Source organism: Pleurodeles waltl, chromosome 3_1, assembly GCF_031143425.1.
Source record: "Pleurodeles waltl isolate 20211129_DDA chromosome 3_1, aPleWal1.hap1.20221129, whole genome shotgun sequence".
Taxonomy (NCBI): Eukaryota; Metazoa; Chordata; class Amphibia; order Caudata; family Salamandridae; genus Pleurodeles; species Pleurodeles waltl.
The window spans coordinates 1,644,724,473-1,645,012,830 of NC_090440.1; the positions used below are offsets into that span (position 1 = coordinate 1,644,724,473).

The window sequence follows — 288,358 nt, forward strand, 5'->3', positions numbered from 1 at the left end:
TGTTTCAAGTCCCTTGCGATGCCGAATGGTTCTCAGTCATCGATTTGTCACAAGCGTTCTTCTCGGTGCCTCTTCATGAGGACAGACAATTTCTCTTTTGTTTCAAATTCTTAGACAGAGTGTACAGTTGGTGTCGAATTCCTCAAGGGTTTTCTGAGTCACCGTCAATATTCAATCAGATTCTAAAGAAAGACTTGGAAGCATTAGAATTGCCATTTGAGTCAACCCTAGTACAGTACATCGATGACTTACTGATTGCATCAAAGACAGAAAGTGGCTGCACAGCCGATACCATTGCTCTGTTGAACCATTTGGGAAGGAATGGACATAAGGTGTCTCCTTCCAAATTGCAGTTCTGTCAGAAGAAAGTGAAATACTTGGGTCACCAGATAGAGAAAGGGTCAAGGAAAATAATGAAGGAAAGAATAACAAGTGTACTTCAAATGAGTCCACCAAAGACAAGGAGGGAGGTGAGGAAGTTTTTGGGAATGGTGGGCTATTGTCGCCAGTGGATTCCCAACTTCTCCACTCTAGCAAAGCCTTTACTGAAACTGACCCAGAAGGATGCCTTGGATCAAATTGAACTGAAAGGAGATGAGATGGATGCTTTTGTTGAATTGAAAGAATGCATGTGTAGGGCTCCAGCTTTAGGTATGCCTGACTACACAAAGCCTTTCATATTGTTTTGTCATGAACGTGATGCATGTTCTCTGTCTGTCTTGACTCAAGCCCATGGTGGCGTAAACCGACCAGTAGCGTATTTTTCAGCTACTTTGGATCCGGTCGCAGCAGCACTCCCAGGGTGTTTGCGCGCCGTAGCAGCAGTTGGTATCAGCCTCACTCAGAGTGAAGGAATAGTGATGGGACACCCAGTAACAGTCATGGTCCCTCACTCAGTTGAGATACTTTTGACCCGCTCCCGAACGCAACACATGACTGGAGCAAGACTTACAAGGTATGAAACGATAATTCTGGGCTCACCGAATGTGCAGCTGAAAAGGTGCACTACGTTGAATCCAGCAACCTTGCTTCCTGGAGAAAATGCTGAAATTGAGAACGCTGAAGACGTCGAGCATGACTGCCTTCAGGTGACTGAATTTTGCACAAAACCTCGACCGGACATCAAGGATACTAAGCTTGATGAAAATGACCAAATTCTTTTTGTTGATGGTTCATGTCTAAGAGATGGGATGGGAATTTTGAAAGCAGGATATGCTGTATGCACTGTAACAGGGGTCTTGGAAGCGGGATGGCTTCAAGGAGTCTATTCTGCACAAGTAGCAGAACTTGTAGCCCTTACAAGAGCATGTCAATTGTCTGCATTGATGAAACTCACCATTTACACTGATAGTCAGTACGGGTTTGGGATTGTGCATGACTTTGGACAACTATGGTCACAGAGAGGTTTCCTGACTTCTTCAGGATCCCCAGTGAAAAACGGGGAGAGAATAAGGGAATTGTTACACGCCATTCAAGTGCCAGCCGAAGTTGCAGTGGTAAAGTGTAGTGCTCATACGAAAGGACAGGACTATGTTTCTCTGGGAAATGCATATGCGGATCAAGTCGCAAGATTTTGTGCCTTGAACTGTATATTACTCAGAGATGAATGGAATTCAATAAGTGAACCAGAACTCGAACCAGCTGAAGCATTTACCTTGAAGGTCGTAGATACAATAGAGGAACTAAAAGCACTACAGAATAATGTCAGGGAGGATGAAAGAGATTCCTGGATTAAATCACAATGTATAAAGAGACCAGACGAGTTATGGGTTTCACATGAGGGAAAATTTGTTTTGCCAAACAGTCTCTTATCACAGCTTGCGCGGTTCTATCATGGGCAAGCTCACCTAGGGAGAGATGCCATGATAAGATTGTTCAAAACTGATTGGTTTAACCCCAGATTTCGTCAAGCTGCAGAAGCAGTTTGCCATCGATGTGTCACTTGCCAGCAGATGAACCCAGGAAAGGGAACGGTTGTGAACGCGAGTCACATTGGTAGGGCAAGCGGGCCTTTTAGTCGAATGCAAATGGACTTCATTGAAATGCCCGTGCATGGAGGTTTGAAATATGTGTTGGTGATTGTGTGCATTTTTAGTCACTGGATTGAGGCATACCCCACACGTAGAAATGACAGCCTTACAGTTGCAAAGCTATTGTTGAGGGAGTTGATACCACGTTTCAGATTCCCGATCTCTTTAGAATCAGATAGGGGAAGTCACTTCAATAACGAGGTGATAAAGTTACTCTGCGAAGCGCTGAACATTGAGCAAAAGCTGCATTGTAGCTATCGCCCTGAAGCATCAGGACTGGTGGAGCAAATGAATGGTACACTGAAATCAAGAATGGCGAAAATATGTGCATCGACAAATCTGAAATGGCCTGACGCATTGCCCTTGGCGCTAATGTCAATGAGAAACACCCCTGATAGAAAGACTGGATTGTCCCCGCACGAAATTCTCATGGGCAGGGCTATGAGACTTCCTGCAGTTCCCGCAAACGCGCTTTTGAATATTACAGATGATATGGTGTTAGACTACTGCAAGGGTCTGGCTGACGTAGTTCGCTCTTTCTCTCACCAGGTGGAAGCAACCACCTTGCCACCGATCCAAGGTCCAGGACACGCACTGAAAGCAGGTGACTGGGTCGTGGTAAAGAAGCACGTGAGGAAATCGTGTCTGGAACCCCGTTGGAAAGGCCCTTTCCAAGTGATCCTGACGACAACTACCGCGGTGAAGTGTGCGGGGGTTCCCAACTGGATCCACGCCAGTCACACAAAGAAGGTGTTGTGTCCCACAGATGAGGAAGTTGAAGCGCTGAAACTGCCAGTGCCTGATAAAACAGTGCTGAGTGCTGAGACAGAACAAAACCGAACTGAAAGCGAACAGGCAGAAGCAGGAGAGAAAGAGATATTATTGGAGGGCGAAGAGTCCGACTCACTTGGGGAAGACCAAGGAGAAAGTTCAGACAGCGACGAAGAAGCTGAAGGTGACAAAGAGCCTGAAGCAGCTGAGGGTAGCAAAGAGCCTGAAGCAGCTGAGGGTGAAAAAGAACCTGAAGCAGCTGAAAGTGATACAGAGCCTGACGAAGGTAACGGTGACGAAGGGCTCGACAAGGGTGAAAAAGCAGGAGAGCCTGATCAGAGGAGGGCTTTCCCAGAAGCAGACGATACAGAAAAAGAAAAGGAGAACGTGATTGATTCCCCAGAAAGAGGGGACAAGGCAGAACAGAACGAAACAGTTCAAACTTCTACAGAAAAGGTTGCAGGTCCGTCAAATGGACATGGTGCAAAGAGGAGACTAAGTATATCGCCAGTAAAACAAAGGACTGGAGAAGGTTTGAATGACGGAGAAAGGCCAAAAGTGAAAGAGAAAAGAAAAGAAGTGTCTGTCGTGGTACCAACCTCGAGTGAGGAAAAAGACTTGACAAAAGAGGAAAGTACCAGCGAAGCAGAATCGAAAAGAGAAGCAAAATTGAAAAGGAAAAGGATACCAAACAGGAGATATTCCGGTCCTGAATGGGCATATGCAGTCAATGACGATTGGACTGACGAGTTTGTATCTCTAAGCATCGAGAACGAAGAAGAGGAAGAGATACCAATAGAAAAGAAAAGTTTTATGGACAGTGTTGATTGAAAGGGTGATAAATGACATTGCCTGCTACAATCTAAAGTGATAAAATCAGCTGAGACATTGCTAAACCGGATGGGACATTTGCTAAACCGATAAAGACTGAGTTATTGCCGAATTGAGACAAATGCTGCTAACCGATAAGTGACTGGCCTCTTGAAGAAGACTGTGTGAACATTGCGCTCGTTCAGCTTTGTAACTGAATTGCTAAATAGTTTCTTTATAGGTGCTTCTAGCTCTCTGATTCTATACAGATCATGACGCAAAACAATAGAAAGAAATATTGTAAATATGTGTGTATAGGCTTGATAATTGCATGTGTACTAATAATAATGGCAATAGTGGTTGCAATGCATGGAAAGGGTGAGAATGAGAAAATTGATGCTTCTACTTTTGCTCCTGTCACTGTCACTGAACTAACTGCATTGAAACGACTAGAAATAGATGAGAGACTTTTGCATGATAAGAAAGAACTTTCATATAATGTTTTCTATCGCTTGCTAACAGAATATGTTGAGACTATGGATGCGAAGGATTGTTATGTGTGTACACAAATACCGACCTCAGTAAAGGAAGGGGTGACTTATCACCACATGCCTCTTACATACGGGATTACATGTAGTATAGTAATGTCTAGATTTTATGGTCAAACTAACATACAGTATTTTTACTCAAATTATGATGTTACCTTTGCTTATGTTCCTATAATAGCGCAGCTAAGCCAGATTGCTAAAGATTGGGATGCTAAGATAATGAGGGAATTTTTCGAGCCAATGCTACCTTTTGAAACGGCTCACGCTCATAGGGAAAATCTTACCTGCTCGCTCTCTGCAGTAGAGATAAGCTTTTTAGATCGCACAGATGATAGAAGGGCACAAATGAATCCGAAATTAGAAAAAGAGCTACATAAGAGGACTTCAGTAGATAATTATGATTTTGCCGCAATAAAGACACAAGGGAGAATAGCTTTAGATGCTTGGCATGTAGGGAAATTTTGTATATATCGAGGTGAATCTTATTATGACAATATTTTTGTAGGAGCGAGTGAGTGTAAACATACGTTTATCTTTAAGGCCAAATGGACATTCATGATGAACGGACTTGACCCTGTCATTCCAGGTGTATATTACATTTGTGGGTATAATGCCTATTATCGTCTTCCAAAGGGATGGTGGGGGAGATGTTATTTGGGTATAGTGTTCCCAAAGGTTTATCAACTGGATGACCTATCGATGATTCAAAAGACATCTGGATCCCATCGTATCCAGAAAAGAGAGACCGCAGCTGCTGTGGTAGGAGATATATTTGGAGCCATGATTCCTTCATTGGGAGTTGTGTTAAATTCCATCAAAATACGAAAGTTGTCTACTATAGTGGATAACATGTTGACAAAGTTTTCAGGTGCTATAATCCTGATAGATGCTGAACTTGCAGCGGAAAGAGCTATGACTCTTCAAAATAGGCTTGCTTTAGACATTCTTTTAGCAAAGGATGGTGGCGTTTGCAAAATGCTTGGTGCACGACACTGTTGTACATATATTCCTGACAATAGTGTGAAGATTAAAACTATGCTTGCTAATCTAACAAAAGAAAGTGCAGATCTGAAGGAATTGAAAGAACCAGGAGTGTGGGAGAAGGTTGGAAAGGGACTTGCTTCAGTGGGACATTGGATTGGGGGAATTTGAAATGGAATATTGTTAAAAATAATAGAGGGAATTTTAATAGTTATAATTTGCATATTTGGAATTTGGGGAATAAAAAGGGGAATAATAATGATTATGGAAAGAATTAAGAGAAGAAAAGAAGAGAAAATTATGAAAAGAATGGCAGAAGAATACAAAGAGCAAACTAGGGGAATTAAAAGGAAAAGAGAACTGACAGAATTTTAATGGAATAAAATTTGTGGGCATGGTTTGGTGTGATGACAAGTAGTCATCAGAGGAGGGATTGATGAAGCAGAAAATGAAGGTTTTACATTTATTAGAGCGTAAACGTAGTGTGAAATAATCATGTGTGACTTTAACCGAAATAATAAAGATTGTACGGGGACAAAATGTGCCCTCAGAGTAGTTTGCCAACATTTATAAGCGTGCTTTATATAACGTGGTGTACTAGAATTGCACTAATCCGACATAATCATAAACGTGTGCTACGATTTGCTTGTTTGAAATGTTTTAGCTTAGCATTACTTTAGCGGAGGCTTTGGCCTAGTTGCCTGGTCGCACGGTTTAGATGCCCGTATTTTTCCACTGTGCTAATAAACGTGTATTTTTGCTTGAAGCTGTACTTTTCCACAGAAACCGTTCACATGCTTATCTTAAGGTTTCGTGCCAGCCTGGCATATTTCTCTTTACTCCAAGGTCGATTTGCAGGTGCGGACAATGGAGGCTCTGAAAGTGAGCTAATTGGTATACAATGTTGCAACTTGCGTACCCATCTCCAAGGATAATGTATGCTTAAGTAAAAGCTTGAGAACTGTCGTTTTTGATTGGACAATTTGAAGCTAACCTATGAACCCTCCAATGGAAGACCCTACTGGATTTGAACTGTTGTCTATAAAAACCAGGTGCACGAGAAGAAGGTAGCTTTTTGCAGCCATTACCCGCCATTTTGCAGACTTCGTAGCTATTATGGCCCACTTTGCTGCGACGCCATTTTGAGAGACTTTGATGCTTTCTCTAATCGAGAGAAAGAGACTTTAAATGATTCTTACCCTAGAGACTTTAACTTTGATTTGATCCCTTTGCATGAAGTAGTAGTTTTACCTTGCCGCCGTGAGGCAATTGCCCCGTCCACCTTGCCCCTTTGCCCCGTCCCATGCTGATCGAAACGGTACCCATGCTGATCGAGAAACGGTACCTGTGAGACGAAGACTTCCTTGTATGCTGATCGTAATTGGTAAATATGAAAGGAAATTGTACAATTGCATTGTGTTTCTTTTAGGTAACCAACTGCTGATTTTGATAAGATCCCTAGCTAGGAGTTTTCTAAATTAATGTTGCTAAATTGTTTTTGCATGAAGTCCCACATGCCGATGCTAATTTGAGGTTAGACGAGGATTCCTTTTGTCGCACGATGCAATTTGAGACCTTGCTATGCTGACCAATGTATGCAATAAGTTCATTACAGATCATAGTATTAGTGATTTGCATTGCTATTATCGAATGCCTTGTTATTCAAATGCAGCATAGATTGCACCTGTTTCGCCGCTATGGACAGCTATTATTGTTCATTTATGTTTATCATTTGGTGTTGAGACACATCTATATTGTGCTAGCTTTGTTAATATAGGGAAATAAATTCACTAACTTTGCAATAAACTGGTGTGGTTATTCCTGGCTGAAAGGTCAGGGTTCGCCGAAATGTATTCTGGATTAATTGTTAAATGTTATGTTGATCAAGGTATTGCTTATGTTCGTTATTGATTATTGATTTGATTAAGGTGACCGATTAAGAGTACGGAGAGTCCCACTTAGTCAAAAGATTCATCGGCCTAAAGAGCGTCCGAACACAGGTAAATTATTACTACGGACCGCTCTATCACGTATCACCCCGAATACGGCCGACATCCATCAGCGCACCCAACAGGGGTGTGGGGAGGCAGAGGATGGAACAAATATACAGAGGACAGCAGTCCTCTTTCTGGCTCGCCGTCTGCGAGTGCATGAAGCACCGCGTGTCAGTTTCCTGTCAGTATAGGAACGTGAGCCCACACTGAGACTCGACGTATTTGAGACGGCTCTAGCTGGTTGTCCCTAGGCAATGAGCTCAAAGTCCTCCTCACGCCCAGCTGCCAGGGTTGTAACAATTGGCTAATACAGGTTTTTATTCCTAAAGGAAAAATATAGGCTTATAAAGCCAGTCAGCTTCCTCTGTGAGTTTTTGCTCACACAAAGTGCTCAGCCTCTCACTGAGCCTGATATCCTGGGGACTCCCTCACCTCCCCCTTCTACACTCAGTAATTATACATTTAGAAGGGTCAGAAGACTGCCTACCTGTCCTGAATATTTCAAATTTTCAAAAGACTTCCCAAAAGTGTACATTTTACCCAACATGTCTGACAGACAGCACTCAGATGCCGCATATCTGCAGGAACAAGAGGACTTGTTTCTCGCAGAAGACATTGTGGACGCTCTTGATGCCTCGGTAGCCCAGTCTGTGAACAGAGCCTTAGCAGTAGCACTGCAACCGATTGCCAGACAGCTGAAAAGGTATGCCTTGACCGTTCCTCCTTATGGACAGTCTAATCCCATGCCCCTACTTACCCGAGCAGACGAAAAATCCCCACCTCAAACCGAGTGGCCTCAGGCCGCTCCCATGGCCCGCATAGCCCAAGCCCCAGCCACAGACCATGAATACTAAGCGCTGCCATCCACCAGCGCCAAAGCCCTTCCCATCCCTCTTCAAGATAAAGCCATTGAGGTCTCCCCTCACTCAGATTCCGATGATGACACTTGGCAATCCCCGAAGCGGAGACATCATTCCTCAGACAACAGGCAAACACCAAACCCGACTGGCGATGAGACAGACCCCAACGCTACTCTCAACTTTGACCCAGATGCCATCATCCATCCTGGATCAGGAGACTGGACCCCCTTGCCCACAGTTGTGGAATACGCCCAGGCACGACTAAGAAAAACCTTAGATAAGGAGGTCAGGAACTGGCTCTGTTCCGAATGCCCTCGCCCAGACATTCCCGGGAAAGTCCCCTTGACACCAGAGTTAGACCCCAATCTGGGGACTTTCCTTAAACGCTCTTCTAAGGATCCCAAGATGGGAATAGACTGATCCTGGAAATCATGCCAGGACAAACTACTAAACCTGGCAGAACCCCTTTGCAAAATACTAGAGCTAGCAGTGAGCCCTAAAGAATCAGGCTCCTCCATAGACCCTGAAACGTTACCAGGTTGGGCCCAAAGGGTAATGCGAATTCTGCAATCTCCATTGAGAGAAGATGCTCTGTTCTTATACGCATTGACCCCAAATTGGCAGATATGGCCAATGCAGAACCAGGACCCTTAGCCAATGGTCTTTTATTTGGGGACAGATTTGTCAAAGATCTGGGCAAATTCGTCCATACCTTCACGACTCTAGATAAGACCCAGAACTCGCTCAGCAAGATTTTCCACCAGCACCTTTTCACCAGGGCCGGCAGAAGTAGAGGACGTCTGTCCGACCACCCAGCATGCAGTCCTCAATCCAACTACATCTCCTCAAATAGAGGATACTATTCCCCAGACACACCTTCTACCCCACCAGGGGTACAGCGGGATGAGCACGTTTCGGTAGGGCCTCACACCAAAACAATTACGGAGCCAACTCCAATCCTCAAGGCGAGTCTGATACTTCATTCATTAGTAGTGTTAGGGAGAAGGACCAGATTTTTTCTACACAACTGGGCAAAGATAACTTCAGACCAATAGGTCCTAGAAACAGTCCCAGCCTTCCAACTCGAGTTCTTCGGGACTCCTCATCAACTGGTTCTACCGCAAACAATCCCTTTTTCCCAACAAGATCACATCTTTATTCAACAAGAAATCAACCAGTTTTTGATCAAAGATGCTATCTCTCCATGTCAACCCGATTTCTCAGGGTTTTTCAGCAACATCTTTGCAGTGGACAAGAAAGGAAGGAGTTCACGTTTGGTGATCAACTTGAAGGAATTCAACAGCTGGATTCTTTATCGACATTTCAAGATGGAGGGTATCCATCTCCTCAGGGACATTCTCAGGGAAGATGACTGGATGGTCTGTTTGGACCTAAAGTACACCTACCTGTCCATCCCGATATTTACTCCCCACAGGAAGTTTCTACAGTTCAGATGGAACAGTCAGTGGTTCTATTTCAAAGTCCTCCCATTTAGACTTTCCTCCGCCCCTTGGTGTTTCACCAAGATCTTACGTCCGGTAGTGGAGACACTCCGGTCCAGAGGTGTTCGGATGATCATCTATCTAGACGACATCCTACTTATGGCACAGACTACCCAGACGCTCTCTCAACACCTGGAATGGACCATTCAACTGCTTCAGGACTTAGGTTTCCTGATCAACACAAAGAAATCAGACCTGACCCCCTCTCATCAGATGGAGTTTCTAGGGTTCCAGATAGATTCTTCTTCTGCCCTTCTGTCTCTTCCAGCCCAGAAATTACACTTGATTCAAAAGGAAATACGTCCAACTCTCAGCAAAGACAAGATTTTCCTCAGGGTATTAGCCAGAATTGTGGGCCTTTTAGCGTCCTCCGTTCAGGCCATATTCCCAGCCCCTTTACACTACAGAGCACTCTAATGCCTGAAAATGTATCACTTACAGAAGGGGCTGTCGTACACAGAAATTATAGACCTCACCCCAGAGCTCCAGTGGTGGCTAGACTACATGTCCACATGGAATGGCAAAGTCATCTTTGGATCCCGACCAGATGTTGTTCTGGAATCAGATGCCAGCAGATGGGGTTGGTTAGCCAGGTGCAGCTCACTCTCCACAGGTGGCCGCTGGTCCCACAATGAATGTCAACTACACATCAATTGTCTAGAACTCTTAGCAGGCTCCTTTGCAATAAAGACCCTGGCCCGAAGTCCAATTGCTGCAAACTCCTACGCATGAACAGCATCTCAGCGGTACACTACATCAACAAATTGGGGGGCACGTGATCGAGAATCCTAAAAGAGATAGCAAAGACCTTTTAGCACTACTGCCTCCAGAACAAGATAACAGTGACAGCAGAGTACCTACCAGGTCACCTCAACTCAATAGCAGACTGGAACTCCAGGTTCACCAAGGACTCCAGTGAATGGAGTCTCCATCACCTGGTGTTTCAGGCACTTCAACAGAGATGGGGCCAGTGTCATGTCGACCTGTTTGCCTCTCATCTCTCGCATCAAATTCCCCGATTCCTCTTATAGAGACCGAACCCTATGGCCAGCGCCATGGACATCTTCCTACAACAATGGAACGGCCCTCTCCTATATGCATTTCCCCCATTTATCACAATACCGAGAGTAGCAGCGTACACTCGCCTCCAGAGAGCAAAACTAATCACGCCCATGTGGAAGGCCCAACCTTGGTTCACAGTACTTCTGGAAATGTCCAGAGACTCTCTGGTATGGATTCCCCGATATGCAACCTCTTGTTGGAACCATCATGGACTCCCCATCCTCTGATTACACAGAACAAGTTCCATATCATGGCGTGGCGCATTTTCGGCAACGCTGGTATCTGCTAGGCCTTTCACGACAATCTCTCTCCTTTATATCTGCTTCATGGTCCGACGCCACCCATAAACGCTACTCCTCTGCCTGGGGCATATGGGTCCGTTGGTGCGACGCAAGAAATCTGGATTCCCTGGGGTCCACCATTACTACTATAATTAACTTTCTGGCGGACTTGGCATCAGAAGGCTTGAATTATCATTCAATCAATAACTACTGATCTGCTATTTCGGCAGGCCACACGGCACTGGAGGGGAAACCTGTAGGAGAACATCCTTTAATAACTAGAGTAATGAGAGGCATTCGTTGGGCAAATCCTCCTCAACCTAAATATTCTTGTTTATGGGATGTGAATATTGTTTTTAATTTCTTACAGCACTGGCCCTGTCACTCTGATCTTTGAAGGAAACAATTATCAGCCAAATTAACCATGTTGGTATGCCTGGTTTCTTGTAAGAGAGTCTCTGATGTCAGAGCCCTAGACATTTCAGGACAAGTGTTCTCCCCTGATGGAGTTACCTTTTCCATTTCAAGAAGACCCAAAACTTTCTCTAAACAAGTGACTTACCCTAGTTTTCCTGAAGAACCCAAACTATGCATTGTACATTGTTTGAAAGAATATGAAGATCGCACCAGGTAATATCGCCAGACCCCAGGAGGTCAACTCCTGATCTCTCCCTTGAAACCCTTCTGTCCAGTGACTACAGTTACCCTGGCATGTTGGGTGAGATGGATTTTAACAGAGGCAGGAACTGACGCCTGAAAGTTTGGAGCTTATTCGGTGAGAGGAGCCATGGCCTCAAGTCTTTCTCCCTAGGGTCACACCTACAGGATATAATGAGAGCACTGATTGGTCAGCTGATTTGACATTTAAACCATTTTATTATAAGTCCATAGTAGATGTAACCTCTATTGTATTACAGCAGCTTTAAACTAGCATAATCCGAATCGTCCTAGCTTACGCAACAAGAATTTTCAATTCTATTAAGGACTCGGAGGCGAGGATTATCCCACCCTGTTTCCTTTACTTATCCCTTCCACTTTGTACAAACAGAATGTTTTAAATGTAGAAAATGCTTATATATTAACTGTGGTAGATAAGTCGATGACTAAGATTTATACACAATGCACTATGTTTGTTTAAATTAATTAACCATTGTTAACGTTACAATTACTTGTACATGACTTGTCATGCTTGTATAACATAACCCATTTAAGAAGGGGTGTTACCGCAATGTCTTTTGTTCTCTCAACAGTCTCAGATCAGAAATCCAGTTGATGGGAACAGCACCAACTGTGTGTGGTCAAAATGGACCTACGGACCGAACACTTTCGGGAACCTTCACTACGTTTACATGGGAGAACGGCTTCGGAAATGTTGCAGTTAAATCGTTTGTAGACTTTAAGACTTTATCTCAAGCAAAGAAAGAGGAAGTTGTTTGGTTCCTCTACTCTATATAGCATTTAGAGAGTTATGATTGGACTGATAACGTGATTAACAGCAAAGAAGGAGAATCCTCACCTCCGAGTCCTTAATAGAATTGGAAATTCTTGTCACGTAAGCTAGAACATTTTTTAGTGGCCGTGTTCAGTGCCACACAGATCATTTCCTTAATGCCTTAATTCTCTAATAGTAACCGCCATTTTGGCAGAGCGGTCTAGTTGTTTTCTTGATCTCTGGTTGGGCCCTGGTCTGGTAAACAAGCCAGACCGCTTCAAGGACGCCCAGTGGACATGTGCTGATGTGCCAAAGGCATGCCCGTCTGTGCCCCGACGGGGCCAGGTGTTAGCAGCTCCGCACAATTATTTAAAAGTGCCTCTCACTTATACCTCAGCAGAGTGTACCAAATTAAAAGACTGATGGTAAATAACTGTGGGATAGTGCTTCCTCATTTAGACTTGTCCATCTCCTATAAAAACTGTCATTGGAAGGTAAATTACTGCACCTCACAGAGAAAGGAGGACATAACGGTAAAGGAACGAGAATCAAGCAGATGTACCTACTAAACTGTAGGTCTCTTCCTAAGCACAGTACAGAGCTGTTCATTCTTCTTGAAGAGAAGTGACCAGATGTGATGGTTCTTACAGAAACCTAGCTAAACAATGAGTCTACTTTGGGCATAGTGATGACCACAGGGTACACAACAGCCTGCAGAAACAGGGAAGATAAAACTAAGGGGGGGGGGGGGTTGCAGTTATTCTTAAGAAGGGATTTATGGCTACTTTTACTCCTCTAGTGGTAGAAGGCTGTGAATGCCTCCAGTTCTCTGTGAAATGTACTGCTAGCTTCACTTTCTCAGGAATTATACTATATTGCCCTCCTGGGGCCTCCTCTCAATTTGTGGCAGCCCTACCGGAACCACTTCCAGAATGTAGTCTGCAGAAAGCTAACTTCACTCTATTAGGAGATTTAAATATACACATGGAACAAAAGGAAATACCTGAGTAAAGGGGTTCTTAGAGGATATGTAAGCTATACAATTGCGACAAGTTGTTGACTCCCCCAAACATATTAAGGGACATCATCTAGACACGGTCTTAACTAATTTGATTGAATTAGGAACAGATGCTCCAATTCAAATTTTGTGGTCAGATCATTACTTATTCCCTATTTGTTTGACAACCGCAACTGGCAGGAAGGAAGTCGTCCATTGTAAAGGTCAAGCGCCTCTGGTATAAACTGGATGAGAGAGTGTGGCAAGTCGCTCTCTCCAAATCACTTCCGACCTTGGAGGGTGCTTCGGGGAAAGATACAGAACTTTGAAAATTGGTTATCAAATTCATTGCAATAAAGAATCCCATGTAAAATGATAAAACCTAATATGACAAAGGGTAGAGCACCCTGGTACACACAAGAACCGACCTTGTTAAAAAAGAAAACAAACAAAAATTGAAAGAGAGTGGAGGAAAGACTTTAATGATGAAAGTAAAATAAATTACAGAACAGGGAAATATTTAAAATAGTTAAAGATTGAATGCACCTCCCTAGCAGCTCCTCTGGCCCACATTGGTGGAACGATGCGACTGGCTAGCCTTCTTTTTTTACTAACAAAGTAAATAATATACTAAGCCAGCTATCTCCCGTCACACTCGCTGCTCCACAGGATGTCGCATCCCCAGGAAAGAATTGACACAGAGCCGTCTTCTCAGATTTTCCAGATGATGAGTCTTGAGGAGGGAGAAAATGTAACAAAATCTGTTGAATCAGGTTCCCCATTGGATCTTGCGCCCCCGATGTTTTAGTGAAAAGCGGGAAGCCTCTATTAAACATCCTGATGGAAACCCTTAACCATTCATTACGAACCTACCATATTCTTCAAGCCTGGAAACTTGCAATCATAAAACCTCTGCGAAAAAAACAGATGCCTACCATGTATGGTGGAAAACTACAGATCCATTTCCTTGCTACCATTTATAAGCAATATTTTGGAAAAGCACATAAATAAGCATCTCTCCACTTTCATAGAAGACTAAGGCATTCTGCACCCTACCCAGACAGGCTTTAGAGTGGGCAGTAGTACAGAGACAGCACTATTGGCGGCAACGTTGGAAATTCTGGCAATTTCAGATCGAGGAGACGCAGCTGGTGTGATAATGCTGGATCTCAGTGGAGCCTTTGATACGGTATCACATCCACTCCTCCTTCAAAGAATGGAGGAAATAGGAATTTCATGAGGTGCGCTTAGGTGACTGAAATCCTTTTTAGTGGACAGAAACTTTCAGGTGAGAGAAGGCTCCTGTTTCTCCTCTTTTCATCCATTACAACATGGGGTGCCTCAAGGTTCTTTCTTGAGCTCTACATTATTTAATTTATATGTTCATCCGCTAGCTGAGATTGGACAATCCCACGGCCTACCTTTAGTGTCATAGGCGGATGACACTCAGATTATCACGGCTCTCACCCCGGAGAACAGATGTGTTTCCTCACAGCTTTATTCATGTCTCAAGGAAGTCATGGATTAAATGTTGAGGAGCTGTCTTAAACTTAATAATGATAAAGCAGAGGTCATCGTGTTTGGAAATGACAAATCAAGCGGATGGCAACTAGGATGGGCAGAACAATTAGGGTATCCCTCCAACCCTGCCCCAGTGATCAAGAGCCTAGGGTTTTGGATAGATGAAAAATTAACTTTGGAAACACAAACCAAAAAACTTGCTGGCACTTGCTTTGGGATCCTCAGATCCCTTAGAAAATGTTTACATATGCTACCATATACAACAAGGAGAATGGTGGTGCAGAATTTGATAAATTTTCGCTTAAACTATTGGAATTCCATATATTTGGGGAGCCCAAAGTATGTGATAAATCATCTTCAAGTAATCCATAACGCAGCAGCAAGAATTTTGTACAATATCCCGAAGCACAAATCCACTCGATAAGCCCTAAAAATGCTCCATTGGCTACCAGTGGAAAAAAGGATATGGTTCAAGGCCATGTGTATTGCCCACCGAACTGCTCAAGGGAGAGGACCGGCCATTTTCCAGAACCTACTGTCTGCCTTTGTGCCAGGAAGATCCCTTCGATCAAGTTCCCAGGTTCTTCTGTTGATACCTATGGTCAAAAGAGCGAGATGTGGGGGACGGTCCATTGCATTTTTGGCTCCCATGCTATGGAACAACTTTCCCACTCTCATTTGGCATCAGAAGTCAGAACTTCTGTTCTGAAAACTTCTTAAGACCTATCTCTTTGATTTACAAGGTGTGGGTAGGTTAACTGAGGATCCGGAAGTTGGTGCTCAACTAGCGCAGGGAGGCCCGGTAGGGTAGCCATGCACTATAGAAATCCCATTTTATTTTATTTACCAGGTGTGGTAAATAATTCATCCTTTTCTGGCCCATCCATAATCAGGGCCTATTTCTGTAATATTCTTACATAATGTTCTGACAGAGCAACATGGGTCCTGGCATTCCAAATTAAATCACAGATAGGTATATCAGTATATGTTTCCACATGCAGTAAAGACATTTTGAATGACACAGGAAACCAAAGTTTCTTCTTAACTTTAAACAACTATGCGCATCACTGTCAACGTTTTATTTTAAAGATGTAACTAGAAAAGTAGGCATATTCATTTGAATAGTCGCTTGCTTAAATTTCGAAGAACTCTGACTTGGAAGTTGTGTACCTTCTAACTTGTCTCACGTCAGTTATGTGTGGCACACTCAACCACTCGTGGCTTTTTAGTTAACTTTATATGCTGTGAGTTGATGTTTATATCAATAACGTGTGAACTTAACTGTTGAATTGAAATGACTACAATTTCTGCCCTTTGACACCCTACGACAAAATTGGACCGACCTATAGGGCCATGGCTCACGGTGCTAAAAAACATAGCTCAGACTCACACTTTGAAGCTGGTCCATCTGTGAGAGCCAGACTGTCGGGTAGGGCACCTCAACGTCAGTGTTTGGCATTAAACGAATGGGGGCTTTATCTATCAACACCATCTTGAAGTTTCTCAAAAGGGAAAACGTTTCTTCTCTAGTTTACATTCATTTGTAGAACCATATTCCTGAACATCTGGTGATTGTTGAAATTATGTGAGGTCTGGTCTGCTGTAGAGGTTTCGGCATGCCATAGTTCAACCATAGCCGGATGTACTGTGCAAGGCTGTAAGTGGCAAGGCTGGTTGCTCCCTATGTGTTATTGAGCTAAAAAAAATTATGTCGCTGGGTGAGTGAATAATACGTTTGTGCTACCATTACTCAATTGAAGGGTATTCGTTTCATAGCGCTTGGTAGAGTGAAACCGAGTGAGCTCTCAAGCGGTTTGGATGTGAGAATGATGGTTTATGGGTCGAAACTTGTCTTATGATCTATTTTTTCAGCATGTGTTTATTCGATCACAAAATCACAAATGGATAGGCAGAAAGTTTTAACTTGCACAAAGAACAAAGTATACCTAACAGCTTCAGTCAGTAACAACTATTTGCTACTTCACAACATTTTTCATTGGAATCTGATCTAAGCATCCATAATTTAAGCATTGCATGAATACTGAGATAAATGGATGGCAATCACATCGAAAAATACTTATGACCATTTATGCAACCTTAAAAAAGCATAATTTTAATTTGAATACATCACACTTTTGTTCGAGCTCCTTCGTGTTGAAATTGACAAATGTATGGTTGAGCCCCAAAGTAGCAGACGATATTGTTGACCAAACATAATCTGTGGAATTCTCTGACGCTTTATTTTTTATGTTTATTGATTTAGTGTTGCATCAACACAAGAAATTCTGTACATATAATGTGGTCAAATAGAGCCTGTATCAATGTTAATAACATAAGGCATGATGACAGGGGAGGTAGACGATTGCAGGTGAGACCATAGGAGATCATATTTTTTCAGCCTGGCCTCATTCACTGAACTTTTCACGAGTCATTCAAGTTTTATTTCGCCCAGCCTCAGCATACATCCTGTGCGTATGTGTCAGCCCATTTCATTCAATGCCCGAATTTCACTTTGAGTGATGAAATTTTTCCTGATCACATGTACATATCGATCAAAAATATATTGAGCTTCACTGCCGGGGCTGGTGGGAGAAGTTAGTCAATCAGCTGCTGCAATGCTCCCTTTTTACCCTTCTTTCTTAGAAAGCACATGCCAGTCACCTTTTGACAGTGGCATTTTTTAAACTTTTATTCCTTTAATTTATGTAGCAGGTGCCTGCAAAATTAAAAAAGTGCATTCTTGCCAAGACCATACATAGTGGTTGTTCCAATGCTTGTTTGCATAGATATCTATTAGGATACATTGACGGAATCAGGGATAGTTTAAGAAACTAAGGCCCTCATTATAACATTGGCGGTAATACCGCCTACCGCCGAGGCGACGGCTGCCAAAAGACAGTTGCTGCGGCTACCAGCCGTCACCCGGATTATGACCATAGCCAGATTTCCACCAGAAGGATGGCGGAAATCCGTCTGTTGTCATGCCGGCGGATGGCAGTAAGGTGGCGCTGCTGCCACCAGCAGCGCCACACCAGTAGACCGTCGCAGACCATATCATGACCAATGATACGGCGTAGCGGTGTTCTGCTAGTGGACGCAACTGCTGGCAGTAACGCCCCATCCCATCTCCTGCCGGAAGACCCCCTGACATCAGGTAAGTTGGGTGTTCCGACAGGGAAGGGGGTGTAGTGTGTGTGTGTGTGGGGGGGGGGTGTATGTCTGTGCGTGCGTTTATGGATGTGTGAGTGCATGTATGCTGTGTTGTGTGCATGCGTGTGTGCACGTATGTATGTCAGTGTCTATGGATGTGTGTGTGAATGGATGTATGCAAGCATGGATGAATGTGGGCATGAGTGTGTGTATGCATGTGTTCGTTGGTGAGTGAAGGTGCGTGTGTGTCGTGGGAGGTTCTGGAGGGGGGAGAGGGGGCGGGGGAAACCTGGGGAGGGTGGCGGGGAAGACCCCTATCAGTGACAGGGAAGTAGTTCCCTATCACTGATAGTTCCTACTGCCATGGTTTTCGTGGTAGTATGGAAGCAACGAAAATCATGGCGGTAGGCGGGGTCATAATCCTGCGGGCGGGCTAGTGACGGACGGTGTGGTACATTGGCGGTTTGGCTTAAGCCAAACCGCCAATGTCATAATATGGGGAAAAGTACCGCCAGCCTGTTGGCAGTACTTTTCTCCATTTTACCTCCGTCCGCCGGGGTCATAATGACCCCCTAAAGGTTTAACTTTCTTTGTGAATTTGTCTTCTTCCCTCTACAAACCGCCTTTCCTGTTAAACGCTCCTACACACATTTTGTGGAATTTAATGGATTAGTGGACCCAAGACAATTGTACACTGAGTGCACTCCTAGGTTCATTTAGGTATAAGTGTGGCAAACATCCCCAAATCCTTGTGAATGACTATAAACAGCCATACTTAGCAGGCTCTTCAGTTTCAATGATTACATTAATTGAAACACTCACCTCCTTCACAAATTCTCGTACCCCACTTGTGTAAAAAGTATGTACGATACTTTCATAAATTCTACATTTATAACAAAGAGTTTCCCTATTAAGAGAGTATCCATTTCTGGCTTTGAGTGTTACTTTGGAGTTACACATGTATTCATTTTTCCAAGAGTATATCAAATTTATGCATGGAAAAAGCATCATGATTCAGCCTGTTGATGTTGAATTATATTTGCTTTATGCAGTATATTGTACTGCAATTGCATTTATATAGCACTTCATATCCTTGGTAATGTGCCTGATCTCATTAGCAGGCGGGTAGTAGCCTTTACTTTAGTGTGGGCTGGTTTAGATATATGCTGTATTGTAATGTAGGATCATATCTGGGATCTGTTCTGGTCTCTTGCATGATGACCAGAATGATGTGCCGATCTTTACATCGGCTGCCTTGATTAAGCACTTAGGGGAACACATCAGAATAAGGCCTAGTCAAGTCAAGTGTCCGGTCATATGAAGCAAGTGAAGCACCTGGAGCAATGATGTTTTGCTTTCATATTTTGGATCCTTTGCAACTTTTGTAATAAGAACTGCAGGGCCTATGGGTAGAGACCGTTTTCCTAGTTTAGATGAAACATGACAAGGGTGATAGTGGCCTGCACCTTCCAAGTGAACCTAGATGAGGGAAGGTATGTTGAAGAGTGTGCATGGTGTAGAATGTGCTTCTTATTACTTGGATCACTTGACAGACCAGGGAAATATTGACGTTATTCCATTCTCCACAGGAAAGGATCTCTATTTTGGAGGAGGTGTTAGTTTTTTCTCCCTCCTTTAGGGACCAACACCCACTGTGAATGGCTTTCGTTGGTGCACAATGTGGGTTGATCTCAGAGCCTGGCCACACCCATGACTCTGCAGGCACCAATCCCCACTGCACACAGCATTTGTCCATGTTTGCGAGGGGTTGGCCCCCGAGCCTTGAGTCCAACCAGGCAGTACACCCAAGCTTCCACAGACACCTGAAGCTTCACTGACACACTGGTTGATGAATTTTGTCTTGGGTTCACAGTATACTCAGCATGCAGCTTGTCCTGAAATTGCAGTATGTTTCGTGGACCACGCATACCATATACCTCCTATGGTGGTGAGGGGCCCACAGTAGCTGTCTCAGTACCTGGCTGATATTTTTGGTCTCGGGGTGTCATAAGTCAAAAAAATCAGATTGATGCACGAAGTGTAAGTCTGGGCAGTATTCAAAGACAGCAAATGTACCAGTGAAAATGTCACAATGTGATACCTGGAGGGGAAGTCCAGACAGTGGCAGCTGGAGTTAAGATACAAGGGAAGGGTTTACTAGGAGAGGGTCTTCCAAGTCAGGCAGAAATGAAAGACCAACCGCCATAACAGAAATAGTGCATCAAGAACAATTTAAGCAGCATAGAAGCAGTAACAATTTGCCTTGGTTATATGTTACCATTTATTCAGTTCATTCACCATATCGCGATTCCTTCACCTTTGTTTCGTTTTCCCTGTCTCTCTCATGTTTTACTCCACTTGTCAATGCTTACCTTGATGACAACTCAAGTGTTAATATCAGGCCTCCCACAGTATATTTCCACCCAAAGCCACTTTCCAGACTACATTGGAACATGATACTCCTAACCTCAAGGAAGGTTTCTGGGTAATTCCTGTGTTTGTTACCATTTCCAACCATAGCATCAGGATGAGCCGCAAGGGTTAAAGAAATTTCACTATGCAAGAAGCACTTCTACATATATTCACTCTATGTGTGTTTGCTTTACTAGACCTATCCGCTGTACTGCCTGAATGCGCGTTAACAAAGCTCTTACCCCATTATATTCAAGTGGGTAGCGTGAGGATTCAGCATCCCAGGGACGAAACCAAGATCTACTGTGTAAATTCTCTTTCTCCTTCCAACCTCTGTGTTCCCCCATAAGATCTCTTTGACATGGGCTAATTAATCTCTGAGCCTGCAGATCTCTTCAGGTGAAGATTGGTGAGTTTGCATCAGGGCCATCCTCCTGCTGTGTTCCCGGGTGCCCACCCTTGGGACATAACTGTTTGATGTGGCTTGGCTGAGCTTTGAAGCTGCAGCCAAGCCACAGCAAACACTGACAGCGGGCCTGTCAAGCAAGTCCCTCTGTGAGAAACTGGAGCTTTCATCTCTGTTCTCTGCACACAGATTTGGGTGCAGGGAACAGAGATGAAAGGTTTGCTTCATCAACCACAGAGTTGCTACTTAAAGCAACTCCTTGGTTGCTGAAGCAATGAGACCACAGGGGTGGCCTTGGGGCTTTTCCTGCGGTCCCAGAAAGCCTATAAAGGGCTTGTTATAAAAAAAACATGTAAGTACCGCGGGGTAGCCCTTGAGGGCCCAAAAGGAGCTAAAAAAAAGAAAAAAAAGAATAGCTCAGTGTGAAGACCTTCATGCTGAGCATTGAGGGTTTGAGGTCAGCCGCACTAGTTTCCCTCCTTTTTTTAACTACAAATGTTTAAGGCTCATAGAGACAGGTGAGCTTACTTTTTTTAAATGACAAATACTTTTTCTTTTCAATTTGTCCAGAAATATCTAATTCTAATTATATCATATATCAAAGCCTATAAAACTCTCTATCTCTCTCAGCCTTTCTCTCTCTCTCTCTCTCTCTCTCTCTCTCTCTCTCTCTCTCTCTCTTTTTCAATCTTTCTCCCACTCACAGACACACTCAGACACTTACACACCCACACAAACACCCACTCAGACCTTCGTGCACCCACTCACACCGCCATTCAGATCCTCACACACCCACTCACAGACCCACTCAGATAGTTATGCACCCACTCACAGAACCACGCACACTGATGCACCCACTAAAACACTGATGTATGCACTCTCACACCCAGACAGTCTCACAGCCACTCTTACCCACAGATACACCCTCTCACACCTATTCTCATACCCAGAGAAGCTGCAGCCAACTTCAAAGGGCCATGCCCAGCATGGGGTTGGGTGGTTGGGGGGGTTGGCCGTTGGATCTGGCTGCAGAACAGGTCTTGTGAGCAACATCTGCTGCGCATGGGTAAAGGCCATGCACGGTGCAAGGTTGGGTGTTTATAGGGGGGTGGCATCAGGGCATGGCCAGGACCTGTGGCCAACCGCGCTGCGCACAGCTAAGGCCATGCACGGCGGTGGTTGGATTAACGTATAGTAATGAAAATTGCTATACGATAAAGAAAACCATATAAATTCAATTTAAAAAAACAAAGGTTACAGGGATGTTATAGTTAGGGAATAGAATTTGAAAAAAACATAGAAATTCACTTAAAAACCAAAGGTTACAGGGATGATATATTTACGCTCACATTTTAAACGTACAAAACCATACAAGTTCACCAGTTATATATTTAGAGTTACCTCAAGTAACTATAACTCATGCCCTAAGGTAACTAAAATTCCACCCTCGCCATTCATTGCTAATTAACCCATAAATTGCAGCACTCATGACATCTTTGATAACATAATTGATAACATTAATGTAATATTTGCAGTAAATGTTTTGACGAAAAAACTGCATGGCGGGGCGCAAGTTATGAATCCTCTGTTTTTTTATTAAACAAAGGGTCCAAGGTCTTCTACGTTGTTCAAAATTACTTTATGCAAAGTGCTGATGTCCAACGTGTTTCGGTCACATCTGCGACCTTGTTTACTGTGAACGAAAGTCAATCACCATTGCATATAAAAAGAATTCAGCGTGTCATGGCATGTGATAAAAACTGTAAAAAGACTAGTGCCAAAACCTACACCAAAACAATACACAATTCGCTAATTTAATTTGCAGGATTATGAAAATACTTCTATCACACAAATCCTTAGTGTTACATTTTGCATTGCCCCACCAAGTTGCCAAAATGAATTTAAACTCAATATTCACATATATGCCAACCAAACTATGGGCCTCATCACGACCCTGGCGGTCCGAAGACCGCCAGGGCGGCTGAGGGGGTGTCACCGCCGACAGGCCGTTAGTGAATACCGCCAAATTAGAAGTTTGGCGGTTTGGCCAAAGCCAAACCGCCGAACCTCCACCTATCCCACCATATTACAGCGTTCCGTCGGGATGGAGGTGAGCACTTCCAGCACAGCAGCTGGGGTGATACCACTAGTGGTATCACGAGGCGGGAGACCGTCAGCAGAAAAAGCTGGCAGTCTTGCACCCTGGCGACAGGAATAAGCATTCCTGTCGCCAGGATACACTTGCACACACATTCACATACCAGCACACATGCACTCACACACTTCTACACACAAACACCCCTTGTCCACTTACATACACATGCACACTCATACACGCACTCACCCCTTCCATCCGCTCAATCGCACCTACGCACTCAATTGCTCACACCCGCACACAGGCACTCATGCACTCACCCACACTCACTCACTCCCTCACCCCATCCACAAACACTCTCACCCCCTCACCCATCTACAATCACTCACACATGCAGACACGCACCCACAAACACCCCCCACATTCACGACATTCACACATGCACTCACACACTCACAAACGCACACACACACCACCCCTCCCCTGTCAGAAGATCCACTTACCTCATCCGTCGAGGAGGTCATCCAGGAGGGGACGGGTCATGGCACTTCCACCGCCAGCAGTGCCTTGCCATCTGGACACCGCCACACCTTATTACAGGTTGAAATACGGTGTGTGGTCTCTTTTTGGCATGGCAGTACCGCCTCTGCACCCCTGACCGCCAGCATGGCTGGTCTCGGAATTCTACCCGATTTAGACCGGAAGTCAGAGATCAGTCGTATTAGGGCAGTCTTAAGACCGCCAACACTAGCAGTATTTTGGTGCCGGCAGCTTCGGAGGTCTTTGGAAAAGACCACTGAAGTGGCCTCATCACGACTCTGGCGGTCCGAAAACTGCCAGGGCGGCTGTGGCAGTGTCACCCCCAACGGGCCGGCGGTGAATACCTCTAAATTAGGAGTCAAACCACCGAGCCTCCACCTGTCCTGCCACATTATCGCATTCTGCCGGGCTGGAGGTGAGCACCTCCAGCACGGCGGATGGCGTGATACCGCTAGTGTTATCACGAGGCGGGAGACTGCCAGCATTTTCTGGCAGACGCACTGCCAGAAAAAGCTGGCAGTCTTGCACCCTGGTGACAGGAATAAGTAGACCTGTTGCCAGGAAACACTTGCATACACATCCACATACCCGTACACATGCACTGACACACTTCTACACACAAACAAGCACACCCCCACTCACCCACGCAAATGCAACATACACACCCATTCACATTGACAAACAAATACAAACACCACATACACGCACGCATTCACTCCCCATGCGCATCCATACATTCACACACCCCCTGCACCATATACACGCATGCATTCACTCCCCCATGCGCATACATACATTCACACCCCACTCCACAGTGCATACATACATTCACACACCCCTCCCCCTGCAGCGCATACACGCACTCACAAGCTGTACCCGTCCACTGACACACATGCACCTGCTCTCCCCGTTCACTCACACAAACATGCACCCCCTCCCCTGTTCACTCAGACAAACATGCACCCTTCTCCCCTGTTCACTTACACAAACATGCACCCCCTCCCCATTCACTCACACAAACACGCAACCCCTTCCCCTGTTCACTCACACAAACACGCACCCCGCACCCCCGTTCACTCACACAAACACGCACCCCCACCCCGTCCACTTACATACACATGCACATGCATACACACACACTCACCCCTTCCATCCGCTCAATCGCACATACGCACTCAATCGCCCACACATGCACTCATGCACTCACCCCCTCCCCATGCACAAACACTCACTCACCCACCTCACCCCATTCACAAACACTCACTCACCCTGTCCACAAACAATCACTCACACATGCAGACACACACCCACAAACAGCCTCCCTCCCCCCGCATTCATGACATTCACACACGCACAAACCCCCCTCCCCTGTCGGACGATACACTTATCTCGTCCGTCGACGAGGTTGTCCGCGAGGGGACAGGTCCTGGCGCTTTCACCGCCGGCAGCGCCTCGCCATCTGGACACCGCCACACCGTATTACGGGTTGTAATACGGTGAGCAGTCTCTTTTTGGTGTGGTGGTACCGTTGGCGGTACCACCTCTGCACCGCCGACCGTCAGCACGACTGGTCTCGGAATTCCACCCGATGTCAGGCAGAAGTCAGAGATCAGTTGTATTAGGACGGTCTTAAGAATGCCAGCACTGACGGTATTTCTGCACCGGCGGCTTCGGTGGTCTTTGGAAAAGACCGCCGAACTCGCGATGAGGGCCTATATCTCATACTGTGACATGGTTTACGGACTAACTCATGGACTTGAAAGTGTATTTCTGAAAAGGTTCCTAATAATTTACATTTGCAAATATCATGTGAGAGCAATCTATAAAGTCACACACTGGATGATCCCGATCTTTCCATGAGTTATTTTTGCCCTAATGGGCATATTTAATACATTTAAATCCATCCTGAAGGTGAATTGTAACAACGAAAAAACTATATATATATATATATATATATATATATATATATATATATATATATATATTATATTTCACTGGTGTCACTGGCATAAGTGTAGTTATGGTTAAGTCACAGTTTCCATAGCAAAGGCTTTTTTTCTTAATAACTTTGGCACTGTTTAAAGAACCTGCATGAAACTTTCCAAGTTCAAACACTTGGGTCCTTCACCGTAAATTTCATGCAGGTCTGTGTAGCAGGGGCCAAGAAAAATTAGGGGAGTCCCAGTAGTGACATTGACATCCTACTTTAAATTCTCATAAGACCCTTTGCTCTTGATACAAAAAATGCCTGGCCTTAAAACTATTAAAATATTATGAAGAAAATGAAATCCAATGGAACAGATAGAAATGAGTCAAACTAATGAGTAATCTCAGGGTAGAAGATACAGTAAATATAACAGACTCTTTATAAACTAGCAAAGAATAATGAAAGAGAAGAATGGCTGGAAACTACATCTCTCCAAAATGAGCCAGGGACTAAAATGTTAGGAGGAGGAGAGAGCCACCTAAAAAACTCATTGTTCAAATTTACTGATATGCAAAAGAATTGATATCTTGCATGAAATGGTAACATAAAACTTGGAAAATCTCAAGATAAATTGGCAACAACATGACAACAAGGCAAAATATACATAAAAAATGAAAAAACAACTGCAATTAAACTGGCAGAAAACGGTGGAAATATTGTGAGTCTGGATAAACAACAATACGTATAGGAAGCTGTTAGATGACTAAACTACACAGACTGCTATGAGAAATTCAAGGAAAATCAAATCAGAGCATTGCAGAAGTGGTATAGTGGTAAATTGTTCGAATGGAGAGATCATGGATTATTAGACTGCAGGGAATATAAATTCCTGTAAACAAGTGACTCAATAATGCCAAAATATACTTTCTGTCAAAAATTCACAAAAGCAAAACAAATCCAACTGGAAGACCAGTTGCCTCATTCAGAGGATCTCGTTTTAAAACTACGTCAACATATATTGATTTACCTTAGTAAAATACTTAAGTTCACCCTTAAGAGACACAACTGACCTAATTGTCCATTTGTAGAATATCCCCTGGAGTGAAACTTACAATCTAATTGCAACTGATGTTGTCTCACAATATACAAGTATTGTACATGAAACAAGCCCAGGAACATCTGGTTATTTTCTCAGTCAAAGAAGCGTACAATTTTGGAAACACGCACTTTTGGAGCAAATAATTATTATCTATTTAAATAACATAATTTTTTGTCCAGTTTATACATTTTCAAGAAAAAATATGGGACACGAATGAAGGTGTCTTTTTTACCAACGTTTGTCCATCTCACCATGGAATGATGGGGAAAAGATGTAGCATGAGAAGGGAATTATGAAATATTGGACAACATTGTTGCCTAACTGAGATTTATAGATTTGCTAATGATTTGGGAAAGAACCACAATAAACAGACAAAAAATTGTTTCCTACAAAGGTGATGCTCTTTACAAACAGTGGAACTGGGAGCAAAATGAGCATCAGAATGAAAAAGGCATAAATTGTTGATAACAAATAAAGGACTTAAGAAAGATACAACAGTGGATAATGTAGACAAAATTAAAATGGTAACTACATTTTTAAAGAAGTAGGACACATTAAGAGAATCCTGAAAAGAAATGGAAAATCTTGAAGTGTGATCCCATGTTAGACAAAATCCTAGATGGCAAACATACAGTGGCTTTTAGGAGAGATAAAAGCATTAAAGACAAATTGGTACACAGTCAGTTCAGAGAAGCACACTCCACTCAGTGGTGGAGGAATCAAAAAGAATTCTTCAAGTGCAATCCATGTAAAGTGTTTCACATTGCAGACATTGTATAACAAAATTTGAATTAAGAAAAGGACAGAAAAGAACAATAAACAAAAAATAACTTTAAGGAGCATGGGGGGTCATTACGACCCTGGCGGTTGGAGACCGCCAGAGGTAATGTAGCGTCCGTACCGCCAACAGGCTGGCGGTACGGAGGCCCTTATTACGACCGCGGCGGTAGCGCCGCGGTCGCACCGCCGCGGCCGGTGGTTTCCCGCCGTTTTAGCCCCGGCGGTGATAATCCGCCAGGGCAGCGCTGCCCTGGGGATTATGACACCCCTACCGCCAGCCTGTTTCTGGCGGTTTGCACCGCCAGGAAGAGGCTGGCGGTAAGGGGTGTCCTGGGGCCCCTGGGTGCCCCTGCACTGCCCATGCCACCGGCATGGGCAGTGCAGGGGCCCCCTAACAGGGCCCCGGCCAGCTTTTCACTGTCTGCATAGCAGACAGTGAAAAGCGCGACGGGTGCTACTGCACCCGTCTCACGGCCGCAACACCGCCGGCTCCATTAGGAGCCGGCTCCTATGTTACGGCCTCATCCCCGCTGGGCCGGCGGGCGCAAACATGGTTTGCGCCCGCCGGCCCAGCAGGAATGTCGTAATGGGGGCCGCGGGAGTGCGGCCGCATTGCCGGCCGCACGGCGGTTACCGCTTGGCGGGCGGCTGTCGTAATGACCCCCCAAGTCCTTAAGTCCTAAGATGATAGCCGCAACTTTTCTTTCAGGTTGTGGCCAACTCATCACAACGCATGAGTTTAAGGATCCACTGTGGTGGATCCACGGTGAAACATAATTTTTGAGCCCTAGTTTCTCAAAAACTACTGAACAGGTTTACACTAAATCAAAAAAGCTTGTTTTCTAAATCAAGATGTAGCTTTCAGACAAATTTGGTGTAATGCCATTCAGACGTTTTTGTGATATCACTGTTCAATCTTCCTATTAAAAATTGCATCATTAAAACATGTTTTGGGAACCCCCTCTTTCTCTGCCCCGCATGGCAAAGCACTCTAAAACATTCTAGGAAGATGCTGAGATGGATGAGACTTTTTTTCCAAAGTTTTGCGAAGATTCATCAAACTGCACTAAAGTTATAGGCAAACCAAAATATCAATTTCCAATAGAAACGTTGCCCAACTATAACTCGCCTCTCTACCATGCACTGTGTTCTGACAAATCATGTGATTTCAGATGTCATAAATGTTGTCATCAATGCTATGATTTCACATGCTATAACCTATGTAATATGCAAGGGTATAGCTGGTGTGTGGGGAAGGGGTGTGTTACAGTTAATGAAGTGTGGCAAAGACTGTGTACGTAGGTGCACGACTTATAGTAAGTTGAAGGTGGTGTATAAGTATAAAGGTGAGTTATACCTATGACATAGTAATTTGAAAGTGGTGCATAAATCATAAATTTAAGTTGTAATTATAACTTTAGTATTTCTAATGTGTGTGTAGTTTAAGTTGGGTTTGTATACATTGAAGAAATACAATTTTCCTAACTATAATGTATCCTTAACCTTTGGTTTTTCATGGAATTTTAATTGTTCTTAAAATGTTATTAATTGTTTTTATAATTGTATTGTTTAGTGTTGGTGAGTGGAGTGACATTAATTGGAGTGAGGTACAATACAGTGGAGGATAGATTGGTAAAGTGTATTGTCATACATTATAGTGTTACAGAGTACAGTGAATTAGAGTGGAATGAAGTACACTGGAGTAGCAAAGACTGGAGTGGCAAAGAGCAGAGTGACATAGGGTGGAGTGGCGTACATTGAAGTGGGATAGAGTAGAGTGGTATATAGCAAAGTGGCGTAGAAAATAATAGCGTATAGTAAAGTGGCATACAGTGGAGTGGTGTACAGTGGAGTGGTATAGAGTGGGGTAGCATACAGTGGACTGTGGTACAGTGGAGTTGCGTACAGTGAAATAGTGTAGAGTGGATTGACGTACAGTGCAATGGTGTACAGTGGGGTGCCATTGACTACAGTGTTGTACGGTGTAGCAGCATACATTCGAACAGCATATATTGGAATGGCATAGAATTCTATGGAGTAGAGTAGAGTGTGGTAGAGTGGAATGGCATACAATGGAATAGCATAGAGTGTAGTGGTGTAGAGTGTAGTGACAGTGTAGAGTGGCATACAGAGGAGTGGTGTACAGTGGAGGGGTGTACAGTGGACTTGCATAGAGTGGAGTGAGGTATAGTGAAGTGGCATAAAGTTGAATAGCATTGAATGGAGTGGCATAGAGTGGAGTGGCCCACAGCAGAATACTGTACACTGCAGTGGGGTAGAGTTGAAAGGCCTAGAGTGCAGTGGCGTACAACTGAGTAGCATAGACTGGAGTGGCATACAGTGGAGTAGCGTACAGTTGAGTTCTGTTGACTGGAATAATGTTGAGTTTAGTGGCTCTAAGTCAAATGATGTACAGTGGAGTGGAAAATAGTGGAGTAGTGTAGGCTGCAGTGTTGTACAGTGGAGTAATGTAGAATGTAGAAGCATAGAGTGCAGTGACGTACAGTGGAGTGGTGTTTAGTGGAGTGGCATAGAATGTAGTGTTGTATGCTGTAATAGCATAAAGTGGACTACGGTAGAGTGCAGTCTGGTAGAGAAAAGTGGCAGACAGTGGAAGAGCATAGAGCTCAGTGGTGTACCATGAATGGCACAGAGTACAGCAGTGTAGAGTGGAGTGTCATAGAGTGGAGTTGCGTACAGTGAAACAGAGTACAGTGGAGAGGTGCACAGTGGACAGGTGTACAGTGAAGTGGCAGAAACTAGAGTGTAATAGAATAGAGCGGCGCACAGTATAAAAGCGTAGAGTAGTGCAGAGTGAGTGGTGTAGAGTGGAGTGGCGTGGAGTACAGTGGAGTGGCATACAGTGGATTACATACAGTCTAGTAGCGTACAGTGAACTGACATTGACATTAAGTGAAGTGGTGTTGAGGGGATTAACGTAGAGTGGAGTGGAATAAAGTGAAGTGTAATAGAGTGGAGTAGAATGGAGTGTATGAATTGAAACAGACAGTGAGAAAGTGTGTGAACGCATGTAAATGTTATGTGGCAGGAACATACATTATGGTGTGTAAATGTTAATTTTTGGTAAATGTAAATACTGTATGTAGTGTTAAACTTATAAATTGCAAAAAACAGAGTTATGTATTGTGCCACATTATACAGTGGTACTTTTGAGGTATACCATGGTACGGTAGGTGATTAGGTGATTGTCAAATTACTGCATTTACCAAAGGAAAAAGGCAGCCATGTAGTTTTGATCACAGATTTGCTGCGTTCTACGGTCTGTGTTTCACTGGAGTCTTACACTTAGTTAAGTATTAGGTTTTGCTGTTGTTCACTACCTGTTACCACTTTATTTAGGTGGTGATAGGTAGCGATTTTTATGATAAATTTCAATTTATTTTTATAGCAGTCCAGGGTAAATTGCATTTTTTTTACGTAGCAAAGTAATTTATAGGTATGAATGCACTTTTCTGTAGACGTTTGTGTGCATATTTAATATGTTAATAATAGAAAATACAATTTAGTTCACTGATAGACCTGGCATCCTTCGGGTGGTCTTACCCCAGGCTTTTTGCCTTTACCTCCTGTTTTGTTGCTGTAACTTTTTGTTAGCCTTAAGACTCTGAGCACTTTAACACTGCTAACCAGTGCTAAAGTGCATGTTCTTCTTACCTAAACACAATAACATTGTTGTATCAACAATTGTCATATCTAATTTACATGTAAGTCCCTATAAAGTGGTATACCATATAGCCAGGGCCTGTAAATTAAATTCTACTAGTGGGTCTACAGCACTGATTGCACCACCCACTTAAGTAGCCCTGTAAACATGCCTCAGGCACGCCACTGAAGAGCCTGTTTGAGCAGTCTCACTGGCATCTCAACTTGGCATTGAAAACCTCTTGCCAAGCCTTAAACTCCCCTTTTCTTACATATATGTCACCCCTAATGTAGGCCCTAGGTAGCCCGTAGGGGAGAGTACGATGTAATGAAAAGCAGGACATGTACATTTTAGTTTTACATGTCCTGATAATGAAAAACTCCCAAGTCGTTTTTCATTAATGTGAGGCCTGCTCCTCTCATAGGCCAGCATTGGGAATCCCTTAAAATATTTTTAAGCTGTAATTCCTGATCAGAGGGGAGTAGTTGCGTCATGCTTAGTAACATTGGCATGCTAATGATAAATCCTCTTTACTGGTAAAGCCACATTTATTATTACTATTTTAAAAATACTAGTTTTAAAAGTGGGCATTTCTCTTCCCTCACTGTCCTGGTGCCTAGTGTGTGAAAAGGCCTCTTTTGTCATGGTTACTCCCCACCTTTTGCCTGGTATTTGATGTAGTCTCAAAGTTGTTAGTGCCTAGGGCCCCTGCTAACTAGGTTCCCTGGGCCAGATCTTTTTCCCTAAAACTGTTGCGATGTATTGGCACAGTTGGCAACACCTTTAGCTGCCACTATAAGTCCCTACTAAATGGTATTTAGGTACCCAGGGCATGGGGTCCTAAAGGTAGGCCCCTGAGGTCAGCAGCACATATTGTGCCACCCTCTAGGGCCATGCATCCAGAAGCACCCAGCACTGCCATTGCAGGCTTAGTGTTATGAACCAATCCTTAAAGACATATTTGACATGGCACACAGCCTGTGTGCTCTGTTCATGCACTGCATGTACTATAGGTAAGTCACCCCTCTGGCAGGCCTTCCAGCCCTAAGGCAGGATGCACTATTTGGTATGTGTAGGCATAGATGCATGAGCAATATGCCCCTACTGTGTCCTTGCCAAACTTGAGACATAGTAAGTGAACAGTGCAGCCATTTTAATGCATGTTGGACAGTGGTCAGTATGAGTTTCACAGCTACAAGATGACTACCCAGTTCCCTGGGTTGTTTGGTAACAAACAACTCAGAATGATAAATTCAAACTCGTACCAGTATTGGATTTATTATAAAATGTACCCAGGGGTCACCTGAGAGGTCTCCCCTGCAAAAGCTAACTACCCTGGCATGGTTGCTGGTCAGTCTCAACCAGCCTGCCACCACCAGACAAGATTCTGAACCCCTGGGGTGAGAGATCCTGCTTTCTCAAACTCAGAACAAAGCCCTTCCTGGGTGAAGGTGCTAACTACCCCTCCCTCAGGAATGTGCACTGCCCTGCTAGCGAGCTTCAAATGGCTTACTGCCCTTGAAACTCGACCCCCAGGCCTGCTGCTAGTAGCAGATGGCTGCCCCTGTTGCAAATCCCCACTTCTGGTGGGAGCAACGGTGGGAAACTAGACAAAAGACAGGAGGAGTGGCCAGTCCTGGCTTGCACCACCCCTAAGGTATTGCATGCAAGATGACCCCTCAATTTCATTTTTCTCCATCTTGCTTGTAAGGAAAATAGCCAGTCACGTGTAGGGAAGTGACCTCTGCCCACAAGAAGTGGTCACTTAGTGGGTGTAGCCACCCTAAGGTAGATGACCCATTGGTCACTACTAGGTACCCCCTAAAACACCCACTAAATACAGTATTTAGTGGGCATACCTAGACCAAGAAATTAGATTCCATGGACCAAAGAAGACCAGCAACAAAGAAGACCCAAGACTTGAGAACTGAAGTCCTGCTGTACCAAGAAAGAGTGCCAAACCCTGCCTGCTGAACCCAGGACTCGACAATCGCCGCTGAAGCATTGCTTGGACATTGGACGGACTCCACAAACCCCCAGAGGACCTCCATTCTTCACATATCGCCAAAGATCTCCCTCCAGAGTGAAGGCATCACTCCAAAACATCAAGGAACCAAAGACCCAGTGAAGGCCACTTCACTGAATGGTTACTGACCAAGGAGCTGGACGCCGCAGCCAGACCAAACTTCGCCCGACACCCCATGAGGACAATCCCTGCCAGTGTGTTGAGGTTGGTGGCACTGCACCCTCCAGTGACCAGACCGTGCACTAGCCCTCGGTACTGGTCACCTCACATCCGACACCAAGCAGGACAGTCCATTCTGGACTGAAAAAGGACCAGTAGGAAGCCCCAGTCAAGGGACTTCAGGAACCACCTGGACTTCCCACCAGAGCATCCCTGCTGACCTGTAAGCAATCCTCAAAGTGACCTACCTCCTGCTTCCAAGGCCACCTTTGCACACAGCTCCTGGCTCACCAATTCGCTCTGTACTCTGCTGCCCTGTGCCTTGCCCCAAAGATCCAGCTGTGCCCTGAGGGTCCCCTACCCCTTGAAACCTCAACACCCCCAGGGGACCCACCGGGCTTACCTTTAATTCAACTTGTGCAGGGCTTTTCCAAGTGGTCCCCCACAGTGGCCTGGCACCAGCTCCAACGACATTCTGCAGCTGCTTCTGCCAAAACCGGGAATCAACCGAACTTCTCCAGCTGGTCCAGAGTGCCCACTGCCTGATTTTATATGCATTTTTACAGTATTTTCTCCATTGATTCCTATGGCGCGTAATTATGCACAAAAAGACTATTTTTAATAAAACTTCAAAAATTCATAAGTTAAAATGTACGTAACCAATTTAGATGATCTTGGTCTTAAAAATGTCATAAAAATCTGAAGTATTTTCGTAAATTGGTCTCAAATTATTCTTTTGTGTGTGTGGTCTTATTTATTGATACTGTGAGTACAGCAAATACTTTGCACTTCTCCAAGATTAGCCTAACTGCTCGACCAAGCTACCCTAAAAATTAGAGCATTAGGTGATCTAGTTTTTACCTCTGTAGACCAATGTGTGGTTGCCTGAACCCCCTGCACAGTATGTGTAGCTTTGCACACTACGTGGAGGGCGAGCCTCCTACACCTACAGCCTCTCTCCAATACACGTCTGGCCTTGGCTAGGTGGCAGCTACACTTGTGCATTCCCTTCAGACACCCACAACATAGGATACTCAGCTGCATCTGCATTCATCTGGATGCTGATGGGTCTTTCTGTGAAGGATGTTGGGAAGGGCTCCCACTTACATTTCAAAAGAGTAGTGGCCAGAGCCCACACAAAGGGGCTGATTATCTCACACTGATACTCTGGGGCTGGGCTGAAAGAGGTGCCTGAGCACTTTAGAGAAACCTTTTGAAGTAATTCCCCACATCCAAGTACTGGGTCTCTGACCCCCTTAAGACAGTACACTCCTGGACTCAAGGAAACTCTGCTGGAGTAAAGACTGCTGTGTCCCAGGATCGCCACTCTGCCAGGACTAATTGATCCCAGTAACTTCTGCTTTCCCTTGTTGTGCCGCCCTGCTGCCTGCTGATCTCTGCCCTGCAAACCAACAACCAACAACCACTCCAGAGTGACTCCAAGGGCTTGCTGACTTGCGTCCTGTTCTCCCCTGAGGTCTCAGAAATATCAAAGACATTGGGTTTTCCACCCCTGCACCCTGCCAACCAGGATTAGTGCTTCAGGCTGCAGAAGCATTGAATATAAGTTGCCAAAGTGAGTGTGGTGCTCCCATCCAAGTGCCTCGCACCGCAAGACTACCATGAACCTTCTGTGGTTGTTTCCCCTTGCCTGCCAGAGTAGCGCTCCTGATTCCCCGAGCACCAAGAAAGGAACATCTCTCGTCCAAGATGAGCGTCTGAGAGCAGTGTTTCCCGCTACAGCAGAGCTGAGCCCCCTCCTCCCCGCTTTCTCTGACAAACTCTGAGCGCTGGACGCACTCTCGCCAAAACACTTGGGGCCGGACAGCACTGCGACTCACCCCATTGTGACGTGGGCCCCATGTGCGAGGCTCGCCGACTTCTCCAGCTTCGGGACCAAGCCCTGCCTTCACTGCCCAGCTGTGTCACTGCGCCGCATTTCACCCAGCGGCCCAGATCAGGCCCGGGCATTCCCAAAGCTTCTTCACTGCACTCATTGCAGTGAAGTACAAATCTCACCTTCTTCGTCTACTCGGATCGGACCCGAGTAGTCCCAACACCTCTTTCCTGCACTCTTCGCAGTGAAGTAAAAATCTAACCTTGTTTGTTTACTCAGACCAGACCTGAGCGGTCCCAACATTTGCTCCCTGCGATTCTCGCAGTTGGCCCGGGTGGATCATTAATATATTACCTCTCATAAGCAATTCCTACCGCACTACTTCTGTATTTCCTAATTAAGCAATACCTAATATTTTAGTGATTGGATTTTTGTAGAGTTGGCCTTATGTTTGTCTATTTTCCTAATACCATGTGGAGTCTCTTTGTGGTGTTTTCACTGTGATTGCTGCATGTGTGTTGCACAAATACTTTACATATTGCCTTCTAAGTTAAGCCTGCCTGCTCTGTGCTAGAGGGTGAGCACATGTTAATTTAGATTGAGCATGTGACTTACCCTGAGTAGGACTGTGGTCCCTACTTCACAGGGGTGCATACTGCTGCCAACTGTAGACACAATTTTAACATACACTATGAGGGTCATTCTGACCATGGCGGGCGGCAGACGCCGCCCGCCTTGCGGGAACCGCCAAATGGCCGCTCCGCGGTCAGAAGACCGCGGAGGCCATTCTGACTTTCCCGCTGGGCCGGCGGGCACCCGTCAAAGGAGTGCCCGCCGGCCCAGCGGGAAAGGCCCTGCAACAATGAAGCCGGCTCCGAATGGAGCCGGCGGAGTTGCAGGGGTGCGACGGGTGCAGTTGCACCCGTCGCGATTTTCACTGTCTGCAATACAGACAGTGAAAATCTCCCTGGGGCCCTGTTAGGGGGCCCCTGCACTGCTGATGCCAGTGGCATGGGCAGTGCAGGGGCCCCCAGGGGCCCCACGACACCCGTTCCCGCCATCCTGTTCCTGGCGGTGAAAACCGCCAGAAACAGGGTGGCGGGAAGGGGGTCGGAATCCCCATGGCGGCGCTGCTTGCATGGAGGATTAGCCAAGCCGGGGCTAATCCGGCGGGAAACCGACCGACCGCGGCTGTCGGAATGGGCAGGGAAGCACCGCCAGCCTGTTGGCGGTGCATCCGTCATTTTAGCCCTGGCGGTCGCCGACCGCCAGGGTTAGAATGACCCCCTATATTTGTAAAATATAGTGCATTAAAATGTATTTCTAATTATTTAACAAACAAATGTTGCTATTGCAGAACTCCTGAGTTCTGAGGTACTCCATACTTTTTTAAAATATATACAGAAACTTAAAAATATTTTTCTGTACCTATTACCACTTTACTAAAGTGTCAATAGGTGGGGCAAAACACCAAACCTAATATCTACCTAAATCTGAAGGTGTAACACAGGCAAACTGTACCTAAAAACAATATGGCTGCCATTAACTTTTGTAAAGGTAGTCATTCGCTAATCCCAAAATGACTTGTCATCACTATGTACTGTGACTAAATACAGTAAAATACAGCGGAAGTTCACAAAAATACTGCAGCAACAGACATCACTTATTTAATATGCCTTATACCTTAACAAATATTTACTTTATTTCCCCTTAGTACCCAAAATAATCACCTCAGCAACATAATATTTACTCCTGCCAAATTTCATTTAAATCCATTCAGCCGTTTTTTTGCTACATGAAATACAAAAGCCTATGTAAAATGCATTGACGTGCAAGTGTGTTTTGGGACCCACAATCCATTTTTTCCATGCAACTCCTCGACCAAACACTGTAAAATGTTCAATCCTCCACCAATGTAACGGGTACAATTGGTCATAAAGTTTCATGGAGAATCATCAAATGGGTGCAGAGTTTTTAAGGGACAGACATCTGAAAAATTCCTATCTCTGGTACTGTACTCTACCTACACTACTGCCCTCTGTAATAGTTATAGTTAGGTCAGCGTTTCCACAGGAGAGGGCTTATTTGTCTTGCTCATAACATTGGTGCAATTTGACGAATCGCAAATCAGCTTTCCAAAACCTTTTTCATTTTTGCCTACTTTGTGCATGGTATGTTTCGGGGGAACCGTCAAGCAGGGGCCAAGGAAAAGGGGGAACCCAAAACTTAAAATCCCCATGTAATAGCCATTGCCTTTTTTAGGCAGTGCTACTGCTACTGCAAAAACTGCTGAACGGAATTACACCAAATTCGGCAGGAAGCCAGATTGTGATCCAGAAAGTGTGCTTTTTGTGAATTGGAGTAAATCCATGAAGTAGTTTTGAGATATTAAGCCCAAAAAATATTTGTATATCTGGAAATTCGGGTTCAGTGGACTCTTTCAAGAGTACTCAAACCTAGTTTTAAAAAATAGAGCCTTCTGATGGGCCTAGGGACCTTTTTTTACCTTTGGGCCATCTTACTCCTACGAGTGCAAGGTTCTGGGTGGTTGCCAGCAACATGAAGAAACATATTGCGGGCATCCATTACAGGACTCAGAGACTTAGGGGGTCATTCCAACCCCGGCGGGAGGCGGGCACCGCCCGCCGGGTGGAAACCTCCCAAAGACCGCACCGCGGTCAAATGACCGCGGGGGTCATTTCAACTTTCCCGTTGGGCCGGCGGGAAAGCCCCTGCAAAGAGGAAGCCGGCTCCGAATGGAGCCAGCGGATTTGCAGGGGTGCGACGGGTGCAGTGGCACCCGTCGCGATTTTCACTGTCTGCTATGCAGACAGTGAAAATCTTTGTGGGGCCCTGTTAGGGGGCCCCTGCACTGCCCATGCCAGTGGCATGGGCAGTGCAGGGGCCCCCAGGGGCCCCACGACACCCGTTCCCCGCCAGCCTCACAGCCAGGAACAGGCTGGCGGGAAGGGGGTCGGAATCCCCATGGCGGCGCTGCAAGCAGCGCCGCCATGGAGGATTCCCTGGGCCAGGGGAAAACCGGCGGGAAACCGCCGGTTCCCCTTTTCTGACCGCGGCTTTACCGCTGCGGTCAGAATGGCCCGGGAAGCACCGCCAGCCTGTTGGCGGTGCTTCCTCTGCCCTCCACCCTGGCGGTTTGAAACCGCCAGGGTCGGAATGAGGGCCTTAGTCCCCTCTCCTGCAATTTAAAAAAAATTATATATATATATATATATACATACTGTATATATGATACCCTGCCCTCCCTAGCCCATGTGGGATTGAGGTTCCAGAGGCATCCCCGCCACACTCACATTAGAAAACAAAATTGTCATTTTTGTTGGGTTACCACAGGATGCCCGCAGTATTACAGCAACAAAAAAAAAAGAAAATGGCGGCTTGTCATTTTATTTATCGATATTTGCTGAGGGGGCTTGAGTGAGGCCCCCCCTCCCCGAGCCAATTTGGGCCCAGAGACCCTATCCCCTGGGGCCAACTTTTTAAAAGGGGAGAGGGAAGTGTGCCTCTCCTCTCTGTGAGTGTATTACAGCCCCAGGGACCCCTTTCCTGGGGCCAAACACTTTAATTTTAGGGAACAGGGTGCGTGGCAAACCTCCCCAAGCCTGCTGCAGCCCTGGGTCCAAACAGTTTATTTTTAGGGTAAGGGCATTTCGCCCCTTTACCCGTAACCCAAATGTACGCTTGGGGAGCCCATCCCCGGGACCAAACAATAAGTAAAGGGGAGGGGGTGCGAAACCCCTCTACCAGAGCCTTAGAAGACCCAGGGGACCCCATCTCCTAGGACCTACTCTTTAACTGTATCCTGGGTAGCGCACTACAGACACGCAGTAGTTTTCCCTGCTAGCAGGACTGCAGGCAGGGAAAGAGGTGTGCTCCCACCTGGTGGGAGCTTTAAAAATGCTACTGTTGGGTCAGAGTATCCTTCTGTTTCCCTGCCTGTGCTCTTGTGGGCAGGGAAGCTGTCACTACTCCCGCCCGTCGGGCCACGTGCTCCTCTCGCCTAAAAGCATAGGCTCTGGGAGGCCTGGGGCCAATAAGAGCTTGGGGGGAGGTGGGTGCGACCCCCGGAAGGGGTGGGAGGGTTGGCTGCCCTCAAGGGATTGGATGCAGCCAGACCCTGCAGCCAACCCCACAACGTGCATGGCCAAAGGCTGTGTGTGGCATAGGGTTGCTTGACTGTGAGTGATTGGCTGCTGGGCCTGGCTGGATTTACTAGATGTTAGACCTGACATGCTTGAGGTAGTGTTTCCCCAAACTGTTTTGTTTTTCCCATAGGTTTTGCTGATTCTCTTTCAGTGGCGTTAGGGCTCTAGGTGCTTTTGCACTGTAAGTCCAGTGTGAAAGTGCCCGCACACTTCCTACACATGTTAGGAAGTGGCACTTACCAGGTGTTTGCGCACTTGCACCAAGGGTGTTTTCAAACGTGTGCTAAGCCTGCCATTGCAGGCCTGAGCCTGAGCACTTGCACCACAGTGTTGTAAACATTTGTCCAGCCTGCCTTTGCAAGCCAGTGTGTGCGCACTTGCACCTAGGGTGTTTTTAAACATGTTCTAAGCCTGCCATTGCAGGCCTGAGTGTGTGTGTTTGTACCAGTGTTTTAAACATGTGTCCAGCATGCCACTGCAGGCCTGTTTGAGCGCCATTGCACGTATGCTTGGAATGGTCTTTTTAAATCCCCAGCCAATCCAGAGGAGACCTTTCACTATTAATAGGGCACCCCTAGGGTAAGTCCTGAAAGAGTGAAGCGAGTGGTAGGTGAAAGGCATGGCAGGTACACAGAGGTGTTCTCTGCCCAGGTAATGAAGAATACCCATGTGTGTTTCCCTTACTTCTGAAGGTTGCTCTTCCCATAAGGCTAACATGGGGGACTGACTGAAATCATTCCAAACTGCAAAAGTGGTTTGCAGTGGAGCAGCCTCATAATGTTTCCTATCATTGGATTCGCAATGACAAACCCCTTCGTATGGTAAAGGTAGTTTTGTCATCAGTAGCTTAGAAATGTCATTTCCTGGAAAGTGGGCATTTCTGCGCTCTAACATTTGTTGTGTGCCTTGAGGAGAAGCACATCTGTGCATTCCCCAGCGACAGTTATAAGCATTGGGCATGCAACTGGAACAACAGATTTCTGCCATTTGAGGGTCTCGCTGGATAAATTGGAGGGAGAGGTTTTGACACTTGGCCTCTGAGAGCCAGATCATGGTCCCACTAAAGATTAAGATCTGCATTCCGCAGCCCATTGACAGACAGAACTGAAATTTAGGGAAGACAATCTGGGGATTAAAGGGAGAACATCTGAACAGCCCCTAACTTCAAAAGCACACTACAGTATAATTACTTGTGCCATACTTCAGCAGGGCAGAGATACACTTGTGGGGATGAAGGACCGGACAAACCTGGTCAGCACAGTGCTCACTGCCAGAGGAATCTGTTGTGCACAAGGAGGATTAGTGCCATGGGAAAGGACTGTGCACCTTTCTTTAATAGTGGCTGGCCTGGGAAGACTACCTGCTGCTGTGTGCTGAAGTGTGCTCTTCTTGCCCCTGTTCTCTTGTGGAGGTCTCAGGGAAATCAAAAACCTCTTGCGAGGGACCCACACTGACTACTTGTGATACCTGGAGAGCGGTGTCCTCTTAATTGCCCACATTGTCTGCTGAATCCCAATTGGTAGCGGACCATGGGTGTGGAACTAAGAACTGTGCATAGAGACCGGGTTGCCTTGTGTGGAGCCCCAAGAGCATTGCCCAGATCTAAGGATTGTGGCCCTGCACAGTGGAGTCTCAAGACACATAAGCTTATTGTTGGTGGTGAGCGGATTCACTGGTTGTGGGACCCTGTGTGGCACACTTCGACAAATGTGCTGCATCTCTCTCATGAAACACACCGACTGCACGCTCATTGCATGCGGTGTCCGATTCACGGGGCGACCCTCGGATGTGAGGGCACACCCACAATAGTGCCTCATTCTACCTTGTGCGCACTGCTAAACTTGCGCCTTTGCATGTGATTGGAACTGTCTGGTGCGACCCATATCAACCTGCACCAGGTGTTGTGCCTCATTTGCAGGGAGGCACCAGAATTTGCATCTCTTCGAGGTGTGTTATCAGAACTGTCTGGTGTGACCCGTATTAATGCCCTCCGAGCGTTGTGCCTCATTTCCAGGGAGGCACAGAATTAAAAACTCTTTGTTGTGTGTGACCGGAACTGTCTGGTGCGACCAGGCGTTATGCCCGGATTGACTGGGTGCAATTCTGATCGATGTGTACCTGACGGGGTGCCTCTCTCTTCCAAGAAGCTGTCCTGCTACATTCCCCTTCATTGTTACTTTCTTTTGGTCCCTCCTATCGGCAAACTACCCCCGTCTCTTCACCTGGCCCCCAACAACATCGTGTTGCAGGTAGTATTGCCCGGATCTGGCCTGGGTGGTGAGAGTATTTGATCGGGCTGAAGGAACGCTTCCAAGAGCGAACGGAAGCGACCACTTCCCTCGGTGCTTTGCAGAACTGGGCTGGTGCCAGAAGGCACATTACGGAATTCTTGGGTTGAACAAACTATTGGCCGCAGCCGCTTCTGCTTTGCATCTTGGGAGAGAACTTCCCGAGTGGTGGCCAAACAGCCCATTTGCCAACTGCCTCGTAATCAGTCCTTCTAACTACCGCTCATATCCTCCCTGACTAACTGTAACTCCGGCTGCGATCTGCCTAGTATGAGTGGGGTAGGGTGATTTCTCTCCAACCTGTGGACATGGGGTAGTCGGGTGAGCTGGAGGCTGGAAGAAGGCTTGGGCCAAGGAGTTTGCATTGTGCTATCATTTGACCTGCCAGATATCAGTTGCACCGCATTATGGTGCTGCGTGCATGTGTGTGTGCGTGTGCTAGTGTGTTCCATACGAACCTGCCAGATATCTGGGGCACCGTGTATCAGTGGTGAGTGAGTGCGTGCTTATAGAAATGACTGCCTGAGGACTACCAGTTAACAATTACATCGGCCAGTGGTTGTGCTTTACATGTTGATTTCTTGCCAACAGAATACTATTGACATTGGTTTTACCCATGTGGCCTTGGCACATGGTGCTGCTTAAAAGCGTTGTCATTATCTGTGTGTACACATTTCTGATATCGTTGTGATCTGGGGTGCACATCGACAAATAGTTGGCAGCCTATGAGGTGGCGTTGAAGGTACACAGGGTCCCCGAAGGGAGCTGGTTAGGTAGTTTATGGTGGTACATGCCCCCTGTGGGGAGGAACACCCTCCTTAACCTGGGTGTGGGGGACTACACTATCTACCCTGCCATAAAGACTGTGTTGGTCAATAAGTTTGGACTAACCCAGGAAACATACCTCCAGAGGTTTAGGGCCAGACACAAACTGACCAAAACTGGGTAGACTTCTTTGACTACGCAGGTAAGGCACTGAAGGGTTGGGTGCTGGACAGCAAGATCCAAGATTATGAGGGATTGTACAACTTGATCTTGAGGGAGTACCTTCTTAAGACCTGTTTTACCAACCTGCGCCAACACCTGGTAGATAGCAAGCTGGTGGATTGCCGGAAGCTTGCTGAGGAAGCAGACCTCTGGGCCAGCACGAGTGTCCAAAAGGATCACTAGGTGGGCGGGGGTGACAAAAATAAGGAGACTTCTGTCAGTCGCCAAAAACATCCCCTCAGGAAAGGGACTGACCCGAATTCCCTAACAGGTCCCCCGAAGAAAACTTCCCCAAACAAGAGTCTGCCGCCAAAGATCCCTAGGTGCTACGATTATTACGGGTATGGACACTATAAGTGAGACCCTAATTGTCCAAAGTGAGTGCCCCCACCTGCTGGAGGAAAGGCTCTGGGGGTGGCAAGCGTAGTAATTGGGACGGAGGGAGACCCAAGTAATGGATGTGAAGGTAGTGGTGTTACCCTAGTGTCCCTGGGTGACAGTGAGAGGGTTCCCAGGATCCAAGTGCCTGATAATATAGCAAAATATAGGCAGAGGGTCACCATCAGTGGGCAGGGGGTAAAGGCTCTGAGGGATATAGGGGTCAGCTTGACTATGGTAAGGAGTCAGCTGGTCTCCCCAGAGGAGGTAATTCCCCAAGCCATCCACCAAGTGGTGGTCACTGACAACAGAGAGGGTTGTTTTCCCTGGTGGCCCAGGTGCCATTTGAATCAGGTGGTTTTGGGCCTGTTGAAGGTCATTGTGAGCCCCGCTATGCCAGCAGCTTGTCTGTTGGGTAATGACCTGGATCACACTATCTGGAAAAAGTGGAGCTCCAGGCTCATGTAGAGATGTTGGGGTTACCCGACTGGATCTGTGCTACCACACGGTCCATGGCTATCCGAGGAGGGAGCCAGAAGGAGATGAGGTCTGGAACAAAGGCCCAGTCCCCTGCTAATAGGGGGAGAAGACGAGGACGGGGGAAACTCACCTCAGAATATACCTCCGGTGAGATGCATCGGGAACTGCCCGAGGCCACCCCGGTGTCCACGGAAGAGGTCATTGCTCCTCCTGGTGCCATGCCCGAACTTTCTGAGGGGCAAGTGAAAGGAGGCCCCACCAGGGAGGAGTTCTGTAGGGCACAAAGAGAGTGCCCCACCCTCTAGGGCCTGAGGCAGCAAGCTGAGCCCCAAGCAGCCGGTGATGAATCCGGGACTCATCACCTTTACTGGGAGGACAATCTTCTCTACAGTATGCCTAGGGCTCCTGGCCAGGGGGCTTGAAGGGCCATAGTGTTATTGGGCCTTCCTACTGGACTTGGCTCATGACATTCCCCGGCAGTACATCTGGGCCAGGACAAGACCTTTGCGCAGCTTGCTCCTCACTTTTATTGGCCCAGACTCAGTGTGCCCTCAGATGCATACTGCAGGACCTGGGTAACCTTCCAGGCCAGTGGCAAGGTGGGGCAAAAACTTAAAGCTTCCTCTATTCCCTTGCCCGTCATTGACAACACTTTTGAGAGGGCGGGCATTGATATTGTAGGGCCATAGATCCCCAGACAGCCGCAGGACACAGGTTCATCCTGGTTCTGGTGGATCATGGCACTCAGTACCCAGAGGCAATCCCTCTGAGGACCACGACTGCACCAGCAGTGGCAAAGGCCCTGATGGGGATCTTTAGCCGAGAAGGATTCCCCAAGGAGGTGGTGTGTGACAGGGGTATGAACTTCATGTCAGATTACATGCAGGCCATGTAGAAGGTGTGTGGAGTTACTACATCCAAACTAATGGTCTTGGAGAGATTCAACAAGACCCTGAAAGGCATGGTCACAGGCCTGCCAGGGGCCCTGAGGAAAAAGTGGGATGTCCTCTTACGATGTCTCTTGTTTGCCTACTGGGAGGTCCCTCAGAAGGGGGTGGGCTTTAGCCCTTCGGACTGTCACCAAGTGTTGGGGCAGTTACCGTCGCTGTTCTACCTTATCCTGGGAGCTACCCATCTGTGTACTGATGAGGTGGACACAGGTGACAACCTCCCTTTCAAGAGCAAATCCTATATGCTGTTGGATGAGGTGAGGTCTAGCATCAAGGCGAAAGTGTCTAAGATGCTAGAACTGGGTGTCATATAACCCTCTAGCAGCCCCTGGTCCAGTCCAGTGGTTCTGGTACCAGGCAGGCACTACACCTGAATTGGGTTATATGTGGCCTATAGGGGGCTGAACTCAGTGACCCGGATGGATGCCCATCCAATCCCACGGTCAGATGAGCTGATTGACAGGTTGGGCACTGCCCAGTATTTAAATACCTCGGACCTCACCTCCAGGTATTGCCAGATTGCCCTCAACGAGGAAGCCAAGGAGAAAACAGCCTTCTCCTCTCTGGACGACATTACCAATTCAGGGCCATGCCCTTCAGGCTCAGGAATGCCCGCGCCACCTTCCAGAGGCTGGTGAACCAGGTCCTTGCGGTATGGAGGCCTTCTCAGCTGCTGACCTGGATGACCCCACCTTCTTTAGTAACAGTTGGGAGGATCATCTCTTTCACCTCCAGGAAGTACTTCAGGCCCTGCAGCAAGCAGGCCTCACTATCAAGGCCACTAAATGCCAAATAGGGCAAGGATCAGGGATGTACTTGGGACACCAGGTGTTTTGCACTCACTCTTGGTTCAAACAGACCACAGGCCCCTCAGGTGGCTAATGCAGATGAGGGACAATAATCCAAAGCTGCTGAGGTGGTCCATATCCTTACAGGGATGGAATTTAGGGTGGTGCACTGTCCAGGGGTAAACTACTCCAATGCTAACATTCTATCTAGGTTTTTCTGCCATAGTGAGGAGGACTACCCAGAAGCTGGTTAGAACCCCCCCTGCTTTCGACTGGGGGACATGTGTTAGACCTGACACGCTTGAGGTGGTGTTTCCCCAAACATTTTTGCTTTTTCCCATAGGTTTTGCTGATTCTCTTTTAGTGGCCTTAGGGCTCTGGACTCATTCCCACTGTAAAACCAGTGTGATAGTGGGTGCACCCTTCCTACGCATGTTAAGAAGTGGCGCATGCCAGTGTGTGTGCACTTGCACCATGGGTGTATTCAAACGTGTACTAAGCCTGCCATTGCAGGCCTGAGTGTGCGCACTTGCACCATGGTGTTCTAAACATGTGCCCAGCCTGCCATCGCAGGCCAGTGTATGTGCACTTGTACCAAGGGTGTTTTTAAACATGTGCTAAGCCTTCCATTGCGGGCCTGAGTGTACACGCTTGCACCATGATGTTTTAAACATATGTTCAGCCTGCCATTACAGGCCTATGTGAGCGCCATTGCACGTATGCTCAGGCTGGCCTTTCTAAATCCCCAGCCAACCCTGAGGAGACCTTCCACTACCAATAGGGCACCCCTAGGGCAAGTCCTGTAGGGGAGAAGTGTGTGGTAGATGAAAGGCACAGCAGGTACACAGAGGTGTTCTCTGCCCAGATAGTGATGAATACCTATGTGTGTTTTCCCTACCTCTGAAAGTTGCTATTCCCATAAGGCTAACATGGGGGACTGATTGAAACCACTCCAAACTGCAAAAGTGGATTTCAGTGGAGCAGCCTCATAATGTTTCCTATTATTGGATTTTCAATGACAACCCCCTTCCTATGGTAGAGGTGGTTTTGTCATTACTAGCTTAGAAATTTCACTTCTGGAAAGTGGGCATTTCTCTTCTCTAAAATTTGTTGTGTGCCTTTTTACTTGGCTCTAATCCACACTGGAGGCTGGGGGAGCACATCTGTGCATTCCCCAGCTACAACTATAAACATTGGGCATGCAACTTGAACGACAGACCTCTGCCATTTGATGGTCTGGCTGGATAAAATGGAGGCAGATGCTTTTGACACTTGGCCTCTGGGATCGGGATCATGGCCCCACTAAAGATTAAGATCTGCATTTCACAGCCCCATGGCAGACAGGAATGAAATTTAGGGTGGACATCTGTGGTTCAAAGGATGAACCTCTGAACCACCCCCAACTTCAAAGGCACACTACAGTATAACTACTGTTGCCATACTTCAGCAGGACAGAGATACAATTGTGGGGACGTCGGACCAGAGAACCTGGTCTGCACGGTGCAGACTGCCTGAGGAATACATTGTGCACAAGGAGGATCAATGCCATTTGAAGGGACCGCACACCCTTCCAGGATAGTGGCTGGCCTCTGCAAACTACCTGCTGCCGTGTGGCACCCTGAAGGTTGCTCTCCAAGGGTTTGTTGGCTTGCCCCCTCTTCTTTTGTGGAGGTCTTAGGGACATCAAAGAGGGTCCCACACTGACTACTTCTGACACCTGGAGAGTGGTGTCCTCATAGGTGCCCACATTGTCTGCTGAATCCTGACTGGTAGAGCGTCATGAGCGTGGAACGAAGAACTGTGCCTGGAGACCAGATTGCTTGGTGCAGAGCCCCAAGAGCATTACCTGCATCTCAGGAGAGTGGCCTCTGCATCATGGGGCCTCAACAAGCATAAGCATCTTGGTGGTGAGGGGATTTATGGGTTCCGGGACCCCGCGTGGCTCACTTTGTTGAACATGTGGCATCTCTCTCGTGCAACACGCTAACTGTACGCTCAGTGCATGCGGTGTACAATTCACAGGGGCATCGCTCGAAGGGGAGGGCACACTTATAGTAGTGCCTCATTCTACCTCATGTGGCACTACTGAAATTGCACCTGAGCGTGTGACTGGAGCTGTCTGTTGTGACCCGTATCAACCAGCACCAGGCATTTTGCCTCATTTACCAGGAGGCATGGAATTTATAATTCTTTGTTGTGTGTGACTGGAACTGTCTGGTGTGACATGGATCAAAGCGCACCAGGCGTTTTCCCCGGCTTGCCTGAGTGCGACTCTGATCGACATGTACCTGATGAGGTGCCTCTCTCTACCAAGAAGCTCCCCTGCTACATTTACCTTCATTGTTAGTTCCTTTTGGGCCCTCCTTGGGGCTAACTACCTGCCCTCTCCTCACCCGACCCCGACAACATTGTGTTGCCAGGTAGTATTGCCTGGACTGGGCCTGGGTGGTGAGAGTAATTGACTGGGCTGAAGGAACGCTTCTGGGAGGAAACGGACGTAGGTCAAGAGACTGCGCAACCTCCTCCTCCCTGTGTCACAGAACCGAGCTGGTGCCGGAAGGCACATTACAGAATCCTTGGGCTGAACAGATTTTTGTCCTCAGCCGCTTATGCTCGACATCCTGGGGGTGAACTTCCCGAGTGGTGGCCAAATCCCCCATTTGCCAACTGCCTCCTAATCAGTCCTGCTACCTACTCCCCCTTCATCCTCTCCCCCACAATCCTGATTAAGTGTGACTCCAGCCTCGATCGGCCTACTATAAGGGGGAGGGTGATTTCTCTCTAACCCGTGGGTGAGGGGTTGTCGGGGTGAGCTGGAGGGTGGAGGAGGGCTTGTGCCACGGAGTCTGCATTGAGCTATCAATTAACCAGCTGGATATCAGTTGCACCGCATTAGGGTGCTGCGTGCGTGTGTGTGCAAGTGTGTTCCATACGAACCTGTCTGATGTCCGGGACACCCCGTATTGCTGCTGAGTGAGTGCGTGTGTGTGGGAGTGACTGCCTGAAGACCACCTGTTAGCAATTACATTGGCCGGTGGTGTTGCTTTACACGTTGATTTCTTGCCAACAGAATACTACATTTGACATTGGTTTTTCCCATGCGGACGTGGCCCACAGTGTTGCTTAAATGTTTTGTTATTATTTATGCATACACATTTCTGATATTGTTGTGATCTGGGGTGCATCCTAAACTGTGTAATATTGCATTACAATAATTCCCAGGGTAGGCCTAGGGTTGACAACGTTATGCACCGCAAAAGGATGCCAGGGGGTAATGTAGGATCTCTCCCCAGTGTGCACACTACTGGTGTCATTTCAACCCGGGTTTGGGCCTAGTACTGCTAGTAATATTTCCGAGTGTGATATATTCTCAGAAGCTCACGATGTTCGTATTGTGTTAATTAATGTTTGTGTTGAATACAATCTTTTATTTACATATCACGCGTGTGACGTCTCTTTTGTGACACTCAAAGTATGTCACTACTTGTTACCTCACATGCTATTACTACCATATAGTACTTCTTCTGATGTGCTACATTTTTCATGCGCCTGATCTCAAAGGGCTATTATTCTGAAAGTATTTTTCTTTTTAAGTGTGTAACAAAGATTTGATTAGTTAGCATAACTAGCTTGCTTGTCACATTGCAGAAAAGTGCATGTTTGTTGTGTGCCAGCTGCACACATTCATGTGTTTGGTTTGCTTTTAGAAAATCATTGAAATTCTGCTGCAAACTATGGTCCCTGTTTAAGCAAAGTAACATTTTCCCAGCTGCCAGAGCTGAAGCAATGTATGTTGCAACATTACAAGGTTATTAGCTAATCATACGTTGTTGCCATGTCGACTTCATCAGTGTGCAGAAGCCGTTCTTTGTTTTCACTTGTTTCAACATTAATAAAATTCATGATTTCTTCTATGCAACAAATCATTTATTTAACATCCAACGAAAACAATGTGTAAGGATGTGTTGTTTTGAAACTAATAAATGTACTTGTTGGGGTGAAGGTAACATGTTTAGGAGATGGGGATTTACGTAAAATCATGCTATTGATTTGTGTGTTTCCTTCATCCAGAACATTATGAAAGACATGCTATTATAGGAGGAGCTAGATAATATCATCATCTAGATGCTTGTGGTCCTTTCTGTATTCAGGCATAGTTACTACTAATTTATTTTACAAATGTTTTGTGGGTACATTATTTTCTTAAAGGCAGATCGCACCATTATCACATGTTATTAATGCATTGGCTGCTGTATTTAACTAACTTTTTGCTTTCTGTAATTGTAACTTTCATATGTGGCTAAAACTACAAAACTAAGAACTGAAGAAGCCCAATTATTCATGTTCTTCATTAATGGTCTTGGTTGAGCATTTATCTGAGGAGTCTCCCTTTTCAATGACTTGACCCTCATAGACTGCAGCATTAACATCGCCATATTAGACCTTCCTCCTAACACTATTGCGCCTACTTTCACCCTTTTGCTTCTTGATGTGGTTTTCTGATGAACACTGTGTGGTAAGGTCATTAGGGGCCAAAAGAGGAGGCTCCTTCGCCTTCTCTACACGTCCATGCATGCTGGCAGCTCCGAGATACATACAAGTAGCTGTATATAGGTTTAGAGCTTTTTCACATGCGCAGTCACTTTTTTTTCATCATGGAGTGATTGACACCCTGCTTACCTATCTCCTTCCACCATTACTCTCCTATTTTTTCCAATATACCTTCTTACACTGTACAACTAGAAAACGTAATACTTTTCATTGCTTCAAATGCAGTAACTGCAGCCCTGTAAAAGCCTCAGACGAACATGCCATTAATGGGGCGAAAGACGTTTTGGCTGAATATCATATGGTCGAACTCCAAATAAAATACAACTTTGTTTGAATGCATCTTCACATCCAAGGTTCAGTGACAAAACAAACGTACAAGTAAACAAACGAGAGAACCAGGAAACCATCTGAAGAAAGGTAGTATGTTTTTTGCCAAATTTCTTTGGCCAAATATATGTTACTTCTCACCTGTTATAGTTTGGTATTACCATAAGTATTTAACTTGTGATATTGAGTGTGCACAATCGCATGCTCGGGGGTTGAGAGAAACTTTTAAAGGCATGGGCAGAGATGGTAATTTCTCAAAGACGCCCTTTCCATGGGGTAGGGCCTGAGAAAGTAAACTTTCTATTTATCAAGCTCATCTGGGTTTATTTCCATATCTCAGCCTCTCTGCCTACCTCTACCTCGAAGTATCTCTCGGTTTGCCCAGTGCTATTTTAAGGATTTTGGCGGTCTCTGAGAAGACATATTTCACCTGTTTATGTGTGAACCTGCTTCTGAAAGTTTGTTTGTTTGGTATCATGATTAATGAAGGCTTCAATTCGCATAAAATAGGCAGTAAATTACGAATAGGGGTCCCCGAAATATGTATGGCAGAGGTTCCAAAAATCCTTAAGACAACACTGGGGTAGGGTGATACCAAAAAGCGGTCAGAAATAATGCGTAGACCTTGGTGACACAGCACAGCTGGCGTAAAAAGAAATGGTATGCACAGATTGGCATCTTTTTATTAAATATGTATTTCCATATTCAAGTCAGTACAGTAAATTGTAATTGGGGGGCAGCCTCGGTTAGAATTAAGTACAGCAGGCATGTTAGACTACACAGTATCAGCTACAAATTATTATCCCTCCTGCGGAGATCAGATAAGACTAATGTATGCATCAGGAGGACAGAGGGAGGTGAATAGGTAGCGCGGTAGGTCAGTCATTGAGCACACACTCAGTAACCAGTCCTGGCCCTCCCGCCCTCGGCAGCTGAGGGAATCCCTTCCCCGCGGCGCTTGGCTTCTCCGGGGCACCTGTCGCGCGCAGGCCGGAAATAGGAGCAGCGAAGGAGGCGCCTGGAAGCAGGGCGGGGAGGGAGCGGCGCTGAGAAGAAAAGACCTTGTAGCGAAAGGTTTCAAAGGCTAGCAGCAGCAGGGCTCCAGAGAGGAGCAGGAGGCGGGGTTACAGATGGGCACAGCTAGAACTTGTTAAAAGCTGGAGGAGTCTCTGGGGAGAACAAGGACACCATTCAGTGCGTGGCGGGCAGGGACCAGAGCGAGGGCGGAGACCCGAGGAACGGAGGGAGGGGACCCGAAGGAGGGGCATTGCAGGAGCCGAGAGAGGGAGCGCAAGCACAGAGCAAGGTGCAGGATCCCGAAAGGGGCTGACTGACATACCCCCAGCCATGGCTGCCGCTACCAGGGCGATGCTCTTCCAACTGGCCCTGCACCTCCTGTCCCTCTGCGCCTGGGTGAGCGCGTTCAACCTGGACACGGACAACGCTATCCCCAAGGCGGGTGACCCCGGCAGCTACTTCGGATTTTCTCTGGCCATGCACCGGCAGTTGAAACCGCAAGACCGAAGAATGTAAGTCTGATGGTGCGGTTTATGCAGCTAAGATGCTTGGGTTTTTTGCTAACTGGTTTTGAAGGAAAGCTGGTGCTGGACATTCTTTCCTAGAGGCGCTGTGCCGGCTTGGTGCCCACCTTTCTGATTGTGTGAGTGGTTCTCATAAGCCCCTACCTCGTTGCCGCCCCTGCAGGGCTCCCCCAGCGGGTAGAACGAGAGCTGAGGTTGGCGATGCAGGGTCTTCGTGCACAGGTTGTAAAATAAGTGGACAGTGATTTGTTTTGTGTGCGTTCTTTTCGAGCGGGTTGAGGAGTGAGGGTAGCGAGAGGTCAGCTGTCTGGTTCTTGGAGTGCATTCCTAAGAATACTTGGTTGCGGACATTTCTTCTTGGAGTACAGGCTGGTGAAGGTCAAGTAAGCACTTCTGCGCCCCACATAAGTTTAGTAAGCGCTACATAAATGTTACAGTGCGCTGGTGGCATGCCAGCTGTAGTAGGCTGCACGGGTCCTCGGTGCACAGGTTGCTTGGGGCGGGGGTGTTCTGAACTGTGGTGTGCGAATCCCTGCACAAGGCGGAGGCAGGGCGAATGCAGCCAACAGAATCCCACAAGGCGAGATATGCATGACAACAAAAGACTGAGGCCTCCCTTCACCCCCGACCAGAGCTGTATTGTCTTCAGACCAGGAAAAGCCCAGCCTTTCCGAAACCAAACTCCCTGCAAGGAAGGCCCTTCCCATGAGATTTCACCGTGAGCAAAAGGGAAGCGCTGAGAGGCTCTGAACATGTGCTTCTCTCCTAACTAGTGACCATTTTTCACGATGCATTAAAGCTTCTACAGCTATAGCTCCCGGGTGAGAGAAAGGTAGCACACCGAACCTCCAATCTTGTGAAGGCTTTAGTACACATTTCCCAACTGAAAGAGGTTGCGTGCACTGCCTTCAAGGAGCGAAAAGCAAAATGACGTTGAGTGGGTTCAGAAATTCTTCCCACCAACTTAAAATCAACTCAGCCGTAAGCGTGCCAAAACTCCTCTTATATTGACTGTGTAGTTGTGGGTTTCTGCCCAGTACTGTAGCGTGAGTGGTCAGACATCTCACAGAACCGACAGCCCCGTAGAATGTCAGCCGCCTTCGGTATATGGTGCAGTCACTGGTGAGCTCGCGCACACGCCTTGGGGACTGGAACCCACTCTGAGAAGGTAGCACTGACTTGAGGCGGGTACAGGCCCGAAGGCCTCATCTTGTTGGCTATCTGGAAGGCGCGGTCAGCACAAAGGGGCGGGGCATGTTTCATCTGGCAGGCCAGTTTTTAAGGCCTGTATGTGTGGTTGGAGGTGACCTGGAGTCTAGGGAACCCAGTTCTGACAGAGCAGCAGTCTTCAAAATTGTACCCTCATACTTTTGGTCAGCATGAGTATGACATGTCACTGAATTTCCAGCTTCCATCAGGGGCTTTTCTGCTACAAATCAAAACTTTGGACACAAGTACTGTTGGTTTAATTTAAACTAACCAAGACTACAACTTCCAAACTGCTTTTTATTATTAAATCGAAGCTCGGGATTGGAGACGTCCGATGGAATTGTCTTTTGGTCAGTTCAAGTCTTACTCGGGGCTTGGGCACATGTTTAAGCACTTGTTAATTGCTACAAGCACGCACTCTTTAGTTGTCAACTTGGGTTGGCCACCCTTTCAGCATTGGGGACACGACAGACACCCCATGTCTAATGCACGTGCAATTGGGTGACTGTTTGTAAAATGCTTTGTAGTTGCTGAGGGGCTGGCTACGGGGAAGCTCGCTGGCTCTAGACGCGCTCTGGACTTTGCGCCCAGGGGAGGGAGGGCGCACTCACCTGTCCTGGTAAATGATTAAACTCGGGAGTAACCTACTGCAAACAGACCGACCTAACGGCCAGCTCGAACATTCATCGCCGTGTGGCTCCAGACGATGAGCAATTTTCCAGGGAAAGCCCCGCCCTGTTTACAGTGCAATTTCACACCCTGGAAGGCGCTTGTGAAAGTTTACTTTACACCAATGGAACTCCGGGCGTGCTCCTGCGATTGCCGGAGGCCGTTCGCAGAGGCATGGCGGGCGAACACGCACTCGAAATGCCCACAGTTACCCCGTGTGCACGACGGTTGATTGCTGTGACAGTGCCCGCTTTCAAGGGGGTTGCATGCAGCTGGCAGTCGGCCAGCTCACTAGCAGCTTCACTCCCTGTGCTCTTTCAGCTGAGGGCATCGGGTTTCCAGTGAATCTACATGTCGGCCTCTGTTGTGACTTAAAAGTGAGATGGGGCATCTTGCTGCTTGTACTAGCTGTGCCACGCAGGCCACCAGAGCGCATTTCAACCGTGGCAAAGCCTTCCACCCTCCGTTGACCACAAAATAACAAGTCTTTTGCGGTATTCCACCCACTGAAAAAGTGACGGGAGTTAACTTAAAACCGACCTATAGCGTTACAAAACACAAACCGGCAATGACTTAGTCATTAGGTATGGCTATTGTCGCGGTCCTTTACACACCGGCACAAAGCCACAAAAATTCAACCAACCATGTACACAGACCAACAATTACACATAGTCATGTCCCTTTTCATGCAGGTGTACCGAAAGATATCCACTGTGGATCGGGAGTCCTGGTTGATGTGCACATGGTGACGTAGATGCGCTTTAAAGTGGTCCCATGTCAGGCGTGAGTGGCTAATCCACTCCACGATGTTCTGGACTAAAAATATGAGGGCGATGAAAAAAGGCATCGTGAGAAGCTAAACCACGTGTACCCGACAGGCCGTTTATGGGTAAATAATATTCTAAATTACCTACTTTTTCCCAAAGGTTGGTCCAGTCCTCTTAAAGCTCCGGTGATCTCTTTTGTAAAGAAGTTCTCTAATTTATTATTTTATTTTTGTTTTCGGCTGCTTAATTTTCCATGTGTTCTAGTTGCAAAGTCTATTAAAGTCTAATAATGAGTCAGGGGCTTGCAGGACATGCCTCTGCAGCTTCCTGTTACTGAGCTGACCGAAAACCAGTTATTCACTTTATAGTACAGGTGCATGCACTGGCTGTTATATAGAAGGGGTGTTTCTAGTTTGATTACATTGTAAGCTCAGATCAGACTGTATCACAGTTTTCCATTTGCTTTTTGTCATATTTACTGCTGCCTGATTGCGAAAGGGGACCGGTGGAGATAGGATCTATGGACATAGATTCAGTGTGGGTGAGTGTCCCAAGACAGCGGAGCACATTTTATTAAACGTTGTTTCTGAATGATGCCGTAAAGCATAACTGAAGTCTAGAGGCAGTGCCGGATAGACCTTTTATGCCACTGATCATTTCCCCTGTGGCTTGGGACCCTTGGAGACCGGTTTTGAAATCCTAGGCCACTGCTGGTGCCCCTGTCATTTTCCTCTGAGATTTATTGCTGAATAAACAGGGAGGCCTAAAGAGATGGATGTGGAAAGTGATTAGAGAGGGAGAAGAGCGAGGTGAGAGAGAGCATTAATGAACGGAGAGAAAGCTTGAGGGAATGAGTGAAGCATGGATGGTTTGATCTTCTTTGCCAGGGCTGCTTTTGGTTCCACAGTCCGGCACCTGCCTTGAGAGGTAGGTCAGTCACAGAAGGCTTGTGCCTGACTGGAGCAATTGCCTCACTCTGGCTCACCTCAAGATCCTCTTGGAACCTCGAGCCCAAAACTAGATGAGTTTTCTATGATGTGGCATCTACCCGCCATCCACGCTCCAACTTCAGACACCAAGATTTAATGAAAGAGCAAGAAAATTTGAGGTAAAAAGGACAGAAAAAGAGATACCTTTGTATAGTGGTTGAATTGCACAAAGTGAAACCAAAAAACCTGGGATGAATCCCGTCTTCTCCGCTTAACTTAATGTGAGGCCCTAGGCAAGTATTTTATTTCACCCAGCCTCTTTTATCTTCCTTATCACATATGAGAGCACCTTCAACTATGTGAGTCCAGAATATGCAGTGTTCAAAAACCTTGTGTGTTTTGATTTAATAGACTGTAATGTTGCTCTACAAATAAGAATCTAGCCCACATTTATGGTGCGCATAACAACTATGCTCATCGGTCATCATTAGCATTGACATTAGGGCGGTGGGCAGGGGAGATCATGCTTAAAAATGACTTTTAATAAATACCTCTCAATGCAGTGAGTAATCATGAGCTGATATAACAATGTGAAACGATTCTGCATAGCAAAGAAATAGGCTTCTTTAAATGTTGAAGAGTCTATCATTTTTTTTACATGATGTTTGCTGTCTGGTTTACACGCCAAATACTTTTAAAACTCACCTCATGCACAGGCTCTCAGAGCTAAATCAGACCCGTGGCTCAGCTTGATCTGTTAATAGGGTGAGGTCGTTCTCGCTGACTATTTGTGAGGGTTGGGACCTTTTCTCAATGAAGAGCCTGCACGGCTTCCCTTCTGCTGCACATCAACTACGCCATGCATTTGGCTAATACAGAGCCCGATACTAGAGCAGTCCCGTATAACAAACAGTGCACCAAGCCTACCTTGACATGTGCCCACTAGAATGTCAAGAAAGGGAAGTAGTCATCCAGGCCTTTCATGAGGTTTGCAACAAAGAACAAAATGATGGAAGACATTTTCAATTCACCTCAGCCACTGATAATCACTGTAGGCCACATTCCAATCTTTTAGTTTTCACACACTATGTTACTCTTTAAAAAAAATAAAAAAAACAGCGATATGCAAATCAGTCTTGGTGTTGCTCCGAAAGAAACAGTCAGACCTGAACTGCCAGGCCAGGTCCCCTCTATAAGGCATCACAAGTTGCCTCAGACCATTTTGTCTACTTCACCACTGTGGTATATCTTGTGTCCTGTGGAACAGTGAGCGCAGAACCCACATCTGTGCGTACTTTATCCACTTTGGGTATCCTCTGTAACACAGCCACTGGCAATCTCTCTGGCCACATCCCTGGTCATAACGTTTCACACACTTTGCCACTCCAGACAGTGGTCAGCAATATGCAAATTCATTTTGGTCCTCATCCATAAGAAACAGCCCATCCTGAGCTGCCAGACAAGGTCCCTTGCATTTTGCCAAGACCGAGAGACAACAGACAATACTATCACTGCTGGAACAGGCTAACTGATTGGTAGTAATACCTAAATCCCAGGTGTAGCGCATTCTGCAAATATCAACCATAAATTGCATCAGTCCCACAAAAGGTTTGACTGGCACGCTTCATACATGAATTCTACCGCTTTCATATCTGTGCCTTGTAGAGTACCCAATAATTTTCTTTTCTCTTTCTCTATTATACCATGTAGAGTATCTCTCTTCTGCAGGTTCTGTTTTACACCATTTCACTGTAGTTAATGCTGAAGTGCAGCAGGTCTTAAATGTATGACTACTGTGGTCCCCCACGGAGTCATTACTGGAATCTGGGAACCCCCAATGAGTTGGCATCAGAAACCGGGACCCCCGGCTTAAGCAAATTTTATGATTTGAACCTCAAAACTCTAAATAAAAATATAAAAACACATTTACATCAAACAAAGGTTCAACTCATGATATTTTTGAGTAATCCACAATCAAATATACAAAACGTTTTCAAATTTGCTCCTTTGTTAATTAATACGTGCTTTATTCATTTTAACTCATTCATTTTAACTCTACTTAATTTTGTAAACCAGTCGCAGACCCTCGGTGTAGGCCTCACGGACCCCAATGGGGCCTCGGAATACAGGTTAAGAACCACTGCTGTAGTGTATTGCAAGCACAACGCACAGTATGCATCAACTACTACCAAACTTGTAGCTTTAGAGGTATCTGCGGTGTTTGGCACTGGGCCTGGGCCTCTGTGGTTCTTTACCACGTCCCAACTGCTCCTACATTTGCACACTGGGCTCTTGGATCAAGCATCTACCAGTCTGCTCTGTGAAGGGGTCCGTCTCGCAGCAGGTGGTGGGGGGGGGGGGAGCTGGTGTTACAAACCTTTCACACCTTTACCATTCACAGAACGCTCTGTCCAAATAATGCGCGTCAGGTTCATGAATTTGGTGCATCCCCATATCCTGATCTGCTGTTCTGCGCACACAGTCACCCAAATGGTAATTGTATTTGCTTTCTAGGCAATATTTAATTTAGGATTAGAGTAAGACCTGCTATAAAGAGCGTATCTATCAGTCATTGTCTCATAAGTGTACTAGGAGAACCTTAAACATTGGGCCTCTTTAGCCTCAGGAAAATCATACTTGCCCATGAGATAAGCAGGGCAGCCTCAAATAGGACTGATCCTTAGAAAAGCACCAGTGACTCAGAGTAAGCATAATGTTATATGCAGGTTGGGTGGTAAAAGATCCTTTTTTTATTTAAATGCGCAATGGGTTTTGATTGCGGGACACAATGCATGCAAGGCGAAAAATACTTTCCAAGAGTGCCTAGATTTGCAATATGACTGTTCTAAAGTTTGTGTAATGCACAATTTCGGTTTAGGCTGAGTGTGAAATGCAAGAAAAGGCACCAACCTCGTAAGCTTAATTAAGAAAAACATTTTCCTTTCAAAATGTAATACTTAAAGAAGGCCCTCTAGACTTTTTTGAGGACATTTATTTTACTGCTTTTTTCTCACTCATTTTTGTCACTGTTTTACATTAATAATTTCTCGATTTTTTTTTTTTTTTTTTTTTTTTTTTAATGTTTTGCAACGTTTTACCTAAAGTAGTATTTTTATCGCCCCTATAACGTGTTTGTTTTCGCGCCTCATTGCATGTTTGTGTTTTCAAATCAGACACCCCAACGGCATATATAGTTGCGGCTGCTGTTCCCGGAAGTCTCAGACACAACATGGGTTCCGTAATTCCGAGAGAAAGTTTGTTGTCTGCGGCCGGATTTATCCCGTGGCTTTGGTTGCTGGGAGGTTTCTTATGGTGGGGTTAACAGCGCACTCGGTTGTTTGGACAGCACTTGCTGATTGCGCATTCCTTATCTGTTTGAAAAGAATTCCACAGCTGAGCGCGAGCACGCAGTCCTCTGCCCACCATCCCCCAAACACAGGCCAGATAGAAAGCGCCCATTCGCGCATTTGTCGTGGTATGGAATCTGCCCTCTTTGGAAAGACTGAGAGCGCGTCTGCCATTTTGCGTAAGCCACGGAAGGGCACCCTCAAGCGCACTATTCATTTAGCTTGAAATAATCATGGTGCACTTACAAATAAGGCGGGACTGGGTGCGTTCTAGTTTTGTGTCACTTAAAATATGGACCCATCACTTTTCTTTGGGCTGCAAATAAGTCAACACATTTTTAGTTTTTTTAATACGAGACAGCCTATGGATTGTAGTGGATGTGTTTTACTGTTGGACAAGATTTTACTTTTTCTTACCACATATTTTAAGCATAATTGTATGATTTGTCACTATTGTAGGATATGTTTTGACGAGTCATTGCAAGTTTACTTACAACAGTTATGGGCTAGACAAAAATATGACAGTGGTCTGCCAGGTATGTACATCTCTCAAAAGTACTGTATGGCCCCAATTAGCAGACAACAGTGGTTTGGGTTTCCCTGGATGTCTGCAGTGAATCTTTTTTTCAACTATATTGTTTACGCCCTTGCAAAAAGCATAACCTTTCCAGAGAGCATGGAACGTCAATGCACTTGAGAAATCATACACAGCATCGTTTTTTTGTTTTTGTGGGTTTTTTTTGGAGACAGACCTCTTTTTGGTTGGAGCTAAACTACCGGGCCCAATTCTTTAAAATTTTTCCATGAGTAGGTGTTTAGCCTTTCCAGGAGAAAGTGGTACCCACTCCTGGATTGGAAAAAAAAAGAAAATAAACTTTGGGAATTTGATTGAGGACACACAGTAGCCTTTTTCGCCTCCCTCCTCTTAAGTAGTGATCACTTGATTTGTTGTAGTACTTCAGCAAGCACAACTATTTCACCAGGATGCACATTTCACCAGGATACACGTTTCACTGCGACTTCAGTAACCTAATTGGAAATATTCCTTTCTAAATTCTGGTAAAATTGTAACTTGCAATGTGTGAAAAGGGTGAGTCTTTCTTTCAAAAGTTGGTGGGGTCAGGGATGAGGCACACAAATTGGTCCGCAAAGATAGAATACAACTGTAAAATATGTACAATGTTCACACCTTTTTTGCTGCTTGTGTTCAATTCTAGTGTATGGAAGCCCCTTAAGTGTTGTAAATCCAGAGAGGGAAATAGGAATGGTTTTCCTGCCAGGCTCCACACCACACACTTACTGAACATGACCACTCTGTACGCTCTAGAGTGTTTCCTGTATTCCAGGTACCTCTGTCAGCCAGCACAATTTAATGTTTCCAGTCAGGTGCATACCCTATTGAGTGACTAAACAGGTGTATTCTGCACTCATACACTCGACTTCTTTACACTCCCCTCAAGTCCATAATAATACCTGAACTTCACCTGCCTGCCATTCCCCAGCTGCTGCGCGTACATGTTATCAATTGTGTTAATACAAATAGGACATATTGGGAGGCTGATACGACCTTTATCATGAAGGATGTGCTTTATGCCTGTTGCCTCCTTATGTTCTGTGTTCCATCCTCAATGCCTTTAGAAGAGGCTGATACAAATATAATAGACATCTTGGTTACTCAGCCCATGCCGCACACAGTAGGCACAAAAAATGACCAGCGCATCAGACAATGACTGCAATTGGCAACCAGCGGGCAGCTCTTGTCAGTCTCGCTTGAGTCATTCCAGGTTTTTCCTGTCTTGTACAGTGCTCCGATCCCAGAATTGTTAACTTTCCAAGACCAACATAGTAAACTTTTGAATGTAGTAAGTGAGGCAAGAGCTTGAAATTACCTTCTTATCCTCCAGCAGAGGCAGCAGTTCGGGTATATAAATGTTTCTTGTTATTGTTCACTCTAACAAGAGCAACCCAATACGAACATTTTTAGCCGATGTTTACAGCCAGCACTAAAAGTCCAGACATGAGACTTGAGGAGGAAGACCAGATGGAGAAAAGTATATTTAAAAAAAAAATACTCGAAAAGGTAGTGACTGAGTGGAGCCAAGTCCCAACAGAAATGAAGACAACAATATTGATTGTATTCGGATGTGCCTGAAGTAGGAACAAGGAAACGGAAAGGTATCTGTCTTTCCAAATAGGGTCGTTCGGTAAGGAGCAGGCCTGAAGTGGGCAGCCATGATGAGCCTGGCCCCCGTCTCTGCTGGCTAATGCTATTTGTAACTTTCCTTATTTTGCTGTAATGAACAGTGGCTTGACCTGTTTCCTCTTCTCTTACTAACCACAGCTCAGCGAGTTGGTAGTTAATATATATTTTTTGTAACTTTTTTTTTTTGTTTACCTTTAGTGCCTTGGTGGTAAAGGATATGATAAATGCACCTTAGTTCATAGTCTAAAAGTGATATTAGGCTTGAAGTTTACACATCTTGTGCTTCTCATTTTTTAACGCTGGAAAATCAATCCTTTTAAATGGGTTCATCGTTTCTATTTTCGCAATTATGTTTGTTTTAAAAAACAAATTAATTATGCGAGCACGCGGTGTCAGCATAAAGTTTTCCTGAAAACATCTTAAACTTAAGAGCAACGTGCAATGACTACATCTTTGGTTCCAGTACTCATGCTTACGTAGTTTAACATAATGCTGCTAGCAAGGCATAGGTCTCTAATTAAGCAGAGCCATAAGTCTACCAACACAGTATGTTTCTGTAAGTGCTGCTACTTATTTCCCTTTGGGGAGAAATAAACTGCTTTTGTTAATGATCCTTGTAAACCAAGTGTTTTGAAAAGTGTAGCTAAGTCTTCATTTGGTCAAACTGATATATATCCCAATAATTCAGTTGAATGCTTAACAGGCTAATTCTTATTACTTTTAATGAATAGGTGATGTGAGTGCTTCTTTTCTCAAATTAAAAGTTTTGAAAGGTCCCCCTCCTGTTGCTATATTTTTTGGCTTGTCTTACAATATCTAATCTAGTCATATAGTGTAACTGCGTTTACTGCAAAACAACACAGAATTCTCCCCCCCCCCCCACCTAGATCTGCCACTGAGCACCAAATGTGCAAAACACTGTCTTAATCTGGACCTTGAGGTCATTAGAAAGTAAGTTAATTGTAAAATATGTGTTTGAACATGTTTTTTAATTACGTCAGCAAGAGTTAAATCTTGAGCTACGGCTGACTATAGTTCCATTCGACATACAGCTATGCTGTGCACTCCTTAGGTTTGGGTTTTGACAGCAGAGCTGTTAAACAGAATCCCCTGCTTGTAAAATACATGATGGGGGTTGGTGCCATCCCTTTACACTAGTGGCTTTTTTCCACCATTGGCTTGGGACTTTATCAATCGGGTCCTGACTCCGTTCTGTGGAGAATCCATCACGAAATCTTGGGCCACGTGCACAAATCTCCAAATTGGGACATTTTTGAGCACAACAATGCTTATTTTGATGTACAAACACCAAACTGTGATTCTACAAAACCGCAATTTGTTTGTGATTCGCAGTATGGAAAAGGTGCGTTTAGGCTATCCCTTTCTAGTACATAATCGAAGTGATATGTATTAATGTTTTGCGACTCAATATGGTCGCAAAACATTATTTTTCTACAGTCTACTTGAAGGTATTAGTAGCCATTCCCACATGGAAAGTGATCCCTGTGGGACCTCTACCCTTTTGAGAATGTCACATTTTTTTTTTTTCAAAAGCAGGCAGTGGTCTCTTGAATGACTGCCTACTGTTTAAAAAGTGAAACTTAAACATTGCATTTTTTCATTTGAAACTTTTTCCATTTCCCTTTTTCTAAGGAAAAAAGATTGCTTTATTTCAAAGCAATCATAGACATGGTGGTCTGCTGACCCCTGCAGGTCAGCATCCCTGTGATGGCTATCATTCCTGTGTTAATCCTCATTAATATTCATGAGGTAGGTAGATTTGAAACCCAGAACAACTTAACATTTAACATTTTTACATTACCAAAAAGTAATTCGATAAAAATGTTTGCACCTCTTGCCTTTCCCACCAGGAAGCTTCTCATAAGTGCCTCCTGAATTCTGTGTTTGTCTTTCTTCATTTTCGAGAAATGAAATCAGAGCTATACTGAAGGCTCTGTTGCCTTCAATGCCATTTTTTTTGTTTCAATGTCAAAAGATGGTTGATTAGCTGGAGCCTCTATTATAGTCCGTTGAATCTATGACACTGCAATCAAAGGAGATGTTGCAACAGAAAAGTTCTCCACATGGTAATGGATGTGCACCCCTGCTCTGAGTGCCCCAACTGCTCTCTTGTCTGAATCCCGGCTGCTTATTTGTGTTTTCATAGATAAATACAGATCATGACCAGAAGGGGTGACTAAAGCGCTACCCTTAAAAATCTACTGCTTTGTCAGAAGTTAAACAGCCTGAGCACAGTGGTGGCATCGTACCGTGTAGTGATAGCAGGTCCCTTTTACCTGCATCACTGGAGGGAGGCCTATTACTCACTCACTTAAAGTTCTGCTGCTGTGTACTTGAGTCACCCTTGGCCCCCCATCAGATTGCTGTGCAGTGCATGTATGTTACGTGCATGTGCTGTGCAAGTGCCTGTGAGTGGAACAATATTGGGATAATGCAGTACTGGGCAGTGCTTTTATAATATGTGTGTGCACCCGATGTATGCCTGGCTATGAGTGGTACAATACATAAAGGATTTAGTACTGTGCAGTGCATGCATGTGCTAGGCATATGCATACCTGTGAATGGTACAGTACATGGAGGTTTCTGGATTCCATTTTCGGAAACCCAGAGCCGCTTGGAGAAACACAAGGCGAGGAGGTAAAGAAACTCCCCCCCGCTCCCACAGATTTGTTAATCGCTGCTTTCTTGCAAGTTGGATGGGACACCACTACACTTCAAAGAGTGCTCTTTGATTCCGAGAAAGGCAATGGGGCTGATGAGAGAATCACGTAGTGTAGGACTGGTGTCCAGGGCTAACCTTCATAAATACACATAACTGTGGCTGACATCCAGGTGTGAACTCTTGTCACTCCCATGGCTTACGTTTTGTGTCTATCAGCTTTGGAGTTGCTCCTTCTGTGACAGACTGCTTTCTGGAGGAAGAGACTGAAGAGTGGGCACTTGAAAAGGAAGCACACCCTCACATAAACTTAAGTCTCAGACTCTGAGTCACATTTGATGTCTGGAAATGAAGTATAAGAAGGGGAGCTTGAGACCCCAAAAACAGTCAGCTATCAGCAGAAAGTCAGGCTGTCTGGCTGTGCGAAGAGGAGAAGCTCTGCAAGACTTCTGCCTGCGTCCAGGACTGGAGGCCAATGCCTGCTAGTCTCCCAGGTAGGTGAGGGGACATCACCCAGGCAATCCAAGACCAACTGCACTGGAGCCTGGACCACCAGTGTCTGCTTGCTTTCCAAGACCACTGTGTCCTGTGAGGAAGAGGAGAGGGTTGGAAGGAGCAAGGTCCAGTGGGGAATCCTGTTGAGTAAATTCCCTTAGCAAGGTGTGCTGAGATGGCTGCTACACTGTTTGGGTCATTGCCCATGTGCAGGATAATGTTGATGACTCTCGTATGCCAGGGGGCTGCCGTGAACTGTGCTGTGATGGCTGATATGGTGACCAGGTCATTGCCTGTGTGCATTGGGATCCTGGCAACTGCCATATGCCAGGAGGGGCCTCCGTAGAGAGATTGCTTTGCTTAGTGGGCCATAGCCCATGTATGGGTTTCACTCTGTTGCCAGGAGGGGCCACCATGATGGAATGTGCTGTGACGTTTGGGGTGCAGCCTGTATGCAGAGGAGAGACTGACTTTGTATGCCAGAGGGATCACCGGGACCAAGGAAGAAGTGTGACCTGGACAGGATCATCAATGGAGGAGAAAGGCCACAGTGGAGAATCCTGACATGCATGACAGGGGAGTGTGGTGCAAAAGTCCTGACACTGAAGCTTTATGTCCCATCCCCACCCTTCCCAGCTACCATGCACCTTGGAATGGACTAAAGAACCTACCCAACCTGGTGTAGCTAAGATGAACCTCCGTTTCCTGTGGCTGCTCAAATGCACATCAGGAACACTTAAGAACCAAAAAGTGCAGCCCACATGGTCCACAGGCAATGAATTCGCCTGAATCAGCTGCTGATACTCCAGTGTTCACAGAGGGGGACGTGCTCTGGAACTCTGGTCACTCCGATCCTGCAGGTGCAGGTAAGACTGGCTTCAGATGACCTACCCCCAGGGGGAGCTTGCTTGCTAAAGAGCAGTTCCACCCTGGAACACTTTTCACTTTAAGAGTCGCAGTGGAAGTTTTGAGACTAGGACTACTAATGGGGCTTACCCTGGATGTTGCACATAGTGAATGGGGAATAACCACTATCTCTAGAGCAAGGAGGGAGTGGGCCATGGGGAACTGCCTAAGAAGCACAAAAGCCCTAACCTCTAGGGGACTGTGAAAGTTGTTTGTGATTATCTTATTTCCCTTTGCTGATAGCGTTAAAATAAAATACTTTTCTTTTTCCATAAAAGTGAGTATTTGGCTGGGCAATAATTTTATTGCTGCAACGCATATTCTGCCATCCCCAACCCCCCTCGTTCTTCCTCCCCCAAGGGAGCTTTGTGCTGCTTGAACCACGCTATTACTGAGAGTCAAGTGCTGAAGGTGGTCTTGGCTCAGTTGCTCAGGATCAATAGTAGGTCGGGCCCCTAGAGCATCAGGAGTAAAAGGCCTCAACCCCCCACAGTTGGGCCCAGTAACCCCTGGTTGTCCGGTTGCCATCTAAACATGGCTCTGACAGGATGACTATAATGAAGGCTCCCTTGCTAATTGACCACTATTTGAAACAGAAAAAAAAATTGAACTCTATTGAAAGCAAAGGAGCCTCCCTATAATCAGCCTTTCATTTCTGGTCTGGATTTAATATGCTTATCCTCCATGCATTAAAGCCAGACCTATTGGAACTTCTTTTAGGTCAGAGGAGAGATGCATTCAATTGATGAACATCTCTGCTCAAAAAGTGGGGTCAGAAAGGCCAAGATTGAAGTCTGTTTGGCAGAAATAGGCTTTTTTGTCATAAGAGGTGAGTGCACCTCCCAAGCAAAGGGAGGAGTGTAGCTTCCCAGCAACAGTTTTCGAATACTTTGCTCCACCATTAAATCTTTAATAAAAGGTAGCTCCTAGGCTTCATTTTTTAATGTTATTTATGTTCTTTCAATACAGCCCAGTGGGCGTGCCTTGATTTAATCCTGAAGTATGCTCATTTTTGCACATGTTTATGTAACATTAAAATATGCTTATTTTACAAGAGAAACACCCAGTGCCTAAACATTTAACTCACTGCTCAGGACAGCCACAATATGCCCTTTCTTGTAGACTGTAGCTAAACCTAGAAGCAATGGTGTGACACTTGCAGAGCCTGGCATCTGGAGTCTCTCTACAGGCCCCCCCTCCCTGACAGCCCTCACGCACAGAGGGCATTGCTTATTTCCTTTATTGGGGCCATGAAACTTCTCAGGCGTCTCTGCTTTTGTTAACTTCATTAGAGCTTTGTTGAGATGTGAGGCAAGAATGCTTGCAAGACTTTTCATTCTATTAACATAAAAAGAAAATACTTTTCCAGCCTTATTTTCCAATTTCTGTTCAGACATTTACACAACTCGAGCTAGTGCAGTCATCTTGTCTCTCCTCAAGGGCTTGTGATTTCTGATGCCAGTAGCCACCAGTGACCACTAAAATATGGCAGGAACATACAAAATTATGAGGCAGGGTTGACCAATTTATGTGGCAAGAAATGTCCAGTTCTGAATTTACAATGCTCTCACTCAAGAAAATGCTAGACCTGTTGCATTGCAAATGCTTGTTTTCATTTGTCAGAGGGGCTATGTCATCTGCACTTATCTCAATTTTCCCTGTAATCTTTAGGCTTAACTGGATGCTGCTTGTATACTAGACTTACATAAAAGGGATTTTGCTCAACCTTCTTCAGGCGCTGAATTATTTTGCTCTGGAAACATTCAGTGGCTGAAATTTTTCTGAACCACAACTTGGCTCAGCCCACTGCTGTATTCAAAGTCTCACTGTTTTTCTATTGGCTGTTTAGACGTGTCCATCTATGACAGCTGCCCAGGCGCAAGCATTGACAAAACATTTTGACAAAAAACTGATGCTTCTGAAAAAAATGGTTCAGCTTTAATTTTTTTAAGATGGGTTTGCCTGCCACAGTACAAGATCAACTCTTGGCTTTATTGAGGCTTGTGTCTTTTTTTCCCCACTAGTAGGACACAATTATTTTTTTCTCCATTTTCCGACCCTAAAGTTTTTATGTTTTATTTTTGTGGTCTTGCTGTTTTTTTTTTTTTTTTTTTTTTTTTTTTTATAATGAAAATCGGCCTTCAGGGCTTGCAGAGAGAGACTGGAAAAGCGAAGCTGGATTATGAAAACTCAACAGAAAAGGGCATGCAGTGAAAATTTGGCGTTTTAAGCCACTACCCTCAGTCAGACTGAGAATAAATGTAACAAAGGAGGTCTCTGTGAGCAATATCTTTCTACCTGTAACATTTGAGCTTGAAGTAAATATTACATATCTTGTGTAAAATGTATCGTTTTGTGTAGGCATAGAGACGAAGAAGAACTTATCTTTGAAACAAGAGGCGGCAGTGTCCCATCATCTTAAGGCACGCTGATTATTATACAGCGGTGTCTGTTCATAAGACCTTTGGGGTCTGCCTAGAACTTTTTTAATTTATTTATTTATTTTTTACAAAGTTTAGGAAAACCGGAGCACAGCCAGATTTTATACAAGATGTTTACCACTGCAGAAAATCTTTTAGGGCATCTCCTGGATCTGCTTATCTGCTACACCTCCTTAGAAGCGTTGAATCCTCTCACTTGCTTATTTTTCACTGGCCAAATTGGACACATCAGTCATGGAGTTCCTGGTCATCATGGCGCAGGGCCCTTAACTCTGGAATGTGCATCATGTGATTCCCAACAGAAATACCCACTGATACGGAGAATTTCTATCTCCTCCGCCACATTCCAGACTAGGAATGGTCTGGGACATCCAAAAGGGACATTCAGTCACACAACCACCTCCTACATGGAGAATATCGCAATGGTGTGTCCACTCTAGCACCACTGTCCATTGGGAAATGAATGGAAGGGGTGATCTCTTGCATCTCGTGGCCCCTGCTCTCTGTTCTGCGATAGTCCGATTGTGGCATGTCGAAATGTATGTGTGGGTCTGGTGGTGGTTGACCTTTCCACTTTGTGACTATTCTTTTGAAAGAAGAGTGATGGGATAGGGTAGTTGACCTCACCTGGGCAAGGGTTAATCTAGAGGTGAATGGTAAATGGCAAGAAAATATGGGTTTTGTGACCTGAAACATATTTCCTTCCTCATTCCTTTGTTTTTTGAGCCACGCCATTCCAGCTCTTTGTATCTGTTTACATTTGGCTAAAGATTAAAGTGAACATTAGGAAGGATGTTTGCAGTATTAGTGTTGACGCTCCAATTCTGCACATTTCTTTGGCTATAAAATTAGAAGTTGCTGACGTGGGAGCTTTTTGTTCCCCTTTCTATCGTGTGTTTTGCTTCCAAGGAAGTAGTTTTCCGCGTTTAGTTTCAGCGCTAAACTTCAGTATTGCTGTTGCAGTAAAATCGCTTCACAATGATCTGCTTAGCTCACTTCATTGGAGTAAAGCACCCCTCTCACTTAAGCACGAGTTTCTACTACAAAAGTAAGTCCATGAACGTCAATTCACCGAAATGCCAGGGGCAGCGGAAGTGACATCGCACGCCCTTTGACTTCCACTTTCACTCCTGCACATACTTAAACATACCCACAAAATCACACTTGCATACACTCTCTCTCACATTAACACACTCTCACGCGCAAGCACGCACGCAACATACATTTAAAAGCATTTTTTTACTAACCTCAGCTGCCATGGAAGGTCATATTCCAGCTAATTATTCTCCATTGTTATTCCACTAAGAGTGAATAATGCGTTATTATTCACTCTTAGTGGAGTAAAAAAAAGTTGCTGGAAAGCAAAGGGAGCCCCAGCTGGTGTCCTTAAGGACGAACCTGGCACCGAATTTGCCACCTCCGAGGCCAGGGGCCGCAAAGGCAGTGCAAGGGGTAGCAAAGGGCAAGCCGGGGGTCGCAGCTGCGACCCCTAAATGACGTGCGTAAGTAAGTCTGTTCTGAAAGTGGACTTGGACTAAGCCTCCTTACATATTAAGGTCATGGCAAGACAATGTTTACCAATGCGGTTAATTTCTTGTACCCGGGGCAGTCACCATGCCATAATAATTCAATTTCTTAGGAGAAACAAGACACCTGTGGTGGGATTACTGATTACTAAATTCAGTTTTAGCCTAGTGCTCTCCTTTCTAATTCTCTTTGCAAGTAACCGTGATGTTCAAAGCTTTTATCAAGACTCCGATGTAAATGACATTAAATCATGACATGTTCTGGAAAACATCGAAGCCATCAAACCAGGAATATTGGCAAGGGGCAGCCAACCACTTCTAAGCTAACTCTTTGATCAACAGGCCAATCAGAGGGAGGAGGTTGGGCATAAATGAAGGCACAGGAAAAGTCGAGTTGTGTGGCTTCAAATTACCCATGCCTACTCAAACTCCACACGCACTCTAATAGCTTCAGTTTGAGTCACTGGTAGCTTATAAAGAGCACTGTATAACGTGGGGAAGATTAGCAGTACTGAGTGTAGTTGATCTTTTAATGTCTTAAATATAGTTGAAATTTTGTTGGGATATGTGGACAATGCCCCTGGCTTAAAATAAAAAGCTTTAAATACCTCAAATCTTACTTGGAAGTATAGTCCTTAGGGGGAAATGGGGGGAGGGGGGTATAAAAATGCCTTCTACGTGGAGATTCCCCTCCATTTTAAAATCTCAGTAGTCTATGCCTTTTCCAAAGGTCGTAATCTCACCCAGCCCCCCTTTGGCCACACATACTAATCTATTGAGTTAGAATGTACTGGTTACACACATATAAATTAAATTTAGTGTTCTTGAACAACAGCAAAAACAAAAAGATTGCCTCGAGGAATAAGAAGTGTAGCCTTCTTAAGGAATGGGATCATGTGGAATGATTTTGCTTCTCAAACGATTATTGGTTGACACTTGATTGGAAGTTACCCAATGTCCATGGAATTGAAAACCTGCTTTAACAACCAAGCTGCAGCCATCTTTAAATTGTAAGTAGGATGATAGCCTAAGATGTTTTGGGAGCGACTGGCAATGGATTTAGTGTGTCTACAAAAAGGTGTGATACTCTTTTTACTTTTTGACGACCATTTAGGAGAAGATAGGTGACTTTACCACTGCGCTCTAGAGCTGCCTGAATTCTCTTATGTTTTGCGCACAGGAGCATGTTGAAAAGTGGATATTAAATGTAAGGTTTTCATGCTGGAAGGCTGTGTTTTTTGTGTGACAGTCTTACTCTGCAGCAGTGTTGTCCCCCGTCACCTAGATGGTATTGTGGCTTCTCAATTGTATCTAATATAATAATCTGGGATCATATAACGGATACAAACCACAATGGTCTAACCATGTAAATAGATCCCATCTTGGGTTCTGATTTGTGTAATGGCTTATTACTTTATGCATGTATATATTTGTAAGTTTCCTTTTGCTTTTCTATTGGGCATATTTCTGGTAAAGCTGCCAGCCTTTTGCAATTGTCAGTGTTTGGCTTTTTTTTTTTTTTTTTTTTGCTTTTTATTATTATTATTTTTGGGTCTGGTTTTCACAAAACATTGTTAGGGAATGTACTGGACCCTCTTCAATATAAAATAAAAAATGTCTGAAAACAAAAATATGGCTTTGGTCTCAAAGCACACATTACCATACTAGTCCGTGGCACTTAAAGAAATTGCATTGTATGTGGAAGTGTTCCTTGTGAAGGAGCAGAATGTCCCCCCTTACAATGAAGTTAGCCAATGGCCCCGTGTTGTATTCTGCAGTGGACAGAAGAAAAATGAGAGTGGCTCATTAAGAGACTAATGGATGAATAGTGCTGTCTGAAAGTGTCTATGACTTTATTTCATGTATAATGTTAGCAAAACCATTTTTATTTTCCTAACACCAGACCCAATACAAAACGGTGTAATGTGCAGTGTTCCTGCAGATGCTCTCTGACTGACTCCCCTGAGCCTACATTTCTCACTGTCTTCTCTGTCCCTATTGTAAAGCCATGCAGGAGGTGATATTGCATGTTAAATTAGGCACTGAAGCAAAACATGTTATCAAGAGGGTATGGTCGCTGTCAGCAGAACAAAGGATGAAAAGATAGTCTCCACTGAATAAGAAAAAAACATTAAAAGAAAAAATATTCTAGATGGTTCCTGACTTTGCAGGCAATAGTATGTTTTCTGGCAGTAATCAGTGAAAGGGTTTTATACATAAGTAAAAGTTAGCTACATTGTTGACTTTGTGCCATCCTATACTGGCACTACACTTACCACTTATGCTAAAGTCCTTCAGCTAACAAAGACCACTTAGATAGATAATCTTCAGGAGTGAGACGCGGGGCTTTGTTGCAGTGGGGCAGAGGGAGCGGGGGCAAATTAATACATTAAAAAAAAAATATATCACTTATCTGCTCCGCCCCATGCCACTCCTTCCCAGTTGCTGCAGGTAGGCACAGGCTCCCAGCCTGCTCTGCGGCCAATCCTGACACTGCTCAGAGCAGCATCAGGATTCAATGGAAGCGCCAGACTGGGACCTTGTGCAAGCTCTCTCTAGCCTGGCAACACTGTGCCTGGCTGGAGAGAGCCTACTGCGCTTGTGTGTTTGGCCGGCCCGAGACCTGCCAAACATACATCCGCAGTGAGGGAAGCACACAGTGCACTCCCCTCATCTCGTCATCCCCAATGCCCCGGCCCTTTAACAAACAAACAAGAGAAAAAATACATGGTTTATTATCTTTTCGTTTGTTAAAGGTGATTTGCTGCGGTTGTTGCTGGTGGTGGAAGGGGTGGCGACGCTCCTCCGCCCTAATGGAGGAGCCGTGCCTGGTGATCTTGGATTCATGAGGTCATAATTGTAACTGAGAACTATTATATTGAATACCAACTACTCACCATAAATCATAATTTACGCGCATGCATCTCTTTTTTTCGCATGCACATATTTGTCATCAGTATAGAGTGTGAAAAATCAGCTTTGTTTCCAGATCTATAATAGTGCAGATTGGGGGTAAAAGGGAGAAGAAACTTTTGTTGGACTAAGGCTCATTTTTGTTGGAAGGTAATATTTTACAAGAAAACGGGAACAATAAAAGCTACCAACCTCTTGTTCTGCCACTGGCCAATGATCAACAGGATTCACCTTTCGGGACCCATGTAAATGGTCCTCCAACTGTTGATTGTGCATTAACTTTTACCAGCAGATGAAGGCTCTTATGACTGTAACTGAGTCTGTGAATATTTTTGCTTTGATACGTTTTTGATACTCCTGCGTGGAAAAAAAATAACATTATAGGATAGTCAACAACTGCAGAAAAATCAGTTCCAGAAAACGAATGCCCCCTTCTGTACGGGTTATAATGCAAAACTGGGAAAACGAGGAGCACATCCTTTCTCAAATGTTTCCAGGTTAAAAAAAAAATTGAGCATCAACCCATGACATGATTTTCAAAACATAAGGTGGCTTTCAAATATTTCACTCAAAAATGATAATGTGAGTCATGGTCTGTTTTTCAGAACTAGGAGTAAACAAAACCATTACTTTCAACTCTGCTCAAGAGGAGTCGTGTATTTTTTTTGTGTGAAATGGAGAATGATTATTTCAGTGGTGTTCCAATACAACCAATAATACAACAACGCAAAAACAACGAGGATGTGACCGATCCACCGCCAAGCCAAGACAGAAGAGGAAGACATTTTCTCAAATTGAATTCCACGTCTTGCCAAATTAAGTCTGATCCACTGCAGCCTAGTAGTGTTATCCAAGGCCTGCGAGTTCAGCAGTTGATTTATCAGCTTTGCTTGCGGAAACTTTCATTGCACCAGATACAGCTCTGTTGATCTCGAACAGGATGTACCTAGAGTACTTTATAACTAAGTTTGGATGGTGTGTGGAAGCAGATCATTTCAATTTCTTGCAGATACTCGTCAGTCACTCTTTTGCTTTCAAATTGAAGATGGCTGTGATCTGCTGAAATGAACTACAGTATGAATTGCAGAAGCCTACAAAATCCTTTAGCGTCATGCAGGCTTTCTGCAAACTTGTATGAAATGCTGAAGTTTCATGCTATTTATTTTTTATGATATTTCCAGGAGTCGCCTGAGTGTACATTACTGTTCTTAACACCACTTCCACATTTTAGGACAAAATTGCTATTTGAAATGTGCACTGTCAATGAATATATATATATATATATATATATATATATATATATATATATATATATATAGCCCAGTATTCTGTTATCCCTACCATTCTGAAATATGATGGCTGTGCTTCAGCACATATGGTACTAGATGACTGTCCGAGGGACACCACTTTTTCAATCGTAGGCTTTTATGTTTTTTGACGCCAGCTCTTGGGTACAGAACAAGGGAGCTACCCGGACCAAAACTCGAAATAACAATGACCAGGAGTCATCTGGGGAACAGTACAGTGATGGAAGTTGTGAAACTAAATTCAATAATAAATCTGTTGTGACAAAATGATCGGTACACAACAGAGAGATGGTTAAAATCGTGTTTCTGTTGATTGTTTTCTGGAGCCTGTTACAGAGTTGTTGCCAACACTGCTGAAACTGGGGAACAGCAAAGAGGCACCAAGTAATCTGGTTGTGACCCTGCCCTATGTGGCCATCTTAACATGTATTTTAGGAGTGATTCTGGTGCAAACCCTAGTGCTGACAGTCTGGCTGTGAATTTTGCCCTTATTCTCACCCCACTGGTTGTGGGTGTTCTCCTTTAAGTTTTCGGGGTACTGGCTGTTTCTCTAATGCTTATCAAGTCCACACACGAGTTTTGGGCAGTGGCCCAAAAAAACCACTGACCATTTTCACTACCTCAATAAGAAAATCACTAGTAAATACCATACCTGCAAGGACACTGGTAGAGAGGTTGTTCTTCTTCGTTTCAATGTTTTATAGGGCCATTACAGTAGCTGTCTTCATTTTGTTATTTGCATTAATGGCTGTCAACCTTCCAAGAGTGTGTTCTAAAGGTTTTCGCAATTTCAGCAATGGCACACCGGCTACCTTCTATCAAATGTAACTTCAGATTTGCAAATACATTGGCCTGCTCGTCATCATCCATAAACGGCATACCTCCAGGGTGGAAAAAAACTCTTACCTGGATTGTAAGTTATGTTGATGTAAAGAGCTCCTGCACAAGATATCTGCTTTTTATCTGATCCTTGCGGAAAGTCTGTTCTTGCATTTAGTCTCCCACTGTCCAGAACCAAGCATGGAAGAACATGTTACGCAATGGTTATAGTAACTTCTGACTGCTTGTTTTTAAGTTTCCTGCAATTCACAAAGCCCACCTTGGTCTCATTGTAGCTGGTGGTTGACAAGGAACATGCAGTCTGGGAGCAGGTGGACCTTAGCTAACATCATTGGTTATACAAATATATTGAATGCCTCTTTCTGCTACGGGTTGCAAGATGGTCAGGCGCTGGAATTTGTAAATGCATTGTATGGGTGAGGGATCTTCTTGTCACCCCCAACTCTCTGACTCTATAAGGTTTGTTCTGACTGGCAGGTATTTACTTCACTTTCACGTAGGGCCCTCCACACTGAACCACTAGGGTTCCTACTTCTCGGAGCTTGACATATAGTGAACATTTCATGTTGTTGTTTTCTACCTTTCTTGGCTAGTCCTGCATACCTCTCAGCTGTCCTCCCAAAAAAAGTTGGCCGATGGAGCAGTTGCAGAGCCATAGAAGCAATAACTAAAAACTTTGGACAATTAAGGCTTAAGAAGGAGGGGACATGCTTCAGATAACTTCTGCAGAGTCACGCAGTAGCTTAGCACTTCTTTGGGCATGACACGTTTCTACAAGCTGGTATGCAAGATAAAAAGTAGCAAATGTTTGCTGCCCACACAATGCAAATGCGCACTGCACTGTGTGATCACCCTAATGTGCAAGGTTTATGCTGTAAAGCTAATTCTGCCCAGTGTTAAACAATGATGAACTTGTTTTACATAGCACTTGCTGTCCGTCTTGTTTTTCCATACCACACTAATCATATATTGCAATTACCCCGTTCAGTGGAATTACTTTGGGCTACATGTGCCCCACTTGACATCTGTCTGCTCACGTATTGGTGCAGCAAGCACATTCGCCCACGGATTTTAGGTTCTACAACAGTTTCACATGTATGTCCTTGGATTTGACTTTTTTAATTATTTTTTTTGAGTAGTCATGGGAAAGGCAAAAAACTGTCTATTTTAGTGGGTTCGATGTTCAGCTCTTTGACTTGGTAATTTCAGATTTTTCCTTTTGCTTTTTTTATATCTGATTTTAAGGACACGATTGCTACTCTTATCTACAGGCCCACGATGCAGATATATAACTGTAAGACCTATTAAGGTAGCTTTGCCAACCAGTACTAAGGAGCTGTGTAGCAGAATCTCACCACTGTGTGTAATATTTTCCACATAAGTCAATATCCTACTGTGCAATATAGTATTGGTCAACAGATCGAACACAGTTTACTGTACTCTAACAATTTGAATTACAAATGCACACTCGGTAGTTTACGTGTTATTAGATGATCATCTACTTAGTTGAACATCCTCTTCATTTAGGTGCGGGTCCGCTTCCCTGCTTTCCAAACAATAGAACACTTCTGCACTACTGGCAATAGAGGGTGAGCATCACTTCAGTTGATCCATTTGAACTAGCCCACCTGCCAATAGCAGTTTGTAAATCCAGGACTGTATCATTGATTATTTGGAGACGTGGAGACATCAGTTAAACTTGCCCAAGATGGAAGAAGTGATCCCATTTATTAATTGCTCCTTGTATTTAATAAAATGCTTCCAATTTTGCTGGAGTCTCTGAACCAGCACTTTAATTGAAGTGACAAAATCTTCATTCCATAGCCACTGCAACTTACTGTTCCAGATCCTTAATGAAATTTAATTTGGTTGTCAATAATATGCCCCTTACTATCTGTCTGTGGGATGTGTCAGTGGTAGGCGAATTATTATCTGCTGCAGTGAATTTTGTGATCAATATTTTTTTCTAGTACCCTTGAACATTTTGGTTGGAGGTGATAGGTTCTAGTTTGCCTGGTTTGGCTGTTCATTTGAAGCAGATGCATGGTTTGTCTCCAGATCGTAGGCCGTGGGAGAGATGGTGGAGAGATACATTTCACAAACCTTTGGGAAGTGGTCCATTTTAGGAATCAGAATAGTACTCTTGGCGATATTGGAAATGCTCCCCCAATATAAAGTACACTAGTTAATGTACACTGGCCCCTTTTCATCTGGAGATATGGATAGCCAGCCTTATGTAGTCCATGATTTACATGTCTGTGGAAGGATTTTAGTTAATGACTGTAAAGTCTTCACATTTTAGGAAAAGAATAAAAAAAGGATAAAATCACAATGGTCGTTCAGGACTTTGTCTTACACTGACATACTGAGGTGAAAGTAACAATTGAGTAACAGTGGGTTAATAGCTGTAACCTGATTTACTTCTATAAGCAAGAATTGCTGTATTCTTTACCAATAGTAATTTCCACCACAAAATCAATATAGGACACCCCCTAGGAGAGTTAGCCACTAGTGGATGAAAGGTAACCTTCTAACAGCAGAAGTTAATCATCAACTGGCTGGACTACGGCAACACTCTCTATGCTGGAATCTCTAAAGAACTCCTACTCAGACCATTCTGTATGTAGCCGCAGCATAAGTTCATCATCAGCAGGCTGGACTACGGCAACACTCTCTATGCTGGAATCTCTTAAGAACTCCTACACAGACTCCAGACCATTCTGTACACAGCCGCAAGACTCATACTCAACCTCCCAAGCCACACCCACATCACACCATACCTCTGGAAGCTTCACAGGCTCCCCTTTCACAAGCACAGCCAATTCAGACTTCTCATGCACACATCAAAGGTCCTACATAACAGGACCAGAATACCTGAACCGCTGCATACACTTTCACCAGTCCACCAGACACTTACGTTCTGCCTCACTCTCACTCGTACACATCCGCCAAAGCTAAAGTAGAGGTTGCTCATTCTTCTACATAACACCCAAGGCATGGAACAACCTCCCGCAACACATTAGAGCCTCCTCTTCACGCCTTGAGTTCCGCAAGAAGCTCAAGACCTGGCTCTTTATATTATCACCTTGGGATCACACACTTACACCCCTTGCTAAAGTGCCTGGATACCCTCTCAGGGGATTAATGTACTATAAAAATCAATATAAAATAACGAACAAGTTCCATTTTGCATCTTCCTTTGTAAGAATATGGTACTTAAGCCAGTCACATCCTCGAGTGGATCAGAATTACAGATATGTTGGGGAAATCTAGCAATATTCCATGGCACACACTGCAGATGACCACAGCTACTGCTGGGGGTATGACAGTGTTGTCAGTAAGAGTCCCTCTGTTGGTCTCTTTTCAGCCAAAAGCAATACAGCCTTTCTTTTTATTTTCCATGTATATACTTATCCTATGTTTGTTACCATTTTGTGTCACACACTATATTGTGACCTGACAGGGATACTAATAGACACTGATGTTTTTTAACTATTTACACAAAAGGTGGATGATGTTGGTTTGCAGTCTTTCACAAACCGGGTTTTTTAATCAGTGTCTCTAGGGGGAAACCAGAGAGACAAAACCACATTTACTGTTATATTCTACATCACAGCAGAAAATTGTGATCTCCAGATCAAAGTATTATAGTAAATGCAGAGGCTTTGGATAAGAACATTTTCAGAGAGAAAATACTATTTTGCTCATGCTCTAAAAAAGAAACTCGGCATAAATGTAGCTTTTTAAATGAGTGGAATGTGATATGAAAAAGTTATATTCAGTAGAGTGAAAATTACATCTGTATCATTATTTTTTTATCTTAAGCAATGCTTCCCCTTGATGATTTAAAGCAGTACACCCTACTTACTCTTTCAGCCCTCTAGCAAAACCACTTCTTTGCCTGGAGTGGTATGATTCATTGGCTTCTCTTTTCCTTATTTCGAAGGACCCAAAACAGCTCACCTCATCTGAGACTGGGTAACACTCAACAAAAATTGTCCTGCTTTTGGGAGCACATGCATCTGAGTCTACTAATGGTAGCAAATAATTTGTTTCAGTGTAAAGTCTGCACATGGATGATACTGCAAAATGACGCAAAGTTCTCAAATCACAAAAAATATATTGGCATTTAAAAGATCTTTCCCAGGAGTTTAAGGTATGTACTGAAAAGACCATCTCAGGCTCTGGGTTAGGCAAACTTTCACAGGTTGGTTTTCCTGTTACGCAGCCCTTGGATGAAGTTTGTTCTTTATGACACTTGAGCAGAACCAGTAAAACTTCACTGTCCTCTAGGTACATTTTAAGTATGTCCATTTTAATAGGATTTGGAATAGTAGCTGTTCTCTAGCTCATGCTCTCAGGTTGTCCATTTTCCCAATCCGTGTTCTCTTTATACACTGTTACTCGGCCATCGATGGTGTTTTTTGACATTGGATTAGAGAAGGTTGAGTGCTTATCTCGTTTCTTGATCCCAGCATTTGCCTGGTGATGCATAACGTCTCTTTGAAAGAAAACTCTGGGCAGATCTACAGTTCTGATCTTGCTTTTACTGGAATTTCTCGCTAGGCTGTGATATGAGCCAAAGTTTACTTTCTGTGCCACGCTTGCTGTTTGGCTGAAAGTGAGCAACCTGCTCCTGGAGCCCACTGCCTACACCTAGCCCAGCACACCGGCATACAGAAAATAAACTTGGAGTTGGAGCGCACAGTTACTGTATATTGTGGAGGATAAATAAGCCGTCCAAATGAAGCTTAAAAACCCTTTTTTTCCCTCTTTGCTTCTTATCTAATTTTCAATCATAGCGATACTGAAGGAAGAGCAATTCTCCTTTAGAAAGGTGTCTGCTTTTTTTCTTAACTCTCCATAGTGTTTTTTCTATTACCTTTGCTCACTTAGAAATAGAAACAAGCATTTGCAATGCAATAGGGCTCGCCTTTGCTCGAGTTTGAGCTATTAGTGTTATAAATGAGTAACTGGAACTTTCTTGCAACACAAACTGAAAATAAAAAGTAAAGCAGTTGACATAACGAGCCGATTCAAAGCATCACATTGAGCGCGAAGGATAGAGACAAAAGGAAAAAGAAGTTCACTCTGAGTCAAAGTTATCGGCAATAGTGCAATTATTCATGTAACAGGGTCGATGGCCAAGGCGGTAACAAAACCGCCCTAAGGAGGGACAAACGTAAAGCACTTACAAATAAAAACAAAGGATTTTTGAAAGGCAAGCCCATGAACGAGTGGTCGTGATGGGCGTGAGGAGGGTGTGGTAAAAGCCTAGATACATACCAACACTTTGGAAAAGCAGTGCTTGTGCGCTGCTGTGCTCGACCAAAAAAGTAGGCGTTGGAATGCTTGAAAGAAGCTGAGCCACTGGTCTTTACTCCAGGCCACAATTTGGTCCTGTGTTTTTTTTTTCCCACTCTGCCACTCCAGTCAGAGCTATCCTTATGCAGATCAGCTTGGGTCCTGCTAGTGTCTAATTCGAGCCATAGGTTGCAAGAGGGGGGTTAAGGGTCACTAATTTTTAGTGACCAACACATCAGACTCCTGGTAAGAGAGAGAATAACACCACAGGGAGCAAGAAATGGAAGTAGGAGATGAAAAAATAATGCAGAGGAAAGAAAGCATTGGTTGAAAAAGAATCTGAAAGGGTGAATTAAAGGGGCAGGGAGTGTCTAGTGGTGGATGAAAGAGACATGAGTCTACGCAGCCTTGGTAGTCTGCACCCCGACTCAATAGCACCCGCTGTGGACTTCTGAGTGAAACATTGGGCCCCACCATTTATTCAAATTTAAGCACTGGGTCATGCTCCACTAGGAGCAGTCAAGCCCAAACTGCAAGAACATGTCCATTGTGAAATGGAAAAAAAAAAACAACCTCTGACCGACTCCAGTCTAGCTGGGCTGTGTTTGCCTACATTCATATTTGATGAACATGAGCTTAAAGCCTATCATGAGAGTTGCTAGGCTTGGTCTGCCTCTCCCTGTGCTGAGTTCCTGTGCAGGAATGCATAATACTAGAACAATGCCCTGTACATATCTTGAATGTAGGGGTTAACTGACTGCACTCACTAGGAATGAATAGAACGTTTAATCATAATATCAATATTGCACAAAATATTTTTTTAATTAATATTGTTATATACATTTCCAAGACAATGGGGTATTTGGGTGCTCAACATGAAAATTGAGAACCATCAGAGCAGTGGCAATCGGTTAGTAGATCTAACACAAACAAGTTCTGAAACTGGGTAGTGGCCAAGGGTGCAACTGGAGTTGTAACTGTCCCATTAGAAATTGTTTGTTGATTTAGAAATTTCAGAATAGCTATGTCTTAAAGTGTTCCCTGAAGGGTATGAGAAAAGTGTGGTTCATTACTTCTGGTGGTGGTGAGTTTCAGGGTCTGCTGGCAACCCCAGTGAAGAATAGTTTCAGTGCAGAGAAGGTTCTGACTTTAGGAATTTTGATAAGTAGTTTACCTGGTATTGGGCAATTGAAGTGATGCATAGCCATATGGGCTCAACACTAGATTTTGAATTGGATTCTTGCTGTAATGGTGGATATGCTGAGGGTTGCAGAGTATGAAGTTTCTGTGATCTTATTTGCTTGCAGAGTTGGCAATCTGGCCACTCAATGGAGCACTACTTGGCGACAATGGAAGATCATAGTGCCCTCCCAGAATGATTTTATTCAATTGTAATCTGGTTATGACCAGAGCATGGACCACTGTTCAAAGGTGCTCATTGGAAGGGAGTTGTCTGTCTTGCTTCCCCCTGAGGGCATGGGTAAGGAGGACGTTGGTGGTTTTAGTGACCCTATTTAGATGTAGGATAAGTGTGCGGGCTGAATCAAGTGTGAAAACTAGCAAGTATGAGGGTGAAGCCACCCCATTTTAGTGTGTCCACGGTAGAGAGTTGAGCTTCTTCCTCAATGAGAGTGAGGAAGGAGGTATTTCGCATTCTAGGGGTTTAATAGACCATTTTTGTACTGCCACCCAGGTTTGTAGCTTTGTAAGGTAGTTTCTCAAGGTGATGATCTCGATATTGGATGTTTTTGGATACAGCTGAATGTCATTGATGTATGATGAAACCTGCATCATTGTGGATAGGACTATTGAAAGGAGTAAAAGTTTAGATTTAGCACGGTGGGACTCATGTAATTTTGGCTTTACAGAGGTGGGATTTCCCAGTTCTCATCACATGCTGTTTGCCAGTGTCAACAGAGGTGAACCATCTCAATACCTCTTCCCCAGCCCACCCCCCCACCCCCAAAAAGCTCATATGGTGCTCGTACTAACACCTAGGTTTGCAAGACAACCTATGGGTCTAACATACCAAGTATGGAGGTGCCAAAGTTAGGCAGTATTTTCAGGCTGCTGTCAGTGTTAAAGCTATATCTGAAGACCAATTGATAGCTAACCATCATGTGTCCCTCAGAGGTGTGGATTTAATAAAATATCTACTTGTCCATGGGACAGGTTGCTTCATAAATCTACTTTTCCTGTAAATAAATCTACTTGTTCCTTTGGTGCATGTTATGCTGCAACAAATTATTGCAGAAATCTCATTACAGAGGAGCTCTGATAATAACCTCTCTGATTATGCCACGGCCAATACTATAGTAGGGTTTGAATGCTAGCAATTTCTTTTATATGCCACCTTTTTGCAGATCTACCAACTGGGGCTTGGGGTAATGGTAAGCAATCATTTCAGGGTTGGAATGCACTTTTGAGCCTCTGCCAACCTACTAGCTTGCATGTTTTAAGGGTTCTCATCAGCGCTTCTCTACTCTTTTCATATTCTGAGAAAGGTTGAAAATTTACTCCTGACAAGATCAGAAGTAAAACTTTTTCCAGGGTTGGGGAAAAAGTGGTTGGAGGGAAAGTGAACGTGTAAACACTTAACAGATTTTCACATGAGCAAACTGCACATGCATATTTGCTCATCCTAGAAAACAGTTCACAGATATTTTCTAGGAGTACGATTTCCTGGTCTACTTCTGTAAATTCTTGTGAATTAATGAAATATGTAAATCTGCAGTAATCCAAAGACGTATACCATGGGGGCGCTTTTGTGACTTTTAAGAATTGGGCCCCAAATTAGGTATGGCATTAACAAAGACCTTTTGTTTTTATTTAAACTCTACTTCTCTTTCGATCTGTCGGCTGACTTCAGTGTGAGTGACATCATACTGGTGTTTCGAAGGGGCATATTGGCACACAAAGTAGTTGTTCAGTGGCAGGAACTACTGTGGCAATGTGTGCTTCTTGAGACCAAAAATATTTTCGCTTTTTGACTGTTTGTTGCAATGGTGAGGGCCCAGCAGTTCCCACAACATTAAAGTTTTACAAAAGTCATGTCAAAACAAGACACAAGACACACATGGTCAAAACCAAATGGCTGACTACCTGTGTCAGACCTATTGGCAGGGCCAATGTTTGTTTATTTTAATGTTTCCCATAATCTTCCTGAAAGTGGTTACACTGCTTTTCCATTATGAATACTTTTTGGAAATACTAGCACGCATCAACACATTGACTAAATTATGCTTCAAAGAAATGGTTCTTAAAATTTCACAGTACTTAAGCAAAACATGTTTTTTTTCTTAGTTGCACTATTTGCGAACATTTTATTTTTGAAAGTAAAGTATCAGTAAATTTGCTTACAAGCATCTGCAAATTTGCATCGAATCAGAAAGCATTCTGGGAATATTATACATATCATCATATTATTAAACTTTACAAACCTGTGTACACATTTCTTATTGGAACCACTGCCAGTAGTGCAGTCCGAGCTTACAACATTTATTTAGAACGCTTATCCTAATAATAAAGACTTTGCATTATTGAACCATAAATGCAAGTTTGAATAGCATTAATGCATAGGCCCAAGCATTACCTCAGCTGCAGACAATATTTCCTTCCCTGCTCCATGATGTGGCCCTGTGAACTGGCAGTGAAAGAGTCTGTGCTGCAGGGGGCTGGGCCTACTTGTCCTAAGGACAAAATAACCACAAAAACCTGTTGTCTTTGACCACAGATAATATGTCCTGGGTGTCAGGTTATAGGAATTCAACAACCCTGCTGCCTTTCCAATGACAACTTTCATTTTGAGGCGCTATCATTTTTCTATTACAGAACCAAGAATGGTTTGACAGTGAGCAGTAGATGGCTAGATTAGTGTGGGGGTCCAGGGTATGTGATTTTTTTTAATTTTCTTTTTTTATTTATTTATTTTTTAAATGTAATTTGACTCGTATTTAAATTTAAGGAGCGTGTGAATAAACCTTGTTCAGGGGCAGTGTTGATGAGGTCACACCATGTGTTCGCAAAATGTAATTCATAGGTCCGAGTGATTTAATTTTTACGCAGGACGGGTATAAAAAAGCCCAGTTGTTTTGGGGTTTTTGGGTAAAGGAGGTTCCAAATTGAGGTGTTCGTATCAAAAATGTTTCTGATTATGGAAATGCTCCTGAGGAATTTCTTGCATTTTTCTTTGCAGGGTATTACTGTATTTTCTTGGCAGTTGGTGGTGAGGTTTTGAATGTGCCAGAATAATGAACAGGTGACCTTGGATGCCAACATTATTGGCTATTAGCATATTTGAATTTAGCAGCTGAGTACGTATTTGTACTCTGCCTCAAGTTTCCCTATTTTGGGCACGTTGAGGTGATTTCAGCTTTCTCCATTCATTTTGTTTTCCTGAGAGCTCATCTGTCTTGGGGAAATTGATTGAGAATCCACGTTTTTAGGTCTTTGTTAGGTCTTTGCTTGAGGTTTTTTTTTTGGGGGGGTTATTTAGTGGTGCTAGTGTGTCCTCTATTTGTTGTAATGATGTCCTCATTCTTTAATCACCTTGTCACTGTTTGGCAAGAAATTTAGTTGTTCAGCTCTGGAGGGGAAGATGATTTGTAGCATAAAGGGAAAGTCACCTGAGGGGGCAAATCCATCTTCTTGCTTTTTAATATTTAGCAGTATGGGTGGAAGAATATGTGACTTGGGTTGGGAAAGTGGTTTAGTATTTTACCTTTTGTTTTGAGTAAGTTGGGCGAAAGGTTGATGGAGGTTGTGCAATCAGTGTTTTCCAGAGTGGTGAAGTATTTGCATTTGTGGTTTCGAAATTCAAAATTTAAATCTCTTTTGAGAAGGGTTTTGGGAAGAGCAGACAGCTTTCTGTGGTGCGTTTCATTGGCTGGTCTATTAATTTAGCTTTACTCTTTCTTGGGTAATCGATTGTGCAGTTACACAGTGTGGATTGGTTGATGATGTCTGCAGGTGTGAAGTGTTGATTGGTGGGAAGCTGATGGATATCCTAAGACCTTAAATGCCTTGTAAGAACATCCTCCAGTTTAGATCTTCACCTTCCATGTGAAAATATGGGTTTGTGGTACACATGAAATTAAAAATAAAATAAAGAAGCTTGTGGTTTTGTCCTCTTTCACTTAAACCTAGTGAGCTTAGTGAGGAGTGGGTGGTAGGGGACACAATGGCCATGTGGACAGACTACTGTGCTGTTCTCCATCATAGTGTAGCATTGTGAAGACTGAGCTAAAGAAATAGGAGTGCCAAATGAGCACAAAGCAAATGAGCAACAGCTGCTAGCCTTTTGGATTTGATCTTATGTGTTTTGTTTTGCCATGGATTTTGTAAAACTTTATTGTTGGAAGAGCTGCGGGCCTTTGCCAATATAAAAATGTTTCTTAAAAGCAAAAACATGTTTTGGATTCAAAAAGCACATATTTCTGTGGTAGTCCTTAGCACTGAAAGGTACTACTGTGTGTGCATAGTAATTCCTTGTGAAAGAGCAGGATGCCGTCACAGTGACGTTGGGCAGTAGTTAAAGAGGACTGGCCCATTGTCCCTTGCTGTGTGCACTAGTGGGCAGAACAAATGAGAATGACACCATGATAGACCAGTGAATGAAGAGAGGCTAAAGGCTCCTATAAGCAAGTATATTACACATAATATCAGTAAAATCAAAAGGTCTTGGCTAACGCCAGGCATACAAATGCAGTTCTAAACTGCTAGAAGTGTCTGGAGCTGGGACACACAAGGGTTAAACTTGAACTAAAAGAGCAGCAGTGACATGCCACCAACCTGTGCCAAAGACAAACTGTAGTGCCAGCAGCATCTATATACCTGCACCACAACCGTAGAAGAGAGTAAAGACATGTTGGGGCTTTCACTGTGAGGTGAGCCGAAAAGGAGATTTGTAGAACTCTACAGGTCTGGATGTGGAGTGAGAAGAGGGTCAGGCCCCAGTCACTGTACAGAGAGATGGGTCTTAAAGGCAGTTCACTGAAAGAAGTAGAAAAGTTCCATTCCCTTTACTTAATCTCGCATTGTCAACAATGGCCAACAGTGCAGGTTGCACAATGTCCCTTTGTTAATGCTCGGTTATGCCTCCAGTGGAAGCTGGTTATCAACCATTGCACGTCCCCACCCCCTCACTTTGACAGTTGCATTTAGGATCACTTGTACAAAAAGAAACCTTTTTGTTTTCTCCCTTTCCCTCCATCTTCCTACGTATTCTGTTTGGTTATAACTGTCACAGTAGGCAGTTGGGATGTGCAACTACAGCAGGCATTTGTGCAGAGATGCTAAATGTTGGCCACATTGTGTCTGTATTCATCACGCTTGCTGCACAGACAACTTTTGATTGATCCCACAGCAAATGATCATGTTCTTAACTTTCTGTTTACTTCCAAGGAATATTCCTAATGTCAAGAAATGATTTTGTTTCTACTGTTAACCCCAAAAGAAGCATATTCTTTTCTTAAGTTTTTTTTTTTTTTTAGAAATACTTTATTGATCATAGTTATTTGAAATATGAGATAGAAAACATTCTGTAACGAACAACAGAATTATGTTTTAACATAGGCAAAAGTACCACTTTGTAATCTTATTAAAAAAACACGCGTGCTCCGAGGGCAAACATTGCCTAATTGCCATTTAAAGGAGTTGTACAATCACATTTTAGGTACTAGAGCATTTTTAGAGAGCTTACTTACAGGGCTAGGATTGTATCCTGCTAAAGTGTATGGTCTTAACAGAAATGCTGCAATTTTCGTTCAGCTTTCCGACTGTCAAGGACTGACCATGTCTGAAGTCAGTAACTGTGTATAATATTGTATCCACCTTTCATTCATTGCATGGAACTTATCAGGGCTTAGGGAGTACTTTTAATTGGTGTATTTTATGTCTGTTTTTTTAGACTGGGGTTTAAAATGAATGTCCTGATGAAAGTATTACTAACTGATATACATGTTCACTTGAAATGGTTTGCTGCAGCGATGTGTCAGTTATAATTAGTATGTCCTGTGAATGAGGAGAAAATGTGCATCGAAGTAGGAAGTGCAGATCGAAATAGATCAACAGTCTGATATGATTGTTCATAGATCTCCTTGTATCATGATGCTTCTTAAGGGATGGATTGGAATGTATCAGTAGAGTGATGCAGGTGAAGCAGAGTTTTTGGTGGAAATATAATTATTCTTGTGTATGAGGTTGTTGAGACACCCTTTATATGGAGCCTTTGTTTGTTTACTAGCATCTGTTCTGATTTTCAGTTATTTTATAAATTGTTTACTTTGTAAAGTAATAATTCAATATAATAACTGGTTTCAGTTGAACATGCTATTTGGCAAAGTGTGTGAAATATGTTGGGCTTCACATTCACTTGGTTTGCAATTACTGTACTCTGCTCCCTCCCAGTGGCGTAGCGTGGGGTGTGCAGGGGGGGGGCGGCTGCACCGGGCGCAACATCTTGGAAGAGACTCGAGTGCTAAAATCCACGGGTTAGGGGGCGCAAATTACTTGCCTTGCCCCGGGTTAGGGGGTGCAAATTACTTGCCTTGCCCCGGGTGCTGACAACCCACGCTACGCCACTGCTCCCTCCTATAGTGTACGTGACAATTTACCCTTGGTGTAATAATCTTGCGCCTTCCAGCAAGTCATATAGGCTTCTATCGGCCCCTCAAGCATATGACTTAATTCTTCTTTGGGAGTCAACATGGTGATTTGTGTCCAGTTGGATGCTAAATGTTTCATGATAAGGTTGGCTATGGATTTGCTACCCTATAATCACCAAATTATGGTCTTGTCTGCAAGTTGCACTGGGGCTCAGTATTGTGGTGGCCTGTGTGAAGTGCTCTTTCGCTCTACCTGTTCTGGACAGCACCACATCAGCCATCCCGACACAGTAAAGAGGAAGGCCTTTCCCCAATAGAGAAACCAACAAAAGAACTACAATAAGACCCATTTCATAAGGATATTCAAACTGCACTCAATTGAACTAGCCTCTGGTAGCACGGTTCATCACTCTTTGCTGGATTAGAACCCTTTAGGATACTCCTCCTGAACCAGGAAGTTGAGATCTGTTAAGCTGCTCTAAGATCTGAAACTAGTTAACTTGAAAGACTGTCCACATATTTGGAAGTATAATTACAGTGTGAACAGCATACCTGCCATATACCAAAAACCTCTAATGTTATACATAATACAGTGTTTGAATACGTTATCCTTCTCAGGCACATAAGCACCTCTTGTTCCCACCGATAAACTCGAAAATGTATATGCTTAAGGAGCAACAGCTTACCGTATGTTATCGTTCTTTCATCAGATCACAGGAAATAGTCATCCATTAGTAGTTTACAGTTTGGATATGCATGTTAGCTAAAATTCATTCATTTCTCGGGAATGTAAATCCGAGTATAGTCAACTGGGAGAGATACTTTTGTGGTGCCGGGGACCACCACTTTAATCTAACTTGTTTAGGTGAAGTGGAGGCACAAGAGTTGTGGGAAGCGTGACCTTCAACTGATCAGTGGTGTTGCAGGATTAACGTGTTTTTGGTTTAAAATTAAATATTTACAGATTTTGAAATAGAAGCCATGAATGTGGTTTAAGTACTGCTTACATGATCCTCATTCCTTGGCATGCCCAGAGGAAACCTGATCTTTGGTTTAGTTCTGTTAATCATCGACTAACACCAGCGGCCGACACTTGGTTGGTCAGGGATGTAGTACATACCTTGGTTTGTCCAATGCCACTCTGTAACTACCCACTGCATTCATAGAACAATATTTTTTGGGGGATGTTACTTTTTCCATTTTTTTTTTTTTTTTTTTTTTTACATCAATGTACTCCCTCTCAGTTCTACCTCTTTGCATGTTGACTCTATCAAGTGCCCAGACATAAAGGTAGAGCACATACAGATGAGGAGGCCTACAACGCATGCGGTTAATATCACGACTGATTATCTCCCTTTCTTGCTTTGTGCTGATGCAGTCTGAGTGGCTGGTAGTAGGCTGGGTTTATCTGTTTTATCCGTAGTCCTCGTGTAAATGGCCAGTTCGTTTGGAAGCATGGGTTAGTAAGTGTAGTTTTTGTAGTTATGGAAAAAATAGATATTCCATTTTTCTATAGAAAATGTTTATTTTCATTAGTGAATGTTAATGGCTACAGTGCAGTTTACCCAAATAACTGGAAAGAAGTGTTGACTTACATGGATTGATAAGACATTCCGACAACTCAGTTGAATTACTGTCTTTGTTTTCGATGTTGCTGTGCTGGCAAACTCTGTGCTGATTAACAGGCGGGGGTTCCTTATTTCTGCCTCATTCATTTCCAGCTTCTTAGTCTCTATCCTTATGTGCTGCACAATATTCTACCTTTCACCCGTATTGTAGTCAGTTTGACAATATGAAGGTTACATGTTTCTACAAAGGTGGGCTAAAATATGGTTTATTGTTTTATCTTTTTAAAACTGGGACGTATTTCTGCGATCATCCTCATCTTTTGCATCAAGTCTTCCATTTCTGTTCTCCCCACACACATACTTTATGTAGAAAATACATTTTTGAATGTGATGATTTCTAAAATTCGAGTGGTCACATGCAGATTGTTTATCTTTGTAGTATTATCCTCATCTGTGTTTTTTCCTTATAGGGCATACATAACCATAGAGGCTGTTGAATTACTTTTTAGATCGAGCGTGCAAGAGTCTTGACCTGTTGTAAGTGTTGTGGGCTTTTAACCACGCCCATCACTTTCATTCATTCCTGAGCTTGCCTTTCAAAAAGTCACTTGATGTCATTTGCAAATGCTTTACGTTTGTCCCGCCTTGAGATTGTGTGTTCTTTTCTTTTTTTATCACGCCTTGCAGACTGCCCTCATTATATGGATTATTGCACGAGTGATATACTTCAGCGTGAGCGAGCTATTTGTTTTCTTTTGTCTTCCCCCTCGTGCTGCATGGTGGCCATGGCGCTCACAGCGCAAACAGGCACAACAGCGTGAACTCGATTTATGGTATTGAAGCACTGGTTACATTGTTCACAGTTACCTAATCAGAGTTATTTCTTGTGGCTCTCCTCTTAAATCACTTGAAATTAGTAAATGTTTTAAGTAAAATAGAAATCTTCAAAGCGAAAGCGACTCTCCTGGCACAGCTGGAGAGTCAATACTATAATATTCACTGCACTTTGGCAACTCGCCCCATAATGCTTTGCAGAGCATTACTTCTACAAAACATTTTGCTCATAACTCCGCCTATGGTGGCCCTAGGACAATTGGGCCACCACCAAAATGTTCAGCACAACACACACACACACAACAGGTTGGTGAGGGCCCTAAAATAATAACCCCTCCTACCATTCAGTGTCTTTTAAAGCATTCTCATGGCTGGAAATTTTTTTTTCCAGCTGGGAGTAGCTTGTGTTTTAAGGGCCTTGTTTGTGATGTAATTGCTATAGGCCTGCTACCTCAGTGCATTACACATTTTCAATGTCATCTAGGGGCTAAACATATGGTTACCTGCATTATTTATTGCCATTTTTTTGTGTGGGTATGCCCTGTAGGGGCTAACTATATAGTTACATGACCATGTTTCTCACAAATGCTATTTTAATTGTGGTGTTCTCTAGGAGCTGTTCTGAGCATTACAGTCATATCATCACACTAAAATATTCGTGGCACGGAAACTTGCCCCATAGTACTTTGCAGGGCATTAGTTTTGCAAAACATTTTTGCTCATAACTAAGCCTGTGGTGGTCCTAGGACAATGGGACTATCCCTCACAACATGCTCTTTCTGTCTACATCATTCCTGGGTCCCCACACTATGTTAGTAGGTACTCCAAAATTATAACCCCTACCACCATTCATTTTCTTTTCATGCTCTCTAATGGTTGGAACTTTTGTTTTACAGCTGGGAGAAGTTGTTTTATGGGCCTTGTTTATAATATCATTACAGTAGGCCTGCTAGCATTGAACATGTTTAATGCACTGTGCTCTTTAGGGGCTACATATATGGTTACATTGTATTACTTACTCTCATTCTTTTTCATGTGGTATGCTCTCTAAGAGCTGACTGTATAGTTACATGACCATGTTTCTACCAAATGCTATTGTTAATGTGGTGTCCTCTAGGAGCTATTGTGAGCATTGCAGTCAAATACTATAATATTCGCAGCACAAAAAATCACACCATAATGCTTTGCAGGGCATTACTTTTACAAAACATTTTTGCTCATAACTCAGCCTGTGGTGGTCCTAGGACAATGGGACCACCTTCAATACACTTTTTCTGTCAACATCATCTCTGGGTCCCCACACTAGGTTAGTGGGTACTCCAAAATAACCCCTCCCACCATTCAGTGTCTTAACTTTCTCATGGCTATAACTTTTGTTTTACAGCTGAGAAAAGTTTTGTTTTAAAGACCTTGTTTGTAATATCATTGTAGTACACCTGCTAGCCTTAAAAACGCTTGCTAGCGGCTAAGTATATGGTTACACTGCATTACTTTCTCCTATTTTTTTGCATGGGGTTGTGAACTCTAGGGGATAACAATATAGTTACATGACCATGTTTCTTACGAATTATATTTTTGTTATGGTGCCATCTAGGGGCTGTTTTGAGCATTACAGTCTAATGCCAAAAGTTTATTTCTGATAAAGGTTTATATGATAATTGTATATTTTTAATCTCTCCTTATTACATTTATGACCATGGTTCAGGCCAACTTAACTTTCTCATTACACTATGACTGTTTGAACAATCTTGGTATGTTTGGGTTATTTCTTCTCTGTGGCTGTTTTTGTCAATTTGTTCGAGAATTGTGTTAGCCAGCCAGCAACTCTGATGGTGGGGTGGTGAAAGTGGTAGTCTATTGGAATTAGAATGGCAGATTTAAATTAGGATGCTAAATGACAATATTTAATTTTTTTGCTGCAGATAGAGGAGGAAGGTAAATGGAAGTGCTTTAGTTATATGCAGGGCCACTGGAATTATATGGCAGGAAAAGACAAAATTACGAAGCAGGGTTGACCAATTTATGTGGCAAGAAAAATCTAGTTCTGAATTTATAATGCCAATAGCTCTGACTCAAGTAAATGCAATACCTATTGCATTACAAATGCTTGTTCTTTGTTGGAAAACTATCTACTTTGTATTATCCCTGGTCTTTGGTGGTGAGCTCATAAAAGCACACAAGTATCTGTTCTAAAACGAGGTAACCTGAAGACTAAAGGCTACTGTACAGAAGCACTGCTAATAAAGGTGTCAGGTAGCTGAAAGGAAAGCAGTAGGGACCTCTGCTCAGAATGGGTCATGGTGATGGATGTCATTTTAAAGGTTGCCAGGGGTTGCAGCTGCTACCTCGGGCACTGCCTGTGCGAACCCCAGCCTCTGGCTTGGTAAACCTTACAGTATGAGTGCTAGAAACTAAATGCGGTCAGCTGAACAGTGCCCGCTCTTTAGAATAGTCATACAATGAACACTCTTTAAAAAGGATGTTCATTCTTCTCCTATGGTGAATACATAAAAAATATAATTACAACTGTTACCTCCGTGATTCACATGAGTGATGGTGACTTACAAAACTCACAAAGTAAGGATTAGTTCAAGCCAACAACATATTTTACATTCAAATATATCATCCATATGAATTAATACAGGTGGATACAACATTGTTATTTAATCTTTTTTGCATACCTAGTTGTGATTTATTAAAATCTTCTCTCCTTGACCTATAGTTGCACTATACTTTGATGATGCCAATGACTGTAATATCCCGCTCGAGGTCTTGTGGCATCACTTCCTGGGATTCAGGGTCAAAGGTCATATGGTTTCACTTCCTGTGATGTCATTGAGATCAAAGGGTTTATGATGTCACATCTTCTACTATGGCCATATTGCAGACAAATATGGACAACTTGCGTCAATATCTCCTAGACTAAAGAGAACACACCTTGCAGAAAAAGGGAGCAGCTGAAGTACAAAACCTTTAAGGTCTGCTGTTTTCTTTCCTCCTCACCTGTGCGATGACGTGTAGGCTATTGTATTTTTCTTGGTGGTATGTATGCCATTTGTAATTGGAAGTAGGTTTTAGTCGGCTTTGGTCTTCTGTTCTGTCACCCATGTTTGGGAAAAGAGTGTGTTAAAAGCTTAAACGGTATCTTAGGGATGAAAAACGTGTGCCTATATAAAGGCACCTTAAAAGGTGTTTCTCCCAGCTTTTCATTCTTTAGAACTTTGTGGAATTTTTCAGAATGGATGCTTTGTAATGCAGCTATTGTCTTTGAAACAAATCACAAAATCCCAAAGGTGCGTTTCTTCACCCCTTCAACTTTCCCTTATGATGTGACCTATACAAAAGCCTTACAAGGAGCGTACCTTTAATCAGAGTAGTTCCCTATATAGTGATTTAGTGTTACATTTCTGTACATTTTACAGATTGCCCAAAGTGTGGCCATAGTGTGGCGTCTAGAAAATAATGGGATGAGGGAAGTGAGGAAACCTCGCGAGGGGCCCTGGCTTTTATTCCCCAGAATGGGTGCATGTTTAGCAACACGTGTGTCTTGTAAGCTCGCATGGGTTCGTGATACGTGGCTTCTGTAGAGTGAGAGGCTTCACATAGCCGCAGGTCTGCATTTTACTTCCCTCTGACAAAGGGAAGCCCACGGCTGGCTCCAAGTTGAGCGCCGGTTTCAGAATTTTTCTGACCGAAAATATGGACCTCTCAATTGGCCCAGTATTTCTCTGCCTGATGCTCTATGGATATTCCCCGCCTTCTGTTGACAATCAGATATCCTATTTCACTTTTCCTTTCTTTCAGACATGTGGCGTCTAACTCCTTTGTTTACCGTGGAGCAAAGGTGGCGAGAAGATGGTGGAAAAACAAATACAAGTCCTGGTCTAGTACCAGGATGGATTGTAGGTGTACGATTACTACGGCGATTCTGGATGTTGTGTGTCACACATACCTATCTTAGCTGTACACTGACTGAATGAAGTAACTGATGACAGCAGCATAGGCTATTCTTTAAACTTGTACTTGCGATCTTATTTAATAGTGAAATGAGTTCTTGGTAAGGCGATTTTATAAAAAACACAAGATAACTTTTCTATTTCGGAAGGTGCACGTTTGCCTGTGTTTTTTCTTAGTGTTTTTAAGAGCAAGCCTAGGCATGGGCAAATTTTCAAAATTAAGACATTTACCGCCTGTGTAGAAAGAGATGAGCTCTTAGAGAAACTATTTTTTTCCAGCTGTATGATCGTTGTCTTCCAGAACGTAAATAATTTAGTGTTATTTTTTTTTAGCACCTATTTATATTCCTGAGCACGTTCACAAAGGCACAAATGTTTCACTTATTTTAGAATTTAGACAATTGTGGTTAAAAAATGAACTTGCATGTGTATGGATTTTATTCAGTTGGAAGAAAGCAATGGTTTTTTTTTTAAACTCTGATAGCAGCTTCCCAACGGGAGAGATTTGGGTGTCAAACTTTGAACGTCACTGATTTTAACCATTAATTGTTATTTATCCCTATGTCGTTGTATTGTTTCTTTCTCTCCTCTTTTCTATCTGCTCGTTCTCCCCTCTCTCTTTCTGTTATTTCTTCTTTTGCTCTTTCTTTTTATCGCCTTTCCCCTCTCCTTATTCCATCTTCTCCTTACTCCTCCAGTTTTTCTTTCTATTATTTTTCTACATTTCTTCATTCTCCCTGAGCTCTTCTTTCACCTTTTTTTTCTTTCTGCCTCTATTTCTTCCTTCTTTCCCCTTTTTTTCTTTCTGTCTTCTACTTTTTTTCCCTTTTTTCTTGGTATTTATTTCTCCTGACCTTTTTGTTCCCGTCTTCCTCTGTGTTCTTCCCTAATCCTTTCTCCTCGCTTTTGGCTCTTTCTTTCTTTTTTGCGTTTCGTTCTCCTCTGTGCACTCTCACTTTCTCTTGCTCTCTCACTCTGTCAGCATTGATTTCTAGTGTACATTATCTAGTAATTATCAGCAACAGACCCTTTTAGTGTCTAATGCTGATTTACAGAGGATTTGGCATAAGGAGTGGTGTTATGATTCAATGGTAAGTTATTATTGGGCTCATGATTTTATATATGTATAAGCGTGACAACATTAAGCTAAAACTAATATATTTCAACAAATAATGAACCTATTGAATGCCTGACCGGTTTCAGTGACATAAACACCCATAGATAATAAATCAATACACCTGTAGAAAAACATGAATATTTTAGTACCAAACGTGCGCATATGCAGTTGGTTAAGCCTCATCCCTACAGTTTACAATTTTTTTTGTAGCTCCTTTACCTGTTAATTTAACCAGCTATTGGCATGGCAGTCATGACTAACTATTTATAATATAACCTAATTTCTGTTTATATCATCATTTTAAAAAATAGACAGGAACGTGTTCTTCCTGTGTTTAATTGTAAAAATCAGTAAAAACGGAAATCTGGGTAGCCTTGGTTATTAGGTAGGATCTGTGTAGTGATGGTTTAACACCTCTCATTATCGGCATCAGTGTTAGTACAGGGAGCCCTGAAGCTATATGGCGGTCCCAATTCAAACCATAAAGTTCCATGGCAGGACTCTAGCTGTGGAATTAGTTTGGTATTTTGAGAGTGTCCGAAATCGTGGGGTTGACCAGAAGACATATGCAACTACTCTTGCAGATCTTTCACACATGGAGCTACGGCTCTTTTGGATAAATTGAGTGGATTTTGGAGACTGAGGTTGACACTCCTTTCACAATGATGTGCCTAAATACCATTATCATCTCTGTATCCCCATCACCATCCCAGTAACACATCTCGATATACTGCTCCCCCCTTATGCCTACATATATATCCTCTCCATATACTATCAGTGTTGTCACGTTCATATTATTATACCCGTAGTGACTACACGCAGAACCTCCAAAAGCAAAATTTGTGTAGTATTGACCCTGATATTTGTGTGACCTGTAGTTTACAGAGCTGGCTAGGACTTTCAGCCTGAATACCAAAAACATTCTGACACTGAATACCATCACATTACTTGCAGGGTTACAAAATATTTGAAATGTGACCTTTACTAAAGGAAAAAAAAAAACACTCCCACTGCAGAAAACAGATTTGACTCTATACCACAACATTAGAATTCATCTGCAGCATTTTCTTGCACGTGGGCGAAACACTTGATGCACTTATTTATTTTGGTTTTTCCCTTTTTTTTTTTTATTGTTAGTGGTGTTCGTATTGATTTCATTCCTTATTTTTCGGAATGTTGCTCAATTTAGTTGTGACATTGCATGGAGGTAAATAATTATTTTAGCTCGACCTCACAAGCACCTTATTTTTCACCAAATGCCTGTGGTATTAAAAAATGTGCTGCTGTTCATTCTTAACCTGCCTTTTTGGAGAATTATCAACTTCTACAATGTGACTGCGGCTGAACAACTTTCAATTCAAGAACATCTAATGAAGGGCAACAGGGCGCGGAAGATCTAACAGTAGTCAGTTATTGTTCAGGGAAACCCTACATCTTCAGTGCATCTCTCAAGGTCAGGGTGACAGTCTCAAGAGCAGGAGTGCTCCAGATGGTAGGGTCTAGAAAAGAGACACCTCACTTCCGAAGCATTCCCTTTAGACTGGATTCTCATTAACAGCATACTGTCTGTCCTAACGAGGTTGGTTAGGAGAAAGTTGGTCAATTCAACTTGATCTTAAGCATTGGATGAGAAGACAATATGCAATAACAGCAACTTAAATTTTACAAGCTCTTAGAAAGTAATTGAAGATAGCAAGGCAACGATCCTTCCAAATATTTCATTCTGCCCTGAAGAAGTGTCAGAATATCATACGAAACAATTGACCATGCTGTTGGCTCTAGTCTTTTCTTTATTGTTGACACTTCTAAGATGCCTACCTGGGATGGAACTGTTTGTGGGATTTGAGCAAGCCCAGTAATTGTGATGCTGACCACGTAATGGACAGCTTCACAAGAAGAAAATAAGGACCAGTATGCCCATATTTTATTTTACGTTTTTCAGTGGAATAAAAGGTAATACATGAGTACTATTTGGAATGTCAAAATCTTAACCATGCTTTTGAGATATGCATGTGGTTGCATCTTTTTACGTGGAATGCTACAGCTTGGGCAAAATATCCCTACTTTTCAAGTAACCTCTAAGAAAACTGTCAACCAGAGTCAACTGAAGGACACAATAACTGCAGTTTTATAAGGGTTTTATGTTCTGTGTACAAGATTAGCAGACGATCTCCGCTGGTTCCCAGTGTGGCTTAGAAGACCCGCTCAATGGCCTGGAGTGCATTGCAGTACTTTGGCCCCTGTTCTTACGGGCAAGCCTTTACACGCCCATCTCTGTGCGTACGAAGGATGCAATAAAGCCCAGTCGTGCTTCTGGGACATGGTAGACAAAATCCCACCCGGGGTAAACTGATCTGGCGAGACTCTTGTAGCATCCAGGGCTTTATCGGCTGTGGCTGACAGTGCAGAGTGCAAGTCCCTGCAGCCAAAACTTAGTGCTGTCCGATGGACGTTGCTGCTCATTTTATACATATCCTATGATGCTTGTATGGCCATGAACCCAGGGCAGTAGAGGGAGAAAATAATAACAATTTGAACAGGAAACTACAACTGCAGGCTCCTATGCTTAGTATTCTTCTATCCCCATCAGCCCTTTTAATTCCTACTCAATGCAAGACTCGTTTTTTGCACATTTCGTTCTATGCACGTGCTAAAGTCTACATTTCTTTCTACACCATAAGCTGCGTAAGGCAGGCTTTGCGCACCACTCCATGCTAAAATCTATTCTGTCCAAGTTACACCCGGCGTTGCTAGTGCTGTTCTTTCCAGGCTATGTAATGAACGCATGTGTTTTGTTTTTGTCTGTTTTTTAAGAAACGTTGTGTTTTTTTTTTTTTTTTTTTTTTTTTTTGAATGTCGAGGTCTTCTCTTTCTTCAGTGTACCAGCACCTTCTGAGGACAGTGGGTTTGCATGCAACAGTTTCCTACAAGTTGCTTTTTAAATTGTTTCTTGTCCTGAGCAGGGGTAGGTCCACTGAAGAATGTGAGACCCGCTGGGTGAAAAAATAAATGATGTGTGTGGTGCTTAGCGAATGTAGCCCCATGCTGGTGAGAGAAAAGAGAAGAACGCTAAATGCTTTCAAGAAGAGGTAGAAAGTAATCGCAGACAGAGGCAAAATGTCGTTTTGATATAGGGAAAGCCAGCATGTGGACACGAATGGGAACCTACAGGTTTGAGCTGCAGGAATTATTCACCTATTACTAAGATCATGTAATTTAAGGTAGACAGCAGTGATGCAAGGGGCCTGAAAGGACAGAGCAGTGAGTTTATGGAAGGTTAAATTTGGGTAGTTACCACTTAAGTAGTTCTGATGAATCTATGGCTGATGACGCCATTGCCAAGACACTGCAGGTTTTTAAAATGCTTAGGTCCACTATACGCATATATACTGCCTGTATGCAGCAATGTAAAACATTGTTCTCGGTTTGCAGTACAAACACCAGAAGAGACGTTACACCATATATTGATACCTTAGTCGTCAAATTTGTTGAAGTTTAGTATTTTCATATCAGGGTAATGATTTGCTGAAATGAGATTAAGGAAAAAAGACTGCGTGATGTGCGATTTTTCACTGGTGCTTACATAGAATACATATGCATCGAAGGGTGGGGTTCATAGGTTTCGAGCTTGTCACAGTCCAAGATCAGGATCTTATTCAGTATCTCAGCCTTGTGTTGGCCACACAGTCTGTAGCAAGATAGTATGGTCGGAGACCGGCACCATCTTTAATTTGAACATTGTTTGATTTTTTTTTTTTTGATTTTTTTTATTTGGACCACCTGAATAGAGAGACACCGTGTAAATGATGAAGCAGATATTTTACCCTAAGACAAAACATCATTCACAAATAATGTAGGTTGAAACTCCCTATCCAATATATCACAGTAATGCAATTGTGTAACTATTTTTTTCAAGTGCTGACATCTTCGAGCCTTGTATATTTGCTTGGCTTTGCTGCCATCATCGATTAGTAAATGTCCTGGCTTGCAACAAGTTTGTTGGTACAGCAACTTCTACCTATATTTATCAGTATGTCTGAGATACAACTCCTTAGAAGACATGGAGTCCCCCGTGGTTCAGTTTATCCTGATTACAATTTAACAGGTGTAGAGCATTTGATTGGTGCAACTCTTTTTGTATATTATTATCAGTTACTGTGGCCAGTTACTAGCAGAAGAGCTCTGCAAATTGCTGCTCAGTTGAGACTTTTGCGTATTTTCCTGAAAGGTTATATTTGCCTGGAAAATTCATTGTGAATGATTGAGGCTATTTTCTGTGCTGAACAGGGATTGAACTCTTTGCCTCGAATGTCTTCATGGCAGCAGGTTATCTTCGCCATAAAAGACTGTCTTCACACTTTATCAGCCCCAAATAATAACTTTACTCTGAGGCTGCTTCTCTTTTTCTATTGTTTCACCGCCAGACTCAATCTGCCTCTTCCAGGTTTAGATATATTAGGTTGGTTTAACTGCTGGCTTAGTACTAAGTTTTATCTAAAATACCCAAGGTCATCAATAATGCTGTTTGTGAAATGGATTCTCAATTACACTTAACCTAACTCAGATCCAAATATCGTTACATGTAGGACCTAAATGTCCTTAACTTTAAAGAATAATTTTCATCGAAGGTGCTGGGAACTCCTCTGATCAGTCGGAGGCACTTATTAAATCAGTTTTGATGTAGGTCATCCCTTGCTATCATTCATGGTGTTTGCTCTTTATTGGCCTGGGCTAGGATGGAAAATAGAGGAAACTTGGGGGGCGGGGGTTGAGCTACTTATCTTAATGCCAGCACAGACACCAGCTTATTAAAGAGAAAAGATGGGAGTGAAAGTGTCAAGGAGCATGTATAGCGATCTGCACATGGGAAGGCTTGTGTAGTCATGTTATTTTGCCCGTCTGAAAGATTTGTACAGTAGGGTTAGGCAAATGCATGTGCTGTCTAAGGTGAGAACCAGATGAGAATGGTGGATCAGTTGAGCTGGGGAATTGGGGCAATCAGAAAAGGTGAGGTTTCACTTTCTTCCAGAGGGTTGCAGTGGAGATGCAAGCTGTAAGGCCAGCTGTGCTTTCATCCTGAATCTGGCATATGGGTGTACAAGGCTTGTTAGCTTATCTGTTTTTTGTGGCCTAGGGTAGCTCCAGCTTCAGAGGGGAGGTAGTATGGCTAGAGTTGAGCCCTCCACAACATTACTTTCCTCAGGTTAATTAGAGCCAAACCTATTCCCTCCTGAACCTGTGTCTCTTAGGGAGGGTTTCTTAATGAGGCAAAAGGGAGACCAAAACTCTTTTGTAGTTGGATTTGGAGAGTGCTTGTGGCAAAAGGTGGCCACTCCTTAATGCTGTAAGGTCTGGTAAGTGGGAGAGAGAATCCTAGGAATCAAGAGTCCCGTACATCATCTGTGCCCCTTCCACTTTACCCTGTCTCCCCACAAGACCCCACGCCCGCTTTTAGAGCGGTCCTGTGAGGGACTCTACAGCAGAAGATAAAACTTAAAGGATGACTAGCTGCAGCGGCCCACATATAATTGGGTAAGAATTCGGTATGGAGTCCTTAAATCGAATTCTCCTTTTATTCTATGTATGTTGGCTTTTTTGAGTTTTATTTAAAGTCAGTAAAACGATGTGAGAAAAATAAGTGGATGCCGTTCATCTGTATGGCTTGCCCTTCGGTCCACTGTCTCCCATCTGTTTCCTACAAAACGGAGCAGGCCAAACATTTGAATAATTTGTGCGTGTTGGCACGAGGCTGCAGCGCCGTGGTCCCCTTTTCCTCTCTAACAAGTGAGTACTAATCCTATATGTTTTCTTCACGTTGCAAGCCGTGTCTTTCCAGCTGTGTTTTTTTTTCCTAACTCGGCTTATTTTGGCAACCGGCAAATGAAACTAAATTATCTTTGCTCCAGGAGGCATGTTTCAGCCAGACACACCCAAGTCAAGTTAAAACTTGCGCCCCATTACCTGCAGGTTGTAGTTTTCGCAGGGCAGCTCGTACAAAAAAATGAAATAATTATATTAGTTTGAGCACGCAGCTACTCCCAGCAGGGAAGAATTAAGATTTATGAAATTCGGCTGGGAGCTGCAGACCTTCTGGGGTTATACATGGAGTAATGGACAGCAGGTCTACCGTTGCTGGCCTCGCGCCCCCGAAGCTCGCGCATGTATTGTATGAATTTATAAAAATGCCAACTCGGCCTCCACACGCAGAACAGAAAGTGAATCCAAATTTTAATGGCTTGATGTGGCCAAATGACACTGGTTTATGAATGCGGACATTATAACTGCATAGAATAGTATAATTGTCAAGTTTTGGAATGAGGTGTTCTGCCAGCATATTTTAGATGGAAATGTGATTTGAAATATGTGTTCAGATTCCTAGAATATCATTTTTTAGAATATGCATGTCCCAGGCTGCTAATCTTTCCGTGCTTATAACCGTGTTTATTACTATATTTAATTGTAAAGATTTTTTTTTTTTTTTTTTTACTTACATCCATGGTACAAAAAATAAATTTAATGTATGAAATTTCTGCAGGACATACAGATCTGTCTCACATTAGATGTTCAAATAATTGTCTAGCACCTGACTACTGCTGCATCAATACAAGGTTCCACTTGTTTCCTTTTCTGGCCAGCTTAGGGCTCTTCTGCAGCATATGGTGAGATGTTTACATATTTGAGCCATATATATGTTTTGGAGTTCCTGTGTAGGCCACTCTCTGCAAACATACAACACAGCAGTGATGGTTGATCCTAAATGAAAAAAGTGTCTACATTCTCCTAAATTCATTGTCGATTGTTTTTACTACTCCAGTTAGGTGAAACCTTATGTTTAATGCATTTCTGCGTACGGTGCAGAACAGCTGTCACTTCGAAGATATTGCAAACCATACTTAATGATCACTGTTTGATTTTATATTTACTCATGCTTAGAATGTGATTTAGTTTGACATAAGGTGGTCTAACAAGCCTCTTGTAAACAATGCACTGAGCTTTGAAGAAATACAACTAAAACCAATGCCCACCTGTAAGGTGTTTTCTCTGCCTTCTGTTCCAGGTACTAGTAGACTGACTTCCAACCACAGGAAATTAGTGAAAGGAATTTAAATCTCTGTGTAGATCGAAAATTGTCAACCTTTGTGCCTTTTTGCTTGCCCAGTTGCTATAATTTCTAATGGCAATGCAATATTGTTTCTCACATTAATCATTAAATCATTCATGAATGAGACAAAAGCGCTGTACTGATCATTTTAAGCCACAACGTGCCTCCGAATATAGATCATTAGTAGCTACTGTCTAGCTTTATCCTTTTAGTCCATTCTAGTAAGTCCTCATTTCTTGAGTAATATTTAATATATACATTTGTGCATCGTTTTCCTCAAATCCAAAGACCCATTGCAAAGTTTCATATCCACTCCTAGAGCAACGCTCTGTTGCTATCCATCATAAGCTTAGTTTGAGGCATTCTGCCAAAATCCACGCTCAGTTGTACCATCTATCCTATGTCAATCAAAGTAGTAAAAGTTTCTGGTGTTTAGTTGCTATGTTCTACTCTTGCAACCCCTGCTTTTTAAATACTCTAAGCATATTTGCTTCCTTCGAAGTAGATTTGACTTGGTATCTGGGTACAAAAGAGCTGGATAGCTGTCCTCTTGAATGGAGCTCATTAGGTCTGTTTCATTATTACCTCAAGCACTTTTATGTCCTAGTAGTAAATTTCCCATCCATTGGATGTTCCTGTCTGTGCACTCTGCTAGAGGAAAACAGCACGAGTTTCTCTTTCATTCCCATCGTCATTTGCAATATTTTCCTGTCCAGCCTGAAGCACCCCCGTCTTCCTTCTACATTTCTTTTGTGTCTGTCCTCATATATTATAAAAAATCGTAAATAAAAATCCATTTGTATATAAACAGGTAGAGGACCTTTTGGGCAGCCCTCTTCATCCATTGGCCCTTCCTGCTAACAGAATCGGTCAGAGGTCATCCCACTTTAGTCTCTGGCTCTCTTGCACTGTGAATGACAGTATTTTTCCTGATCATACCGGCACTTCCACCTAAAAGGTAGCGCATTTAAGTACCAGACCTTAGGGGTCACTCTCACCTTTCACTTCGTTTTCTCTATTTTTCTGTTTACTATTGAACTTGTATTTTATTTAGCATTGGCTTGCAAAAATAAATAAAATAACTGGCCTATTGCTAAGGCAGGACTTATTGGCTTTGCCAGTATTTGTGGTTACTAGTATCTCGGAAGGAAAGATGCTACATAGAAATATAGATGCTAGTTAGTAAGGACATTGTTTTCCACAAGGGGTTCCAAATGACAACAAATAACTTCACATTATTGGCAATTGAGCAACATCAATTTGTTATGTATCACCCTGTGTTATGTTATGTGTAGAGTCATGGGAAAGCCATGTCCAATATGTGATCACCTTCCACAGCCCCCTCCCCTAATTATATTTTATTAACACTATCCACTTTCTGTCCTGCTGCCACTCTCATCACCCTTGTTAACATCCCCGCCCTCAAACGCAGGTGATGCCACCATCCTGCCACACTCGGACTCCAGCCCCGCTAGTGATCGCCCCCCCATGCAGAACATATACCTGGCATCCTGCTAGCCAAGACTGCCTTTCCTAGTATCTTTCACTTCATTTAAAGTTTTTAAAATGTGATAGTTTATCAGTAGTTATGCAATCTGATCAAGTACTGACATGGACCTAGGCGCGGGGTGGAAGTTTTAACGAAAGCACCACATTTCCTAATGTTGCAGCCACTTGCACTGATACCGTTGAATGTGGAATCTCTTAGAGGTTTATCTATGGAGTAATATGTGGGAGTAGTGACAGCATACATTTTTATAAACCCTATTTACATTAAAGACTTTTAAGATCGTGTTTATCAGCTCTAGAAACTATGAAAATCGAGAAGGGTACAGAGTAAAGCAAACCTTGTCTGGTAAGTTGTTGAATTAACCCTGTATCATTACTCCTGAGTTAGACTTACCTAATGTCTGCACATGTGCCTTGCCAGAATTGAACTAGTATGGCATATGTTTATGAGGGCAATGGCAGGATAGTGTGGGTACTGCATGAGAACGAGACTTGCTAAAATAAAGAGGGTGCATAACCTGCTCAAATGCTCCAGGCATATCAGTGCATCTAGTCATATATTTTCTGGTTGCATAGGAGAAGTTACTTTTAGGTCTGGGTATTGACAGCAAAGCAGTCATACTATCCTAATGCTAACAATATACATAGAATGGGCTTTGGGTCCATCCCTTTTATCCATCGGCTTACAGCAACCAGCACCTTATAGCCATTGGCTTTAGACTTTGTCAGTCACATCTTGTCTCAGCCCAGTGACGTATTAATCTCTTTCCTAATCCAGTTGGCTCTTTGTGGGATATTATTCCTCCTCCACTACCTTACGTGTATAATCCACACTGTCCTTTCCTGATGGCTTGCTCTCATATGTTAACACTTTGTGTTAGCATATTAAGCCCAGACCTATTGGCCATGTAATTCCTTGTTTCTTTGCATGTTTCAGTTGATCCGTGCAACCAGTAAATTATGGGCTACAGAGCCCTCAAAGCAAAAACCCATTTAGACACAGCAATGTTTTCGGCTCTGATCTGAGAGTGATTTACATACGTTCAATTACATAGGATGCAGAGAAGAAGGTCTTGAGCTGTTTTATGTTATGTATACTTAATGGTACCGTTGACCTGTCTAACAGTGTAAGCATTCCATTTTTTAAGAATATTATAATGTTCGATTATGATAGTTTTTATTTTTAATAAAATTCGGTTATTTTTTGTGTGAGCATTATGCACATACACGTTGTAGCAAGTGCTTTTCATTTTCTTATACATTACTCGGCATTCATATAGAGAACCTTTTACATAGTTATAATTTTCTCAGTTTTCTCTCTCTTGTAAGACTTTCTTGTAACTACATGCAGAAATGTTATTTAAGTATAAGTTGGAGAGGCTGAACCAAAAGCATGCTTACTTAAATGTGTTTGTCCCTTGGAGGAAACTGTATCACGTAATTATTAACTTACCCAGAAAATAGCATTGGAGGTTGTTTAGAGTGGGTCCCATAAGGCTCACACCACAAGCTTTTCATTGACACATTTTTGAAGAAACCATGATCAAATAGTGATTGTCAGCGGGCAACGGTTAAAAATTATGAATTATTAGAAAATATGTATCCTTCCACAGAAAGTTTTGTGAAAAAGTGGAACTTTTTCAGGATACAAGTTAAGAGGCATCTGAGTGAAGGCGTATGGATGCTGACAGAGAAGTAGTGTTATTCAATACATTTATACATGACCATGTACAGGGGGCACACAGGGGGTTATTACAACTTTGGAGGAGGTGTTAATCCGTCCCAAAAGTGACGGTAAAGTGACGGATATACCACCAGCCGTATTACGAGTTCCATAGGATATAATGGACTTGTAATACGGCTGGTGGTATATCCGTCACTTTACCGTCACTTTTGGGACGGATTAACACCTCCTCCAAAGTTGTAATAACCCCCAGAGTGTCCATTTGCAAGTGGTATTGTTGTTTGTAATAGGACTGCTACTTTAATACATGAAGGATTCTAAATCAGTTGCAAGACTGGCCTAGAAGCAGTTCATACATTTCAATGCATTGAAATACACTGTTTTATGAGTAGCATTCAATCTGAGGGTGCGTGATGCTGAAGATAACCAAAGAGTAGAAGAGTCCAGAAATCATATGTGGGATAAAGCAGCCCCTGTTGTATATTACAAAGATATTGCAAGTCACTGTGGATTTATGAGACTCTATAGGGAAATAAGGCCAACGGCCAAGTGACTTTATAAGGTCATGAAACTCTGAAATGCCTTGCAATATATTTTTAACATACAGCAGAGGGTATTTTATTCCTTATAATGCATGGTTACAACATCGCATTCATGCAAATTGCTTAAATGCATGGTGTCTTGCTGATTCATATGAAAGAGATCAAATGGTTGCAGAAAAGAATAAAAGACCGAATCTGTAATGGAATACACTAAAACACATTCAGCAATTTGTTGCTAAAATGTCAGTTTAATGTAAGTCAGTACGTTTAATGTAAGTCAGTACTGTCAGCTGGAATGTGTAGAAACATGCAGAGGGATTCTCTTGTTCCTATAATGATTTATAGCATGCAAAAAATAACCATGTCCTCAAACAGAACTCCTTTCTGCTGATCACTAATCATGTTTGAAAAAACTATCAGAAGAACTATAAGGCAGTTCTAGTTTTTGTTGTTTAAACTGCTGGAATTCTACTTTGTGACCGGTCTTTCACCTTGACTGGTGGCTCTGGCAGTAATCGTGATGACATTTCAACTGTAATAGGTTATTACAGCTGAGCAGCTACACCATTCTGTTATTGTAGGACACTATAGATGTCACAACTTGGCTGTCACAAGGAAACAAGAGACAGGCGTTTTTTTAACAGATTTTTATTGACATTTAGTAATCATTTTTACAGAAAGTTAAACATTTCACTACATTCCCTCCTTTTAGCTATCAGTATATGTTTCTTACACCTCAAACGGAAACATCCTGTCAGTAACTATGGGCCAGATGTAGCAAAGGGTTTTTCCCATTCTGTGTCAATGGCAAAATGTGTTCGTACATATGGCCCCTTATCTTATATTGGCTCGATGCATCCCACAGGTGCTCACTCGCATGATTGATATATTTGCTGTTCCAGTTGTGTTCATTCATATGTAAGGTGTCTGTCTGCCCCTGTCAGTCTATCACATCTTTACCAATATTCAGGCGGGGTCCTAGGGTGGTGTGTATGTATCTAGTCTGGGTGACTTTTCAGTAAGAGGCAGTGTGAGGTGGGGGGGAGGGGTAACAGCTCAGACCGATTCCCAGTGAAGAGGTTTCTCAATTCTCCAGGATACCTGCAATAACGTTTTGCCAACCCACCTAATAGAGCTGGGTAACGTAAATGAAACCTGCAACAAACCTGTGTGTCTTGGGTAATGTAGGCTAAGTCCGGGATCAGGTGGGAGGGGGACGGGTGAACCAGATGCTCCTGACAAACCCGGAGAAGTAAAACCTATTGACAGTGATTAGTGTGGGATCATATTGCCTTGACATTTATAAATGGACAGCACACTAGTCTGTAACCTGTATTATGAATGCTATACAACCCAATGAAGATGGTTAAAAGAATTAGGAAGTAAGGGATGCAGAAAGATGATTGATCCTTTCCCACTCATATTGAGTCAGTAAAGAATTCTATGAAAGTAGACAACCTTGGTATAAACCAGAAAATGAAACCTTTACAAGGACTGGCTCAGAACAGATTTAGCACAACTTTCTAATGAACCTAGTATTAAGAAACATTCTGTCACATGGAAAATGTTATTTTGTAGATTTGCCAGGATCCTCTTTTCCATAGAAAACCTCATCCACAGAGTCTGAACATACCCCTTCCGCACAAGCATTACAGAGATCATAATCCCAGAGAGAAAATCATAGGAAGAATTATCTGAACAGAGAAGCACCATTCCTCTTAGGCACTCCTAGAAACACAGGAGTATTCCCTGGAGCAATATAAAACTTGATACAGAAGACCTGCTGGTACTCAGCCAGAGGATCCAAGAGGGAGAGTTCCTGGTCAGACTCCCTGGCAGATCAACCTGACGAAAGTAGAACTTATAGAGGGATGATGCAGACACAATTAAGCATCTCTGAATGAAGGGTCTCCCTGCTCTGACTTGACAAAGTGGAGAAACCTGGAGTGATTACCCATCAACACTGTGGGTCCTCACTGTGCTTCCCATAGTGGTTTACTACCAGGATGTTAGCAATGAAATATCGAGCTGAGATTGTAGCAACTACAAGAATGTTTTGAAGAAACGTATATATAGATAAGTATAGATTTACTTATTGAACTCTAAATAGTAAATATATGTTTACCTCCAAAACTGTCACTGCAGAACTGCTGTACAAGCCCTTGCACTCTCATCTCTGGATTGCACCTTGACGCCCCACACACCAAATTTAAACCCAGCTCCACTATGTACAAAGCCATTATGATCAGCATCAATGCTTATCTTACAGACAGGCTCACCATCTCTGGTGGTGTTGGCACACCCACAGCCAAGACACCACCAAACTGCAGACTTAAGTTTTAAAAAAGAAAAAATAAGGCAACAGGCCTTTTTAAGTGTATGCACCCAAGATCTGAAACAAAATAGCTGCATCAATCGGGACTGCTCCAATGCTGGATCAATTTAGTTCAAAATTGAAGATGTATCTCTTTCAAGAATACTATATTAAAATGCATTAACAGTCCACACACCAGCCACCTCTGCTATCACTTGTTGACTTTGTTGGTTGTGACCCTGTGCAGTGCTCCATTGCTTTTGTTGCTAGGTTTGTGGCAAAGAAATTCTCCATATATACATACACTGTATAAATGTGTGTGTGTGTGTGTGTGTACATAATATATATATGTATACTTTTTCATGATATCAACAAGCAGAATATTTTGGCCACTGTTTTCTGGCATGATATTTTTTACTTCTATACATTAATATTCAACCACCAAAAGGAAACCAGCACCACCATAAGCGAGCAATTCAAATTAAAGGGGTGCCAATGTATGTCACAGCTCTTTGATAACTATAAATGCAAATTTGGAGGCCCCAGTCCAAGACCTCCAAAACTAGTATAAACTAAACTGTTTGACATGAAAACCTTGACCAAATACAATTCTCTCCTGGAGAAGAGTCATAGGAATATCTTTTTGCAGATTGCGATCCACCGCTCCCCCGTTCCAGTGTTTTGTGGTGGTCCAAAATCTTGGAAACTCAAGTTTATGTAATGTGAAAGATCAACACTAAGACCGACAAACCCTTAATAATTAGTTTTCAGAATTCTATAAACCATGCTCAGGGGCACAGAGTCTGGTTTCAGTTGTTTACGAAAGAACACCGCTTCTTAAAACTCTTTAACTGTTGCTGTATTGGTCCTTCACTCTTCATAAGCTATCCTCCCAAATGAACCCATGAACTGTGCTTTATACTTGTTCAAGCATGAAAAGATAGTAGGATAATACCCTGTGGTTAAACATAGATAGAAGCATATATTCACTTGTTTGGCTGCTACTGTAGAGCATGTTTGAATAGGAGAGTTGGAGATGGGAGTTTTAACAGAAGGTATGAGGAATAATTTGGTGACTAAATAGCAAGGACACAATTCCATCACATGTCCCGCCATTACAGCTCTTGAACCTCACCTGCTTGGACAGGGAGTTTTTTGTATTCCGCATAGAATGAGACCAGGTAGTCTTTAATTGGGTGAGTTGAACGGTAGAATGTTTCCCTGGTCTTGCTAAACAGGTCCACATCATGGAATGTCACTGTTCAGTACAGTGTTTTGGTAGAGTGTCTTTTGTGGTCTGGAGAAGGCCTTAAGTGAAACCACTTTGTTTATTTTAGGCACCTTTTGAGTTGGGAAACCTATCTGATTGCTCCAGGTTGTGGTATTACATTCCTGTCCATATGACAAAATTAACATAAGTTTAACTGTCTGCTGGATATCACATCTTCATTATGATAAAAACCCAATGGAACCCTGAGAATAAAAGTGCCGAAAATGTTAAAGCCTTGTAAGCACGCATCTACTGAGGAAGACATTTGTCACAGGGCAGTTATAGTTTTGCTGTGTGACCTGCTCTGCCTTGCAGCAAACAATTGTGGTGTCTCATCTCAAATGTACTATTACAGTAGAATGTTATTTTCTTATTACAAGTGAGGAGTGATGTCACAAGTATACAGTAATAAGGGAATTTGATACTTCTTTTTTATAAAGGGATTCCAGTACTTCAGCTGCAATATATAGGTTACAGAATTAGTAAATATGATATGGTCCTAAAACAGAATCGAGTGATTCTGATGACCGAATAAACCAAAGGCCGAAAGGTTTGTATGTCATAATCCTAAGAGGCCTGAATTGAAAAATAGTAAATATCATTTTTATTACGTTTATTTTGGTGCCGTTTTCAAGGAAATAAGTTTTTTTTTTTTTCTTCAAATAGGAAAGTGTATTTTGAAAATCGTTAAATTCTAGAATCAACTTTTTTGGGTGTTTCTGTAAATGGAAAAGAAAATGATTGATTAGTTCAGAATGAGGGTTTTTCAAAGAGAAGACACGCTTTGTTGCGCTAAGAAGCACATTCTATACATGTGAACACTTTTTTAAGCTTCTGTGTTCAAGGTTCAAGGTCTGACTGGCCTGTTCGGCAACCGGGCAGTGCCGAAAGGCCTGATCTGACAGGTCAGTGCGTGGGGCGTTTGGTCTTTTTTTGGCTGTTTGGTGGCCTGTTTTATAGTCCGATGGTCCTGTTTTTACTGTTGATTACCTTGATATTTCAAAAAAGAAAATTGCCTGCAATAAGCTCAAACTTATGTGACCTTCTAAACCTTGCAAAACACGTATAAACCGTGTCTTTTATAAGTTCAGAACTACCCCAATTTGTAAACATGGGCCACTTTTTTGCTTTCTAATTCACTAATCGGTAGCCACTTTTGGTTTGGTGCCCGTGCCTACCTTCTTGTTCGGCCTGACCCTGTCAAGTGACCGCTAGAAATGGGCTGTGATTTCAATGAGGGTGTTGAAGTTTTTTTTTTACTCTCCACAAAGTTGATGCTCAGAAAATCAAAGATGGCGGAATAGCTCAACAAATTGGTTGTCCTACTTTAAATGCCTGAGATTGCTCTTCCGCCATTGGTAGAGCACCTAAAGTTAGTAATTAAAAATAAAAATCACCTTTATACCTTACTAGATGGCTCAGTGTACATAAGACAAGTGATTACGAAAAATAATCCACTGGTATGACGCCATCCTTGCGAAATTGTTTTTTCTTTTTTTTTAAACCACTTCTTTTTATGTGGTATAAATGTCCAAACATTTAAACTGTGTACCAAGAGAGCTATAAAATTCGGTGTTATGAAAGACAAATGTTGAAAATGTGTGCATTGTAATTTCATCTCATTTCGTCCCTAATGAAGTAGTTTTAGAACAGCAAGAAGCATAATCATTCCCCTGTTTCTTTTTATGGGATTTGTATCCCAAAGGTCCAGTTAGAAACGTCATTCATCCCTTAACTGTCATATATACAACAAATAACCAAAGGAGGCTTATTTCATGGCAAGTTATTTTGGTAGCATAGCAAAGAGGTGCCCAGAGTAACATGCCAATGTGCAAATCACATGGAGGGTGCTTCCAGCCACTATCCTCCATTTCTGTGCATGTTACAAATTTGATGGGTTTTTTTCTTTCATTCGAGCCCTGGCCAATAATTATTATTAATATTAATGCTTCTGTTGGTGGTGGTTTACGTGATGATGGACGATACAGTAGTTGCAAAATGTTTTGGACTAGTTCAGTGTGTGTGTGTGTGTGTGTGTGGAAATAGTTGAGCTACCAACAGATTTCCCTTAGCTAAATTGGTTCCTCCAGTATAGATTGTTTTCATCTGTTGGTGGTGTGGCGCACATGTGCAAGAGACTGAATTCAACAGCAAATCCATGTTCCTTCATTTTATCCTAGCATCTTGCTAAATCCACATGCTTCATTTTGGTGTTATGTATTTCTCCTGATGTTCTTTCCGGAGTTGTTTATGCTTCTTGTTTTCTCGAAACAAATGTCTACCCTTTCTTTTTTTTCCTATGTTAAACTGGTGCACCTTTAGCAGATATACTGATTCTATCTCCATTTATTTTATTCCTGTTGAATTTTTTAAAAGCGTGTATTTTTTGTCAGTGTTGGTATAGAAAGTGCGAGAGTACCTGAAAGGTGTCATCGTGGTGGTGAATTGTCACCATTGAACGTTGGTCATCCTAAGCGTTAGAATATCATCTTCTTCCAGAAATGTGGGATATCTGTGTCAATCACTTTAGAACTATTTCCTTTGGAGCGACAGGTTTGTACTAGGCCTGTGTCACACTGAAAGAGGTATTATATGGCTTAAGACACAGTGCAGCTCCCACCACTGCCCCTAACTTCACCCCTCATCCGCCCAACCCAAAGTTGGATGGGATGCCTTCCGTGGGTTAACTTTCCTTGGTACTTCACGGGCATGTCTTAGATGAGCTTGGTGGGACAGTGGACTAATGCATCCACAACAGGAACTTGTGTGTGACCTCATATTCGCAGGTTTGAATACCAACATTTCCAACAAGCATTTATTATTCAGCACGACAATGCCTCATGCAAATTTATCAATAGGTTATATCGGGCAGGTTTTTTGGGGTGTCCTCACAGAGTGTTGGGAAGTGTTGATGGACACCTCAGGGGCACACGTTGTGGCACTTCTTTACCACACCGTTTCATCATCTAGGGCACCACACACCAGTCCTGTGTGGTGTGCAAGGAGGCTTGCACCTTCAAACGTGGTGAGATTTAACTAATGACTGAACATCAATTTCTGTCCTTTAAGGTGCGTTCAGGATCCGTGTGCGGTAAATTGTCCTGCTTGTTCACAGTAGCTTCAAATTGATGCCTTATTTTTGTATATTAGATTGCATTTTTTTAATTAAGATGTGAGGCATACATTACAATTCTAATATAATTGCAATACTTTGGAAAACGAGCTGCTATGTACGCAGGCGCAAAGGAGTGGAGTGAACATTAACATGTAATGATTGCAATAGGAGCATCTCCTATTAATATTTTGCTTCTCTGTTGATTAAAAAAAAAACATATTTAGAAGAGAAGTGCACCGAAATATTTGTGCACTTGTGACATCCGAGGGCTAATATTCACTTTCTCTTTCTTTGACTAGATTGCTGGTCGGTGCTCCAAGGACGAAGTCTTTCCCCAACCAGATCGCAAACATTACTGGCGGGCTGTATTCCTGTGATATCCAGTCTCCTCTTGGAACCTGCACAAGGGTGGTGTTTGATAATGATGGTAAGCTTTTTTTTAATCCCTACCTTATTACCTGGTGTGGCTGGCATTAGAAGGAGCTGTGTTGGAGCTTGACTGTTCATGTTGAGTCACTCAACGCAAAGGCAGATGGGGTGAATTGGGTCCACGATGCAGCACAGCTCTTGGCACCATATTTAAATGTATTCTCCACACCATTTATTGAAATGCACTATACACCAATCATCAGATGTACACAGCAAGACAATGCAACAAGCAATGTTTGTTCTGAAAGAGGCACATCTTCTAAGCGATTTTACATTGTGACCTTTGATGACTAACGGGGGTAGAGGCCACGTTACACCCCCGGAAGGGGTTTCTTTTATTATTTGTAGGTTATATTTTCAGTATCCTGTGCTCTCCTTCAGGGCATGAAGCTTTGATTTATTTTGCTGTCTTAAAGGTGATCAGGTGCCCTTTCTCACAGACCAGGTGGTAACCAGACCCTTTTTGCATTCTTCGTTTAAGGCAAACGCAATAAACGCCCCTTGAATACAAAAGTAAATAAGTAATAAAATAAATACTTTACTTCATATTCCTTTGCATGTGAGTGTGTGCTTGTTTTAGAATTATACAACAATACCTTGAACAGCCCACTCACCAATAGGGTTTTATAGTGGACTTTACAAAAAATACATTGAACTGTTTTTTATTTCAGTAGTAGGTGCAATAATTGTTCACTTTGTTTTGGAGCAGAATGTTTCTAGCACCTACTATGTACATAGTTCTGCTGTATGGGTGGAAGATGCAAACACGTGTATCTGGGGAATATCCATTTCCATGTCTCAATCCGAATATCTCAAGAATTCATGGTTTTCATTGTTGCTGCTCTGGAAGCTCAGCCTTTTCCACTGACAAGGCAGTGAATTTTTGCCTCTTCTTCCTTCCAGGCGCTCTCTTTGCTAACAGTACGGTATAGTAAGTAGTGCAGGGTGGACAGCCTAACCTGTTCCTATTTAGTGCTCTGGGATGCTTTAAGAGCATGAGGGAAAAAGAATCTTATTAGCAAAGGCAATGGGGCCCCCAATGAAAGTTTTTTTTTTTTTTTTTTTTTTTTTTTTTTTTTTTTAAATGTCTTGGAGTGGAGACCATTAGGTTGATTGGATTCATGGAAAGACGTACCTGTACCCTAATATAGTATTGTGTGGCCATCAAAGAGCACGGTTTTTATATTTTCATGGAATTCTGGTGGTCATCCTTTTCAATGTAATAATCACTTCGTGCTTTGTGCGTCCAAGGCTTTGGAAACACTTTGCACACCTGGTATGTTTAATACAGTGCATCTTGAATGGCTTTGCTAACCTACAATCTAAATGTGTTCGATGCCTTTTAAAATCAGCCCTTCATGTGAATTCGAGTGACTTCTTTGTGTCGATGCAAGAACAAATCCAGTTGGTTTTCCGCATTGATCTCCACATGTTGTCCCTAGTAGAGAACTGACATTTTACTTGTGTCCATGGATAGACCGGCCAAAAAGTAACCTTGGATCTTGACATTTGGCATTCTAGCTGAGCTTTTTGCCATTTAGCAGCCTAAAACCCCCATAATGTTCCCAGATGGCCCAAGAAGTTTTGATTGCCCCACAGAATGTTAGTCTTTGTAAACTGGCAGTTTTCGGTGACAAATTAAAGAACAATTGCTGTCCATGATCTCTGGCACACATCTTGCCAGGTGCTCCTTTAATTGCTTTTCTGATGTGGCGCGCTCCCCTTTATTGCGCTGGTTGCCACTGCCTGAGTCACCTGCGCTGTGTGGCCGGATGCAGGTGAACCCTGCACTAGTGTGGCTGTGTTTGCAAGGATTCTTTTGGATAAAAACTGTAATAGTTTCTGCACAGCAGGCAACCAACCCAAGGAGCAGGGCCCTAGCATAGGTGCCATGTCAGCCAAGGCAAGCAAGGAAAAATCTTCCTGCGGCAGTAGAATAACCGATATTACCTTACTGCAGTGGGCCCTTCGTACCCTGGGCCCTATTACCATTGCTTGTGTCACCAAAAAGCGATGCTCTAGGGCAGTGGTCTCCAACTTTTTAATGCTGCGCCCCCCCCCCAGTTGAAAAATAAATACATTGGGCCCCGCCTCATAATTTTTCCACAATTATTTTATAAAGTTTTCAATGTTTAAATATGTCTAGACCTATTTAAACATTGCAGTTAAGTACCGCTGCCTTTTTAAAAATGCAACGACATGCTTCTGCTTAAAACAATGGCCTGTTATCTGTAGAATACTTCTTTTGGCCAGAGTCTGGCGCCCCCCCTCCCCGGACCACTTTAGGCCCCCCTAAGGGGGCCCGCCCCCCAGTTTGAAGACCTCTGCTCTAGGGCGTCAGACAGGATTGCGCCAGCGTTGGCCTGTTGCCCCTCGCCCTGTCCGCCATATAATGAGGAACCGCTCTGTGTAGAGCAGTGCACCCCGTATCCCACCCCGCATTAATCACTCTGCCCCGAAGGATATATACATTCGACCATCAGTTATCAGAAGAATTTTCCTCGCCAAAGTGGAGTCATCTCACGGTGGATGGACTCTATGGCCATGTTCACTTTCTCTTCCCGCCTCTGACCCCTGGTACCATGGTTGGCAAGGGCAGAGTCGGGGTACTAAGGGGCCCGACGGGGGGCGTAGCTAATGCCCGTATTTGACGTGTCTGCAGAGGCAGCTGGCGTTTGGTGTCGTGTCGTTTTGGGGGAGGGGTAGAGTGCAGCACAGGGTGCACACAAACTGCAAAACATTTCTAAAACCAGCTGTTACTGTTGGAACCCAGAAAGAGGACCCATCATGAGCACAGCCATTGACGATATTTTGCATTTGATCCCGCGCCGAAGCTATACAACTTTGATTTGCTACACGTTCGGACTGAGTGTATTTGACATCGTATGTTTGTGTGCTCGAATAGCCTATAGCCTTGTAGTCTTGATTCTAACATGCACGGCGTACGTGTCGTTTTTGTGCTTGCAACACCAGCGTGTGAGCTTTTTGACGGGCCTCAGGATGTTTTTTCACCAGCTTACTTCTGTCTTTTAAAGCAGCTTGGCATATTTTAATTATTTGTAAAGGAAACATAACAAAAACCCTGGCTGTTGCACCAGTGGTTACATTTGTACATTGTAACACCATTCCTCCGAAACATTCTGAATTTAAACAACTCGTATCATTGCAAATGGGTGCTAATACTGCCATCCAGTGGCTCTGTTCGGGAACGCTAGGCAACTGATATAAATATTCTCTCTCAAACGCATTTTACCTGTGTTTTCGTGCAAAGAAATGTTTGATATAACCACATTTGAAAGGCCGATTTTCCGTTTTAGTCTGTCATTTTTCATTTATTGTAGCATTAACAAGTATTGGCAAATAAAACATGTCTCTTCTTTAGGCTACTACGTGGACCTGTTGGTGATGTCAATGATGTTCAGTATCAACCAAAAAAAAAAAAATATGGTTGTTGTAAATGCTGCATTGGCAAAAAAGGCGCGAGATGATTACTGTCATGACCCCTTTTTATTTTTATTTTTTTAATTACTCATTGTTACAAAATGGCAGGCTGCAGTCTTGTGGTGGTTACTCACGCTAAAATGGGCTTTTTTATAAAGAAGCCTGGTAGCGGTTTGTAGCTGACAGATCTTACCAAAAAAAGGAGGAAAAAAAAACCAAAAAGAAAAATTAATGTTAGACCTAGAGGTACGGGGGTGGCGGAGAGTAGTAGAGGAAGGGAGATGGACCAAAGGTGGAGAGGGTGGTGGGAGAGTTAAACAGCCAATGGAAGTCGGGGATAGGTGAGTCGCACAAGGTGAACTGGGTCGCGGAAGGGAAATGAAGGTTGGAGGTAGATTTTGGAAAATAAAATTAAGGGGAATGTTTTGTAAGCAACGGGAGATCTGGCGGGTGGGGGCCACACGGATGGTGGATGGGGTTTTGAGGGTGGGGGGAGGGCAAGCACGTGAGGGAGACAGCAGAAAAGTACATGCACTCACATGGAGTGCTGAACTGAAAAACAAAAAAGTAGTTCCCTGAAAGTAAGCAGTGGGAATATGCCTTCCCGTCCAAGGAATTGTGAAGAAACTACTCAACAGGGGAGGGACAAACACAAGAAAAGCAAGAAAAGCCATGAAATAAAAAACAAGCAAATGAGAGTAACAAAGCTAACCAGCAGTAAGTAATGAGCTGACCAAAAGCGTGTAAGTTTTTAGAATGGTCTGGAAGTGGTCTTTCAATAAAAGATAGCTAAGAGACCTAAAAATGAGCCTGACTCATTTACCTGGATACCAACTGGATACTACGGTGAGTTGAATGTTCACCTCTAACACATGAGCTGATGTGCAGTCTGGCTCGTCCTTTTGACTTGGGTAAAGTGAGTACAATTATTCTGGGTAATGACAACACCTGTCTTTCACTGTTGGAAACAGCAGATGCGTGGAATGAAGCGTTATATATATATATATATATATATATATATATATATATAACGCTTCATTCCACGCATCATATATATATATATAAAAAAGTCACTGACTCAAGCAGCACTTAACCTCACTCAGAGGCATGTTTGTGGCGTTCATCATCGCCACCCCTACTCCCAGCATGTATTTAACTCCTTCTGTTCAGGTCTCCAGCTAGAGGACCAGGCAACAGAGCTGTATGTGCCATTAATGTGCAGTCAACATTTTTCTTAACTTGCGTCCTGATTGGCAGATAGGCCTTTCAGGAACTATTGCGGGGTCCAGGTGAACTTGCCTCCAGCTTCTGGCACCCTCTAGTGGTACTGCATTATTTAGGCGCTGCTTTAATACACAGGCAGACCTGTTTTAAAGTCAATCACTTAGTATTTTTTTAGCAGAGGCACAGGCCCTTAAAGCATAGGGTTCGTGGCCCCATGCCACTTGTGCCTCCCCCTCGTGACCCACACATCTATCACGTAAACATGCTCACCACCGAGAGGTTCTTTGCATGGCATGCTTTTTATGGTGTAATAGCAATGGACCAATCATTGTTTGATTATTGTTTTTGTATGTGATATCATATTACTGATTATTTCTACATTAAAATGGTGCTCTTTTGACTGACTTTGATTAAGTTATAAACAGTGTTTCTAATCCCCAGTGGAGCTCAGTAGGGCGCCCCCTGTGGATCTCTACAAAATATTCCAATTGTTTTTCCCGATTCAACCCCCTTTACTACAATTGACTTAGGGGGAACCATTGGGCTAAGTCGTTGTTCCCTTACCTGGAGTTGTGCCATGGAATTGCCTTAATCCTGTAAACCTTTATTTGTGGTTTATGTTGGGGAGAGCATAGGGTCTGACCAATCTCATTGAAATTCTGTTTAAATTAACTGCTGTCCACAACTGGCTATATTTCACATGACAGCAGTTCAGTTCCTACAATTTATCACCACTCCCAAAGAACTCCCCAAGTTATTTTGTAAAGATCGCAGTTGTTATGACATATAAACAACCCAGCATAAATGAAGAAGCATTTTTTGCCTGAATGTGAAATTCTGTTGATATTACTAGCAACCTTTCATTGGCAGGTCGCTCCAGGCAGGTTTACCAGGCAGGTCGCTCCCCTCACCGCCACGCAGCCCCTGTGAGACCGCTGACCGCTGCTTTATTCCTGTGTCCTTTTGCTGCCCTGTACTGCTCCCCTCACCTTGTTCTGCCCAGTTTGTGGTCCTAAATCTCTTTCCCTGCGCACCGCGTCTCCCCCTCGCCACCCGTTTCCCACCGCCGCGTCCCGTAGCTCCGCCCCCCTCACACCCCATTGGCCGCCCCGCTCCCACCTCCCAGCTGCTCTTCCCTCCCTCTCCCACTCATATGGAGGCCTCGCGCAGCGGGCGCGCCACTGGTGCGCCAAAGGCGCGCCTAAGGCAAGCCCGTCTGCGCCCTTTCGCGCCTGGCCCGCGCCCAGCGCCAGACCCCCTGGCCCCCGCAGAGGCCAGCCCACCCGCAAGACCTACAACGCCGCCACTCTCATCGCAATCAACACCGGCCGGATCCCCGGCTGCTGCAGAGCCACCCCTAGACGCACCCACGGGCCCTTCACCTGCCAATCCTGCAAGTTCTCCTGCATTCAGACACGGACCGCACCCGCCAAGCCAAGAACCAGCAGCAACCACCTGAAGTGCATCCTGCTCAACACCCGCTCTATCCACAGACACGCCGTGGAACTCTGGAACCTGCTCGACACCACATCTCCAGACGTCGCCTTCCTCACAGAAACCTGGATGAACGCCTCCTCAGCGCCCGACATCGCCATCGCCATCCCGGACGGATACAAGATCACCCGGAGGGACCGCGTCAACCAGACAGGAGGAGGCATCGCCATTGTCCACAAGAACACCATCCGCATCACGACCAACTCCGACGACACCCTCACAGCCGCCGAACATCTCCACTTCCAGATACACACCGACCCCAAGACCACACTCAGAGGCACCCTCATCTACAGACCCCCAGGACCCCGCACACAATTCAGCGAAGACATCGCAGACTTCATCAGCCCACACACCCTCCCCTCCGCTGACTACATCCTCCTAGGGGACCTCAACTTCCACCTGGAGAACAACAACGACAACAACACCACCACCCTGCTGGACAACCTCGCCACCTCGGACTCAAGCAACTGGTGAACACCCCCACCCACTACGCCGGACACACGCTTGACCCAGTCTTCTCCTCCAGCAAGTACATCTCCTTCAGCCACTCCACCGGACTCCACTGGACAGACCACAGTTGCATCTACTTCAGCTTCAGAAGAACCACGACTCACCACCACCCACAACAGGCTCCCCGCAGGAGCTGGAACAAGATCACCACCGACCAGCTCTCCACATCACTGAGCCAGAACCCTCCAGCCAGCTCAGCGGACCCCAACCAAGCAGCCAACAACCTCACACAGTGGATCACCAACTGCGCTGACAACCTCGCACCCCTGAAAACCCATCCCACCAGGCCCAACAGCAAGAAAGCCTCCTGGTTCAACAACGACCTCAAGAACTCCAAGAAGAACTGCCGCACCCTCGAGAAAGCCTGGCGGAAAAACCCGACCACAGACAACATGACCGCCCTCAAGCACGCCTCCCGCAAACACCACCAGCCGATCCACACCACCAAGAAGACCGCATTCAAAGAACGACTAGACAACAACGCACACAACAGCAAGGAACTCTTCAGCATCGTCAAAGAGCTCTCCAACCCCAGCGCCGGAAACAATGACATCACTCCCTCACAAGACCTCTGCGACTCACTCGGCTCGTTATTTCACAGCAAGATCGCCGACATACACAACAGCTTCAGCGCACAGACCACGCACCCAACCACCAAACCGACGCCCCCCAACACCACCCTCCGCGCCTGGACCCCGGTCAGCACCGAAGACACCATCCAGATGATGAACACCATCCATTCCGGTTCTCCAACCGACCCATGCCCCCACCACGTCTTCAACAAAGCCGACTCAGTCATCGCACCCCATCTCTGGGACATCGTCAACTGCTCCTTCAACACCGCCACCTTCCCGGAGAGCTGGAAACATGCCGAACTCAGCGCCCTCCTGAAGAAACCATCAGCAGACCCCACCGACCTTAAGAACTACCGCCCCATCTCGCTCCTCCCGTTTCCTGCCAAAGTCATCGAGAAGACCGTCAACAGACAGCTAGCCGCCTTCCTCGAGACTAATGGATCCCTCGACCACTCGCAGTCCGGCTTCCGAGCCAACCACAGCACCGAGACCGCCCTCATCGCAGCCACCGATGACATCCGAGCCCTGCTCGACAACGGGGAGACAGCGGCCCTCATCCTCCTGGACCTCTCCGCAGCGTTCGACACTGTCTGCCACCGCACCCTAGTGCAGCGCCTCAGCAACATCGGAATCCAAGAGAAGGCACTAGAGTGGATCATCTCGTTCCTCGCCGGAAGAACCCAGAGAGTCCGCCTCCCCCGTACAGATCCGAGGCCACCAAAGTCAGCTGCGGCGTACCACAAGGATCATCACTCAGCCCCACCCTCTTCAACGTCTACATGAGCCCCCTCGCAGCCATCGCACGCCAACACAACCTCAACATCATCTCCTACGCCAACGACACCCAGCTGATCCTCTCCCTTACCAACGACCCAGCCACCGCCAGAACCAACCTGCACAAAGGGATGAAAGACGTAGCCGAGTGGATGATGAACAGCCGCCTGAAACTGAACTCAGACAAGACGGAAGTCCTCATCCTTGGATCATCACCCTTTGCCTGGGACGACTCCTGGTGGCCCCCTGCCCTGGGCAGCGCACCCAAACCAACGGACCACGCATGCAACCTGGGCTTCATCCTGGACTCCTCCCTCTCGATGACCAGACAAGTCAACGCCGTCTCATCATCATGCTTCAACATCCTACGCATGCTCCGAAAGATCTTCCGATGGATCCCCACCGAAACCAGGAAGACGGTCACCCAGGCACTCGTCACCAGCCGACTGGACTACGGTAACACCCTCTACACCGGAACCACGGCCAAACTACAGAAAGGACTCCAACACATCCAGAACGCCTCCGCACGCCTCATCCTTGACATCCCCCGTCACAGCCACATCTCCGGACACTTGAGAGACTTGCACTGGCTCCCCGTCAGCAAGAGAATCACGTTCCGTCTCCTCACCCACGCACACAAGGCCCTCCACGACCTGGGCCCCAGGTACCTCAACAACCGCCTGACCTTCTACACTCCCACCCGCCAGCTACGATCGACCAGCCACGCCCTCGCCGCCGTGCCACGCATTAGAAAAGCCACCATGGGAGGAAGATCCTTTTCCTACCTGGCAGCCAAGACTTGGAACTCCCTCCCCATCCACCTCCGCCTGACCCAAGACCACCTCTCCTTCAGGAAGCAACTCAAGACCTGGCTGTTCGAGCAGTAGCGGTCCCCCCTCCCCCAGCGCCTTGAGACCCTCCGGGTGAGTAGCGCGCTATACAAATTTCTTGATTGATTGATTGATTGATTGGCAGGGCCATTGACGTTGCATGTTATAGTTTAATAGGGACGTTGTACAGTTTTAATATTGGAATGATAAGACACAGTGTTTTTGTAACTGAGTCATAATTCTCAACCCGAACAAACCTTCTATTGTTAATGGCAGATCGTAAACATTTATAAGCATCGTGTACACCATCAGTTCAGAGTAGCAGCTGCCATGATGCTTGAACCTGTGGAAGTAAAACGGACCTGAATTTAGGTTAAGGCCTTTTTATGGATCAACATTGTGAAAGATATACCCGTAAAACAGTGCACAGAATGCGCCAAGCTGTAAATTGGTTGCTTATCACTATTTTTGTTCACAACTGCATACTGGATATGTAACCACCTTCCTCTGTCTCTCCTGCCCCCATTTCTCTTTTTGCCTATCGCTCGCTCGTTGCCTCTCTAATCCAGTCATTCATCCCATCTAGCTCTGCTCATGGGTGGACATTCACATTAAACCTATGATGAGATAAGGCATGTATCCTGTACCTGGTTAATAAATGAAAGTACTTAGAAAAGTGTTGATCCTAAAGGATCCTGGTATAGTCACTGCCACTGTTCAAGCAGTAGTTCCTTGAACTTTGCACCATGCAGAAAACAAGATAGGTCCACCACCATTTCGTTTGAACACAACCAGGATTCGCCGGAGATGGCTAATCTCATCCAATTCTAGATTCCGCTTTCCGTCCACTAGTATGCCTCCTGTTTGTGAGCTTGAAATGATAACTGGGTAGGAGATGGACGGAAGTGCAGCCATGTTTAGCAGGGATAGGCCACTCCATTTTATCACGTTAAGGGTTTGCTGTTTCGCACTGTTGGTCTTGACACAAAAGAAGTCTGCCACATGGTACATTTCTGGAAAGTGGGTATCGAGGGGAACCCAGGATTGGATGAGCTGCACTATTAGTGCAATATTGCCCAGTTCCTAAAGCATTTGGATTAGTGGCACGTGCAATGCCGCACTTTGAAGCAGCACTTCAGTGATGGAAGGAAGCTAGATCTCCCTTTCCAGAATTTCTGAGAACGCTCATTATTCGGAAACCTCTAGCACTCTAGACTACTCTTCCAATGGAATGCAGCTGAGGCGTTGATTTCCAAAAGGAACCATACTATATAGTTTTGTTTCATAGTTGCTGATCATTTTTATACCCCAGAAACGTTTGCGCAGCTGGTGTTTATCCAAGGGTGCATATACTTCCACCATGCTCCCTATTCTCAGTTAGTAAGAGCAGGTTCCTGGAGGCGTGTCTCACTCCAGATGCTCACTGGTATTTGCCGTGTGTGTTACGGATAAGGAAGACTTGAAGGGCCCACATGGATTACACAGGATGTTTCTTTTTCAAAATCTAAGCTGCTGTTACTGTCTCTCAGGCTCTTCTTCACCGGAGAAGACTTTGTATCCAGTTATGTCTTATAGATGCAAATCAAATGCTTAAAGCAAAAGCCCACTTGGTATCTAGGAGTTTGGCCCTACCTTTCCACTTCTATATGGTGGGATCTTTTTGTGAGTCAGTTAATGGCTGGTAATGGTTCTAATGACCAGCATGGGTTGATTCATGAAGCCATGGCAATTATTATTATTTACTGTCACTTCATTCGATTTTAAAATGTCAACACCAGGGATCATGATTTTAGACAATGTTGTGTATTCCTTACATGGGTCTAGGTAGGAAAAGTGTAAGGGGCACATTCAGGTAACATGTATGTTTTTGCCATGATTCCTCATGCTTTAATACTCATTAGAATAAGTTAAAACCTCGAGTTTTGATAAAAACATAGATTCCAAAGGATGCATTTGTTCTGGTGGCAGTTTCTGTTCTGTAACATCTGCGATTTGCAACTTTTTTTGATGTCTTGCATTCTGTATATTTTTCACACTCTGTGGCTGTATATGGACAAACTTTGTTTACTAAAATGCTGTCCGACCACTTGGCATTTAGGCACCTTTTGGCTCACTGAAGACTTCATTTACTGCTGTAGGTGAATCATGACAAGTCAAAATTTGTTAGATCTGAAATATGCCAAGACACATTACGGGGGGACGATCCATATCCTGTGAGTCTCCAGGAAGCCTGATTATCTTTACTGTTAACAATGGAACCAATAGTGTAACCCACAGCAGGACCACAAACCCCTGCATTGCATACTGTTGCCTTTTTGAAATGGGGAACAAGCATCAGTCTGTTGGAGAGGCAAAGCCTTTACTACATCAGTGGAGGCTCCATTAAATAGAGACCTCTAAGAGTGATGCTGAGTACCTTAGATTGATTTACTAGCAATTTACTTTTGGGGCTAAACCAAACTAGAGAAATGTGTTCAAACCCATGAACTCCTGTGGTAAGGGGGATAGCTGCATTCTGGATACCTCTTTAGCTGTGTTAGTCTTTGATTCAGTAGAGGCTCTTGTCGCTGCTCCTCCAGTATTGTATGAAAGAAATATTACTTATTAACCACTTTAACTTATGAAACTGGGAGCCAAAACCCAGCACATAGGTATTGGATACTCAACAGTGGGACCAGGAAGTGGTAAGATCACATGGGGCTGGATATGTGATGTACCAATGTCAAGTCTCTTTACTATCGCCCAGTCTCCACATTAAATTAATTCCCATTGTGCCAAATTACAAGCCACAAACCCCAGTAATTGCATTCAGTGTATAAACTACCAATATCTGTGTTGTGAGGATCCATGTTGCACCACATCAAAAGCAGTAACCTGCTTTGTTGAAGATGGGAAGGATCAGATAGCAAGTATCTCATTGAGACAAGGATAGATCAGCCTACCTCATGTAGTGAGAAAGCTTCCTGCTTAAAAATCTTGAAGTGCTGCTGAGTTCTAAATTGGTACCACAGCTGTCCCCTAGTTTTTGGCATTATCAGAAAAAGAGCATTAAGAGGCAGTACTGAGAGATGATCTTTGGTTCCGCCGTATGTTGATCTTCCTATCTGCAAGCTTTTGATGGTTGTAGGGCTTGTCTCTACTGAAAGAGTGGTTGATTTGCACTTTTTTGTGACAAAGATTATGCTTCATAAAGTTGGCCTGAGATGGTCATGGTGACAAGCTAATGAGTAAAGGCTCATCTGTTATGTCATGTTACAACAAAGGCAGTGGACCTGACTTATTTATTGTGAAAATCATGTCAATGGCTTTTAAGAGTGAATTGTTATTACCCTGTGATAAAACATGTAGAAAGGTTGTTCATGTAACAACAACAACAAGGTGATGGATGGAATGTGTGAATGAATCTCCGCTACAGAGAGTCACTTGGGGCTGCATTCTAGTCCATCATTTTTCACCCACCCTGTCTCTATGGGCAAAGGCCCACATAATGCAAATCAGTACTGAGCCTGCCGCTCATGAGAACAGTCTGTTACGAACTGCCAGGCGAGGCAATCTACCCCACGCCGGTTTTGCCCTACTTGCTCATCAGTAGGGCGTAACTTGTGTCCTGTGACAAAGTGAGCACGGGACTCGCATTAGGGACTACCCACTGCGCTTAGGGCAATAACTGTAACAATAACACAATGATTGTTGGAATACTTGAATTAATCACAGCCACTGGTGATCACGCAGGCTGCATTCCAGTCTATCATTTTCACCCAACATTCAACTCTGGACCAAAGCAATTTCCAGTGGTTGGACTGTTTGCAAGCTATCCTTCCATCACCTTTTATGTTACTGACAGTTTTTTCATTTCACTGACTCTCACAGATTACTGAATTAAGCAAGGGTTTTTGTGGCAGTTCTTCCCTCTGACAAACTTTGGTGCTAGAAATGTGCTAACTGTAATTATGTACATGTTTGTACTTTAATGACTGCATGCCGATAGATGCCTTGTTGGAAAGCTTATGCTCAATATACTCCGCTTGGGTCAGTTATGTGGACAAGCCAATTATCTAAGCTATCGACCTGAAGAGTTCCTAGGAAAAAAATTATGTGAGATGCCATAAGTGTGATGGGTTTATTATAAACATTTACATCAAAGGCAGTAAAGGTAACATTTATTGAAAAAAAAAAAATTGTTAAAACCAATATGCTATAAAGGTGGATTGTTATTTTCCTGTGTCAAAGCAGGCCAACAGGACTTTTGTCAGAATTTGTTACATAAACACAGACAGATTCCTATAAACGGCCTGGGTTTTGTTGTTGATTACACCCTCTGATACACCTTGGGGGCAGGAGATTTGTACTGTGAGAATTCTTGTTAGTCCCCTTTTGAAGAGTTGTGTATTTTTGTCAATTGTAAGTGTGTACATTTGTAATTATGACTGTGTGCCTAAAGGCAGCATTCTGAGAGTACAATTTTAGGGCAGAGTTTTTGTTAGTTGTGCCCTCTGACAAACTGTTGAGCTAGAAGATTTGCAGGATGATAATTCTTGTTAATATTGTATATTATATTATTAACTGGAATTGTGTACATCTTTGCAGTTTTATGATCGTATACCCAGTGGGCTCCTAGTGGGAAAGCATATGTTCCATAGTGTAGGCCTGATGGTTATGGTGACATAGTAGTGATAAATGCAATAGGCCTGTTTGGTTCATAGCGAATAGATATGCTGGATCCCATAAGTCTGCTCTGCTTATTATGAAAAGTTGCAAAGAAGACGTTAGGACTAACATTTGTTGTGAAGACATACGTTTAACCAAGAAGCCTTTGAAAGTAGATTCTTTTTATAGGTCTGTACACTAAGCACAATATCATTCCAAGATGGTCTCACTATTCTATGCTTAATTTCTACTCCATTTTTTTTTTATTGCAAGCATATGGGCGCAGGTTTAGGTGATGACATGTTTCTTTTTCCTACGTGTATTCCCTTAGTGTATCTTGCATATGCTTATACGTTTGTGTGTTTTTATTGTTGAGGAATGAGTGGGTGGACAAAAGAATGAGTGAAAGAGTTCAAACCTGATGATCTGAGTGTCTAACTCCACCAGTGATTGAAGATGCACTTTTAATATAAGCCAGACCTATTGGTATTACCAACGACCCATGACTAAACTCGCCGTGTATATTGGATTATGAAATGTGGCGTTTAAATGCTTTAAACTGATATATTATTTTCCACTTGATAAATGCAGCCTGTCGGGACGTCTAACTCAGTCTACTAAACAATGTTATATTTCTAGATAAAGACGTATATGATAAAGTTACAAATAATGATGTTTTACTCTCCTTTCTCTTTCTGGTAATTATGTGAGCTGTTGACTTATATGAATGATAGTTTGGGTCATTTGCCACCTGCTTTCTTTAAGCAAGTTCAGATATACTAGCATCAGAAAGATAAAAAGTTCGATGCCTTTTACCGATAAAAACGCACGTGTACTTTTGCGACCTATTAAATGCACACCTGTGCCATATTTCAGTGTTTCTGGAAAAGAATTACACTTTCTAAATGGCAATTAAATCACAATTTTAGGACCAAAAGGAAACAAATTGAATGTTTTTTTTTTTTAAAGAAAAACAAACTGAAGTTTAAATGGATGCTTGTTCAGTTTTCAGACTCTCGCTGTACCCGCAATATCACATTTTTGAAAGGTTTTAGTAGTAGGCATCTCTGACTGCAGTCCCACATGCTCGTACGACTGTAATGGTTTTGATTGTTCATTTTCCATTTGTAATTGGCTAATGAAGAAGTAATGGTTTTCTCCTGATGTCCTGTCCTCCTCGTTTCTTCCTTGTCATCTGAGGACATTAGATTTCCCCTGTAATCTTCCAATGTTCTTTCCAAGCCCTTGTAGCGCGGCCAATACAATCTCTTTTTGCATTACTGCCCTCTAGTTACTTGAAGACATTTTTCGCAGTGGATGAGCACCCTGCAGTACCTCAAGCCTCTCTTTGTACCTTCTGATGATTACGAATTTAATATAAAATGTCCTGGACGTGCTACGATGGTGCTGGAGTGGAGGTCGGGGTTTTCCAAAAATTAAATCTATTTTCCCAATCCATTGGGTAAAGAATTAAAAGGAGAAGGATAACCGGGTTGAGAAAAATAATCTGGGTGTGTTGGTATCTACAGTCTGTGAAACCCATGCCGATCTGTTCGAATTTCTTTCTTACCCATGTGTCTTCAGCAGATGCTAAGTATTTAACTTAACATTTTCTGTTTCTTTAGTTGAGACAAATAAAGAAAGTCGAGAAAATCAGTGGATGGGCGTTAGTGTTCAAAGTCAAGGACCAGGGGGAAAAGTTGTGGTAAGTGTGCATGCTGTATTGTGATTCATATCAGATGTTTCGATTTATTTTGCTCGCCAAAATAATGCCATGGCATATAGGCCAGTAAATTTGATTTTTCTGCTATAAAATTATAATGGCACCAAAAAGGATTAGCTCGAACTTCGTTTCATGAGTTGCTTGTGTGAATAGAATTAATTGGTTAATTGCTGTGCGTTTCCCTTCCTTAACATCAGTTAAGAAAAGGACTTCACAACCAATGCGGGTACATGTTATTTTCCTATAAAGGATGCACATCATTTCTACAGATAAAGTACATCTTTGAAAGCCCCAGGGCTACTAGTATCGTGTTGTGTCCCAAATCCATTTTGGGAGTTCTAGACATTGATGTTGTAAAAAATGTATTTCTTTTAATTCCATTAAAATGAATTAAAGTGTCACTTGAAAGTCTGGTCTCAGATAGATTCCCCATTGAAATAATATGGTGTGCTTACTCGTTCTGAGTGACCCATAACTGGGTCTGTGGATAACCCAGGAGTGTAATAAAAAAAAAAAAAAAAAGACTTAACACTTTATTGTATGTATATCTTATTTTTAGCCATTGCTTTGTAACGTGTGTTCCCCTGTTTCATAAAGGCAACACTTTCCGAAGCAGGAAGGTGTTAGTATATTTTAGAACTCAACATCTGCCCAGTTCAGTGTTATTGTATCGTTCTAGCTAGTTATGCTATTTTCACAGGTGACATGTTGGCTGGTCTACATGCACAACCTGATAGTCTTTCAGTACTGTTTGTAAAGCTAGTGTTGACTCATCCACAATGTTTCCCTACTTACTTTCATAGCTGTGCAGGGGTGGCTCCTCCTCAAGGGTAGAGGAGCGTTCCTTCCCCTCTCGCCAGCAGCGGCAGCTGCAAATCCTTTACAAGAAAAGGATAATAAACTCTGTTTATTATCTTTTTCTTGTAATGGGGCGGGGCCACAGGCTGTGGCATGCACTGAGGGGGAGTGCTCAGCACTCCCCTTCAGAGCGCATGTATGTTTGGCTGGCTGTCTCAGACCAGCCAAACATACATGTGCAGTGTGCTCTCTGCAGCCCAACCACATTTGCCGCACTGCAGAGAGCCTACAGAGGCTTCTAGTCTGCCTGGTAGCGCCCTGGCTTGGCACTCTCAGCCAATCCCGCCGGGCAGGCTGGGAGCCTGTGCCTCCGTGCAGCCAGTTAGCAGGAAAGAGGAGAACGGCACGGGGCGGCTTGGAAAAGGTAAGGGGTGTTTTTATAAATGTAATTTATTTTAAAGTTTATTACCCCCACCTCCACCCCCACACCCCTGCCCCTTCCACAACCCGCTAGCCGCTCCTGTAGATGTGACTGTCATTTTCAAGTGCAGTTTTGCAGCCCACATGGAAGGTGGTGCAAACACTTTAGCATTTGTGAAATATTGAAAATTCTTAATTCTTTTGAATTGCAGACCTGTGCGCATCGATATGAGAAGCGCGAAAACGTGAACACTGAAATGGAGTCCCGGTATATTATTGGGAGATGCTATGTATTAAGCCAGATGCTGACTATCACGGACGACAATGATATGACTGAAGGGGAAAATTGGAATTTTTGTAGTGGTCGCTTGATGACCAATGAGCAGTTTGGATCTTGTCAGCAAGGCGTAGCAGCCACTTTCACCAAAGATTTTCATTATATAGTGTTTGGGGCTCCAGGGTCGTATAACTGGAAAGGTAAGAATATAGTTCTGCATACGAAAACCATCAGTTTGTTTATTAGGCAGCTGAGAAGTACCAATAGTTAAAGGAAGCAGAAAGAACAGTTGGGTTGTAATTAAAGTTTCATGCTTAATTGTGTTGCTTTTATAGTTTAAAAATGTGCTTATGGTTCTGAAAGGTCCAATAGCTCTTTCCGCTGGAAATCCTCATTAATCCCACTCTTCATCAGTACCCCTCATTGTACTCTTCATCACTGCACTAAATGCAGTGTGAACTTAGTCCCTCCGCTCCAAGGAAAGACAAAGGATATTACTTTTTGTTGATAATTACTCTCCCTCAGAACTGTATTGTATAAAGTGCACCTCTTCCAAATACACAGGCAGGATCAGAAGAGGACAATACGCTGGCCTAATATGATGCACATAGAAAATGAGTTGTTACTTTCTCCCTTGTCTAAGGACATGTCAAAGGTGATAGGAATATGTATATAGTCAGAGTTATATTTAAGATTTGTGTGTGTGTATGTGTGTGTGTATGTGTGTATATATATATATATATATATATGTATATATATATATATGTATGTTCAATGGCATGTGAAGCTGCAGATACACATGCTGTGCATATACTTCTGCCATCTAGTGTTGGGTTCGGAGTGTTACAAGTTGTTTTTCTTCGAAGAAGTGTTTTCGAGTCACAGGATCGAGTGACTCCTCCTCTTCGGCTCCATTGCGCATGGGCATAGACTCCATGTTAGATTGTTTTCTTTCCGCCGTTGGGTTCGGATGTGTTTCCTTTCGCTCCGATAATCTGATTCGGAAAACTTTGAAAAGGCTTCATTTTTTGACGGTATTGTATCGATCGGGTTACATCTTCTATCGACACTTCTGTACCGTCGGATGAGACATCTCTACTCGCCCTTTGGGGCACGTGCACCCAACTCGGGCCTGGTCGGGCAGACCGCGTGGCAGCCCATGGATCGGACTCCATTCCGATTCTGTCCTTGGTGCAATGCCATATTCCCTTATACAGACCAACACCTCGTCTGTAATCTTTGCCTTTCCCCAGATCATCAGGAAGAAAATTGCGAGGCCTGTTGATCCTTCCGATCAAAAAAGACACTTCAGGACAGAAGAGCACGGAGGCTCGAGATGGTGTCCGAAAGCTCCGAACATCTCGACGTCAAAGAGGAAGAGATCATGCAGACAGCAGTCTCCATTCGAGGTTCTGACTCTGACCAGGAATCCGAGGAAGACAGACCAGTCACGGCAGGACAACACGTGAGTACGCCTGCCCCTGTACCATCTCAAAGACCAAAATATAAGGCCTTGGGTACGCCACTGCCGGAAGGTCATGGCTTGACCCGAAAGAAGATACCCGGTGACCAAACGGCCAGTTCGGCACCGAAAAAGGCCACTCCTCCGAAACCATCGGAGTCGACGAAAGGCTCCGTCTCCGTCTCGAGCAAACACCGTTCTTCGGAGTAAAAATTTCAGAAATTCCTTTCGGAGCCAAGACCATCCACTACACCATCTTTTTTGATACTGAAAAAGCCAGCTTCAGAGCCGAAAAGAGCAGGGTACACCGAGGAGCACAGACTTTCTAAAACACTCAAAGCCACAAAACTTCTGAGGAGGACTCCCAAGTACAACCAATACTTGAAGTAATGGATGAAAGGCAAGCCAGGATTCATATCCACAAAGAAACTGGCAGAATCTTAACAGCACCTCCTCTAAATCCTAAGAGGAAATTAGCCTTTCAGGAGGAATTGGACACTACACAGCCTCCAGCTAAAGTGCCAAAGCCAAAGGAGGGACCACCACCTCCTCAATTTTCTCCTCCTCATTCTCCTCCTCACTCTCCACACCTGCATATCTCTCCTCCTACCAGTCCTACACCATTGCAGTCACCATCACATTTGTTTGACTCGCAACAAGACAATGTAGACCCATGGGATGTTTATGATCCAGATCCCATTCCCGACAACGACCCAGACTGCTATCCCTCTAAGCCTTCACCACCTAAGGATAGTACAGGGTGCAATCAAGTTTTAGCTAGGGCTGCAGCATACCATAGTGTCACCAAGCACACTGAACCGTTGAAGGACGATTTTTTGTTTAATACATTCGCCTCCACATATTCAACATACCAGTGGCTTCCTATGCTCCCCGGCACGCTGAAACATGCTGAACAAATATTTAGCGAGCCAGTCAAAGCAAGGATAATTATTCCCAAGATAGAGAAGAAATGCAAGCCACCTCCTTCTGATCCTGTCTACATAACACAGGAGCTCCCTTCAGACTCAGTAGTAGTAAACACTGCCAGAAAGAGGGTAAACTCACAGTCATTAGGTGATGCACCCCCACCAGACAAAGAGAGTAGGAAATTTGATGAAATCAAGACCTAGTGTTGATAGTCAAACATATATGTCCCTTCAGTGGTGGAATTCTACAAACCTAAACAGAGGGCGGCCATTTCAAGACCCTTTGGCTCAGACCATAATTACAACAGATACATCAATGATCGGCTGGGGAGCTCACCTCAACAATCACCACATCCAAGGACAATGGGATGCCCAACACAAACAGCTACACATAAATCACTTACAGTTGTTAGCTGTTTCCCAAGCACTCAAAGCTTTTCAGCCTCTTCTCACTCAGAAGAATGTCCTGATCAAAACAGACAACATGACCACCATGTATTACGTCGACAAGCAAGGAGGGACACATTTGTCCCAACTCTCCCTCCTAGCTCAAACAATTTGGAAATGGGCAATACACAACCAAGTTCACCTGTTAGCACAAAACATGGATGCACAACCAACTCGCAGATGTTATCAGCAGAAATCATCAACAAACACACAAGTGGGAGATTCACCCCCAAGTACTTCAAAAATACTTTCAACAATAGGGAACACCAAACATAGATCTGTTTGCCACAAGCGAAAACACAAAATGCCAAAACTTTGCATCCAGACACCCACATCCCCTATGCAAGGGCAATGCTCTATGGATCAATTGGTCAGGGATATTTGCTTACGCTTTTCCCCCTCTCCCACTCATTCCATTTGTAGTCAACAAATTGCGTCAAAACAGACTCAATATGATACTCATAGCACCAACGTGGGCCCGTCAACCGTGGTACACAACATTATTAGACCTATCAGTAGTACCACACTTCAAACCCCCAAACAGACCAGACCTGTTGGCACAAAACAAAGGGCAGATCAGACCCCCAAATCCCAACACACTCAATGTGGCGATTTGTCTCCTGAAATCATAGAGTTTGGATATTTACAACTACCATCAGAATGTATGGAAGTGATTAAACAAGCAAGAAAACACACTACAAGACAGTGCTATGCTAACAAATGGAAAACATTTGTATATTATTGTCAATCTAAACAGATTGCCCCTCTTACAGCATCAATACAAGATATTGTATGCTATTTACTTCATTTACAAAAATCAAATTTAGCATTCTCTTCTATAAAAATACATCTTACTGCAATTTAAAGTCCCTGTTATTGAAGCCTTCATGAAAGGCTTAAAACGCATCATTCCACCCAGAACACCTCCAGTTCCTTCTTGGAATTTAAACATAGTGCTTACGCGACTTATGGGCCCACCATTTGAACATTTGCACTCATGTGAAATGCAATTCTTAACATGGAAGGTTACATTCCTAGTCGCAATTACATCATTGCGAAGAGTCAGTGAAATTCAAGCTTTCACTATTGAAGAACCGTTCATACAAGTACACAAATATAAAGTCGTACTACAAACTAACCCCAAATATCTTCCAGAAGTAGTATCACCTTTTCATATCAATCAAACAGTGGAACTGCCAGTCTTCTTCCCACAGCCAGCTTATGTGGCAGAAAGAGCTCTACATACATTAGATATTAAAAGAGCACTAATGTACTATATAGATAGAACAAAACCATTCAGAAAACCTAAACAGCTGTTTGTAGCCTTTCAAAAACCTCATACTGGTGACCCCATTTCAAAACAAGGATTAACAAGATGGATAGTAAGATGCATCCAAACATGCTACTTTAAAGCCAAAAGACAACTCTTAGTTACTCCTAAAGCACGTTCCACAAGGAAGAAAGGTGCTACAATGGCTTTTTTAGGAAACATACCAATGGCTGAAATATGTAAAGCAGCTACTTGGTCAACACCACATACATTTACTAAACACTATTGTGTAGATGTTTTAGCAACACAGCAAGCCACATTAGGTCAAGCTGTACTCAGAACATTATTTCAAACAACTTCAACTCCTACAGGCTTACCACAGTTTTTATGGGAGGACTAACTGCTTTGTAGTCTATGCACAGCATGTGTATCTGCAGCTACACATGCCACCGAACGGAAAATGTCACTTACCCAGTGTACATCTGTTCGTGGCATGTTCTGCTGCAGATTCACATGCACCATCCCACCTCCCCGGCAGCCTGTAGTCATTTAAGTTAACAACATTTGTGCATATGTAGATATATATTAAACATTCCATTAGCATGGACATCTCTTTTCTTTATACTCTATCACTCCTACCTTACCCTCTGCGGGAAAACAATCTAACATGGAGTCGATGCCCATGTGCAATGGAGTCGAAGAAAAACAACTTGTAACACTCCGAGCCCAACACTAGATGGCAGAAGTAAATGCACAGCATGTGAATCTGCAGCGGAACATGCCACGAACAGATGTACACTGGGTAAGTGACATTTTCCATATATTTATAGGGAGGCGGTCACACACTCAGAGATATTATCTAAGCATCTGTAGATAAGACAGTTTTTTTTCCTTTTTGTCAGTGTGCCTTTGTACCATATTCAGAGAGAAAATGTATAGTAATATGTCAGTGTGAAACCAAATTGGACTCGAACTGCACGAAGAACTTTCATCAACATTAAGGATTAGGAAGTTGAGACACAACATTTTGAGACATGTGTGAAACCTAAACTAGCCTGTAAAATGTGTCTAGTATAGGGGTGCCCAGTCACCCTAGCATAATTTATTGCATATTTCCACATAATTGCTTGACAGAAAAGACAATTAGACAAATCCTTTCTGGAAGGTTCACACCATTTCATTTTTGTGCTTTTCTCCGTTTTTTTTAAAGGAACAGTGTTAATACGGGGCTTTACCGTATATTTTACTGTTCATTGGTTCACAACCAAACACAAAACTATAATTAGGGAAATCGTTGTGTCCATTGCATCTTCACCTATCCAGGGAATATTGTGGAGATCAGTGAATTGAAGCATGCAGCAAGTAGGATTAACCTACCAAGAAAGCTTTTTGGGGATCAAGCTTCAAGATTTTTTTCTTTAGGGATGATTTGCTATCTGTGACTAAAAAGAAGTATTTTGTAAATTAGATTAAATCACCTGCTCATCATATCTTTAAACAATAAGCATCTTTTTACCACTTGCTCATTTTGTTTTCTTTTACTGAATTCTATATTTCACTCTACTCAGGGAGAGGGTCATTCCAGCACTTTGGGGGGCGATGCATGTTCTAATTAGGCCTTTCATCTATGACCACATTTCCATCAACTTTAAATAAAACTACAAGCAAACTTGGAGAATAGCATGGGGGAATATTTTCTTTAGGTCACAAACATTTTGATGTGTTGAGTTGACCTTTTCAAAATGCTCTTAAAACGGGCCATTGATGGAGGGGCTTCTTCATTTGAGAGACACCCTCTCCATTAATGATATTCATTCACTTGTGTTTTACATCTTCATTTATATTTTACTTTATTTCCCATTTTCATTCTTCAGGGGTCATTCGTGCTGAGCAAAAGAATAACACTCTGGATGATTTGCTCATCTCTGAAGATGGGCAAGTTGAAGAGGATGGACCTTATGAAACTGGTGGTGAAAAACTGCGGAATGAGAATTTGATTCCTGTGTCTGCTAACAGTTATTTAGGTAGGCCTTTAATAGGGCCAGTCACATATTTTTAAAACTTTTAGCCAGGTTTGGTCCGCTCTGGGAAGCAACAGTAGAACAAGGTGTGATTTTGCTGCACAGTAGGCTGTTTTTAGAGATCGAAGATGGTCTGTTGAGTGAAAAGTAATCTAACCTGTTTGTAATGGGTGTCTTAATTCATCAAGTGTTCCATCAAACTGTGCACACCCCTTCGTGTCCTGCCGAGAATTGAATGTGAAACCCTAGACTAAATGCTTCACCATTGAATAGAGGTGGTCTGAGTTGTAAGGTTGTAAGGTGGACAGTTAAAATAGTACAGCAGTTAACACCTAACAATGCACAGTTAGAAAATTATTCCAAGAAGTAAGAAAATCAAATGCAGTTAATCAAAACTATGAACCACTGCTTCAACTTGTTTTGTTGAGTTATGCAATGTTGTGAGCGCTCTGGGACAATAAAGAACATCAATCATGGTGAGACGTAAAGACATCTGCAGATGGCTTCGGGTTCCAACAGTGGATCAAACGAGGTGTTTAGTTGAATAATTCCATGATTTTTGGTGAGTATTTCAGAAGACAGAAGGTTCTGAAAACCCAACTCTAAAGTCCTAATTCTCCATCCGGTTATTATTCTGTATCTAAGCTACCTCATTATGTAAGAGCACATTGTAACATTTTCAGCAATTTTTCATTATTTTCAAGAGCTTAAAATGTGTGCTGATTCACTGATCGTTTATATTACAACGAAAATGTCTGTCTAAAAATAACCTTTTTTTAATGAAATGTACGTGGTTCATAAAGTAATGGTGTAGTTACATAGTGTTGAGCTGCTGACTATTGTTCTGAACAGCCCACAACTTAAACCTCATGGGAATTCTGATCCTAACCACAGAAGCCAAAAAAGAAGGGGACATCCTCTCAGTCTTTTGATCTATGGAGGATCACCTAGACTTTACATCATTGTCTCCCTTTGGAAATTCTCAAGTAAGAAATTTGGGAATGTGTGAAGGGAAGAGCGAGAAAACATTTGTTTGGACATGGCCCCATCTGCTACCCTATTCCCTCTTTTTACTTGGTAGCAGCACTGAGAGGAATACTCTACCAGAAATGTAATCCGAGGGATACATAAGGGGGTAAGAATACTGAATGGGTGAATCTAATCTGAAACATTGCAGTGTTATCTCCTGTGGTTTGATAACAGTCTTGACTTTTACTGCTGAATATCATGTCACAGGAGAGACTTCCATTATCCCAGTTACCTAGCTCCTACCAGATGATGCTGGTTTGTTTCTCCTTATGCTGTTAAGTGATCACCCCTACTATGTTTTTATCCTTTCCCCTCTACACCATGCCTTTCAGTTTTGCTCTTTGTCGATGTACCTCAGGACTGTTCGCTTTTTTAGTGCTTCTGCTGCAACAGGCCCTACTGTGTTCCGCAGCCCTCTCCATTTTTGCTCTGCTTTGATTCGTATGCAGCAAGAAGGCTACCTTGAGATTATTTTGTGCATCCATCCTTAATTTGCCATGCTATTTATCCAACTACTCACTCTAAGATTGTCAATCGCTTGTATTTGTATCCAACCAGCCACATAAACCATAAAGCATTTGTGGAACAGAGTCAATTTATCTGGCATAGTTTTTGATGTGACAATTAAGTGAAGTCTTAGGATTCTCAGTGTGGTAAGCATTGTATTCTTGGAAGAGGGCTTGTTTTGAAATTGTCACATCAATATAGAAAAAATAAGTAGACAAATGTCTTGTTACAGGGTGAGGGAAAACGGTTTACACTTAAGTCTAGTTAAGGACTATAATATACGTTAGCTTTAAAAGGGTAGAAACCAGCTCTATTCAATTTGTGAAAGCTCAAAAGACCCTTACTCTACTGAATAGTGCTCTGTTGCTTCCAAGGTAGTTTTATCGTTTTTAGTTCCTCGTACATACAAACAAATGTACATATCCAATGCCAGCACCACAATCCATCCCGCACCTCTCCAAAATGGTCATAGGTGTATTTGTAAGGGAATAGGCATCTTATTTTATATACAGTGGTGTGCCTCTATTTGGCCACCTCCCAGTAGCTGTATTTTTTTAACCTTGGTTGTGGAATGTCTGCAGACTGAATCATCTCTCAGCTTTTGGGTATTGACTCAAGGGTGTAAGTTCTTCACTTAACTATGTGCAGTAACCTGAGAAGAAGGTGCTGCCTGTAGTACACGGGGACAAGCTTCCTTATGTCACCTGCCAGAATAAGCTTGCATGTTTAAAGTTTGCCCAATCCTTGAGCTGCCAGGTGGGGTGCCAGTTCTGCACCCAGCTTAATGGGTTTTGATGCCAAAGGCATGGGTCTGGAAGCATCTAATAATCAAATGAAACAATTGTATTGTTTTAACAACAAAGTGAGAATTTTGCAGTTAGCAAAATTTCTGTTTCCTGATTTGGATGTAGTACTAGAGTCTGGATTTCAGAGCTTTATAGAATTTATCAGAGAAGGAAAATTCAAGATGGAAAAGAAACTAAAAAACAGAAAGTTACTTATGCTGGCTGCAATTCAGCGCTCTATGTAGAACATTACAAATCACATTTCCCATGTAAAATCAATCTATTTTTTGCTGTTTTGGTCCTTGTCCTTCAGTTCCAGCTACATAGTTCCCCCCACACCTTAAGTGCAAAGGGGCTTTTCTGGCATTACATTAACAGAGGTCGACTTAATGCTAAATTAACATAACAACTTTTGAAGCTTACAATTCTACCTTTTCTTCTGCCTCTGCTAAAAGGCAATCAGCAGGAGACAGTTGAATAGGGTTCTAAAAGTTCTGCCGTAACATATCCAAACGTTCTTCTTCCAACTCCTTTGAAAGCACCATATACACAAATTGAGGGGTCAGAGACTTTTCTGTTGCTTGTATTTCAGTCTTCCTCTTTTATTTTGCCCAATCTTTTCAAATATTACAAATGACCAAAACACGTTTCACAATTTATGATTTTTCTCTGAATAAAGTTTATATATATATATATTTTTTTTACTGTTTGTCATTTTGATCATGATTGCTGAATCCAGTAAAAATCAAAATCAATTAACTCAGGAAAATATCCCTTTAACGCACATATATATCCGGTAACTGCTAAGAAATCACTGTGTTACCCAACTTTATCACAATTAATGCATAATATTGCAGGTTAAAGTTGTGTCTTATGCAATAACTGTGTTTTATACTCTTTCTTGAGCATCAGTGATTTTTCTTCTGACGATGCTTGTTGCATAAAGGGATTTTTTCTTGAGTTAATTGATTTTGTTTGTTTTTAACTGTTTTAAATATGCTTAAATGACTTAAAGTCTATATTTTTAACCTTTTCTGAGAGAGACGGAGGATCAAATAAAGGAGAATACTTGAAATACAAGCAGTTTAGGTTTCCAAACCCTCATTTTGTGTATGTTGTGTATTTCGGTCTCTAGGTTGGGCATACTTCGTCTAAGAGCATATATATATATATATATATATATATATAGATATATATATATATATATATAACAATCAGATGTTTGGACCAGGATATATATATATATATATCCTGGTCCAAACATCTGATTAATTGCCCAATAAGTGACATCCTATTAAAGGCATTTTCCTTTTCTTGCTTTGATAGTATCATGGGGTCATCTCTCAGTGTTTTAGTCTTCAGTGACTGCGAGAGTTTGATAAGTCTTTTTTATTGTGTTCTGGTATCTGACCAAATATTATGGAATTATTCTACTAAACCCGTGAAGTCATAGCAAATGTCATTGGTGGATAGCTATTGTAACAGGTTTGTAACTTTCTTGTTTCATCATTAAAAGCGCATATACAAAATGGTTTCTGTTGTAGTTCTGTTCGTTGTATTGTTTGTCTAACTTTCTTCATTGTTGCTGACCCCTGAATAGCAGGATCCGTGGTTAGGTCAATACACTTGAGACTCTACAGCAGCAGCCTTTTCATATCAGTAGTTTGTACTAAATGCAGAGTTACTGTGAAGAACATTTTTTTTATCCTATGTGAATGCTTGACAATAGTGTGCTCGAGAAACATGCATTGTTAAAAATGTGCTTTGCATTGCGTGATGTTTTCACATTATTGTGATTAATGTTCTATGCTTTTCCTTGCCTTTCCTTTCTATATATACGTGTAGGTCTCCTTTTTTTGACAAGTGTGTCCAATTCCGCTCATGACCAGTTCTTATATAAAACCAATCCTCCCAATGTGAGGAGGGTGCAGAACTCCTCCTTAGATGTCACGATGAATAGTTACCTAGGTTTGTGATTGTGCCTTGTGATCCAGTCATGCCGTTGTCCTCATTTTCCTTTTCATTCGCTGGCATTCTAGTACTTTTTTTTTTTCTCTGTACGCTCAAATACTTGCAACAGGGTTTCAATTGAGAAGTTTATTCCAAAACATTTCAGCACAGTAGTTTCTTTATAAGACCCGTACCTGGAACCCTGTTGGAGGTCCATTTTAACAGCAGTGGTGAAGGATATAGAAATATAATAGACTTGTCACTAATGTTCAGCCCTAGTTGTTAATTCATTGCAACCTTAAACATAGCCATGCTGGTGGTGATTGCCTCAGTTACAGGATGCCTGTGTAGGGATTGCATCTGGCCAATAGGATTACATCGTCCATCTTTCTGCTAATGGAGCTCCAAATTTGAATGGCTGGTAGTAGCTTTATGTGCAATATGGAAGTGCTATATCAAGGTGTAAGCTTTATGTAGAGATAAATCTATTATAGTTTTATGTGCCTCTTCACTGCTGCCCACAACATACTTGTACGGTTCCCATCACTGTTTTACCAGTGTTGCATGCTGCTTGTTGAAATGCAGATGTGATTGTAGAATGCTTGTGGAATGCATGTCTTTAGAATCACGTTAAAGTAAATAGTTGATGTTCAGCTGCGTATTGTATGCTTCATAGCATGGTTGTTATTTAGCCATGATCGTCCATCCTCTCACATGGAACGTATTCTTTAGACACAAAAACAACACTGTTGCAGTTACGCACATGGGCCCTGATGCACAAGCGACTGGTAGCAATGTCATATTTGCATTGTGCTGCAACCAGCATCTTCCTTTGCAGTTTGAAGGATGCTCAGAGCCCTTGTACCACAAAGGTCCTATTTGCAACAAGTCAGTCTGCCCCAGTCGTGAATTTTAATGAAGAAGTAATTAAATTGTGACCGATTGTGAAAATTAGGGAATGCTTGGATGGACCCTGGCATGGGACAGCTGACCTCTATCTTGTCAATTGCAATGTGCATGCCAGTCCCTTTAAGAGAAAGGGATGCTATTACCACTGTTTTGAAGACATTAAATTTGATCTCTGAGAGAGCATGCAATGTTCCACGGGAGCCAGTGTCTACCCCTCCCGATCTCCCATCTGCACAAGCAATTACATTATGTCAGGCTATGCTTTGTTCTGCCTAACCATCGCATGTTTTTCCACCGCAAAAAGTGTTACAGCATTTGTGCATTCCATTGCAGATTGCAATTGGGAGAAGGTACAGTGGCTGGCCTCGTCCCTTTGCAAATTGCAACGGATGGAAATGCTTACACTGCGATTCATAATGGACACTGTAAATACACTTTGTGCATTGCCAAACTACACAAGTTGAAAATAACTTGAAAAGGGCAGTAATGTTACCACACTGGTAGCTTAGAAAAAATGTAGGTTGGTGCACACTGGGCTAGTTTAACGCTCAACTGATAGCGGGTGCAGTGATGGGCTGCAAGAAGGGTTTACACCTTTTTAAGTATTGAAGACTACTTTGTTTTTATTGTAACCTGTATTAATCTTGTCATCTTGCAATGTTGTAGGATTTTCCTTGGACACTGGTAAAGGTATCACTTCACAGTCGGAAATGACATTTGTTTCTGGCGCACCAAGAGCGAATCACAGTGGAGCAGTTGTACTGTTCAAAAAAGATCCAGTGAATTACCGATCCCTTGCAGCAGAGCACATATTTGAGGGCGAGGGCCTGGCGTCTTCATTTGGATATGACGTGACCGTGGTAGACCTTAACAGCGATACGTAAGATGTTTTTATTTTTATTTACTCCATTTTTTTCATTCTTTGGGGTGAGAGGGGCAGATGGAGGATAGGTAATGAAATATTAAGATTTGTAATATTGAATCGTATTTATAGTTGTCTACAGTATCTAACTCATGCCCTGCTATGCAGACTCATCATCAATAGTCATTTCAAATGTTTCAGTGACATTATCAATGATGTAGAACATGCCATGAATGATGTAATATGTGAGATAATTAACTGCGCACGGATAGGGTGCTAGTACCTTGGGCTTATAATGTCACTTTAACCTTTTTTCAGCTAATTTCTACAGCGTTTTTAATGTACAGTAATATTTTATTAACGTACAGAAAGCCACTCCCCTCCCTTTGGCCAGGCCTGGAGACCAACCCCTCGCTGGCAAGCAACCCCATGCTAAGTGTGGCCTGCGGCCAGGCCTTGAACCCGGTCCCCCACGGGCTGACAACCTCCTGCTGCCACAGCCTTTGGTTGTGCACAGAATGGGACTGGCCACAGGGTCTTGCCACTTACAGCCCGACCCTACCTTAGAGTCAATCTGTCAAAAAAAAGGGGAGAGTGGCCCTACCCCTCTCCCCCCCCCCCCCCCCCCAAGAATTTCCATGCCCTGGGGACCCCATCCTCATTTATATTTCAAATAAGTAGTAGGGGCACACTGCCCCCCCACCCAGAGCCACTGCGGACTCCAGGGATCCCATCCCCGGGGACTTTATTTTTTTTTTAATGAGGGGAGTGGGTTTGCATCCCGCTCCCCAGGCCTTTAAGGCCCATCCCCAAGGCCTGAATGTACATTTAGAGGGGAGGGGAGAACACAGTCAGTGGTACCTATCCGCTGTAGTGTTCTGAAACACACCTCCACATTTTGGATATCCTTCTCAAGAGACTGTCAGATGCCATGAAGTCATCATACAGTACCCTCTGATCACAATGCTGAATGTATGACATTCCAGACATGCCAGAGGTTGTCCCATCATTGCTCGTGGAATATTGTTCTGCTTCATCCCTAATCATTTGCCTAATAATGGGGTTATTCAGCATGTCAGGCGGAGGTTTCCATAATTGGATTCAATTCTACATGTTCACCTGAATGCAATAGTAACAAAAGCTGATCTGACAGCGACCTGCATTGAGCTGTCAATGGTTGCAGCTGCTCTGTACAGTAGATCTTGTCGAGTCTGAAGTGTAGGTGCTGCATATGTGAGAAAATGGAATATTCCTAAGCAGCAGAATTTTTCAACCACCAAGCATTGATCAGGCCAGTTTGTCCACCATCCTGACTGTAGACCTGTGTAGTACGCGTGTGGGGCAGTGGAGAGATCAGTCCTAATCTGCATCTTCTATGCATTTAAAGTTGCCGCCCAGTATCTTGAGCAGAAATGGGTAGTTTGTGAAGTGGTCTGGGATAGAGGGTGTTAAAATGCTTTACTTGGTTAACGTTGGGGTGCAGGCACTTGGCAATCTCTGCTCACCACCAAAACATACCACCTCTCTCCATCATTCACTATTTCTAATGTTGTAACCTGATATAGGCTGAGCATCGTGTGTAGAAGACCTATCCCTTTTAGGACTTTCTCAATTTTGCACCCTTCCTCCTTGTCAAATTGCTTTTTTGCAACAGATCCACATGTACCCCCATCTTCACGTGTGTAAATTTTATTTTTTGTCCCTTGACAGAATTAGTTATGGCCTTCTTGTTCCACAACGTAGTTACTAAGTTGGACTATGATCCGATTTTAATGAGAACAAAAGCAACCCTTCCCAGAGTGTTACTCCCCACGTCATACATAAGCACTCAGGAATGGCCTGAGTCACTCTCCAGCACTCTTGCAGGATGGTAATCTGCCTCCCATACAATCACAACCTCCCGTCTCCTGCCGCCAGACTGTAGGATGTTCCCTGTCCACAATTAAAACGGGTGCTAGAAATGGGCCCCGAGACTCTAACACCAGGGTGAGGAATCATTTGAAACAGAGTCCCCACCAGCCACCCACCCAAATGACCAGCAGCCATTTCCAGGCAGCAGTGTCCCAGCAGCCATCGCTCTCTCAATTGCATGGCAGTCACATATTGTCCCAGCCCTTTAGTTATGCACTTGGTGTGTTGTCAGATCACTTAGAGCCCGATTTAGGGTTTGGCGGACTGTCAGGCTAGCAGAGGAGTTTATATCCACCATGCATTTTGTGCACAGCCTTGCCTCTGAATCATTCTCCTCCTCAGAGTCTGGTCAGACTCTTGAATGGCTGAAGTTGTAATATTTTAGGAGCATTATTTTTATTTAAGAGGCAACTTTGCCATGGCCCACAAAACACTATAGGGATAACTTGTTACGTATTTAATGACTGCTATGTTGGTGTGGGCTGTTGTGCCTCTGGGGGTTTTATAGCAACTGTATATTATGTTACAGTTTGGAAAAAGTGTTTTTAAACTGTGTCAGACAAAGGAACTTGTCTAGCCTGTCCGTGATAAAGCGCCTCATATAGTGCAAATGTATTTATGAATTTTGGTGTGTAATTGTAATGATTTTAAATACTTGTATTACCAGTTATAATCTAATCTTATGTCTTCAACCCTCCCTTTACTCCACCAACCCATTTAGTGTTCATAGTTGGCCCCCGGTGAAGTCTCTTGGTTTGTATGAACCACCGTCACTGTGGTTAATACAAACCTATGGAGGAAGATGGCGAAGCGGGAGAGTCAGGGAGATGCAAAGAGCATCCTTCACCGTGCTTAGTTAGCCACACCCCTCCTTTTGCCCAGCATAAACACACACCATTATATGAAGACATTTAAGAAAAGAACACGAATATTAAAAGTTGAAATGGGTACTGTATATCTGTCATTGAACAGGTTGCCATTCCTTACACACCTACAATTATGTAAACATGGTAATTAATAAACAGCATTTCTTCAAATGTAGTAATATTAATGCAAAGCATTTACTACTTGCACAAACCTCTTCAGCATTGCCATACATTGTTTATCATTTTCTTTATCATATTTGTATCTCCAGTTGGCAAGATATTGTTATTGGCGCACCACAATATTTCGACCGAGATGGAGAAATTGGTGGTGCTGTGTATGTGTACATTAATCAGAAAGGCAAATGGAATAAAGTCAAGCCAATTCGCCTGAATGGAACAAAGGATTCTATGTTTGGTCTTTCAGTCAAGAACATAGGCGACATTAACCAAGATGGATATCAAGGTAAGGAAATCTTTTTTTACTGGGAAAATAAATTACAAGGGCTTGAAGAGTGTATGTAGATTATAACTGTTATTCATTGCATGTATTCCTGTGCAGGAAACAATGAAGAAAGCTGAGATCCACCTTGGTCTGGCAAGTCTGTAGACAGATACCTAATACTGTTGGCATACGTTTTGCTATTTTAAAGGCTGCCCCAGGAATAGTTTTCATGGTTGTTTTGGAATTATGAGATTGCTTCCTGCTTCAAATTACCTCATGGCAAATGAAGATAGTACCTATTTGGCTTATGGACTGAACATTAATTGTTTTAGGTTTTGAATACCATAAAGTTCACATTCTATTTCATTAGATTCTGGACATCTTTCATTTCAGCTTACAGGTACCTTAGTTCTTAAACACTTCTACGCTTCTGAAATTATAGGTGTCATGAGCTGTGCAATAGTCTTGATTGTCTTTTAGACCTCAGTGACATTGAGTACAATAGACTTGACATGTTTGAAGTGGAGTGTTAAAGTATTTTTGGGTTAATATTCTATCTTTTCGTCTCCTGTGTTTTTTAGCCTGTGCTTAAACCTTTGTGAAGCTAAACCACCCAGCTGGCAATATAAAATAGTTGTGATGGTAGGGATTAGGTTTAGGTATGGGGTATTAACGGGGTATTAACAGGCCATTCTGTGGACCATTGTGAGGCGCTGAAAGGAATGGGATCTCACTGAACTTGTGAACTGATTTTAAGTTCTGATTGAGTATTATGGCCTCCAATTCTACTAGTATGCTGATTGTACCTGGGTGAAATATGGAATTATTTCCCATCACCTACAGATGGCTCCCCTTGAAAATATGCTACCCTGCAGTAGCATTCATTGGGAGTACTTTAAAAAAATGTCAGACCAAATGTACTGTGGAGCCCAGCAATGCTCTACAAGCAGTTATGTAATAACTTAATACATTAATACTGTACTTCACTATCATTGTTACTTCCATTTAATAATCAGTTCATGTATATCTATACCTGTACGTTTATAGTGTTAACTTGGCTGGGAAGCAAAGAAGCACTGAACAGGCAATAGCCCAAGAGTACCACTCAGATCAGTTACAAGATGATGTTAAAAGCACTACTGTGAATGTAGGCAGGCAGTGCTTCTTGAGGCTTCTTTCTGAATCCAAAGAGGGTTGGAATATTTCTGACGTGCGTGTGGATGTTATTCCACATCAAGGGTGTGTATAGACGGAGAACATCTGATTTCCTGTTTTCATTCTTCTTCAACATTCCAAGTCTGGCAATGCCCCTATTCCTGTCCTGGTGTTGCCCAGATGAGGTAGTTCATTTGTTGACCTTGTAGTTGATACAGCTGGTCTTGAAGTGGACAATGTGCTGAAGGGAGAATAAGGTTGCCTTTAGTATAACCCATATGACTAACAGCATGATTATCTTGTTTTTCGGAGGTGTTTTAAAAACCCCCTCCTTCCCGAGAGGCCAAATACTACAAAACTGTAGCAAGCTCTCCAGCAAACCACAATGAAATCCTTTGAAATCGGCATTGAGTACAACTCTGTTCCCACTGCCAATGTGGTGTCATTAAAAAACAAACAAAAAAAAACTAGTTTGTCCACTGCTGAACGCCGAGTAAAACAATTTTAGCAAAAAGAATTGCTTCTAATTCTAGGAGTCAAAGTCGACTAATTTGCATTTAGTTATGTGATTGGATGAAAAGAGAAACGGGTCCTTATAGGTCATTGTAATCCTTGACTGTTTGGCTTGGATTCCCTACTGATATAAAGGTGATAAAGGTCCAAGGTTCTTATTTTGAATGCAGTATCTGGTTCTAAAATCTTGACAATGAACAGATTGTTGAAAAAAGATAGAGTTGCCTTTTTAGGTCTTTGCTGAGAGAGCGCATGTGCTGCTGGTGCAAGATATTTTGTTAACTTACAGTTTGCTTAGAGCCGCCCATTACATACCATTGGTTACTTCATAGTCACTCTTCTTTCCCTATTTCTCTTTGATCAGCGAGTGTGTCCTGGCTTTACTTCTCTTTTGTGGGGTTGTCCCTTTTTTGGAGTATGGCCGAAGTACTTGTGCCCTTCCATTGCTCGTGCTTTCGGAGCCACATTTATTTCTACAGCTTGATGTGTGTACTCCAGTTACTGACACTCAGAGGCACTTTCTTGGTAGTTTATCTGATCTGGAGGCAGCTGAAGCGAGCAGCTGCTGTTTGACACCATCTGTAGTAATAACCAGGCATCAGATGTCTGAAACAGCAGCAGCCCAGCCCTGCACTGGGCATACCGTGCGAAAGGTGGGAAATTCGGCCACTTGTACCAAGGCTACTCACTGACTGGTGATTGTTACCCCACACCCTTCCATGCCAAATTACCAAGGCACAATCAAGACACAGTAGCCGATGAACTGATGTTTTAGTAAAGAGGTCTCTGAATTTTTTCACTAGCCTGACTTGTTTCCTAAAAATAGGTTGTAGAAGGTAATTTTACAAATATCACCCTGTGTATTAAATAGTGCCTTAATACAAAGCACTTTGCATGCATTAATTCACTTTGCATTGTTTTCGAATCTGGGCTGGTGGGGTGGTTGGGTTGGGAGGGGGTGCTGATGAAAAAAAAAATCATCTGTTTTCCAGCACCTCCTAAAAATTGCCGAATTACACACCATTAGTAACCTACAGTGTCTGACTGGCATATAGGGCGATTAGGCAGAGCCTGGTGGACTGGTCTGACAGGTTAGTGTGTGGGCTGTGGTTTTATTGCCAGTTTATGGGGCTGTTTTATGATCTAAGGGGCATTGTTTTACTGAAGATTTCCCAGATATTGCACACAAACACTGCCTGCAACAAGTACAAATCCAGGCATTCTCCCTTCCTTGCAAACACTTATTTATGGAGGCCACTTTTATTTTGGTGGATGGGCCTATTTTCTGCCCCAGTCCAACCCTAGTAATCTATGCTTCATTGTGTAACATCATAGATCAGCGGTTCCCAACCTCTGGTCCGCGGACACCTAGGGGTCCGTGACACATTCCCAGGGGGTCTGCAGGCATGGGCCAGCAGGAAGGTACTTCTCCAAATGGGGCCTCTATAGAAACACGTGCATGTTTTTATATTTACTTAATTTGTATAGCAGCTTTAAAAGCACTGCAAAGTTCCTTGTACATCAAGCAGCTTTCCTGCAAAAATAAAAGCGTCAAGATAACTCTGGTGGTTAATGTACCTGCTGGAGAGAGATGAGAGTTTTGTCTAGTGGTAGTTTTGACTCATCTGAGGTAGTGCAGATGGTTATTATGCCTGCTGCAAAGAACGTGTATCATGCAAAGAAAAGTATTTTATGTGCATAGCACAGTGGGTTACTGCTTTTGTAACAGAGATAATTTTATTACTGTGCAGGTCATGTTACAATCGTAATCTACCACAGTGAGCTATAAACTGCCGTTAAAGAATTGCATGCAAACTGCATGGAACAAATTATGTTTTTCCCCAGTCTTTCATTAACCTTATACTGCTAAAAAAAGGTTTTCTTGCGTAAAAATACATTATTATTAAAGTCAGCTCTAGCCACTATGCTATGTTCTCAATCCTGAGTTTGTGCTTCTCCAGACCAAGTACTATTAGAAAATTCCCACCAGTAGGGATGGCATGTGAATCCTACACCTTGTAGTCAACTGTAAAGTGCTCCAACACCCTACACTGGTATGAGAGGTGCTATAAAACAATTGAAGAACATGTGACAGAGAGGCTATGGAGAGTTGAGAGGCCCTTATGGTTTAACTTACTTTCCCTACCACATATCATATGGAAAAGCCTTCCAAGATCTTATGTACCTAAAAACTAAAAACAATAATTGCTTGGGAAATGCAGAATCTAACCTGAGGATTCAGCTTTTCTAAATAAAACCAAACATTGAGAAGTTAGTTGCAGAAATGCAGCACCAGCCTTCCTATTAGCATTTTTTAATTTTTCCAAATTTTTTCAATACAAAATAATTATATCATTAGTATTTAGAGTATTTGTTTGGTGTGTACTTGTTTGTGTAGTTTTTTGCAAATTACTGCTTTAATATTTGAAATTTAAATAGTGCATTTTGCTTGGGGGTCCCCGGCTTCCAGTAGTGATTCAGTGGAGGTCCCCAGGAGTCAAAAGGTTGGGAAACACTGTCATAGATAATTAAGTCCCTTTTCTATACACTATAAATTACACGGATAAATAAAGCAATAAAATAAGAAACTTTATTTATACATAATGTCATTCTATAGACGTTACAGCGCATTCGGACTTTAGAGTTCTGTATTTTAAATCCTTTGGAATCAAAGATCATTGCAGTTATTCAGTGCTGAGTGGATGACACAACCGGCCTTTTATGGAATGTGTGCAGGCCAACAGGACAGGTTATCTGGGTATAAATAACATGATGTACTGGATAGTCAATCAAGCTGCGCATCACCTCCTGTTTACCGTGAGTTGACTAGGGACGAGTGCCGTCTTGTGGCTGACAAGAGCGTACCAACGAAAAACATAATACGGGATGCTTACAGTGCTTCATTTGTACATAAAATGTGCTGGTGCCCAAAGCTGTCCTCTGAAACACGCGATTGCTGCAATGAAATGAAACGAGCACAGAATATTGAGGCAACCTAATCCTAACGCCATCTCTGGCCTAGTTAATCCTTTTATAGCCACTTCCTGCCCCTTCAAATCACCCCTGCAGCTTTCTGCTTTCTCCCTTCGTGATACTTTTCCGTCTTTCTCGTCCTCCATCCTTCCCATATGTATCTTTTGCTCTCAATAAACGCCTGATGCAGAAAAAACAGTGCCGGCCCCCAAAATTAAATGCCTGTGCCCCCCACCGGAAAACCTGCTCAAATTCAGCACTGGGTGCTTGGCTGCTAACGTTCAGCAGCAGCACAACACACAAACCACACAATAGACACTGGGGTGTCTCTATTTGTACTGGGAAAGCAGTGGATTCAAAACACTCCCATTATAGTTTTGTTCGTCACCACAAATGCTTTATTGTGCCTTTACTCTGCTCTCTCTTCCACCCTCAACAACATACTTTAGCAAATGCAATATATCTCATATATGCAAGCTAACAACTTTATCAGTCTTTTGTAGCCATGCTCAAAAGCAGCGCAGTTGCTTTATAGCATGGATAAAAATAGTGGGGAAAAAAGACTTATTATAGGGCATTACATTTAGCCATAATGCACAGCAGCCACACTGCTATAAAACATGGATACAAAACATTGATAAAAGCAATAGCTCACGTAAACGAGACCTATTGGCTTTGCCAATGCTTGTCCTCTTCTGAAAACTGCTAACCTCTTTTACAACTTCTGAGTCTTGCAGCAAAAGTGTACTTCACAAATGAGTGCCCCCTTTGCCTCAGGTGTGACGCTGCCCATGTTTTCTCCAACACTGTTCAACCGTTTTAATGGCAGGGGGTATTGAAAGAAGTAATAATGTAGTATCATGTGTAAAAATCTGGTCTTGAGCAGCTGTCCGTGGCATTGGACCAGCCCATGATAAGGGAGGTTGTGTACTCACCAGACCCCTTTGTTCATCTCCTTATGTGACCACATATTACTCTTTAAACAACTACTCTTCGTATCGCTGAGAGGACTGAAAATGAGTCACATTAGTATCTACTATGCCGCATATCAAGTTATGGGGTACAGAGGATTCCTTGGTCCTGGTCACTCTATACAGTGGATTTTAGGCTCTTCCATTCACATTCAGCCTGCCTCATATCCCTGTGGATTCTGATGCGCTGCTGGACCCCGTTGAAAAGTTTAAGTAATCTCTTCTAAAGGGCTTCTCATTCTGCTGGGTTCAGGTTTTAAGTTCTATCATATTTCCCCTAAGGGCAACAAGAGCTGCACCTTTGCTTGGCGAGTTGGTGGCAAAACGTGTCTTTACATGGTGTGTCAGAAGTCTTTGTTTTACCAATGCTATCTCTGTGCTGTCATGTGTTGGTATGATATCAAATGCAACCCTTTGGGGGAGGGGAGGTGCATATTGGTTACTTCAGAGATTTGTAAGGTTCAGTATCTCGAAGGAGACTTGAGGAACCCGCTGTAAAATCATGCTGCTATAAGATGCCAGACTGAAAATCCTGCTGAACCCTGATCAATCTGATTGCTGTGTTCAATTTTCTGCCACTTTCAAAGGTAGGGGATGGTGTTGAAGGTGACTAGCCCCATGGCAATGCTCTATGCTCGCAAACAAGGGGGCATAAATCTGAGTCATTTATGGTTCTGGTCCATGTTGCGGGAAACAGCTGTCTAATGGTGATCAAGATCTGAAAAGCAATGATTTTTTATGTGCCAACAGCCAAGATAGAATAACACACATGCTGGGAATTAGAAGTGTATTTGGCCCTAATTATATACTTCCAGAAGCATCAAAGGCAAACAGATCGGGCTGCTATACATGTTGTTGCATTTGTTTTCCTTTGTTTGAAGATGGCTGAAACAGAATGAAGTAGTGACATCTATTGAAATGTAATTGTTCGACCCAAGGTGGTTGGTTAGTGTCCAGGGGCTGGAGGCAATGCAAGTTATTTACAGACCCCATCATGCAGTTCATGATTTGGAGAAAACAAAGTTGGAAAGTGACCACAATGAGGTTATAAGTTACTTATGTGTTTTTATGTCGAGCGTGCAAGCGCTTTGACCTGTTGTAGGTATTGTGGGCTTTTGACCACGCCCATCGATTTCTTTCGTTCATGGGCTTGCCTTTCAAAAATCACTTGATGTCACTGGTAAATGCTTTGTTTGTCCCGTCTCGGGCGGTTTTGTTACCACCTTGGATACCGATCCTATTACAGGGATAATTGCACAATTGCCGCTATACTTCAGCATGGGCAAACTACTTTTTTCTTTTGTCTGCACTTTGGGGATGCCATGGTGCTCAGAGCGCGAACTAGATCAGCAGTATCGTTTTTCACATTATATGCGCTCTGATCTGCTAGTTCACGTTCTTTGCAGCAGGCACATTACCCTGTGCACTACCTAATGAAGACTCCAAGCTTCCATTAGACAAAAGTACGTTCTCTTGGCTGCCATGGGGCTCACATCTCTCAGAGCACAAACTTGATCAGCGGTATAGTTTTTACATTATAAGCACTCTGATCTGCTTAGTACACGTTTTTGCAGCAAGCATATTAACCCTGTGTGTTACTTTATGACGACTCCAAGCCTCCACTAGACAAAGTATGTTCTCTCTCCAGAAAGAACATAAATCACCAGAGTTATGTTGACATTTTTACATTATATGCACTTTGTTGTTTGCCTAGCACACATTCTTTGCAATGGGCACATTGACCCTCTGCGCTACCTTATCATTAGTCAAGCTTCCAAGCTTCCACTAGACAAAGTATGTTCTCTCCCCAGAAAGAACATTAACCCTCTGATACCTTATGAGTCCATACTTCCACTAGACAAAAGAACGTTCCCTCTCCAAAAAACATTAATCACCAGAGTTATTTTGGCATTTTTCACATTATATGCACTCTGATCTGCTTAGTACACGTTCTATGCAGCACACATATTCATTCTGGGACTTGTAGTTGTATTTTTATAACGTGATACAAGCTGGAAACTAGCCCTTAGAGTAGTATTCGTGAAGTCATCCAGCTTCCGAGTTCGATGCTCATTTAGTTTATGTTTCATCTTTGCACTCTGGGACTTGTGAACTACACATGTTTGAATCTGTTAAACTTGAGCTGTGTGTGTGTGTATTCATAAAATTAACCTCGGGGAGAGCTTACAGTTGATTATGCTGTAAAGTGGTCAATATTTAATAACTAATATTTCAGTTCAAGACTGACTGAGGGTCGTTAATATCATGTGAGGAGGCTCTCCTCAAGCATGTGTGTAAAATTATGAGCATTGTGTTTGACTCCACAGACTGCAGCAAAGGGGCAGTGATCCAGTAAGCACGCATGCTTAAAGGGCAATTATTTATCCACCGGGCAATGTCGCCTGGACCAACTGCCAAGTAAATATGTTTTGCCCCTGGGAGTAGTTTGTGTTTGAAGGCCCTTTTTGAAACAATATTCCAGTAGGCCTACTAACCCTTTAGTTATGTGCAGGGCCACTAGATTTATGTGGCAAAAGGGACCAAAATACGTGGCAGGATTGACCAGTAAAATGTACAACCTATTGCATTGCAAATGCTTGTTTTCTTCTTTTTTTTTTTTTGGTTGTGTGGGCCAAAGATGAGGAAGTATGTTAGGGAATTGTGGACCAGGTGTATATGGGCATGACTCATGATGGGATAGGGGGATGTTGGGCCTCTGCTCCCTGTGCCTTACTAGAACAGAGTGCAGTGGATTCTCTGTGTAACTTTCAGAACCAGGAGAAGATAATCTGGTACTGCCCAGCAGTTCTCTAAACACCACTCAACACTGCAGCTTTTTTTTTTTTTCAAGGAATGTCACCACATAATTCAAGAAGAGGCTACAACACAAGACATCACGTGTACTGTTTTTTGTTTTGTTGCTTATTATGCATTTGACTAATCACACTTTTCCAGAGGGGGCCTAGTGATGTTCTAAAGACCTTATAAAAGTTTTTTTTAAATGATAGATTGAATAATTAAACTACTTGTTTTAGCACATTTATCTCCATGTCTAATTACCTCCCAAGTATATATTTTCCAAGTATGACCTCTGTGCCGTTTCATTGCCAGCCCATCACTGGCACTCAAAAATCTGTTCTAAGGCTGTACGTCAAGGTATGTTTCAGGTGAATGCAAAGTAAATGCATCATTCTTGTCCTTTTCTTGTCTGCAGTGATGATATTGACTATATAATTTTTTACTAAAATAAGTGTATGATCCCGGGTGGACGTGCAAAGATGGATTGTGCCAAAGTGTTCATCACAGTGGAAGATTCAATTTTTAAAACTGTTCTGTACTTTTACTGATATAACAGTTAAAATGTTGTATCCTCTGAAATAATATCTTAAACTCGAATGACCACTAGTTGTAACAGTAAAGTGTGTGTTGAATTTATAGACACATTTTTCTCCTTCATATAAACAAGTAAACATTTCAAATGTGTCTCTGACATGCAAAGTGTTAATGCATTCTAAAAGCATTTTAAAATCTCATTACAGATATAGCTGTTGGTGCTCCTTATGATGACAATTCTGGCAAAGTTTATATCTATCACGGGGCAAAGGATGGAATAAATACAAATCCAGCACAGGTAATGAACCAGACATTCCTTACATTAATTTTAAATGGGGCTCCCAGTTTTGTGATATGTACTTTTTCACATTTCTGTCTGTATTTATCCATATTTGTTTTGTGGACATCTTAATGATATTTATCTGTTTATTTTGTGTTTTGAGAATAAATTAATTTGTAAAATGATGTATTTCCACATGTATTTAACTGATAAACATGCACTCATACTTTGACGCATGTCACATTTTAGCACATTAAGCAGTCAAAATGACAAAACACCACATTCTCAGATAAATATTAGAAAAATATATCTTAACGTATGCTTGTGTTTAAGTACATTTCATCCTGTTTTTTAACTGCTCATGATGTCTATCTGCCTATTTGTTGGTCTGGAATTCATAAATGACCGCTTGGAGAGTCACTCGCATGAAGCACAATTTTCTGTATTTTTCCACTTTTTAAAAAACAAATAAACCAGAAAGCACATTTTTTTTCTGTCATTATTTATTGGTAAAAATCAGTAGACACTGAACACTGGGAGCCTTAATTTTAAACTATTATGCACTTATAAAATAAAAATGATTATAGAATTTTCCAGTCTTTCAGACCTAAGAAGATGATTTTTAACATGTGACATACTTGTTTATTTTTCTTTGATATTATTTTTATTTGATTACAGTAATATAGACATCTGTGGCAGTTAACATTTAAATTGCCTTCAGCCTCAATAATAAATCTGAGAGAATTAATAAAATGTTTATTTTTATGAAATAAAACAAAAATCCTAACAACTAATATGTATAATTTTCATCTGGTCGGTTATAAAATGTAATACATCTCGGGCGATTCAATTGCCCGCAGCCCTGCAGAACGTACTCTAAAGCTTTCATGTCAGCTCCGCAAAATCAACACGTTTGCCGTTCCTTAGGTGCTCTAGTGCAAGGTCCCATCACTGCAAAAAAATGATTTTTGGTATCAATTAAGACTGACTTCTTTTGACCTTGTTTATGCGGTGCCTGGGTCTACTGTGCACGGCTTGTTTGTAGGTGTGGTCACTACAGCGAGTCAAGTGTAAATCCACATTTCAATGCAATTTCAAGACTAGCGTAGCCCCACTAAATCTCTTCTTCTCCTGCATCTCCATTCCGATGATGTGAACTGGTTCAATCTGTTGTGGGGCCTGACCAGAGGGCTTGGTCACACTTTGAATCTACCAAATCTTTAATGCAATTTGAACTTTATTGTAGTGACAAAATGTATTTGGCATATAATATATAAATGTATACAAGTTCAGTGATGTTGACTCTCCACCCCACCTATTATACAGTGCAGTTAACAATTGTATAGAAAAACTGATCTACTGAATTTACCTATGTTCCATGTTGAGGAATGACGTCTTTCAGTGTCCACAAAGAATGAGTTTAACAGTGCTTAAACATCACACTTCAAAATGCTGTCAATTTATTGCACCCAAAATAATTCTTTAGATTTCTACAAAAATCTTTATTTTTTTCAAATATTCCCCATCTTGAATTTTTAATTTTCACTCATTTAAATTGGCTGATTTATGTAACTCGTATGCACGCAGGGCATAGAAACATCTTAGTTTAGTACAGTTTGGTGCTGTCTATCAAAAATCATATTTCTTAAGTGTTTTGCTTATTATTTTTTATTTGGTTGTTTTCTACAGTGCGCTCCTTGCGCTTAGGCCTTTGATTAAATGTGTAAAGAAATCTTAAGTAACGTGGGTTTTGTCTCTTTTACTAGACCTAACAGGTGTCCATTGTTGGTTGCAGAAGGTTTTCTTTGAGGCCGAGCATGTTTAAAGATCTCCCCTTTGTACTTAGGTTATTCATAATACATTAAATAATGAAATTCATAATAAGTACATTGGTTTGACTTTGCCTGCAACGGTGTTATTGACTGGGGAGCCGTCTGTTGTTGTGCTCCCTCAGTGGGCAGGACAATGCACCTGATGACCCCCCCCAAAGAATGTACTGAAATACAGAGCGAAGCAGCTGAGTGAAACCACCACTCCATCTTTTAGAGCAGATGGCCAGCCTGCATTCAGAAGTGGGCAGCAAACCAATAGGGATGGTGCAGCTTATGAATAATACCCTACCAACTTTCCTATCAGTCGGAGTCCTAAGGAATCGCCATTTCCTTCACCGAAAGACACTCGGGTGCATGAACTTTGTCATTATGCCTCCAAAAAGCATCCTTGCCCCTGGACCAGCAGTGACAACACAGATGCAAATGCATAAATGCTCCCTCATTTGCATCTGGCCTAATCTCTATGTAAATGAAGGATCACTGCCCTTGATGTTGTAATGGTGTGAAATGTTCACCAACATTATGGGCATTACAGAATGAGCTGCACAAAGTCCAACGGGCCACAGAGCACATCCACAGTAGAACACCCGTTTCTATAGAAGTAAACATATGTACTGTGGTTTGACAATGGATAGTGATCCTTGCTGATAAGATAGTTAATTCAGATTGCTACACCTGTTGCTCGTAGCTTTTTACAGTCTGTATAACAGATTTGAATCTTTGCAGTTCGCATGACTTCTCTATTGATGCTTGTAGATGAAATGTAAATTGTTAATTCTTTATAGGCCACGCTAGAAATTTGGATCTTCGAGGCTGCTTCTTCACGCTTCTTGTACCCAAAGTATCCTCAAACCTTCGAGGCCCAGCCTCTGTGTGAAAGCTGCTCAACTGTGAGAAACCCTGGCTGAGTCAAAAACCCTTCTGTGACCAAACATCTAAAATTTCAGAAGTGGGTGCCTAATCTTCTCTCCCAGTGGTAGCCCTTCCAGAGTCCTTATCTTGTTTATTGCTTTAGCCCCTGGATGTCTGTAGGAGTCGCGCTCTGAAAGTACCCCTACACACCACATTACACTAAAATCAAAGGTGCTATTCTGAATTGTAAGCAGCACCCGCAGGATATAGGAATACTTCAAAACCAAACTCCTCACTTTCCAAGTGGAAGGCGCATTTTTGGAGCACGATACCTACTGAAAAGGCACGTCTGGCAGTGCTTACCCAGTGTGACAATCAGCACCTGTGCATCAAAGCTGGAAGTGTTCTGGGTCATTAACCCAGTGCTAGAGCACCAGGACCTGTCTTAAATTCACAGCAGATCTTAAATCCCTCACCACCTCTGTCTTGAAGTATAAACAAGTGAATGTCACCATGTGCTCATCTTTCTTTCGATGCTATGCCTGTATTTGAAGAGGGAAATCCGGCCAATCTGAAGTAGTAGCCTGACTTCTGTCACATTGGTTCTTTCCATTCACAAACCTGTGCACCAATTGACTAATTAGCTCTGACCTGTGCATTTAATTTGGTGTCCTATTCTTTGAGTAGCTTAGAATGAAAATAGTTGTGATATTGCTTTGCAAGCTGAAGACTCTGAGACACTGAAGAGTTTTATTCTTGGCCAACTCTCATTCAGTCAATATACTTTATTTGTCTAGCAAAGCCTTAAAAGACAATAACTCAATAAAAACATACAGTTAAAATACGGGTAGTACAAACAGTGCATCAATAAAATAAGACGAAAGCACAAAAAACGGCACAACAGCACAAAAAACAATTCAATTACAAGCAGTGCAACAGTGCATCAATGGTGCAAAAAAGGTGCAATAAAAGCACATCGGTGCTAACCGTTTACCAAAACCCTTAAATCCTTCCTAATACTGAGGTAGTGAGATATGTAACTAATTACAGCATGGCAAATAAATTCGGTGTTCAAATACTGCATGAATTTAAGACTCAGACTAACGGATCTAGATTTAATGATAGTAAAATAGGACATAAAAATTGAACTCTGGTGGTGAAGTAAAACTGTAAAAAAAAAACTAAAATGGATAAGTGATTGGTGACTGGTGTCATCACAGGGACAACAGGGCAGGGAAGAAAACCAAGGGCCCTGTTGTGGGAAAGCAGACAAAAAAATCAATTGAGACCCCATCTGGGTCCTGTGCCTTAGAGTACATTTTAAAATGGTTAGTGTTATGTCACAGACTTTAAAAGAGGAGACTGGTGAGTTACAATTATTCTTTGGGGGAAAATAGAGAAATATCACTAGCTGAGGGGGCCAGGGACGGGAGAGATAGATGACTTATCCTTAAAGATACTGGAGAAATGGGCCAACCAGACTTCAAGTGGGACATGGCAATCATTCTTCGAAATTTTCTCGTCTGAGAAATAAGTGATTTATCACATCCCCAGAAGGCTTTAGAATCCCTGAATTTTGCAGCAGCAAGTAAGTCCCAAGCCTTCCCTTTAATTTCCCTCCTCCTTGCTTTGAGAGTCGTCTTATAGGATCTCCTGGTTTGTCTGATATATTATTTACAAGGTCAGTGGAAAAACTTTTCCTGGTCCAAACTTTTTCATTTGAATGTGTCTCCCCCTTGTTTTTACTATGTTATAAAATAGCAGTGCAGATGGCAGCAGGCAGTTCAATACTATACTACTACTACTGTATTATGATTACTGATGTCTGATATCTTAATTGTAAACGTTGGGCGAGTGACTCACCTTTATTTACAAAGTCCACTTTAAGTAATAGATTATGCTTGAAAATGATCTTATTCAGAGATTCGACATAGGGGTTGTGCGGCAACTCTCTAAGGAATCGGAAATAAAACTAAATCCCAGATCAATTTAGCTGGATAGTTTGCAAACAAATGAAAGCAGAAATTTATCAGGAGTAACCAGGAAAGCTCATTAACAAGATTTGATACCAGGGTGCAATCTTAAACAAAGTAAGGGAAATTAGCACACCCACCCTTTCTTTGGGGACTAGACAAGGAAAGTGCAGCAGGGACACAGACTGGATGCCATTTACATGAAAATTCTTTAAAGCCCATGTTTCTTGACAGCACACCACATCAGACTGATTAACAATTTCTAGCCAGTCCGTATTGTCCATTTTCTTGTCGATGTTGGCTACATTCCATGAAAGAAAGCATAACCCCCCCTGGCTGACTTGGAGTCAGTCAGTTGCAGAGGCCTCTGCAGGAGGACGTCTATCCAAAGGCATAGACGTATGGAATGAAACTGACGATGGAGCAAGTCAGCCATTATCTGAGAGGCTGGAAAGCTGTGCAAATCGGTTCTCATCCACATGTAGGTCCAGAGGCTGATGGGACAGCAAAGCTCCCTTCCAGGACAACCCACTGTTTTGCCCTGACAGAAATAGTGGGCGGTACAAGAAACAAAGGGGTACTGCCCAAATATTAGCATGGCCAGTAGCTAGATAATCCAGGTGACAACTTAAAGAGTTAACCAGACAGGGACTTCTACGTTTATGACGATTCAATCTCCTACAATAGATGAGGGGACATGGCCAATTCATCCAATCTTTTGAAACATTAAAATGTCATCCCCCAAGTCATTTCTCTAGGCTGATTTTTACACAAGTTGATGGGCAACTCTGTTTAAGCGATTGACAATCTTCAGGGGGACCTTTACTTGGAGGGGTAAAGCTCATTAGAACTATAACATATGGTGTGCAGACAGAGGCAGTTGCAAGCAGGCCATATGTCTGCAATCAGCAGCTACAAATCCCCTAAGGTTTGCATGTTGCTGTTGCCCACAAGAGCTTCGACCTTGTGCGATGTTGGCATGAATAGGATGTACCAGTGGATGGTTTGGACATCTGGATGTGGGTTAGCTGGTAGCACTTGAGACCAATGATATACGTGATGCATTAATGGTGAGAGCAGGGCGAGCTCTAGATTGTAGAAGCGGACTAAAGTGAGGCTGTTGGCAGTTATGTTGAAGATCGCACAGGCTTTGCACTTTTTTGTTTAAAAGGTCAAAATGTGTGAATACTGTTTGCTGAAATGTCTTCAGTATAAGGTCCACATTATGGAAGAAAGGTTTACAAATGTTCCGTAAAATGTGGATGGCGTTGGTGCCAGAGGTACTGATGGGAGCTGGGTTGGTGGATAAAGTGGCAGATTTGGCACTAGGTTTAGCAGTCTTATCCTCTTTGTTTTGCCTTCATTGTGCTTGTGTTTAAGAGGTGGCGGTTTGGGGACATTTAGTGGAGCCTGTGACAGAAATTTAGTTGACAGTCATGCAAAATACCGGGGTTTGCATTAGAGGACGGAAGTGGCATGCTGAGAGTCTTTTGAGAAGTTACTCGAGTGAACAGCAGTTTCACCCCTAGATTTGAAGATGGGAAAGGCCCCGGTGGGATGATTATCAATTATTACATGATATCGAGGCGGGTATCCCCTAAATCAATTTCCTTGGAAATAGCTCCCATAGTAGAGGATAAATATGAGGTTAATAGGGGCCATGAAGTGGCTCCTTTGAGATCTGCTTGGGGTAACTGAGTGGACTCTTTCTTCCCCATGATACTGGAGAAAATTAAACACAAGTGGGGGGAATGGGGGTGTGAAGCAAAGAATCTTACCTTGCTACTCATGAAAGCTGGCTGGGGGCCAACCGGGGTGGTGGGCCCAGCCTCATCCAGCCGTGGACAGGGGTAGATGGACCAGCTCTTGGCCTGGTCTTCACCTGGGTGTGTCCTGTGCCACGGAGCGCGAATGGCACTTTAATAGCACTGATGCTAACCCCTTCTCCAGGCAAGCAGGGCCAGGTGCAGCAAAAAGGCAGAGAAGTTCGATCTGAGGGACAAAGTCCCACTCCAGCACAAGCCCCAAACAGTATCTCTGTGTCCTGCGCCATGGAGCTTGAGTGGTGCTTTAATAGCGCTGATGTTTGGTCCTTCCCCAGGCAAGCAGGGCCTGGTGCAGCAAGAAGGCAGAGAAGTTCGAGCTGGAGGATGAATTCCCAACCCAGCACAAGCCCCAAACATAATCTGCGTGTCCCAAACCAGTTCAGTAACTGAAACAAGCATTGGCATAGTCAATAGGTCTCACTTTTGCAAACGTATTTATGTTTAACCAGAGCTATTGGCTTTGGCAATGTCTTTAAACAATTTTATTTAGCAGTATCAGGGTTTGCCAATCTGAGTCACTTGATTTTTCAGTTAAAGATCAGAGGTGATAATATCTAGGTTGCGCACTGACTAAAACATGGGCATGCTCCTATCTGTGGGGAACAGGTCTTCGAACTCGACTGAAAAAACTACCAACAAATGAGGGAACAAATACCATACACCAAAACAGGCAGTGAATACTGTAAAGGAAGCTACGTTTGCACATTGAATAAACCTGCCCTCTGTAAGAACAAATGCCTTGGCGAGGCAGTCAATTCAAACAATCATGTTAATGGTTTGCAAACCCAAAGCGGAAAAGAAAGGGCAAACCTACAGTGTTATATCTCTAGAAGAATGGTATTTTTATTTTAACTCTTTTTTTCCACTGTATGTGCACGTGAGCCACACCCTGAGAGGGCGGCCTATATACTTCCTGTAATGACAAAGACTTACTACTGCTTGTGAAAACTGACCCTGGTAGAGAAAAGGATTAATACAGATCACTAATAAATTCAGTGGCAAGGCACACAGCCAACATGCTTGAGGATAATTAAACAATATGTCCCTGTGTGAAAAGGAGAAAAAAATGTATTAAGTAAGTCACTGTACGCCAATTCATTCTACATAAGACTCTCCAAACGTGAGGGAAGGGGTTATTTGAGGACATGCTTTGCTATCCGTTGCTTTTTATGCTCTGACTCTGATGTTAAAAGTGGAGCACCGTGCTTTTTGAAACAACCACCACCAATGGAACCTTCTCAGCAAATTGGGATGTGTTCACGCAAGAGATGAAAGATAGGCATCTCCCCAAGGCTCGAAAAGACCTGGTCGATCAGGGATACACACACTTAAATAGTGACACTTCTGCCAGTATACTGTTTAGCCACATATTCCAAATTACCATCATCATGTGCATTTACTCGCACGTCTTCGTAAGTACCATCAATAAACCAAAACATAAGGATAGACTTAAAAGAAAAGCACATTGGAAAAAAACAATAGGTCTGTCCTTAAGTGTGAAATAGTTTTTGTTTACTTATTTTGCAAACCTGCAATATGGAAAAACAGTGGGGAAAAATACAAAAAATAAATTAGCGTCCCAGAGCCCCTACACACCAGCACGTGCAATGCAGTATACGTTTCATGCTCCTGTACACATGTGATTAAAAACAATTAAAATGCTGTCACGCACAGCTCGGACATCCAGCGATTGGACTGGGTTAACCAACTGCCGCATAACCTGAAATCACAGGGCAGTAGATGAGCTGGACAACGGATGGAAGATTTGCAGATCTACTTAGCAGAACCCAGGCTCAACTAGCAAATGACAAAGATCAAGGAGCAGCTCCAGTGGAGTTGCTAATGGCATGTAAAGGTAACTAGGGCAAAAATGTGTAGCTTTTTCACCCATGTGAAGACTTATCCAAGCATAGAACAAAGTGGGCATTTACCAATTTGCACACTGAAAGTGTTCAGACCTCAAGCAGGCTACTAAAAGGGCTGTGCATTATGTCCAGGAATTCTAGTTGAATCGACAACTGTTCAGACTACTGTGTCCCCTTTAACCCACTCTGTCCTACAAGATTTACTTCAAGAGTTGGGGAGGGTTGACTGCCCCAGGTGTGTGCACACATTTACACTGAGCTACAACAATTGCATGTAGCCTGGTCATTGGCTACAGGGAAAGCATACTTCACTTCCTGTGGCCAGCAGCTTCAATGCAGCCTTCACACAAGTGCCAATGGGGGGGGCAGGCAGGGGGCATTTATTCTTGCACTTCACTCTACATTCCAATTTGACAGCACTGCTGGCTCCAAAGAGCTGCTTGACCCTCCCATGCACAGGTTCACTTTTACCCTTAGATTCAGAGAGGAAGAGTTATCAGGACAGGTTGTAACTGTCTCAGAGTTGCACTTGTAGTGGATTTGATACAAGACAGAAAATGTTGGGGAGGACACACCACGCTCCTCGTCTGCGTCTAGTTTTTGTATGCCAAAAACATAATGCCAGTTAAACCTGACAGCAAGCTACATTATGACTCATAACAGCCTTTTTTCAAGGTGGAAGACAAAGCTCTTCACAACAAGATTTATTAGCCTGTCTACAGCCTGACTGGAATGCAGATTTTGGGGGGCGTCTGGGTATATAGACCGGTATACTTATTCTTGGCAGTGAAGCTCAACGAGCAAGGCGCGTGGAAGCTCAAGTTAATCTACTATATTTACGGACAGCATGGGGAGGGTAGGGAGAGGCTATGTGCAACATGGACAAGGGAGACGGACAACGGGAGGAGAGCGAGAGCAGGGAATATACAACACGGATAGCATAGGGAGGGGAAGGAGGGGCTAAAGGCAACATGGGCAATGGGAGGGATGAGAGCAGGGAACTTACAACATGAACAGCATGGGGAGAGGAGGGAAGGGGCTAACGGCAACCCTGACAACTAGGCAGACAAAGGGAGGGGTGGGAGCAAGGAATTTACAACACGGACAGCATGGAAGAGGGGCTAAAGGCAACACTGACAATAGGGATAATCAACAACAGGACAAAAATGAGTGGTGAAAAAGAAAACCAGGAGAGGAAGTGGCCGCATCAGGAAAAACAAGCAACAGAGCTGGCCATGCAGGTAAAGAGTAAAACCAGTAGGAATCAAATAATAAAGTAGGCCCCAGAAAACAACAGATAAACAGCCGAGGCGTAATGGTACAGTACTTGTCAGGTGCTCGATGGGAGGAAACAAAAGATAAAAAGGAGAGACAAAGAGGAAGGATAGACCATTAGCAATCAAGGATTTTTAAAGGACACTGAGATAAACAAACGAAAAGCAATGGGTGGACTTGAAGCCCACAAAGTATATACAACAGGTCTCGAAGTTCGACCTAAAAACACGTCTATAGCAATGCTGCGTAGTAATTGCTGGCTATCTAATATGTATTAAGTTTATGTACTTCTGTATAAAATAGAACTTAAATCAAATATGGTTTTATGCATGTCACCCCTGCTTTTCCACAGCTGAACAGCGTATCTATGAAACTTTTTTTAATGTGAACACTTTTTCAATAGAGCCCTGAGTGCCTGTGATTCACATTGTGCTAAAATAGATGATGTATGTGGTTTTAGTGGTCTTCATTTTATAGAGTACATGGGGATTGTATGTGCTTTTTTATTACTGCTTGGGTTCACTGATCTTGTTATAATCCTTGCAGATGTTTTTAAAATATGTTTTGAAGGGTTTTCTAGGTTTTGTCTCTGCCTGCTTTTTCTGTTAAGCTTATACAGTTTCATTAAGTGCACGGCATGGCAAGAGGTTTGCGTCACTAAATCACTATGCTGGGCGAATTACGTCTGATTCAGTGCTGTTTAAGACTGTGTCATAAGTAACTGCTTTGTATAAAATTATGCAATCTGCAATTGTATTTACCTGATTGGGCCTTTCTGCTCTCCAGCAGCCAAGAGTCCTAGACCTCAGGTATTCACCATCAGCTGTGGTGGCTGGAACTTCACCGTCTCTAACCTGCATGTGCAACAATCTGCATCAACTTAAACAAAACATTGTAGTGATTGAGTTGCCTTTAAGTAGGTTGGCAATACAGTAATCGCACACTATGTTCTTTGCAGCAAGCTGCTTAACACGGTCTTTAAGGCAAGATCTTGTAGGAGAACATGGCTAATAAAAAGTTTTATTTGGTTTGATTTCATTTTTTATGTCAACTAGGAGGCAAGTATAAAATCTTTCTTCATAATGTAGACTGCTATCTACAGATTTATTGTGTATTTTAACAATTGTAATCTGGCTATTTACAGTCTTATTAGGAATTGATATATAACCTTTGAAAGCTTCTTTTCCACTTTGATCTATACAATTGCTTGTGTTCCTCATACAGTAGAACATTGCTTGCAGATTTTTTTCACCTAAAATGCAGTTAAATTATTGAATTTTCCACAACATTTACTTACAGAGATAAAAAAGCATATGTTTCTAATACTGAAATTGTTTTAACCAGCAGTTAAGTGTTTCAAAGAGTTGCTTCTATGCAATCTTCTGATATACTTTAGTTTTTTTGTTGAGCTGTCTAGCCAGTTCCTTCACAGAGAGATGTAAACCTTACCTCTGCTGATATTGTATATACGCAGTATACTCCTTCCTCCTCAGTACAAAGGCTCTAATTGTGGCTCAGTCTCTTCTATTTGTAGGCTGTCACTCCTCAGCCACTTAGAGTGCGCTCTGCATTATACGCTGGCACCTGTTACTTGCTGCCTCATTCTTTGGAGTTAGGCCATTGTTCCCAACATGGGGTAAACTGGAGCGAGGAAGTCACTGGCATGCCCTCTGGGAGGCTGCTCGCCTTGTACCACCACAAGCTCAGAGTTTTCTCCTACCACACTTCTTATGATGTCTGCACAAGAGCTCTGTTCTGATCCCATGGTTTATATTAAAGTGTCAACTATGCAGACTGTGGATGAATATAAGGAATTTGGGTGGCTGGTTGCTTGGACCTGCATTTAATAGGATTAAAAGAGAGGATGATTGGTCAGAAATAAGAAAGCCTGCTTCCCAGATTGTTTTCAGTGATGAGTAGCCAACCTAGGTAGAAACATGGGTGGGTCAAACTTTCTAGGAGATGAGCAAATTCTATCTCCCTTGGTTACCATCATGCCTGTGTCCCCGTTATATATTTTTAATCACTACTGATTCTCTGGGATTATTGTTTAGCTATCATTATATACATAACCTGTGATATTTAGTTCGAATAATCAAAATGGAAGCCTTAGGGTTTTGAAAAAGGTGAGCATCTTGAAACAAGTTTCCGACATTCACACTGATTTATTTTTCAGATTCTTAGTGGTGCAGATCACAACGTTAAGTTCTTTGGGTATTCCATTGCTGGAAATATGGATCTAGATCGAAATTCATATCCCGATGTTGCTGTTGGATCTCTTTCAGACACTGTAACCATTTTCAGGTATGTCTAGATTTGTCACTTTTACATTATATTTTGTTTTCCCCTTTACAAGGGCTTCTGCTTCAAGAGCAATTTGAACTCTGTTGTGTATTGTTGCATGGATCTAACTTTCACATGAATTGATATTAAGGGATACTTGTGCTTATTTACTTGAGTCACCAAATGAGGGGAAAAAGGAAATGGTTCACATTAAACACACTGTTTAATAAGCTTGTTCCTTTACCTCGGTATTGGTAGTATAAGGGTGCGACCTTCCATTTAAACCTATCTTTTAATAAAATGCCTAAAAACGATCTGCGTAGTAAGCATGTACCACGTTGTTGATAAACATTAACCTTCCGATGGACCTATCAGTGTTCAGGATTTAGGCTTAACATCATAGAAAAATTGCACATCTCCTATTTCATAAAAACGTAGGCTCACACATGACTAGATAGTCTACTGTACCTCACAAACTTTATGGTTCTATCATTTAATTATTCATTTAGTTGATCAAATGCCTTTCCAGGGTAAAAACATTAGTTCACCTAATCAAAGTATTTTCCACCAAGATACAGAGCATTAGTTCATGGCTTTGTGATCACAGAAAGCCAAAACAGAGACATTGGCTCACCAATGGCATTATTAAGGATAATGTGGCCTTGATGGTCTGTTTTCATTAGTGCAGTCTGGGGGAAAAAAAGGAAATGCTTTTTACACTAACTATCTTGTTATATTTTTGGTTTCACCGCAAAGTGCAGGAGGTATTGCATGACACTGTTTAGGCTGACATTGAAAAGTGACAAAGATGAACTCTGGATCGTTTCACAGCTGACTGCATCATTTATTGAAAGCTTTTTTCCACTTTCCCTGTACTGTCCAGTGATCCTTTAAATATGGCTTAAGTGATGGCACAAACATCCTAACTTTAATGGAACAATCCAGACTTGCTCTAGCAGAAATAATTATCAGTACTTCTATTTGTATTTGAGAGGGATCAAACTGTAATAATTATTAGTGGCATAGAAGTTAGAATAAGGTGACTAATTTCCCGACATTTAAAAGCCTTACAGAGACTATTAACATAGGAAAGGAAAATGTGCACATTTGAAACATGGTGGACCATGTGGCTGCCATTTGTATTAGACATTGTTTTAACATGAAAAAGATTTTGCATTTGCATTAAGTGAAGTACTAATGTGAATTAAAGTTAAGAGTGTTTATTGAGATGAATATTAGAATTTAAGTATTATGAACATGAATTAATCATACTTGTATTGATTTAAATGTGTTTTGTTAGCATGAGTTCTATATGCTCAGAAAAATAAATGCACGTTTAAAACTGTTCTAACATATCGTAGCTAATGTTTGCAACTAAATTAGTTGCTTTGCATATTTGATTTTAATTGTAAGGTGCATAGCACGTTTATTAATGTATTAGTGCATTAATGTGTTCTAAAGCTTTCTTGTTTTGACTAGGCCTGAAAGATCCATTTTGCAGCAGTAGAGGAAACTTATTGGCTTATTTTGTTCCTTCTGACCTGAATTATTTTCCCTCAGTTGCTGACGTAATATTGAAGGTCCTATTGTACTGAAGACGAAGAACATGTTTTAGTATTAACTATGTAACAATATTTGTCCTAGCTGTTGAACAAGATGGGAAACTCATGATTCCCATGTGAAATGTGTTAGTTTATTATGTGTATGGTGATCAATGACTTGAAATAATAATTACAAAATTATAATATTTTGTCAAAACTGTGTGAAATCATTGAAATGACAATGCACTTTTGCTGAGAAAATCCGGAAAAGTTGCACACTTGATGGTGCCACCAGCAGCCATTGGACGCTGAATCTTGCACGTAAGGATGAGCCCACCTGAAAGACCAATCAATTGACTGAATATTTCTAAGTAGTGAGTAGCTTTGAAACTTTGAGTTAGTTTACTCCTGCCTCGAGTCTGTCCAGAACTCTCCCAGAGTCCGTCTGAATATGCAGTAGGAAGTGCATATGCTGACGTACCAAAGGTCTGGTCATTAATGCTTACTCAATTGTTTGATTTATTTGTATATTATTTTCGTGTAAATATTGCATGTATGCTTATTAACTTTTTTTTTTTTTTTTCTAAATAGAGCACGGCCTGTCATCAACATTAAAAAACGTATTCGAGTAACCCCAAACAGGATTGATCTAAACAAGAAGACCTGCACTGGAACTGTGCCCAGTGGAATTTGGTAACTTTTTAAGACATAGCATATTGTATCTCCTGTAAAAACGGTGTATTGCAAAATGTCGACTTGCAGTCAAACTGTTCTTAGGACACCATTTAAAAGTTTTATAGAGCACAATTACTACTTTGATTTTGGTGCGTACGTTATTTGTTTTGGTGAGTTGGAGATCATTTGAAGCATTTCATTTCTATATGCATGTTCTGCATTGCTCAACTGTGTTGTTGATGTCCTTACCACAGTATATACTGGTCTTCTAAAAAGGCATACTGCCAGAATGTACGGTGTTCAAAGTCAAACAGCCAGAATTTACCTTCATTATTATGCACAATGCATATTGGAACAGACGTCTGGTTAGCTTCAAATGTTGACTGTCCACTGTGTTCTTGTTAGGAAAACTACAGTCCTTCTCAGCTTATCTGCTGTAACTGTACTTTAAGAGACTGAAATATGGTGAAATAACGTTAGGGTGCCAGAGAGTAACACACTGGATTAGCCAGAGCCCTCCGCTTCAAAAAGAACCCTTTTACGTTTAGTTCAGGAAACTGAAAACCAAAGCTTACAAACAGGCTTTCAGTTAAGTCCAGCATTGTTCTGAGCGTAATCAAAGAATGTCTGACTAGACTCTGTCTTTAGCTTTTAGAACTTTCTGTGTCTGACTCTTCTTACTTAGTGGCTTTGCTGACATGTAGCTCTTCACAGAAATCCTAAGTTCGATGGCATCTGTCGCTGTAGATACGCATGTTCTGCAATAGCTCGCCATCTGGTGTTGGGCCGGAGTGTTACAAGTTGTTTTTCTTCGAAGAAGTCTTTCGAGTCACGGGACCGAGTGACTCCTCCTTTTGTCTCCATTGCGCATGGGCGTCGACTCCATCTTCGATTGTTTTTTTTCCGCCATCGGGTTCGGACGTGTTCCTGTCGCTCCGAGTTTCGGAACGGAAAAAATAGTTAATTTCGGAAGATTTTCGTCGGTATTGTTGCGTTCGGGATCGGCGTACTTAGATTCCACACCGCATCGAAGATCGAAGAGCTCCGGTGCCCTTCGGGGTAGTTTTTCGATCCTCTGTCGGGGCCTGGTCGGCCCGACCGCGTGCTGAAAAACGCCGATGGAACGGACCCCGTTCCGTTTCTGCCCCAAATGCCACAATAAATACCCCTACACAGACCAACACTTGGTCTGCAACCTGTGCCTGTCACCTGAGCACAGCGAAGACACCTGCGAGGCCTGTCGTGCGTTCCGGTCCCGAAAAACACTCCGAGACCGTCGAGCCAGAAGACTTCAGATGGCGTCCGCACCGACAGCCCAACGGGAGTTCGAGGAACAGGAAGAAGAAGGTACCTTCTCGATCCAAGACTCGGACTCCGAAGGATTCGACGATACACAAACCGTGAGTAAGACGTCGAAATCCACTCAGAAGAACATTTACAAGGCCCAGGGGACGCCACTGCCACCAGGCCATGGCTCCAACCATAAATTCGGTGACCGCCCGTCGGCACCGAAAAAGGCCCACACAGTGCCGAGATCGTCCGACTCCGGTCGAGACACCGGCACGCAGCCTTCTCGGGACCGAGAAAGTGCTGGAGACAAGCCTCGACACCGAGATGCCGGTGCCGACACGGCTCGACGCCGAGACAGCGGCACCGAAACAGATCGACGCCGAGAGATTTCGGCCCCGAAAAAGAAAAGAGTCACCTCGGAGCCGAAAAAACACGCAGACAGGGTTTCGATGCCGAAACAAACTGCAAGCGACCCAGCTTCAGGCTCTTATACAGAAGAGCACTCGCTAACCTCCCAAATGCAGAAGCATAGGTTTGAGGAAGAGCTGCAAGCAACTGATGTGGACCATACGCAAAAGCGTATCTTCATACAGCAGGGGACAGGAAAAATAAGCACCCTTCCCCCCATTAGGAGAAAGAGAAGGTTGGAGTTCCAGACGGAACAAACACCACAACCAAAAGTGGTGAAAAGAGTTACCCCACCACCCTCTCCTCCGCCTGTGATTAACGTCTCACCAGCACAAACTCCATCACACTCCCCAGCTCACACCACCATGAGCCAGGGTGACCAAGATCAGGACGCATGGGACCTATACGACGCCCCAGTGTCAGATAACAGTCCGGAGGCATACCCTACAAAGCCATCTCCACCAGAAGACAGCACCGCGTATTCTCAAGTGGTGGCTAGAGCAGCACAATTTCACAACGTAAGCCTCCACTCAGAACAAGTCGAGGATGATTTCTTATTTAACACACTCTCCTCCACCCACAGCTCCTACCAAAGCCTGCCTATGCTCCCTGGTATGCTCCGGCACGCAAAAGACATCTTTAAGGAGCCGGTCAAAAGTAGGGCAATCACACCAAGGGTGGAAAAAAAGTATAAGGCGCCTCCTACAGACCCGGCTTTCATCACTACACAGCTGCCACCAGACTCTGTCGTTGTCGGAGCAGCTAGGAAAAGGGCCAACTCTCACACATCTGGAGATGCACCACCCCCAGATAAAGAAAGCCGCAAGTTCGATGCAGCTGGTAAAAGAGTCGCAGCACAAGCTGCAAACCAGTGGCGCATCGCGAACTCACAGGCACTACTTGCGCACTATGACAGAGCCCACTGGGACGAGATGCAACATCTCATTGATCATCTGCCCAAGGACTTACAAAATAGGGCAAAACAAGTGGTTGAGGAGGGACAGACCATTTCCAACAACCAGATCCGCTCCTCCATGGACGCTGCAGATACAGCTGCACGGACAATTAATACATCCGTAACTATCAGAAGGCATGCATGGCTCCGAACGTCTGGATTTAAACCAGAGATTCAACAAGCAGTTCTCAATATGCCTTTTAATGAAAAAGAACTGTTCGGTCCAGAAGTGGACACAGCGATTGAGAAACTCAAAAAAGATACGGACACTGCCAAAGCCATGGGCGCACTCTACTCCCCGCAGAGCAGAGGGAATTACAGCACATTCCGTAAAACGCCCTTTCGAGGGGGGTTTCGAGGTCAAAGCACACAAGCCAGCACCTCACAAGCCACACCGTCCAGTTACCAGGGACAGTATAGAGGAGGTTTTCGGGGACAATATAGAGGAGGGCAATTCCCTAAAAATAGAGGAAGATTTCAAAGCCCCAAAGCCCCTACTACTAAACAGTGACTCACAGGTCACTCACCCCCTCCACACAACACCAGTGGGGGGAAGAATAGGTCATTATTACAATGCATGGGAGGAAATCACTACAGACACTTGGGTTCTAGCAATTATCCAACATGGTTATTGCATAGAATTTCTACAATTCCCTCCAAACATACCACCAAAAGCACAAAATTTAACAACACACCATTCCAATCTCCTGGAGATAGAAGTGCAGGCACTATTGCAAAAGAATGCAATCGAATTAGTGCCAAACACACAAATAAACACAGGAGTTTACTCACTGTACTTTCTGATACCAAAGAAGGACAAAACACTGAGACCAATCCTAGACCTCAGAGTAGTGAACACTTTCATCAAATCAGACCACTTCCACATGGTCACACTACAAGAAGTATTGCCATTGCTAAAACTGCACGACTACATGGCAACTTTAGACCTCAAGGATGCTTATTTCCATATACCAATACACCCATCGCACAGGAAATACCTAAGGTTTGTATTCAAAGGAATACATTACCAATTCAAGGTACTGCCTTTCGGATTAACAACCGCACCAAGAGTCTTTACCAAATGTCTAGCGGTAGTCGCAGCACACATAAGAAGGCAGCAAATACATGTGTTCCCATATCTAGACGACTGGCTAATCAAGGCCCATTCGTTAATAGAGTGCTCAAATCACACAAATCATATCATACAAACCCTCTTCAAACTAGGGTTCACCGTCAATTTCACAAAATCCAAAATTCTGCCACGCAAGGTACAACAATACCTGGGAGCCATAATAGACACATCAAAAGGAGTAGCCACTCCAAGTCCACAAAGAATTCAAAATTTCAACACCATCATACAACGCATGTATCCAACACAAAAGATACAGGCAAAGATGGTATTACAACTCCTAGGCATGATGTCATCATGCATAGCCATTGTCCCAAACGCAAGACTGCACATGAGGCCCTTACAACAATGCCTAGCATCACAGTGGTCTCAAGCACAGGGTCACCTTCTAGATCTGGTGTTAATAGACCGCCAAACTTACCTCTCGCTTCTGTGGTGGAACAACATAAATTTAAACAAGGGGGGGCCTTTCCAAGACCCAGTGCCACAATACGTAATAACAACAGATGCTTCCATGACAGGGTGGGGAGCACACCTCGATCAACACAGCATACAAGGACAATGGAACGTACATCAAACAAAACTGCATATCAATCACCTAGAACTTCTAGCAGTTTTTCAAGCACTAAAAGCTTTCCAACCAATAATAGTTCACAAATACATTCTCGTCAAAACAGACAACATGACAACTATGTATTATCTAAACAAGCAGGGGGGGACGCACTCCACGCAGTTAAGCCTGCTAGCACAAAAAAATTGGCATTGGGCAATTCACAACCAAATTCGCCTAATTGCACAGTTTATACCAGGGATACAAAATCAACTCGCAGACAATCTCTCTCGAGATCACCAACAGGTCCACGAATGGGAAATTCACCCCCAAATTCTGAACACTTATTTCAAACTCTGGGGAACACCTCAGACTTGTTTGCGACAAGGGAGAACGCAAAATGCCAAAACTTCGCATCCAGATACCCACACAAACAATCCCAAGGCAATGCCCTATGGATTAACTGGTCAGGGATATTTGCTTACGCTTTTCCTCCTCTCCCTCTCCTTCCTTACCTGGTAAACAAACTCAGTCAAAGCAAACTCAAACTCATATTGATAGCACCAACTTGGGCAAGGCAACCCTGGTACACAACGCTGCTAGACCTATCAGTGGTACCCTGCATCAAATTGCCCAACAGGCCAGATCTGTTGACACAGCACAACCAAAAGATCAGACACCCAGATCCAGCATCGCTGAATCTAGTAATCTGGCTCCTGAAATCCTAGAATTCGGGCACTTACAACTTACCCAAGAATGTATGGAAGTCATAAAACAAGCAAGAAGGCCATCCACCAGGCACTGCTATGCAAGTAAATGGAAGAGGTTTGTTTGCTACTGCCATATTAATCAAATACAACCATTACACACAACTCCAGAACATGTAGTGGGTTACTTGCTTCACTTACAAAAATCTAACCTAGCTTTCTCTTCCATTAAGATTCACCTTGCAGCAATATCTGCATACCTGCAGACTACCTATTCAACTTCCCTATATAAAATACCAGTCATTAAAGCATTCATGGAGGGCCTTAGGAGAATTATACCACCAAGAACACTACCTGTTCCTTCATGGAACCTAAATGTTGTCCTAACTAGACTTATGGGTCCACCTTTTGAACCCATGCACTCCTGCGACATACAGTTCCTAACCTGGAAGGTGGCATTTCTCATCGCCATTACTTCCCTGAGAAGAGTAAGCGAGATTCAGGCGTTTACTATACAGGAACCTTTTATACAACTACACAAAAATAAAGTCGTCCTAAGGACCAATCCTAAATTTTTGCCAAAGGTTATTTCACCGTTCCATCTAAATCAAACAGTGGAACTTCCAGTGTTCTTTCCACAGCCAGATACCGTAGCTGAAAGGGCACTACATACATTAGATGTCAAAAGAGCATTAATGTATTACATTGACAGAACAAAGAACATCAGAAAGACTAAACAACTCTTTATTGCATTTCAAAAACCTCATGCAGGAAACCCAATTTCAAAACAAGGTATAGCCAGATGGATAGTTAAATGCATCCAAATCTGCTACCTTAAAGCTAAACGACAGCTGCCCATTACACCAAGGGCACACTCAACCAGAAAGAAAGGTGCTACCATGGCCTTTCTAGGAAACATCCCAATGCAAGAAATATGTAAGGCAGCCACATGGTCTACGCCTCACACATTCACCAAGCACTACTGTGTAGACGTGTTATCCGCACAACAAGCCACAGTAGGTCAAGCTGTATTAAGGACATTATTTCAGACTACTTCCACTCCTACAGGCTGATCCACCGCTTTTGGGAAAATAACTGCTTACTAGTCTATGCAGAACATGCGTATCTACAGCGACAGATGCCATCGAACTGAAAATGTCACTTACCCAGTGTACATCTGTTCGTGGCATCAGTCGCAGTAGATTCGCATGTGCCCACCCGCCTCCCCGGGAGCCTGTAGCAGTTTGGAAGTTACCTTCAATTATTTATATATGTATCATCTCAACCTTAAATAGGTGCATACTTAGTCACTCCATTGCATGGGCACTATTACTACAATTCAACTCCTACCTCACCCTCTGCGGGGAAAAACAATCGAAGATGGAGTCAACGCCCATGCGCAATGGAGACAAAAGGAGGAGTCACTCGGTCCCGTGACTCGAAAGACTTCTTCGAAGAAAAACAACTTGTAACACTCCGGCCCAACACCAGATGGCGAGCTATTGCAGAACATGCGAATCTACTGCGACTGATGCCACGAACAGATGTACACTGGGTAAGTGACATTTTCATTATTAAATAAATTAGCAAATTAAGCTATTCTGACTTTGTACGTTTCAATGTGCTATCTTACTATTAACAACAATAATCTGAGTACCTGTTCATCCAGTTATGAGAGATAATAAGCCATATTTAAAATATCCTAATTCTCTGCAAGGACTTTGCCAGGTGAAGCACGGAATCTCATGTTTCCATTGATGCCTGGCACCTGGTGTGAGTTCCTTAGAAATTGTAATGTGTTATTGGCAAAGGTAATTCAGTTTACCTCTTTGAATTGCTATTTAAATATCTCAAATCAGTTGATAGACTGAATGCTTTCAAAATGGTTTGTCAATAAATTATGTTCTCTGTTCATTATTTTACAGTTTGACTGTCGAAGCCTGTTTTGCATATACTGCTAATCCAAAGGACTTCAGCCCCACAATATGTAAGTGTTGTGCTTGGAGAGGTAGTGTTTAAACACAATGCAAACTATTTTGTGAGAAAATAGCAAGCGTAAGAGCGTTAGCTGATAGGGGATGTGGTTATTCTATTTAACAATATATGGATTTTGTTGGAGATGTTCAGGTATTTTGCAAGTAGCCATACCCACATGACAAAACCTCTACTCTCTCGTTCCCAAACTAGTGGACTGCTGTAAGAGGGCTGTTAAATCTGCTATGTCTGCCTGCCTTGAATATCACTGAGGGGGGGGGGAGATCATGAATCATTGGTAGCAAGATCCCTTGAGCTACAAACAGAGCCACTGAGTGTCTCTATGCACCACCAATTACAGAAGTGGGATTCTCCTAGCCGGTGCCACCAACGCACTTTTTTTTACACAAGAAATTGCTGGGGGATCATAGGGGTGTTGAGGGCTCGTTTTCCTTATAATGGGAGCTCCCCTGCCGCCATAGTATGATTGGGATTTGACATTATATACATGCACTTTGGCCTTTCTAGCTTTTTGTGTATTGTGACCTTCAGCCAGGTTCAATATAAATTATATACAGCATCAGAATTGGACAGAGAATGTTATGCATAATGTAATTGTAACTTTTTCAACCATCTGAGTTAATCAGACACGTGCTGGATGCATTCTGTGGGTGATTGTACATGATGTACTAAGCAATACTACAAACATTCTGGTAAGCAAACCATAACGTGGGCCAACACAAATTAATCTGCAAAATGAGTAGTGATATGTGTGTTGAAGGATCTGGGGTCTCTGTTAAGATGAAACGTCCAGCCCTCCTCAGCTCCATGGTGCTCTTAGAATGCCTCATGCACCAATAAGTAACTTGGGTTTATAAACTATGCCATCACTCCCCAGACTCAACAGCCAAGTGCCAGCTGTCTAGCAGTTCATACAGAATGTGCCCCACTGAACATTGTCAATACCCAGAGGTATTAAGTGTTAACCCTACTGCTGCTTACAAAGCCCATTTTCCAATTGTCGAACAGTGGCACAACAAGGGGAAAAAAATGCATTGGCATTCGAGTGGGACTTAGGGCAGGAAGTCGCACGGAGCTTCACACACCCTTTCTCTGCAAAAGACTTCTTCTGTTGTAGATTATCAGATATGTTGCAGGATCCCTCTGCCACTTATTCCTCACTGTGGCACCCCCAGGTCATCGGACCTAGTGCCTCCCCTGGCCTTGCCGCTTGTGTATGTCGGACCTTTCGCATGTTCTGCTAAGGCTACAGTATCTATGCCTCACCTCCCCTTTGTCAACCCAGTCCCTGTCGGGGACAAATTTCTGCCCCCTCCTCCCCTAGCTTATTTTTCAGACTTCAAGCCTTCTTCTGAACCCGCAGAAATGACCATTGATGCACGTAAAAAAGCACACTTATGCAGAAGCAAGCTATCCACCGGCATTAAGGCACATTACGACCACCAGTCAGACAAGCGCTTACAGTGCCCCAAGCACACAAGGAGATAGACAGGAACGTCTACACAGGCAACATGCACGCAGGCACATATGCACTCAGACAACACACACTTATTCAGTTGAATGTAAAGTCTGAATGTGATGGATTTATGAATGAATGGATCAGGTAGGCCGGTGGGGTTGTGAATGAATGATTGGATGGGACGGATGAAGATGAATGTGAATTGAATGGATCCATGACTTTGGATCCATGACTGAGTCCGTGTATAGGCATGGAAGAATAGATGCTGGGGGGAGTTGGTGGACAATTGGACTAAAAACTTAGGGTTTGGATATATTGTGACAACTGTGTTTAATAGGCACAACAAGCTGCTGACATCACACGTGTCTATTCTTGAAACTGACTCTTGAAATCTGACAGCACAAGCCGTAGTTTTAGTAATGATTTTATTCGAGAACTATTTGCTGCTGTGTTTTTATAACACACCTGCTTCCCAAAAGACTTCTAATAGTGTTCCACTGCTCCCAGAATATTGCAATATCAGTGTGTTTAAAAACTGCACCCTCTGGTACAGTGACCCAACAGGTTATGTGCCTAGTAGCCAACTGGTTGCCCCTCACGAACTCCATTTCTGTGCAGTCATAATCAAGAACTAAGGGACGATTCTGTGTGTCTTGATGCCTTGTGATGAAATACAACACTAACCTATGTTATCTATTGTAGCAGAGGGCTGCGTAGGAATGGTGTAAGAATGATTAGTTAGTGTAGTGATGTATATGCGATGCCTGGGCTGAGTGTGGAGCAGTGCGAATGTGATGATGCATTTAATGGCTGGTTCGGTGTGGTGGGGGGAGGGGAAGTCTGGCAATTAATTACAGTTTGAGGCAGGATGGAGCCCTAAATGGAGTTATTGGGCTGTGGCTGCAACTGAGGCCTAACATAAAATAACGTGCAGACCCTTAAGAGGCTCCAGAGTCTGTAGTCTGACTACGACAGTGTCACAAGCATAAATACACTTTTGCCTGCTAAACAAAAGGACTGTATTTGCTGCCCCCTGCAGGTGATGCTTTAAGGTTGCTGCCTTCTATGGCTTTAAGAATGTCAGTCCTGTGGCTACGCAATACGGGTTGCCCATTTGACTAATCTGATTGCCTTTTTGGAATGGCTAAATTCTTACAGGTATCCCAGAGCGGAGACAAAGTATCCACTCAATAGTCTCTGGCTTACATTAGTTTTTACTTTAACTGTATCTTTCTAATATTTCAATGGTTCATTGTAGTTAACAAGTCTTATGACATACCTGTGGTACTAAAACGTCAAATCAAAAAAGTAATTTGCCTTAAATGGCTTACCAAGATAGTTTTAAAAACACTTCTAAAAAGGCATATTTAAGTATAAATGTTTTAACTTATTAAAATGTAAAATAAAAATTTATTAATTAAATGTTATTTTTAAGGGTTTAGATGAGGACTCAATAAGGTCGGGTTGGGGTTCGGTTTCAGAGGAGGGAATTAATTTACATTGAGATTTAGGGTTCGATTCGGTTTTGGGTTGAAGTTAAGTTTAGGGCAGGGTTCGGATTAGGGTAAGTGCAATGATGGGGAAAGGGTTATAGATTTAGGTGTAGGGTTAGAGTGCGAGTAACTGTTAAAGGTTAGATGAAGGATTACATTTTGCGTAAGGGTATGTGTGTAATGTACAAAGATGTAAATTTCAACTTTTACCATTACATATTTGTATTTTACAAAGGAATAAAGATTACCGTGATTTTTGAATTCTACTTTTTAATGGGATTTCTTTGTACATGGATCTTTTAACTTATCGAGAACGTAAGAGTTCTGGCACAGGTGTCTCTCCCTTTAATTGTTTCCATGTGTTTGAAATGCGTTGCTCAGTGCGCTGGTCGTGAACTCGCACCAGTTTATAATTTATCCTTGAGCTGTCTCCAGTAGCAGATTAATTTCAGTTTACAGCTGTAACTACTTTCTACCAGATTCTTTTGTGTAACGTGGGTTATCTGTTAAACAAAAAAAAAGGTAAATTCGAGTGGTCTAAATTTAAACTCTCAAATAACACTGTTAGACCTCATTTGACACCAATTGCTGTTTTCAAGTTGCAATTAATTATTAAAATATTTTTGGGAAGCCTTTCATACAGCCTGTCTTCTCCTTCTAAGAGTTATACAACACTTGTTTTAAAAAGCCAGTAATTATCATTCAACTAGAGAACACAAAACAACTGTTTATTTCAATACATATATCCACAGCCCATGTGGCAGGGAGGGGGTCCAGTAAAAATCATTAGGTCAAGCGTGCAAGCGCTTTTGCCTGTTGTAAGTATTGTGGGCTTTTAACCACGCCCATTTAATGCCCATCACTTTAATTCACTCCTGGGCTTGCCTTTCAAAAATCACTTGATGTCATTGGTAAATGCTTTAAGTTTGTCCCGTCTTAAGGTTGTTTTTGTCATGCCTTGCAGACTGTTCCTTTACATGGATTATTACACGATTGCTGTTATACTTCAGCATGGATGAACTATTTCTTTTATTTCTCCCCTACGTGCTGCATGGTGGCCATGGAATTTAGGTACAACAACGTGAACTTGATCAGCTGTATTGAAGCTATGGTCGCATTGTTCACAGTTACCTAATCAGAGTCATTTCTTGTGGTTCTCCGCTTAAACCACTTGAAATTGGTGATCACACATAGAAAGAGCAAAAAAAGTAAATCTGGGACAGCGCCAAAATGCAATGGATGTTGCTGTGGAACGACGACAGCAACATCCATTGCACGCCCCTTCCACACAAAGTGCTGCGTTTGAAGGGGTGGGAATTTACAAGGTGGCTTTAAGCCACAAAAAGTGTCTTAGCGCCCCCTCGTAAATATGGCGCAGTGCAGTGCGCTACTGGAGCATCACGAAAAGAGACACTCCTGGTGGTGCTAGAGCCTTGTAAATCTGGCCCTATGTTAGTGGGGACTCCGAAATAATAATCCCTACCACCATTCATTATCTTTTGAAGCTTTCTCATGGCTGGAACTTTTGTCTTATAGCTGAGAGAAGTTATGTTTTATGGGCCTTGTTTGTAATATCATTGCAATAGTCCTGCTAGCCTTAAACATGTATAATGCACCATTTCCTCTAGAGGCTAAATATATGGTTACTTTGCATTACTTTGTAAAATTCCTCTTTCATGTGATTATGATCTGTAAGGGATGACTTTATAGTTACATGACCATTTTTTTTCAAATTTATTTTTTATTGTGGTGTTCTCTAGGGGCTGTTCTGAGCATTGCAGTCAACCTACTGTAATGACGGCACAAAACTCGCCCCATAACGCCTTGCAGAGCATTACATGATATGTTTCTTACAAATGATATTTCTGTTATGGTGCCCTCTAGGGGCTGTTTTGAGCATTCCATTCTAATGCTAAAAGTTTATTTCTGATAAAGGTTTATATGATAATTGTATGTTTTAATAATTTCTCCTTAATACAATTATGACCATGATTCAGGCCAACTTAACATTCTTATTACACTATGACTGTTTAAACACTCTTGATATGTTTTGGTGATCCTTCTAGGGTCTATCTTGTGTGTTTTTTGGTAAATTGTGTTGGCCAGCCAGCAACTATGATAGTGGGGTGGTGAAAGTGGTATTCTATTGGAATTAGCATGGCAGATTTAAATTAAGATGCTAAATGGCAACATTTTCTTTTTTGCTGCAGATAGAGGAAGAAGGTAAATGGAAGTACGTTAGTTATGTGCAGAACCACTGGAATTCTATGGCAGAAAAAGACGAAATTGAGACAGCCTTGACCAATTTTTGTAGCAAGACAAGTCCATTATGAATTTACAGTGCCAGTGGCTCGAACTCAAGCAAATGCGAGACCTATTGCATTGCAAATTCTTGTTTTTATGGTATCGGATGGACTTTGGTCTTCCTAGATATTGGTCTTCCTAGATATTTCAAATTATAGATACAAATATTGTTGCAGTATGACCTTTATTAACTAATAGTCTTGTTGCATTTTATGTCATAGCAATTGTTTACACATTTGAAGCGGATACGGAAAGGAGGAGCCTTGGATTGCCATCCCGAGTTCAGTTTACTGATCGTCCCTCTGACCCCAAGTTCACTGGAACTCTCTCTCTGGCTGGGCAGAACATTGAGAAATGTGCGACTGCCAGGCTTCATCTGCAGGTGGGGGAAGCTCTTCAGAAGTGGTTTATCTGGACTGTAGTAATATGAAAAATAAGTATAATCTTGTTATAAAGGGCCTTTGCATATTTTCTTGTTACAGCTGAATTTTGATGTCAGCAATTGATTGGTTTCATGAGGCAAGATAATGTAGTAACCTAAGGGCGCCACTTGGTGTCAGTGCCAAACTACTGCAAAATGCTAGTGAAAATCCCTTTCTATGTGAATAGGCAGCTGCCAAAGTTAATATGAAAGTAAAGTCATTAATCAATTAACTTATGATATCATAATATCCTGCCCCTGACACGAATGTTCCTCAGACTCCTACCTTTAGCCACTAACTGAAAATAAATGAGACTGGTGACTCTGCCAAGTGTTCAGTTTTCTTTGATTGGCCTTTATAGACTCTCAGCATTATGCATTTTACTTAGAAAAAATATACGAAGTTAGTTTATTGAATCTCTGTCTCACATGAGGGAGCTCCACTACAAAAATATTCAGGAACATGTGAAAACTCCCCCAGCCCCTTGCATTTGTCACCTCAAGTTTCCATAAGACACCTCTGTTTCCAAACTGTTAACGCAGGATCTGCCTGAAAGTGTTCTCCCTGTGGCTCGTGTCTACACAGACAAGAATGTTTACACTTTTCCACCCACAAAACATATCCTGCTTTTTAATTTCTACAACATTATCTCTGTAGAATCATTTGCCAATAACCATCAATAACAGACGTTCTAAAGTAGTGTTTTCTTGAACAAAATACTGTACTTCATATCTCTAATGCAAGTGCATCTAATTGAATCCAAGATGTGCCTATGGTGTGTGAAATATTTGTATTTATATTTTGTTTTATTTAATTGTACCATGGTTAAAGGATCCTGGATGATGAGAAATAAAGGAGTACCAAGTATAAGCAATGGGAACATTGTAAGTCATCTCAACATTTATGGACTAATAAAGACACGTGGGTTGCTTCCTCTTGCTGGTACAGGGTCTTGGAACTGGATTGAAATACCCTTACATAACGTTTATAGATTAATACACCACACAAGTACAGTTTAAAACCTTCATTTTAAAAACATTGAACTCTATCAGTGCTTTTGATTCTAAGCAGCATCAGTGAACTGTCAAAACATTTTAAAATCTACTTGTAACTTTTGGTGTGACTTAATTTCAATCTTTTTGCAGCAAGCTTTTTATCTCAAAATCTGGCATATATGCAAAAATTGTAACCTTATTAGAAAGCACTGTTTCCTGCATGTTTTGTGACAGATTTGGCTTGGTCACAATCAGTCAAAAACTTTAATTCTCAAACCAAGCATATGTCTTATTTTGCTTGCTCAGAATCAAGCCAATAAAGCCTTCCGTTAGATGTTCTATACCTATCCTCTAATTTCCACATTTAGTAAGAATAGTCTCAACATAGAGCTTCTCCAAGCAAACTTGTCACTCTATTGACACTTCGTCTTGTTTCTCATGGCAGCTGTTTATCCTGTCTCCAAAGTCAACTTCTGGCACACTGTCCTGAAAGGTTATATTGATCTACTAATTTAAGTAGAGGAGAGTTACATTTATCTTGTAAAATAAAAGAAGCCCACAAAATACTCAGTTTTTCTGATTCAGTGTTATCCGTGATAATTATGTGCAAACTTACTGTCTTCTTTTAGGAAAATATTAAGGATAAACTAAGACCCATTCCTGTATCTGTTTCTGTGGAAATCCAAAAGTCTACCCGTCGGCGTAAAAGACAATCCACCACACTACCAAATCTCATTCCAGTTCTCAATTCGAATGAACCAAACACCATTAATTCCGAGGTAGGTTGCTATGGGATTTCAAACTCTTTTTTTTAAATTTTTTTATTTTTTTTTATTTTTTTTATTTATTTTGTGGTGGTTGTTTTACAAAGCCATCAAGTTGGGGTGCTCTGAGTTCCAAACCCTCCAATTAATGCATCTTAGCTGTCTGGTGCTATATTTTGATATCTTGCCCAAAAATCCGCGTTTACTAATAATGCTAATAAACCACTCTCACTTGCAACGCTATAGGAGGAGCACTCTCATTTTATAGATCTAAAATATGGCCATGTCATACACATTTTGTTCTCTTCACCAGAATATTTTCCAGGATTTCTTCCCAATGCATTTCAATAAAGACACAGGCATTTTCCAGTGGTACTGTTTCTTTACTGTAGTGCAAAGGATTGAAAAATAAAAATTGCATGGTTGTTTAGTTTTAAATGTGTGTGTGTGTGTGTGTGTAAATATATACATATATTTATTTATATATATCATTGGTTGGGGACACCAGTACTATAGACATGAACTCAAGTTGATCATGAGCTACCATTTGCTCCCAGACACTTTCAGAGTAGCTTGTGACCCTGAGTTCATTTTTAAATAAGCACAGGGTCACAATTTCCTTTTAAAGTTAAGGGGGCTGTGTTTATTCTGTGTTATTATTATCATCAGGTTGCAGATAGCAGGCCCTGGTAATGAGCAGTGCTCAGTCAGATTTACGACCAGGCTGCAGTTGGGGAACAGAAGTGAAAACCTGAAGCCCTCAGGATTTAACTCTTAAATAAAAGCCCTTGTCAACTTAATATTGGAGTGTGAGAAGAAATGTATGCTTCTGAATGCTGTTAAATGGGAGCATATTCGAATGAAAAGTTAACTTAATGATTAAGTTAACTCTTCATTTACATTTTTTCCCTTTCAAAGTGGCACATTTACAAACAGTAGGCCTCTTGCTACCAGTAGCCTGTAGACCCTGTGCCATATGTATAACTAAAAAACATAGTATTCTTTATTAAATGGGAGAAATTTAAAATGCAGAAAAGTGTTTTTACACAATTTAGCAGAAATTGTTTCTGCACTTTAAATTTCTCCCATTTAAAAATATGATTCTATATTTGTGTTATACATGTAACTGTCCCACATATGGTGAAAGATATATCCTGTGCCACAAGTACATACAACACAGGCTGTCCATTACCCATACACACATATCCCATTCATAGGTGCACATGTTCATACATCCCCAAAAGATGTCTCACTGACACACATGGCAGCCCTGTCATAGTGAACATGTCAAAGTATTTTGTTCAAACCATAGTATCTGGGTCTATGGGCATTAGGATTTAATGTCTATACAGCTACTTGTGGGGTTTTCAGGTAGCATTCAGTAGCTCACTATAATTTTCACTTATCAGAAGTAGCTCTCACTACAGAAATGTTGGATAGCCCTGCTATAGTATTTAATGTAAATTTGTCAACTTTTAATATTCACAAGAAAGGGGCATTCTGGGCAGTAGCTTTAAAAAAAATTATAAACACAATGGGCCTCATTAAGAGTTTGCGGAACGGAAAACTTTGTACACCAAACTCCTGACAGGGTGGCTGCTGCCTACGCCGTGGCCTCCCTGCCGGAGTCATTATGAGTATCCCGCTAGGTCGGTGGGCGGAAACCTATGTTTCTGCCTGCTTGCCTAGCAGGAAACAGGCTACAACACTGTCTCTGGCTCGTTATTGAGCCGGCTGCAATGCTGTAGCAAAGTAGACAGTGAACATTGTGACGGTGTCGGGCAGGGGGGCCCCCTGCACCTGTTCTCCACCAGCCTTTTCATGGCTTTGTTAGTCTGGCCCCCAATTTTTTAATGTCATGATTACCCATAAGGAATCTTCATTGTGTGTGAAAAATCCCACCCCATGTTACCACACACTTCTTGAACATTTTCATTATTTGTGCAACTGATGTTGGATTCATGTTCAATCTTAATTTCCTATCCTAAGAGCAAAGCAATATAAGTGAAAAGATGCAAACAGACTTTCAGTTAGTTATACGCAAACAAGGACACTTGTGTTCTATCACAACAGACAACCAGTAATTCAAGGCTCACAAGGAGAAGGCTTGATCTCTTCAAATCAAGAAATCTGCACAGCCTCTTCTTACATCCCTCCTGATGGCCCAGATGATGCTTGTCTTTTTCGTGAATTTTGCACGAGAATGAATATTTGCATTTTTAATCAAGAACATATTTTCCTTACTCACTGATGCTAATGTGATCCCAGTAATATATAACACTTTTAGCAAAAGTTCAACACTTTTATTGAATTATTTAAACTTGCACATTAAGCACCAAATGATCCAGCCTTGTTTTCATTGCTATGACGTCTTTAAGTTATGCTTTTAATTTGGGTCAAGACTGGGTACAATGAAACAATGATCACAGGTTGTCTTCCACCACTGTCTCCATTTTATGCAACAGTGAAATTAACGTGGTTCTGACAGAGTTACAGACAGCCTATTCCTGGTTTACTTCATATAATTTACAGTCACACATTATGAAGTACCTTCATTTGCTTACCCCTATATACATTTCTCACTATTGACCTATTTGAAAGTCATCTTTGCGTAGAAGGTCTAACATGAGCAAGGCCTAGAATAAGCCTAGGCATGTGTATGTTCTTCTCTACGCAATAGCTAGGGGATGTAACCCCTGCCAAAGAACCTTATTAAATATAAAGAAAGATGGCACCTTACAAATTGTGGTTATGTGTTGAACTAGATTTAAAGTTCAGATTAACTCTTGACCTTCTGCCATGGTACCAGGAAGTGACATAGCAAGCTTCAGCATGCTGTTTGCATACTGAACATTACAGTAGCATTTGCTGACTCTTGGGGTCCACTAGTCTGTTTAGGCGAGCTAGTATAAGCCAAGCATGGATTTGTGTGTTGATATAGTGACACAAAGGAGGACTGGGAATTTTCTCAGGAACCCAATTTGACTGCATTGAAGTATTATAAAGAATTAAGGTAGCTATTGTGTAGTGGAGGATGAAGGAGAAGTATGTTAGAATCGATTTGAACTCCATATTTCATTAGTGCATCCAAAGTTATACATGTTTAGAAATATATATTTTCCATTTTTAAGATTACAATTTTTTGCTTGTACATCTCTGTAAATGGGAGAGCAGCAGAATGACTAATTACAATTATGTAATCTAAAAACAAAACAGTTGCCTTTCTATTAATAACCAAACACATTTAAACCCACATTTTAACCCAACTTTATCCCCAAAACATGGTTTTGGTACAAACTGTTGTAACAGGAATTTCATTAGTTTACCTTTAATTTACTTTGTACCCAGAGACTCTATAAATTACGTGGAAGATATTGAATAACTCTCCGATCAATGCACCCGGGCCTGAGATCTTAAGCAATATATTGGTGTAGTGAATACATTTAGGGCCTTATTTGGAGTTTTGAAGACAGTATATTTAAAGTTGGGTGGAGCATCATGTTTTTGGTGCTGGTACTCCTGCTGACTCCGCCTACGGAAATCTTAGCTCGAAGCCCTATGTACTTTGAGCCATCAGCCCAAGTACCTCAGACCATCCACCCTATTTAGGTTGAACATTCTGACATAGTTTTTTTCTTGTCCGAGACTGCCATAAAAATCTTGCCAGTCTCAAAAAGAAAAAAAAAGAAAAAAGGAGTGCCACAAGATGAGAGAACTCCCAGTGTGTCAAGGCCATTATGTTTGTTTTTTCAAAAACAAACTCTTGTTGTGGTAGTTCATTTTTGAAAACCTGTTTAAGTGACAGCATGAACCATGGCGATTGCCCAGCAAGCTTTGTGCCTTTAGGGGAGCCACCATGATTGTAGCTTCTCTGAAGGCATAAAGATCTTTGTCTGCCCTGAACCAGGACAGAGGAGATGTCTGTGCCTTAGGAGCCCTGCAGGTATATTGTCAGGGTGGCAGAACATATGAAGTCTACCTGTTGGCTGTTCAGTAGGGTGCCTGCTAGAACTCTAAGTAAGGCCCTTAGCTTTAAATTTACTGAACTGATTACCCTTTACTGTGTCAGATTACTTGATTAGTGCAACAAAATGTTCAATAAGAAGGTAAAAAATGCAGAAACACCAGGGCTGGCAAATAGTTTCCAAATACAAAATCCCCTCAATATACCATACTTTTTAATCAGCAGAACGTTTGTCGAAGAATCTGAATGAAGTACTTAAAATGTCCACAAAATTGTTTCAACAGCTTCTCAACACATTTGATATGTATAACTAATTTAATCACAATTATTCAACATAAACAGTCTAAGTGATACAAAAAATGCTGTATTTAAACTAGGCACATCAATCAATTCATGTGTGTTAGATCTACCTTTGTTTTAAGAATCTTGGGTGATAAATGTATTGAAAGTTTAACAATAAACCCCAAAGAGTAAATCTTGGTTAACAATTTGATACCCGCATTCAGAAAAAATACATAGTAAAGCAATTAACCCACTCCATATAAAAATGAAAACAGTATAATCTTTATCTGAATTAGTGAAATCTTCAAACATCTAGGGATCTAAATGCATCCATGATAAAACGTAGTTATTCAATAGTACAAATATTTCCAATATACCACAGTACCTCTCCATTGATTGATCTAGCTCCAAGTTTTAATTTTGTTTTTTTCCAACTTCCGCCACCTTCCAGCAAACTTAAAATCCAAACAGACAGAAAAATAGGACTAAACATATTGTGTATTTTTATCACTGGGTTTCATCTTTGCATATACTTATGAGCACGTAATAACAGAAGCAACTATACATTTCAGATCCTTAATAAAATAAACACTAGTAAATTTATCATTAAGGCACATATGTAATTATTTTATTTTATTTAGAATGTACTCACTATTCTAGTCTATTCAATTTAATAAGACACATGCCACTTTCTTTATGACCCTTATGAACAAATGAGACTTGAATGGATAATGAAATTTTTTAAATAGTCTTATGTAAAATTTTAATTTGTTTGATCAATCAGGAAGTATATTTATCTGATATTAAGATAACCAAATATAGTTCTGGGTGATGTCATTCTAAAATGAGGGGCCAATACCATTTGGCCGAAACTTACACCATCAAATTATCAATAATGTAATTATCATGACACTATTTAAGCACTTTTGGTCTGTCTAGTGCATTTTACTGTATTCATGTATTTAATAATGAAAAATGGTTGTACTTTTTCATGGTGACGTTTAGCTCCTGTTGGGCGGTCTGCAAAACAGGGTATTTTGCTTTATTTTGTGTGGATTTATAGGTAACATTACAGCATATGGGGGAGGTTGGGCAAGGTCAGTGTTAGTTATTCTTTTTGGGCAAGGAGTAACTTTCATCTAGGGCAAAGTTTCAGGGCATTGTGTTATCAGATGCTTCCACTAGCTGGGTCCAAAGGAGCAATAAAAAGATGACTTTGTATAGTGGATAACAGCTGAAAACATACTTTATCTTGCATTACAGGTGCAATTTTTAAAAGAGGGCTGTGGTGATGACAACATATGTCGCAGTAACCTGAAATTAGACTACAGATTCTGTATCCAGGAAGGAGATCAGGAAAAGTTTTCCTATTTACAAATGTAAGTTCAGCATCTTATGTAAAACTATATAATTTTGTTGAAAAGCATGTTGGTGATCAGAGCAGTACATTTTTATTTTGAAGGGTCTGCCCTTTGCAGATTTGGTTGCCTTTCATTTAATTATAATAATGTGAATTATTGTTAGGAAACTTCAAAAAATATAATTAATTAAATGTTAAGAGTTACCAAAAGGAGTCTCCTCATGTCTTACAGTAGGTTCAGGGTTGCACCTCTCATGGTCAAGCAGTCATTACACAGTAAAGTATGTGGTTTGCTGTTAACTTTTTTTTTGGTCTGGTAAAAGCTCTGCGTTGCTTTTCAGTAGATCCCTTAGACATCCCTAAAGTCTGTTATTCTTTGGGTATTCTTATAGACGCCCATTACCCAATAAGCAGGAATCCGCAGTAGCCTTATATTCCAGGCAGTTTTTGAAAAAAAAAATACTTCAGCCCCGTATTAGCAAGCAAAACAAACTCAAAAGTTGCATGTGATTCCAGTGCTAATAACAATGAATCATCCTACCACACCCCAATTCTCCCTGTAAACACTTGTTTGGGCTCCTTTGCAGTACTCCTGCACTATTCCAAGCATGTATTTTTTTCCTCTCCTTATAAGTCAACAAATATTTTTTTCTTGCTTTTTTCCATGTTACCTTCAATTTTTTTACAAGATATCATGGTGTATAAGAGGATTCTAGTGAAGTGAAAAGATAAGGAAATGAATATGATGGACTCGCCATTTGCAAATGATTTGTAAGTGTGTGTAATTGTTGTTATTTGCAGAGCACAAACCTAGCTTTAGAGCAGAGCAACATAGTATTGAGTTATGGCCCCCAGGAGGATACACATGTTAGAGACTAGGGTAGATGGTCTGGTCAGTAGAGGTGTGTATTCATCTTTTTTCTGAATTTGGGAGAGTCTTTGCTGTTTTGATGTCAATAGGGATGTTATTTCAAATTGCCAAAACATTAATGGAGAATGCTTGCATTCTGTATTTTCCTTCAGTTTGGTGATATCCAGGCATCTGATCTGGCATTGTACTTATAGTTAGTTTGTTTGCCAGGAAAGCTGGTTTGTTGCTAAGGGCCTTGTAGTGATTCACCTTGTCTTGAAGATGTTGAAGATGATCAGAGAGGGTGGGGGAGCTAGTGTAGGTCTGTCTTAGTTTGGACTCTTGCTTTGGGCAAGACTGCTGGTTTAAGGATGACAGTACTTTTGTTTGTAGGTGACTATGCCAATCCTACAACAAGTCACAACTGTCGTCCCAACCCTTCCGGCTCACTAGCAGCACTTCACCAAAAACAATCGTAAAAGGTGATTTGTGGCAGCCTTTACGCATGGACTCAAGAACAAGACATCTCAGGGAGTGTCGTGGTTAAACGGAGATTACCCCTTTCTCACAGATACATTATGTCTCATTCAAACACAGGCAATAACAAGTTGTAGTAAAGTTTCAATAGTTTTTATTTAACACAACTGCAATCTACGATGTGTTGCATGGGCTGCAATGATTAGGATAATGAACAGTGCAAGAAACAGAATTGTGAAGACAAGAGTCATTATTACAAAGGCCTCCACCATCTTGCAATAGCATATAAAAGACATAAGACATAAGATGTGTAATATGCCCTAATACCCTAATTTGATAGGCCTAACCTCCTACCTAAAGGAGAGCTGGGTATGTTAAACCTAATCTGACAATGCCATGTCCATGAGAGGAGCCCCCAACCCTCGTTACCTTGGAATGAGGTCTCTATCTCAGACTCCGCAGGGACACGAAGACTGGGTCAGCGTCAAGACGACGTGCAGCATTGATATCAGCAATGGTGGTGATGCCCTCTGGTCAGAATCCCTCTGATTATCTGTCTAAAGTGCAATGTATTTATACAGATCTACCAGGACCCCTGAAGTAGGTGTGTTCCCAAACAATAGATAACAGACATGCTTGGGGCGGCAATTATTATAAACAAATCCCTCGAAAGTATAGAGAGGGAAAGTCCCTAAGTGTGAACACCTACTGTTTGTTTGTCTTTGTCACTTGATCTTGACGCCTTAGCGCGGTGGCACTGATAATGTAAAGCATAACAAGTGGCCTACCTATAAACAAGGCAGCCATCTTAGATGAATTAAATAATGAATTCGGCTAAGACAGAGCAAGCTAAGTAGGTTAAAAGTCACTAGGTGACGGGGGCACGAGTCTGCAAGCCAAAGGCTAAGCTAACTCCTATATAACATATAGGTGATGTGGTTGAATTTCTCCAAGCCATTAATCAGCCATGCTGCTCTTTGAAGGATACCTTTCATGGGTACTGGAGTGGTATTTGGGGGAACCATTAAGCAGAGCATTGCTTCCATCTATGTGGAAGAGCACCAAGAACTGTACTGTTGTTCTGTAGTCCTCTGCCACGAGAAACAGCTTTTCTTTCTTAGAGAAAGAAGTGGAGCTAAGCGGTCTTGGTCTTCCTGGTGATGTGTCCATTGACTGTGAGTTTGATGTTGAGAATGAATCCCAGAGATATTGCATGGTCTATTATCTGGGGGCAAAGCCTGGCGGGCTCGAGCGCCAGGCTTCAAAGTTTGTGTTTAGTCATGTTGGCACACAGGAGAAATTCAGTCTTTATGGGGTTCTGCTTCAGGAAGTTGTCATCCAAGACTAAGTTTGAGGCAGGATCTGAGCCTCTGCATGTCACCGGTTGAGGATATTTTAGGTGGTTTTGGGTATTCTCAGTGTATTGACCTGTCGTAGTTTGGACTCTTGCTCTGAGCAAGACTGCTGGCTTAAGGATCACAGTACTTTTGTTTGTAGGCGACTACGCCTTTCCTACAACAAGTCGCAACTGTTGTCCCAACCTTACCAGCTCACTAGCAGCACCTCAACAGAAACACAAATAGTAAAAGGTGATTTGTGGCAGCCTTTACGCATGAACTCGAGAATAAGACATCTCAGGGAGTGTCATGGTTAAACGGAGATTACCCCTTTCTCACAGATATATCATGTCTCATACAAACACCGGCAATGACAAGGATGCAGTAGAGTTTCAATCGTTTTTATTTAACACAACTGCAATTTACGCTATGTTGCATGGGCTGCAATGATTAGGATAATGAATAATGCAAGAAACAGAAATGTGAAGACGAGAGTCATTATTACAAAGACCCCCACCATCTTGCAATGCATAGAAAAGACATACAAGATGTGATATGCCCCAATACCCTAATGAGAGTTTTCGCTAAATCCCTTATTCCTAAAATGGCAGCACTTGCAGATGATTTATCATCACAAAATTGCTGAAGCTCCTGTAAAAAAGTGAGACGTTCATTTATGTCAAATGGTGTTTCTGCTGCCACCATACCAGGGGCATCAAGATCTGGGACATGCATAGGTATCCCAAAGAGAACCTCATATGGAGTGCGTCCCCCCAAGGACCGTCTTGGCAGATTATTCAGTGCTCTCTGGACCCCATATAGGTGATGTAACCAACTGCGGCCTGAACCTAATACCCAAGCTATTAAGGACTGCTTTAGATCACAATTCCGCCTCTCCACGACCGAATTTCCCTCAGGATAGTATGGTGAGTAATAATGGAGTTCAACACCCATCGTCCCCATGGTGTCCCTGAATGCCTCAGAGGCAAATACAGGGCCCTGGTCCGAATGGAATGCCGCAACCGCATATGTACCAATAAAGATCAGCAAGTCTTTTATAACAGTCTGGGCGTGAGCCGACCACTGTGGCCATACCCACAGGAATCTAGAACAAGAATCTACAGTGACTAAAATGTATTTTTATGCACCATCAGGCTGTAAGGGACCACAATGGTCCAGGTACACACACTGTAGTGGCCTGTTGGACACTAAGAGGGATGTCTGCGGTGGGCGTTTGATATTAGAGCCCTTGATCTGCTGGCAAATGTCACAGCAAAGGACATACTGCTTTGTTTGTCTGCATAGACCAGGCCACCAGAAGCGTTTCTGTAGGGGTGTTATCGTGGCCTGTATACCAGCATGTGCAGAAGCGACACCCTCATGTGCTGCTTTAATTAGATCTAATCTCTGGTCTTCATTGGGGATCACTAGATCTCCAACCCCAGGAATTGTTGTGTAAGCAACATTCTGTGCACTAATATGGTGAGTATAGTTTGTAGGGTATCCTTTCGGAAGGTGTTTGCCTGCAGCCGAAGCTTTAACGGCAGCCAATATTTCATTATCCAATCTCGTTTGAGAACGAGTCACTGCAGCCACAGAAGCCGTAGCTACTGCTGCTTTGGCCGCTTCATCAGCCAATGTATTACCAGTAACGTGTACTCCTACATGTTGGTGTCCCAATGTATGGACTACATGGACACACAGTACCTTATCCTTAAGATCAGCCACCCTCCCCCACAATGTCTTGTGCTTAATGGTGTCCCCTTTAGAATCTCTAAACCCGTTGCTCACTAGCAGCACCTCACCAGAAACACAAATAGTAAAAGGTGATTTGTGGCAGCCTTTACGCATGAACTCGAGAATAAGACATCTCAGGGAGTGTCGTGGTTAAACGGAGATTACCCCTTTCTCACAGATACATCATGTCTCATACAAACACAGGCAATGACAAAGATGCAGTAGAGTTTCAATAGTTTTTACTTAACATAACTGCAATTTGCGATAAGTTGCATGGGCTGCAATGATTAGGATAATGAATAATGCAAGAAACAGAATTGTGAAGACGAGAGTCATTATTACAAAGACCCCCACCATCTTGCAATGCATTGAAAAGACATACGAGATGTAATATGCCCCAATACCCTAATGTGAAAGGCCTAACCTCCTACCTAAAGGAGAGCTGGGTTTGCTAAACCTAATCTGCCAATGCCATGTCCATGCGAGGAGCCCCCAACCCTCGTTACCTTGGAATGATGTCTCTATCTCGGACTCCGCAGGGACACGAAGACTAGGTCAGTGTCAAGACGACGTGCAGCATCAATATCAGCGATGGTGGCGATGCCCTCTGATCGGAATCCCTCTGATTATCTGTCTAAAGTGTGATGTATTTATACAGATCTACAAGGACCCCTGACGTACGTGTGTTCCCAAACAATAGATAACAGACATGCTTGGGATGGCAATTAATATAAACAATCCCTCAAAAGTATAGAGAGGGAAAATTCCTAAGTGTGAACACCTACTGTTTGTTTGTCTTTGGTGCTTGATCTTGACGCCTTAGCGCAGTGACACTGATAATGTAACTCATAACAAGTGGCCTAACTATAAACAAGACAGCCATCTTAGAAGAATTAAATAATTAATTGGGCTAAGACAGAGCAAGCTAAGTAGGTTAAAAGTCACTAGGTGACGGGGGCACAAGTCTGCAAGTCAGAGGCTAAGCTAACTCCTGTTATCCCATTAAAACGAACTAGGATTCACTACAGACTGATCTTAATATTGCTGCCTTCAACAGTGGATCTGGAAGATTCCTTCTACATGCTAAAAAATTATGAGAACCTATGTTATTCCACAGGAGATTGTCTGTCTGTGATTTTATGGAACATATTTGTACGAGCTGGCTCCGGTTGGTGAAGTAGGGTGCTGACCTTGTAGCATAGTACTTGAGAATCCCATTCATGTTCTCAGGGTGTTGATTAGAACTAGATGGTAGTCTGTGTTGAAAGCTTCAGATCAAGATCGTAGTTGGACCAAAAGACAAGGATTGTTTCTGACATTGAGGAGGAGAGTGTCATCGCCAACTTGCAGCATGTCCGTCTCAGGCCAGCAGCCTGATAGGTAGTCATGTAGTACATTAATTTTGCAGATTTGCCCCTGTTGATGGGTTGCAACTGCTTTCCTGATTATTTTCCCTCTGAACAGCAGGTGGGGAATGGGGTGAAGGTTTGTGAGGTTGGCAGAGTCTAGAGATGGGTTCTTTGGATGTGTAAGGATCTGGCCTTTCTTGAGAGCATCTGGGAAGGTCCCTTAGTTTTGGGAGGCATTTAGAATGTGGTGAAGTGGTATGAGGGCCTCTTCTTGGAGTGATTTGACTAGGCAAAAAGAAAGGGCATCACCTCAGTAGGAGAATGTCTTGATAGAGGTAAAGATATTAAGGAGATCCGTGTGTAAGATTGAAGGAGGTCCCTTATGGCAGATGGTAAGATGTGAAGTGATGGTGGATCTTATTTTTGCCTATCTTTCAGTGAAGAAGTGATGAAGGTGTTGAAATTTCAACTGATTGAGGGACTGAGTTCTGGGAGAAGGTTGTTGCAGTGTTTGAAGGCCTAAATGTTGGTTTCCTTCGTGATGGTATTAAGATTTACTGTGATAATGAAGAATCACATGTCAGTGCACTCTATGAATGACTAAGTATTGCTTCCAATTTGAGTGTCCTGTCTGCATTCGATGCTATTACCAGTGGGATGGGGGAAATCCAAGATGTGTGTGAGAGGAAAGTTAAGAAACAGATTTCTCTGTAGTGTATTTTGGTTGCATTGAGAGGTGGCTGGAGCGTGTATGACTGCAAAGTGTGATTAGCATCAGTTAGATGTATTGTGTTTTAGAAGGGGGTGTGTACTTGTGAATGATATCTGAATGTCAGAAGAGTCATTAGATGCAAGAGTGGGATGAATGTTTATGTGATCTGGGTGTGAGTTTCAGAGTGGTGTACGTTGTGGTCTTTGTGAGTCACATGGTGAAGATAGGCTTACCTGGAACAGGGGTTTGGCACTAGGTCATACCAAACCAAACTGGCCCAAAGATGACACTTTTATCTAGGTCACATTTAACTTGACACACCGAGTGAGAGACACTCTAAGGAACAGGATTGTGTAACCTATTTGCAGGCAGGAAAACAAATAAACAAATGGTGGGATGCTGCAGTGCGTCCACTTAACCTACCTGCATTGGCAGCAAGGTGGCCTTTTGTCCTTGGTATTAATGTATTTTTAGACCTTCACAGGTTTGAAAGCAGTTGTTTGCTATTTGGCAGGATGCTGTTCAAAGGTCATGTGACTCTCTGGCATTGTCAGCTGGAGTACGTTTTGGTGTTTTATCCCAGATCTGTAAGAGCTTGTAGTACCTCTCCTGAGGGAACGTTGCTGGTAATAAAACCTAATAAAATATATATTTTTTTAATTTGACCTGCTGCATTTAGGTCAGTGGTAAATGGCTCACACCTTAATTATCTTTAAGGAACAATGACCTTGTTGATTTTTAGAAATCTTAACCAACAGAAACCTTCGGAAGCCTCCTCAAGCCAATTGTAAACAACATATCTCTTCACAGTCCCTGTGGGTTTTGAATAAAACTTGTTTATGTTTAGATTTTCCTAGTGCACTCCGTGTGAATGATGAATGCTCACTAAAGTAATTATCTATTCAATGTAAGTAGTTATTTCCCACTTTTACTCAAGGTCCTAAGAACAATTAATTTGGTTAATTTGTGGATTATTTACCGGTAAGCTTCATTACTCCGAGTCATTGCCTTCCTTCTAACGTCGTAATGAGCATTGGCCTCTTGCTCTCAGGTGTTGTGTCCCATTTACAAAAGGAAAAACACCTCTTCTCCCCTTCTGATACGGTTGACACTAATGTGTCCTGTGTCAGGCTACTTTAAGAGGGGCAAAGGAGAAGCACTTTCTGTTATCCTTAAACTAAACAGCAATTTTTCTCCCACCCCAGGCCAGGAAGGTGTGCAGGAATAATGGCTGTGAGAAGGAAGACAATGACGCGAAGTAATAAAGCTTACCATTAAGTATTTCTAGCATTACCTCCTCATTAGGCTTCCTCCTTGCAGTTCTAATGCGATGAGCTTATGGAATCGCTGGATACAATTGCATAATGGTAATGAGAAAGAAAATAAACAAGACTCAGCTTGAACTGCTACTCCCAATTTATTTGTAATATATAAAAGTAATGGTGAACAGCACCACTCCACCAAAAGAAGGAAAACAAATCTCCCTTGCACAGCCTATAGAGGGGAAAAATGTATTGGGCAAGGCCAGTGTCGCTGCACCCATAAAGGCAGCCCAGGTTTAAGACATATGTCTTGTGGATCTACCTTGTACCACCGAAGGAAGAGGGACCTTAGCTTTTGAATAGGACAGGAAATTAGCTACTTTCACCCATCAACTAAAGAAAGATTTTGTTGTTTTAAGCCCCCTTCCTGCCAGACCAAAGGTAACAAAAAGAGCATCTGTTTTCCTAAAAAAGATGTTCTGTCCAGATAAATAGACAAAGCACTGTAGAGGTCCAATGTATGCATTAAACTCTCTTGATCCGAAGATGGATTGGGGAATAACACATTTAGAGCACCAAATCCTGAGAACAGTGAAAAGAAGAAAATACCTTGGTCAGAAATGCAGGATTCAGCCTAAGGACTACCCTATTAAAAAATCTTATAAGAGGGTAATGAGAAAACAAAGGTTTATTGTCCCCTAACTTCTACCAGAAATGATGGCTACTTGGAAAAAAAAAAAACTTTGTGGGTCAGACGATCTAGACCTACTGATTCAAGAGGTTCAAATGGGCTCTCCCTCTAGAGATGGAGCGCTAAGGGAAGATCCAAAGCTATATCGGAGAGTGACATACCTAGCACTCTTAGGGAAAAATCTTTTGGAGACAATGAGCTAAATTGGCCATAAGAAACCAGTTGATAACACCAATTGGCTTTTATGGCAGACATCAGGCTCCATATGGTGGAGAATGCTCACCCCAAACAAAGCCATCTCTGAAAAATTCCAATGCCGAATTTCAATCACAAGATGAGGCTATTGGATGCCTCAAGAGACACCAGGAGTTAAAAATTCATCTCATAAAGTTTGAAAGCTGCTCTCCTTTTGGAATTCTGGATTGAAACACCAATATCACAAGAACATCCCAGGGCCTTTAACCTCTCCCTTTCACTTTCCAAGTTTCCAATGCCCCACTATTGCTCTTTCTCACTGAAAAATTGGGAAACTCAGAGGAGGCAGAGAGGCTGAAAAAATTAGAGTATGTACAGCCTACCACTGAAGTAAAGGATATCAAGTTTGGTGAGGCCAGTTTGCTGTCACAATTACTTTTGTGTCAACTGATATGATTTTCCACAGAACTCTGCAGTGAGAAAAGCATATGAGACCCTTCAGCCAGGGTGCGCTGCCCATATGCCCAGGGACAGACTGAGAAAGCATTATTTCTGAAGGAGAGGATTCCCCCAAGAGGTGAAGAGGTCTACCATGGGGTACCAAGGGTTCCCTGCAGAGATTGAAGGGCCTGGGGGATAGGAACATTTCCACTGAGGATGGAAAGACCCGACTCAAGTAGTCGCAGGCCCATTTTCCCATTCTGGAAGATACACTGCACAGAGGCTGGAGATGGATCTGTTATGTCTCTAACTCCTCTGCCAGCAGATTCGAGGAAAGGACCCAGGTGTCCCCTATGACCTTGGTTACCTGGCTCTTGTTACAAATCAAGATCCAGCAGCTGTATTTCTGAATAATGTACCTGAACAGAATGATTGATAAAGCTGGCTCTCCGCACCGACTACTGGCATCTGAGGTCAACTCCAGCAAAGGAGGAGGAGAGAGAGGAATATGTGTGCTTAGATTGTCTGGCACGAACCAATATCTTGAGTCACTAGAATCTCTGCCTCTTAGCCCTTTGAGGCTGGGTGCAAGTGGGTTGGAATGGTGGGGGACTAGGGGATTAAGATGGAGATGAGCCCAAGGGACCAGGTGCAAAGCTGCTGCCTTTTTAGCAAAACTACTCTCGGACAACCAAAAACCTACTTAAGAGTACAAGCCAACATTTTCCCTTGTAAAGCTGGTTGCCATCACCTTCAACTTTTTCAAATGGCAAAAAATAGGAACGATACTAACTATTGATTATACAGTTCATATACCGTTATTCAGTCTCCTTGGTATAGTTTTAAAACAAAGTTCCCAATATGATATTCCATATTAAAAAGTATCCTTTTATTTACAAATCATATTTCAGACATGCATTAAACTACAGCCAAAGGGTTTCACTCTTATCACAAAGATCTGCTTCAGGGCCAAAAATGGGAAATATACACAGCATTAAATTACTGTAAAAAATAAAATAACATTCATATGTATCACAACACAGCTTTAAAATCTCCACTTAGTTGAGATGTCTAAGATACATGTGAAATGTATCCCCATCCAGGAAACAAGACTGCATGAACTACATCTAACAATAAAATTCCACAAACAATTTCTAGTGGATAGAAATACAATGTGGTTGTGATGTACTTGTTATCATAATTAGAATAATTAATGACGAGGAAAAATGGCAACCTATTGTTCACTGTACAGCAAAAGGCAAACATAATTTAAAGTAATAACAAAGTCAGCAGGAATCCTTGGTCTTCCAACATCATGCGTACCTGACAGAATGCTTTCGAAGAATTAGAGAAAGGAGAACCACAGTTTATACAGTTGTCTAGGCAGGGGAAAACCAGAATGTTCAAGGCATGACCATTACCCACCAGGTGAGTCAGGTCTTTTTGAAAATTCTTGGGGCCAAAGAAAGGTCGAAGGGCAGGACACAAAATTGATAGAAATCTCCTGCAACCACATATCTTAGGAATATTTGGGAGTCTTGAAGCATATGAATGTGCCGATGGGCATCTAATAAATTGAAGGAGGCCAGATACCTCGCCTGTGAACAAGAGGGATAATCGACAGGAATAAAACCATCTTGAAATGTATATATTGGACCTGGTGGTTCACATTTTTCAGAAGCAGAACCAGATGGAAGTCCCCAGAGAGTTCCTGGGCAAAGAACATCAGGGCGTAACAATCCTGTCCTCTCTCTTAGTCTGGAACCGGCCTCATTGTCCTGTTTGCCAAAAGGGCTGATTCTCCCTGAGATAGAGCTTTGTGTCATAAACAACATTTTGGAATAGGAGTCGGACCGAACACATCTTATGGAATGAAAGAAGATTTTGTTTCTTTCCGATACAATTTGAAGAACTAACTAGTCTGTTATTAATGCTTTCCATACATGGCAGTATAGAAGGAGCTCTTTTTGAAAACCATCCAGGATATAAATCTTAGCCAAAAACCAGGGAAGCGCAGACTTCTCTACATCCTCCCAATTTCTTCAAAGCAGATTCCTTACTGCTTTGTGGATGGGAACAGAATCAGGATCCCTGTGCCTATATTGTACAAAAAATAAATCTTCATCAGCCCTGGACGATGGAGCTGGAAAGGTTCAATTAGACCTAATTATGATGTAATCTCTGATCGCTAGGAACCTTGGATATATCAGCCTCTCTGCTCCACATCTTCCTCAAACATCTGTGTCAGGATCCTGAGGGGTAGGAAAATGTTTCTTTTTGGGATAAGAAGGAACCACCTTAACTCTAAATGACTCCTCCACAGCCTTGTTGATCATCTTCTGTAGAACATCCAATTGCTGGGGATGCCGCACCTCAGTAGAAGCAGATGCTTCATTAGCATGTTGAGGAGATTCCTCCCCAGAGAAAATTTCATCATGCCTCCATTTTCCACTTGCCAACCAAATAGTCTACTTCTGGCCATATATGGCTGCCATCCTTAAGTCGCTCGCACTCACACACACTACACACATGCAACACACACATGCACTCAATCGGTAGAAATCCCATCCCCCATCTTCTCAACTTTTGGTAATTCAATGTTGGCATTGATCTACACCCTTGGCCTTCAGTTATTGAGTTCTGCAGATTATACTCCGTTTCATTTTCATTTAAACGGTTGCCCTTGTGATGATATGACTCTGGGTAGGTGCTTAAAGGTGATCAGGGAGTGAAAGGACAGGCACTGATTGAAACTTCAGTTGCACAAAATGGAAGTTCTGACAGCAGAAGAAAGTTCTGACTGTTGGCAGTCCACACTCTGGATGAACAAGCTCATTCCTTCCCCAGATCATTCTTCGGTTAGCAGTGGCCCTTGCTTGTACTTTCCAACTCAGTAGCATTCATTGTATTAAAACACCTTCTATCCATCAAAAGTAATGATCTGTAGTTAACGTTGGTTGGTACTGGATTAGACTACTTTAATTCTTACAAACCCTACAAAAGCCAGCAGCCCACTTGATTTGGCTGCTCCTCGAATAGCGCTAAGCCACTCTCAAATGCCTTACATTGGCTCCCTATTTGTCACAGAATTTTATTCCAAGTCATATGCTCTTACATAAATCATTCTGCAGTACTGTTTCCAAATATCCCTGGAAAAAATCACTGGCAATATAGACTCCTCATCATGTCTTACACCTAAAATCGAATCTGCTTCTTCGCATCTGGAGAGTAAGACTAGCTTTTTTGTTTTCACTCATTCTATGGACAACTCTGCCTCTCCCTTCTTTGATCTTTTGTGTATTGCCTCACTTGATGTTTAGGAAAAGATTAGAAACTTATCTACTTCAGAGCAATTAATTACATCTGCCCTTTCAATCTTAATCCATTAGTGCCTTTTAGTTCATTAAACTCTCTACAAAACGATTTTAATATAACATTATCGTGAAGCCATGAGCTGACTGGAGTACCCTACATTTCTTAAAACTAGACCTATGAAAGTTCAGTGCAATCACTTGTTTTTCTGTGTAGATGGCAACGTCTCTGGAATCTAGTATTTACCCCTAAGAGAGTGCCAGAAGCACCACACGCATTTGTAGTCTCAGGTGTGCAGTACTCAGTTTTCACTTTGGTGCAGGAGCTCACAGGAACTTCTGTTACCGGTCTTACCTATAGAAGGAATATGCTACATCATGATGGGAGTGAATGAGTGTGTAGCCAGACCTGTGCTAAATGGTTTTGTACTGCATGCTTTTACAATTTCTACTAAGTTTAGGCCCAGCAGAATGTGACCAGACGGCTTAGAATTAGGGAGGCGAGCCAGAGGCAATGGGAACATCCTCAAAGTAGAGTCAAGGGTGGCCAAAGGACAGATTTCTTTAATGAACTGCTGATTTTTTTTTTTTCCTGCACTTAGACCTGTTTACTGTAATCTGACATGCCCTTGTTGCTTAGCAGTGCTTCCACGGGCTGTGCCTCTTTTGCTATTGGGTGAGTCCTGCACAGCATATATTCACACTGCTTCATGAACCGTATCTCCAGAAGTTGTACCCTTTCAAGGTGATGGTCTGACCACTCTTAAAAATAGTATGCACAGCTGCATCCATTGTCACTATTTGCAGTACCTCATGGTACTGTGCAATGATATTCGCTACACCATGTTTATAGCACTTATTTGAATCTCACACACCTCAGCAATACCTCCCAATCAGAATAAAATACATCCAAAACCATATTAATTAGGCACTCCTAAAGGATGCCAGGAACCTGATGCAAATTGGAACGGTTCATAACCAGGGTGTGAAGCTCTTAGTAAGTGCTCTACATGTAAATATAGACTTCTACTGCCTCATGCCCTCCCTTCCTACCCCTGTCCAGCCTTTTTATCCTATCAATTATTGATCCTACTATGTGTGACCATATGATTTTGTACACTTCTACTCCTTTTAAAAGTAAATAGGCAACATTTGAAATTTTACTAATTTTAAATTGAAGTGGATTACTGCTTTGAATTGTTTATTTCCCAATTGTTGTATTAATAAAGCGTGAATGTTTTGTTAAACAGTGAACATGGAGTTCCAGTGCTTGTGCTTAAAGATCGGGAAAATATTGGTCTGGAAATTACAGTCACCAACAACGGTGATGATGCTCATGAAGCTAACCTGGTTGCATCTTTACCAGAGACACTGTTTTATTCTTCTTACAAAGAGCTGAGTGGACTTCCTGTAAGTAGAGTACACACCTTGCTTGACTTTAGCTCTCCATTTGTTTTTTTGGGGAGGGTAAAGTTATGGGTGGGAAGGGAGCGAGAAGAGATCTAGTGAAAGCTTTGGATGAAAAAAGTCTCATTTGCATTGGTGATTTTTTCACTTGCATTGACAATGTTGCCGCTCTTCAGTAAGGTGTATCTCATTTTCCCTCCAACCTTCTGCATTCAATAGCTGGAAACTCCTTCTCATCAGCTCTGTATCTTATCTGACCACCCACACATCATGTAGTTTCGCAGGATAAATGCTCTTCAAATCTTTATCTCCTGAAGTACTGCAGTTTTTGCTCCTGAAGTATTTAATAACTGATGATAACTGTTTTATAATCGGTGTTTTGCCATTGACTCTATATGTTTTTGTTTTCGCTACATACCATAAATGGAGGTAGTTAGCTGGCAGAAATCCTAGAAAATCAGGCTTTCATGGCAAATGACAAGACAGAAATATAGTTGCTCTGTGTAGCATATATTTTATCCCCTTGATATACCATTTACATTTTTTGTTTCCACAGGAAAGGCAGCTAACTTGCTCTGCCAACCAGAATGGCTCTCTTGTAGATTGTGAACTGGGAAATCCTTTCAAAAGAGGTTCAAGTGTAAGTGGTGGTGAATCATGTAGACTCTGATATTCCCTTTCCTGATTACATTTTTTAACACATTTTTTTCTTTTTTGTCACCTTCAGGTTACCTTTAGGTTAGTTATGAGTACAAATCAAGTGTCTATGAACACAGCCGAGCTTGCCATTGCTCTGGATTTAAAAACGTAAGTTTAAAAAAAAAAAAACATTCTTCAAGTCAAAAGGTCTTGCATTCTTAAAAAAACACATTACTCTTGATAATGTGAAATTATGAAGAGAATTGTTTTTATATTTTTCATTTGTCTCCTTAGAACAAGCAGCCAGGATAATTTGCAACAATTAGTTGCCCAAGCTCAAGTGTTCGTTGAACTTCTGCTCTCAGTTTCTGGGTAAGTGGCTCTATTATGGTATAGTTCCTTTTGTTTACTATTGAGTGTAAGGTATGTAATTACTAGTTTCATTTATGTCTCAACAGTATCGCCAAGCCGCCCCAGGTATATTTTGGAGGAAAGGTCCTTGGTGAAAGTGCTATGAAGGTGGAGGATGATATTGGAAGTTTAGTAGAGTTTGAGTTCAAGGTGAGCTATTTGCCATACAAAAACATCACAGTTCATTCAAAATGACCTGTTTCCATATTTTAAGTCTGCCCTAAGAAACTTCAACAGCTTCTTGTGTTTAAAGTGCACCCGAGAGCAGGTCATTCTGTATTTTTTGAAGGTATCTGCACAAAAGCTGCTACCATCTGGCTGGCACACAAAACTGCGAACTCCGCTGAAGATCTTCTGTATTGTAGAGAGACTGCAGAAATGTGTCTTTAAAATGGGTATTGAAAATCATTTCTCATGGCTAATTAGATCTAGGTTCAGGATAATTTCAAATTTTCTCTCCATACACTGAGGGGGGCAAGAGCCATGGCATGTATATATGATAACTACTGACTACATGAATGATCCAAATTCGGTTTACATGCTTGTAAATGTATCTCATTAGAATATTCCCAAAATCTGTAATGGATCAGCCCTAAAAACAACAGATGTGTGTTCTGTTTTGACAGCGCACAATTCTTTCTAGTGAATAATGATTGGCTTTGGCGCAAGTCTACCTTCAGCACTCTGCTGCTCCCTAGCTAGGTTTGCACTATGGAAATACCTCTAAAAAAACATGTATGTATGTAAAGTCACTGTTTCCCCGTGACCTTAAATAAAGCAACCCAACTGTTATTCCCCTATGATCTATAACATTATAGAAGTATTTTTAATTGGCTTCACAAGACTGTGCAGTCTTTCTCACAATGGAGCCAGGTGAACTAGCCGCTTTTTAGTTTCAGTTAAACGTTGAAGCATTGCAGTTTGTATTAATGTCCTTTCAAGCGACACAATTGTATTTTGGTTAAAAAAAACTTTGATCCACATGGGTTCAATTTATCAAGAGTAGTAATGCCACGTCTGGAAGGTTTACTGACCTTATACGTTACTTGTTTAGCAGGCTCCAACAACTCATGGAATCAGGAGCATGTGGGAGAACTGTATCATCATTTCTTTGGGATGACACTTGACCTATGGACGCTGGTTGAAATGAGTAATAGCATGAGATTCACTAGTGCTAGACAACTGAAACATTGTTACTTTAAAAGGTGGTTGTACAATTTCTTAAGCTTTAGCATCAGACTCTTTAGATTTACTGCATTGTTTACCAACTGAATCGGAGTCAATGGTTCAGTGGTACCGTAAAAACAAAACAAAAAAATAATAATAGCAATATTATTGTGCCTCAAGTCTGGCCTCCACTCTGGTTTTAGCACCAACAACTGAAGTCCTACTGGTAAGTTTACAGTGGACAAATAGTAAAAAGCCTCCTGAACTAAACAAGTGTCCCACCCAAGCAAAATCAGTGGTGAATATTTTAGTGCACCAAGAGAATCGATGGCCAGTTGAATGAATAACTGGCATAGAGAAACCTGTGCCCAGGTGGAGGCAAGTCAGCTTTCTAAAATCAATGAAAGACAAAACTGGTCTCAGTATAACTGAGAAAGATGTAGTAGCAGTGATTCAGCACCGCTTTGATTTTCCCTGGAGGTACCCCCTTTAGGAGCATGTACTTCAATGGCCCATCGTGTTCCAGAGTTTCTGGTAATTGGGTCTTTCATGAGATTAGGAGTACCCACTTGACACTAATTCTTCACCATTTCCCAATGGGCTGGACTTTAGTGTCCAAGACCAACTGTGGCTCAATTATGATATTCCCAGAACGTTACTGGCTATAGAGTTAGATCAGGAGGATGACCACAGAACAAGACACCTCCTACAGGTGTGAAGAGTCGAAACCTCCATGTCCTTCGGGAGCTGGGAAAGTGCAGATTCTTAATAGTATGGGGTAGAGGAGAGATGTATAAGGTTCTTTAGTGGTAGTAATATGTCAGCAATAAATCTTTATAACTCTACAGTCTCTATAATGTTAGCATCCAGGCTTTGACTTGCTTACATGTCAGGTGAGATTCAAATATCATATGACTTCTAAGTAGTCTGGATTATGAATCTGCATGTAAACAGAATTTCAGTCAAGTTGGCCTAGTCTAGACATTTATTCAGCTAGGGAAACTTCTTGCAGGACATTCCTGCTTCTTTTCTTCCACAGGTCACGGATAGAATTGTCTCCATAAATCCAGACCTAAAAGATAGCAGTCAAGCAGAGGTTCTCGAATTGCAGTATTCTCTGTGCTGATGATGTACAAGTGACTGAACAGGGGCAGTTAGTATATATCTTCCTTTAGTGACCAGAGAAGGTGACCTGAGCCAGCCAAAGATCTGCTTTAAAATTTCAGTGTTCTCATTTTCAAGGTGAACTTGCATCTTCCTCCGTTGTGCCTCCTTTCCATTGGCTTCTGAAGCCTAGAATGCAATGGTACTCCTATTTTGACTGCTCAAAGTATGAATTAATCCCAGACAGGGTTACAGAGAAAGCCGCTGATGGTAGGTGGAGGCCAGTTACACAGGAGGAGTTAGAATGGTGTGTTTGAATGAGGCAGGGAAAAAGTTCCACTGAATAATGAATGGGACAACTGCCTCTTTGCAACAGGTTAAAGGTAAAGTTGGCCAGATCACAGTGACTTAGACTGTCATTTGTACAATAGCAGCCTGAAAATAGACCACCATCTTGTACACACATGTACCCGGAGTCCCAAATGGACACCCTCCATTTATTGAAAATAAAGCAGTGATATTCTGTGGTGTTGCATTTGGCATGTGTGTCTTTTACCATGGCATCTTATTAATAGCCTCCAGTACCACACTTTAGGTCAGGTGGAATCTTGCCTGCATTTGTTTGATTTCCAGTCAGCCTAATCCAGCCCTTGATGTGGTCGGAGGTAAAGGAGGGGTGGTGGGAGAGTGAGCAGGAGAGTAAGAGGGAGAGGAATGAGAGGGGTGGTAAAGTGAAGAGATGCAGGTGAGAGAGAAAGAAAACCATATCTTGAGTTGAAAAAAAACAGTGGAAGCGATGAATGGGTAAGATGAAAGGTGGTGGCAGATGTGTGGTAGGACAGTAGAGGAAACTGTCAAAAAAGGAATTGATGAGGAAGGAAGCAGGGCATGAGGAAGGTGGCATGGCATTAAAGGGTGGCTGGAATGATGAAAAGGTGAAGGGTGCGGGTGGGGGTGGGGAAATGAGGGCATGTGAGATTGACAGTGGAGGTGAGGAGTGGGAGAGTGGGGATGCCTTGGAGATGAAGGCAGAGACAGGAGAGATGATCTGGGAGGAGGTGAGCATGAAAGAAATTGAGAGGTACAGAAGGGAATAAGAGATTATTGGATTTGGGAATAATAAATGGTTGTTTGAGAGAAAGCTATTTGGGGTGAGACATGGAGAAGGTGTGACAGGCCTTCTAAAGACTGCGCAATTTAAAGAAGCCACATAGTAATTCCATGCTGACAGTATGTTTAAATTTCTGACTGTTCCCTTGCCTCACACCCTTTGCTGTTTCTCTGGTTTGAGGTTATTCCCAAAACTCACTTGTTGGATTTTGAGAATTGAGGCAGATGCCATACAAATGATCGGCAAAAGTGGATCTGTTGATTGAGGAGCACGTCTAATCATTGAAAGAGGGACACATATTCCTTCTTTGCTGAAATTTAATGCTGCGAATATTTCTGGTCAAGTCTGGCTCCAGACCTCCATTACTTTGAATTTTTGGGAAGTGGATCCGTTTTTTTTTTTTGTTGTTGTTGGTTTTTTTTTTGTTTGTTTTTTTGTGATAATTGACATTTTGCAATTTTATTCTATAGTTGTCAGGTATGTACTTCTGTATAATTTGCAAAACGCCTCTTTTTATTTTGTGTCTCTTAGATAATAAACCTTGGTAGACCACTTAAAACACTTGGAACTGCTTTCTTGGATATTCAGTGGCCAAAAGAAATAGGCAATGGGAAATGGTTGCTCTATTTGATGAAGATCCATTCTAAGGAATTGGAAAAAGTAACATGCCTCCCTTCAGATGAAATAAATAAATTAAGACTACAGGTATGTATTTTTGTAGTTTAATTATCTCTAAGTGAACACTGAAAACAAGAAAGCACCCAAAGTATTAAAAGCTGGCTTACTTTGTTTGATCGTCGGCATTCAAATTATTAAAATGCACAAAGTATACAAAATCCTAGTATTACGAGCAGCTCCATAGTTATTTAATCTTGGCGAGCCCTACATATATTCCATCAATGCATCGCTCAACAGTGTATCAGTCTATTTTCCCATCTCATGCTTACCTCTCTTGAGTGACACTCAATACTCATTCCAAATTCCATCATCAAATCAGCCTCAGGAATTTATAATTAAATGTAAATCTGTCTTGCCATGTGATCCTTGGTCTATTCAAATTCTACAAAAGAATATCACTAAGCTTATTCTTCAGATCATCACCCTCTCTTTCATGTCAGGCATAGTTCAAGAGTAACTTAAGCTAGGTAGTGTTAAGCCCCCTTTGAGTTAACCTGGCCTTGACCTTGAAGTGACTGTTAATTATTGACCTGTCACCTTCCATCCGGCCATAGCATTAGCAACAGATAAAAAGCATATGACTGCATTTATCATGCTATAACTCTTAGTGGCCGTTGATACCGTATATCACAGTATCCTAGTTGCCAGACTGGAACTCTAAAGTGTCAAAGGAAACAACCTGAAATTGTTAACCGCTCTTTTTAATGGAAGATCCCAAAAAACAGCTTTTCAATAATGTATTGTCTTCAGCCTCCTTTGTGCCTCCCATTTAGTTAGAGAGAGAGAGAGATTGATTACATAGTGGCAAGTGCCACTAGGCAGTTATAGTGAGGACCATGTTTCCATTGACTTGGCTATATCTTTGGCACTGTTTTACGAATCTTCATAAAACTTCCCAAAAAAAAGTGCCCCAATGATTCTTGTTGCGCATGTAAAGTTTTGGGGTGATCTGTCAAGCAGGGGTGAGAAAAGGGGGGGAGGGATTAAAAAGAATTTGCATTTCCCATAGGACATTTGAACACGAGTACAGTCCAAACTGCCACATGGAGATACACCAAATTTGGCAGAAAGATAGCTTTCGGGGTGCAGATTCCACTTTCACTTATTTGGTGTAAATATGTCCAGTAGTTTTGGAGATATTAAACGGAAAACAAATTTGTATATCTCTGATGAGCTCGTGCAGGGAAATGCACAGCTCTGATTGGTTGCCAACACTTCAACCTAGAAGTGTTGGCAGGCATTTTGGGACTCCACTTCAGCCAAGTCCCACAAAAAGAAAGAAAAGGAGTCAGGGTAGAGACCCCCTTAACTCTGGTGTTGGGGTCCCAGAGGGACCACTGCCTGAGCAAAACGTAAGTTTAAAAAAAAAAGAAATTGCCGCAAATTTGTGGCAAAAATGAAGAAAAAAAAAAAAGCGTAGGCTCCAGTGCTTGTGTTTTCTAAAGCCCCCGGGTGGGCCAGGTCTCGATGGCATGTAAAAAAAAAAAAAATGAGTGAGGCACAGGGCCCCCTTCCTGGGGTTATTATTTCCCCGGGGACTGCCACCTCCTCAGGGCTCAAATGAATTGTGATGGGGGGGCTTTGTGACCCCTCCCCTGCAGCTCCAGGGACTTCCACTTTCCTGGGGCCTTAATGTGATGTAGGGGATCCGCGTAGCTCCCTCACAGCCCCGGCGACCACCACCTCCCTGGGGCTTTGAACTGATATGATGTGGGGGCCGCATGGACCCCCCTACAGCCCCGGGCATCGCCACCTCCCCGGGGCCTTAATGAGATGTAATGTGAGGGGGTTGCGTGGCCTCCCATCAAGCAAAAGCAAACAAAGTCTGATCCTGCTGCCAGAAAGCAGTATTTTTATCTGTTTCCCTGCATGCAACTATGAGTGCAGAGAAACAGATGAAAGCATTGTGCCCACTAGCAGGGGGCAGCCATTTAAAGCAGCTCCCTGATTGTGGGAGCAATGCCTGCTCACAAAGGACGTAGGGAGGTGGCTAGGACTGTGGGGCCTTCAGGCTCCCCCCACGGTCCTGTCATTCTCTCACTATCTTTCTCTCTCTCTCTCTTCCATCCCTTTGAGGGATGGAAGTGAGAGAGAAAGAATGTAATTGCAACGGTCTCTCCATGCAGTGATGTCACAGAGTTAGACTAGCAAAATGTTTGATACTAATGTTATAGTTACATTTGAATTGAGAGCAGAAATTAGGGCCATTTTACAAGGCTGGCGGACCTAGGACTGCTAACCTTGCGGTGGCGTGTGGACTGTCGCAACTGTGGCGATCAGGTCGCCAAATACAACCCTGGTGGGCAGACCCGCCAGGACAAGCCATTACCACCAGAAACATTGTTCCCAATGGAGTGACTGCGGTCGGAGTTGTAACCAGCCAGGGCAACTCTCAACTCAGCACTGCCTAGATGATTACAACCCCACTTTCCACCAGCTTTTTTCATGGCAGACAGTGCACATCCCGAGGGTGCTGGAGGGCTAGGATATTGACCTTTGCTTCCTTAAAGGAGCCAAGGCCAATACACTAGCACTGTTCCCGCCAGTCAGCCCGGCAGGAACGCATATTACAATATTCCCACCGGTCAGCCCGGTGTGGGGTTGGGAGGTTAGAGGGGTTGGCCGCAGCATCTGGCCACTGATCGCGCAGGTCAAAGGCTGTGCACAGCGCAGGTGGCCGCATGGGGTTGGGTGGTTAGAGGTTGGCTGCACAGGCCTGGCTGAAGGCCAGGCCTTGCTGCCAACTCCTGCTGCACACAGCCTAACGATTGGGTTGTCCTAGGGGTTGCCCACAGGGCCTGGCGGCGGGTGGTTTGATTAACATATAGTAATAAAAAAGACTTTACATTAAAAAAAAAAAAGTCGAAATTTACTGAGAAATACAATGGTTACAAGGATGTTACAGTCGGGGAAATAGAATTAACAAAACATAGACATTTACTTAAAAAACAAAGGAAAGGTTAAAGGGACATTATAGTTAGGCTCACATTTTAAATGTACAAAACCATATAAATTCTCCTATTATAGTTTGAGTTATCTAAAGTAACTAGGGGCCAGATGTACTAAATTGCTATTTGGGAAATGCAAAACCAAGGATGGCAATAGGCAAAAGGTCCTCCTTGGTACACCCCAAAATAGTGGCGCACATGTAAAGCACACATATTCCCAGGGGGCATGTGTGTGTGCTCTATTTCAGTTTTTAAAAAAAAAACATTATTTCCATTTCCTAAATGCCCAAATTCCATTTAGGAAATGCATTGTAAATCAGCCTAGGAATCCCAAACAGGTAATCCCTATTTGTGAATTCCTAAAGGCCTTTCCACATCAAAAAAGGCTGTTTTACATTTCTTAACGGTCCGAAATACCAATTCAGACCGTGAAGAAATGTAAAAGGGCTTTGTAAATCTGTCTCTATATCTCTAAGGTAACTGCATTTGGCCCCAGGAGCCTTAGAGTTCCTAACTACCCTTGAAGCTGTGGGGGGCTCCCACAAGCATAATAAAACAAATGCATGATGGGAATGCATAGCCAAGCTCTGTGAGTGACCAGAGACGGTCATATAATATTCACTGTTTATTCCTGGAGAACCCCATAGTGCAATTCCTTTATTATTTACGTTCCCGTGATGTCCCAAGGAGGGACAGTGGCACCATCAAAGCAAGCTTGAAGTGTTGTGGGGGGTTGCAGGGAGTGCAGCCGTAGCCCCCCAGGAATATTTTATAAAACACTGACACACTAAATTAATGACCCCAGGAGAAGTTGTGCATTGTATTCAAGCACTTCCAGAGATGAGTCTTTTGTTCTTAGTCCCTGGAGTGCAGGGTCCCTAGCAGTGGGTCTTATTAACTTGAAATTCACCGGTTACGGTTTACTGAAGTAACTATATCTTTCACCCTCACCATGCCTTGCTTATGACCTCACATATTACATCATTTATGACATGTTCTACGATGACATTGATTAGATCACTATCCATGAGTGGGGTGCATGTTGTATTTACTTCAGTAAATTATAACTGATGACTTTCAGTGGTTTTGAGGTTTAAAAGGTTATGTTTTAACCAAAATATTCATCTAACTATAATGGCCTCTTCAAAGTTTGCCTTTCTTTCTGTGAATATTACAAAATGGAAGGATCAGAACTGGTTAAAGAAAAATGTTGCTAAAACTGAAGTTCTGCTAGAAGGTAACAATCCTCCGCTTTGGTCTCCTTCCATATAGCCTAACTCATGTAGTCTGTTTCTAACTCATAAGACCATTGTTATGTCACTTGAAGTAAAATTAGACGACCACTTGAAATTCTTAGATTTCATCTATAGTCTCTGCCTTGCTAGTTCATAAAGTAAGATCCATTTATTAATGTCTGTCATAGTACGGCGGAAACACCATGGTCTAAGCCTTTGTAGGTTCAAGATTGAATTATGCTAACTCCCTCTATCTTGAGATCACCAAGTGTCAATTCAGTTGGCTGCAGGTTATTCAAAAGTAAGCTGCAACATTGAACACTTAAACCAGACATTTATCACTAGCTAATCCTGTACTCACCAAGATGGATTGGCTCCCTCTACACAAAAGAATTATTAAGGCCTTGTGCCTGGTGTACAAAGTGTTTAGCAAACGTTCCTCTAACTTCCTTTGTGCTTCATTAAGTCCACACATGGAGGCAAATTATTTCTATTGTTAGCTTCCTGCCTATGGAACAATCTTCCACTCTAGGTAGGAGTCAGACACATACCTAAACTTCAGCAAAAGTCTTAAAACTCACCTTTCCATTTCATAAAGTCAGGTCTTATCTTCTTTCGTTTAGCCTTTATAGACCTATGGGTAGTAGTTGTAGTGTATAAATGTCATTTACATTAACATTTCAGGCTACCATCCAAGGACCAAATACCTTGTTTTATCTCATGAGCTAATTTAATAATGGGGAACACAGTGCTCTTCATCACAAAACCTGTCTCCATTTACCAAGTAAACTTGATGTCTCTCCTACTCCCCCATCCACCAGCAAAATTATCATTATAGTAACATTTTAACTTTTCATTGTGCCCGTGAAATATTTTCATGCGGAAGTGAAAGGTAGTATTCTTCGCTTGTCACTCATAAATGCTGAATATAAGACCCGGTGGTGGTCACTGGTACCTACATTTTCCATTCTAGCCTACATTGCAGCCAGTCCATTTAACTAGAGTGCAGTTAAGGGCCCAGCTGGACTCGGTGCTCATGGGTAAGTAGAGAGTGCAGTGCACAATATGTCCCTTTAAGCATAGTTGAGCAGGTGGCTGTATCTCCGCAGCTAGCATTTGCAGTTGAGATTTTATGGTGGCACAGGTAACCGGACCAAGGCACTCACGGCAGATACTGGGACAATCAATAGCCATTGGTAACTAGTAGGTGTATGGCTCGATGTGACCAGCCCCTTTACCAGCATCATCTCAAACTATAACAGCTATAAAGATAATCCCAGATGTTTAAGAATCTGTGGAGCCAATGAACAACAACTCCATCCTGCCAACACAATCAGACCTGATGCTATGGTTTCAAGAACTAGATGTCACCTTCCTTCAGCTTTCATACGATCAGAGGACAACAGACACTGGGGTGGGTGAAACAGTTAGCCATCTCAATGTTTCAAGGCAATGGAGCACCTCAGCGACCAAGTCATAGGTTGCAGTATCTGAGATGGACTTTGCAAAGTCCCTATCTTGGTATGTACATAGAGATGTTGAGTGAACTCCTAAACTCACCAGTCTGTATAAACCTATGTAACCCCTCACCCTGCAAACTCAAACACCACCCATCTCACAGTCATTCTTCACCCATATCACAGAACATGATGAAGGGCAAGAACCCCAATTAAGGAGCACTGAGATTTAGAGATTTACAGGTTAGAAAGGCCTGGTCCTGTGTCACTACTTTCCAGTTGGGTGTTATCCAGATATCAGAACATAACTGATTTCCACAGAAATGGTAAAAGGAGAACATCCATTGGGCTCTGAGGATTGTCAAGATCACTGGAGAAAACACATGGACTGTCCAGAAAAAGTTGAAGAAGGAATTTCATTGTGACATTGAGAGACTAACAAAAAGCTATACTTCAGTTTACCTTTCGTCTTATGAAGCTTGTTCCCCCATCTGCCAACTTCTCTAATATTAGTAAATATTTTCCATATGTTGAAACTGCCCAGTTTCTGCACGTGTACCATTTGCAAAGGTAGGTTCCTTCCATCTTGTGGTTGTTTACCATTATATACTCTTAGTCAGATGTTGAGGAAGAAAAATAGTTTGCCTAAGAAGCTACATACAGTAGCACCACAGTGATTAATGCACATCTGTATGCAAGACTAGGAGAGAACAGAGAAGGGAAAAGCAGTAAGTCACATTGTGGATCAGAGTAAAGAAAGTGAGCCTCGTTACCACATAGTCATGTGTGGTTCCCAGTTCTATAATACCTGGCCCTCTTTGTTAAATGAGAGTTTTTCCATTGAATGCCCACTATTAGTTGGTTGTCAGTTGGAAACCAGCTATTTTGTAATGAGGGAATGGAATTTGAGGAATGGGGTACTTGTAAGTTTCTTCTGGACAGGCCTTCAGGGTAGCGGCTTTCGTCACTCTCTAGCTCAGTGATACTCAAAGTATTGCCCGGGGGCCACATGCAGCTCCCAAAACCTTTAAATACAGTTTCCTGGGCAACAGCAGCACTGGGCTGCTGTTTATTTGACTTAGCACTATTGTTAAAAAGATGTTAAGTAGATAGCAAGCATTTGATGCTGAAGTTCTGTCAAAGAATGGAAGTAACTAGGGTGTACTGTTCTGCTTAACTTTAGGAACACCTTCATTTTTAAAGACAGCAAACTTGTAAAAATAACCTGCAAAACCTTTTCACCTTAGTAAATCAGATTCTGTCAGTGCATTCAGAAGTATCTTTTAAAAAATTATAGTTTTTAAACATGAATCCAGAAACATTCATGCTCCCCCCTTAACCAATGCCAATAGTGATTAAGTCCAAACATAGGAGACGTTTTTGTACAGCGCACATCCTGAAGTCATGTATTTTGAGGTCCTCTTATAAGTGATAATGATGAAAAAGGAGGGAAAGTTAAATAAAGCAACTGCCTAGGATCACACAATTTGGTCAAGTGGGGAAACTGGGGTTCATCCCATGGTTTCTGGTTCTACATTGTGCAGTTTAATTCAGCCACTTGATGTACATGCTTCGTTTCCAACACACCCACTTTACGCCCAACCACCACCCTGCTGGCATCAGTGCGGCCTTCTGTCACAACACAGACTAAACATTTTGGCTCCCAGGAAATGTTTGTGATTACCCTTGCTCTAGCTAATCACTCCTACCCTCCACAAGCCAACATACACCCTCTCCACTTATTGCTGTTTTTTACAGGACTTTGATAATATTCCACGTTACAACAATAGAAAAAATGTTGTCTCCACCTGTTGCTATCCCAAAGCCATATATTAATACATTGACTGCAGACCATTCAACCCATGTTGAAATTATGGATTAAAGATGTACAGTAATGTAAAGTAGCAGAAGCTTGGCATATGACAGCCTTAGAGTGGTATCCCCCCACCCCAGCATTTTGCCTACATCCGCCACTTTTCTGACCTTGCTGTTGCTGGTATTAGGACTCTGTGCACTTTACCACTTCTAACCAGTGCTAAAGTGCTTGTGCTCTCTCCTCTAAACATGGTAATATTGGCGTATTCCCTGTTGGCGTAGTTAATTTACTTATAAGCCCCTAGTAAAATGATACTATGTATACCTAGGGCCTGTATTCAAATGTTACTAGTGGGCTGCAGCACTGATAGCGCCACCCATTTAATTAGCCCCTTAATCATGTCTCAGGCCTGTCATTGTTAAGCCTCGTGCGCATTTTTACACTGCTGTGTTGACTTGGCAAAATAACCCCTTTGCTAAGCCCAAACCTTCCCTTTGTATACATATGTCACCCATAATGTAGGCTGTACAACCCAGAGGGCAGGGTGCAATATATTTAAAAGGCAGGACATGTAGTTTTAAGTTTTGCATGTCCTGGTATTGAAAAGCTCCCATAGCCAATTTTCACTACTGCAAGGCCTAACTCTCCGATAGGTAACATTGGGATTACCGTATTACATTTTCAAACTGTATTCCTAATTGTGAGGAGAGAGATTTTTCAAGTTTGGTGTTTCTGGAATCACAATTTAAAACCCAAACTTATGGGGAAGTCTGATTTTAAATTTCAATTCTGAAAATGACACTTTTAGAAAGTTGGCATTTTCTTACTTTAGCCATTTGGTGGCTACTGCCTGTCCCGGATCACACATCTGGGGTGGGTGACAGCAGCGCTTTCTGTATCCCCCCTAGACAGCCTCAGAGAATGGGAGCTTAGGTGTGACTTGATGGGCCATAGTAGTATGGGTGGGGGAGCTGGACCCAGCCTCACACCTGAATTGGTTGTGTTCTGCCCACACACAGAGGGCTGTATACCCCCCCTTTAGTGAGTCTGAGCTGGGTCATGAAAGGAGGACCCATGTGCACTTCAAAGGCATGTGGATACTCTGCTAGGAAGAAAGACTGTTCTGATGCTGAAGAACTGCCACTCTGCTGGACAACACTCTGCTGGGCTCCTGCTTTGCTGTACTGGCCTGCTGCTCTCTGCCTGGGTCAGAAGGACTAGATCTGCATCACTTGAACCAAGAGTGACTCTAAGGGCTGGTTGGCTGACCTCCTGATCTGAAGTCTCAAGGGCTTAAAAGACTTCAATCTCTCTGCTTCTGCACCTGGCCTCTGCCATCTGTGAGTCTACCCTGCCAAGTGATGCCACCCCCGTCCTGGACCCTTGGCAGTGGGCCTAAGGTTTTTTCTCAGTGGAAGGGAGGCATCTCCTCTGCTGAGCGGCACCTCCTCCAGCAGAATCGACGCATCACTGCTGTTGCGTGGATTGGACCCTTCGCAAAAGACTTGCATCACCACTACATCTTGGGTTCAGTGTATCACCTTCAGAGCCGTCACTGCTTGATCCTTCTTCCGGCACATGCTTTTTGCATCGTCTCGACTGCACAATGTACCCTCAACACCACGCTATGCATCACAAGCCATTTCAACAGGATCATCCAATGCAACAGGACCTCCCTCTGCATTGCATCTCAGAACCAACGCATCACCGAGGCTGCGCAACACATCATCGACATCGATCCACACAACACTCAGCAACCAGTATTTAATGCACTTTGGTGCAGGTGGCCTAACAGGGTCTCTCTAGCCAGCCCATGCTTCATCGTGGTCGATCTGAATTTTTTACTTTGTCCTAGTCCACCGCAACCAGATATTTCAAATAGCACTTCTTGTCACAATGTTTACTTAAAACTTTGAAATTAAATATCTTCAGTTCTACTCTTTGACTTTTTGTTGTTTTGGTCTTGCTTTAATTATTAATTCCAGATCTATTTGGTGTTTTAAGTGTTGCACAAATCCTTTAAACATTGCATCTAAGTTAAGCTTGACAGCTCTGTGCCAAGCTACTAGAGGATGAACACAGGTTAATTTAGGGTTGGTTTCTGCCTTACCCTGACTAGGGTTGTGGTCAACCAACAAGCCAATTTGTAACAAATATGACAAAAAAAGTCAGCTTGCTATGTTTAATGCCAGGTGACACTCCCCCTAATGTGTTTGCTCATCCTGTTCCTATGCTATCTGCATTCCAGTTATGATATACTGTGCTCGCTGAAAACCTGTTGATGTTGTAGTGTATGCTCTACTGATAAAAGAAAAAAGTTAACAAATATTTAAGAGTTTCATCAGATGCATTTACTGTCAACAGACACATTGTGACTTAAACATTTTAGCTACTGTTTATCAGTGGCAATTGTATAGAAGTAATTGATTGGTAAATGTAAACTTTTCACTTGTATAGCACACTACTCACCCGTTAGGGTCTCAAGGTGCTGTACGCATACCGCTGTGGAACCCCTCCTGGCTTTTCCCCATGAGGCACCCACTCCTGGGCAACCCCCAGGGTGAAGCCAGGCATCAAAGTGCTCTCAGGGCCGTTGTGGAGATTAACCAAGCTATTGCCCAGAGTTACAGAGTGGGACCCATTAATTAGATTAGGCACTGAGGTGAGAATTATCTGGTCCAAGGGAACTGAGCCCAAGAGTGTTCATCTCTCACATAATGCTTCTTGCTATATAGGTGTCTCCGCCTGCCTCCACTCAAGTGCTTGAACTGAACTACATAAGGGCCTACTTTACTGTTATAGTATACTCTATTGGCTCCCGTTTGTGTGTCTTGCTCCAATTTGCTAACGTTGCATGCATTAGCACATTAAACACAGACCTATTGGCTTTGCCAGTGTTGCTGTTATTATGCAAAGATTTTAGCTAACCCGCTGCTTCACCTCTCCATATTCGGGTTTCTTTATCAGACCTGGTGGTGGAGAGAAAACGGATCGGTGTGTTGACTTTTTATTTTGTAATGATATTTATTAACCAAACAAATAAATGTAATTCATTCATTTTAGTTGTTCAGTTTTTTTACATAGATCGTTGAAGGTATGTAGTAATTTTATACAATGTAGTTAATGGTTAAACTTTAGGTGTTTTTGTCTTGCCTTCTGTAACTTGGATTCTAAGCCATGTTGATTTCCACAGACATTAATTTATTTTGGTGGTGTAATGTTGGGCTAACCTTGTGCATTTTCCTTACTTGAACATGGATTGAAATTTTATTTTACAGGCATCTCCTAGCACCAGAAGTAAACGAGAACTTGGGGAAAAGAACTCGCAAACTGCAGACAAATCATTTCTATTTTCAGAGAAAAGGAAATATATGAAGCTGGTAATTTTTTTTGTGCTCTCCATTTCATTTATTTTAGCATAATCAGCCTATGCTCCATATTTATTGAGGCAGAAAACAAATTCGAATTTTGCTGACTGGTGTCTATATTTTGTTTACAGTCTTTGAACATGGACCATCTAAGGGGTTGTTGCATGAGTCATTAGGGGCAAGAGGCTAACAATTTAATTAAAATCAGAGGATGCCATAGCAAAGTTTACACAGTACTTCGCTTTGGAAAAACTCCATCAACTCAGCCCCAATAACAGGAAGACCCCCTTAATTCACAATGTAAATCTCCGATTTAATAATAATTTTTCACTCCACCATCCTACTTCTTGTGTATGACAGTTCTAAAGATGACACGTATTTGTATTCTGGATGATGGCTCTAGACTTCTGTAAATTCTGTTTACATGTTCCCAAATACAATTGCTTGGGAAATTTCAGCTTCACAGGCACTTTAACTCTGCACAAGACATACTTTTGTATTCTTAATAACATTATTTAATCTGATATTATGGTATATATTACATTACAATGTCATTTTATGTTCTATCTAGTAGAATAAAACGTATTCTGTCACCTTCCACAATGCCTAATGTACTGTTGATCTCTGTACCTTTTATGGAGGACCTTAAAAAGATCAAAGGCATGCAAACAGAAAACCAGCTTTGCAATTCTGTCCTATTAAAGATGTTCAGGACCCATTCCCTCATGATGCTGCCTTATTAGCCTGAGTATAAATTAAGTGTCTTTATCTATTTTTGAATGTCGGACATTTGAATAATTTGGTGTAAGCATTATGGAAATTGTTTGATTTCTAAACATTTCGGAGAAAAAGCAAATAGAAGTGTTGAATTTGTATTGAGTGTCGAGTTTGAAAATCTGCTGGATTTTAGTGCAGTGTATTTACCCTGAGGCACCTACTTTAGATTTGACCAGTTAAGAACCTATTGAGTCGTGACTCCAGTTTCAGCTGATAAACCAAAACCTGCAGCGCTGCACTAATTATAAAGCAGATTAACAAAAACTTTAAGGCAGATTATCGTCACATCCGGCAGTATAATTTTGTGCTTGTGTTCATCACATATCAATTTTCCAACACGTTTTAAGCTTAATGTTTTCTTTTTACTGCAGGAATGCAATGGCCATGCAAAATGTGTAAACATAAGGTGTCCCTTACAAGGGCTCGACATCAACGCTGTCCTAGTAGCACGTGCAAGGCTATGGAATAGCACCTTCCTAGAGGTATGTCTGTCCATCTCAGTAATCACCCTTGACTGCCGTCACCTACTTCTCAATGCAGTTCACTTTTTAACATATTGTGAAAATACATTTAAAACAGGAATATGCAGAGTTGAGTTACCTGGACATTCTTGTTAATGCTACTATCAACGTTGATTCATCGGCTACAAACATTAAGATTCCTAATGCAGGCACTCAAGTAAGTGATTAAAATATATACTAAAATTTTGTTTAACTGGGTTTTGCAAAAAAATATATCTTTTGTGTACTTTTATTAGTTTTGGACGATCTTCTTACACATTAGTGAGGAGGCCACTGCAAGGGTTGACCCCTAACACCCTTTTGTACTGTTTTCACCCCATTTCTGATGATAGCAGAAAGAAAGCTTCTATATTGTTCACTATTCTTACCCACCATAGTATTCTTTGCTCTCTCCTTTGATGCATAACTAAATATAGTTCACAAACCGAGGGCTTGTTTGAACTTTTGGCAAATTCTAACTTGTTATGCACAGATTCCCACAAGGGGCATAGCGGGTACCATCAATCTGCATTCACTTACATACCCAGAGCTGTCAGCATGCAGGATTGATGGGAATGGAGCACATATAACTATGTTGTATATTTTATTAATAATATTATAGCCCCAACCTAGTTACTTGAGCAGCTGAGTGCTTTATATAAACAAAGAGACACAGCACATACAAGAAAATCTCTCACGGTCTAATAATTTGGATTTTTCCAAATAAAGATGCATGAACATTCGTCCTGTGACCAACCAAAGAGAGAGAAAATACACATACTAAAATGAACTTAATAAAATATATAATAATGGAGCATCTTGAAGTCTGTTCCTGCATTAATGTAGGTGGTAACCTCTTTGACCTACATTAACATTGGCAAGTGTCCATTTTCCATCATACCTGTAAGATTCTGCCTGGTTGTGGACGTCTTGGAAAAAGTGAATGATACTATACCTAAAAGCCATCATTGGTGGATTTGTATGCAAATAAAAAATTCTTGTACCTTTTTAAATTCCAGTTTAATGTGTCATAAATTCGTTACAGTTTGTACGCAGTGTATGGTCTTAGCATTTCACCTAAACTGATTTCAGTTCTGCGGTCATCACTTATTTACTTCCAGTTTCCTTTTAATTGCTTGAGTATTTTTATTCTAATCACACTTGCTGTATTTCACCCCCCTTTTTGTGTATGCTCTGTTATTTATACCTTCTCAACGAATGTCCTGCCATCCATTCCTCTCTTTGCTCTTGCTGTCAGATTTTGTGTGCATTCATGCTTTTGCCCTCAATTTCATGTTTGTCACTTGAAATCTGTGCATGGTGTGGGGGTCTGCTACTTGCAGAGAGTTTGGGCTAGGGCAAGGTCCTGCATCCAACCCTATTCTGTGTATGGCCACAGGCCATGTGCCCCAGTGGAGTGGGTGTCCATGGGAGTTTGATGCAAAACCTGACTGCAGGCCATTCCCTGTGCCCAACCAACCATCATACACAGCCTAGGGGTTAGACACCCAACCTCATGCTGCGCACAGTGATAGACATCTTAGTTTACGTTAAAAAAACATAGAAATTCACAGAAAAAAACAAAAAGGTTTAAGTGACTATAATTTAGAATCCCACTTTACATTAAAAACTTTAAAAATTCAGTGAAAAAACCACAAAGGTTAAAAGGACGTTCTCATTGGGTGATAATATCAGTTAAAACATACTGTTTTTAAACTAACAGAACCAGGGAAATTCACCAGTTATAGTTCTCTCAAGTAACTATAACTCGTGCCCTAAAGTATGTATAAATCTTGCCCTCTTAATGCACTGCTAATTACCTCACATCATGGGTGGCTTCTCCGCTATGGTGGAGGAGTGTTGCCTGCTGCGAGCAAAAACCTCTGCTAACCTTTAACAATAAAATTATAATAAACTGGGTTTATTATTGTTTTATTTTTAAAGGGGCGGGGCCATGGGGATGACTGGGACAAAGGGGGAGTGCACAGCACTTCCCCTTCAGTGCACATGTATGTTTGGCCAGCCGTCTCAGACTGGCCAAACACTCATGCTCACTGTGCTCACTCCAACCTGGCACTGAGCTGCCGAGCTGGAGAGAATAGGCACAGGCTCCCAGTATGCCTGGGAACGCCCAGCCATGGCGCTTCAAGCAATCCTAACGCTGCTTTTATGCAGCATTGTGATTGGTCACAGGGCAGGCTGAGAGCCTGTGCCTCCAGTGACCAGGAAATAGGCGTGGTGGTGAAAAGTTCTATGACACCATTGATGACATCAATGCAACATCTGAAAAGACATCATTGATGACTACACTGTGCATGGCAAGAGTGTGAGTTGTATTTTCTTGAGATAACTAGAACTAGTGAATTTCAGTGGACTTTATTAGTTTAAAACTGCATGTTTTTACTGATGTTTTCACATAACTATAACATCCCTTTAACCTTTGTTATATGTATATGTTATTATGGGTTGTGGATAGACTGATGATTTTTCTTTATTCAACTTAGAGGTTAGGGGATCAAGCCTTTATTTTCTGCTGTATTTTTTCCCTGAGAAAATTACCTTTTAATTAGTTTCATCATTGTCCCTCTTCAGATTCGTGTTACTGTGTTCCCAGAGAAGACAGTAGCTCTATATACAGGAGTGCCTTGGTGGATTATTTTCGTTGCTATACTTGCTGGAATTCTGTTGCTTGCTCTCTTGGTGTTTTTACTGTGGAAGGTAAGTTGTTTTTAAAATTAGCCTTTGCATTCTACTTCAAGAATGCTTCCCATGCTCAAAAGTGGCATGCTTTGAATCCCTTTTTATTTCACTTCTTGTATTACTATACAGTTGGCGTAGCCTTATAAACTCTTATATCATGTATTGAAAGATTTTGTTCTTTTGTTTTTTTAAGACCAAAAACCCATGTAACCTTTCTTTTATTTGGTGCCTCCATAGTTCGGATTGCCGTATTGGCATGCAGAAAGCTGTTCTCCCCAACCCCCCACCCCCACCCTTGGTTCAACATACCTCACAAAGATAACTTATTGCTTCGCACAAATTTTAGTGTGGGTAGAAAAGGTGGATTGGAATGCGGCCTCATGCAAACACCAGTGTCTGAGATTCAAGCATTCCATCCATCATTTTGATGTTTGTTGCAGTAGGCACCCTTAGTGTGGCAGTGTGGCAGATATGGGTCCCGTGCTCACCACGCCAGAGTACTCAAGCTAAACCTCATTGATAAGGCATAGTTAGACAAAAACTGGTCTGAGGTTTCTTTTGTTCCTGTCTAGAAGGGACCTGGTTTGTCGCTGCAGATGGGACTGTTCCTATTGGAGCAGGATCAAGGCTGATTTGCATATGGCTGTTTTTGGTGTGGAATGGGATAGTGGTTGACAAAAGCGTGACTGGAAAGCGGCCCGAGAAATAGCCAATTGCTGAGAATAATTCAAGCATTTCTTCTATCAGCTGATTATTGGTCACAGATAATTTTGCCATGGACATGGTATCAAGTAAGTGGGATAACTGAGTGCAGGAAAGTCATATTTTCACTTTTTCTTTAATGATGTATGCAGTTTGCAATGTTTTGAGAGAAAACAAGTGTTGTGTAGCTTAAAGGTTCTGAACACTAGTAGTCCAGCAGGCCGTAATAAGGAAGGTATAACTTGGGAGCAGATCTGCTGATTGTCTGAATACATAGCATATTTTACTTCTGTTTTTTTACTCTAGCAAATCCATAATATTGACTGAATACCTTGCTTCCTTGTAGTGCGGTTTCTTCAAGACAACTAAGAAAGATCAGTATGATGCCGCATATCATAAGGCTGAGATCCATGCTCAGCCATCTGATAAAGAAAGGCTAACTTCTGATGCATAGTATTGATCTTCATTCAGATATTGGTAATTGATCGATCATTTTTGATTGCTAGCTTTGGGACGTGGTATGGGTGTGGTGGCTACATAATCTAACTTTTTGCAAGAGCTTTGTGCACGCATTTCACTTTAACAACTGGCTAAGTTGCTTATGTGTTTGCTTTGTTTGCATTATTAACGCCAAATATGTCTACTTATGACTACTATCCCTGACACAAACGCCAATATTTATCCAAGCACACTTGCAGATAAATGTGTTTGTTATGTTCTTCGACATTGTAACGTTTAGAGCTTCAGGATTTGCTCAATGCATGGTCCTGCACAGTGCATTTTATAACCTCAAAATGGTCATACCTATTGTTTGCTTAAATGTGTCCTTATTCAAATATGTAAAGAATTGTTTGTTTATACACACTGAAGTTACCATTAGCTTGATACTGCTGTGAAGTTTATCTTCACATCTTCTGGCAGCACAATACTGAAGCCATCCCTTGTGAACATTCATAACAACATACTTTGGGTTAATTCTGCTACTAGCCTCGCTCACCACATTGTTACTTGCAGATTAGGCAATGCAAGTATCAATCTCCTTTTATAATGTGAGAACCAAAGGTGCCAAAATCAAACTCTCAGTGGACTTTATCATATTGAAACTGGACACTTTATGGGAGCGCATTAGTTTTAAATTTGAGAGATCTGTGTAGTTCACACTACAGCACCCCGTAACCATCTACTCTTTCACTACTGCTTTACATCAAACATTTTGAGTTGGAAGTACTGGAAGGAGATACTCCAGATTTTTATGGACCCCCCACCAAAAAGGAGGTTCATGACCTTCCTGGCCCCCTAAAATGGCCAACACTTTCCAGTAGATCCACAAATCCTTCCCATGAGTTCTGGTGCGATGAAAGTGGCTTAGGATGTTGAAGTACTGTCCTTAAAAGCCTTATGTTTTTCACTTTCCCATCTCCTCTTGAAAAATCGAACGCAGAAGAAGATTTAATTTTGCATTAGTGGATGCCTCTTTATGATGGAAGTCTGCTCACGAGAGTCATCCTATGAGTGAATCACAAAGATGAATGTTTTGTAAAATGCTCCTAAAGTTAATCGGATGATCAGTCAGGTTGTAGTAGTTATTTTTACCACTTTTAATATAACTTTGTGGGAGTCGCAAATGTTTACACCAATTGTGTATGAAGAGACCATTCTCGGGACCAGGACAAAGCCAATTAATCTTTTATGAACTCTAGGTTAACATATTTCCTGGACGCAATAATAATCGATCAGTGCCTTATAGACTGTTTATTAATGATGGGGAAACTGTAAATGCATTGAGGGTTTTACAAGGGCAGATAACTACCTTGCTATTCGGTATGACATCCACATATTGAGAGAGCAGTGATCCTGTACATATGCAGTATTCCGTATCTCCAGGTATGCTCTAGGTAGAAAAAAGAAAATATAAGTGAGTAATCCTAAATGTCCAATGCATTTGCTTTGATAGGTGAATAGGGTCACACCACTTTCAACATTGTAATCTTCTGTCAGGAATTTATTATTAGCATTGATTAACAGCCAGGATTTCACTGAACATTCTTTTCCTACTGATTCCAAGAGGAACACCAATTCCCGACCACAGATGAGCGTAATCTGCCTTGCCCTGTTCCTTAAAATGACTAATAGCATACCGACCTGATAGGCTGGTTTCCTGTGTTATGCCCTGCAGTTTCAGATAACAGCCCCAGGTAGTATTTCTGTGTTGTGTGCATTTGAACCGAAACATGCTAATTTACATAGTTTGTACCTCACAGACAACACTTGCTGCATCACAGTTCCACTTTTCTACCACATTACATAATACATTTTTTTTATTAAATTATACCCAGCTCTTCCACCCCAACTCCTTTATTTTGAAAGCCTATGATTAGTGGTGGAATATTTCCATTTTACTACTGCCGCTTAAATGGGCCCTTAGTGAATGCTAAAGTTTGTCAAGCATTCATAGAAAACCACACACTTGCAAAGACCTTCATTTTTAGGTCTCACCTAAGACAGTTCAGGGAGATATTTAAAAAGGACTGAGTCAAGTATTTAGTTCAGTGATTTAGTCAAAAGTTTTTCTTTGTGCTTTATTTTCATTAACTCGTTTCCATGCACCCTCTCTTGATCTGATCACATAATTGGCCAGATGTAGTTTTAATGAAAGAGCAGTCCACTTGTCTCAAGAACATCTGGTAACAAACAGTGGCAAAGCCAATAAGGTTTCGCTATGAGAGATCTGTTTGCTTCAAAAATGTTCTTCCAGCCATGTTCTACAGAAGCATGGCTGCTGTGCAAAACGGTTGAAAGTTTTAAAAAAGAAAAAAAAATCTGTGACGCGAACATAGCTGGAAAAAAATTGACATTGCCAATAGATCTTTCACAAGCAAGATCTGTTGTCTTTAAGAATGCTTGTTTAGTCCAAGATGAAACCGCACCCTTGCTGCTTGCTTCATACCTACAAGTTCTTGATATATGTGTAAATGCATTTGAAGACTCGTGGTGTCAAGTTTTAGGTGAGGGCTCCTTTGAGCAGTGTTATTGAAGTTCCTACCCATTAAAATGTAATATGCAGGTGATGTTTGACATCTTGAAAGACAAACTCTAAAATCTCTTCTCATGTAACATCACCCCAGTATGTTCACTCGACTAAACACGATCGTGTAAGAACCATACTATGGAAACCAGCTGCAATGCAAATATACAGCTTGGGCAGGAATCCCCAAAGAACTTGTTACCAGATTCATGCAGACTACTGCCGATGGCTATCACTATTCTCATGTTTATTTCCTGCTTTTTATTCATCCAGCATGTTGTAAACCTAGGATTCTGACTTCACAATTAAGAATCAATATTAACTTTGTTCAGTCCTTCCTGTGATCCTCGTCTTAAACCCTTTTCATAGTGTAATCCTGATGCTCAGACCTGGATCTATTGAATGCAGTGGGTGCCCTTTAGCATTGCAATACATTTGACAGGCATGCACTGCAAACCACTGGAAAGACTGGCTTGTGGCATTCAATATTATCGACAGCCTGCACAATCTTGCAAAGGTCTTCAAATTCATGAGTGCAGTATCTCTCAATTCGGGACCTATTCTTTCAAACATGTGGTACAGGACTACGCACCAAAGACCCAAGCCTGTTCGTATTCCTTCTGACCTCCGAACTCCTCCTGTCAAGGGAAGGCGTATGCTGTTTTACCCTCAAAGTAATCTAGGCATCATGAATGCTAGAGGAAGTGTGCTACTGCTGATGCACTGTATTCAGCAAACCCAAGAACTGTTAGGGGACCACTAGCACTTGTAAAAGAAGTCTGGGAGAGACCTCTCCATGAGCCTAAACAAGATGTGGTGGACTATGTACTAGGCCTACGTTCAAGGATGGCAGAGTACATGGAAAAGGCAAGCAAAAACCTTGAGGCCAGCCAACAACTCCAGAAGATGTGGTATGACCAAAAGGCTGCTATGGTTGAGTTTCAGCCAGGGCAGAAAGTCTGGGTTCTGGAGCCACTTCAGATATTTGAGGGACAACCACATTTCTCTTTTGCTCGAGGAGGTTGAGGTGCTTCTGAGAAAGAGCCATCAAAATGGTTTTAAATGAAAAGGAGCCTGGGTGTATACACTGCTCCTCCCACAGCTGTTAAAACTGTGTATATGCTCAAAGAATGACAAACTTGCACAAAGTCATCTCTCTGCTACAAGAAGGTAGTTTCCCAATGAAGATGACTGGGAAGATACCGAATTTCACATTCTGCTGCAATCCAAGACCAAACTATAGCTTTGATCTGTTTCCTAGCACATCATTAGCTATCCAGCCTGTTTCACAAATGTTCTCCAAATTAATTCTGGTCACAGCACCACAGCAGCAGTCTGAAGCCATAATGTGTACTCCCACAGTTCAGCAGTTGGTGAACTGAAATTTGTTTCAGCAAAAGCGGAGCAGCACTAGCTTTAATTTAACCTTGTATTTATCATGTTCCTCAGTAACAATCTGAAGTTATGTCTGATCACGTGTTTTGGAGTGGCTTTTGGTGTTTCAGAATTGAAATGATGGCCTTGAGTATCCTAGTGCCTCCCACATACACATCTTTATTTGTGACACTAGAGAAGTGGCTTGCGAGTCAGTGGTCATCACTTAAGTGGGACTCTGAGGATTTAGTGTTTGCATCTCAGACTGTAGACAAAAACCAACCACGGGAGACACCCTGAAATTTACTTGTAGGGAGACTCTTCTAAGATTCCTTCTTCAATGTGAATTTCCTAACAGATGCCTTACATATGGAATGGGGAGTGCCTAAGGGGGAATAGAGAGCCTTGATGGTCAGAACAGTAAGCTATGGTAACAATATCACAATACTTTAATCATATTTGCAGCTTATTGGGTTCTTTTTTAAAAACTTTTAGATTTGTATAAAGGAAAAGGTAATGCTGATCCTGATGAATACCTAAGCAATATTTTATTTGATAAAGAAATGGGGAAATCTACAATCCACTTGAAAAAGGCAATAATATATTTTGCTGAATTCTTGGGAGCATTGTACACTTAGTAGCATAACATAGCTTGTAATGCCCTTTAAATCAATTAATGTGGGACCATTGCATGGGTTTTTCCCCAAAAGCACTCATACGAAATAGTTAAAAATTTACATAGTCAAAGAGCGTGCTAACTTTGATTGCATCAATATCAGCAGACAGTTGTGCTAGTCAAACCTGAGGAACTTATGTCACGCAGCCCAAATAATTGCCAGGACCTCCTCGTCTTCGGCCTATGCACAAGGACTGGGTTAAAATCTAGTTTGCTAAATTTGGTGCCTTGACTTTTGAAGCCTTATGAAATCATATATTTGCATCTTTCCCACATCTTATGGACACCATCAGTGAGGCCAGACAGCTGGCAATGCATTGTTGCTATGCAGCCAAGTGGTTTTACTCCTTGGTTTTCCCAAAGTCACATTCCTCTGTTTTCAGACTCTGGTGATATATGCTTTTCTGAAGCAGAACTTAAATATGGTGCCTAAAGAATAAGTGGGACCCTAATTTGAACCAATACATACTTGTTAACTTAAGCACCTTACAGCAAAGATTCACTTTTTTTTTTAGTGACATATGACTCAATCAGCAGTACTTCTGAGAAACTATTCAGGCTTTACTAATATGCAGAGCAGGTTTGACAGCAGCAGTGTAAACTACACACACACACACACCCCTCACACACATAATTAGCACAGTATGGGCAGAGGTAGCACCAGCAAGCATTCCCACATCACACTGGGGTATGTAATTCATGTGCATGACCACTTCCCCTTTGTAGGGGAGGTACCTGAGGGCACAAGGGGAAAATAGGACGGATCATAGGTGTTTGTGGGTGGGGCTAATGGAGAACAGTCTGGGAACAACGAAGGATGGGACCAGATATTGGGCAACACTGTAAGCAAACACTCTGCATCACTGGCTCAGGATGGGGTGTCATTCACCTGGGCACCTCTCTTGCATAGAGACCTGGTGCCACAACAAGGGGTATGAGTTAGAGGGAATACGTGAGAGTGCTATGGGTGGAGCCTAATGGACTGCTAACATAGATTCCAGAGAGTACCATGGAGGCTGGGGAGGACAAATGGTGATGAGGCAGCAGAATGAGTCCCCTACCTCGACATCCCATAGACATCAATCACATGCTTAAAGAAACTAATGTTGAGCCCCTCTCATAGCAACTGTGATCACTTTGAGGCTTAGAATCTGTTGAATGGAAAACATACCAATTTAATATTCGGACATAAGTTGAAACCTATTTCCATTCTGTTCCTAACTCCTGAGATTACTTTTGCAGTTCATCTAAAAAAATTTTTAATAAACAGTTGATGGAGTTTGGTCAAACTACCATACTATAGACACTGACTTTATCCCTAAATACACAACTTTTACTGCATTTCATAGTTTAATATAGGTAACTGAATTGATTATGGGTGACCATTACTCTGCGTAAAGGCTGTCTGCTTCATGCCTAGTTTCATTTTGTCCCCTCCACTACAAAAACATCGGTTGCTAAAACCCTTGCATCTTAAGTCATTGTTTATCTTGCATTGATTCAGAGATATGTTTTGTCTTTAAAATTAGGGGGGTTAAGTTGGTGGATTGGTGCTGACCGTTAATTTCCTCTCGGGTGTTATCATTGTTATCGGCTGTTCTATCAAGCAAACGCACACTTTTATTTTAAATAACAGTGGATTTAGCTTGATGGCAAAATTGCCTGATGTGTAGTTTTTCTTTCTGCTACCTAAATAGCCAAAACCTCATTTTAAACTGCACTTTCTGCATGAAACTGCTTTTTGTTTCTTCTCTAGCATTTGGCTGCACCTTGTATTCTGTGTTATATTTTGCACAAATAACATGGTTGTAGGCACTTATTCACAGAAAGGCTTCCTACTTTTCCCGTACCATAACTTAATTCCAAACTTTGTTTCATTCCACAGTGTGGATTCTTTAAACGCGCAAGGTACGATGACAGTGTCCCACGATACCATGCTGTGCGAATTCCCAAAGAAGAGCGACAGTTCAAAGATGGAAAAGCAAAAAACAAAAATGAAAAAAAACAGTGGGTCACAAATTGGAACGAAAATGAAAGCTATTCCTAGGACAACACATTGAGCAGAACAGACATTTTAAAATGGCTAAATTTGAGGAATAATGGTTGCCGGCCTACCTGTGAGCCTACAGTTTTTGTTTGTGTGGATACGTTTCACATGAACAAAGTTTTGGTTTGCACAACTCTAACATTTTGGGATACTAATGTCCCTATCTGGGCTTATAATGATGCCATGTTGGTGTCTTGCCGGTAGTGCACTGGGTGCAACTGAACATGTTCTATTTGCTGCAATCAACCTAACTACTGCTCTTCCTGGGCCATCTGTGGCAGGTGTCTCTGCCATCAACCAAACTACTGCCAGTCATGGTCCAGATATACAGGATGCCTGTAACACGTGTTGACCTGGAGGTCTTGTCTTTTACTTCAGAATGTCTTTATGTATTTTGTTTGTGTGTGTGTGTGTGTGTGTGTGTGTGTGTGCGTTTGATTGTATGAAGCTTGAAAATAGCATTCTAAGAAGTGGTGACACATTGTAAAATTAAAGTATTACACTCACTCCACACCCACAATATCATTTCCTTTTGTACATTTCTATATGCAGTCTTTCATTACTTTTTGGGAGTACTTTTTCAGCTGCAGTGTAAAACGATTCCTTGCCATAAATCAAGACAGCTGCACACTGAACTAAATAAAACTTGCTCTTAAAGTAAATGTGCAATAGAAGTTATCCTCGCCAGTAAGTCCAAAATCTCAATTTGCTCAAATTTTGTGATCACTAAATTGCTCTAAGGCAGACTTAAATATTATGTTCTTATTTTAGGTGTAAGATTTTAGACATCTCGGTATTTATTTTTCACATGTCCTTTGGTTTCAGATTCCATTTAGGCTAGCTCATTTATTTCAGTAACCTTTGAAAGTGTTGAATGTTAGCAACAGAATAATATAAATTCACAAACTATCATGACCTTATTGTTTTTAAATATGCAAGTGCTTACAGATTAAATCAGGAAGAGGCTGACTTTGAAGTGTCTCAGATTGTGCCTTCAAATTAGAAAACTGAACTTTGAAACGGAGACATGATTAAATTGACTGGCACAATTGTAATTTATTTTGCCATAAGCCAATCATTATAGATGCATTGTATATAGTGGACACAATACAAAAAGGACATATCTAGGAAGAGTGCGCATTGGAGAACTGTGCACAATTTAGTTTTTCATGGTCCTGAAGCTAGGAGGATAAAAACGGAGCAAGTGTGTCTTTTTATTCCAAATGGCATGGATGGAAGTACATTTCTAGTATTTATTCATTAGTCTTCTCTGTGTGAGTAGACCTAACCAAAGGGGCCTGAAATTAAACAAACTCTGACTTTAAACTAACTAGTTTATTATCAGAAGAACAAGATTGTACATCGATGAGGCAGATTTTGAAAGCCCAAACACTAATTTTCACTCCTTTTGTCCATTTTCTGCAACTCTCTTGATTATTTTAATTTGTACTGCAGTGCAACGAAGACACATGTTGAATTTGTGGCTGTAATTAATTCAGCCCTTTTTTAAGGCTTTTCAAATGACTCTTGCAAGACCTGGTCTTCAAAATTACTGTGTTTATTAGAAATGCTATACGTTAAAATTATTTAATTAGTTCAATGCAATTTGAATGGTGTGATTAGAGTATCCACTAACCTATTAAAAACCCATCAAAAAAGTTCTGTGCTTTAAGCTACACATGCATAGAACTAAAAAGAAAAAAAAATCCAAACTTTTACATTGAATCTTTGTTGCTCAACTAGAGGTGTGCAGCAGTGCTCAGTGGTTTAAATGCACTCCATTTACTAACTCGACACGTTCACTGGTGGGTTTGCTTGTTTTCTTCAGGGATTGTCACCGGTGCTAAATTCATATTTTTGAGAAGTCTTTTTTTAAGGTATGTCAAGAGGATATTTTCTGTATTTGTCAAAATGATTGCTCCTCTGCTGGTCAAAGAAATAATTCTATCTCCTGAATATAGTGGTTTAATGCTGGTGTTCTGCATGTCTCTAAGAACCTCCACTTTTGTCAGGTAAAGGAATTGTGGTGCAGGGAGAAGGTAATTGCTATTCTGATCCCAGGTCAGAATGTTAGTCACTGTAGACCTGATTTACCTCTATCACAGTCTAAAATATTGAATATGTGTCAAATAATATTTTGTAGGTCTACCAAAGATGGGCTTTACGTTTAAGACAATTTGAGGAATGAGTGCTTTGCTAAGCATTGATACCACATTTTCTTATACAGAAGATGCTTATATTTAATCTTCATTTGATGTGTATACATATATATATGTGTGTGTATATATATATATATATATATATATATATATATATATATATCAAAATACAAATGTGTTTCACATATATATATATGTGAAACACATTTGGATTTTGATTCCAAAATAGTTTGAATATATAGCTCTGCCTTATACTAGTCACACAAAGGATACTTTCCCTATAGTGGGACCTGTTCTTCATTAAGTTTTTCAAGCCTCTGCGTGAGAGAGCTAAGAGTTTAGTGTGAAAAAGTGCTAAGGTATTTTTAATTAAAGGAGACATTTTTAATGACCCTGAGAAAATGTCTTACAACCATCACATATTTCAAATTGCTGTTCACTCCCCTAGCTCATCACACATATGAACAGGTTATGTTGTGTGTTCACCATGAGGCAGCTTTAGGATAAACAACAAAATAAAGTGCAACATAATGAGTTGCTCTTGTAATTAATGACCCCTTTCGCACTGGGGGTTGCAAGAACAAGCCAGTTGGAGTGTACTGCTCCCAATAATTACTGAGTGCAATTAAGGCTGAATCCCCTGATAAATTGTGGGATATCAGTCGTGTGGAAATGTACTGGGGTGTGAAAAGGTCCCATAAAAGCATACAAAGTGTGTTATGCCACGTTTTAGGCAGCAACTCGTAATGGGTGCTATTTATCTTATCCATTTGGTATCAGACCTGTCTGTTTTGTTTTTTAATGGGCTCAACAGATCTCGCCTACCCTTTGAGGGCACTCATAGTTGAGGCCTAAACATACACTTTCCTATACTATGGCTGCCAGCTACCTAACTTCCATTCTATTGGTAAAATCTAGAGAGTGTTCCGTAAGGCAATTCCAAGCAATGTTAGATGGTCCCTAAAGGGATTACTTGTGTTGGAACAGCCACACAGGAATATTTCCTTTAACACTTTTACTTTATTTGACATTTCCTTGCAGAACGGTCAGGACAGTGAAGCACTTCACTCAAGGCAAATAAAAACACAAAACGTCCATAAATGTTAAAACATCTTCTGAATTTTGCAAAATTTAATTATTTTGGAATATCAGACCATGTACAGCTGATGTCCCAAAAATGCAGTTACATTTTTACCAGCTTTCCAAAATAAGAAATGGGTGAGAACAGTTCTAAGGTCACTGGGGAGCTGGATGAATACAGAAACCACAGACCCATAAAAGGATGAATATGGTCTTCCATTAAAACTTTTGGATTCCTACCCAGTGACCTCATGGCTATTAGTCGCCCCTCAAACCTTTAAAGGTCTTTAGTTTGCCAGCAACATAACCAGGAGATGAGAATTGTACAACTTTGTGTGCCAGAACGTAATGCGCCATCAGAAGCTTACCATTGAAGCATAAGATGATGCTATTGATTCCCTGAACTATAAAACTCTGTTGATTGCTAAAGTTTAAGTTGTTCTCACAGAGATCATGCATCAGACTACTGAAAATATCTTTCACTTGTAAATAATCATTGTGTTAGAATAGTGTTCACCCTGTGCTTCTCCACAACTCCAATAACAGGTTTTGTATTTTGCAGTATTACACGTTTGTGTATTTTGGCAATGTATAAATATTGGGATTTGGGAAAATTGTGAATACTGGGATGCAAGTTCTCCCTATAGTTTTAAGGAACAGAAGTTGATTTTTTTTAACGCATTTCTGTCTACACTGTTGTTCATCTGTGAGTTACATTTCCCTCACAATCTGCTTATTGTCTATGCAGTTACAAATAATGTGTACTGATTAGGGAGGTCACCAAGAAAATAGATTGTTGCAGTACTCGGACATCTTTTAGCAATTTCGTTCATTAGGAAGTGCACTTGGGTATAAGTTTGTATATTTATGCAGGGACACATTTTATATGTTTTTAATTCTAGATGTTTTGAAAGGGGGTTATTAAATGTTGTAAAGGAATGTCTTGCTTTTGATAATTTTCAGTTTTTAAAATTAATTTATATTCAGATTTAGTTTCCTGGTCATTTTTAACATCTTGAACATTGCAGATCTCGTGCATTTGTTGAGTTAGCAAACTAACCTGTGCAATGTTACATCAGTATGTGAATCATCCCAAGTCGTGTCACTGTTATAACGGGTTTTGATTAAAACCATTCATGCTAGATAGTGTGCAATCATTCCGTAAATGTAATTTACCTGTGGATATTTGTAAAGAAAAATTCTCAAAACGAAATCATGTGAAATAAACTTTTTTATTAAATGCATTGAGTGCACTACTTCTGCATTTGTTGATGATCATTTGCTACCAAAGTGTGGATGCTAACTTTCTTTATCTTACAAAATAAATACATTTTAAGCTTTTGTACACAAAAAACTGGTTGAGGTAAGTACCATTTTATCAGGCTTTGGGTTAATTTGATTAAAAACTAATGCTTCTGTTTCATCTAATATTCCTAAGATACTGTGTAATGTACTAAAATGCAATCCTGCATATCTGTACATTCTTTATATTTAAAACATTCAGAAATGCCACTTCAATGTAATAACTAAATTATAGCGCGAGACTCCATTCCTTGCAATATAGCAGCTTTACGTTACAGGAGTTTGGTTTAAAGGGCAGTTGAATAGTTACGATTTACGTTCTGCGATTGGACCGCTGGTGCATCCACAAAAAAAACTTGACATAACTTGACAGAGGTTTCTGTTTTTGAAACAAGTGTCATAGTTAGCATTATATTCATCATTAGGGTTGCATATACACTGCAGCATACCTGGGAATTCTCCTACATTTTGTCTGTCTGAATGAATAATGAAGGAATGCCCGGAATGTGCTACCAATGCAGCCTGCAGGATTGTATTGCCAGATAGAAATAAATGTCTTTGAAAGAAGAATGACACAGGTGGGACCATTGCTCATATCTAGGGACAACTTCCACGTGGCAGAGCACGACTGCATTACGGAGCAAAGTTGGGCGAATTCTGCAACGTGGAGAACGTTGTGTAGGCAGCATGATGTACGTGCATTAGCAGTTTTCAGATTGGAAATGCATACACTTGTTCTTCCGGCAGCTCCAGAGAGTGGCCACAAAATAAACCCAACATGACACCTTCGGATTGCAAATTTTAACATGTGGATGAGAATGAGGTGAGAATATCAAGGTACACTTTTCTTCTGCAAAACTGTGTAGAATCGCAATATTGTGCACGATTCACATTAAACATAAACACAAAGATGGGAAAACATGTTGAAAACAGCCTGAAAGTAATGCATTTAGCATTCCTGTGTTTCAATGTGGCATTATTTTACATGGCTTTTGATTAATATATCTGTAAATGGTAAATGAGACTTAATCATATCTGGTAAGCAATAACACAGCAGAACATGTTGCAATAAAAATATTATGGAAGTGTCTCGCAGGAAAGCACTTTGATGCAGTAGGAATGAGGAAGACATCCAACACTAAATAAACAAATGAAGAACTTTTGGGATTCTTCAAGTTCCTGGCGGAAAGCCACAATCCATAACTCAGACAGCAGCCATCCAAACAATAAAACTTTCGCTCGAAATGCAGTGCTTATGACCTTCCCCTTGATGTGACAGAGGCACTTACTCATCTATGTAATCTTACAGGCAACATTAATTATCAAATTTCCATTAACACTGTTAATGAGACAACTGTCTATTATCTGATAGAAAGATCTAATTGCAGATTCCTTACCTTAGAATTTTCCCCAAGCCTCAATCTGGATCCGGAGACTTTTCTTGAATAGTACCCCTGCACGGCGTTAGGTGGCGTCGGTTGGCTCCACGTCCATCATCTGCCTCGCCTGCACTGGATATGACATCACGGGTCCTATATTCTCACCGCCCTGGTGTGCTGATGTCAGTTCTTTTCTTTCCGTGCCAGCCTAGCGCTGATCGGAAGAAGACTACCCCTCAGCCACTTTTTGACAGATCTTTTTTACTTTTTGTTGAAGATTTTTTGAGTGCTTACACTCCTAGCGTGTTGACGATGTCTTCGTGTAAGACAAGGTTCAAGCCCTGATGATCCTTCATCCCTCCCACTCTCAGTTGAAAGGAAGGTCCCAGGAATGGTTGTGGAACCCCCTTCATAGTCATCCCACTCCAAGTCCTTGGGACAATCAGGTAAGTCAAGGCACAAGCTTTCTTTGACTTGATCTCATCTGTTGGCCGACGAGATGCGGGGAAAAAGAGGCCTCTGTCCTCGGAGTTACTGGATCCGAACCAGCGTTGGTCATACCATCTTGATCTTCATAGGTCCTGGTTCTGACATCGATATTCCGCATGTCACCCGTACCTCTGGGCGGCATGACTCCACCAGGGAGCAAGACTGGTGTCACACGACACTAGTTCTGTCTTAGACAGGGGCCTTGCCTCCTATGTCTGATACTGACCCTTATTCTTATGGGTCGGGGTACTGTGAGGAATGGGAGGGGTCACTACAAAACCCATTGGACTGGCTTACGGTCCTGGGTGAAGCAATGGTCTGGATAAGTCCCCTGACACTGGCATGCTTTCTCCCACTAGCACGGTGTGAAGAGAAGCCGAGGTCCTGGGCCTCAAGCTGCTTTGGATGGCAGTCAGGACTAACCTCCTGACAGAGGTGCTTCAGCCTGGGGCTTCATCCTCAGAACCCCTATTGCCCTTCAATAATGCCATTACTGATGTCCTGCTGGGTACCTGGTCCATACCCGGCATAGGGGCTCCTGTGAACTGGACTATTGCCCGCTGCCATCGACCTGCTTCAACTGACCCAGCGTTCCTGACACATAAGCCCTTTCCTGAGAGCTTGGTTATCCGAGCCTCTACATCCCAGAGCTCATTCCCATCCAAACCCCTGGATAGGGGGCCCAAGAGACCGACCAACTTGGGGAAAAGATGATTTCTTCCTCCAGCCTGGCAATGCGGTACGTGCACACCAGATGCCTTTTTGGCCGTTACTCCCACACACTGTGTAATACTGTTTTGCACGTGCTGCCACAGGGGCCAGAATAGGCCCGGTCTGTTCTCTCAAGTTGTTGTTGATGGGAGAGACGCAGCAAAATTCACAATCAGATGTGAACTGGACCCAACCGACTCGTGGGCAGAACAGTTTCATAGATGGTGGCCCATGCCTGGTTAAGGATGTCTGGCTTTTTGGGGGATGTTCAAGCCAATCTTCTGGACATGCCCTTTGATGGCACTCATCTCTTCACAGGCCAAGCAGACTTGGCACTCAAGCGCTTCAAGGATTCCTGTATTAAAACCAGGTCCTTGGGCCTCACATCTGCCCCTTGCCCACTCAGTCTGCTTTTCGCCCCTTTGCATTGGAAAAGACATCCTACCACGTCTGTTCCCCTCCAGCCACTGCCCAGCACATGCTGCCCAGCCTCTGCATGGCACAGGACGTGGGATCCACCATTTTCGTGGATCAGGGAGGCAGAGATCAGGCCAATGCACAGCTGCCTCCAAACTTTCCTGGTCAGACGATTCCCCACCAGGGACCAGTCAGAGGCAGGGTTCTCCATCCCCTTCTCAGCTGGCAGTCCATGTCAGACAGATGGGTTTTACTGATAGACCACTGGGGCTATTCCCACCCCTTCGAGACTACCTCTCCATCCATGCCACCATCCTACAATCAGATGACGCAGGATCACTTGGCACTTCTCCATGAGGAGGTTATGGCCCTTTTGGCCCAAGGAGACATTGAGAGGGTCCCTGTGACAGAAGTAGGTTGTGGATGTTATTCCCGCTACTTCCTGGTGCCCAAAAAGGACAAAAGTCTCCACCCTATCCTAGGCCTTCATTCGCTCAATCTGTTTCTCAAGAAGGAGAAATTCAAAATGCTCACTCTGTCTCAGGTTCTATCTGTCCTGGACCCAGGAGACTGAATGGTAAGATTGGACTTGCAAAACACTTCTTTTCACATTCCCGTCCTGCCTGCCCACAGACATTACTTGCGCTTCACAGTAGGCTACAAGCACTTTCAGTTTGACATGCTCCCCTTTGACCTTACCAGCACCCCTCGGGTGTTCATCAAGGTGATGGCAGTGGTCACAGCTCACATGTGTCAAGCTGGGGTTTCAGTCTCCCCCCCCCCCCCCCCCCCCCCCCATCTCGATGACTGGCTGTTGAAGACAGGCTCACCCCAAGGTGGCTTCTCCCACCTCCAGACTATGGAGGACCTCCTGGATTCACTAGGGTTTCCCTATAAATGTATTGAAACCACATCTGATTCCCTCTCATACGCTCACTTTCATCAGAGTTGTTCTGGACACAGTGCAGTTTCAGGCCTATCCTCCAGAGCGGTGAGTCCAGGATATCCAAGCTGTTTTGTGCTATGAAACCGATGTTTCAGCCTCTACCCTGGATTTTGATGAAAATGACACTGAGGCTGCTGGGCCTCGTGTCCTTCTTCATCCTGCTGGTGACACATGCCAGATGGCATATGAGGGGTCTGCATTGGGACCAGAAGTTCCAATGGGTGCAGCATCAGGGGAATTTCTCTGACATGGCCCAAATCTCGGAGAGAACTGCACGAGATCTGCAGTGGTGGGTAACAAACCTCAATTGGGTCTGAGGCAGATCCTCTCCCTTCCCCAACCAGGTCTGACAGTAGTGACAGATGCATCACTCCTGAGATGGAGCGGCCACCTGGGAGAGGCGGAGATCGGAGGCAACAGGTCTCTAGCAGAGACCGGACTTCACATCAACCTGTTGGAGCTCCAGGCAATCAGACTAGCTTGAAAGCATTTCTTCCCTCTCTCAAAGGAAAGGTAGTGTAGGTGTTCATAAACAACACACCCTCAATGTGATACTGCAACAAGCAGGGCGGAGTGGGGTCATGGACCCTTAGTGAAGAGGCTGTGCATCTCTGGATGTGGCTGGAACAGCACAGCATATCCCTGGTGGTTCAACAACTGGCGGGCTCTCTGAACATCAAAGCACACTAACTTCAGCCGACAATGCTTAGTTGATCACGAATGGCATCTCCATCCGGAGCTGGCACAAGGTCTCTTTCAGCAGTGGGGCGAGCCTGCTTAGATCAGTTTGCCTCCACAGAGAATGCACAATGTCTGCAGTTTTGCGTGTTGGAGTTTCCAAGGTGGCCCTCATTCGGTGACGTTTTTTGTCTCGAGTGAAGCTGAGGCCTCCTGTATGCCTTTCTGGCTATACCACTTATGTCCAGAGTTCTCAAGAAGATCAAGAACGACTGGGCCCAGCGCTCTGCTTTGGGCACTCTCAAAGGGTATTTGTCTACAATCTTTGCTTTCTTGCGGCTGCTTGACCAACCTTCTTTGTTTAAATCTCCTTTTGTAAATAGGTTCCTTGAAGGCCTCACTCATATGTTTCCTTCATCCCCATTCATTATGCCCCAATGGGATTTGAATTTGGTTCTGACATTCCTGATGTGAGCTCCTTTTGAGCCTCTCCATAATTGTCCTTTCTGGCTTCTCACTTTGAAAACAGCCTTCCTTGTGGCCATTACATCTGCCCAGCGGATGAGTGAGCTGTAGGCATTGTCATCTAAGCTCCCCTATCTTTCCATCCATCCTGACTAGGTGGTGCTTCCCATACTGGCTTCCTTTCTCCCGAAAGTGGTTACGTCCTTCCATGTAGGCCGATCCATCACCTTACCTACTTTTTACGCACCCTTGCATCCTTCTAAAGAAGAGGAGAGACTCCATCCCCTGGACCCAAAAAGAACTTTGGCGTTCTTCCTTGATCGTACAAAAGAGTTCTAGGTGTATGATCAACTCTTTGTTGGTTATGTGGATACGAAAAAAGGTTGGACAGTGCAGAAGAGTACCATTTCCAAATGGGTCGTACTTTGCATTTAAATGTGCTACGGTTGGCTAAGAAGCAACCCACTGAGGGCTTGCATGATCATTCTAGCAGAGCTAAAGCTGCAATTGCTGCGTTAGCATGTGGAGTTCCAGTCCTGGACATCTGTCAGGCAGCAACGTGGGCATCTCTGTACACATTTACCAAACACTACTGCCTGGGCAGGGCTGTAAAGACAGACACTTTGCCCGTTCTGTCCTCCAGGACTTTCTGGTGCGATCTTTGTTCACAGACCCACCTCCGGGGATGATATTGCTTGGGTATCTATTCTAAGGTAAGGAATCTGCAACTAGATGTCTCTATCAGATGGGCACTTTACTTACCTTCTGTAATGCTTTATTTGGTAGAGACAATATCTAGTTGCAGATTTGTTACTGACCCACCCACCCTCCCCCTCTGCAAACTGATTTCTAGGGAAAGGAATCTCCCCTTTCAAGGCCCTAGTCAATGTTCTTCATGGCTCTGCTATTCTGGCGTGGAAAGTCGTGAAAAGAAACTACCAGCGCACCAGGGTGGTACTTATATAGGACCCACAACATCATATCTGATGCAGACGATGACGGGTGCAGAGCTGATCAATGCCACCTAACGGCGTGCAGGGGTACTACTCAAGAAAAATCTTTGAATCCAGACTGACACCTGGGGAAATTCTAAGGTAAGGAATCTGCAACTAGATATTGTCTCTACCAAATAAGGCATTACCGAAGTAAGTAACTTGTTCATTTATTGGTTTGAGTATGTGTTGTTATTTAATAAAGTGCTTTTAGGTGTTATTTATTGGGACGAATATTGTGAGGCCATACACATTTGGTGTGCAAGTTATACTACATCCAACTTCTTTGAAATTTATCTCCTCCTTGCTCTGAATAACAGGCTGTGAGTTATAATTAGATTACTCTTAACTGGTGAATTAATGAAGGTGTCAAGCAATGAAAATAATACATTCCTTCACAAGCATCTGAAGGAATGTATTATTTTCATTGCTTGACACCTTAATTGAAACTCATAGGCTACAGAAAGGGCATAGGGGCAATAAAAACAAGGAGCTGAATGCTCACTGGTATTCTTAGAATTGGAGGTCAATGAAATTATGATTAGTTGGATATAATTGATCTGAACTAGATAAAGATCGACAAATTGATAACGAGATAGCAAACTCAGCAAGCACATCCTTAAAGATCGCTGACAAAATGATAATTACTGCTCTTTAACAAGCATGACCATATTGTGCACTAGGACCTAGTGGTAAATCAGTCAGTGTGTTAAAATTCAATTGCAAGTTCTGGTACCATCTTCTAATGATGCCCTATAAATCCATACTACAACCAGAAATTATCCCAGAGACACAGAGAAGATGTATCCTGCATCGAATGTATGAAAACAGCAATCCAGAAGAGCCACAAAAGTTTAGAACTATAACCCTATTGGACTGTGATGCTAAAATACAGGGAGTGCAGAATTATTAGGCAAATTAGTATTTTGACCACATCATCCTCTTTATGCATGTTGTCTTACTCCAAGCTGTATAGGCTCGAAAGCCTACTACCAATTAAGCATATTAGGTGATGTGCATCTCTGTAATGAGAAGGGGTGTGGTCTAATGACATCAACACCCTATATCAGGTGTGCATAATTATTAGGCAACTTCCTTTCCTTTGGCAAAATGGGTCAAAAGAAGGACTTGACAGGCTCAGAAAAGTCAAAAATAGTGAGATATCTTGCAGAGGGATGCAGCACTCTTAAAATTGCAAAGCTTCTGAAGCGTGATCATCGAACAATCAAGCGTTGCATTCAAAATAGTCAACAGGGTCGCAAGAAGCGTGTGGAAAAACCAAGGCGCAAAATAACTGCCCATGAACTGAGAAAAGTCAAGTGTGCAGCTGCCACGATGCCACGTGCCACCAGTTTGGCCATATTTCAGAGCTGCAACATCACTGGAGTGCCCAAAAGCACAAGGTGTGCAATACTCAGAGACATGGCCAAGGTAAGAAAGGCTGAAAGACGACCACCACTGAACAAGACACACAAGCTGAAACGTCAAGACTGGGCCAAGAAATATCTCAAGACTGATTTTTCTAAGGTTTTATGGACTGATGAAATGAGAGTGAGTCTTGATGGGCCAGATGGATGGGCCCGTGGCTGGATTGGTAAAGGGCAGAGAGCTCCAGTCCGACTCAGACGCCAGCAAGGTGGAGGTGGAGTACTGGTTTGGGCTGGTATCATCAAAGATGAGCTTGTGGGGCCTTTTCGGGTTGAGGATGGAGTCAAGCTCAACTCCCAGTCCTACTGCCAGTTCCTGGAAGACACCTTCTTCAAGCAGTGGTACAGGAAGAAGTCTGCATCCTTCAAGAAAAACATGATTTTCATGCAGGACAATGCTCCATCACACGCGTCCAAGTACTCCACAGCGTGGCTGGCAAGAAAGGGTATATAAGAAGGAAATCTAATGACATGGCCTCCTTGTTCACCTGATCTGAACCCCATTGAGAACCTGTGGTCCATCATCAAATGTGAGATTTACAAGGAGGGAAAACAGTACACCTCTCTGAACAGTGTCTGGGAGGCTGTGGTTGCTGCTGCACGCAATGTTGATGGTGAACAGATCAAAACACTGACAGAATCCATGGATGGCAGGCTTTTGAGTGTCCTTGCAAAGAAAGGTGGCTATATAGGTCACTGATTTGTTTTTGTTTTGTTTTTGAATGTCAGAAATGTATATTTGTGAATGTTGAGATGTTATATTGGTTTCACTGGTAATAATAAATAATTGAAATGGGTATATATTTGTTTTTTGTTAAGTTGCCTAATAATTATGCACAGTAATAGTCACCTGCACACACAGATATCCCCCTAACATAGCTAAAACTAAAAACAAACTAAAAACTACTTCCAAAAATATTCAGCTTTGATATTAATGAGTTTTTTGGGTTCATTGAGAACATGGTTGTTGTTCAATAATAAAATTAATCCTCAAAAATACAACTTGCCTAATAATTCTGCACTCCCTGTATATCTGTTCTACTTTTTGAACTGGAGTAATGGATTACAGTCACAGATATTACTAAGATATCAAACCAGCTTTAGAACAGGGTCTTAGAGATTTGATAACATTCTGGTCATCAAGCAGATGGTGCAAAAGCCTTAGCTAATGCAACCTCACTTCTTGTTTGTTATTTAGATTTAGATTTCAGAGCTGCCTTTGATTGTGCCAGCAGAGACCTTCTGTTGAGGAAATTAATATGGTGGGGTATACTCCCAACCCTATTAAAAACTATCCTTCTGCATACAGACTTCTGGGTAAGAAAACTGGTAGGGGACAGAACAAGAGTCAGTAGAAAAAGATACATAAATCGTGGACTCAAACAGGAGTGTGCTGACCCCTCTCATTTATTTTATGTAATGCAGACATGCTACTTTTCATAAAAACAGCTTAACCTTTTCCTCCTAGATTGGGATACAGACACCTACCTTTGCTTCCACATGCGGATGCCTTTGTCCTTTTAGATCGTACACTGACTCTCCTCCAACCATCTCTCATTGTTCTTCATGCATATAGGAAAGCCAACAATAACAGATTGAATGTGAAAAAAACAAGATGGTGACATTTGAGAACTGCAAGAAATACATTAGTTGGATTATAGGTGGGTAACTGATCAAACTGACTACCATCAGTATGACAAGGCAAGAACATGTGCCACGTTTGTCATCTTAAGGTGGTAAAATATAAACTACGCTGTCTCCAATTTCACCTTAAGGGACTGTATCATAAGCTAAACAAGTCCAACTGGGATGTCCATTTTAAATGGGTTTCAGGTCAGACTTTTGCCCACAGTTAAATATGGCTTATCGACGTATTGAGTTAAACTTCACAAAGACATGAAAAAATAGTATGTAGAACAACTAGACATATTTGTGGCCTCTTGGTAAACTGCCCAGTTGGCCAACGTAGACTTAAATTTTAACTTTTGAACATGGGCAATATTCTAGAGCTTCAGTTTCTAAATTATTGCCTCCTCGTAAACAATTCAAAAGGCTCATTAAAATCTACAATGTGTAAAGAATGTCCAGTTTCCCTAAAGCCTAATCTTCTAATAACCTTACACATCTTAATACATTTCTTCTTAAACTGGAAACGTCAAAACTGGAAAAAACATTTGGGTTACAAACTGAAGCTTTTCTGTAATATCTCTTCATGTAAATTAATGTTTTGCAATCCCAACCAGTATCTGAAAGGTACTTTGAAAAACATCAAAAATACCTTGTATAAAAGATTTAAGGGTGACCTACCCCAAAGAGCCAAAAAACGCTCAGCATAGAAGGAAGCCCTAGTATTAAAATGGTTATGGATGCCAGTTGATTCCCCTTGCCTGCTGTCACTGCCTCATCCGGTCTGAGAGGTAGGGCAAGGAAACAGTGCGGGGACCCTCCAACTCCAGACTACACCCTTTTATGAATTATGTCTCGCCTGTACGTGTGTAACCGTAGAAGATTCTTTCTCATGAGACTCGACTTGCTCAAGGAGACATTCTTGCGAATGCAACAGTGTAAACTTGCAACAGGTACAAGGTCGCCTAAACTGGTATAAACAATGGAACTACTGACTGGGACTGTGAGAAGACCACGAGAACCTGAAATTGTACCGGACATTCTACCCGTTAGGGATGTCAATTACAGAAGCCAATAGACTACCTGAGAACTGTTATGAGGTGACAATTTTAATGACGCAACAAGTAAACTATTTGATGGAGATAGTGGTGCACCAAAACTTGCCCAATTGGAAATTAGGGACTGTACGACAAGTTCGATATAATTGTTGGACACGAGGAGAAATCAGCCATATTCCGAGCCATTCTTGCCAAGCCTAGCCATTTTGCCATTGCATGCTGTTACTATGACACTCTGGCCCATATTTATACTTTTTTAGTGCCACATTTGCGTCATTTTTTGACGCAAAAGTGGTGCAAACTTGCAAAATACAATTGTATTTTGTACGTTTGCGCCGTTTTTGCGTCAAAACGTGGCACAAATGCGGCGCTAAAAAAGTATAAATATGGGCCTCTGTCTTAAAGACTTTGCGGTTTAATTCTTCAAACCATCCTCACCTTGCTTACCCGTTCTATACTTTTCCTCCTTATGAGGGAGGTATTCCTTATTGCCAGTCTTGCTGAACTTTGCTGAGTTTCCTGGCTGACAATCAACTGATGTCCTGAGGACGAAGACTGACTCCGTATGCTGACTCATTACGGAGGGTAACTATATGATGATGAAATTGTAATTGTCTGTTTGCCTTTTCGTTCTAAGTACCAACTGCTTCTTTTGATAGAGACCATAGTTAGATGTTTTCAAAATTTGTGTTGCTAAATTGTTTTGCGTGAAGCCCAACATGCTAATGCTAATTCGAGGTTAATAAGGAGTTCACTAAACTGACGCAAATAGACAAATGACTGATAAAATGCTTTGTTGAATAATGCGCTAATGTTACTCTGCTAAGATTAATCCATGTTGACGCTGTGCTTTGTTCTAATGTATGTGGTTTTTGCTTTGATGAAATCTTATTCGAGTTGCCATATTGTGATATTGCTAATGTGTTTTATGGTATTGAGGCTAATAAACTTGCTAGTCGATTGTAACCAATAGGGGATAAATATCATAACCCTTATAAATCTTGTGTGATTATTAATGACTGAAAGGTCATGATGTGTCCCGATTCTCATTATTGTCATTATTTTCGATTGGATCAATTTGTTACTGTGAATATTGATGAAGTTATTGATCTATTGATTGGTATGTTGACTAGTTGTCTCATCCTATGGTGTCTTCAATCAGGGTCAAAAGATTCATTGGCCTAAAACGAGTCCCAGACTAAATAATGATTTAAGACGGGACGCGTTATCACATTCAACATCATATTATCTGTGTCCAGAGATGCAATTATGGCATGCTGATAGGAGCAGACCCCCAATTCGTTCCTCTTACCCCGCAGTAGGGATCTGTGCTCCTTCAACAATGCTGGGCACAGACATACCACATGTTCAAAAGATTCCTCCCAGCTGCCAAAGCCCCTGCAAGTTACACCATCTGCTGGCTTATAAGTACTGATTACTGCCCAACCATGCTTACATTTAGCATGGGGGGTTCTCTCTGAGTGAAAGGACCACAGCTGCACACACTTTTTGATACCAATTTTAAACAGTGACTGAGATGGGTTGTCAGTCCAAAGCTCTTCTACTCTCAGTAACCACCTACAATCATCCAAATTACAAGTGTTACCTTTTTGTCTCCACTAATTACAAATTAAAATGACTCAAGACTGCCCTCTTTTGCCCTCCGTAACACAATTTCAGGAAGGCGCCAGATTCAAGGTGAACCTGGGCAGGGGACGATAATTTTGGCAGGCAAAAAACCCTCTTGTAAATCTTAGTAACCAAGGGCCAGATGTATGAAAAGTTTTTGCACTCGCAAACGGTGCGAATCGCAAAAATCGGCCTTTTGCGAGTGCAAAAACGTGGTCTGCGATGCATGAAAGGCATTCGCAAACCAAAAAAAAAATCGCAAAAATTGCGTTTTTTTTTTCTTTTTTTTTCGCTGCGACTGGGTTTTGCGAGTCGCATTTTGCGATTCGGTATTTCCATTAGGAAATTGCGAGGAGCAAAATGCGAATCGCAAAATCCGAATCGCAAAGAGATGCATCAAAAAATCGCAAATAGCGATTTTTCGCAGAATGGGATTTTGCACATGCAAAATACCACTAAGTGAAAGCAGGTGGTAACAGGTGCAACCTATATAAAGAGGCCCAGAATGCCTCAGACTCTATCACAATGGCTGCACTCTACGTCATGGCGACGAGGATGAGGATCCTGGCAGGTTTGAGGAGAGGGAGGAGGAGACAGGAGCGCATTTTCAGAGTGCGCATTACACTTTTTGACCTGACAGAGGAGGAAATATATGAGAGGTATAGGTTGAACTCGGCCATGATACTTGATCTGATAGCTGAGCTACAACCCCTACTGCAGCGCAGAACACTAAGGACACATAGGCCCTCATTCTGACCTTGGCGGGCGGCGGAGGCCGCCCGCCAAAGTCCAGCCGTCAGGTTACCGTTCCGAGGTCGAAAGACCGCGGCGGTAATTCTGACTTTCCCGCTGGGCTGGCGGGCGGTCGCCTTCAGGCCGCCCGCCAGCCCAGCGGGAAAGAGGCTTCCACGATGAAGCCGGCTCGGAATCGAGCCGGCGGAGTGGAAGCTGTGCGACGGGTGCAGTTGCACCCGTCGCGTATTTCACTGTCTGCGCAGCAGACAGTGAAATACATTTAGGGGCCCTCTTACGGGGGCCCCTGCAATGCCCATGCCAGTGGCATGGGCACTGCAGGGGCCCCCAGGGGCCCCGCGACCCCCCCCTACCGCCATCCGGTTCCCGGCGGTCCGGATGGCGGTAGGGGGGGTCGGAATCCCCTCGGCGGCGCAGCAAGCTGCGCCGCCTTGGATGATTCAATGGGGCGGCGGTACACTGGCGGGAGACCGCCAGTGGTGCCGGTCCGACCGCGGCTTTACCGCCGCGGTCGGAATCCCCATTGGAGCACCGCCGGCCTGTCGGCGGTGCTCCCGCGGTCCTCCGCCCTGGCGGTCTTTGACCGCCAGGGTCAGAATGACCGCCATAGTATCCCCACCCATGTGCAGGTATTATGCTCCTTACACCTACTCGCCTCAGAGAGCTATCAAGGGGTTATAGCAGCGGCTGGGTGGGTCTCACAGAGCACCCTCTCCAGATTCTTCAATGCATTTATCAACGCCATGCTAAGCAAACTCCAACAGTACATCAGATTCCCCCACAGGAAATACAGCAGACAAAAATTGACTTTTATCAGATAGCACAATTCCCCCACGTCCTAGGTGCCATAGATGGCACACATGTGGCAATATGTCCACCTTCTGTCACAGAGTATGTGTACCGAAACCGTAAACACCAACATGATTCGTACATCTTTCGTCACAGCGGCATTCACACAAGACTGCTAGCTGGGGAGTTTGGTGAAGGATCTCTACTAGGTAATGTCACTCTTTACAATGGCGAATAGGTAACAAATCCTTGTCAGATGGCTGAGGTACTCAACAAACCTTCTGTCCCTTTCAAGAGACAGGGGGTGATTCTGACCGCGGCGGACGGCGGTCGCGCCACGCCAAGCGGTTCCCGCCGAAACACCGCTCCGCGGTCAAAAGACCGCGGCGGTCATTCTGGCTTTCCCACTGGGCCGGCGGGCGACCGCCGAAAGTCCGCCCGCCAGCCCAGCGGGAAACACCCTTCCCACGAGGACGCCGGCTCAGAATGGAGCCGGCGGAGTGGGAAGGTGCGACGGGTGCAGTTGCACCCGTCGCGAATTTCAGTGCCTGCAAAGCAGACACTGAAATTCTTCGTGGGGCCCTCTTACGGGGGCCCCGCGGCACCCCCTACCGCCATCCTGTTCCTGGCGGGAGAACCGCCAGGAACCGGATGGCGGTAGGGGGTGTCAGAATCCCCATGGCGGCGGAGCGCGCTCCGCCGCCATGGAGGATTCTCAAGGGCAGCGGGAAGTCGGCGGTACACCGCCGACTTTCCGTTTCTGGCCGCGGCGAATGCCCAGCGGTGCACCGCCAGCCTGTTGGCGGTGCTACCGCCGACCTCCGCCATGGCGGTAATTACCACCAGGGCCAGAATGACCCCCACAGTGCCTATGCAGTGCACACCTACATGATGACGCCCTACCTCAATCCCACCACACCGGCAGACCGGAGATACAATGCAGCACACAGGGCAACCCGCAATGTGGTGGAGCGCACATTTGGCCTCCTGAAGAGTCGCTTCCGTTGCCTCCACAAGAGTGGAGGGGCACTACAGTACAGTCCAGAAACCACATGTAGAATAGTGGCTACTTGTGCAATCTTGCACAATATAGCTACAACCAGGGGCAAACCTATAGAAATCAGTGACACTGAATAAGATGAGGATGACGATCCCATACCACCTCTACATCCAGCAGACAGGACCAGTGCAGCAGAGGGAAGGCAAAGGCGTGCTGACATCACACACAACCATTTCAGACGTGAGTATGTACAATCAAACTCCACTGACTACTGTAGCTATAGTGAGAAAAATATTTATTCCTTTACGGCAGGTTATGAATTGTGATGAAAAAACTAAAAAGGGGATTGATAAAAACGAAAATCAACAAATGAACTGAGTCCCACACTATTACTTCATAGTGGGGACACCAGAGTCAATGTGGCAAGAGTCACTTCCTCCTCCCTCGCACACCACTGGGGTGCCCAGTTGAATCACTGGCACCCTGAATGTCAGCCTCTGTGGCAGTGCTGCGCCTGGCACTGCGCCGTCTGTGGTCTGGAGCAGGGACGTGCACACTACTGAGGCTCGAGGTGTCCTCTGTGTCCCCCAAGTCAAGCTCACTGGGAGTGGCCGACCTCTGTCCATTACTTGTTCTATCACATTGGTGATCTAGACAAGGGCCTGGACCACATCCCTGCTGATGTGTGCAGCCTCTACCTGGGCCGCCACAGCACGACGGGCGATGAGGGCGGTGGAGGGGCCATGCGATTGGAGGACCTGCAGTAGTTTGCAAACATGGCGCGAAAACGGTGCTCATGTCTGCGTCTACTCAGTCTTTCATGTCTCCGCTCCTCACACAGGTCACGCACTGTAGTGGTCAGCTCCCTAGTGTCCTGGGAGGCCTGCACCTGTCCCTCACGCAGCTGGTTGATGTTTTCATTCAGGGTGTCAAGTCTCCGATGCAGGCCAACCGTATTTCTGTTGTGGACTCTAAGGTTCCTGTCCAGGCTCTGTATTCTTCTATTTTGCAGACGCTGTTGCTGCAACATAGCAGCCTCAAGTCCACCAAACAGGGATGTACCCTCATTTGCCTCCTGCATTTGCTGTTGGGACACTGGGGCACTTCGATGATCCTGGATGCAGATGATGTGCCTGGACTCTCCTGCTGCACATCAGAGTCACCACTGAGGTATGGAAGTGGCAATGGCCTGGGCTTGTGGCGCACAGTTGGGAGATTGATGGACCCACTGGTGTTGGTGTCAGAGGGCAGCTGTGTGTTCGTCTCCCCTACACCCGTAATTGCTGTGGCTGATGTGCCAGGCCCACCTGCAACAACAATATGCAGCATGTCAGTTCTGTATGTTACATTCTCTGTCCAGACATGGCAATAAAGCTATAGGTACTGCTCTACATGGTGTAGTGTGTGTTGTGTTACCTTGGGTGTCACTATGCTTGCTTACATTATCATGCCACTGTCTGTACTAGTTGTGGACCACGACTCCCATAATGCATTGTTGTGCTGCTACTAAGATGTGGAGTGGACTACTTCACACACTACTTCACATTACATGCTAATTCCTCAGGGGTTTTTATGCATCACATACTGGGTTCACACTACAACATTTGCACTTACCTTGGCTGGTACTTGGTTGAGCGGAGGTGTCTGTGTCTGTGACCCCTGTCACTGCTTCAGGTAGGAGAGTTGATTCCACCAGGTCCTCCAGTGGTGTGGCAGGTGGCTCGGTTGGTGGTCCACCTCCTGTGCTCCTGGCCTCTGCAAGTCGCCTTGCCACCCTCTCCTTTGCCCGGTACCGCAGGTCATACCAGCGCTTCTTGATTTCTTCAATGGAGCGATGGGCCACTCCAATTGCGCACATTTTGCTTTGGATCTCCAGCCAGAGTCTCCTCTTCTCACTCTGTGGCACCTGGAGGGATGATTTGCCAAACAGGCGGTCATGACTCCTCACCACCTCTTCTGTTAAGACCTCCAGCTCCTGCTCACTGAACTTCAGTTTGCGCTTCCTCTCCTGCTTCTCAGATCCTGGACCTTGGGGCTCCATTGTGGCTCAGGTGATGCTGCTCCTTCACAGTGCTGCTCACAGTGGCTGGGCTGCTCTCACTCTGGATGCTGGTTTGGGTGTGGCACTTGTACCTGCCTGGGATGACTCATTTCCTGCTGATGAGTCATCAGGCTCCTCCAGGTGTGCATTCTCAAACTTTCTCGCATTTTACCGAATCGCAAAAAAATCGCAAATTGCGAGAATGCAAATTGCGATTCGGTAAATGGGCCTCACAAAACAAAAATAGCGATTTTTCAGAAATCGCTAAATCCGAATCGCAATTTTGTTACATGGCCAATTGCGACTCGGAAATAGCGATTTCTTAAAAATCGCATTTTGCGATTCGCAGACCCCAGTTTTTATACATCTGGCCCCAAGTTATTCAGCATACAACTGTCTCTACCCAACATAACTTCCTGGCCATAAGTCAATGAGGGTGTGATCTTTGCTCTCGTGACTTCCAGCAGTGGTGAAAAACTTGCCCTCCTAAAAGATTTAAATAATTTTGAGAAAGACATATGCAAGGCCAATGCTTTTACCTTGACCTCTTTACTCTGCTTCACAAAGCTGCCCCTGACATCAGTGTGCACCGCTAGGTACCTATAACAGTGATCATAAATTATTTTATTACTGTTATAATGCCAGCTACCTCCCAAAAGCCTTTTTCTACCAAAAGAGACTACCTTTTTTTAACAGATTCACCTCCAAATTATTGGAAGCTGTGTAGATAAGATTAAGCAGTCGCTGTAGGCTTACCCTTGTTTGGCTGAGCATTGCCAAATAGTCAGCATAGAGCAAGTGACTGATCTATAGGCCACCAATCCTGGGGGGATGGCAGTTAGTAGTATTGAGTAGAATTGACAGATCTGCAATAAAAAGATTGAAAAGCAAGGGAGCAAGCACATACCCCTGCTTCATACCACAAAATATGGGGATTTCCCTTGAGAGGGAGTGAGCATCTCCCAGTTTAATTCAGACCTAAGTGTCTGTATGCAACTGAATTATTGCCCGCAAGAGCACAGGTGACATTCCCCATTTTTGTAATTTGGCCCACAAAATCCCCCTAGGGACCCGATCACATGCTGCCTTAAAATCCACAAAACAGCAATGCAGCACAGAGCCTGATCACATTACCTTGTCCATCAGAACAGATAGAGCTATTAAGTTGGTCAATGTACGAGATTCAGCAATAAACCCTGATTGACATATTGGAATTAACCCCTTCAACTCAGCCCAAGCCTGCAAGTCCTTTAACAGGAGACTTGCATAATATTTAGCATCATTGTCAAATAATGTTATTAGCCTGTAGTTGACTGGGTCTGACCTTAAGCCGCCTTTGTGCAATAGATGGATTATAGCACCACGCCACGACTTAGGAATTCTGGAGGACTTCACGCAATAGTCAAAGAGGTTTGTGAGCTGATCTACCCAAAAGATTGTATCCTGCTTAAACAGCATTGTTGGAGGCCATTGGGGCCTGGTGCCCATCTCATTTTGCCCTGGATATAATACAGCAAAGTCGATATGAAGAGAAAGTCTTGGCTTCAGACTAAAAATACAAAGTGTCCGGGGTAAGTGTGAAAAGTTGGACGATACTGTGATAAGCCTCTGTGCCCCCTTATCCAGCGGATGGTCTTCAAGCTTGCTTACAGAAAAATGACTGGCCAAGAATGATGCCCAATCTCCTTCCGATATGTTAATGCCTCCATACCCCCTTTGCCCATTTGCTGATTTGTTGACTAGAGACAATTTTTTTTATTGAATTTGAGTTCTTGCTGGCACAGACAAGCTTTACCCAGAAGGTCGAAACACTTTAGTTTTTCCCTATAAATGGCCTTCCTGTAAACCTTCTCCGCTTCCTTAAACATAGTCAATAAAACCTTTGAACATGTTGCCCTGGCAGCTTTATTGCGGGCTTTCTTTAACTCCTGTATCCCCCTTGAAATAGTTAACCGTGTGGTTGAAATAGGATTACTAACCGGTTAACAAAACCTTGACCGGAGACAAGGCCAGGGCGTATCATAATTGGAGACATTTTGACAGCCTCATTGGAGTCTAAATATTTAACACATTCTGATTACTGCATCACTAATGGTGTAGCTCCATTTTATACGCTTTAGAGTCTCCATACATGCTCCGCAGCTGACAGCTCTAGTTTCAACGTGATGTTGGAGGCTGGATTTAATAACAATAGTCTGGGGAAGCTGGTCACTCACAGCCCGAGGGGATATTGGGAGTTTTTTGGTGAAAGGGAACATTTCCACATTACAAGTGGTGTAGTCCAAGAAGGAACATGTCGGCCCATCTGATCTCGTCCAATTCAGTGAGATGTCTTGTGGCAGACGACCGTTTAGTACTTTATATTGTATGCTGTCTCATGGTAACATCATATGTTCACCCACGGAGCTGCAAGGCATCCCTTTAGTTTGGACTGTTCTGGCATCAACAGAAGATTGCAAAGATTGGGCCTTTCATGGACCTTGGTGGAGTCTTGGAACACATTTGTAGTAAAATCCCTTGTTACCAAACAGTCAACATGGGGTTCATCACTAACTAGGTCACCCAATATTTGAATCAAATGGTTCAACTCCCCCCCACCCCTTTTTCCTTTGCCCCAGGATTGATATAAACATTTATCAAGAAGAGCGTTTGCTGCAATCTCCAGTCACTCATCTTAAGGCTTGTACCCAGTTCTCCTCCAGGATAATCAGCATAATTCACCCTTTTAATTTAACAACAACATACATGGATAACACAACCCTGAGTCTACCACTTTTATACTCTCTTGAAGCAGCTTTGCAAAATTCTAGCTGCCCTGGTAACGCACAACTTGCCTCCGCCCAAGTTTCCTGCAGAGCAAACATTTCATAACAATTTAGAAACAAAATTAACCCTGCAGATTGTATTTTCTGAGTGATACTGTTGATGTTCCAAGAACATAATATCAGAGATTCATACTTAGGCTTTAGGGGCACCTCCAGAGAAATTCATTCTAGGTGCAGATGGGTTAAGGCTGTGGGAAACCAGTCCCAGATTGTCCCCATAGAATTACCAGCTTCATCCCTGCTGTGCTGTTGTGTGAGATGGAACTGCCTTCAGCACCTTTCATAATTGAATATGGTTTTGACCCATAGGGGGCTTTTGGGCTTAATAGATCGGACAGCAATGAGGATTAACCAGGAGTCTCAAAGGGGCTGATCGTGATGCCCCATGAATGAAATATATCTTCTCTGGCCAAAAGTGACTGTGCTAGGGCAGCAGAAACTAATGATACCATAGTAGCTTCCACAGTCTTAGTACCCTTTGGAGGAAGAAATTCAATGGAGACGATATTACTGGGTCCAATGCCTCCAGACTCAGGGATTGCCTTAAGTAATCTTAAAATGTTCCCCCTGTTCCGTATTTAATGGGCGCCTCACGAGCGATATTCAGGATTGAAAAGTAACCGTGTGGTTGAACACTCAGGGATGATCATTGTTTGAGGGGCTGGCGGTCTTGGATAAGTCTGACCCACCAGCCTAGAGTCACCAAAAAAATCCCTATTTGCCGCAGATCCAAGTGATCAGTCTGAGGGATCTTATCTTTCTAGAATGAACCTGCTTGAGGGGGGGGAGACAGTTTTGGTTCATAAGAGTCATTGCAGAGGAAATATTAACCCAAGGTCTTGCTGCATCACAGCTGATTGTTTCACAAACAATAGTGTGTTTTGTTGAAACTTCTGGGGTATGTACATGCCTATCTCCTCCAAGACTTGTGTCACAGAGCCATTGTTTCTACTGTTAGTGGAGGGTCCCAATGCCTTTTCTGATAGAGTTCCTTCCCCCATGATTGAAGTATTAGGTGAAAGATTTTGCACAATGTCGCTTGACGGTTGCGGACAACCCAAACTAACCAAAGGTGAGTCAATTGGCAAAATCGGGATTACTTACTCCTGCTGCTGCTGAGAATTGTGTTGGACCAGTCGACGTTTATTTATGCATACAAATAAAGAGGAACTCAGCATTTTGTTTCCATTGTTTAGAGTCTTTTGTTTTCTCTCTTACTTAAGGTACACTGCGGCGGAGGCTCAGCCGGTAACGGAGTTAATTTTAATGAGTCAGCTTGTGGAATGGCAGAATGATAAAGGGACCGAACTATATCTATAAGCTCAACTCCAAAGGAATGGCCCATTTGACAATCTGTGCTGACAGGGATACCTTGATCAAATACTCCAACAGCTTCATGGTGGTTCACCTTCATGTTTTGTAACGGGAAGGAAGTATTCATCCAATTTTTATTTTTTTCTGTGCCGGTTTGGATTGATGGACCATATTCACCAATGATACTGGCTGCTCTGAACAAAATGAAGACCTCTTCATTTCTGTCATCTAACCGTAAAAACGTTGGGAGAGATGACAGGCTTTCTATAATCGGAGAGCAGCAACAGGCCGCTTGGACCAGGTTAGTATTCGCTTGCACTCTGACAGTCAACTAATTTAAATTATCTAATTTGCATTGAATCCCGCCACATATGTGGCTAATGTGGTCAACAAATCAACTTGCACATCCAATTTGTCAGAGTGATCATTTAAAGCCAAAACAGTAGATTGGTCCTGTTTGGTCTCAGTTTTTGCAAACATTGCACAGGGGTCAGCTGCAGCACTGGTCCTGGTCTTAGGCTGAATAACTAAACACTCCACAGATTCTGTATGAAAGCAAGATAGGTCCAAGAGAGAATGATCATTTGCCTCCATCCCATTAAATTAAATTTGAGAGTTGCCTGTACCTGCCATACTTGGTGATTTCACTGGAAGCAAGGGTAATATACTGCCAGTCGGAGTACGAGTCCATTGTTCAGCTGGTGGACTGGTAGTAAGGTCCGTGCTGTTGTCCTGCTGGCAATTAAGACCTTGATAGACTTGCACATTCTGCCAAGAAAATGCAGATGGAGAACACGCAGATGGAGAAAGAGCCGCTTCCAGGGTGTCAAAAGAATAGTCACATGAAATAACTATTGGTGAAGACTTATGCCTCAATGGAACAGACAAGTTAGTCTCTTATGAGCCTGGAGAGGCTATTATTTTCTTGGAATCCAATATATCAATGACTAAACCCTCAGTCTCTGGGCTTCTTACAAGGCCAGAGAGACCCACAGAAAGTGGTGGTGTGGGGGAATGTACTTGAGCTTGAAGTTTGAATGACTGGGGCCCCTTTGCAAGGGTCTCTGTGATGCCGTTTATCGAGGATGCACTCACGCTCAGTGTGCAGGGTGCCACTGCTTTCCACTTTTTTACCAGTAACGATTTTCTTAAAGTAGGCCAGCAAGGACGAATCACAGGGTGTGGGAGAACCCAACGTAATACCAAACGGTTGAGGCTTGATTGCGACAGGACCCAGATACTTCATGTGTGATATAATAAACACTATGGCCCTCATTACGACCCTGGCGGTATAGAACCGCCAGGGCCGCCGGACGCGGAGGCACCGCCGACAGGCCGGCGGTGCCCCGCGGGGCATTCTGACCGCGGCGGCTTAGCCGCGGTCAGTAAAGGGAAACCGGCGGTCTCCCGCCGGTTTCCCGCTGCCCCCAGGAATCCTCCAAGCCGGCGCAGCTTGCTGCGCCGGCTTGGGGATTCCGACTCCCCCTCCCGCCATCCAGTTCCTGGCGGTTCTCCCGCCGGGAACCGGATGGCGGGAGGGGGAGTCTCGGGGCCCCTGGGGGCCCCTGCAGTGCCCATGCCAATGGCATGGGCACTGCAGGGGCCCCCGTAAGAGGGCCCCTACAAGTATTTCACTGTCTGCTTGGCAGACAGTGAAATACGCGACGGGTGCAAATGCACCCGTCGCACCTTCCCACTCCGCCGGCTCTATTACGAGCCGGCATCCTCGTGGGAAGGTCGTTTTCCCCTGGGCTGGCGGGCGGTCTTTTGGCGGCCGCCCGCCAGCCCAGGGGAAAACTTGAAATACCCGCCGCGGTCTTTTGACCGCGGCGCGGTATTTTGGATGGCGGAATTCTGGCGGGCGGCCTCCGCCGCCCGCCAGAATCAGAATGAGGGCCTATGTCCCAGTCGGCACTTCTTACGCCTTTGGGTAATTGTAGGTTCCCTTCTTGCCTCATCTGACCACATGATCCTCAAAGTTCTTACCAACACCTCACCTCCCCTCAGGGATTAACAGATGAACTGCAGGGAGGAGGCTCGGGTGCACTGTGGTTCTCTCAGAAAAGTGCCTCCCAAGGGACTTGATCTTTGCGGTATCATGGACACAGCTTACAGACCTGATGAGTGAGGGGAGCTCTTTTAAGAAAACTTGAAAAGTCATGGTTGTCGGGTAAGGGCGTACAGGGCAGGACAGCTTAGCCCATGCAAGCTGCACTGGCCTAATGCCAGCTGCCTCTGCCTGAGGCTAGCTGCCTGCAGCCTAAGCTTTCTGCCCTCCCACTCTGCCCCGCTTGCCTGGATATTGATTGCTGTAGTTATGAACTTCCACTTGTGCTTCCATTCATGCCACTAACCTGCCTCCTGGCTGATTTTCCTCAAGGGCTACATGCTTTGGGGGTTTAAGGGTTTAGGGCCCCAACGGGGGAACCAGAGCCTGTCACCAGGGCCCCACAGGCCTCCTCTGCTTGGTCTGAGCACTCTGACTGCTCAGGGACCCAGCGTAGCACCCCTCCACCATGCAGCTCATGAGGGCCATGCTCATTCCACCCACCACACTCCACACTTTGCCACAGCCGCTGCCGCCCCTACCGATCAGGTAGAATGACAGGGGGAGCAGAGGCAGAGACAGGCGGAGACTAGCAAGAGCAGGCGGTGGACTGATAAGCAGCAGCAACGGTGGGACTGAAGTTTGTGTCCAGTGGGCCTGTGGGGATTGGCAAGGCCTGATAGCAAAACAAAGTGGGACAAAACACCACACCTGAGCTCCAAGGATCCTTTTCTTCCTCTGTCAGCGTACGTTCAACTAAATTACCCTGGCATTACTGTGAGTATACAGCAGCGGTAAAATGACAGTCCAAATGTTGTTTGCGTATTACATATTTTTTGGTAATCATTAGATTTAATGAGAAAGGTTGCCTTCCCGTGCCACCCAAAGACTGAAATGAATTGCCACAGTTAACATGGAGTAAACGTAGTCAATTTGTTAAAAACCCATCAAGCATAGTAACCGTTATTAATCATGCTTTAAGTAGTTGAGAGGCGAGAAGCTAGCTGATTCTAGGCTGTGATAAGTCTGTGGTATAAATGTGAGTGCAGACAAGGCAAATTGGTATTGGCTTTATTCTTTCAAAATAGAGTTTCCAATCCTCCTACGACACCTTGGTGCATGCGCAATTGGCTCAGCCTGCCTTTCAGAAAACAGGTACGGTTGTAGTAGTGGGTAGTAAGTATTGTTAGAACCATTCTCTCTATGAATATACTATGTCATGGTATTCTACGTTCTGAGTCCTGATTTAAACAGGAGAATGGAATGTGGGAACATCATTACTTTGTAGCTCAGCTGGACGCAAGTACCCTGTGAGAGGAATCAAGAAGATTTGCTTAAAGGATAAAGAAATCAGTCTACTTTATATTTATATGATGTTGCTACAACAGTACACTATAATTCTTAATAAAAAGTAATTTGTAGATCATATATCCACCATTGTCTTCAATTGAGGCGCAGGCAAGTTCAGGTGGAAGACAGCCAAAATAAACCATTTTGGCTTGTAAAATCGATAGTATCCTAGCCATATCGGGTCTATTGGCAAGTATGGTGTACTATTGTGTCCGTTACTTACCGGTAACGGCATTACTCCTAGTCCTACTCCCTCACCTTCCTTTCCCAACCAATGAGGCTCCTTGCCTCCCCAATACCCTTCCCTTCGCCTTTAAAAAGTCCCCTCCCACCCCCAACACCTCCTGTACAGAAACAAGCCCAAAACAGCAACTGAGGCGTCCCAACCCGGGAGGGCGGGAGGGAATGGATTGGAAGACGAGGGAAGACGAGGGAGTAGGACAAGGAGTAATGCCATTACCAGTAAGTAATGGATGCATTATCTCCCGTCCCTCCCTCGCCTTCCTTTCCCAACCAATGAGATGTGGCAAGAGAAACACAGGAGACAGACACTAAGTTGCAACAAATTTAATCACAACACCAGAAAAGAACCCCCTATTGCATCATAGAGGACAACACACGGTGACCCAATACCGACTCCAAAAACCCCAAGTCCGAAAGTCTGTAATGATGAAAAAAAGTGGAAGGAGAGGCCCAAGTAGCCGCCCTGCAAACTTCCACCACAGAAGCACCCTGTAACTCAGCCACCGGAGCCGCCATACTCCAGGTGGAGTGTCCCTGGATCCCTGGAGGAGGCACAACCCCTTTCAAAGAATAAGCCAGCAAAACCATAGAGCGGACCCAACTACTCAAAGAAGCTCTGGACGGTTTCTCCCCCCTCCGAGCCGGACCAAAATCTACAAACAACAAATCCCTTTTCCGGAAAAGAGCAACCATCTGCATGTATTCCAACAATGCCCTACGCACATCCAAAGAATGCAACCGAACCTCCTCAGCCGAGTAAGGGTCGGGGAAAAAAGCAGGCAGAATAACCATCCTGCTGAGTGCAGGCCAAAGCCCCCAACTCCCCCAAACGCCGGGCTGAAGTGATGGCCACCAGAAAAAAAGTTTTAGACGTCAGATGACGCAAATCACAGGAGTCCAAAGGCTCAAAAGGAGGACCAGCCAAGACCTCCAAAACCAACGAAATATCCCAGGCTGCAAAGGAACGCATCCGACGAGTAAACAAGTTAAGCAGGCCTTGAAAAAATCTAAGCATCAAATGACCCTCATCAGAAAGATTGCACCACGGACCCCAAAAAGCCTGAATAGCCACCCACTGCAACCGCAGAGAAGCCACAGACAAACCCAACTGAGCCCCATCTTGCAAAAACTGCATCACCTCAAACAGAGGAGGCCCCGTAATATCCACCAGGTGACGCAAACACCAGGCAGAAAACACGTTCCACTGACGATCAGCGGACAGTAACATGGAACGACGCCGGGAAGCCAGAAATTTCGAAGTCAAAGAGACCGGAACCCCCAACCCGTTCAACCTCTAAGCCATCAAGTGCAACCGCCGCAACGACCCCAGAGGGAGGCAAGGAAATGCCAGAGGACAGGGACAGAGAGGGAGATCCACATCTGCCCGGAGGCCATCAACCGAAGCAACAGAAACCAATTCGCCCATGGCCAATGAGGCACGATCAAGAGAACCCTTGCCCTCAGTAGACGCACCCTCACCCGAAAAGCCCAGAGCGACTGGAAGGGTGGGAACGTATACAGAAGACCCCAAGGACAAGGACACAACATCCCATCCACCGCCCAAGCCTGAGGGCAATGAAACCGGGAGCAAAAGCGCCTCACCATTGCATTTTCTGGGGCTGCAAACAAATCCAGCACCGGAAGACCCCACATGCGAACCAGACGATGGAACAGAGACAATCGGAGAGAATAAATCTGGGAGGAGGCAACTGATCCGCTTAAACATTGACTACCCCCTGAATGTAGGTAGCCCGAAGAGACAGAATTCACTCCTGAGCCCAAACGAAAATGTTCCTCGCAATCTGAAACAGGCTGAGACCTGGTCCCACCCTGTCTGTTCACCTAAGACTTGGCGACCAAGTTGTCCATCCAGAGAAGAACATCTCTGCCCCTCAGGGACACATAAAAATGCACCAGGGCCAGAAGAACCGCCTTCAACTCCCTCCAATTCAAGGATCGGACCAACTCCTGAAGAGACCAAAACCCCTGGACCTGCTCCGACCTCAGCCACGCACCACATCCGGAGAGACTGGCATCGGTCGTCACTACAACAGGCCCGAAGGAGCCAAAGGCACCCCCAACCGAAGATGAGCTGGCACCAGCCACCAACCCAGCTCCCTGTAAATGAATCCCCACACAGGAATCTTCGCCCGAAGAGAGTCTGGAGCCGGAGACCAACTGGAAAGAAACCAGTTCATCAGGCAAAGAAGATGAAACTGTGGCCAAGGCACTAGAAAAATCACCGATGCCAAATGACCCTGCAGACGCAACCACTGAAGACCCCTGGGAGCTCTCTGTGACAAGACCGTCAACACCTGTGACTGGAGGCTCAACAGCCGCTTCTCCGACACCGTCACCAATCTCCGTAGAGTCAGAAAGCCTGATCCTGGGAAGGAACCAAATCTGACTTCCCCTAGTTGACCAAAAACCTGTGACTTTGCAGGACCAACAAAACCCATGCCACATGAATCTCCAACAGAACTCTGCTGTGAGCCAGAATCAGAATATCGGCCAAATACGGATGGACAAACACCCCCTCGGAATGGAGAAGAGCTGCCAGAGGAGCCAGCACCTTGGTGAAAATCCTGGGAGAGGACTTGAGGCCAAATGAAAGAACACAAATTGAAAATGGTTCCTGGCTACTGCAAAGCGGAGGAACCTCTGAGAGGACAGAGCAACTGGAACATGCAGGTAAGCATCCTGCAGATCCAGAGACCCAAGGAAATCCCCCAGACCGATCAGTGGAAAAATTGTCTGAATGGGCAGCATTCGGAAATGCACTGTCTTGATCCAGGTATTCACCCTTTTGAGATTCAGTACTGGACTAAAATCCCAGACACCTTTGGGACCAGGAACAAGACGGAATAAGCACCCTGTCCCCTCTCCTCCACAGGAACCCCGGAGACGGCCCCTTTCAATAACAATTCCTGTACCAAAGATTGGGCAGAATACACAGAGAATATACGCAGAGAATATACCAGCCCTGAGGGTCAAATTCTCTGCAGCAAAGACCCTCTTCAGACCTGAATCCACCTTCCTTCAGTGGCGTCAGCAGGAACACAGTCCTCTGGATTGATTGCAATCTTGCAATCAAAGTGGCCAAAATTAAATCCAGCTCAACGGAAAGAGGTAACACCTCCTCCCCTTCCAGCAAGTACAACTACTTCAGAAAACGTGGACCCTGAGATTTGTCTACATCCTGCCACTCACGGAAAACCAAATCCTAAACCGGGCCTTGAAAAGGCATGGCAAACCGAGAAGGCATAACATACTGCGGAAACAAGTGGGAATCAGCCCGAGAAGGCTGAAAAACAGGAAATACCAAATTGTCCCGAACATGTGCTAGAACATCCCACATCTCCTCCCTGGAGACATACTTCCCACCAGAAGACGTAGAAAGAGCATCCTCATCCGAGGAAAAGGACCCCTCCGCCGCCAACAAGGGACGGGAGGCAGAAGAACATCCATGACGGGGTGCCCAAGCCTGAAGGGCCTTCGACACAGCCACCTCAGTCATGTCCTGAACCTTGTCCCTGGACACGAGAGGAGCAGGAACCCCCAGCGTAACTTGGTGTCCACTAGGTGTCTGAATGGGAATCGCAACATCCTCACCCTCAGAACAAGAAGACACAATTCGGCGCCATTTGGAAGGACCCTGCATCGACATGCTCCAAGAAAAAATACAAACCAAAGAAGTCCCAATAGCAGCCAACTAAAATAGGGGAGAACCCCTCCCACACACACAAGCAGCAAATAAAAACGTTGCACCAAATACACAAATTGAAGAAAAAAACACATGCAGAATCGCCCGCCCTACCGTAGCTGCAGGAAGAGGACACTATTGTAGAATCACCCCAGCAAATGCGAGGCAAAGACCCGAAAGTGCAGCCCCAACCACCAAAGAGCTGTCCGACTCCATCAGCCGACCTGGAGCCGTTTCCCAAGTCAGCACAGCCAACCTCCAGGAAGACGCCACCGCCGGGAACCCACCGCGAGGAGCACCAACATGAAGCTCCCCCAGGCCCTGCCGTGGAGGAGAAAGAGAAGGTAAGTCTAGAGGGCTAGACAAAAAAGAACAGGAGGTGTTTGGGTGGGGGGCACTTTTTAAAGGAGAGGGAGGAGTCTAGGGGAGGCTCATTGGTTGGGAAAGGAAGGTGAGGGAGGGACAGGAGGTAATTCTGCTGCAAGTTTCTACCATGTTTAATGGTTTTACCATAAAAAAGTTTTAAAATGTTAAACCCCGCACCTTACCTTCTCTTGTAAACTTTTGCGTCCTAGGTATGGTTTATTATTAGAAAATATTTAAGTGCTTACGTGCCTTGCTTTTTGTCTTATAAGCCTTTATCTCGGTTGGACGAGGACCCAAAAAGCAGTCCTCTCAAAAAAATATATACCAACCTCATACTGCACCTAGTGAGTGACTCTAGTGAGTGAACGTAGGGACAGTGGTACTGGAACAGTTGTCTCAGTGGGGAGTGCTGTTCATTTGTGCCAAATTATGGGGGGAACTTGAAAAACACTTGTGTTCCTGAATAAGTGAAAGACATAAATCAGCTTCACTGGTCCCTCTAGAGTACAGCAGATCTCTCCAAGACTGGCTAAGTCATGTGGTGCAGTGTAAATCATGTATGTTTTGCAGCGCACATTTTTCTTAAATATTTGTGTATACTTGTGTTTCAGTGGTGCAAGATCTTTTATGGTGGGCACATTCTCCTTTGAAATAGAACTTATGTACAATCACATCCCGAGATGCAACCATTGGACAGCATCACTGTTCCTCACAAATTAAACCGTCTGCTTTATGAATTCAACAAATATGTCATAATTATGGACCATGTCCTGGGCTAAAAGACATCTGTAAATCAAACACCTTTTAGTCTCACGGGATATAATTTGCAATAATACCACGCTGCTCTCTTGTGTGAAAAGAACGTATACTCCTTACAAGACGCAGCACAGGAAAAGAGGAGCTGACCCCCCGCCTATCTCTACAGCGATACCTTTTTGTCCAGAATCCCTCACAGAGATGAGACATTTTGCAACGGGATAAGGGGTTCACCCATGCTTTGGTGTAAGATGCAATAAAAAAAAAAGAAATCTGAAGGAGCTTAGTCAGAGGCCTAAGACAGATGTTGAGCAGCATGGAGGGAGGGACCAACCATGGGGACGCAGACACTAGTCTTTTGGCCCCTCGTGAGAGAAAGGGAAGAGAGACACTGAATGATTTTAAGGAACAAGGTGAACCACCCTGGCACAATATCTGTGATTCCAGTTTCCACCACTCACTATCAAGATAATGCAGTCCATGGTGTTAAACGTGGTGGGTCGTTGTCAAAGGATGACCCCCCCCCCCCATGTGTTCTTTATTTAGGGCAGCTCTGAAGGTGATGAGAACCATGACCATCAGAACAGGGCATTACATCCCAGGTCTCTGTTTTTTTTTTTTCTTGGCCCCGTACTTGTGCTGCAAAATTAATTTCTAGATTTTGATACAAGCCTGCTGCCTTTGGTTCATGGCAGCTAGAAACACTTAAGACATTTAATAGCACCAGATACTGATAACTGAGCCTGGCATGACAGTTTTGTCTCCGGTCTCACAAAAAAAGTGACATGCCTGGTCACAGCAGTAACAACAGCCATTTACTTTACAGTCTTCAGACCTATAATCTAATCCCAGCTTCAGCCAGTGGCACGTGCCGAACATTTCAAGGGTAGCAGCAGGCAGAAGTGACTGGGGAAATAAAATAATAATTGAAAAGAAGAAATTACATGTGCCTGTGCTGCTGCCGCCGCTCGCCTCACACTCTTCTTCTCTGGTGTCCCAGTAGTCCTTGTGACGCAAGCACAGTCTTCCCCACACAATCCTGGCACAGCTGTCATGCTATACCAAGCATGAGAGCGGTGCCAGAATTGGTCTGAGTGGCTTGGTCTGCCACTCAGGCAGCGCATTGGCGTCTGTGCAGTTTCTCCAACCCGGCTGTGTTGCACACAAGTCAGCCAGACAAACTGACATGCGCAACTAGTGCACTCCACTCCTCCTCCCCCCTCCCATGGTCCACCCCACCTGTCCCTGCACATGCTGGCTGATCCAGCTGCTGAAAAATAAAACTATAGTAAAATATTGTTTTATTTTTCAGCTGCTGGCTCTAAGCCAGTAAGGTGACGCTCCTTCATCATGGAAGAGGAGCTGCCCCTGGCTTTAGCACTTGTCACAAAAAGTAGTTCTGCACAATCACTATACATCAATGTTATGAATATGTATGATGTAAGCACCCTAGTTTCTGCAATCTTTTATCAGATGCCTACAGACATTACCTGTTCTATGCGCAGCCCTTTTGACACCCTCCTACTGCAGTAAAATTGTCTGTAAAGCGTGTTGCTACTGCCTGGTACTTCATGTGCACTGTATCTGATATATACAGTTATAAAAAAACACTGTAGGATGTATCTAAAAATAACGTATGTGTGTCGAGAATAAAAGCTTGGCATTATGTCCCTGGTACATTTGACACGCTCCTGGTTTAATAAGATGTCTTTTTTTTTTGGCAAGGCTCTGAAAACTCATACTTTGCTTATTAACATTTGTCAGAACATCTTCTCACAGCACACCCCAGCACTGGGAGACACTATGATTTAATTTATTTTCATTTTGGTAATAAGTTTAAAAATATTCCTAAACTGTAGACATGAACAAAGAAAATGGTTTTCACACCTAGGGGTTCGTAGTCCTTTGCCACACTCTCTATATTTCACAATTTCTTGGACCCCAGCCGTGGCATCACTTCAAGTTTCCGAATTACCAAACAGTGGAATAAGTATCTTCTGTTGCTTGGTTTGATGCTACATATGTGATGTGGAATGTCTGACACAAACTGACTTAAAGCACAGCAGGCAGACAAACATCAACACAGATGAATGATGCCTGATTTATCAGCAGATTACTGGCTTAATTAAATCCAACCATTACTTTTAAACGTGGACCAAAACTCCAATTAAGCCACAGCAAAGAGACCTTTTTATTATACATTGTCTTGTCAGATTCCAGCAGAGAAACTGGGAGTGCAGCAGAGGCCACTGAACCCTACTCCCATCTCCAATTCTCAGATCCATTGGTTACTCCCTGCTCCAGTGATTCAATTTTGAAAATGTACGCAGGATGGTTTGGAAAGATTTTAGGTAATGCCTTGGTGTGTTGAGCCATCTGCTGTTTTTGTTACTCTTACTTATGACTCCGTTTTCACTTTCGTTGTCACTGCTAATAGAAATTATTTTGTGTTATTTGTTTTATTATGTATTTGCTTCAAAGACGCCTTTACTATGCTGCATATTTTACTCAACCCTGCCGCTTAATTTGGCCCTATCCAGCTGCATAATTCCAGTGGCCCTAACAATACCTTAGCTCCTAACTGAGCAGAGGCGAAACCTATTGGCCTTGCCCATGCTTGTTTATATAGGTGCCTGTGACTGCCAGTGCTTGTCCATTTTCATCCTTCTAGTTCAACTTCTCATTCTCTCAGCTCCATCTAGTGGCCTGTTTCCTGAACTAATTCTGTGCATTAAAGTTGTTTTTTTTAGCCTTTAGCCACCATAATGTAGTGGCCGGACTTTTTGCACTTACAACTTTCCTGCTTAACCAATTTTCTTTTCGCTTAAAGTGGCTGAAGCAAGCATGTTGCAGCCTCCACCATTTTTAAATGAAGCAGGTGAATGTCTGTTAAATTGGAAGGAATAGATGGAACTGTTTAAGTATTTCTCAATTTAAATGGGGAGTTTAATCCTATCAGGATATTGCATGTTTTGCCTATATTTCAAATATTGAAAGCAGAAAGGCTTAAACTTTAGAGAATATGGCCTCTATCACCAGTTATTAGCAAAGATTCCTTGGCACCCACTAGTTTCAGCTCAGTGCTCCTCAACAAAGGGTTTTTGGTAACCAATGGTTGGGTGGATTCATAAACTAATGATTCTGGGTGTTCAGATAGGAAAAGACATGAGAAGTCATCAAGTATCCAGAACATATTGATATAGAATCAGTGGCTTTCTTTACTCTACTTCAGTCCATAGTTGATGTGCTCAGAATACTCAATCGTGTGAGCAGTATTTACATCCGGACTATGGTATCTCCAGCAAAATAAGTGTATTTTTTATTTAAATGTACTAATTTTCAGTGGAGTCGGGTAAGCATTCATGATGATTCTGCTGTGCTCTCTCGGACCTTTCATATTCCCCCATACTCCTGTTATCACCGAGTTCTGACTTCATAGCGTGGTTTACAACTATATAATATTGTGTTGAGTAAGAGAGAGAGAGAAAGAGAGGGACTATTTACTAGTGTTTCGCCTAATGGTACTTGAGTGGTGAAGGACATGCATAGTAAGACATGAGGTTAGACTACATTCAGGTGGCTTTTATAACGTCAACCTCCTAAACAGCAGTTTGAGGACTGAATGCAAATTGAGATAGCCCCATGGTTTATTGGACCAGTGGTAGTTTTCAAGGTTGAGAAGCTCAAATCAACCTTTGGAAATTTTCAGTCTCTGAATAGAGAAGAGCATGCAGGTTTCAGGTCTTCAAGTAAAGTTCAAGAACTGATGTTCCCAGGAACCTCACAATGAGCTTTAACAAGGACAACAAACTAAACAAGGACAACAAGCTTGGTATTATATTCACATGGACAGTTCTGATTAAACTTTGCCCAACTGAGAACGTCTGATTTCGCTTGCTTCCTTAATTATCACAAGGTACAAAAAGGGGGACATTCTCTGTGACTTGCAATAACTATGCCCTGTATGTTGACTCATTGTGTTTCCACAATACAACTAGGCCCTTCTAATCTGATTTGGTAATCATTCTGGATAGAAGCATTCAGGAGGTAAATTTGATTCAATTGATTCTATATTGAGAAATGTAACTAAAATGTTTACCTAGGTCAGTAGAGCAATGTACTTCGAGGTTGTAAAGATTAGAATTAAAACATCATCTGAACATTATAAACTTTGTATTGGTGCATGCCATTTGCAACACTTCCTCCTTTTGTTGGCTCTAAAGTATCAGTGGCCAGAGGTTCAAATGCAGTGTAGGGGGGCATCTTTTTTTTCCCTTATATAACACAGATATTTTTAAGACAGTATGCTGTTGGAGGGAGACTGACACTGTAGACAGCACAACAATAATAAATATTCAGAAACCTTATCAACATTGTAAATGGTTTCCCAAAACCTATGAAGGTAATAGCAACAAATATCCTTAAAAGCCTGTTTAACATCAAGGCTAGCCTTCAGATAAAATCTTAAAGGATTTTTTTGGATCCTAGTGCATGTCAGTAGCGTGCTTAATCTGTTCACATACTTAATTCATGAAGCCTCTTTTAATTTTAAGGGTGTGTTGCTTCATAGCTCCATTTATCATGTTAGCCCAAATCTAGCATGCAGGCATATCAAGAATATGCAGTGGCAACTTCTCCTTCCTAATTACCTATTGCTCTTTTCATATAGGGAATTCGTTTTTCATTTCCCTGGCATTATTAAATGCCATATTAAGTACAGGAGGAAGCATGTGGTTAAAATGGGAGTACAAAGCATTTATGTCAGATTTTTAAAACTTTAAGTAGTTAATTGTGGACTCTAGGTTCCACAAAATGATTTTCCATTTTTGTTCTTATTTAGTTTAATTATATTAGAAGTCTTTAATACATGTGGGTGTGTGAAGTGAGATCCATGAGCTTTTTCACTTGCTTTCCATTTATTTGGATTGTCAATCATGAAGAAAATCTTTCAGTAGAATTCCTTTTTTCTCTGAGCTGATCCTGAGATAAAGATACCCATTGGCATTTCCATGTAGTGTAAGCATCTCCAAGTCTACTGCTACTAGCTGTCACATAACCTGCCATCCGATTTTTATTTTTTTCCTAAATTCAGCATTTTCAAGTGTGATAATTATTTTTATATATATGAAAAATGCAGTAATACTGGGGTTTGATTACTCTAGTTAAGAGTATGTGTCGATGGAAAGGGTAGGGATCATGCCAGTACAGGAATACAAACTGTTGACTAGTGTGTGTTATCTTCTCCCAACAGGGTAGTGCATCCTCCAAATGTTTGTCAGTCCCAAATTCGAAATAAGTGTGTAATAGCTTTCCTATCTTTCTAACCCAGTTTGCTACTGTGAATTAATTTGTCTAAAAGTTGATTACTACTGACTTTAACATTCCCACCTACGATCAAGTTTTCCTATTGAGAGAAGCGTAAAATACAAATTTAGGAGTATCTCAAATATGTTGGGATGGGAGACGCACAGCAATAGATATTTCATCTTTATCACCCCCATCTTCCAAGACCTTCACTTGTTTCCCCACTTTATATCATCAAAAACCAGTGATTGAGACTATGTAAATGAAAACAATGAAAAACTAATCTTCTCTGAATTCTCTGGGTGATTTGTGGCATGACTCAGATAACCTCAATTAAAAGAACATTAAGCTGAGGAAATGGGCCATTTTTACCTATACCCCCAATCTCTGTACCGATCTCCTCATTCATCTAGGGATGGTCCCTTATCTCTGAAATTCAGGAAAGAATTTAAAACACCCATTTTCTTGTCTCTCCTCCTCCTTCTCTCACCTCTAAATCCTATTGTCAACTGAGGTTATGAGGGTTGCTTTGTTAGGGGGAGAGGGGTTGTTATGCATGACAAATGTTTTTCTAGGTTTTAGATCATATCTGTAATTGCCCATCACAGTAAGTTCAGAGAATATGCATTTCGTTTTATTAAAATAGGATGGTTATAGTAGAGAAATGCAAAACTGTTTTACTAAAGGTATTATGTCAGATTATCAGGGAAACTGCCCTCTGCTCCACTGGCAGAGAACCTCCACCATATTTAGAGATATCTGTCACTGTCAAACTCTCAACAAAAATTTAACTTCTGTCACCGCTAATGCTAAACTGGACGCTATGTTATTTTTCATTATGCTCTGCATTTACTGATATTTTTCAGAATCAAACTCAAAAGCAAATGTTTGCTTCTGAAAAATAAATACTTAATGCCCATGCTGCGGAAAAGGACAATCATTAATTCCCCTACTTAAGACAGCCATCCCTGTCTTGTTTGTCCCAGACTGAAAAATCAGTGATGCTTAAACTTTATGTAGGATGGGTTGATAGTCACTGTGACCTGGGGGCACAGTGCCAGAAAGTCATCACATCAAGTGTTTCCAACTTTGAAGCTAGCTTTGGCTATACCGTTGGAAACCCTGTGGTTCCACTACCTCTAAATGGAGTGGAGAAACAAATAAGATGGTGAGCAGACTCTCACCATTTGTTATTGGAAGCCACTTCTGGCAACTTTGAAATATGCCTATAAGTTATTAAGTGCTTTTCTTAGGTTTTGTATTGATGTAATTTTGCAACCCTGTCTGCATTTCCCACCCTTTAGACATATCCTCTGGGTAATTCACAATGAGCATGGCATTATTAACCCTGCACACAATACCTGCAGAACATGGCCTTCGGAGCCAGAGGACCCCAGGGCAAGGTCTGTAGATGTTACAATTGAATGGTATAGATTGTTTAAAATGGGTTTTAGGGAGACTTGCAACTGCTTTGGGTTCGAAGGGCAAGGTGCAGACACTACTCATGGTTTCACCACGTGCTCCATCCTGCTGCCATTTTGGATATCCATAAAATGAATATTTTTCTACAAATGGATGTTTGATTTGACTCATTATGACATGTGGCCTGGAGTTTACGATAATTCAGAATAATCTTAGCAGACATAAGCTGATGAAGCTTTGGGCACCACTAAGGGAAAGGTTCGTCTCATACACCTGGCTGCCTGCATCACATGGTATGAATTTATGAGATGTTATGTGTGTTTAAGGCTACTAATAGGCATGTAAGGGATGACAAATTAATTATGAATTACATGAATTCGCAACATCAAGCCTTGTGTCTTTTATTCAATCTCCATAATCTCCGTAATTGATAGCACCATGAAACCAACCCAACACATTTCGGCATCCTACGCCTTGCTCACGGGTATCCCGGAGTTCGTGTACTTCTTCTAAAATTGTGAGTAGCGTTTGTGGCCATTTATTTATGTGTATATATATATATATATATATATATATATATATATATATATATATATATGTATATATATATACTTTTAGTATGAACTTGATATTTAACCTTAGATACTTTGATAATAAGAAAAAATAAGAGATATTTAAAAGTGCGTGGAAGAGCAAGGACTTGTCTGAGACCTGAAAGTTATGGAATTGTTTACCCTCAGATAGAATAATTCCGAACTTGCGATGAACTTATGAATTCAACAGAGGAATTGCAATGTATTCCACCCACAGTTTCTGGTGACACGATTTCTTTTCTGGATTCCTCAGGACAATATTAGCTCCTGGCGTCTTTGGGTGAGATGTTTTGCAGATTTTTAAGTTTTTAGCAAGGGTCATTGCTACAAATTAGGTTTTGATCCTATATGGATTTAAGAAAGTTTTTGAAGATGAGCTATCACTAGTTTTCAGCTTTCCAATGGAAATAGTATTTTTTTTTGGGCATATGCCCCTGAGAACTCATGAGCGCATGTATGTTCAATATGCATGTTCTTGTTACTTTATGTCACAGTGATGATTTGGTCGAAGATGCTGGGGAGGAGTTAACTGTGGAATATTATTTCTGGCTATACAGTAACGATCACCTGCATTTTAGCCCCCATTGAGCAACAATAGACTAGTGTGCAGTCATTGCTGACCTAATAGAAGGAAGCCTGTGAGAGCCATGTACAGATCTGAGCATCCACCAAGTTTCAGCAGCAGCTGAATATCAACAGTGTGTCCCTGGAAAGTTATATTTCCCATGCTCAATAGCTCGTAACACAATTTGAGATGGACAATGAAAAGGCTGGATGTTCACCTGCAATTTTGCATGATCCACAATGTTGAACGTCACCAACTGTTCCAGAAAAACCAACAGATCCACATACCTGTCCTGTAGGTTCCTAAGATGTTTTTATAATATAGACCAGAGCAGTCTATGTCCTACGCTGTGGGCAAAACCAATGTGCAGTGATTGAGGAAGCTATGTACGTCTAGGATTGTCTGTAGCTGTTTTTCCATGATTACTAATGATGGAGCACTGGGCAATGGGAAAATACATGGTTGGATAGTTGGTATTTAACATGAGTATCTGCTGATAAATTAAGATGCTGCTGCTGAGGCTTTCTCAAATAGACACAATATTTTGTGTGTTGTCCACAGATAAAACAATGTTAAAGCTGAGAGATCCACCTATGATGGCCATAAAAACTGACATATATGTATATTAAATAGTGTGGGAATAATAGATGATATTGTTTCCCCTTTACGCAATACATTCCATTAACAACAATCTGTATTAGTACACTCACAACAAATCGCTATAGTCCCTATCTCATTTGTGCAGTCGATCGTACCTCACAAACCTACACCACAATACCTCAACAGACAAGTAATACTTAAACTTATTATTTCTTAACTATCCCTTGATCATGGACTTCTTTGAGTCTGAACAACTACAACTGTTCAACAGCAAGCACTTAAACACAATGAATTTATCAACTTCACCCAACACTCAACACAAAACATGTAGACAGAATGATTAATTCTCTATGAACTGCAAACTCTTTCAGTCTTTAAGTTCGGGCTTTGGGCTTTCAGGACATTGGCAATTCATTTCAGCTCCTTTCTCTCCTGTGACATAAACCATGCTCTGACTACCACGTGACAGAGCGGGGTTTTCTGTACCTTAATCTTCCAGTATAATCATTAACTAATCCCCGCCATTAGTCAGGTGGACCGTTCTCATCCACAAGAAGGAGTGTAAAGGAGCAATCATCTACATCATTCCCGTCTGAGGGTTAAATCATTTAAGACTTTAATATAGTCAATAAAGAGAATTAATATGAGTTTTAGAGTTTTATATATTTTTATATATCAATTGCTTTAGTTTTCATTATTTATTTAAAAAGTATTATTCTTTAAGGCATCAGCATCAGAAAGATGCTGATCTTTGGGGGTTTTTTTCTCCATGGTTTGAGGAAGCACCTGAAAAGAAAGGAACAATAGAAACAGAGAGATTAAGTACTATCCAGGAAGGAATGGGACCTTTAGATGTACCAAAATTGAAGGTGTAATTTGAAGAAACCGTTAGAGAGTGTCCAGACTTTTCACAATTGATCAGGAAAATGAATTGATATATTTGATTGAAGAAATTACAAGACGTGCGGCTGCCACACATAATAGATTGACAAAGGTGACAGGGAAGTGTGAAATTGATCTCTCTGAGAGTGCTCCTTTACAGAAAAGCTGTAGAGCACAACTAGATGATGAAGCTATTGTGGTCATGCTGTCTTCAGGAATGAGTATGCACTTTGCCAAAGTGGATCCATTTAGAATAAGTGGGCAAAGAAACAGGACAAAAAAAAGAAACAATCAGAAAATAGGGAAGCAAATGGCAAACTGCCACCAGTACTGCCAGCTGAAGATGAGGCTCTAATGTTTCCCATAAGGGAAATACCATGGAGTAGAGATGATCTTTGGTGATCATGTGAAATTCACGAACATCTTTCCAAAAGTGAGAGAGAATCCTGCCAAGCAGTAACACACGTTGACAGATAGGTGAAAATTTTGAATGTTTTGTGGATAGACTTGAATACCTTCTTTGAAATTATAGTAACAAGTGAATTATTGGCTGAATGTAAGATAGCTGTGCAATGGCCAAGTACAGAACACCCAAGTAATGCAGGTATTCTAGCACTCTCACCTATGGTGATGGTAAAGTACGATGAGGTGATTTCCTTTCTGAAAGGAAAAATTCCAGCGAGGGACATTGATTGGTTGTATCTCAATAGAATTAACCAGGAAGCTAAAGACGTTGTGCAAGCTTATTATGAACAATTGCGGCAGGTGTTTAAACAGCATAGTGGATAAGAAAATCAGAAGAACTGAGATATGGGAAGTTTTGTGTTACAGTTCCTCTTGGGTTACCACGGGAAATCAGCATGCACATACAACAGAATGTGATTTATTGGCAGACAACACCCTTAGATGAGATTCTGAGGTATGCAAAGCATTGTAGTGATGAGCAAGAGATGAAGCTGAAAAGGCTTAAAAAATGTATATTGTCCCAAATTAAGCTGGCTCAGAAGGAGGACAGAATCAGTTATATGCGGGGAATGTTGGTAAAATGCACTGAGTTGGTTTCTAGAATAGAGGACAGATGGCACAGGGTGGAGTGGGTGCTTCTCAGGATAGAGGTGCAGGTGGCCCGGTTGATCCAAGTTCAGGGATAGATATTGCAACACTGAACACTGAAGAAATCAACCTCTGGTCACTATTGTAACCAATAGAAAGTAGACCAAATCCTAACCAAGTAAGTGGTGATGAGCAAATAATGAAATGCAAGTGCAAAATGTTCAAGTTCAGGTTCCAGTCCAAGGATTGCAGATGTTAATCCATTCACAAGTTTGTATGATGCAAGTCCCAGAAGCTCCCATTGGTCATACAGAATATGGGAAATCCCAGATTCAATATGATTCAAGTATCAAGGGCAAATTCAAATCTGTTCCAAAATCAGAACCCATTTCACAGCTCCCCATGTTGGAAAACAAGAACTTTGATTCGAGTAATTCTGAATGGCAGTGCCTGGAGGGTGGGGGGGGTTGGGGGAGATATTGGTGCAGACTTAAAGGTAGACCAAAGTGGACCATTCGAAGAAGGAGAGGTGAATCGCCAACAAATGTCATTTCTCTTCGGCACAGGCATTACCCATTCCACCAGAGCTGCAAATGTTCCAGACCTACCCCTCTCAGAAAAATAGATCCAAGTTGTAGGAGTCACAAATAAGCAAATAACTAACCCTGTTTCAAAGAAAGTACCCGTAAAAATAGGTTATTTTGATGCAGACCACCAATTTGTGGTGTGTGATTTAATTCCTGTAATTCTGTTACAAAGGGATCTTTTGTGCAATTTAAACTGCACACTGAAATGTGCTCATTTCAAACGCACAATGAAGATGGTGAATTTAAAATGGACCAAAAAGAGACCACTGTTAAATTGTATCCTGTAAAAATGGTAGGGGATTGGTCTCCGCGTTCCAAGATACTGTAAAATCCGAAGTATAGGATGTTTAAGGAAAATACATTGTACGAATCAATGATGTAAAACAAGTCAGATTTAGCACAAAACAAAACACAGTGTTCATGAGAACACCACCATATAATCTTATGTCAGAGATAGTGGCTGGCATTACTCCAGTGAGTGAAAATATGATAAAACAAGGTATTTAGTGGGAGATCATTGGAAGGCCTTGTAATTAGCCAATTATTGGTTTACAGAAGCCCAACACCAAGTATCAAACTGTACAGGACCTGCAAAAATTGATAATATTGTAGTCCCATGTTGTCCCTTTGTACAATTCCAGCAACAATAATATTTCAAATTCCTTGCAATGAAGAGTGGTTTACCATTGTGGATCTCTGCCAGCCTTTTTCTCTTTCCTCTTGCATGAGGGCAGTCAATTCTTGTTCTCGTTTATATTCATAGACAATGTTTTAGCATGTTGTAGATGTCCACAAGGCAATACAGAGAGTCCTTCGATCTTTAACCTAATCTTAAAAAAGAATCTTGAATCTGACCCCCAAACAAATGTTGGAAATACATTGTGGTGTGATGTCACCTTGCATCCTTATGTGAAGGAGTGTGGATACATTTGGGAGGGTCCCTCAAAGGGAAGACAAATGTATTGCTGTTAAATCTCTATGTCTGAAAATGCAACTGGTATGACCTAAGGTTATTTTTGTTTACTTGTTCATACTTTGGACCAATTACTCCTGTTGGACCAGATATATTATCATGCATGTGCAGAGACCATGGAGGGATTACTAAACATGGATATGTAACACAGATCGGTATACTTGTAATTTGCTTAAGTGATGCTAAGACGAAAAACAATAAAAATCTGTTTAAAAAAAAACACGACACTTTACAAATACCCTGCAATTCAGTAATTCATTTCTTGTCCACTATATTGATGTTTTGCTTGTGCAGCAAGTACACAAGAAGCTTGTAAAACAGACATATTTGTTCTTTTGAAGCATTTGACCGAGAAAGGACAAGAGGTCTCCCCAAGCAAAATGCAATATTATCAGAAAGAGGTCCTATATTTGGGACATCTCATTGTAAAAAGGAATAAGAAGGCTGTCACAATAGAGAATCAAGATCATTTTAAAAATGAATACACCCAGAAAACACAGAAGTCAGGATGTTTCTGGGAATGGTGGTTTACTGTTGATAGTGGATACCTAGCGTTTCTCTAGTGACCAAGTCTTTACTGAGGCTGGCACACAAGGATGTCTGCTTCCATGGGACAGCAATTGCTTGAAAGCGTTCCTAGAGCTGAGAGAAAGTCACTGTTGTGCCCCAGCGCTGGGAATGCCTGATGACAGTAAAATGTTCACATTATTTTACAGGAAGAGGGCGGGTTGCACTCTCTCTGTCTTTACTCTTATATAGTGATTTACACATCTATTATTGATTGTCTCTGTGTAATGTGTGTGCAATGTAAGTGCTCTGAGACCCTACACTGGTATGAGTGGCACTATAAAACTAGTTAAATGCATCTGAGAGTGGTAATGGAGACTTGAGGGGTGTTGTTAAAGGGTGGCAGTGAGGGAATCCGTGGTGGAGGTGGCTACTGGGGGGTGCCAACAAATGTTGTCACACAGGTTGCCATCAGCGCTAGGCCAGCCCTGAGGACATGTCAGCGGATGAATGTAGGACAGTGGTTTTCAAACTTTTTAATGTTGAGCCCCTACCCCCAGTGGGAAAAAATATAAGCTGGCCCCGAGAATTTTTCACAATTATTCTAGTAAGTTGGCAATGTTTAAATATATCTAGACTTTTTCAAACATTGCAGTTAAGTTTTGTTACCTTTTTAAAAATGTAAAAAAATTAAGAAATATTTTTGGTAGAAAAAGGCAGCAGCTATAAAATGTTGAAGGCTCAACATTGTTGATAAGATGACTAAAGAATTTGGAAAGAACATTTCTAACGTAAACCCTGAATTAGAAACTTTATAGACAAGTAGTGTGTTAGGAACTGTAGGCAAGGGAGTCTCTGTCATTAGCAAATGGTTTGCAACTGTAGGAGGAGGACTTTTTAACATTGTATTGAAACTTATATTCATCTGTGGCATTTGTTTAATATGCTTATAGGCTTTATATGGAGGATTTAAATGTTATTTAATAAGAAAGAAGAGCAAAGAAAGAGGAAGGCAAAAGAGGGAAGAGATAGAATAAAGGAAGAATAGGACATACAAGCAGCTGATGGAAACAGAAACTTTGAAAAACAAATTTGATGACACAGCAGAGAGGGAAAGTGCATCATAAAGATTAATTAGTGGGAAGTTGTGATGGTCATTCTAACCATCAGAGGGGGAGTTGCTGTTGCAAATGTTTTTTTTTTTTTACTAATAAAAAGCTTTTAAATGAAAAGTGCAAAAGTATATGAAAAAGAAAACCTATTTAAATACAAATTTGCAGTAAGCAAGCATAGAAAAGAAATAAGGTACTGACTGAAGTTAGCCTAACAGTAAATGCCATATTAGCCATAATTTATGTTTGCATTGAAAGGCCTGTTTTTCCCCACATTGAGCTATTGCTTTGCACGACACGTTTTTGTCTTTTGCTGCAAATGCTGTAACTTTCCAGAAGCCTTGTGTTAATTAGTTAATAGGCATTTGCCTTGTATTGGACAACTGATAGTGATGTTTTCACCCAGAAGAAAGGGGACAATATGAAGGATGATTTATGGGAAGAACTGTCTAAACCGTAAAATGTGGGTAAAGTATAAATTCAAGGAATTGTGTCTGTAGCCTATTGTGCTGATGTGGAAAACCTGAGAGTTTATCTATTCCCAGAGGTTTTCTAAAATCATATTGGATGATGTGAACAAAGAATGTGAAACGTGTTACCATGTAGAATATAGTGTGTTTATATAAGTGTGTTTTCCTAGAGCAGAGGGGGGTTTCTTTTACTCACACTTGCTGGAGATCCATCTCTGAGTACTTGAGACCATTTCTCTCTTCAAGCGAGATAGCTTTTCCTATATGAATGTCTGCTGATTTATAGCTGAGAATACTTTTCCACCTGAATCCATTCTTTTAATTAATGTGCAAAGGCTTCATGCCTATGAATTCATTCTCTCATCAGAGATCTTTACTGGGCTTCTGGGCTGGCACCTAATTCTATCCCTTTCTAATTTAATTTTATATCAGGCAAACTCCTTTATGGAACACAATTGCCATTTTATTACAGTATTAACTGTTATACTCATGAACCTTGTATTATTCCTTATATTGAAATATTGATTATTGCATTACATTTATTTCTGATACTGATGCTTGAAAGACTAATACTAATTGAATAAATAATAAGGAAACTAAAGCAATTGATAAATAAAGCCCTAAAACTGACACTAATTCTCTTTTTTGTACAAACGTCTGCTCTTTAGAACTTGTTCCTGGCTCACTTATGACATAAAAACATATTTGTTCAGTATAAAAAATATCTAAACAACCTCTTTTTCAAAAGAAGCATATCACAGCTAATCTCTTCTCTTTCCTTTTCAAGACTCTCATTAAATATCTAGAATACACAGCATCATGAAACCAGTGATGAACATGCATATATATAGGTACTTTGGAGTGTTTGGGATTCGTTTTTTTTTTATTGATGGAGAGATAAAAAATGTTCACAAAAACTAGTGCTATTTCAAGAGACATATTGCATCGTTCATTGATAACAGGAACAATTTAAGAACGTGAGGGGGCGATGAGTCAAAGGAGAGCTCAATTTCATAGAGATGGAGATCCGAGGCTTGTTGACTGGATAAAGGGGAGAATTTTCTAGAAGAGAGAAGCCTGACAGGGTTAAAAAACTCCTTACAAAATGAAATCATAGTTTTAAGAAGACAGAAAATCTGAGTACATTTTTTCAATGTTTTTCTTCGAAAGGGGTGCCCAATTGCCATGTCACAAAAAGTCTGTAATGACCTGTAACTACCGCTCTAAGTGTCATGATGATGCAGTGCCTGATTGATATTATGGCGGGCGGCCCAATTCTCCGGCAGGGCGATGGAGTAAATTACTCTGGTGCCCTGGCAGAGATGCCCCCCACCAAATTTAGAAGTGACTACCAAGCTGATGGTCATTTCTAAAGCATTGTCTGGAACTGCCTTTACAGCGGTTCCTGTCGATACCTGATAGAGCGGGCTCTTGAATCTTAATCTACGGTTATAACAGACATAAAAACCCTGACACTGGTCGTCATGAAGAGGAATTTAGGAACTAGTATTTGAATACATCCATATAAATAGTAGAACCATTTAGGTAACTTTAGCAAATTCAAAAAGGATAAAAATGATTTATTGACAAAATTTGATTAAAGCAATTCCATTGGTTCATTTTGAATTATAATTAGTTCATTCATAATTAGTTACAAATGCAAATGCTCTAGGAGTCCATATTTCAGAATAAGAAAAAATAGAACATTAGTGAGAATTTCGAAAAATAATACAACATCTCCAGAAAGTGTTCCATAAAGGAAATCCCTAATATAAGTCAGCTTGTACGGTTTGGGAAAAAGAGCATTTAGTGTAAGCAACTTTGGTAAGGTGTCAGCTTCAGAAAACCAAATAGAGGACAGTAAGAATTCCTAGACATAAAGCATTTGTCATCAGATTGTGGAGATCAGCAGATGTGAGAAGGGTCTTCTAAGTTCGAAGTCAGCAAAATGTCTCTCCTCACTAGCATCAGGAACACACACTATTATTATTCAACAAAAACATTAATTGCAACATTTCAGCTTTTCACCACTCTCATGAACCAATCAGTTCTCTCCAGAATCTGGGAGCAGGTATAGTCCCCACTTTCTTATGTGTAAACAATGATTCATGCATCGCTAAGTCCTTGAACTGTTACACTGAACAGTCTGTTGCCTGCAGTCAGCTCTTCCCATGAGTCATTTTCCCACACTGTCATCTTCTCCTCCTTTCATGAAAACCTCACTATCAGTTGTTGAATACATACCAAACAACTATTCACTAGCTAACAAAGAAATCTTTAATGAAAAAGCACACAACATGCAAAACTAATACAAAATGTGCATGCCTTTCAGCCTTTCATGGGTAAAGTCGACATTCAAAATGGCAATTGAAAATGTTGGCTAACATTAACTATTTAAAATGTTAACTCCGGTGCTGCTCATAATGGCTAAATACAGTCACCTACTACAAAATATATGTTTACTATGCACACATTATTTAGGAATGTAAATCACATATTAATCATAAATGCAAGAATTATGCGAATAAAATGTTTTCAGCCCCCTAAATATCCTCCCTCTCATGGGTAGAACAGCCATCACATCAAACACAAATGAATCCCCAAGGAACACCAGTAACGCTGGTGAAATCTCCATCTTACACTTAGTTTCACAGCTCCTTCATTTCTTTGTAATCTTTATACTTTTTCTCTCCATTTTTATTTCCTCCTTTCTTTGCCTCTTTCTTTCTTCTTTTTTCTTTTTTACTTGCAAACCTGTAAAAACCTTTCATAGCAAATAAGTAAATTCAGCAAATTCCAATAATAAAGATAGGCCAAGGTATAGCACTTAAGATTCCACTACCAGTGAGTCTAAACCAGCTACTTGTAGCAGAAACTCCCTTTCCTAAGGTTCCCAAAACACTAGTTGCTTCTAAATCTTCTAATTCAGGTTTCAAATAAGAAACAGTATTGGCAAAGCCTTCTGTGTCTGTGCTCTTGTCAGTATGTATGCACATTAGTGCTGTACTTTCACCATTTTACAGACTCCACCTTTTTCTGCTAACAAAATATCTAAAACTAATTGATCTTGCAACACAATAGATCTAAGAGACACTACTTCTGTAACTGTTCCTAACAAAGCACCAGATGTACTAGTTGCAGTTTATCTACTATTGTAGAAAGCTTTCTAATTGTCTCATCAACTAGGACTACTCCTACTGAAGCAATAATAGCACCAAAATCCTATCCCACTAAATGTGAGTAATTCGTATTGTGCCTAAATCTAGGAGGTTGGTTTTTGTCAAAAGCCTCTAAACTATTTATATTGTCACATTTTCAGGAACACTAAAGCTAAATAGCAGGTACCCTCCCAGTCAGCGGGCAGTTGAAAATAAGAGTCAAGTCTGCATACAAAATATACTCTGGGAATAACAGGATCCTCTCCAGTAAGAATCTGAACTGGCCCTCCAAAAATTTAAAATGTGTTCTCACATCTACATAATCCCATGTGTTGAGTTCTAGTGTATGTTCTTCTTTTGTAAATGTACAACGTTACCTTCAATCTTCAATCTAATTTCAATCTTGTATGCACCCTTTGTTCTTTGTATTCATCTCCTTTCTTTTTCCACACATTCTATAAAACATGATCCCTTACTTTTGCTTTATGGAATATGTGAGCTGCTCTTTCTTCTAAAGTCTGAATGAATTTCTTTTCTAATGGACGAATTGAACATGTCAAATAGTTTTTATATGCCTTAACAGTGTCAGTTCTACTATGGGACTGTTGTAATCTGGTATTCTTAATGATGTAAGTAGAATGATTTTAGAAGAATGTTATTAGTGTGCCTACTGTTTTACTCTTTGAGGGTTCTGGTTCTGGAATCGGATCTCTGATGAGAAAGCAATTGGAGATCCGAGTTCAGACTCATGATACGCTTGTTGGTGGGCTCTGTTTACTTATAGAAATAAAATAATTACTTCACCTGGATTGCTGTCCAAAGTTATTTTCCACAACACAACTACGGCAACTTTGGTGATTACGGAGTCCACCAAAGCAGTAGGTTGTTTGCCGTGCGATTCGACAGAGATTCCCTGCAGACATATTTTTTTTCCCTACACTGTGAGTACCAAGACAGGGTTGGGGAGATGCTCAATGTATGTGTTAATTGATATTTACTCAACTAGAAAGGTTTGTTGAATTACCATTGTATGCCGCAGTGAATGCCTTTATGTGACTATGTAAGCAACAAAAGATCATTGGGCATGGCCATTTCTCTTCAAGAATGACAGCCTAGATGTCTGTTGGCAATGTCACATTACGTGCGAACGTGCACAAATGTGAATCCATTTTCAGTGATTCAGTTAGGTTTTTGGACATCTACCCACCAGAGTGTATATACTTACATGCAGCCATTTTCTTCCTTTTCTGATCATGTGAATAGTCACAAGAATGACAGAGTTCCTTCTTGTACAAATACTAATGTGGCTACTGATCTTTTTTGATAACTACAATTTTATTTTATTCAAAGAAACAGTTGTCACACAACAGGTTTGATAAGGCATTACATATGATTGCTTTCCCTGCTTACCCAGCTGCCCCAAACATGAAGTACAAGTAAGTCTCACAGTTGTGTCAGTATTACATATGTATATGACAAAATCACATTTCCTCTTCCACTTTGTCCCCTTTGTCACCTGTCCATTTAGACCACATTTTAGTGCATTTCTGCGGGCATCCTCGTGCCTCATAAATAGGTTTCTCCATTTGGGCACACCAGTCCACTCAACTGCTCCATTGTGAAAGTACGGAGGGACTGCTTGCCAACTATTGTCCTGCAATGTCCCGCTTTGCATCCATAAGAGCTGTGCCCAACAACTAGCTATCTGCTTGGGAGCCCCCATCCCCTCCATCATTCCCAGAAGAACCGTCGCTGGAGACAGTTCCAGGGTCTGGCCCACTATTATGACGATAGTTCTGATAACACCTGTTCCCAGTATTGGACAATAATTGGACAGGACCACACCATGTGAAAGAAGTCTGCTGGGGAGCCATTGCAGCACCAACACTGGGGTGTTGACGGAGCCCAGCGTGATGCATTTGAATTGGGGTTAGGTACACACAGTACAGGTAGTAAAACTGTACCAATCTCAGTTTGGCCGAGATGGCAATCACTTGTAGCTACATCAATGCATCTCGCCAGTCCTCCTCATCCATTGGTCCCACTCAGGCTTCCCACTGGGATTTCAGGGGGTAAAGTGTCTCAGAGGCATTTAATACGATCAAACAGTATATTTTGGAGATTCCCCCTTAGCCCAGTGCCCCATCATCATCTTTGCTTTCCTGGGACTAAATTCAGGGATTGAAGTAGCCTCAGGTATGTGGGATTTCAGTGCATGTTGCAATTGAAAATATTTATGGACCTGCATGTGTGACATTGTGTACCTTTTTTGGAGTTCCTGGAAGGACTGCATATGGCCCAGCGACAACACATCACCAAGCACAGTTATGCCAATCGTGTCCCATCGTGAAAAGCTCTCAAGTGGACTCGCCTCTCCCAATCATGTCCCCCGCCACAGAGTCTGGTGCGTTAACTTCTTCCACCACCCAGTGGGATGCTGCACCTACCTCCACCCCATGAATACCATCCTGGTTACTTCTGGGATATTCTGTGATACCGGGCCACCATACAGAAGGTCTATAAAGCAGGAAAAACTCAGATTCGCTAGCTCCAGCTAATAGGTTGGGTCCGTCTAACCCCCAGTGAGCCAATCATTGCACAGAAGGGCCTAGGATGCTAGATAGTAGTAGCGTATATTGGACATCACCACCCCTCCGTCGTAGGTACTTTGTTGACACATGGTCCTTCCAAGGCATCTCCTTTTGTTCTGCCAGAGGAAGGCAGTAGCCACTGCATCCATTTCTTTGAACCACTGGGACGATAATTGTATCAGAAGGTTTTGGAGAAGATAAAGAAAGTGTGGCAGCACCAGCATCTTGAATAAGGCAATACATCCCAGACTATTAAGGGGTAATGTGTGCAATTTCTTCAAACCCACCTGAACTCCATGGACAAGTGGTGTGATGTTTAGTACTCGTATAAGGGATGGTTCTAGTGTTATTTTAATTTCCAGATAGGTGAAAAGGAGTCGCCTTATGGGCAATTCGGATACATCCTGAGACCAAGTCAACAGAACCAAAAGAGATTTCTTTGGATTAATAACCAGTTCAGACACCTCTGCAAACACTTGCAGCAAACGGAGACATCTGGGGCCACTCTTTGTCAGGTTTGACAGATACAACAGCCCAACATCAGCGTACATTGCTGTATGTTCCTCTTCCCCGAGGCCAGCACCAGCCCGTCACCAGTTGACCCTTTCAGAGCACGCATGCCAATAGTTCGATGGCCAGAGCAAAGAGAAGAGGGGGCAATGGGCATCCCTGCCTTGTTCCCCTACAAAGAGGAAACACCTCCGACATATCCCATTTACCAGTACCCTGGCCGTTGGGCAGTAATAAAGCAGATTTATCATACTCCGGAACCTGTCACCAAATCCTGCTTTGACGTGTCTTACGTTACCCCAATCCATGGTGTCAAATGACTTCAGCGGTAGGGATTCCAAAAGGACATGCCTGTGTGCCTGAGCAACATTCAACCTCCTAATACAATGTCTAGTAATAAGGTTCGACATGAATCCGCACTGATCCGGGCTAACCAAATGCCCTAAAACCCCCCGCAGACGGTTTACCAATACTGTGGCATATATTTTCAGCTCCCCATTGATCAATGATATCGGCCTGTAGTTTGCACATGACAAGGACGGCGGCTTTGTCTTTAGCAGGACCACTATGGTGGCCTGGTCCACGGTATCCGGAAAGGTGCCCACTTCCAACACCTCTTGATATAGGTCAAGCAGCTGAGGTGCCAAAAGGGCTTTAGACCTGGAATAAAATTCCATAGGAGACCCACCTGGGCATGCAGTTTTCCCAGTCTTTAAAGCTTAGATAGCATACCCTATCTCTTCTAGCAAGATACATTGATCCAATACTCTCCGTTCCAGCTCCAGATACTGAGTATGAACAATTCTTTTAAAAGTGGCTCCTCTAGCTCCACCTGGGACCTAGGGGCCATGGCATATAGCGTGGCATAACACTGCTCAAATGTGGCCGCTATCACAGCGAGAGTGGCCTGAGATATTCCTGCTTTATCAGCTACCTCAGGTATCACCCATGCCTACATGGGTTTTGTCGCCAGGTAGTACAACAATTTATGATCTTATCTCCCCATCCATAGACCCTCACCTGCGATGCACACCATAACTGTTTCACTGCCTCCAACAAATGCGCCCTTATTTCCTCCCATACCAGGTTCAAAGCATCTTCATATATACTGTGTCCCTCCTGAGCCATGCGCCTCTTCAATTGAAGCACCTTGACCTTAAACTGGGTGATGTGGGCTTGCCCAGCCCTCTCCCGTGCACAGAGGAGTGCCTTGGCTCGACCCTGTATCATGGTTTTCCCAGTCTCCCACAGCATTGCTTTTGTTCGTACCACCCCATCATTTAGCTCAAAGTATTGGAGAATCTCTTCACGCAACATATACCCCATTCTGTAGAAGCCAGACATTGAGGCACCACATAAGGCCCTGCGTCAAAACTGTTGAACTAATGGTCAGGAGAACCGGGGCATGATCTGATATGCCCAGAACCAGTATCTGGACCTGCTTAACCTTGGGAAGATCAGCAGCCGCCATAAAGACCATGTCAATGTGTGCCTGTATATGATGTGCTGCAGATGTATGGGTGTATTGCTTGGAGCAGGGGTTCCAAGTCTGCCACACCTCACAAAGTCCCAGGTTTGACATCCACTGTCACAGGAATGCTGAGTGTTGACACCTGAGGCTGTATTCGCAATATCCACCACTTGATCCAGAACTGCATTCATATCGCCTCCAATGACAGTACATGCAGGGGGCATCTGAACTACCACCTCCGCCAACTCCTCCAGAAAGCGGTCAAATGCCATGGGAGGTGCATAAATATAAATCTAGTTCAAGGGGTGCCCCCCCACCATATCTGCCCTGTGGGTACAGCCATGTATGATGTACCTCCATGGGAAATCCCCTCCGTATAAGTATTGCAACCACCCGGGTGCCGCACGTGAACCCCACATGGTAGACCCAGTCAAACCCATATCGGACCAGGAAAGGACAAGACGTGCCCAACAAGCCTGTCTCTTGTAGAAATAGAATGGATGGATGAAGCCCTTGCGTATGACGCAGTACTGCTATCTGCTTAATTTTGTCCAGCAACCCCTTTACATTCCAGGATACCACCTTAACCATGGCCATGTGAAGAGTCTGTCAGTTTAACTATCTAGGTCCAGGGCCCACCCCAGACCCCACTTGGCCATCTTATTATGTGCATCATTCCTGGCTGGACTAGACTGGACTCCCTCAGGTATCTCTGAGCAATTCTGTCTGTGTGACATTGAGAACAAAAAAACATCAACAGCACTACAATAAATGTGTATTTGAACATCACCCAACCTCCCCCAACATCCCCCATCCCTACACGTCCCATCCCAACCAGAAGAAGCACCTGTCACCCCATTTATTATACCCCAACTAGCATCTAAAGCACACATAACGTGGAGTGGGGGACCCCGCCAAGCATTAGAATTAGGGTAACGCCCATTCAGCCAGTATGTAGAAAATTGAATGCTGCCCTGTTGCAACTCAATCTACACTTATGGTGACTGGCTCAGTCTCTCTTCTTGCTTCTTGACTGTTTCGCCTTCTCCATCCTGCGGGATCAGTGGCTTATTCCTGCGCTGCACTGACAGCGGTGCCAAGGTGTCAAAACTCGGTGAACGAGAGGCATGTCCAAGCCCCCGTCCGCCGCTGGCAGGACCGAGTACGGGATCGTTTTAAAAAACAGATTTCTGCTCCTGGGTCCTTTTGAGTGTGTTGTGGACAACGTGGGTGAGGAAGATGCACAGTCATTCTGTTGTAGGTGACGCTTCTCTGTCACCCATTCCCATGCCGCTTCAGGAGTCTCAAAGAAATGCTCTTTGCCAGCGTGTAGCACCTTGAGGCGAGGAGAAAAGAGAAGCATGTATGTGATTTGGAGCACCCTTAGCTTTTGCTTGGCCAGTTCATAGGAGAGCCTGTGTGTCCACACGTCTCTGGAATAATCTGGTAAGATCAAAATCTTTGCATTTTGGTGACGGAGTTCACCCCGGCGGAGTTCACCCCAGCGGAGTCTTGCAGAATACAGTCTCTGTTTCTGAAGCTGAAGAAACAAGCTATTATAGCACTAGGTGGTACCCTGGGTGGGAGCTTAGAGGACAGGGCCCTATGGGCACGTTTCACAGCAAACCACAGAGTCAATTTATCTAATGGCATCCATGACTTCAGCCAAGTCTCTAGGAAGTCCACCATCCATGCCCCTTCCGTCTCTTCAGGGAAGCCTATGAATCTCAGATTATTGTGCCTTGATTGATTTTCTGCGTCTTCCGTACTGTTGAAGCTTGTCTGTTCTGGTAAGGAGACGGTTAACTTTAGCTCCAACCCCATGACTTCATCTTCCACCACTGAAACACGGTTTTCCACCTCTGTTACACGAACGATAGTGCCTTTCAAGTCCTGGTGAAGCAGGGTCATATCAACCCATATTTCTCCTATCTTGCTCTCTACAGCAGCCTGGGAGGTATGGATTGCCTGCAGGATTTTGTCCATGTCCCCTACACCGGTGGGCGAGGGTTCCCCACTATTGCCTCCATGGGCCCCCCCCTCCCGGAGTAGTATATGTGTCAATGCGTGGCTGGGAGGCAGGCAGCCTCAGTTGTTTATCCTTCACAGATCCAATACCACTCTGTCAGGTTCCCTTCGTGCCATACGACCACCAGGGGTTCCCTACAGCACCAAGGAGCACCCTGGTCTCGGGTGCCCGGCCTTCCCAGGAACTCACTGGCTATTCCTAGTGACCACACAAGATTAGCCAGTCCCACAGTCCACTCCAAGTCTCCTCCTTTATTAAGGGATAGAACGTCAGGGTATTTATTTTCCCTCCAGTCAAATGCAACTAATTTTCCACTACTGGCTTGTCCGGGGGCACTCGGGCCAGTTTGGAGCCCTAGCATAAATTTTCAAGTTGGCCACTAGCCCGCAAACTCTTTATACAAGTCCCTTCATGTCTCAGTTGAATTAATAATGCCTCTTGCTATAGCCAATATCTTGTGTATAGGCACACCCCTCCATCTTTTCGCTTCCCAACTCACAAATTCAGGGTCTCCCATGGCCCTGACAGCCCAATGTATTCCCCCCTCACCATCCAGAGGGCCATTTTCTGTCCCTCTTCAGCATATCTCTCCCCTTATCTGCCTGAGCCAGCCAGCTATCCGTCTGGTAGAGGATTGCTTACTTCTCCTCCAGGACACTCCAGGTTCCCGGCGGAGCCCAGCCGTATCGGCACTCGGTCCCCCTCTTCCTCCAGGTCTCCTCCCGTCATACTTCTCCATCTCTGTAGCCTCCATCCAGGGAGAGTCTGGGCTGCGCCTCACCACCTCCCTCGCTTATTCAGTCTTCTCTGGATCAAGTGGGGTGAATACCCCTTGCTCAGGGTCTACCGAGGCTTCGCAGGCTCTCTCCTCCCCATGGCGCGGCCGTGTTCCTTGCTGCTCACCACTGAAGGGAATTCCCTTTCCTGGCATTCCAGCTCAACCCGCCTCCTCTTGGGGTTGCTGGCGGACCAGCTCAAGTGGTCTCCTCCCTGCGCCGCAACTCGGTGGAGTTCTTAGAACTTGAGCTCATAGCCAACCGCCTCCACCATCTTGTGTGCCGACATGTCCTAGCCTACAGATTTGCAGACCCCTTTAGGCCCCCAAGGAATGGTTTACCTCTGCCCGACCACTGCGCTTCTTCCAGGAGAGGGACACCTCTTAATCAGGGCAGTTTGGACTGTTGAGCAATGCCGTATATGGTGGCGGATGATGAAGGGGTCCAGAGCACTCTTAGAGTGTGACCGCCATCTTGATGCTCCAAGCCTCGCTACCCCCTGTCTACTGATCTTATTACTGTTTCTTTCTGTACAGATACTGATGTGCCTAATCATCTTACTACTAGAAAACCTTTTGTTGTTACTAAACATGGTTGTATTTCTAGAAAACTGGGGCCCATATTTATACTTTCTTTGCGCTGCCTTTGCAGCATTTGTTGACGCAAATGCGGCGCAAGCTTACAATTGTATTTTGTAAGTTAGCGCCGCTTTTGCGTCAAAAAATGCTGCAAAGGCGGCGCAAAAATGTATAAATATGGGCCTGGGTTTTCTCAATGATTTTGATGTATGAAAATTTGTTTTTGTTTTTTGTTTTTGTTTTTTATTGAAGGGGGAGGTGTTGTAATCTGATATTTTTAATGTTGTAGGTAGAATGATTTTACTAGTATGTTATTCAAATGCATACTATTTTAATCTCCGAGGGTTCCGGAACAGGATCTTTGACAGAGCAGCAGTTTTAGATCAGAGTCCAAACTCATGGGATGCTCAGTGGTGGACATTGTCTTCTTATGGAAATAAACTTCATTACGTCACCTAGATTGCCATGCAAACCTACTGTCCACAACACAACTACAACAGGGTCCTAAAGAATTACCAAACTGTTTCCATCTCTTTAGCTTGTGGATTGGGGTTCACTCTCTTATGAAAAGGTAGTTCAGAAAGGATAAAATAATAATTGGAAACAATAATACTCAAAACTGTTCTCTTTATAGAATAAGCTAAGCAGTACACTTCAAGTGATTAGCTATGAAAGTGGAATATG

At 42.7% G+C, this 288,358-nt stretch overlaps 2 protein-coding genes across 4 annotated transcripts; both read left to right on the forward strand.

Annotated features, from left to right (window-relative positions):
- Positions 1-50,844: 50,844 nt before the first annotated feature.
- On the forward strand, positions 50,845-230,600 carry ITGA6 (integrin subunit alpha 6). Of its 3 annotated transcripts, none has more exons than XM_069225341.1 (26): positions 50,845-51,328; positions 111,791-111,918; positions 127,041-127,120; positions 128,569-128,833; positions 134,613-134,762; positions 140,606-140,819; positions 143,848-144,041; positions 153,172-153,263; positions 165,045-165,172; positions 167,284-167,385; positions 174,332-174,393; positions 179,879-180,039; positions 181,704-181,853; positions 187,348-187,463; positions 201,057-201,216; positions 201,770-201,853; positions 201,941-202,020; positions 202,147-202,224; positions 202,311-202,413; positions 206,177-206,350; positions 217,058-217,159; positions 218,296-218,406; positions 218,504-218,602; positions 221,017-221,142; positions 222,173-222,303; positions 228,787-230,600. In XM_069225341.1, exons 1-25 carry the CDS (start codon positions 51,147-51,149, stop codon positions 222,278-222,280), a joined length of 3,249 nt encoding a protein of 1,082 aa, XP_069081442.1. In that variant the 5' UTR covers positions 50,845-51,146; the 3' UTR covers positions 222,281-222,303; positions 228,787-230,600. The 3 variants fall into 3 exon arrangements, with proteins under 3 accessions (XP_069081442.1, XP_069081441.1, XP_069081443.1); XM_069225342.1 differs by lacking the exon at positions 222,173-222,303 and adding an exon at positions 138,926-139,048 and having other exon boundaries at positions 51,012-51,328; positions 228,787-229,093; XM_069225340.1 differs by lacking the exon at positions 222,173-222,303 and having other exon boundaries at positions 50,848-51,328; positions 228,787-230,597.
- A 28,492-nt stretch (positions 230,601-259,092) lies between these two features.
- On the forward strand, positions 259,093-259,902 carry LOC138283608 (uncharacterized). The gene has a single exon (XM_069221546.1). The coding sequence runs from the start codon at positions 259,093-259,095 to the stop codon at positions 259,900-259,902; it is 810 nt and encodes a 269-aa protein (XP_069077647.1).
- The last annotated feature ends 28,456 nt before the right edge of the window (positions 259,903-288,358 follow it).

Coding starts and splice junctions, on each gene's coding strand:
- ITGA6 (XM_069225342.1), top strand. CDS start 51,147: ATGGCTGCCGCTACCAGGGCGATGCTCTTCCAACTGGCCCTGCACCTC. Junction 139,049..140,605: donor CACGATGAATAGTTACCTAG/GTTTGTGATTGT, acceptor GCAATGTTGTAG/GATTTTCCTTGGACACTGGT. Junction 174,394..179,878: donor GGACTTCAGCCCCACAATAT/GTAAGTGTTGTG, acceptor TTTATGTCATAG/CAATTGTTTACACATTTGAA.
- LOC138283608 (XM_069221546.1), top strand. CDS start 259,093: ATGGCCAATGAGGCACGATCAAGAGAACCCTTGCCCTCAGTAGACGCA.